Source organism: Homo sapiens, chromosome 18 (assembly GCF_000001405.40).
Source record: "Homo sapiens chromosome 18, GRCh38.p14 Primary Assembly".
Lineage (NCBI taxonomy): Eukaryota > Metazoa > Chordata > Mammalia > Primates > Hominidae > Homo > Homo sapiens.
Genome location: NC_000018.10, coordinates 32,003,158 through 32,241,409, shown reverse-complemented (window position 1 = coordinate 32,241,409; position 238,252 = coordinate 32,003,158). Strand labels below are relative to the sequence as shown.

General features: G+C 41.1%; 3 protein-coding genes, 1 long non-coding RNA gene, 1 other non-coding gene and 4 pseudogenes across 17 annotated transcripts, besides 18 other annotated features; 5 read left to right on the top strand and 4 right to left on the bottom strand.

Annotated features, from left to right (window-relative positions):
- Positions 1-21,005: 21,005 nt before the first annotated feature.
- MEP1B (meprin A subunit beta) lies at positions 21,006-51,371 on the bottom strand. 4 transcript variants are annotated; one of them, NM_005925.3, is made up of 15 exons: positions 51,277-51,371; positions 49,570-49,588; positions 48,720-48,764; positions 48,593-48,636; positions 45,925-46,003; positions 38,400-38,517; positions 37,050-37,228; positions 33,940-34,158; positions 33,139-33,291; positions 30,694-30,909; positions 27,851-28,294; positions 26,149-26,328; positions 24,293-24,419; positions 23,445-23,649; positions 21,006-21,179 (listed from the first exon to the last, which is right to left on the bottom strand). In NM_005925.3, the coding sequence occupies exons 1-15, from the start codon at positions 51,337-51,339 to the stop codon at positions 21,165-21,167; spliced, it is 2,106 nt and encodes a 701-aa protein (NP_005916.2). In that variant the 5' UTR covers positions 51,340-51,371; the 3' UTR covers positions 21,006-21,164. The 4 variants fall into 4 exon arrangements, with proteins under 4 accessions (NP_005916.2, NP_001295100.1, XP_011524315.1 ...); NM_001308171.2 differs by having other exon boundaries at positions 21,006-21,176; XM_011526013.3 differs by lacking the exon at positions 33,940-34,158.
- On the top strand, positions 44,443-45,583 carry CLUHP6 (clustered mitochondria homolog pseudogene 6; annotated as a pseudogene).
- Positions 65,242-65,360, top strand: RNA5SP453 (RNA, 5S ribosomal pseudogene 453; annotated as a pseudogene).
- Positions 83,179-83,228: a silencer, noted in NCBI's record as "silent region_9389". NCBI's record gives its function as "represses an Ori minimal core promoter by ATAC-STARR-seq in GM12878 lymphoblastoid cells {active_cell/tissue: GM12878}" and the evidence as "EXISTENCE:reporter gene assay evidence [ECO:0000049][PMID:35858748]".
- Positions 103,988-104,188: a silencer, noted in NCBI's record as "peak3111 fragment used in MPRA reporter construct". NCBI's record gives its function as "represses an SCP1 promoter by STARR-seq MPRAs in K562 erythroleukemia cells {active_cell/tissue: K562}" and the evidence as "EXISTENCE:reporter gene assay evidence [ECO:0000049][PMID:32103011]".
- Positions 106,398-106,598: a silencer, noted in NCBI's record as "peak3110 fragment used in MPRA reporter construct". NCBI's record gives its function as "represses an SCP1 promoter by STARR-seq MPRAs in K562 erythroleukemia cells {active_cell/tissue: K562}" and the evidence as "EXISTENCE:reporter gene assay evidence [ECO:0000049][PMID:32103011]".
- Positions 108,188-108,388: a silencer, noted in NCBI's record as "peak3107 fragment used in MPRA reporter construct". NCBI's record gives its function as "represses an SCP1 promoter by STARR-seq MPRAs in K562 erythroleukemia cells {active_cell/tissue: K562}" and the evidence as "EXISTENCE:reporter gene assay evidence [ECO:0000049][PMID:32103011]".
- Positions 109,158-109,358: a silencer, noted in NCBI's record as "peak3106 fragment used in MPRA reporter construct". NCBI's record gives its function as "represses an SCP1 promoter by STARR-seq MPRAs in K562 erythroleukemia cells {active_cell/tissue: K562}" and the evidence as "EXISTENCE:reporter gene assay evidence [ECO:0000049][PMID:32103011]".
- RNF138 (ring finger protein 138) lies at positions 109,849-149,536 on the bottom strand. 6 transcript variants are annotated; one of them, XR_935225.3, is made up of 9 exons: positions 149,175-149,536; positions 148,524-148,710; positions 129,491-129,656; positions 127,550-127,665; positions 117,836-117,892; positions 116,565-116,676; positions 114,610-114,717; positions 110,425-112,291; positions 109,849-110,376 (listed from the first exon to the last, which is right to left on the bottom strand). XR_935225.3 is itself a non-coding variant. In NM_016271.5 (8 exons), exons 2-8 carry the CDS (start codon positions 148,631-148,633, stop codon positions 112,223-112,225), a joined length of 738 nt encoding a protein of 245 aa, NP_057355.2. In that variant the 5' UTR covers positions 148,634-148,710; positions 149,175-149,536; the 3' UTR covers positions 109,849-112,222. The 6 variants fall into 6 exon arrangements, 5 of the variants coding, with proteins under 5 accessions (NP_057355.2, XP_005258342.1, NP_001178253.2 ...); NM_016271.5 differs by having other exon boundaries at positions 109,849-112,291; XM_005258285.2 differs by lacking the exon at positions 148,524-148,710 and having other exon boundaries at positions 109,849-112,291.
- Positions 134,599-134,698: an enhancer, noted in NCBI's record as "active region_13212". NCBI's record gives its function as "activates an Ori minimal core promoter by ATAC-STARR-seq in GM12878 lymphoblastoid cells {active_cell/tissue: GM12878}" and the evidence as "EXISTENCE:reporter gene assay evidence [ECO:0000049][PMID:35858748]".
- LOC124904366 (small nucleolar RNA U13) lies at positions 146,804-146,906 on the bottom strand. The gene has a single exon (XR_007066484.1). It is a non-coding gene; the product is annotated as a small nucleolar RNA U13 (small nucleolar RNA).
- Positions 148,698-149,117: a silencer, noted in NCBI's record as "silent region_9388". NCBI's record gives its function as "represses an Ori minimal core promoter by ATAC-STARR-seq in GM12878 lymphoblastoid cells {active_cell/tissue: GM12878}" and the evidence as "EXISTENCE:reporter gene assay evidence [ECO:0000049][PMID:35858748]".
- LOC124904278 (uncharacterized) lies at positions 149,465-150,135 on the top strand. The gene is made up of 2 exons (XR_007066327.1): positions 149,465-149,555; positions 149,908-150,135. It is a non-coding gene; the product is annotated as an uncharacterized LOC124904278 (long non-coding RNA).
- Positions 149,788-149,837: an enhancer, noted in NCBI's record as "active region_13211". NCBI's record gives its function as "activates an Ori minimal core promoter by ATAC-STARR-seq in GM12878 lymphoblastoid cells {active_cell/tissue: GM12878}" and the evidence as "EXISTENCE:reporter gene assay evidence [ECO:0000049][PMID:35858748]".
- RNF125 (ring finger protein 125) lies at positions 150,604-222,585 on the bottom strand. Of its 5 annotated transcripts, none has more exons than NM_001436860.1 (6): positions 222,383-222,585; positions 204,141-204,294; positions 199,137-199,231; positions 195,678-195,768; positions 175,401-175,508; positions 150,604-153,512 (listed from the first exon to the last, which is right to left on the bottom strand). In NM_001436860.1, exons 1-6 carry the CDS (start codon positions 222,544-222,546, stop codon positions 153,441-153,443), a joined length of 684 nt encoding a protein of 227 aa, NP_001423789.1. In that variant the 5' UTR covers positions 222,547-222,585; the 3' UTR covers positions 150,604-153,440. The 5 variants fall into 5 exon arrangements, with proteins under 5 accessions (NP_001423789.1, NP_001423790.1, NP_060301.2 ...); NM_017831.4 differs by lacking the exon at positions 150,604-153,512 and adding an exon at positions 168,191-173,112; NM_001436861.1 differs by lacking the exon at positions 175,401-175,508.
- Positions 156,029-156,158: an enhancer, noted in NCBI's record as "active region_13210". NCBI's record gives its function as "activates an Ori minimal core promoter by ATAC-STARR-seq in GM12878 lymphoblastoid cells {active_cell/tissue: GM12878}" and the evidence as "EXISTENCE:reporter gene assay evidence [ECO:0000049][PMID:35858748]".
- RPS15AP35 (ribosomal protein S15a pseudogene 35) lies at positions 165,108-165,564 on the top strand (annotated as a pseudogene).
- Positions 183,206-183,741: an enhancer, noted in NCBI's record as "OCT4-NANOG hESC enhancer chr18:29637632-29638167 (GRCh37/hg19 assembly coordinates)". NCBI's record gives its function as "activates a minimal SCP1, AML or CMV promoter by ChIP-STARR-seq in naive and primed H9 embryonic stem cells {active_cell/tissue: H9 hESC(naive and primed)}" and the evidence as "EXISTENCE:reporter gene assay evidence [ECO:0000049][PMID:30033119]".
- Positions 192,290-192,584: a silencer, noted in NCBI's record as "tiled region #2735; HepG2 Repressive DNase matched - State 5:Enh". NCBI's record gives its function as "represses a minimal TATA promoter and a strong SV40 promoter by Sharpr-MPRA in HepG2 cells {active_cell/tissue: HepG2}" and the evidence as "EXISTENCE:reporter gene assay evidence [ECO:0000049][PMID:27701403]".
- Positions 192,290-193,032: a biological region, named in NCBI's record as "Sharpr-MPRA regulatory region 2735".
- Positions 192,532-193,032: an enhancer, noted in NCBI's record as "H3K4me1 hESC enhancer chr18:29628341-29628841 (GRCh37/hg19 assembly coordinates)". NCBI's record gives its function as "activates a minimal SCP1, AML or CMV promoter by ChIP-STARR-seq in primed H9 embryonic stem cells {active_cell/tissue: H9 hESC(primed)}" and the evidence as "EXISTENCE:reporter gene assay evidence [ECO:0000049][PMID:30033119]".
- On the top strand, positions 206,965-208,865 carry HMGN2P44 (high mobility group nucleosomal binding domain 2 pseudogene 44; annotated as a pseudogene).
- Positions 221,518-222,390: an enhancer, noted in NCBI's record as "H3K27ac hESC enhancer chr18:29598983-29599855 (GRCh37/hg19 assembly coordinates)". NCBI's record gives its function as "activates a minimal SCP1, AML or CMV promoter by ChIP-STARR-seq in primed H9 embryonic stem cells {active_cell/tissue: H9 hESC(primed)}" and the evidence as "EXISTENCE:reporter gene assay evidence [ECO:0000049][PMID:30033119]".
- Positions 221,824-221,873: an enhancer, noted in NCBI's record as "active region_13209". NCBI's record gives its function as "activates an Ori minimal core promoter by ATAC-STARR-seq in GM12878 lymphoblastoid cells {active_cell/tissue: GM12878}" and the evidence as "EXISTENCE:reporter gene assay evidence [ECO:0000049][PMID:35858748]".
- Positions 222,391-223,263: an enhancer, noted in NCBI's record as "NANOG-H3K27ac hESC enhancer chr18:29598110-29598982 (GRCh37/hg19 assembly coordinates)". NCBI's record gives its function as "activates a minimal SCP1, AML or CMV promoter by ChIP-STARR-seq in naive H9 embryonic stem cells {active_cell/tissue: H9 hESC(naive)}" and the evidence as "EXISTENCE:reporter gene assay evidence [ECO:0000049][PMID:30033119]".
- Positions 222,690-222,984: a silencer, noted in NCBI's record as "tiled region #13938; HepG2 Repressive non-DNase unmatched - State 1:Tss". NCBI's record gives its function as "represses a minimal TATA promoter and a strong SV40 promoter by Sharpr-MPRA in HepG2 cells {active_cell/tissue: HepG2}" and the evidence as "EXISTENCE:reporter gene assay evidence [ECO:0000049][PMID:27701403]".
- Positions 222,690-222,984: an enhancer, noted in NCBI's record as "tiled region #13938; K562 Activating DNase unmatched - State 4:PromP". NCBI's record gives its function as "activates a minimal TATA promoter and a strong SV40 promoter by Sharpr-MPRA in K562 cells {active_cell/tissue: K562}" and the evidence as "EXISTENCE:reporter gene assay evidence [ECO:0000049][PMID:27701403]".

Below are 238,252 nucleotides of genomic sequence, written 5' to 3'. Positions count from 1 at the left end.
GAAAAAGGATGCTTTTCTAGTGTTATTTTGGAGGAGCTAATGATACAGCAACATTGAACCATTCTAATAAAAGTTGAGAATTAGATCACCAAAAAAAAAAAAAAAGCAAGCAAGCAACTTGTCAGCCATATCCATTCAATCCTTCCCTTCTGCTTGAGACTCCCAAAAAATTTGCTACAAGAAATAGCAAATAAGAAAGTACTGGTTTGAGAAGACTGAATTGGTGCCCAATACCTTGAGTGCAACCCTGTGATGAAGCTGAGCTGGAGCATGCAACTGGGCCTGCAAACTGAAGCCTGCTCCAAAATCCTGAGATAATACCATTCTCCAGCCAGGTGCAAGATCCAACAACACACCGATCTGCACCTTTTGACGTGTGTGTAGAGAAGAGAGAAACCTGGCAGGCCCTAAGTCACTTAGCACCCAAGCTCATGAAAGCAGCTCAGACCTGGAGGCAGGGAGGCAGAGGCAAGCTGAGCGCCATAGCCTCTCTCTCCAGTTGTCATATTGCTTCTATTTTGCCTTACATTCATTTTCTAATATATGTACAATAGAATAGACTCCTCTGGTCAGTTTATCCTCTTTTAACCCAATGCTATACTGTTTTGGTTTTTATTACTTTCTAAAATGTTTCAAATTTGACAGAGCAATTTTACATAAATGTATACATATTTACTATTTCATATCGAGTCCTTTAGTCCTCCAGGTGACTACCCAATTGTCAATTTCTATTTTCTATTCTGCTATAACTTCAACTGGTAATGCATCAATCATGCAAAAACCTATGTGTTATATTTAGTTAAGAATTACTGTCTTCTTTACTTACAGTTCTCAACTGGCAATAGCATATATCTGTCCATTTATTCTTGTCCTCTTTTATCTTTCATGTTAGGATTTTATGATTTCCTTAAATGTTTTGTGTCCTGAGTTAATTCTCAGTAATTCAATATTTGTACAAACAAAAAAAAGGAATTTTTTCTTAGCATTGTATATTTTAGCATTATGGCATTCACATGTACAAATAATAAATCTTGCAGATTTATTTCATATGTGCATTTAGGAGAACTTATTACCTCTGATAATTTTTGATAGATCCCTTTGAATTTTCCAATGACAGATTCATAAAATCTACAAAAAGTAAAATATTTATTTCTTTTTTTCCTTTATTTGTAATTATTGTTTTCTTCTCAACTATCATTAGAATTTTTGAATAATTAGGGTTTTTTTTTTTCCATTTGGGTATATTCTTTCTGTCTACTAAGTCTCCCTTTAATGCTAAATTAAGTAATTTTTTTATTTCTACAAGTCTTAACGTCTGCTGTTTTTAAGACCAAATGGGCCAGGCATGGTGGCATACACCGGTAGTCTCAACTTCTCCAGAGTTTTAGGCAAGAGGATCACCTGAGCCCAGTTCAAGGCCACAGTGCACTATGATTGTGCCTGTGAGTAGCCACTGCACTCCAGCCTGGGCAACATAGCAAGACCCTTTATCTCTTTAAAGAATCACTTGGAAGGAGCTATTTGTGATTAAGCATAAGAAATTCAAAAGCTAAGTAGAGTAGCAGTCTTTCATTTCCTTTAATGAATTAGGAAAACATCTCTAAAGAGTAGCTATTTGGGGCATATCTCAGAAATCACTAACTTTGGGGGGCCATTAATTGCTTTCTCTTTCCCTGAAGTTTTCAAGAATAGTGCAGTCTTGAGTGAGGGTTTGTGGGGGAAGCAAAAGGATGGGATTCTGATAGTCAGGGCCGATCATGTCTAGCAGAAGAGTACCTTGGAGAAAGTCACTCTCCCAGCTCTGATCCTAATGCCTGTGTGTTTTTTGAATAGAAAAGAGGATAACCAATGAGTCTAGTTCCATGGGCAGCTGGTTAAGGGATGGAATCTCCCTTCTAGCATAACTGCTTTAAAAACACTATTTTATCCTTTTAAAAATTATTATTATTATTTTAAGATGGAGTTTTGCTCTTGTTGCCCAGGCTGGAGTGCAATGGTGCAATCTTGGCTCACTGCAACCTCCAACTCCTGGGTTCAAGCGATTGTCCTGCCTCAGCCTCCTGAGTAGCTGGGATTACAGATGCCCACCAGCACACCTAGCTAATTTTTTGTATTTTTAGCAGAGATGGGGTTTCGCCATGTTGGCCAGGCTGGTCTCGAACTCCTAACCTCAGGTGATCCACCCACCTCAGCCTCCCAAAGTGCTGGGATTACAGGCAAAAATTATTATTTTTTAAATCATTCAAGATTAGTTATTTGTAGCTGACACAAAATGCAGTGGCCTCTCAATCTTGAGTTCCCAAGGCCGTGTTTCCATCCCCCTCCTGGCCACAGGGGTGAGTACTTGAGCCAAACTGAGCCAATCATGACACCTCACCCCTGGCCGCAAGAAATTGGCAAATAGCTAAGTCAGGGCAAGCAAAATATTTCACCGCAATGCTCCAAAATGGAGCTGGAGGCAGAAAGAACCATGTCCTGTCTGTGGCAGAGCTGTTAGGACCTCAGTCTGGCACTGCCTACAGCCACATCCCCTGCCACAGAGAAAGAACTGGTTGGATAGAACAAAGCCAACACACAGAGAGAGGTGCAGGCGGGAGAACAGAGGACAAGAGGAAGTCCTGGTGGCATGCAAGTTTCTGATTCCTGTCATTCCTGGGGCCAGCTTGAGCCCCAGCCTTCCCAAGTTTCAAACTTGCAAGCCAGTAAGTCCCAATCTGCTTCAGCCAACTTGTAAATTTTTCTCTTATAACCCAAGGAGTCCTGAAGCTGTTCCTAGATTTTTTTCTCCCTTCTCTGGATTCCGTTGGGATATCTATCACTAACCAACAGTGACTGCACTGTCTTTAAAGGCAGCTACAATTTCTCTCTCATTTCTTGTACAATCTGCGGCTGAATACAGGGACTCTTCAGTTATGAGTCTCCCTTAGTCCCCCAGCTCCTCTCTCCCTAGTCAAATCCCAGCTCCAGCACTTACTAGCTGGAAGACATAAAAACCCAGCGTGACACCTGGAGAAAGTGGTCTGTTTCGGTGGACCCTATTTAACAGGAATTCCTTCTTTTTTGTGGGCTGCTTTGTAGGTTGGCAATCACATAGCTTATGAATGTCACTAATCTGGGGGCTCCCGGAGCATTATCTCAAGTACACATTCCCATTTGGTCATTCAGGGCCATCATTCTTCAGCTTCCCCTTCCTTCACTATTCCTTTGTATCCTACACTGTCACTATAAATGATCCAAAAAGCTAAAACCAGAAGAAAGAATAACACAGAGGCAGCACCTGCCAAAAGAAGACACAAACGGGAGGGAGATTCAGAGTAGAAAATGGATGTTTCTTGGGACTGTTGGAGCTTCCAAGGAGAGAAGTGTATTCTGTTTTTGTTTTGGTTTTTTTGATATTAACTATCTTCTTTTCTTCTTCTTCTTTTTTTTTAGAGATGGAGGTTTCACCATGTTGGCCAGGCTGGTCATGAAGTCCTGGCCTTAAGTGATCCACCAGTCTCAGCCTCCCAAAATGCTAGGATTACAGGCATGAGCCACCATGGCCAGCCAATACTAACTATCTTTTTTATTTATTTTATTTTACTTTCTTTCTGTTTTTAGAGACAGTGTCTTGCTTGCTCAGGCTGGAGTGCAGTGGTGTGATCATAGCTCACCACGGCCTCTAACTCCTGGGCTCAAGGGAACCTCCCACCTCAGCCTCCTGAGTGGCTGCAGTCACAGGCACACGCCACCATGCCCAGCTATTTTTTTTTTAAAGATAGCGTCTCTGTATGTTGCCCAGGCTGGTCTCAAACTCTTGACCTCAAACAATCCTCCTGCCTTGGCCTCCCAAAATGTTGGAATTACAAGCATAAGCCTTGGTGCCCAGCCAATTGCCTTTTTTATATTTACCGTAATATTGGCTTAGAAACTTTCAGAGGACTATGAGAATTAATTCATGAAATACTGCCAAACTGGAAACTGAGAATTTCCTCATGAGGAGGGTGCTGTCGTGGCTAAGGTTTACAGATAAGACAGTGTTTGTTACTGATGGTACAGGGGCTGCCTAATCAGCTGGTGCCTGGTGCATTATCACCACCATCCTGACAATTCCACGTACTTATTACATGTGATCCTTTTCCAAGGCTCCATCTAAAATGAAATGTTTCACAATCCTAGCTGCTTTAAGGTGTACCAATCACTGTCATTAAGGTTTATAACAACTGAGTCATCTGCCAGGAAGGGGAAACCTTTGCCCTAGAACTATTCATCCAGAGAAGATAAGTTCTTGAGGACCTGGGATGTTTTTTGTTTTGCTTTGTTATACAATGATCAGAAAAATAACGAAATATTGAGTCTTTTTATTATGACCATTAGAGTAAGAACACAAGAAAAACCCAAAATAGGAATATTTGAAAATACTTGGAAAAGGAAAATTTAAAAGCCTAGATAGCTAACCCAGCACCGTATCTAAGTTATAGACACTTGAGGCAGTTATATAAAAGGATATAGAAATCAGATCCTTTAAAACAAATCCCCTCACAGAGTAGATGTTCTAATTGTAGTTACTGGAAAAATATGTTAAAAATGTAATCACTTAAAAAATTAAAAAGGGAAATGTTGTACTTCTCTCTTTCTCCTTCTCCTGTCTGTGTATACTTTCCTAGGCTCCTAGGAGATCTGTTCAGATACATACACACATGTGGGTGGAACTGTAGCAGAAAGAGGACCTCAAGCTGTCTTTCTGGAAACTGCTATGGCCATCAGCTCCTGGGCAGAAGGGCTTACTGAATTTTGAAACCTGGAAATTAGCTTTAACTCTTAGGGAGATCAAAAGCAGTTAAAAGCAGAGATGAGAAAAGGCCTTAGGTGAGAGGACCAATCCTTTTATTGGCAGGTCAAGTAAGTTCCCTAGGACAGTAGGCTGCTGAGTCTGAGGAATGGCTTTGTAGTCTCAGTCAAATTGCAAATCTGATTTTTACCTCCATTCTCACACTTACTGGTCTAATTTCCTTTCCATTCGTTTTGGTGGTAGAGCATTGATTTGATTGGGCTCTGCTTGGTCATTTACCACCTTAAAGATCTCCATGTAGGTTCTGTGTAAGTTGCACTTAAAGGGGAGACAGGTTGCACCCTCTCCCCCTCCTGAGGCATGATGGGACCCTCCTGGGGTGGCATGTGCTGCTTGGGGACTGCGCGGTGGCCTCACAGAAGAGGCATGACTTGATGGCCAGACTGACCAAATTCTGACCCCAGTACTTCTCCTCCGCCAAATGAGGATTAACAATGTCCCCTATCACAAAAGACTGTTTGGAGGATTAAGTAAAATCATATACAAAACACCTGACACAGAGGCTAGACCTGAGTACAGTGTCCCTTCCTCCAAAACTGCATTATTCCCTCAGAGCAGGGAGTGATGATCTCTAAGATCTTAAAACTCATGCATATCCACCTTGAAGGGTCTGTTTCCACCTCCCAAGCTAGTCTGAAATAAAATCTCATGGCTATTTAAATGGCCAGTGATTAATTATATCTTTCCAAAACAGGTTTTCACAGGCATCTGAGAACACTGAAGAAATTTCTCATAATCGGCAGCTCTAAAGATGGCAAGCCCTTCATTTCTAATGTAAAATACATCTCACACTGGGGTTAATGTTATAGAAGCTTCCAATCTAATGACTCTAGCAGTCAGACTTGACTTCAGTGGTGAAATTTGGTTTTATGTTAAGACTGTAGATACCAAAGGATAATTGTCTTTCCTGCAGTCCACACACTTACTTAAGTACGATTACTGATACGGAAGATGATCTGAATCTGAATGGAGTCCTGTTTTTTCCAGGGCCTAACTAGTGATATCAGTAGAAATGCAGGAACTTTAAGGCCATTTTGAGCCCACAGATTAAATAATGTTCAATCTCTCCCTGGTATTTAAGAAAATAGATTAACTCATTAATTTCCCTGGGTGCCAATAGGCCCAAAAGAGAGAATGAGGGTATATGCTTCCCTGAGTATTCAACTACTAGAGGATAATTTTGCCTATGAAATGTGATGTGGCAAAATTCCATGCAAAATGTGGAACTTTAAATTTGAAATAACACACTATTAAATGCAGTCATAAAGTCTCTGTACAAAATTTAAAATAATGTGAAACATCCCAAATTAAAAACTCTTCAAGAATCTCATCATTTTAAAGCTAGTAGTCCACATGAATTGAAAATTAATTATGTTACAGCCACAAAGGAGTCCATTTTCCACAAATATCCATTGTCCCTTGTCAGTCAAAACTGGTAGAACCCAATGGCATCACAAACGTGCAATGATAGGCCTCACAAGTCTATCTTGACAGCTTGCTGTCGTAAGGGGTAGGGAACTATCAAAGGCTAGCAGGGAACCAAATCTGGAGATTAGCAAAGCCAATCCCCTCTTTCTACGGCACTGAGACCTTCCATAGAGGGACCTATTCTCTGCTTTGAAACAATACTGAAAATTCTTGAACTCCCACTTGGGAAGCAGTTAATTATTACCTTAGGACATTTATCTTAAATAATCACGGGGAACCATAGAAAAAGTAATCAAACGAAAGTCTCCTGCTACTTACTACCTGGTACTCCTGGTACCCATTGTAAGTACTGGGCCATGACCGACTGACATGGTTCCATTTCCCCTCTTACTTTAAAAATAACTGGATATGGGATGGGAGTTCTCCTATAATTGAAAAAGAGGAAACGTTTGCTACCAATTATGCACAACTAAGTAAACTGTTATATGCCCCAGTCATAATCTTTAAAAACAACTATAAAGCAAAAATCCATATACTATCAAAAAACTTAAAGTCTGAAACTAACAGGTCACTAAAATTTGGACCAAATATAGCTACATGATATTAATAAATGTCATTTGACTAAAATGTATAGATACCTGATCATTGATTTGTCCTTATGATATATTCTTATATTACATATGAGTAATATGATTATGTTCCCATATAAGAAACTGAAGGTTTTTTTCTTCTGTTGACCCTAGAGTAAAATATAAAATTCTCAAAAATTTATCTTGATCTCAATTTGAGAATTTTTTTATTATGGAGCAGTAACAGTTTACCCATAACTTGGTAGTAGGTAACCACCCAAGAGAACCAGAGAACTTGTGGCTCAAATGGCATGGCTCTACATAGAAAACAATGATGAGATTAACCTTCAAAGGGCTGACTTTTCTTAATCGGGATTTTGATTGTAAACCATCCTAAACACATACTGCAAGGAAAGGCACATATGCTATTGCTTTTGCTAATCAGACTTATATTAGTTTATTTTCACTCTGCTATAAAGAAATACCAGAGACTGGATAATTTATAAAGGAAGAAGTTTAATTGACTAGCAGTTCTGCATGGGTGGGGAGGCCTCAGGAAACTTACAATCATGATGGAAGGGGAAGCAGGCACGTCTTACATGGTAGCAGGAGAGAGAGGAGAAAGCAAAGCAGGAGGGGGAGGAGCCAAGATGGCTGAATAGGAACAGCTCCGGTCTACAGCTCCCAGCATGAGCGACGCAGAAGACGGGTGATTTCTGCATTTCCATCTGAGGTACCGGGTTCATCTCACTAGGGAGTGCCAGACAGTGGGCACAGGACAGTGGGTGTGCACACCGTGCGCGAGCCAAAGCAGGGCGAGGCATTGCCTCACTCGGGAAGCGCAAGGGGTCAGGGAGTTCCCTTTCCTAGTCAAAGAAAGGGGTGACAGACGGCACCTGGAAAATCAGATCACTCCCACCCGAATATTGCGCTTTTCCAACGGGCTTAAAAAACGGAGCACCAGGAGATTATATCCCGCACCTGGCTCAGAGGGTCCTACACCCACGGAGTCTCGCTGATTGCTACCACAGCAGTCTGAGATCAAGCTGCAAGGCGGCAGCGAGGCTGGGGGAGGGGCGGCCGCCATTGCCCAGGCTTGCTTAGGTAAACAAAGCAGGCGGGAAGCTCGAACTGGGTGGAGCCCACCACAGCTCAAGGAGGCCTGCCTGCCTCTGTAGGCTCCACTTCTGGGGGCAGGGCACAGACAAACAAAAAGACAGCAGTAACCTCTGCAGACTTAAATGTCCCTGTCTGACAGCTTTGAAGAGAGCAGTGGTTCTCCCAGCACGCAGCTGGAGATCTGAGAACGGGCAGACTGCCTCCTCAAGTGGGTCCCTGACCCCTGACCCCCGAGCAGCCTAACTGGGAGGCACCCCCCAGCAGGGGCAGACTGACACCTCACAGGTGTCAGTACTCCAACAGACCTGCAGCTGAGGGTCCTGTCTGTTAGAAGGAAAACTAACAAACAGAAAGGACATCCACACCAAAAACCCATCTGTACATCACCATCATCAAAGACCAAAAGTAGATAAAACCACAAAGATGGGGAAAAAACAGAGCAGAACAACTGGAAACTCTAAAAAGCAGAGCGCCTCTCCTCCTCCAAAGGAACGCAGTTCCTCACCAGCAACGGAACAAAGCTGGATGGAGAATGACTTTGACAAACTGAGAGAAGGCTTCAGACGATCAAATTACTCCGAGCTATGGGAGGACATTCAAACCAAAGGCAAAGAAGTTGAAAACTTTGAAAAAAAATTTAGAAGAATGTATAACTAGAATAACCAATACAGAGAAGTGCTTAAAGGAGCTGATGGAGCTGAAAACCAAGGCTTGAGAACTACATGAAGAATGCAGAAGCCTCAGGAGCCGATGCGATCAACCGGAAGAAAGGGTATCAGCGATGGAAGATGAAATGAATGAAATGAAGCGAGAAGGGAAGTTTAGAGAAAAAAGAATAAAAATAAACGAGCAAAGCCTCCAAGAAATATGGGACTATGTGAAAAGACCAAATATTCGTCTGATTGGTGTACCTGAAAGTGACGGGGAGAATGGAACCAAATTGGAAAACACTCTGCAGGATATTATCCAGGAGAACTTCCCCAATCTAGCAAGACAGGCCAACATTCAGATTCAGGAAATACAGAGAACGCCACAAAGATACTCCTCGAGAAGAGCAACTCCAAGACACATAATTGTCAGATTCACCAAAGTTGAAATGAAGGAAAAAATGTTAAGGGCAGCCAGAGAGAAAGGTCGGGTTACCCTCAAAGGGAAGCCCACCAGACTAACAGCGGATCTCTCAGCAGAAACTCTACAAGCCAGAAGAGAGTGGGGGCCAATGTTCAACATTCTTAAAGAAAAGAATTTTCAACCCAGAATTTCATATCCAGCCAAACTAAGCTTCATAAGTGAAGGAGAAATAAAATACTTTACAGACAAGCAAATGCTGAGAGATTTTGTCACCACCAGGCCTGCCCTAAAAGAGCTCCTGAAGGAAGCACTAAACATGAAAAGGAACAACCAGTACCAGCCGCTGCAAAATCATGCCAAATCGTAAAGACCATCGAGATTAGGAAGAAACTGCATCAACTAACGAGCAAAATCACCAGCTAACATCATAATGACAGGATCAAATTCACACATAACAATATTAACTTTAAATGTAAATAGACTAAATGCTCCAATTAAAAGACACAGACTGGCAAATTGGATAAAGAGTCAAGACCCATCAGTGTGCTGTATTCAGGAAACCCATCTCACGTGCAGAGACACACATAGGCTCAAAATAAAAGGATGGAGGAAGATCTACCAAGCAAATGGAAACCAAAAAAAGGCAGGGGTTGCAATCCTAGTCTCTGATAAAACAGACTTTAAACCAACAAAGATCAAAAGAGACAAAGAAAGCCATTACGTAATGGTAAAGGGATCAATTCAGCAAGAAGAGCTAACTATCAAAAATATATATGCACCCCATACAGGAGCACCCAGATTCATAAAGCAAGTCCTGAGTGACCTACAAAGAGACTTAGACTCCCACACAATAATAATGGGAGACTTTAACACCCCACTGTCAACATTAGACAGATCAACGAGACAGAAAGTCAACAAGGATACCCAGGAATTGAACTCAGCTCTGCACCAAGCGGACCTAATAGATATCTACCAAACTCTCCACCCCAAATCAACAGAATATACATTTTTTTCAGCACCACACCACACCTATTCCAAAATTGACCACATACTTGGAAGTAAAGCTCTCCTCAGCAAATGTAAAAGAACACAAATTATAACAAACTATCTCTCAGACCACAGTGCAATCAAACTAGAACTCAGGATTAAGAATCTCACTCAAAACCACTCAACTACATGGAAACTGAACAACCTGCTCCTGAATGACTACTGGGTATATAACGAAATGAAGGCAGAAATAAAGATGTTCTTTGAAACCAACGAGAACGAAGACACAACATACCAGAATCTCTGGGATGCATTCAAAGCAGTGTGTGAGGGAAATTTATAGCACTAAATGCCCACAAGAGAAAGCAGGAAAGATCCAAAATTGACACCCTAACATCACAATTAAAAGAACTAGAAAAGCAAGAGCAAACACATTCAAAAGCTAGCAGAAGGCAAGAAGTAACTAAAATCAGAGCAGAACTGAAGGAAATAGAGACACAAAAAGCCCTTCAAAAAATTAATGAATCCAGGAGCTGGTTTTTTGAAAGGATCAACAAAATTGATAAACCGCTAGCAAGACTAATAAAGAAAAAAAGAGAGAAGAATCAAATAGACGCAATAAAAAATGATAAAGGGGATATCACCACCGATCCCACAGAAATACAAACTACCATCAGAGAATACTACAAACACCTCTATGCAAATAAACTAGAAAATCTAGAAGAAATGGATAAATTCCTCGACACATACACTCTCCCAAGACTAAACCAGGAAGAAGTTGAATCTCTGAATAGACCAATAACAGGACCTGAAATTGTGGCAATAATCAATAGCTTACCAACCAAAAAGAGTCCAGGACCAGATGGATTCACAGCCGAATTCTATCAGAGGTACAAGGAGGAACTGGTACCATTCCTTCTGAAACTATTCCAATCAATAGAAGAAGAGGGAATCCTCCCTAACTCATTTTATGAGGCCAGCATCATCCTGATACCAAAGCCAGGCAGAGACGCAACCAAAAAAGAGAATTTTAGACCAATATCCTTGATGAACATTGATGCAAAAATCCTCAATAAAATACTGGCAAACTGAATCCAGCAGCACATCAAAAAGCTTATCCACCATGATCAAGTGGGCTTCATCCCTGGGATGCAAGGCTGGTTCAATATACGCAAATCAATACATGTAATCCAGCATATAAACAGAACCAAAGACAAAAACCACATGATTATCTCAATAGATAAAACTGGCACAAGACAGGGATGCCATCTCTCACCACTCCTATTCAACATAGTGTTGGAAGTTCTGGCCAGGGCAATTAGGCAGGAGAAGGAAATAAAGGGTATTCAATTAGGAAAAGAGGAAGTCAAATTGTCCCTGTTTGCAGACGACATGATTGTATATCTAGAAAACCCCATTGTCTCAGCCCAAAATCTCCTTAAGGTGATAAACAACTTCAGCAAAGTCTCAGGATACAAAATCAATGTACAAAAATCACAAGCATTCTTATACACCAACAACAGACAAACAGAGAGCCAAATCATGAGTGAATTCCCATTCACAATTGCTTCAAAGAGAATAAAATACCTAGGAATCCAACTTACAAGGGATGTGAAGGACCTCTTCAAGGAGAACTACAAACCACTGCTCAAGGAAATAAAAGAGGATACAAACAAACGGAAGAACATTCCATGCTCATGGGTAGGAAGAATCAATATCGTGAAAATGGCCATACTGCCCAAGGTAATTTACAGATTCAATGCCATCCCCATCAAGCTACCAATGACTTTCTTCACAGAATTGGAAAAAACTACTTTAAAGTTCATATGGAACCAAAAAAGAGCCCGCATCGCCAAGTCAATCCTAAGCCAAAAGAACAAAGCTGGAGGCATCACACTACCTGACTTCAAACTATACTACAAGGCTACAGTAACCAAAACAGCATGGTACTGGTACCAAAACAGAGATATAGATCAATGGAACAGAACAGAGCCCTCAGAAATAACGCCGCATATCTACAACTATCTGATCTTTGACAAACCTGAGAAAAACAAGCAATGGGGATAGGATTCCCTATTTAATAAATGGTGCTGGGAGAACTGGCTAACCATATGTAGAAAGCTGAAACTGGATCCCTTCCTTACACCTTATACAAAAATCAATTCAAGATGGATTAAAGACTTAAACGTTAGACCTAAAACCATAAAAACCCTAGAAGAAAACTTAGGCATTACCATTCAGGACATAGGCATGGGCAAGGACTTCATGTCTAAAACACCAAAAGCAATGGCAACCAAAGCCAAAATTGACAAATGGGATCTAATTAAACTAAAGAGCTTCTGCACAGCAAAAGAAACTGCCATCAAAGTGAACAGGCAACCTACAAAATGGGAGAAAATTTTTGCAACCTACTCATCTGACAAAGGGCTAATATCCAGAATCTACAATGAACTCAAACAAATTTACAAGAAAAAAACAAACAACCCCATCAAAAAGTGGGCAAAGGACATGAACAGACACTTCTCAAAAGAAGACATTTATGCAGCCAAAAAACACCTGAAAAAATGCTCACCATCACTGGCCATCAGAGAAATGCAAATCAAAACCACAATGAGATGCCATCTCACACCAGTTAGAATGGCGATCATTAAAAAGTCAGGAAACAACAGGTGCTGGAGAGGATGTGGAGAAATAGGAACACTTTTACACTGTTGGTGGGACTGTAAACTAGTTCAACCATTGTGGAAGTCAGTGTGGCGATTCCTCAGGGATCTAGAACTAGAAATACCATTTGACCCAGCCATCCCATTACTGGATATATACCCAAAGGACTATAAATCATGCTGCTATAAAGACACATGCACATGTATGTTTATTGCGGCATTATTCACAATAGCAAAGACTTGGAACCAACCCAAATGTCCAACAATGATAGACTGGATTAAGAAAATGTGGCACATATACACCATGGAATACTATGCAGCCATAAAAAATGATGAGTTCATGTCCTTTGTAGGGACATGGATGAAATTGGAAATCATCATTCTCAGTAAACTATTGCAAGAACAAAAAACCAAACACCGCATATTCTCACTCATAGGTGGGAATTGAACAGTGAGAACACATGGACACAGGAAGGGGAACATCACACTCTGGGGACTGTCGTGGGATGGGAGGAGGGGGGAGGGATAGCATTGGGAGATATCCCTAATGCTAGATGACGAGTTAGTGGGTGCAGCGCACCAGCATGGCACATGTATACATATGTAACTAACCTGCACATTGTGCACATGTACCCTAAAACTTAAAGTATAATAAAAAAAAAAAAAAAAAGGAAACCAAAGCAGGAGAGCCCCTTATAAAGCCATCAGATCTCGTGAGAACTCACTCACTATGAGGAGTACAGCATGGGGAAAACCGCCGCCGTAATCCATCACCTCCCACCCTTGACACATGGGGATTACAGGTCCCTTCCTCCACAAGTGAGGATTACAATTCAAGAAGAGATTTGGGTGGGGACCCAGAGCCAAACCATATCATCTATTGAAAAACTACTTTTATTCAGTTCCCCCTCTTCATCCTCCTCCTTCCTTTCCCCAGTTCACTGAGAATAATCTGTTTTTCTCTAATGTTCTTCCTCCTGCTTTTCTACCGCCCCCTGCTTTCTATCATCCCCTCATATTTCCTCTTCTAGCACTAGCCATTCTTACTTACACAGAGCTTATGGTGTGCCAAACACTGTTCTAAACACTTTACATGTGTTATGTAATTTAATTCTTGCAACAACATTACAAGATGTGTATTTTTATTACTCATTATAGAGATGAGGGAATTAAGGCATAGAGACATTAAGTAACTTGTCTAAATGCACACAACTAGTTAGTGTGTGGCTGGGATTCAAACCCAAGCCATCTGGCTCCAGAGTCTCCACCTTCACCACCAGCATGTGGGCCACAATTATTCTTCTGTCACTAAAGTGACTTGCTACACCTTCCTTTTTTGGGGGTGACCACACTTCCAGGTTTGCCAGGGACAGCCAAAGTCTGCTGTCCACAGTCTTTTTTTTTTTTTTTTTTTTTGGTGTGAAGTCTTGCTCTGAAGCCCAGGCTGTAGTGCAGTGGTGTGATCTTGGCTCACTGGAGCCTCCATTTCCCAGGTTCAAGCAATTCTCCTGCCTCAGCCTCCTGAGTAGCTGGCACTACAGGCATGCACCACCATGCCTGGCTAATTTTTGTATTTTTAGTAGAGACAGGGTTTCGCCATGGTGGCCAGGCTGGTCTCAAACTCCTGACCTCAGGTGATCTGCCTGCTTTGGCCTCCCAAAGTGCTGGGATTACAGGCTTGAGCCACTGCACCCAGCCCACAGTCATTTTTTACATCACCTTTTTCACCCTCAAAATTGTTCCTGTTTAGGTAATAAAGTACATCACACTTTTAAAACTACCTACTTTTTATATCTACCATTTGTTGAATGTCTGCTACATACCAAAAAATCTGTACTTATTATTTTATTTGACCTCATAGGAATTCCATGGTGCAGTGATTATTGTTCCCATTTTATAGCTGAGGAAATTGAGGCTCAGAGAATTAGGAAGCCTCCCAAAATTGCATAACAGTAATTACTGGTCCAGGATTGAAATTCAGGTCTATCTGATGCAAAAGCTCATGGTCTTAACCACTAACCCCATATTTACCCCTTATGAAAGGTAAGAAGCCATGAAAAATCATCTGAAATGTCACTAGCCAGGTAAAGAAAGGTCTACTATTACTGCCTGCATAGAGTTCAACTAGGGCAGTTATTCTGAAAGGGTGGTTCACAGACCCTGCAACCTCTGAGATCCTTCCATGGGTCATTGAGATTCAAAATATTTTCCTATTACTGCTAAGATGTTATTGGCCTCTTTCACTGTGTTTACATTTGAACTCCTAGTGCAAAAGTAATGGTGAGCCCATGGCAAGATACCACTTCACACCCACTAGGATGGTTACAACTTTTAAAAATAGAAAATAATATTGGAAAGAATATGGTGAATTTGGAACTCTCACACATTGATGGTGTGAACGTAAAATGGTTCGGCTGCTATAGAAAATAATTTGATAATTCTTCAAAAAGTTAACACAAAATTACCATGTGGCCCAGCAATTCCACCAAACAACAATACACACATAACTTGGACAGCTTTGAAGAAGTTGATCAAATTTTTTGAAATACAGCCACTATAACCTTCATGAAATATGAAATAGATCATTTGACTAGCCCTGTAACTATTTTAAAAAGTTGAATTCATAATTTTAAAACTCCCCCAAAAGAAATTCCAGGCCCAAATGGTTTTACTGAAAATTCTACTAAACATTTAAAGAATTAACACCAATTCTACACAATCCCTTCCCTCTCCCCCAACAAAATAGAAGAGGAGCCAACATTTTCCAGTTCATTTTAAGAAGCTAGTAGTATCCAGATATCAAAACCAGATAAAGACAGTACTGAAAAAGAAAACCTGACCGGGTGCCGTGGCTCACACCTGTAATCCCAGCACTTTGGGTGACAGAGGCAAGTGGATCCCTTGAGGCCAGGAGTGCGAGACCAGGCTGGCCAATATGGTGAAACCCTGTCTCTACTAAAAATACAAAAATTAGCTGGGTGTGGTGGTGGGCGCCTGTTATCCCAGCTACTTGGGAGGCTGAGGCACAAGAATTGCTTGAACCTGGGAGGCAGAGGTTGCAGTAAGCCAAGATAATGCCACTGCACTCCAGCCTGGGTGACAAGAGTGAGACTCGGTCTCAAAAAGAAAAACAAAAAAGAAAACCCAACAGACCAATATCCCTTATGAATTGAGGCAAAAATATTTAACAAAATATAAGCAAATACAATTCAGCAATACATAAAAAGAATCATACACCATGACCAAGTGTGGCTTCTTCCAGGAAGTAAGATTGGTTCAATATTCAGAATCAATCAATGTAATCCACAGTATTAACCAGTTAAAGAATAAAAATCTCATGATTACATAGATTGGTACAGAAAAAGCATTGAAAACAATTCTACACTCATTTATGATAAAAACTTCCAGAAAAATAGAAATAGAGAAAAACTTCCTCAACTTGAAAAAGAGAATCTATACAAATCCTACAGATAACATTATACCTAATAATGAAAGACTGAATGCTTTTCCAAGACTGAAAACTAGGCCAGAACATCCACTTTCATCACTCTATTCAGTGTAGTTCTGGACGTTCTAGTCAGTGCAACAGGCAAGAAAGGAAATAAAAGGCATACAGATTAGAAAAAATAAAATAAAACTGTCCCTATTTGTGAATAGCATGATCGTCTAAGTAAAAAAAAATCTCAAAGAATCTACAAAAAAAAAAAAAAAACTCTCCTAGAATTAAGCTAGCTCAGGACACAAGTTCAATATATAAAAATCAGTTACATTACTATATAGTAGCAATAAACACATGGGCACCAAAATTTAAAATATGATAGCATTTATAATAATAGTTTCAATGCTGGGCGTGGTGGCTTGTACCTGTAATCCCAGCACTTTGGAAGGCAGAAGCAGTGGATCACCTGAGGTCAGAAGTTTGAGACCAGCCTGGCCAACATGGTGAAACCCCCGTCTCTACAAAAATACAAAAATATTAGCCAGGTGTGGCGGCAGGCGCCTGTAATCCTAGCTACTCGGAAGGCTGAGGCAGCTACTCGGGAGGCTGAGGCCAATCCTAGCTACCTGGGAGGCAGAGGTCGCAGTGAGCCGAGATCGCACCACTGCACTCCAGCCTGGGTGACAGAGCGAGACTCTATCTCTAAATAAATTAATTAATTAAAATAGTTACTCCTAAAATGAGATACACACAGATGTAAATCTAACAGAGCATGCACGGGACTTGTATGCTGAAACCTAGACAATGCTGAAGAAAGAAATCAAAAAGGAACATAAGAAAGGGAGAGAGAAACTATGCTCATGGATTGGAAGACTCAACTTAGTAAAAAGGTGTCAATTCTCCCAAAATTGATATTCAGATTTAATTCAATTCTTGTCAAAATCTCAGCAAGAGCTTTTTTCAGATATAGACAAGATTATTCTAAAATTTATGTAGAAAGAAAAAGAAACTAGTATAACTAAAACAGTTTTGAAGAAAAAATAATAAAGTGGGAGGAATCAGTCTACCCAATTTTAAAACTTACAACACAGCTATAGTATATGTGTAGTAATCAAGACTGTATGGCATTGGCAGAGAAAGATTATATAATCAAGACTATATAGTAATCAAAAGTCTATGGTGTTGGTAGAAGAGTAGATGCATAGATTAATGAAATAGAATAGACAATCTAGAAATAGACCCACACAAATATGTTAAACAAAAATGCAAAAACAAACCAATAGAGGAAAGATAGCTTTTCAACAAATAGTGCTGTAGCAATTGGACATCCATAAGCATCCCCCCCCCCAAAAAAATGAGTCTTAACCTAAACCTCACACCTTATACAAAAATTAACTCAAACTATATTACTGGCTTAAATGTAAAACATAAAATTATAAAACTTTTTTTAAGATATAGGAGAAAATCCTCAGGATGTAGGGCTAGGCAGAGGGTTCTTAGGCTTTACACCAAAAATTCAATCCATTAAAAGGAAAAATTGATAAATTGGATTTCATCAAAATTTAAAACTTTCGCTCTGCTAAACACCTTGTTAAGAGAATAAAAAGATAAGCTACAGAGTGGGAAAATGTATTTCTAAATGACATATCTGACAAAGGAATAGTATATAGCATATGTAAAGAACTCTCAAAATACAATAATGTAAGAACAAAAAAGCTTGGAGCCAGGAATGATGGCTCACACCTCTAATTCCAGCTACGCAAGAGGCTGAGGCTGAGAATCACTTGAACCCAGGAGGCGGAAGTTGCAGTGAGCCAAGATTGCACCACTGCACTCTAACCTGGGCGACAGAGTGAGACTGCCTAAAAAAAAAAAAAAAAAAAAAAAAAAAAAAAAAAAAAAAATCTGATTAGATGATTAGAGCATGAGCAAAAGACATGAAGAGATATTTCACTCAAGAGAATATGCAGATGGGAAATAAACACATGAAAATAAGTTCAATATTATTAGCTATTAGGAACTGCAAATGAAAACCATGATGCAATATCACCACATATTTATCAGAATGGCTAAAATAAAAAAATACTGACGATAAGTGAAAAAGATGCATCTAAAAAGGCTACATACCATATCATCCCAACTCTATGATATTTTAGAAAAGGCAAAACTATGATGACAGTAAGACTCAGTGGTTACCAGTGGTTGGTGGGGAGGAAGGATGAATGGGCAGAGTATAGAGGATTTTTAGGGAAGTGAAGCTATTTTGTATGATACTACCATGGTGGATACACGTTATTATACACTTATAGAACCTATAGATTGTACAACTCCAAGAATAAGCCTAATGTAAATGGTGGACTTTCAGTGATACTGATGTGTCAATGAAGGTTCATCAATTGTAACAAATGTACCATTCGGGTGCAGGATGTTGATAGCGGGGGAGGCTGTGTATCTGTGGAAACAGAGGTATGTGTACTTTTGTTCAGTTTCATTGTGAATCTAAAACTGCTCTAAAAAATAAACTGTATTTTTAAAAAATCATGACAATACCAAGAACTGGAGAAAATGCAGAGAAACTGGATCATGCATCCATTGCTGGTGGGAAGGCAAAATGGTATAGTGCTCTGCAAATCATTTTGGTAGTTTCTTTAAAAACTAAACATGCAATATCCCAGAGAAATGAAGACTCAAAAGCTTGTACACAAACATTTATAACAGCTTTATTTGTAATAGTCAAAAAACTGGTAACAACCCAGATGTCCTTCAACAATGAATATTCAACAAACTTTAGTCCATCCATATCATGGACAACACCAATAAAAAGCAACAAACTTCTCATGGGCATGATAACCTGGATGAATCTGCAAAGAATTAAGTTGAGAGGGCAGGGGGAAGCAAATTCCAAAATGTGCCACACTGAATGGTTCTATTAATAGAACGTTTTAAAAAAAAACAAAATGATATAGAGAACATATTAATGGTTGCCAGAGAATAAACGGGAGGTGGGAGAAAAGGGAAATGGATGTGGCTCTATAAAGGCAACTTTAGGGATTCCTGTGGTAGTGGAAATGTTCTGTGTCTTGACTGTATCAATGTCAATATCCTGATTATGCTATTGTAGTATATATAGTTCTGCAAGATGTTACCATTAGGGGAAACCGAGTGAAGGGTAGACAGATCTCTCTGAATTATTTCATATTACTGTATGTGACTGCAATTATCTCAAAATAAAATTTGAATTTAAAAAATTGAGTAAAGTGATCCTGATGCTACAAGAAAGACGGGATTTGTTGCCAACGATAAAATTTAATCTTTCAAACAAAAGTTAAAATTTTGGAAAATTTGTTTCTGCCACCATGAGCATAACAATTTCCCAAGACTTAAAGACTTTAAAAATATATATATATTTTTTAATTTGGGGGGGGGTTAGTCATTTATTTACTTATTTATTTCAACACAAAGTCTTGCTCTGTCCGCCAGGCTGGAGTGCAGTGGTGCAATCACAGCTCACTGCAGCCTTGACCTCCTGGGCCCAAGCAATCCTCACACCTCAGCCTCCCAAGTAGCTGGGACCACAAGCATGTGCCAACATACCCAGATAATTTTTTTTATATGTAGAGACAGAGTCTCCCTATGTTGTCCAGGCTGGTCTCGAACTCCTGGACTCAAGTGATCCACCTGCCTCGGCCTCCCAAAAATGCTGGGGTTACAGGCATGAAAGACTTTAAAATGAGATCAGTAGTGCAATTAACTAATGTTGTTTTCATACTGCATAATGAAATGTGTCAAATGTTGTAAAAGCTGCAGAACTCAGTGAACCAATATTTTCTAAATGATCAATGCACAGTATTGCAATATGAGACATAGCTGAAAGACTCAAAATACAGGATAGACTAATGGATTTTACAGGACGGAATACAAAAGTTCATTGATATGGTTTCGGATTTTGATTGCAACTAACCTTTAAGAAGTTACCATTGTCAACTTTTAACAAAATTATTTCAAAAGAATATTCATATTTACCTGAGAAAGCTATTCAAATATGCCTCCTTTTTCCAAGTACATATTTGTGTGAGGTTAGATTTTCTTCACATCCTTCAAACAAATTAATATATCACAACAGAATAAATGCAGAAGCATCTGTGAAAACTCAGCTGTCTTCTATTGAGCTAGGCATTAGAGATTTTCCCAAAAAATGTAAACCAATGCCCCTCTCTTTGCTAAATATTCTCCTGTTTTGAAAAATATAGCGACTTTTCATATTTATGTTAGCATATAAGGGGCTTATTTTTTGTGATTAATAAATACATTAAGTTTTTCCTGGTTTGAATTTCTAATAAACACTTATTTAAATCAATGAACTGCTCATAAGCAAAATAGATCCTCCGTAATCTATTTGAGATCCTCAGTAACCTATTTGAGATCCTCAGTAATTTTTAAAGTGTAAAGATTCCTGAGATCCAAAACTTGGAGACTTGCCACTCAAAGAGTGAAAGGTTTTCTTGCTGATTACAGTCGTATGCTCAAACAAATTCTAAACCAAGCTCATGTACCAAAGGGATTATATAAGAAAACAAGAGTAGCCAGTTTTGGAGAAGAATGTATATTGACAGAGAGTGGGGAGCTGTCTCATTACCCTTCCCAATGCTGGGAAAGGATGGCACTGAAACTGCTGTGATTCTGCATGGATGATCATTCCCATTGGGTGTTTCTAGTGGGTTTCTAAGGAATCACTTGTGAGGACACCACACTTGGCCCCCATATGGAAGGATCAGTAATTTGAAAAGCCATCTCTAACTGTTGCTCTCCCTTTTTTCTAGACAATATTATACTTCCAGAAGAGCCTGAATTGCTTTTCTCTCATTTAAAAGAAGGAAACACAAACAGCATTTCACCAATTTGACTTTGACCAAAATAGTGATTTATAATATTTCCAGCTATTTACAGAAAAATATCCACTTTTAGAAGAATGAGGTGGCTGTAATATCACTTAGGCGAAATCCATGATGAAGAATCCTTTTTAATTTCATTAGCTGGCCATATTGTCGAGTTAATCTTCAAAAAGCATGCTGCTAAAAGGGGAAAGAACAATTGATGATTTAATTTCTAAATTTAAAAACTGCTATTTAAATGAATCATAATAAAATGATCTGGTCTTTAAATGAAGTCCCCATCAGCAGTCTCCTGGCCTCCCTCCTAGCTGGCAATGGCTCCTGCTCCTGGTCTCCATTTCGAGCCCTGGCTTTTCGGGCCCACATTATTCAGATGCTAAAACATTAGGGTGAACACATACATTCGCCTCAGAAAAAAAGGTCATTCTGATTTAAGATCTAAACGACATCTGGGAGATCTGTTACCAGTGAATTAGCTGTAGAAATGCCTAGCCTAAGATAATGTAAGTCAACTGCCTTGTCCTTAGGAATGTGTTTAAATGACCCAGAAACAAAACAGCTCTGTTGTAATATTATGGAGTGTGTGTGTGTGTGTGTGTGCATGTGTGTTTCCACTTACTATCCTTACCATGTCTCTAATACTGTCATGGTTTCCCTGCTTTATTGACTTAGCTTCCTAGCTTCCTTCTTTCTCTTCTCTTTGGTTTTGTCATTTTTCTTTAACTCCTTCCAGTTTTTACTTGCTAAGCAAGTTTATACTTGCTTATAACAGCTGTTACACTACCCATTCATTGTCAGGGAAATATCCTGGCAATCCCATCCACCCAGTTAACTTGTCCCCTCCTGCCCTTCTACTCTTCCACCTTCCATGCACCAACTCCTGGCTCATCCCAATGGCCCAGGAGACCGAACTTGCAGGCACAGCTGCCATCAGGTTGACCTACCAGGCCAAGTATTCACTGATCTTCCCCTTTTATTTTGAGTCATAAAATAAGCTGAAAGTTGTCTTAAAACAAAACAACCTGTTTATATTTTAAATACTTTTCTAATAATTTTGTGAAGTAATTGATCTATTGCCTTATTATTAGCATTAAACATCTTCCTGATGTTGAGGAAATAGGACAACAGCCTACGATAATACAACGATTTGCTTTCAGTTCATTATCATTGTTCATGTTTTGACTGACTTGATACCAGGCTGTCCCCTTTAAAAACTCGTAGCTTTAAATATAGTATGTCTTGAATAATCGTTTTTCTTAAGAAAATGTACTCTTGCTTTAGCCAATTGCAGTATTTTTATTTTTGGAGATATTCTAATTGGGCATTTTTTCTGACTGGCTTCAGTAGCAATTTTCAGAGACTCCAATTGGAATGAAATAGAAATGGAAGAATTTTAGGGCTTCACTTTTAAGTAATGCTCAGATTTTATGCCACTTTCTCTGTGCTTCTTTGAGAGGAATATGAATCTGCATGTAAAACTCTGTACTCTACTGCTGGAGTATGTAGTGGATGCTAGGGAACTGCTGCTTTGTCCTGCCCTTTGAATGAAGGCTGTTATGCAAGAAATGCCCTCCCCCAAAGGCCGTTGCCTTGCCCAATTTTATGCCCCCTCTTTGAGGGCAGCCCCCTTCCAGTGATGGGAGTACAAAGGCCTGGCCCCCTCCCTCGATTCAGGACGTGCCTAAGAGGGAGTCATCCCCACTCCAGAGCTCCCTGAAGGATGGGCTGAGGCCTCAGCTGCAACCACATCACATTCCAACCTCACCCTCTGCCCAGGCCAGCTCCCTCAGCCTATTATACGTGTTCCAGGAGCCCTCCCCAATAAACCTCCTGCGTACAAATATCCATCTCAGAGTCAGCTTCCCAAGGGACCCACTGGAAACAGGATCGTTTCAGGAGTCTATTAGCATTCTAGAGATTTTTTGAGGCAAGACTTTAAATCCTTTACTTGAAAACTTGCCTTAGAATTAGTTATTCCACATGAAGCCAGAATGAACTGGAACCTTCTTTAATGAAAAAGCTTCCCCAAACATGCCTGCATCCCCTTCCTATGGCCTCAGCTCACCACCACTACAAGACCTTTAGAACAAAAACACTTGCAGGCCACCTCTTCCCTTTACCAGGAAGGTTTGAACTTTCAGGCAAAATCAGTTGTGCCTTTCAGGTCACAGACCACCCCACACTCCAGGAAAAAAACCCACACACACAACTGTACACAATGTTGTATACAATTCCAGGAGGATAATGAACCTCCATAAATCCCAGTTTAAGAATCGTTGATTTACAGTGAAAGTAATAGGAACTTTTATAATCTGAAATCAGTTGTCCCAGCATAGGAAACAGAGAGAAGAAGGCAAGAACCAAAGTATATAAAAAATGTCCTAGTTCCTCTCCATAAGATTTCACCAATAGGTTATGAATAATCAAACATCAGCCTCAACTTACATTTTGCGGAGTCAAATTTGGTCGATTTGAGCTCATCCTTTCACGATATTTCTTCCTGGTGCAATAGACACTGACAAGGGTGATGATCAGCATCAAGGCAAACACAGCAACAGTAGATGAAACAGCAATGACTATGGTGTCTCGGGTGGAGCCTCTCTTTTCACACCTTTCTCCCATGTACCACCAGTCTTCCCCTGACTGGCACCTGCATGTTGAGAGCATGACTCAGAGTTATTAGTTGATATCTAACTCCAGAAATCTTCACAGTTAAAGATGTGGATCACCTTTAGTCTATTTGATCACCAATAGGTCATTGCTATATGAAACTATTTTACCCACTCTGGACTGGAGAGAGACTAGCACCTAGAGCACAGGTATAAACAATGGAAAGAAAAAATGGAATTCCTCCTAATCTGATACTAAAACAGTATCTCCAAGTTAGGAAAGGCCGATAGCACAGATAACAGAGAAAGTTTAGTTCTCAGTGTCCCATGCCCGCCACCCTCCAGATTCACATCTTGGCCAAGGGCTCCTCAGAACGTCAGTATCTTCATCTAGAAAATGGAGGCAGCTACACTTAAAATGACTGGACTGTTATGAGGACTTTTTCAGACAATTAGAATATAGAGTTCTATTTTTTTCATAAAAAAATTGTGTTGGCTATCACAAAGATAGTTCTTGAGGTTATCCAAAGCCCCAAAAGGAGAATAAAAAAAAAATTCTATGAATGGCTGTGAGATGAGAATCAACTGATTTCATTCATAAGAACTATTAAGTAATTAATCCTACATTATGGAAATAAAATTTCTAACCAAAGAATGGAGAGATCTCTTTCAAATCATCCTTACCTGCACTCAGCTTTGCCATCTCGAACAGTGCAGACACCGTCATTTTTACAGGTGGTTTTTGAGCAGAGGTCTTGAACACTAGGGGCTGGTGTTAGCTGGATTTGTGTAGAGTTGAGGTGAGATATGTCTAGGAAGATGGGGAAGAGTGTGGATGGAAATCAGCTTTTGTTTAACAATCATTTGATCTTTAATTTTCATTTTCTTTTAATGTTTCTTTTTTCCTTTTTTCTTTCTTTCTTTTTTTTTTTTAGAGGTGAGATCTTGCAATGTTGCCCAGGCTGGTCTTTGCTCCCAGGCTCAGACAGCCTTTCCACTCCGGCCTCAGAGTCCTGGGATTATAGGCGTGAGCCATGATGCCAAGCCCAATCTTAAGTTTCAGAATAGACAATGATCAGATTTTAGGCTTGTGAGAAATTCAGGTATCCTTGAAGCACAGTCTAGCAACATTCATAGGCAGCGAGATAAGAACTAGGCAAAGGGAAACTAGGCCAGCCTACTGGGGCTCCAACTCAACCACATGCTGGCCTGGATTCTGGGAGCCCAGAAGGGTACAAGCCACTGATACCAACTTTCAAGAGACAGATAAGGAAACCAAAACTCAGAAATGTAAAGTAATTGAGGGCATTGCCCAAGGTCACAGGTCTCTGGCTTGGTAGAGCAAATTGGTGGAGATTTGGAGCAAGACACCAAGTGCCCTGACAACCAGTGTTACATTCTTTGCAGTATTTGTTATTGCTTCTGGTTGAAATCGCTATGGTCAAAGAGAACTGATGCATACTGATTTTTGTTCTCTGCTACATAAAATATTTTCTCTCTTAACAGAAGTTATTTCTGAATAATCTCTCCAAGAGGTATCATCTAGATTTACTCTAATGGACACTGGAGTCAAAATTTTGTGGGTTTTAATTGCACCACCTTTCATCACAAACAAGAATCTGATTTACTGAGATCCAAGTGGGTCTTTAATAGAAAATGAGTTAAAATCCTACCACATAAAAAATAGAAACCACCAGAATTGCTGCAAAATGTATTTATTGGCTGCCAGGTGTAAGAAATTTAACATTAGTCTAACAAGAGATTAATGTCATTTCTGTCAAGATATATATATATATATATATATATATATATATATATATATATATATATATGCATATATGTATGCATGTATGTACATTTGAAACAGGTAAGATGCAGACGTTTCCAGTCATTTAATTTCATGTGCTTGTGTGATATTTTTATTTCAGGAATCCTAGGGTATAATAGTTCTATTTTAACTTATTTCTTTTCTTTTTTTGAGACGGAGTCTCGCTCTTTGGCCCAGGCTGGAGTGCAGTGGCACGAACTTGGCTCACTGCAAGCTCCGCCTCCCGGGTTCACACCATTCTCCTGCCTCAGCCTCCCGAGTAGCTGGGACTACAGGCGCCCGCCACCACGCCCAGCTAATTTTTTATGTTTTTAGTAGAGACAGGGTTTCACCGTGTTAGCCAGGATGGTCTCGATCTCCTGACCTCGTGATCCACTCGCCTCGGTCTCCCAAAGCGCTGGGATTACAGGCATGAGCCACTGCGCCCGGCCTATTTTAACTTATTTCTAAAGAAATTTCCCAACCTAAAGGTTTCCGCTATAGCTTCATGTGGTGGTCATTAAATTCTTTATTCTGGAATCCTCACTGTTTCAAATTAAATTATTTTCATATTGTTAATAATTCATATTCCTCCCAAACCCCATTCATGCCCATTCCCCCCACATCTCTATATAATACATCTAAAAGTGGAATGCAGAAAGAAAAACAGAAAATAATCAGTGGCCACAACAAAAAAAAACTAGTTTATATAAAACTATTTTTATTGACATACCTTCCACTGTCAGTAGGATATAAACATCATCTCCTTTTATAAAATCTCTGCTTTTCAGCCTTTCGTGGGTTATAAAGGCACTGGTTCCATAGCCCCCACCTCTTCTAAACTGAGTTCCATTAGAGAACAAAGCCACTGTTCCCACTTTAGAAGGCCTGTCCCAGAAATAGTTTCCATTATCTGAAAAAGCAATTTATATTAATGGAGTGTGTTTATCATCATCGTAGCTTTTGGTGGTAGGAAAGAACAGGCAATGTGAAACACAATTAGGCTGGAACTCAAAATAATTAAATGATGCTATTGACCTGTGATGTATTCCCTGGCAAATCACTGGGGCTTGTTCATTTATACTGTCCTAGAGGAAATGAAATTGCCTGGCAGGGAGGACCACACTCTAGAATAAGAGTGGAGAGGTACCAGAAGTTTCCTAGGTACCAGATATTCCTGGGAATATCATATCTTTACTTATTGGCCAGTATAGAAACCCTCCTATCTATTAGAATAATTTAGAATAGGCTTCAAGGCTACTAAGAGAGTCCTTTTACAAAGTTACAGATTGTCCAGTTAAAGCAATATGTTGCTGAGAGAGTTTTTAATATCAGCATAGGATGATTTATCTTATTAACTGAATTATTCACCTAACAGAGCAAAGTGCTTCAGAAGTAGAAGACAACAAGAAGCACTGCTTCTGGGAAAAGATAATGACCTACCCAGCCCTGAGCTGTTTTTAATGTCATTTAGTAAGAAACACTTTAGGAAAAAGTGAAGAAATTCTGAATGTCAAGTCCCTACAATTCCATTGGTGAATATTATTGTTTTCCTATGAGATTAAGTTGGATTTTTTTCTATGTCGATTTGGTCCATGTTTTTCATATATAGAATTCACATTTGGCAAAATTATTCAGCTTGCCATAATTCCATTTTTTCCTTTACTAGGGTCTCAGAAGCAAAGAATTATTAAAATTAGTAGTGTGATCTTTGCTTTCAGTGGGTTGCTTCTTTTTGAGATGGGAAAGATGGGGAATGATGTCATGATTAGCAAGTCCTCTGTAACTTTTTACTAAGAAATTATAATGCATTTTCATACCCTTCCCACCAACACTTGAATGCACCTGCTCAATACCTTCCTTCTGGTCAAAAACTACCCCCATTTCAAACGCTGAATTATTTTTGACAATCCCAGTGACGTGAACAAGGTAGCATGAGTTAGAAGAACCCAACATCTGAGGGCCTCTCCACCGCAGGCCTTTCCACAGCTTCCACACTTGACCTGTACTAATTCTCATAGCAAATCTGTGGAATGATTACTACAGCCCTGGCTTTACAGCTGAGGACACTGGGGCCCTAAGAGATTATTTGCTCAAGATTACATAACTAATGAGAAGCAAACTTTGGACTTGAACTCAGGCATGTCAGACTCTAAAACCAACACTTCTTGCACAGAAGTGGAAATTTGAGAAGGGCCATCAGTTCTTAGGAATACAGTCAGCATTTGTTGGAGTCCTTGCTGACATTTGTGATGAGCTCCTGTCTGACAGACTCAGTCCACAATTCTTGAAACCTTTCCCCTAAATATCTGTTCTTAAGATTTGGGGCTCAAAATTCCCTAGGTAACTAACTGTGCAATCCCTCATTCCCAAAATTATCAGTCCCTCCTAGAGCAATGATTGTTTATTAGCAATAAAGAAAATGAGTTACGAACCGGTGGTCATAAATGGGTCTGTAGTTATACTCCGCTGATTGGACATACGCTGTCGAATGTCAGGATTTTGATCCAAAAGTGTCATTGTGGCTTGTTGCCAAGGACATGGCCACTGTAATTGATCATCATTGGCTCCAGAGATCAAGTGGAAATATATCCCTGCATTAGTCACATGGGCTAGATTTAAGTAAATCTGAAAGGCATAACCTTTAGAAGAGTAAAATGGAGGGCTATACAGAGTTCCATTTGGGCTGCCAATGAACTGTGTGAAATTCCTTATATGCCAGATATGATGAGGGCACCGTGTTTCCGAAAGATTGATGTCATCAATAGACAGACCACCCAGTGATGCACCAGAGCCTTTGCGTCCTTCAAACACCACTCTAAACTTCTTGGTCACTTTCAATGTTACATGATAAAGTTGCCAGCTCCCAGTGGGTATTTCTGCAAAAGAGTCATTATTATTTCAAAGACAAAGAAGTTCAAATCATGTACATGTCAACATTAGATTTCTAGCCTTCTTAGACAAAGGGTCATCCAAAACCGATTTATTTCTACAGGTCAGAAGTATGGTTTTGCCAAAGCTCCAGCCTAGAATTATTTACTTCAAGGTGCTTCTGTGGGGTCACACTGTTCTCTGGAATAGCTGAACGTTTGTCTAGCTGTTTCTCAAATAGATCACCCTTTCCTAGAGATCGGTGAGTAAATAACAACATCTAGCTCATGAGTACTTCATGCCCTACCTATGAGTTACCTGCCATTCTCCATTAAAGGGCCAGCAAACCCAACACTTGTAACACTTCTACTCAAGATTCCTGTGATACTCAGGCAAAGCCTTCTTTAATATATTTATAGTTTGATTGGAATACTTCCCTCACATACAAAGTCTTCAATCAACTTTTTGGTAATATTAAACAAAATCCACCAAACCCTAGAAAGCCTACATCCTGCAATCTACTCTTTAGATCACTTCCCAGTAACTCAGCATTGTAAGTATTTATCTGATATTTGGTACCACCTCCTTTCTTTCCAACCTGTACTTCCTCCCCAACTATTAGCCCATACCCCTCGCTAGCAGCACATAATATGCCATTCTGTCTGATTTTCTTATATCACATACTCAAATAAGAAGCAGTATACTAAATAATCTGCAGAGGCCCCCAGATGAACAACAGCTGAGGAATTCATGTCAAACTAGTGGTTAACACAAAGTCTTAAAACAAAAATATGTTGGCACTTAATGTGAAACACAGTTACTTGAAAATAAGCTAGACATACCCAAATGACAGAAAATAAGCAAGCTTCTTAAGTGCCTTTTTGTGTTATTGTGTATCAATGACGAACCCACAGATTGCTAATAGGAAGGACCCCCCTTCCAGTCCTGGACAATTATATATATTACAGATACATTATATCAATATTTGTATTAATTTAGATATTAATACATAAAATATAATATTTATAGTAACATATATGGCTTATATATAAGGCTTTTATATATGTAATATATAATATATTATATATAATTATTCTTTATATATTTTACATTGTTACATAAATAATATATATGTATAATGTGTGTATATGCTTAGTGAGATTAAGAACCTTACTGCTTACAGGTGTTCACAAAGAAAAATATCGCCTGTATTTCAGATTGTTTCTCATTGTTGAAAACAGGAGGAAAATGGCATACTATATTGCATAATATGGATCCAATTGTGGAACAAATTGAATTACTCAATTCATTCAAGTCATGAGATGATTAGGTGGAATAGACAGTAATATATTTGCCAGCCCACAGCCCCTCCCTTTCTCAGTCACCCCCTTAACCATCTACTTGCATAGGTGGTCAACATGGCTCTCCTCTCTGACACATTATTGGTATGAAGGGTGGGTACCCATTTCCCACTCAGGAATTGCTCCAGAAGCTGTGTTTAACTTAAGACATAAGTATCCCAGTTCTTCACTGGGATTTATTTTTTAAGCTTTATATTAGAGGAAGAGTCCTTTTTCCAGACTGATAGCAAATTTGGTCAAATGTAAGCTGGGAAGTGAAACAACCGAAGTACCAGTCTTATAAAGACAGCCATTCTGAGATAAAACAAGAGGTCCCCAGCAATGTTCAGAGACAGATCTATTAATAATTCCCCCTCAAGCCAGTGTCTCCCTCATCTGTCCCACAGGCTGTAACTAACATTTAGCCAGGAGCCCATCCTATTTTGCCTAAGCTAGTTCACATTGTATTTTTATGTATTTTATTTTTATTTTATTTTATTTTATTTATTTTTTCAGAGATGGAGTCTTGCTCTGTCGCGCAGGCTGGAGTGCAGTGGCATGATCTCGGCTCAACTGCCACCCCCGCCTCCCGGGTTCAAGCAATTCTCCTGCCTCAGCTTCCCAAGTAGCTGGGACTATAGGCGTGTGCCACCACTCCCAGCTAATTTATGTATTTTTTCAGTAGAGACAAGGTTTCACTATATGTTGACCAGTCTGGTCTCAAACTCGTGACCTCAGGTGATCCGACCGCCTCGGCCTCCCAAAGTGCTGGGATTACAGGTGTGAGCCACTGCGCCCAGCCTTGTATTTTTATTATTTGCCAAGAACTGACCTCCATAGTGCCAGAGACTGATCTACAGTTTCTTAAGTGAGTGTTACATAACAGAGCACTCAGAAAGAATCTTCATTCTAGCTTCCTTTCCACAGCTTAAAACAAGAATCTAGTTCTTAGTTGAAGTATAGTGACTCAGTAGCCCCTGCCCTATTGTAAATTGTTGCATTAACTAAAGAAAAGACCTAAGATTGCCTCATTTTAAATCCAGACAATAAGGATGTTGACATTGTACCTTTTATTTCTTCCACAAGGGTTAAATTGCCATCCACATTGTCTGCAGAATACTCCCTGATATAGATGTTCAGTTGATCACTTTCACTGCCACTGTTATATAAGTAAAATTGCAGGCACTGAAATCCTCTTTTAGGGTACAGCGTTCTACTTTCCAGCACTGCTGTGGCCCCCACATTTACAGAGCTGCTATCGAAATGCATGAAGAAACCAGAACCTGTTAAAGAAAAGCAGAATTGAGAGAAAAACAGATACTGGGTATAGGAATGTGTGTTTGTTAATGGTGGTGCTAGATTCTTTACGCGAGGCATAAGTAACATCCATATATAAATCGCCAGGGAGAAATGACAGAAGCCTAAGCTACATATCTGGCACTTGCAAAAGCTAGCAGATTGACATAACAGTATAAAACTCAAACCTCTCTATTATTTATAAAACGTTTACTTACAATAGTAGTTTTCCGTGGGCACTAATCCTTGCTTATCTTCATTTGTTATGAGCTATAAAGATAAAGCAAGTTTAAGTATCAAATGCTAACTTTTTAAAAATCCACTGTAAGGCTGCAGGTCAAGCCCAAACAGCAGGGCTAAAAGGTAGATTCTACATGGGACACCTTTCAAGTGTCCAAAACCCTGGTCCAGCTCCAAGTGGAAAGAGCTACCATTGGACAAAGATGCTACAGAGGGTTGTTCCCCCGCTGAGAATATGAAAAAGGAAAATGGAAATTAAGTCAAAACGAGGGTTTGAAACTTGGGTGGGTAGAGAGTTGTAGCATCTGTGTCTCCCAAGGGTAATTCAACGTGAACTTCTAGGTCTTTCTGGAAAGGTGAACACACACTGCGGACAGAGGTGAGAGTCCAGCCAGGAAACCAGGGCCTTGGCTGACCTGCCCGCCCCCCTTTTTTTTTTAAACACTTTCTAACTTCTTTGGCTTCAAACTGTCACAAAAAAAGAAGGAAGAAAAAAAGAAAAGGAAGAAAGAAATTCAACTTTCAGAAGATATTGTTAACTACAGCAACCATCTGGGGAGATTCACATTTTAATATTTTTAAAATGATACTTGTAATGAAAAAATTGAGAATAACTGAACCTGATAATTTCAGAGGCACCTCCCACTTATCTGCTTTCATTATCTGCAATACTTAACCTTCTAAGCCATCTCTAAAGAAGGCACAGCTAGTAATTCTGGTTTGAGTGTATATATATTTTCTTTCATTTTTTTTTTTTTTTTGAGACAACGTCTTACTCTGTTGTCCAGGCTGATACGCAATGGTATGATCTCAGCTCACTACAACCTCTGCCCCCCGGGTTCAAGTGATTCTCCTGCCTCAGTCACCCAACTAGCTGGGACTACAGACATGCACCACCACACCCAGCTAATTTTTGCATTTTTAGTAGAGACAGGGTTTCACCATGTTGGCCCAGCTGGTCTCAAACTCCCAACCTCAGGTAATCCGCCCACCTTGGCCTCCCAAAGGCCGGGGATTACAGGCATGAGCCACTGCACCCGGCCCAATTTTCTTTACCTTATTTCAAGTATTCGCTTAGTTTCCACTATATGCAGGGAATTGTGTTGGGCATTTAAATATGGTTCTAGGAGCAGGCGATTTATGAAAGAGACAACATTAGGGAACCTTTCCCTTACCACAGAAATTAGTTTTCAAAAACAGAAAAAAGTGAGAGCTACCTGGTCTGGATTCTTCTTCTTTTCCCCCTCCCTCCCTATCTACTTTCCTCTGGTCTGAGTAGGACCACTATCCACTATCCAAATATGCATTTAAAAAGAAAAATAAAAGGAAAAGCACCTTTTTGCCATTAGAGGCCTCCAATTCCTGCCTAGATCATCTGAGCTATTAAGCACTGGCCCTAAGTTCTGAAGTCTAGTTTTACATATTTGATGCCAGAATAAGCAAATACGTAAAAATTTGGTCCTTGTAGCCAAATAACTACTTAAGGCAAAACAAAATGAAAATGGAAAAGGATACGCATCTGAAGAAAATTAAATAAACTCTGCTTTTTAGATATTTTTGTAACAGGAGCATATAATCACATCCAGCTACAGTTCTGAAACAATAATTCGCAGCCTAGTGCTGTCCATTGGAAAGAGTCTCTTGTATTCTGCAAACTTCTAGGAAACAATAGTACTGCCCCTGAGATAAGAGGCCTTGCAGGAGGCCCAGTCTGGTACACTCTCCTATGGGAACGCACTGGTAGAGGCATCACAGAGCCCAGCTCTGACTTGTAGAAAGAAAAATAAACTCAGGAAGGAAAAGCAAAGAAATTAACAATGTCTTTATCAGGTGCAAGGCCTACTTCTCAGTAGTAACCTAATGAATAATCATTAATAATTCTGATAGAAATTAGAGATAAAATCCCATTCTTTCATAGAGAAGTATGTGGCTGTAGCCACTGAGTATACAGTCTAGGAATATCTCACTCCTGTTACCTTGGCACTGGCCCATGTTGGAGTGATCACTCTCTGGCCCCCTGGGAACCTGTGAAACCCGTTGCCAGTCAGCATTATCTCCTGAACTTTGGATCATGCCACACACATTTTCCAGTTCAAAACTGCACGAGTCCATAAAACTCAAGGAAGAGGCTACAAAAAGCAAAAAACAATTATTGACACTCATACAACATGATAATCTAAGTAACAAAAACTGAACTTATCACAGTATTAGAAATGCCAGGTTGGTATTACAGGGAACACCTAGCTGATTCTGGATGATGGTGGCTTAAAGATCCCTCTTTATTTGCAGAACCCCTACAAAGAAGGTAATGAATTCTGTAGATCTGAATAAGCTCCCTGCCTGAAGTCTTTTTTAAAAAAAATTTTCTAATTTGTAGAAACCTGAGTCTATACTCCCCTAGTTATTCGAATCATTAAGCCACAATCCAGATTATTTGATCCCATTCATATTACAACTAGACATATCATTTTGGCTAAAAGGAAGTGTGAGTATCAATCTGACCGAGGTTTGAATTAGTAACAGCTTTAAAAACTTGCCTGAGGCATATTCCTACAGGACCCAATTTGTTTTTAGATCTCAACACCAGACGTGGTGAAAAGAAAAATGCTGCTTCCAAGTTGTAGATTGAGATCTGAGTGCTATTCTGTTTATTTCCTGAATATCAAATCTCTATAATCGCAGAAACCCCACCAATGCTTGACAAAATGGCACAGACCATCATTTTTTCCTACATAACAGCGGAAAATATAAGTCATTTCAAAGAACCTGTCACATACAGCAGTTATACAGTTGATTCAACTTTAGGAGATCAGAGTCACTGAAATCCATTCGTTGGCCGATCACATCCTCAAAGTCTGAGATTCTTGTGACAATTGTCGGCTCTGTTCCATTTTGGAATGCAGTTTTACTGTAGTGCATTACTGAAGTGTAATCATAGGGAACATTCAGGGAATCTGATATATCGTCACTATAGGTGTTAAAATTGTGCTCTCTGCCTAAAGGATAAATAAAAAATCTTTACTTGATGTTCACAAAATTCAGCTTATCTTACTCCAAATACTGCTCACTTAGAAATGGAGAATATAATAAACTCAAGCAATTTTTGCTACAACTAACAACAGTTTCATTATTCCCATCTTACAATATAATATTCAAGCTTAGAACTGTGATACCAGCAGTCACACTGAACATATCTAAGGTTCTATTGCAGCCCATAGTTAGGACATTGGCATTTAGTCTAAGGCTGTAAAAATTGCTCGTGGAAAGGAGGATTCTAGAAAGTGCTGCTAACCAGCCTGGGCAACAAAGTGAGACCTCATCTCTAATAAATATTTTAAGGCCGGGCGTGGTGGCTCACGCCTGTAATCCCAGCACTTTGGGAGGTCGAGGCAGGCGGATCATGAGGTCAGGAGTTCGAGACCAGCCTGACCAACATGGTGAAACCCTGTCTCTACTAAAAATACAAAAATCAGTCCATTGTGGTGGTGCGCACCTATAATCCCAGCTACTCAGGAGGCAGAGGCAGGAGAATTGGTTGAACCCAGGAGGCGGAGGTTGCAGTGAGCCAAGATTGCACTACTGCACTCCAGCCTAGGTGACAGAATGAGACTCCATCTCAAATAAAATAAAATAAAATAAATATTTTAAAAATTAGCCAGGCATGGTGGTGCATGCCTGTAGTCCCAGCTACTCCGGAGGCTGAGGTGGGAGGATTGCCTGAGCCTGGGAAGTCGAGCCTGCAGTGAGCTGTGATCACGCCACTGCACTCCAGCCTGGGTGACAAAGTAAGACTCTGTCTCAAAAAAAAAAAAAAAAAGTGTTGTTGAACCAGTCAGGGCATTGGCCAGCAACGATGGCAGGCTGAGGACGTCCACAGTAGATGGAGATGGAAGTAAGAAGGCTTTGAAGGGATGGTGAGATGAAACCTGGGAATGATAACTTTCTAGTTATCCTACAGAGGAGTCATTAAAAAGCATTGACATGCAGTTATTGACTAACCATAATTCATGGTTACTGGAATAGGTGTAGATGTATTTAAAGCACAATGAACCAGCCTGGCCAACATGTTTAAACCCTGTCTCTACTAAAAATACAAAAATTAGCCGGGTGTGGTGGCGGGCGCCTATAATCCCAGTTACTCGGGAGGCTGAGGCAGGAGAATCACTTGAACCCAGGAGGTGGAGGTTGCAGTGAGCCAAGATCGCACCACTGCACTCCAGCCTGGGCAACAGAGCGAGATTCTGTCTCAAAATAAATAAATAAATAAAGCATAATGACTATAGTTAATAATAATGTATATTTCAAAATTGCTAAGAGAATAAACCTCAAATGTCTCACCATAAAAATGATAAGTGAGGTGATGGCTATGTTAAGTAGCTTGTTTTAGTCATTCCACGTTGTGTACACATGTCAAAATATCACTGTACCACATAAGTATATACAATTATGATTTGTCAGTTTAAAATAATAATAAAAAACAAAAATGAATATATTTAGAGAAGACATTCAGGCCATTTAGCATTATACTAATGGGCAACTGATTTCAACTTGAAATGGAATGATTCTGTGGACACTTTAAGGTGGTTCTGATCTCCAAAACATAAAGATGTGTTATCAAATGTGAGCAGAAGTTTAGATCAAAAATAAGACTTTGGGAATCCTAAGGAGTGTGGCTGTGGATTAAAGCTAAACACTGCTGTTTCTCTAGAAATCTTTTAGTTTGCTGCTATGCCTGACCGCATTTGAGATAAGCAGAGTCGGGGGATAAAGAGCAAGAGCTGTGATTTCAAGAAGTGTGGTGTCAGGGGACCTTGTATAGGGCACTCCTCACAGTGCCTCAGACATAATAGCAATGCCCTTTCCTCTGTCTCGCCCCACACAGGCAGGACAGATGAGGAAGCTGAGTGTCACTGTGGAATGTGGAAAACATGAGCTCTAGTCAGACATAGTTATTAAGACTTTGTGACTTTGAACACAAAATCACAAACAGTTCATGCTACTCAACTATTACTGAAAATTGTTCCATGAAACAATAAATCCAAATACTCTACAAGCTACTCTGCAAAAAGAAAAAAGAAGACCATGATCAAATCATTTTGGGAAATGCTCCTTTTCTTAGAGATTTACAATTCCTGTCAACCCAATAAACACTCAGAGCAGTATAGCAGGATAAGTAAGTCTAATTTCTTTTAACCTAGGTGTTATGCCTTGAATATGTCCCCCCAAAAGCATGTATTGGAAACCTAATCCCCAGTGCAACAGTGTTGGGAGGTGGGGCCTAATGAGAGGTAATTAGGGCATGGGCTCCGTCTCATAAATGGATTAATCCCATTGCTGCAGAAGTAGGTTTGCTACTGCAGGAGTGGATTCCTTGTAAAAGGACAGATTTGGTCCTGTTTTTTCTCTCTGACTCTCCCTTGACCTCTGCCCTCTGTCATGGTATGTGACACAGCAAGAAGGCCCTCATCAAATGCCCACCCCTTGATTTTGGACTTTCCAGCCACCAGAACAATGAGGAATAAATTTCAGTTCTTTATAAATTACCCAGTCTGTGGTGTTTTGTTATAGCAGTGCAAGATGGACTAAGACTTGGGGATTTGCAAAACTAATTTGGCCACAGACTCCGTTCCACATAATACTCATGAACATATTGTGGGACTGAATATGCTTTAAGAACCACAAAACCAGTTTCTAGAGCATATCTAGCTCATATGGGTTCTGGAATACTAGTGCTCCAATAACTCAGAATGAGTTCAAGCTGAATGAATTAAGACATCAAAACATCAAAGTTTTAAAATTATTAACAGTTGCCACAGATGACAAGAGAGGACACATGCTTAGAAATTCAGTCCTTAACTAAAAACATAGGAAAAAAAGAGAAATGTACCTGACAGAATTCTGTCCCACATTATCCTGACATAGTCATCCCGGTCAGAACGCGACTGCTCATGCCAGAATCCCAGAGCGTGGAGGAACTCGTGTTGAACTGTTGCTATTCGGTCACAGTTTGCCCCGATGGAAAGTTCTTGCTTCCCAACCCGCCTATTTCCTACTGAAGACCAGCAGCTTACAGGAGAGTTTACAAGAAAGGGGGAAGAGAATGTTACAATCTGAGGTCTCAGGGCAGAATCGCCACTGCCTAGTCCACTTCATTACCCACTTCATTACCCACCTTTGCTCTTACATCTGAACACTGTGCGTTTCTCTCATAACCCAGGTGACATAGTTTGGACAATTGTCCCCACTCACATCTCATGTTGAACTGTAATTCCCAGTGCTGGAGGTGGGACCTCATGGGAGGTATTTGAGTCATGGGACGAACCACACATGGCTTGGTGCTGTCTTCGCGATAGTGAGTTTTCATGAGATCTGGTCATTTAAAAGTGTGTAGCACCTCCCCCTCCCCACTCTTTCTCTGGCTCCTGCTTTTGCCATGCGACATGCCTGCTCCACCCTCACCTTCCACTATGATTATAAGCTTCCGGAGGCCTCCCCAAAAGCTGAGCAGATGTCAACACCATGCTTCCTATAAAGCCTGCAGAACTGAAAGCCAGTTAAACCTCTTTTCTGTATAAATTACCGAGTCCCTGGTATTTCTGTACAGCAATGCAAGAATGGCCTAATATACCAGGTATTGTATAATATTAAAAAACCTTACAGACCAGGTGATCTTTAAAGAACTTGCCCTAACACCAAATATTACATAGGAGCAAATCGTCCTCAAGGTGGTCTAGACCTGGTTTTTCTTGTGAATTTCAAAGTCTTTGAGCTCCTCGTTATGCCTGTGCCCATTAACAAGGGTTTTACAGGGACAGCAACCACTCAGAATTGCTGAGCTCAAGACAAATAATACTGTCGCCTTCTTAACCCAAGAAATAAGAGTGGTTAGGTTAAAATAAGCTTAAGCACAGACATGGACACACATAAATACACATGTTTTTTACTTGAAAGGGATAAAGAGTATGTAAATTACAAACGGGCTGAAATTCACAAGGTTGTGGGTCTGATGGCATGCAATCCCATCCACTTTCCACTTTGTCTAAAGGCGGTTACATGTATGGGAATATAATTTCTATGTCTACAAAAACTAGATCCAGTTGTTTTTTACTCTCCAGCAACTAGCAAGAAAGTCCCCACCCCTTCCTAAAGGTCAGAGCCTAGGATGATTGCTGCAATGTAATGTCCCAGGCACTAGAGTTCTCCTTAGATGCCTTAGAAGACTAAGTCTGCAACTTACCCACTGCCCTTGAACACTGATATATAGTTTGTTTCTCCAGCCCAAGGCTTAAAGTCAATACATGTTTTAAGGCGATAACGTTCAAATGCATTGAGGATAACTCCCTTAGCATTCATTTCTGAAGGAAGAAAACAAACAAAAATAAGCTTATTAAAACAATCACCACTGAAAAATCTTCCATGGAAGCAGGCCACTGCAATATATTGCTTATCATGAGTTAGTCCCTTCATGAATGTTGAGTCTTTTATTTTTACAAAAATTAGAATTCAGTACCCATTGAATATCATATACAGTATCTGCTTATTCTTCAGATCCCTTATTTGGCCTTATATTTCTCTAGCACTCACTCACTAATGGTGCATTACTAAACAATAAAAATGCATCTTTACCTCAGAGAACATATCCATTGGATCACAGGCAATCAAAATAAATAATCACCATCACGTACTTCATCTGAGAAGCCATAATATGTATTTAAAGCCACACAGCTGGGCTTTTAATCTGAGGATCTTCAGATGGGAGAGTCTATGAATACCCTGAAATAGTATGCAAAGTGTGTATGTGTGTGTGTGCATATCTACAAATGCAAAGTGCATTTTCTAGAGAGAGCTTTCATGAGGTCTGCAAGTGAGTTCAGGGCCCAAAATAAGGGTAAGAGCCAATGCTCTGGATATAAGAGTGATATGGATATGGAGCTCAAAGAAGGCAGAGGTGTGGAAGAAACAACATGCAGGAAAAGAAACTTGTGAGTGACCAGGAGGAACGGGCTGTATCAGATGCACATGGAGAGGCATCACATGGGCCAGGTCCTAGTGACGTGAAAGATGGGAGCCTGCCAGGAGGTGGGAGACAGTATGGCAGAGGGGAAAGTGCTTGGACTTTGGAGCCAGACACACCTAAGTTCTTCCCTATCCTCACCACTCACTTTTGACATAAAACTTTTGCCAATTCAATCAACCTTTGGAGCTTTGGTGTTATTATCAGTTAAGTGAGGAAATAAAATCAACTTTGCAGGATATTGTGAGGATAGTAAGAGAAAGTAAAGGTGAAGTTCCAAGTAAAATTAGCATTTGTCAAATGTTCATTTCCTTTCTCCCTTCTAGAGTAACCATTGCATAGACATTCAAGGAAGATTACTTGGTATGCCTCTGTTGAGGCAGGTCTAAGAAGATCAAGAACAGGATTCACATAGGGAAGACCCTAAAATCCATAAGTTGTAAAAGGCACTAAGTTCAGACTTTTACAATACCACATAAGTAATACACTATCGTTATAAATAAGTTAAAAATTGATATGAATAAAAAGAAATTTAAAATCCTATCATCCAGGAATAATCAATCACCCTTACCATACATTTTGCCTTTGAATACATATATAACATACATATGTTAATATTTCTATAAAAAATAAAGTCATCTACATAGCATTTTACCAACTATTTTTTCACTAAATATTATGTCATCAAAATATTTTTTCATCATTATTCTTTTTATCATTTTAATGAATAGAGGATTACAAATTGGATCCATTGGACATTGGATCACAGGCAATCAAAATAAATTGCCACCACATACTTAATCTGAGAAGCTATAATATGTATTTAAAGCCTCACAGCTGGGCTTTTAATCCGAGGACGCTGAGATGGGAAGGTCTATGAACACCCTGAAATAGTATGCCGTGTGTGTGTGTGTGTGTGTGTGTGTGTGTGTGTATCTACATATGGCTGTTAACGTTCAAAATGTTCTGTCCTATAAGTATCATATTTGGGTCATTATTTCAAATGTAATATTTCCTTCAAATAAGGTATGATAATACTGACCACCATATCACTGTTTTAAACAGAATGTAAAAGAGCATACTAGTTTAGGCCATTTATCAAAACTTAATGAGGATAGTTTCTTGAATTAATAAATAAAGTAACACGTGAAAGCTTTATAAACACTGAGGCCCTTTACCAAGATAAGATCTTTGTTTTCCATATGCCTTTATTTACTGAGGGCCTTAGTTAACCTTGCGTTATAGATGCAGAAAGCTCCACTTGGAACCATGCCAGGCTTTGGAAAATGAGGCAAGTTGCTGGCAATCCTAGGAGTTCAGTAAGCAGCTGTTCAGGATTGTTTCCCCTTAGTAGCCCCTTCAGGTTTCTAGCACCTTCCCCTTCATTTCCATCCCCAACTCTTTACCCTCAGCCTCCCCCACTGCCTTTTCTGCCTTGGTGCTAAGGCAAGGAATTATAACTTAGGCCCTGGAAACTATAAATGGCTGCTATGAGTATTACTCCTTTCAGGGAAGTTGCATCTACCAGCCAGGTAACATCTGAAGTTCAAGCTCAAAGACTACAACCCTACTGGTAGAATTTCACAGTTTGACCTACTAGAATCTGAGTAATAGGGCCTTCCAGAAATCAACCCTTCATAGGTATTTATTTTTGCTACCTGTAAGAGTGGCCTTGCTTAGTAATTTTCTTAGTCTGAGTCATTTGAAGATGGTATACATTTCTGAAACGTAAGGATACTTTTCTTAATTTGAACATAGAAAACAAGTTGAATTCTACAATATTAAACAAAAGTATTTTCTAAATAAGAAATAATCAAAATCACATAATTGAAAAAAATTGTTCTATAAAAATTTGAAGTTTGATTCTATTATAAAGACTATACAATATGAAAAAATGCAATAACATTAAGTGAAAAAATTAGAACAAAAGATTTAAGACATCATAGTTATAACTATGTAAAAATGTGCACAGTTTGGATGGTAGGATCTAGGCTGAATTTTTACCTAACATTTTTCATTTATATATATACATATGCTTATCAATTTATTTCAAAAATGTTATTACATATAATACGCCAGAGACTATGGTAATCCTCCAATTTGCAAGATGAAAAATAGCTCTTATCCTCAAGGCATTCATTATGTTGTTTATAATGTTGTTTAAAAAATAAATAAAGCTCATGGTTAAATACATGGCAAAAAAAAAATAGCCTAAGATATATATAAAATTAAAGCTCCCTAATCTTTCATGGAACATACTTAGGAGAATAAGTTTTTTAAAAAAAGAAATATAACTGGATGTGGTGGCTCACGCCTGTAATCCCAACACTTCGGGAGGCCGAGGTGGGTGGATTGCCTGGTGAAACCCCATCTCTACCAAAAATACAAAAAATTAGCTGGACATGGTGGCATGCATCTGTGGTCCCAGATACTTGGAAGGCTGAGGTGGGAGGATCATTTGAGCCTGGGAGGCAGAGGTTGAAGCCTGGGTGATAGAGTGAGAACTCGTCTCAAAAAAGAAAGAAGGAAGGAAGGAAGGAAGGAAGGAAGGAAGGAAGGAAGGAACGAACGAAAGGAAAAAAAGGAAGAATTAAAACAAAAGAACTTAAAAATTTTTTAATCAAAAGACTAAACCAAAAAAACATGTATATTCAAAATCTTTCAGGTTCCTAATTCCAAAAGTCAATGAACATCTTTCTCTCCTCATGCCCCCTGTGCTCTTTATGGCTTCCAACCCCGCTAACTACTCCTGCCCTGGCTTTCCCTACCCTACTGTTAGTTTTTTATCTATGTTTCTGGCCAATTCCCCCTTCTCAATAACTTCCACTAGATCTTCCTTCTATACCAGTTCCAAAAAATGGCACTGAGTTTCATTCTCGACCATCTTCTTACTTATTCAACACAACCTTCCAGGATAAATCAATAAAATCCAGTTATCTATGGAGCACCTGCTCTATGCAAGGCACTGTGTGAAATGCTCATCCATACTCACGGCTTCAACCATCTCTTACATCCTAATAACTCCCAAACATTTCTCGACCTTGAATGACCAGGTCATATACCAAGAATTTATTTGGTATCTCCACCACAGTGACTCTGATGCATTTCAAATTCTGCATGCCAAAAACTAATTTCCACCATGCTTCTCTGTCTCATGCTCCTCAAGGTTAAATTCTCCATTCTTGTTGAAGACGTTACCATGCCCTCAGCTACCCAGGACTGAATCCTGAGCACTAGAATCTCTTTCTCTACACCCACCTTCTTCTTGACCTCTTACAGTCAATCACTAAATCTAACAAATGCATCCCAAATAGCTTTTAGATTTATCTTGGTTAGGAATCTCTTAATTCTTTCTCTGAATTTCCTCAGTAGTTTTCTAACTGGTCTCCCTATCTTCTTTTTACCCCACTAATGACACATCTTCTATACTTCAACCCAAGTGATTATTTTAAACTGCAATTTTAACAATCTCACTTCCACAATAATACTTTTGGTGGCCCCATGTTATTAGTATACACGACAAGTTCTTTAACACCGGGAAGACCCAAGTCCTTCCCCATTTGCGTTCCGCCTACCTGCTCAACTTCCTAGCTCCCCACTCTCAATCTAAATTCCAGCTCAGGATTTTCTCCCTTCTTCAGGACTTAGCAGATCGTGATGCATCTGGCTAAAGCACCCTTCCCTTGCTATCAGAGGCCACACTAGCCCACATGGTGCCTGTGTGCCAATTAGGAAGAGGCACTACCTCTGAGCAGGTGCTGCAGTTGCTGGCTGGCCAGATGGGTGAACAGCACTTTCACACAAAGAAACAAATGCCTCCTGGTGAACAGAAAGAACGTAAACCTGGTATCAGCTCCACTTGTTTCCTGGCCCAGCCACCTGAGAGCAGCCTCTTGAAGCAGCTCTACATCATTAATGGCATTCTTCATTCATTTCTCTCAGTCAAAAAGTCTTGGAGAATCTGAAAGCTGAGGTGGCATGGCAGCACCAGCTCCAGGAGGTCATGTCAGTTGTACGGTGTACAACTTACACAGTCTTCATGGCAGTCCTGCTATATAGCGTCCTCTGCTTATAATGCATATGCTTTTCTATCCAGGTTGAGTTTACTGCCCCTCCAATGTGCTCCCATAGCTCTTTGAACACATCACTAATCATAATGTTTATTCCATTCTATCATAATTCACTTTTGATTTATGTGAGTCTCCACTGAAATGCATGATCTTTAAGAAAAATAGCAGGGTTTCCAAATACCATATGTTTTCCCATAAGTGGGAGCTAAATATTGCATAGACATGGATGTAAAGATGAGAACAAAAGACACTGGGGACTACAAGAGGGGAAAGGGAGGGAGAAAAGGGTTGAAGAAGCCACCTATTGGGTGCTATGCTCAACTCCTGGGTGATGGGTTCATTTGTACCCCTAACTTCAGCATCATGCAACACACCCATGTAACAAACCTGCACACGTACCCACTGAATCTAAAATAAAAGTTGAAATTTTAAAAAACTATAACAGGCTGGGTGCAGTGGCTCATACCTGTAATCCCAGCACTTTGGGAAGCCAAGGCAGGCAGATCACTTGAGGCCAGGAATTCGAGACCAGCCTGTACGACATGGTGAAAGCCCATCTCTACTAAAAATACAAAAATTAGCCAGGTGTGCTAGCACATGCCTATAATCTCAGCTACTCGGGAAGCTGAGGCAGGAGAATCGCCAAAACCTGGGAGGTAGAAGCTGCAGTGAGCCGAGATTATGCCACTGCACTCCAGCCTGAGATTGTGCCACTGCATTCCAGAGCAAGACTCTGTCTCAAAACAAAAAAAAAAAAACAAAAATGAAAAATAAAATTAAAAATTAAAAAACTATAGCAGGGTTTTTACTCAAACTTTTCCCAAACAGCAATTTCTAAGCTAATGCTGGTCAGTGGCATCATTGCCACTAGTCCATAGATTAAAATGAAGACCATGTTTAGAGTTTTCCAACATATTTAAATTTCTTCTATAGAAAAGCTGTTCTTAGTTTTGGATTTGATTCTTCTGACTTTTTAACATTTTAATACTACACTAATAACATTATTTACTGTATGAAAAGAGGATGATGAAAGCTCTTTTATCATGTTAGGTTGTTGTTTAAGTTCCTGACCTGGCAAAATAAAATGTTGATAAAACAATGCCAGTTCCTCAAATTTAGTTGGTTATTTTATGTATTTTCTCATATGTATAATTGATCATAGGGTAAACCACTGCTTTAAAATAAAGACTGGCTCCCTGTGAGCCCATCAATCAGGCCCTGCACCTGTTTAACCAAGTGTAGGGAGCAGTGCACGTGGAGATCTGAGCCTGCCTGCGCCTCCTTGCCCGCCTCCACTACATCATGGGCAAGTACGCAGAGGCCCTGAGAAGCCAGCAGAAGGCAGTGCTGATGAGCGTGCGGGTGATGGGCATCGAGCACCCCAACACCATCCAGGAAAACATGCACCTGGCCCTGCACTGCTTCACCAGCAGGCAGCTGTCCCTGGCCCTCAGCCTGCTGCAGGGCGCCCACTACCTCATGCGCTGGTGCTTGGGGAAGACACCCCGAGGTGGCGTGCTGGACAACATCAGGCGGGTGCTGCACAGGGTGATGGAGTACGACCTGTCGCTGTGCTTCCTGGACAACGCGCTGGCCGTCAGCACCAAGTACCAAGGGCCCAAAGCTCTCAAGGTGGCCCTTGGCCACCACCTCATCACCTCGGTCTATGAGAGCAAAGCTGAGTTTCCGGTCGGCCCTGCAGCACCAGAAGGAAGGGCTGGCTGCACACCCTCTGTAAGACCCAGCTGGGCGAGGACCAGGAGAAGACCAAGGAGAGCTCTGAGTACCTCAAGTGCCTGACCCAGCTGGCCGTGGCCCTGCGGCGCGCCATGCATGAGATCTACCGCAACGGCTCCAGCAACAACATCCCGCCCCTCAACTTCACAGCCCCCAGCATGGCCAGCGTCTTGGAGCAGTTCAAAGGCATCAATGGCATCCTCTTCATTCCTCTCAGCCAAAAAGACTTGGAGAGTCTGAAAGCCGAGGTGGCGCAGTGACACCAGCTCCAGAAGGCCAGCAGAAACAGGGATGAGGCCAAGGAGCCCAAGGCCACCGAGCCCGAGCCAGCGGGGGCACCAGAGGACCTGGGTTCCCAGCCCCGGGCTGCCAATGACCCTTCTTCCCCGAACTTGCAGGGATAGAGAGGGACAGGCAGATGGACAGTCAGTCAGTGGCCTCACTCACCAGGGATCCAGACTCTAGGAGAAAGGAGCATACCTGCCATGGGAAGAGGAAGCAAGGCCCTCTTCTTCCATGTTTCACCCTCACTGCACCCCCAGCAGAGCATCCTCCTGGGACCCTGGCCTGGCCTGTCTGCTCTCCAAAAGATGTTTTTGCACTGGTTCAATGAATATATGATGCAGAGCCCCTCCCCCACAAAAAAAGACTGGCTCCCTAATCGTTATGTCCCTAGCATAACAGAGTAGGCTCTCCATAAACGTTGGTTGAACTCATTGCTTTGTTGGTCAAGACACTGTAAATATTTCAGACAGAGTCATTTAGGTTACTTTCATTGTTCGTTTTGCTTATTTTTTTTTTCAAAGTAAATGTACATAGCCACACAAAGGAGCAAACCAAACAAAACCTTAAAGACTATATAAGCCCACCCTTTGAAACACTATAATCATATTTTGTCAGAAATAGACATTAGTTATGGATACTTCAAGGTGCATACTAACCCAAGCTATCTTCTAGAACATATGGAATGGTATGAGGCCATCTATACTTTTCTCCAATGATGGAATTTCTAATTTGTGCCTGTCAAAAATAAATGCAAAAGGGCTAGTTAAACAAATAAGGCAAACACTTAGGAAACCTGTAGTTAATCTAGAAATAAATGAAGTTTAAAGCTCTCCCAGTTCGCACAAACAAATTGTGTGTGTGTGTGTGTGTGTGTGTGTAGCCCTACTTTTATCATAATATAACAAAGTTTCTAGGAAGAAATTACTAATTTCTATCATTTTGTTAATACAGTTGAAGAAGGAATAATGCAAAAAATAACTGTTGGAAAACTGAACTACAAATATTGGTAGATTTATAGGTTAGTTTCCTACACTTAAAGATTAAAAATTTGCAAGAAAACAGTGATAGCAAGACCTTGATAATCTGGATCTCACAATATCAGAAAAAGTCACACATGAGCTGGGCCAAAGTTTTCAAAAATTTTTAAAGGATTTTAAACTGTATAATAGAAAATGAGTAATATTTTACTAATGTATTTACTCAGTCCACAAATTGAATATTGTCCTAGAGAATAGAGATTCCTTGGTAATAAAGGTCTCTGGCTTCATGGAGCTTATATCTAGTGGAGGACAGAAAGAGTATGTAAAAAAAAAAATGTTTAAGCAGGATGAATGCAATAGGGAGGAAATTAGAAAGAGAGATGTGAACAAGGGCACAGGGATGACGGAGTACATGAGATGGAGTGATCAGGACAGTCGTCTATGAAGGGATGATATTTAAGGGGAAATAGGGATCGCAAGACAGAGCCAGCATTGAAAGGGGTCCTGGGAAGGTGGTTTCAGGCAGAGGGAACATTAGTTGTTCTTGTTCTGAGGTGGGAATATGCCTGGGATGTTTTGAATATGTGTTGAGACCAGTAGCCTGATGAGTCTAAGAGAGAACGTGGATGAGATAAGAGGAGAGGAAAAGAGAGGAGAGGGGAGGGAAGAGGGGAGGACAGAAGCAGGAGCTAAGGCATGCTAGGCTTAGACAGCTGGGACTAAATCGGGAGATGATTCTAAACCCATAGGCAACTATGGAAGAGTTTCAAGCCAGGAGGTGAAATGAAGTCACTGCCTGTTTGAAAAATGACTTTGCTGTGAGAGATAAGGACAAGTAACAGGGTGGAAAAGATTATAGGGGAACAATATCTGAAATAGAAAGACAAATTAGGAGGCTAATGGAAAAAGCCAGGCAAGAGATGATGGGGCCTGAATTAGAGTGATGGAGAAAAGTGGACGATTTGCAGTGTATGTTAGAGCTAGAAATGATAGAACTTGCTGACGGGCTGGATGGGGAGTGAAGGAGAGAGGAGAAGCAAAGGTGGCGCTCAAGGTTTTTATGTGTTCAGTTGAGTAGAGTCAGGTTGTGAGGATGACTTTATGAAGACAGGAGAGTGGGGAGGAACAGTTTGGGGGGAAGGTCAGAGTTCACCTGATCAGAGGACACCTTAGGTTTGAGACGTCTTGTAGACATTCAAGTGGAGCTGGCAAATTAGTGCTTGGATAGACCAGTCTGGAGCTCAGGGAAAGGAGAGGACCAGAGATATGCCTTTGGATTCATTGGCATGGAGATGACATTTGAATCCCTGGACGAAGGTGAGATCAAGAGAGAGCACAGATAGAAGAGTAGGCTCAGGACTAAGCCTGGGAGACTGCAGCTCTGTTTCCTGGGGGTGGGAGGACTGTGAGGGATGTTGGTGCTTACGATATAGGAAGTAAGGGAGTGACTTAGGACTGTGTTGGAAGGAAGAGCAGAATTTTACAGGAAAAGATCTACTGGGTAATTTCTAGGCCACATGGTGTATATATTTTAAACTATGCTAGCTCTTCTCAAATTGCCTTCTTTCTTTTTTTCAAATTTATACACTCTCCAGTATAATAACATGTTCTAAACACATTCCTAAACAAGCATCCTAGTTTCTCTCTATCATCACCAAAAGGGATAGTAAGTAGTAAGTTTCTTAATATTTTTCAATCTAGTGGGCAATAAACTATATCTTGTCTTTTGAAAAATAGTGCTTATTTCCATGCTGTGAGAGAACACTGAAAAAAACAGTGCTTTCATGATAGTGAACTTTTTAGTCCCCCTAATCTACCTGCAAGGTTCTTGTGTTTATCTGTGTGGCATGATGACTTAGATGAGAATCAGCACTCTTTATGAATAGGTTTGGGAGGGTCTTAACTTGGCAACATTATTTTTAGCTAAGGCCAGGGTAGAAGTCACAAAATCTATTTATTGGGGTAAAAAGCCTGATTCATTGAAGATGTTTACAAATTCAGTTTAATTTTGCCTCCACTAGATTGAATCTGTGAGGTCCTATTTTAAAATCAAATGTCATATTGCTCCAATAATGAAAATCAATCAAATCAATAAGACTAAGACATATGTAATGAGTTATGGTGGCTTGAACCACACAGAAATATGAGTAATGAAAGATGAAGACACAATTATATGCATTTCTTTGAGTATAATATATTCATTGAATAAATGTGTCACCATGATTCTGCACCCTTAGAGATAGTTAGGCTTAACAAAGTTCATGCTGTCTAATCTTTCTCAGTTACTCTGAATTTGGCTTGCAGTGGTTAATGGAAGATTCTTCCTTATACTGTTTCAACTCACCCTATCAAGTCTGATGTCACCCTCAAAAAGATCCAGTCCCAAACCTAAGAGTAAAGATAAAAATTCATGTTAGCAAATTGGATTCAAACTCTCTACTTAAGAGATTATGTAAAAAAAATCCACAAACCTTCATTGATATCAAATATGTCCTGGTCCATTCCGCCATCTACATCTTTGATTAAAACAACAACAACAAAAAATTGAACATTATGTTTATAAAAGGAGAAAACCTTTATCATTTATATAATCAGAACTAAGCAAGTTTCTTTTGGCCTCAGGTGACTACTAGATTCAGACTCAACATACATTGATTGATTGATTGATTGATTAAGAATCTCCTATGAGCCAGGTTGGGCTCTAAAGAGCTTTTATGTATGTATTCTGTCCTATCGACATTCCTTGAATGTCAAATGACTTCGGGAATAAGAAATTGGTTGCTCCATATATTATTAAGCATAATTTGAAAGACTAGAAGACTAGATTAAATAGCAAACAAATGATTAAATTTGGTCAAACTAGCCCAATCTACTCATACATGTATATCACTTGCTAGTAGTATACCTTGGAACTTTCAAGCAAAATTCTTAAGTTAAACTTGAATTACTATTTTAAGTTGTAAAGGTGTATATAATATGGCCAAATCTCCGAGTATGCAAGTGAATACTGAGTAGACTGTTATTATTAGGTCCATCTGATTTGACACAAAATAACAAAAACAATAATAGCAAGCATTTATGGGATGTCTATGTGTCAGTCACTGTGCTTGGCCTTTCCTATACCATCTATTTCTTTGCTGGGCATATGAAGCCTGGAACATGGACAATAAAATGTCCCTCCATAAATCAAAAGAATCCAGTATTAGATCAAAGTTCAATGCAATTATGCATCAATTATGCATATGTAATTATGTATGATGTTTAGCATTAAATATGTCCTAGGTTCTCTATAACCTAGAACAAAACTCAAAATAGACTCACCAAAGTTTTCTGGAGTTGCCTGGGAAATAAACACATAAACAAAACATATTATTATAATGCCCAGGAATGGTCTTCTTGGATTCAGTTTATATCTAACCATTTGTTGTTTGTTTGTTTTGTCATTAATATTATGGATTACTTCCTGACATGTATTTAGGATGGCTAAATTGAAGTTTAAGATGACTTTTTGACCAAAGGGTCTTCTCATTTCATATGGAAAATGAAACTGCCTGTTAAATCAATTTGAAGGTGAAGGAAACAAGAAACCAACTTCAAAAATTGGGGGGGAAAAGGCAGAACATAAGACTCTAGCTCTCAAATAAGTGCTCACTTTACACACGATTTTCTAAAGCATTCATGGAGCAATGTTTGAAAAACCAAATAATTTATTCTCAATGTTGAAATAATACTGTAATTTATAACAATTCTTTAAAAAGAAATGTTATTCAAGACTCATTAATCAAGTTATTTTGCATTCATGTTTCTCCCAGAATAATTCTGCCTTCAAAGACAATACAAATATTTAAGAAAAACAATGGGTACATTTTGTGATTAATTTTTTTTCTGAAAATAGATTCTCCACAAATGGTCAATGAAACTCAGACTACATGTCCAAAGGAAAAAAAAAAAAAACAACTAAGTAAACCTGAGAAATGTCTTAGTGTGATTGAATTAAAAAGCTCATAGGACTGTCTGGGTTATGTTACCAGTTCTACTAACTAAGGGTAATTCAGTTCACCTTCCAGGTACTCAGACTATCCATAAGATATGGTCAGTACCTGCTTTGCATGGGTATTGTGAGGGTTACAGTATATAATGTGAAAGAAGGCTCATTGTAAGCTATAATAAATTGTCACAAAAGTGTAAAGTACAATTTTATTCAAATACAGCTTACATATCTAAATACTAGAATCATTTGGAGCGTTTAACAAAATGTGGGAATGAACTGGATGGATGGTTACCATCATTTTTGACATTAACAAGTGCTTTGCATGTTTCACACTATAACCACACACAGGCATACACTCATAGAGGAATGCCAGTGCACCTACAGAATAAAATTATCAAGGATTTATTCCTAATTACACTTTAACATGTATTCATCTGTATCTCTTGTTTGCAATGTTCTAGTTCCTATTCATAGAATATCACCCCAATATAATAATTGTTATTTTAAAATAACAACTGAAGGTTTTCCACTAGCCATTTGAAACTTCATTTAAAACCTTGGGTTGGTTTGTGATACAAACTACCTGATAGAAAAGATTAGTCCAAACTGTAGAAGGATGAGTCTAAACTGATGAAGAAGCATAAGAGAAATACCACGTTATAAAACTTTGTAAGTACTGACGGTGCCTGTGACACTCATTCATGTCTCAAGTTACTGTGCAGCAATCTGCATTTCATTCAGCAGTAAAAATGGAATGATTTTCAAAATACACATTTATAATCTCATCAAAAGAAAACTTGTTACACAATGATGAAACTGAAAGGAAAACATAACTTTATATCAATGTCTCTACTCTGGTGTGGCTATTTGTCACTCCCTACACACTGCCCACCCCTAATCTCCAAGAAGAAACACTCATTTGAGATCAACATTTCAAGATGTATAAAAAACAAACAAAAAAAAAACACTTGTTCTTTAACAATCAATATCAACTGCCCCAAAATTTTTAAATTATCTTCTATATACTGTTTCCTTACCAAGCCAGAAATCACGAGAAGAGCATCCAAGAACAGAAACCAAGACAGATTCCATAAATCCATGTTGTAGCTTCCAGTTGAAAGTAGCTAACTATGACATTCAGGGTTGAATTGACTTCTTTAAAGGCAAACATTATAATTTATAGCCTTTGATCTCAATGATCCATATTGCAGGTCAGCTTGATGCTGTAATAATACCTCCAATCAAGGGATGAAAGTCCAGTATTTTTAACACAGCTCTGCGGAGTTGGTTTGTTGGCTTTTTTTTTTTTTTCCTGTGTCAACAATTAAGTGCCTGGCTGAGACTTCTTAATGAATACATTCTCTAATGTATGTGTACTGGTCCTTAGACTAGTAAACACCACTTAAGCAAAAAATATATATATCAAATTAATTTTTAATCTTGATCTTATGAAACTCCTCCTCTCATATAGCCCCATGCTGCTTTAATATATCCAGTTATGTCCACTGCTTTTTATCATTCACTCATTTAATAAAAATTATTGAGTGCCTATAATTTATTGAGTTATAAAATCCATTAATGTGCTAGAAATCAGGCACACCGGTTATTCACATATAGAGTAGTAACATAGCAATGTATCTCATCCCTAAAAATTCCCATCAAGCAAACACTGGTGGGACATGGGTCATAAAAGTAGGAATGGTCACTGATTTTCTAATAAAATAATGTTCCCAATCCATCTCTTAATTCTTTCTCACTTTTTCCTTCTTTTCTTGGGATAATTTCTCTTTAGAAACAACCTGTTCTCTCAGTTCCCATGGCTTCATATTCAACTTACTTAAGATGCAGGATAATATTTTTTGAATACTAATTTTTGGCCATGGTGGCTCACATGTGTAATCCCAGCAGTTTGGGAGGTCAAGGTGGGTGGACCACCTGAGGTCGGGAGTTCAAGCCCAACCTGGCCAACACAGTGAAACCCCATCTCTACTAGAAATACAAAAATTAGCCAGGTGTGGTGGTGCATGTCTGTAATCCCAGCTACTTGAGAGGCTGAGGCAGGAGAATTACTTGAACCTGGGAGGCAGAGGTTGCGGTGAGCCGAGATCACACCACTGCACTCCAACCTGGGCAACAGAATGACACTCCATCTCAAAAAAAAAAAAAAAACCTAATTTTTTTCTAGTTTCCCCTTCCCCTCTCCAGCTTAGCCTTCACCCCATTTTGTGCTAATAGGAAGACTATCAAGAGACATGTAGCATAGACAAGGAGTTTGAGAGGTTGCTTCCTGAGTACAAGCCAGCACTTCCCACCCTATGAGGGTAGGATGAGAATTAAATGGGAAAACTGAAAACTGTAGTTATAGTCAGTTCTTCACTTGATCCCTGAGATCCCCTAGATATATTATAGGATCCAAAATCAAATGGTCCTGTTTCTTGGCTAGAGCTACAAGGAAGCAAAGGGACTCTACAGAAGAAGGCACATCTTGGGAAGAGGAGAATAACTCCTGGGGCCAAGGGAAGCATAGAAGTATCAGAAAAAGCTGTCATGCCTGAAGAGCCATGTGGATAGGAATAAGGATGTCTCCATTGCAGGCTGCACAGAATCACAAATAAGGACCAGACAGAGGGACTGATATTTTAGAGGATGCCTGTGAGGATAGATGACATCAGGGATCATAAGGGACCTTCCCAATGCATTGGGACTGTTAATTAAGGTTAGGCACAAGCCTAAAGGTAAAATGTGAATCCTGAATTAGCCGCAATTAAATTTTTGACATCTATGTGAATGGGAACCTAAAATATCAATTATTATAACAGACCAATGGAACAGAGTAGAGAACCCAGAGAAACCAGATGCCAAGAACTTACACTGGGGAAAGGACAGTCTCTTAATAAATGGCGCTGAGAAACTGGATATCCATATACGGAAGAATAAAAATAGATCTCTGTCTTTCATCATATACAAAAATCAACCCAAAATGGATTAAAGATTTAAATGTGGCTGGGCACGGTGGCTCACACCTGGAATCCCAGCACTTTGGGAGGCCGAGGCAAGCGGATCACAAGGTCAGGAGTTCGCAACCAGCCTGGCCAACATGGTGAAACCCTGTCTGTACTACAAATACAAAAATAAGCTGGGCATGGTGGTGCACTGCACTGGTGCATAGCTGTAATCCCAGCTACTCTGGAGGCCGAGGCTGGAGAATTGCTGGAATCCAGGAGGCGGAGGTTGCAGTGAGCCGAGATCGCACCACTGCACTCCAGCCTGGGTGGCAGAGAAAGACTCTGTCTCCAAAAAAAAAAAAAAAACCCAACAAAGAAACAAACAAACAAAAAAAGATTTAAATGTAAGACCTGAAACTATAAAACTACTCAAGGAAAACATGGTAGAAATGCTCTAGGATATTGGTCTGGGCAAAGATTTTTGGGGGGTAAGACCTCAAAGATACAAGCAACCAAAGCAAAAACAGACAAATGGGATTACATTAAGCTAAAAAGCTTCTACACAACAAAGGAAACACTCAACAAAGTGAGGAAACAACTCACAGAGTGGGAGAAAATGTTTGCAAACTATCCATCTGACAAGGAATTAATAACCAAGATATATAAAGAACTAAAACAACTCAATACCAAAAAAAACAAATAATCTGATTTTAAAATGAGCAAAAGACCTGAACAGATATTTCTCAAAAAAGACAAACAAATTGCCAATAGCTATATGAAGAAATGCTCAGCACCACTAATCATCGGGGAAATGCAGATCAAAACCACAATAAGATATCATCTTACCTGAGTTAGAATGGCTATTATAAAAGAAAAAAAACGAAAGATAACAAATTCTGGAAAGGTTGTGTTGAAACAGGAAGACTTGTACACTGTGAAAATGTAAAGTAGTAGAGATATTATGGAAAACAGTATAGAGGTTCCTCAAAAAACTAAAAATAGGACTCCCATATGATCCAGCAATTCCATTGCTGAGGATATATCCAAAAGAAGGGAAATCAGTAAATTGAAGAGATATCTGCACTCACACGTTTATTGCAGCACTATTTGTAATACCCAAGATATAGAATCAACCTAAGTATTTGTCAACATATAAATGGATAAAGAACATGTGGTCTATATACACAATAGAATATTACTCAGCCATAAAAAAGAAATCTGACACTTTCAGCAACATGAATGGAACTGGAGGTCATTATAAGTGAAATAATCCAGGCACAGAAAAACAAATATCGAATGTTCTTACTCATATCTGGAAGCTAAAAAAAAATTTATCTCATGGAGGTAGAAAGTAGATTGGTAGTTACCAGAGGCTAGGAAGGGAAGGGAAGGGAGGAGGAGATGAAAAGAAGTTGGTTAAGGGGTACAAAAGTATAGTTAGATAAAATAAATGATTTAGTATTTGATAGTACAGTAGGTAAATTATAGCTAACAATTTATTATATATTTTTAAATAGCAAGAAAAGATTACTTGAAATGTTCCCAACACAAAGAAAAGATAAATGTTTGAGTTGATGGATACCCTAATCACCCTAATTTGATTATTATACATTGTATATAGGTATCAGATCATCATATGTACTCCCAAAATATAAACAATTATATATAAATAAAAATTTTAAAAGAAAAAGAAAAAAGTATGATTATAGAAAAATAAAGACAGTCTGGGTACAATGGCTCAAGTCTGCAATCTCAGCACTTTGGGAGGCCAAGGTGGGGCAGATCACCTGAGGTCGGGAGTTCAAGACCAACCTGGCCAACATGGCGAAACCCCGTCTCTATTAAAAATACAAAAATTAGCTGGGAGTGATGGTGGGCACCTGTAATCCCGCTACTTGGGAGGCTGAGGCAGGAGAATTGCTCGAACCCGGGAGGCAGGGATTGCAGTGAGCTGAGATCGCACCATTGTACTCGAGACTGGCTGAAAAGAGTGAAACTCTGTCTCAAAAAAAAAAAAGAAAAGGAAAGACATTTATTAAGCACAGCTGTTTCTATGAGCCAAGATTTGTAACTGAAACACCTGAGTGAATTCTCTGTGTTGCTACAAGCAGTTCATATTTGAAGTTAGGAAAAGTGGAAGCAGGAAGAACAGGAAGCAATCATTCCCAGGATGTTGGAGTCTGTTTTGAATCCTAATTACAGGACATGGGCAGAGCCTCACTAGGAATCTCATGGAAGTCATTGAGGCATGGCTGAAATCCAATTTCCAAAAAATGTATTTTGCCTACAATAAATAGATATCTTTTACAGTTTGTTCTTTTCTAAGGTTGTCAATGAAGCTCTACTGCAGAAGCTACACTTGGCTGGTCTAACATACCTCCAGCTTTCATCACTTGTATCCTGCCCCTAGAAAGCCTTTACAAGCTTCATCATGGCATTAGGAATCTGATCTCAGGAACCTTTCTGCCTTTGGTCATTGGTCCACCTCTGGTGTTCATTTTTCCCCAGGCAATAACATCAACAGGAAACCCAATGCTGAGATGATAGGATTTATATCCTGTTCTGAGATCCCCTGGCACCATCAGGAAAGCATATTTCTCTTAGGAATGTGATTCTTAAAAAGTTTTTGTAAGTTATGTCATAAGTTTCCCAATACTAGCTCTTTATGAAATCTTACAAACATTTGCCTAACAGATTAGAAAGTTATGTATTTATTTGAATTTCAATTAAATTAAATGGATTTAGGAAAAAGAAGAAAATGAAGATAGAGTAATTATAGAAGTCCCTGCGAAGCTGAGAACACAAATTCAATTGGAACTCAGCCAACTAAGGGGTGGAAGGGCTCATAAGACATCTTCCTAAGACATCTGCATTGCCTGGTATTGGACAGACTAAATCACATATTTCACACAGATCTTCCAAGTCACTCCCCCAAATTACCATCTTTTACCCCATTTTTCAAAATTGTAGTATGTTACTATATTAGTCAAAGTTTACCAAAGAAACAGAACCAATAGGATGTGTATATAGATAGATTGGATTGGCTCACATGATTGTGGAGGCTGGCAAGTCCAAAATCTGCAGGGTAGGCCAGCAGGCTAAAGACCCAGGCAGGAGTTGATGTTGCAGCTACAGTACCATGGCAGTTCGCTTCTTCTTCCTCTAAAGACCTAGAGGAAGAAAATGAAACTCTTCTCTCTCTTAAGGCTTTCAACTGATTGGGTGAGCCCCACCCACATCTGGATGGAGTAATCTAAACGTTAATTTCATCATTAGAAAAAAAATACCTTCGCAATTATGTTTAGACTGGTGTTTGACCAAACATCTGGGTAGCATAACCTAACTTAGTTGACACATAAAATTAACCATCACGGTTACTTTTTTTGCTTCTTTTCTTGTGTTTCCCAAGGATGGGATTGTGTGTACCCAACACTAACATGGTTTAAAAAGCCATTCATGGGATTTCCAGTTTCCAGTCTGGCATGTAAGAAGTCACCACTCTGCCCTAACAATAAGTGAAAATATGAACAAACTGAAAAATAACCAATTCTTCCTAGATTTGTAAAAGTTAGGTTAGAGGACAAAATGCTGTTGCTAAAGTGGGAGAGACCAACAGGTGAATAACCAGAACCACAACAGAGCAGAATCTGCCATAAGGAACCATCACTGGGTTAAGGAAACCTGAACTGTAACTGACAAGTTCCTGGAGGGTCAATGTGGACAAATCTGAGTGATAAAAACTCCAGGGGGACCTGTCATGGGGAAGGGGTGGAGGGTATGCTTTTCCAAGTTTTACCTCCAGGAGCCTCATCAAGTCTTCCCAGTGAACATCAGAGAAAAATTCCCTCATGATTACATCAAAGGCAGGGGAAAGAAACTATTCTGAAAACCATAAAAGCACTATGTTCTTCTGCTTTAGGTTCTGATAAAACCTGCTGGAACTCACCTGACGGAAGGAAAACATCCAATTCTATCTGACTCTGCCCTTCCGTGTGGAGGAACTACCCAACTCCAGTCCACTCTAGCCATCCTGCCCCACCTATGGGGGTGAGGTGGGGAGGTCTGAGAAGCACATGTGGAGTTCACAGTCCAGAGGCACAGGCTTACTAAAACACTGAGATCTAATCATAAGAGTATAGAATGCTTCCCTTCCTCCCACGCCTTACCAACACATTAATAAAGACCTAGTTACAGCAATTCCTTTTACCTGCTACATTTTTTTCAGCTATCAAGAAAAAAATGCAAGGCATACTAAAAAGCACAAACAGTTTGAAGAGACCGAGCAAGCAATGGAACAAGACTCAGATATGGCAGATATGTTGGAATTATCAGACCAGAAATTTAAAACAACTATGATTAATATGCTAAGGGCTCTAACAAATAAAGTAGACAGCATGCAAGAGGACATGGGGATTATAAGCAGAGAGATGGAAATTCTAAGAAAGACCCAAAAAGAAATGCTAGAAATAAAAAATACTGTAACAGAAATGAAGAATCCCTTTGACAGATTTATTAGTAGACTGGACACAGCTGAAAGGAATCCACAACTGGAGGATATCTCAATAGAAACCTCCAAAACTGAAAAGCAGAGAGAAAAAAAAAAAGACTGAGGGAAAAAATCCAAAACAGAATATCCAAGAACTGTGGGCCAACTGCAAAAGATGCAACATACACATAATGAGAATACCAGAGGAGAAGAAAAAGAGAAATGAACAGAAGAAATATGTGAATCAATGACTCAGAATTTCCCCCAAGTTAGTGTCAAACACCGTAACACAGATCCAGGAAGCTCAGAGAATACCAAGCAGAATAAATGCCAAAAATCTATACCCAAACATATCATTTTCAAACAACAGAAAATCAAAGATAATGAAAAAAAATCCTGAAAGAAGACAGAGGAAAAAGAATATCTTACCTATATAGGAACAAAGATAAGAATTACATTAGAATTCTCAGAAATTATGCAAGCAGGAAGAGAGAGAAGAAATATTTAAAGTGTTCAGAAAGAGAGAGAGAAAAAAAACTAGCCAAGAATTCTTTACCTTAGGAAATTATCCTTCAAAAGTGAAGGAGAAATAAAGCCTTTTTTGAACAAACAAAACTTGGTGAAATTTTTTGCCACTACACCTGCTTTGCAAGAAATGTTAAAGAAGTTCTTTAGAGAGGAAGAAAATTATATAGATCAGAAACTTAGATCTACATAAAGAAAGGAACAGCATGGGAGAAGGGATAAATGAAAGTAAGATAAAACCTTTTATTATACATATTTTTAATTGATCTAACAGATAACAGTTTGCTCAAAAAATGGTATAGCAATGTATTTGATTATGTATGCACATATATATGCTTATGTATGTTTATATATAAGTGGAACGAATAACAGCAATGATATAAGGATCAGAAGGAGGAACTGGGATTATTTTGTTATTATAAGGTGCTGACACTGCCCATGAAGTCATATAGTCTCATTTATTTATTTATTTACTTATTTATTTATTTATTTTTTGAGACAGAGTCTCGCTCTGTCGCCCAGGCTGGAGCGCAGTGGCGCGATCTCAGCTCACTGCAAGCTCCACCTCCCGGGTTCACGCCATTCTCCTGCCTCAGCCTCCGGAGTAGCTGGGACTACAGGCGCCCGCCACCACGACTGGCTAATTTTTTGTATTTTTAGTAGAGACGGGGTTTCACCGTGTAAGCCAGGATGGTCTTGATCTCCTGACCTCATGATCCACCCGCCTCGGCCTCCCAAAGTGCTGGGATTACAGGCGTGAGCCACTGCTCCCGGCCATATAGTCTCATTTAAAAGCAGACTTAGATTAGTTGTAAATGTATATTGCACACTGTAGGATGCCAATAAAAAAAGTTTAAAAGGCAGTATAACTGATATGCTAAGAAACGAGAGAAGATCCAATCATATAAAATGCTCAACAAAAACCACAAAAGGCAGAAAAGAGTGAAAGACAAAAATAGGAACACAGAAAAGGGCAACAAACAGAAAACAGTAACAAATATGGTAGATATTAATCCATATATAAAATAATCACTTAAAACATCAATGGCCTAAATGCACCAATTAAAAAACACAGATTGTCACAGTAGATCAAAAAACAAGACCCACCTATACATTGTCTATTAGAAATCACCTTTTTTTTTCTTGAGACAGGTTCTTGTTCTGTGGCCCAGTCTGAAGTGCAGTGGCACTATCACGGCTCACTGCAGCCTCAAACTTTTGGGCTCAAGCGGTCCTCCTGCCTCAGCCACCCAAGTAGCTGGGATTACAGGCATGCGCCGCCACACCCAGCTAATTTTTTTTTTAAATTTTTTGTAGAGACAGGGTCTCACTATGTTGCCTAGGCTGGTCTCCAACTCCTGGGTTCACGCAATCCCCACCCTCAGCCTTGCGAAGTGCTGGGATTACAGGTATGAGATACTGCATCTGGCCAAGAAACCCACTTTAAATATAAAGACACAAAAAGATTAAAAGCAAAGGGATGAAGCATGTCAAACCCAACTATGTATAAAAAGAACTATATACCACAAACAAGTGGGATTCATCCCAGATATGCAAGGCTGGTTCAACATTAAAAAAAAAAACTCTTGAAACTTAACAATAAGAAAACAACAGCCAATTAAAATATGAGCCAAAGACCTTAACAGATACCTCACCAAAGAAGATATACAGGTGGTGAAGGAGCATATAAAAAGATGCCCTGCATCTTATGTCATCTAGGAAATTAAAATCAAAACAGTGATGAGATACCATTACAAATGATGAGATACATTTGGCCATTAGAATGGCCAAAATCCAAAACACTGACAACACCAAATGCTGGTGAGGATGTGGAGCAACAAGCACTCTCACTTACTGCTGGTAGGAAAGCAAAATGGTACAGCCACTTTGGAAGACAGTTTGGCAGTTTTTTACAAAACTAAACATAGCCTTATTATGCTCTGGTTTCTTGTCAGAGCATACAAATCTTTCACCTCTTAAATATATCCTTACCATATCATCCAACATTTGTGTTCCTTGGTATTTACCCAAAGGAGTTGGAAACTTATGGCCACACAAAAACCTGCACATGAATGTTTATAGCAGCTTTATTCCTAATTGCCAAAACTTGGAAGTGACCAATATGTACTTCAGTAGGTGAGTGGATAAACTGTGTTACCTCCAGACAATGGAATGTTATTCTGCCCTAAAAAGTAATGAGCTAGCAGGCTATGAAAAGCCATGGAGGAAACTGAAGTGTATGTTACTGAGTGAAAGAAGCCAATCTGAAAAGACTATGCACTGTGTGATTCCAACTATATGGCATTCTGGAAAGGGCTAAATTAAGAAAACAGTGACAAGTTCAGTGATTGCCAAGGGACAGAGAACAGGAAGGGATGAGTAGGCAGAGCATAAAGCATTTTTAAAAGAGTAAAGCTATTCTGTGCATTACAGTTGTGGATTCATGTCAGTATACATTTGTCAAAATAAAACATACAGCACCAACACTGAACCCTAATGTAAATTATGAACTCTGGGTGAGAACAATGTGTCAATGTAGGTTCATTAGTTGTAACAAACGTACCACGCTTGTTGGGGATGTTGATGTGGGGAAGCCATGCATGTGTGGGGGGAAGGATATATGAGATATTTCTGTACCCTCCAGCCAACTTTGCCATGAACCTAAAATAAGTAGTCTCTAAAAAATAAAGTCCAAGAAAAAAAATTAATCCAAGAAATAAAAACCAATCAATATTTTAACAAAAACACGTAAGCTGAGAGTATCAGGTGTACATGTTATAGGCCCTGATACAGGATCACCAAGATTCAATTAATCAAGTTTAACCACTAGCAGGTGGCATCTTCTGTGCACCCAACACTGTGCATCATCTTGCTTCTCCTCTACTGCATTGACTTTTTGTTTTGTTTTACAGTGTGTGCCTTCTGAGAAAACTACTAGAATAACAAACATTTTCCAAAGGATGTAAATGACACTACCTGCAATGCAACAACAAAAAGTAAACAGGGTCACACACTTACTACAAGACTACACTGTTGCCTTGGAGACTCCGCTACAATGTGTTCCTGAAGTGGGAGGGGGTCCATGGCATTGTTTAAGCATTCGCTGTGCCTCGCAGTAGAAAACATCCTGCACAAAAGCAAAAAAAAAAAACTTGTCACACACCCATGGGTAGATGAGTGGATGGAGAGCACATCTCCTGTGCTCAAGTTGACTTCAAAGAGAAATGTAGTTGAAAAAGCTGAAATAGCCTTTTAGGTAATTGTGGCTGTTCTGCTTAAGTACTACACCCAAACTCAATAAGCTGTAGTTTCTTAAACCACATCAGTGAACTTTTCATATTCTGTTATTTTTAAGTCCATTTCATATGCTGTTATATTCAAATCTATTGGTCTATCTTACATTTGAATGGATCCTTTACCTATGCATGATTTTCTAACATCATTCATCTTTTAGAAAATCTAGGCTCACTGAGTTATGCAGATCTTACAAATGTTGACACATTTAGTTATACTTTATCAGATAAATCACTTTGTTAATGTCACCACCAATTTCATCAGAAAACTTTAGATGTATCTGGGAAACTGTCAAGTTCATAGTAGCAGATACAAGTTTCCAAAATTCCAACTTTCTCTTGAAAGCTTAATTTTTTTCATTGCCAATAAATACCATCAATTGATTTTCTTGTTGTTTTAGGCTCACTCCATTCACTTTCTTTTCTTTTCTTTTCTTTTCTTTTTTTTTTGAGACAGAGTCTCCCTCTGTTGCCCAGGCTGGAGTGCAGTGGTGTGATCTCGGTTCACTGCAACCTCTGCCTCCCAGGTTCAAGCGATTCTCCTGCCTCAGCCTCCTGAGTAGCTGGGATTACAGGTGTGTGCCACCATGCCCGGCTAATCTTTGCACTTTTAGTAGGGACAGGGTTTCACCATGTTGGTCAGGCTGGTCTCAAACTCCCGACCTTGTGATCCGCCCGCCTCAGCCTCCCAAAGTGCTGGGATTACAGGCGTGAGCCACTGCACCCAGCCTCCATTCACTTTCGAGTACATTTCTGAGAAATGCCTGATAACCAAAGTTTGTCTGTCAGTTGTTCTTCAAGTAAATATAGTGTGCCATGAAAAAGGCATCTTCTCCACAACTCAATCACACAAATGCTTTTCTTCCAAATGTGTACTTCACATTTTGTCATGCAGAATATTAAAAAGATGTGTACTCAAGGGTCTAGATTTAATAAAATTAATTTTTATAGCATCATCTGGGCATTTTAAAGTGAGACTTTTGTTATTATTGTTTTTACTATAAGTGCACAGTGATGAAAAATACAATGACTACCATTATCACTGCTTTTGCACCAAGGTACAGTTGTCAACGTAGTTTTTTTTTTTTTAAGACAAAAAGAGTCAGTATTATTGTAAAAATAGTTTTGACCTGTGGACTCTGAGAGAGTCTCAAGGACACTCAAGAGTCTATGGACCACACCTTGAAACTGTTGCCTCATGGTGATGGGAAGATAGAGCTGCACTAAAAAAGACTGGGGTTTGAACCCTTAGCTGAGAAGTTCAGCTTTGCATTAGCTAACTTTTTTTCTTCTGTATAGATGGGGTCTCCCTATATTGCCCAAGCTGGTCTTGAACTCCTGTGCTCAAGCAATCCTCCCACCTCGGCCTCCCAAAGTTCTGGGATTATAGGCCTAAGCCTATAATCCCTAAGCTGGGATTATAGGCCTAAGCCACTGTGCCTAGCCTCAACTTTCTTATGTATAAAATAGAAGTAATAAAAGGACAGGATTAGCATATTAAAAATTATATATGTAAAGTAAGTGCCTGAAAATTAGAACAAACACTACAATATGGACCAGAGACATGTATGTAAGGAAGTTCATGCAAAAGGGAATTTTTAGAGAAAACTAAAGTGTTCTTTAATTAACATATTCATGCATTCATTCAAAATATTTATGGAGAACCACATCCTGGCGTTGTGCTAGATACTGGGGACATAGAAACAATTGACATGATCCCTGCTTTTAAATAGTTTACAGGGGGCACAAGCATTTAAGTAGACTGTAAGGGCTTCGTCTGATCAGTTATAAGAAAGGTATCCACCAAGTGCTAAGGTCAAGCAGTGAAATACTTGCTCATAGTCTATGTCTGGACCTTGGAAGCCAATTTAAAAGGGAGGATGGACTCTTGGGTCAGTCCAAGTAGAGAAGAGAACAGAGAGCCTAGTTTTGGCAAGGTTTACTGAGTCACCAAAGGGCCTGATGGGCTGAGAGGGAGAGAGGGAGCTGCACCATTCTGAACTGCAAACTCTGCCCTTGGATGGGGAAGTGGGTCAAGGCGAGATTTTCACGTGTACTGGGTTTTCAGATCCCCACCATGGTGGTGAGAAGAAGCTGCTTCCCCTACATATGCACTGTGGGAACCCTAGGATCTATGATAATACTCAGCTGTTCAATGACTGAGGACTTCTGCTTTGACAGCTGCTGCATGTGGTGGGCCTTGATTGTTGACTTTGCTCCATGTGGCCAGAAGGGCCAGGTGAGCATGGAGTGGGTGAGACGTGACTCATTGCAGGTTTTGGTTAGAGTAAAAGGGAAAGAAAAACATTTGCTTCCCAGTTCAAATGTCTTAATTTAAGCCACAGGTAAGTGTTTCCATGGAGTCAGCTACCAGATGAGAGTTCTGAAGGGGTATGCCAGGGCCCAGAACACGAAAGAACACCACCATACAGACACAGAATATTAGGTTATCATTTTTTTATGACAAAACAGACAGGAAGTACAAGCTGCTGTTCTATCTTCATCTGAGAGAGGAAAGAAGAAAAACAAAGAGAAATAATGAACAAGCTTAGAAATCATAACTACACTTACATGTGGGATAGGCAATTTTACCATCAGTATTAGACATTTCAGATCTGAGGACCAGAAGCCAAGAATAACCACCAGTTTTCACAAATTGGCCCAAAAACTGCATAGTGCAATGACTTGATTTGCTCCAATTATGCTAGAAACATCTGAGGATGGCTTTATCATACACAATCCTTTGCACTAATGTAGATATTTCTCACTATGAGGTTATGAACAAGGGGAGAATTTGAAAAGGGGGGTAAGTTACACATTCATACCTTCATTGCGTGGGCTCATTACTAAATGGATGGATGGATGGATGGATGGATGGATGGATGGATGGATGGATGAGTGGATGAGTGAATGTGTGGATGGGTGGATGGATGGATGGATGAGTGGATGGGTAGATGGGTGGATGGATGGATGGATGAGTGGATGGGTAGATGGGTGGATGGATGGATGGATGAGTGGATGGGTAGATGGGTGGATGGATGGGTGGGTGGATGGATGGATGGATGGATGGATGGATGGATGGATAGATGGATGGATATATGAGTGAATGGGTAGATGGATGGATGGATGGATGGATGGATGGATGGATGGATGGATGAGTGGATGGGTAGATGGGTAGATGGATGGGTGGATGGGTAGATAGGTGGGTGGATGGATGGATGGATGGATGGGAAGGTGGGTTAGTGGGTGGTTTGCTGTGAAGTATGAACTTTAGAGTACATAAATTTTAGAATGAAATTAAAAGCTTCCAAGGTAGGGTGGCTCAGGAGAGCTTTCTGGGGGCCATTTGGTGAGAGAATAGAAAGCAGACTTGAGAGTCATAATCTCGGCCTAGAACAGGAGATTAGAAATCCTATGAAAATTTCTAACACTCTATATCAGTGAAGCCACTTACTTTTTGTTCCATTTATACTACATCAGGAGAATTCAAGACAGTGTCTTTGAGGGCTGAGAGATCCATAGACTCTGCTTCAGGATCTCTGAGGCTAGAGAGTCATATGGTATCTATAATCCTCTTGCCATAATAATTCATTAACATGGGGGCATTCTTCACCTCTGTTGATCTTAATTTGGGGCCCACAGCCATGGATAGAAATCACAGGTTCTGAGACTGAGAAATAAAAAAAAAATTACACCTTAATTTCATTAGCTTGTAATTAAAATGTGGCATTTCTCTCCATTGTGAAAATAGACATCTACATCCTTACCACCCTGAATCCACCCAATCTCGTCTGATTTCAAAAGCTAAAAAGGGTCAGTCCCAGTTAGTATTTGGATGAGAGCCAGCCCGGGAATATTGGGTGCTGTAGGCTTTAAAAAAAGATAGATAGATACATAGATACATAGATACATAGATACATAGATACATAAATAGAAATTTTAAAAAGAAAATAGGCAACAAGTCATAGTCACGGTATAAGTACCTATGACTTTGTCATCAATAGAAACATCAAATATTTTCATATCAGGTCACATTAAGGTCCTGTATCTCAAAATATCATTTGTACTCATTGCTACTTTGAAATTACTATAGTTCTTAGGCCCACAGCTAGATCTTGTCATTTAATAGCTTAAAAAAAGAAACGTGTGTATTACTATATCACAAATTTATTCTTTTTCCTAACAGTATCTCAATAAGAATTGATTTCCTTTGTAATCCTATGTATATTTTATTTTGCACATTTAAAACATTATTCTGAGGAGGAATCCATGAGCTTCATTAGACTAACAAGTCCATGGCTCAAAAATGTTAGAATGGGAGCTGCCTCTTTCAATTGTCCCCGCTGTCCCTGCATAGACATTGCCCTGAATTCTCATGAAGGGATAGGCAGATTTTTCATGACATTTCCAGGAAGCAGCCCAAACCATCAAGTCAGGGGACTGTCAGCAAGCTGTTTTATCCATTAGGAACCATAGAAACAGGGCCCAGGGCCAATGAGCTTGAACAATGCTGTCTACAAACATGCTTGAGACAGACCTAGGGGGAAAAATTATTTGCTCCTACCTAAAAATAAAGCTACAGATGTGAAATCAATAAATGTCTAATTAAACATTCTACCAAATATGTCAAACTCATCTGTCATTAAATTTAATATTCATAAATATTTTTGCATAAAAAAATGACATGTCAGATTTTCTCACTTTGCAAGAAGCCTCAAGTAAACATGATTATGAAGAAAGACTATAAAGATTAAAAGTTACTCATAGCCAAATATTTTCAGAGGCAGAATTATAAAAATATGCCCAATATTTTATGGGAAGAAGAATCTATTTATGTGATGTGGAATGCCTGCATTTTAATATGTTTGATGGGGTGTAAGGTGGGCTTCAAAACAAGATGGGAAGGGGGTTAAGTCTTCCTAGGTTGCAAAACCATGACGACTATAAGTTGTGACTTGTCCTCTCGGCTCCCGTGAGGAGCACAGCCTCAGAGTTTAGGACTTGGGAAGACTTCCAGCATTGACATCCCTTTCCCCTTCCTCCCATGGGCTTCCCAATCCTCCCGCTGCCCTCTCTAAGCCCTCACTTTCAGCCTCACTGCCCTCTCCTGGGCATCTCACTCTCTGAAAAAAGTAAAGAAGACCCAGTTTAGTGAAAAAAGCCGGGCATGGTGGCTCGCTCCTGTAATCCCAGCACTTCGGGAGGCCGAGGTGGGAAGATCGCTTGAGCCCAGGAGTTCAAGACCTGTCTGGGGAACATAGCGAGATCCCATCTCTACATATCAAAAATTAAAAATTAAAAGAAATGAAGAAAAAAATTGAAAAATATTTGAAATTTGATACATTTATTTAAAGGCACCAAAGACAGGGAAAAATCAAAACGTTGATGTTCTTCCTCACGCTTACACTAAAATGTAAGATCTGTGCAAACAAAATTGTCCCAAAGCCTAGATTTGGAAAGAACTTCTTCCTGGGAAGAAATTGACATCCTGATAAAACTCATAAGCCATTTTCTAAGGAGGTTTGTTTGTTTTTTTGTTTGAGACCAAGTCTCACTCTTTTGCCTAGGCTGGAGTACAGTGGTGCGATCTCGGCTCACTGCAACCTCCGCCTCCCGGATTCAAGTGATTCTCCTGCCTCAGCATCCCAAGTAGCTGGGATTACAGGCACCCGCCACCACACTTAGCTATTTTTTCGTGTGTGTGTGTGTGTGTGTGTGTGTGTGTGTGTGTGTGTGGTTTTAGCAGAGACAGGGTTTCACCATGTTGGCCAGGCTGGTCTGGAACTCCTGACAGGTGATCCACCTGCCTCGGCCTCCCAAAGTGCTGGGATTACGGGTGTGAGCCACTGCACCCAGCCCTGAGGAGGTTTAATAGGACTAAGATTTGTTCTGGAAATCTAGTTCCCTGCCCCCTGTGTTACTGTCAGCTGCTTTTGACCAACTTGTAAAATTTCTGTATTTACTCTAACAAGGATTATATAAATATTCTCTTTTTCTATAAAATACTCCTACTGAGCATAAATCTTTCAATTTGCCTCCCAAAGGCCTTTCCCTATTTATGCAACGTTGTCATAAATTTTATCTGTTTATGATTGAATTGTCTGAGAAGTTTAGCATGTCTATTGTTCTTGTTTTCAAATAAGGGGTTAGGCAATATGTTCTTTCGGAAATGTAAGTCTAAGCATGGTGGCTTCTGTACCGGTGAATTGCTTTATAAGCATATATTACATTTCTAGAAGAATTTCTTTAAAGAGTGTAGGCAAAGGAATTTGGTTTAATCACATTTCTCACATAGTTTTGTTAAGGTACAATACTATTACAATATAATATTTTAGAAGCTCATATTATGACCCTCATGCAAATATAAAATGTATGTATGTCAAAGATTGTATTCAATTAATCAAGAAAGAAACCAGTAAGATGTAAGAACCAGTTTAAGAGAAAATTTGAACAACAGTCATATATAGAGAGGCAATTAGGAATGCTGAAATGCATATGCTAATGGTTGTAAAACTTATTAATATTACGTAAGAAAATGAAATGTAGCATTTGGGGTTATCTTTCTACACGGCAGAAATCAATTATATCTCTACCCAACAAAAGCATTTGCGTTTCTGTTGACAAGAATTGTTTGCCATGACTACCAGTTTCCTGCAAGTTCAATTCTGCCCTAGTCATTAGGAGACAATCAAAGGTACACATCCCTATAAAATCAGATAACATTCTCTGGACAGTGCACAGAACTCCACTGAAAGGTTACCGTGCATTCTGTTTAGCCAATTTTTAAGTCTTGGACAAATTTTCTTGATAATACATCATTTTATCAACAATTTTACCTTATCAAAAACCAACGCACAGAACAAATTAATGGTAAGGGCTACACAAATTATTGAACAATTGCTAGCTCCTCCATTTTCCTCTTTCTGACTTTATAACAATAAAATGATACTTTATAAAATTATTTATAATTATAGTAGTTTCAATCTAAATCCCTTTTTTGTTTTGAAGAAGGAGAAATGTGAAAAAGGAGATTCTAGCACTCACTCGGAAAAGTAAGCATCTGAAAATAGTCAAGAAAATTTGAAAAAAAAAATTGACTGATATAGCTAGGCACGGTGGCTCACATCTGTAATCCCAGTACTCTAGGAGGCCAAGGCAGGTGGATCACTTGAGGTCAGGATTTCGAGAGCAGCTTGGCCAACATGGTGAAACCCTGTCTCTACTAAAAATATAAAAATTAGCCAGGCATGGTGGTGTGTGCCTGTAATCCCAGCTACTCGAGAGGCTGAGGCACAAGAATCACTTGAACCTGGGAAGTGGAGGTTGCAGTGAACTGAGATCATGCCACTGCACTCCAGCCTGGGCAACAGAGTGAGACTCAGAAAAAAAAAAAAAAAGAAAAAAATTGAAAAAAAAGTCTCAAAAAAGAAAAAAAAATTGACAGATGGGGTGGTGGATATTAGTAGCTATGCAGGAAAAAGGTGGAGAGGCTTGCCTTCCCTCACATTAGATATTAAAAGTCATTTGAAATTTATAATAATAAAAATAGTAACAACACAAGAATGGATATATTAATAGAATATTAAATAATATAAGGCCCCAAACGAGACCCAAATGTAAGAATCTACCACATGCTGGAGGTGACACTGAAAATCAGTAGAGAAATGATGGGTTGTCAACAGATGACATTGGGACATCTAGATCCTTCATTATTTCAAAAAAATTAAAAGACCAGGGTATTAAACCATCAACTGGAGTAAGCTGGATGGAGATGAGAGAAGAAATTCAGACATTTTAGACAGAGGGCACCCAGAGCAAAGGAATCACAGTAAAGAAAGAGTTGCTGCATGCATGAATGAAACAATGGATTCAGACAAAGAACCCAATCAATGCCCAGCAGAGAAATGTTGAGAGATGAGGGGGACAGAGCGGTCAGGAGCCAGCCATGTCAGCTGAGGATGCCATTCGAAAGAGGCTTGAACTTGATCCTAAAAAAGATGGGAAGCCTCTGTAGTTTTTAAGTAGGAAACTCTCATGATCAGGTGTTCCTTTTAGGTTGATTACTCTGCTGCCTGTTTAGCAAATGGGTTCCAAAAGGTTAAGATAGTGATATGGTTTGGCTGTGCCCCCACCCAAATCTCATCTTGAATTGTAGTTCCCATAATTCCCCACGTGCTGTGGGAGGGACCAGGTGGAGATAATTGAATCATGGGGGCAGTTTCCCCAATCCTGTTCTCATACTAGTCAGTGAGTTCTCGCAAGAGCTGATGGTTATATAAGGGGCTTCCCCCTTCACTAGGTACTCATTTCTCTCTCCTGCTGCCGCGTGGAAAAGGACGTATTTGCTTCCCTTTCTGCTATGATTGTAAGTTTCCTGAGGCCTCCCAAGCCCTCTGGAACTGTGAGTCAATTCAACTTCTTTCCTTTATAAATTGCCCATTCTCGGGCAGTTCTTTATAGCAGCATAAGAACAGACTAATATAGATGGGATGCAGAGACCATTTAGGATAGTTACATAAGAAGGAGGTTCCAGAAATATCTAGGAATAGGAGCCAGATTGTAAAAGTTTCAGGGAGGAATTGATGGAAAGAAAAGAGTGTTGTCAGCACTATCCTCACGATTTAGGATTTGGGGAGTGAGAGAAAGGAGAAAGGTAGGGTGGTAACTAAGGGAGCAGCAGGTTCTAACAAAGCTTAGACCTAGCCTTGGCATGCTGGCAGCAAAGCAGGAGCCAGTGGAGACAGGGGAGAGGAGAAGATGAGAGGGAGGCCTGGGGAGAGTGGGGAGGAGTGGGGCAGGGAAGGGTTGGGGCACAGCCAAGACCCATCTATTTAACTTTACGAAAAGGAGAAAGGGGCTAACTTGGGGAATGGGCTAGTGTCATGCACTAAGCAGGCCTCATACTCAGCACTCATGTTCTTGTCTTTACCAGTTTTTGGAAACTGATTCTAAAAGGATAATATGCCTAATAAAAAGAACAAATCAACTTATTGCTCTAGAAAGCTCATAATCATCCATTTAACTTATTTCCTTTACCTGTTTTATGCCAGTGTTGTTCTCAATCCTGGGGATGAGGCAGTAAACTAAACAGATAAAGCCCCTGCCCTCGTGGAGCTTACATTCCCGTGGGAGAGAAGACAATTACCAATTACCACGGAACACAATTTCAGGGAGTCATAAGTGCGGTGAAGAAATAGAACTCAAGCAAAGGAGGTAGCAAGGCTGAGGAGGGGAGCTATTTTATACGATGTGGTCAGAGGAGGAATCTCCAGTCAGATGACATTTTTCTTAGACCAGAAGAGCATAATTTAGTGAATGGTGGGCATAGTAATCAAAGTTCAGGATTAGCCTCAGGTCTACCTGAGACATGACTTCTATTCGTAAGTCCCTATTAAATGTTTCTTTCTGAGAGGGGGAAAAAAAAAAGGACCTTTCAGGATTAATGATCCTGTAAAACACAACCTTCTAAGAACATAAATAAATAAAAGAAATCCAGGCTAGTTATCAATTATGCAGTGGCATTTCCCAACTAAAGATTTATTTGGGCCTCAAATCAACCTTCCCTTAATCCAAAATCTGACTTGTCTCATTATAAACTGTGACTTAACATTTATTTCTGGTTCTAAAATCAGAATTTTGGAGAACTGAAGGATACAGTTGGTATTATAATATTTCAATTTCTGATAAGTTTCCATGAAAAACAATGGGACAAACTAAGAAAAGCCTGAAACAAATGGCTGGGATGTCTAAAATGTTTTAAATCTCTTTGTAATTTAATTGTTGATCAAACATGGTGCTGTGTGTCTTCAAGTGCCGAGCACTGACCTGGGCACCAAGGGTACAAGTTTTTTTGTTTTTTTTGTTTTGTTTTGTTTTGTTTTATTATTATACTTTAAGTTCTAGGGTACATGTGCACAACGTGCAGGTTTGTTACATATGTATACATGTGCCATGTTGGTGTGCTGCACCCATTAACTCGTCATTTAGCATTAGGTATATCTCCTAATGCTATCCCTCCCCCCTCCCCCCACCCCATAACAGGCCCCGGTGTGTGATGTCCCCCTTCCTGTGTCCAAGTGTTCTCATTGTTCAATTCCCACCTATGAGTGAGAACATGTGATATTTGGTTTTTTGTCCTTGCGATAGTTTGCTGAGAATGATGGTTTCCAGCTTCATCCGTGTCCCTACAAAGGACATGAACTCATCCTTTTTTATGGCTGCATAGTATTCCATGGTGTATATGTGCCACATTTTCTGAATCCAGTCTATCATTGATGGACATTTGGGTTGGTTCCAGGTCTTTGCTATTGTGAATAGTGCCGCAATAAACATACGTGTGCATGTGTCTTTATAGCAGCATGATTTATAATCTTTTGGGTATATACCCTGTAATGGGATGGCTGGGTCAAATGGTATTTCTAGTTCTAGATCCCTGAGGAATCGCCACACTGTCTTCCACAATGGTTGAACTAGTTTACAGTCCCACCAACAGTGTAAAAGTAAAAGTGTTCCTTTTTCTCCACATCCTCTCCAGCACCTGTTGTTTCCTGACTTTTTAATGATTGCCATTCCAACAGGTGTGAGATTGTATCTCACTGTGGTTTTGATTTGCATTTCTCTGATGGCCAGTGATGATGAGCATTTTTTCATGTGTCTGTTGGATGCATAAATGTCGTCTTTTGAGAAGTGTTTCTTCATACCCTTCACCCATTTGTTGATGGGGTTGTTTGTTTTTTTCTTGTAAATTTGTTTGAGTTCTTTGTAGATTCTGGATATTAGCCTTTTGTCAGATGAGTAGATTGCAAAAATTTTCTCCCATTCTGTGGGTTGCCTGTTCACTCTGATGGTAGTTTCTTTTGCTGTGCAGAAGCTCTTTAGTTTAATTAGATCCCATTTGTCAATTTTGTCTTTTGTTGCCATTGCTTTTGGTGTTTTAGACATGAAGTCCTTGCCCAGGCCAAGGGTACAAGTTTTTAACAGCCCTGTCCTTTAAGATCCCACTGCCAGGCTGGGTGCGGGACACACATCTGTAATCCCAGCAATTTGGGAGGCCAAGGCATGGTGCATCACTTGAGGTCAGGAGTTCAAGATTAGCCTGGCCAACATGGTGAAACCCCATCTCCACTAAAAATATAAAAATTAGCTGGGTGTGGTGGCGCACATCTGTAATCCCAGCTACTCTGGGGGCTGAGGCAGGAGAATTGCTTGAACCCTGGAGGCAGAGGTTGCAGTGAGCCGAGATCATAGCACTGCACTCTAGCCTGGGTGACAGAGTGAGATTCTGTCTCAAAAACAAAAACCACTGCAAAAAATCAAGATCCCACTGCCAAAAGGCCAAAAGGGATGGCTGTTGGAAAATTAATTACATCAAGATGGCTACAACAGAACATGGCCAAAGTATTTGAGAATAAAACATCAGAGGAAGTAGCATCTCGGAGAAAATCTGCTGTAACTTTTCCAATTGCTCTGTAAAGAAGATACTTCTCAATCTCTTTCTTAATCATCCATTATGCTGAATTTGGCTCTATTGAATATTTCTTCATTTTAGAAACTCTTTATGTCCTATTTACCCTGAAACCTCTCTCCCTTTTTCTCGAACCTTGCTGAATTCAGCCAGATTGGCAAACATGCCATATTCTTTTTATGATCTCAGTAGCTAGCAAGATACCTGACATATGGTAGGTACTCAACAAATATTTGCTGAACTAAACCAAACCAGGTCATGCCTTGACAAAGCTCCAAGAATTCTTACTCAGGTTCTTCCTCTGCCAGACCCTTGCCACATCTTCCCACACTACATTCATTCACTCAGTAAATATATGTGGAATGGCTATTAAGTGCCAAGATCTGTTCTGATAAGATAGAAATGTACAGAAAAGGCTTCTTTCCATACAAGAAACTAGGGAAGCAGAGTTAAAATAGCTACCTTGGTATTAAAAAAAAATTCTGGCTGAGCACAGTGGCTCATGCCTGTAATCCCAACACTTTGGGAGGCTGACATGGGTGGATCACTTGAGGCCAGGAGTTCAAAACCAGCCTGGCCAACATGGTGAAATCCCATCTCTACTAAAAATACAAAATTAGCCAGTGGCACACACCTGTAATCCCAGCTACTTGGGAGGCCGAGGCATGAGAATTGCTTGAACTGAGGAGGTGGGAGTTGCAGTGACCTGAGATGGCACTATTTGCACTCCAGCCTGGGTGAGAGAATGAGAGTCTGTCTCAAAAAATAAATAAATATAATAAACAATTTTAATATATATAGAGGCTACCATAAAGGAGCTACTCTACATACTCATTTTTTGAGATCAAATTTACTTGATAAACTTAATTTTATGATTACATAAAAGGGCAAAAAAAAATCTTTTCTGAGAGCCAAGGATACAGCAAAACAGGCAAAAATCCCTGCCTTGATAGAATTTACATTTCAAAGTAGGACACAGATAACTAAAATATAGAGCATGGGAGAAGGTGCTAAGAGATGTGGGGGAAAAAATAGGTTTATTAGGATTTGACCAGAGAAACAAGACCATTAAGAGGTATTCACAGTGGTGGGCTGGAGCTGGCTAGTACTGGCCTGAGAGAGCTATCAGCATCTTCTCTCTTCTCCCCATTCAGTGATGTCACATTGGTGGCTTGAAATTGGCCATGGTAAGAATATTTATACCAGGAAAATTGGCAAATGCTACAAATTAGGGTTTTTTTTTTCTTTTTCCAGAAAGCTGGTTGTTAAACATTTATCCGCATACCACAAACATAAACATGTGTAATGGCTTATTATAAGGACTTATTGTAGGGATTTGCCTACATGCAAATGTGGGGGCTGGTTAAACAGTCTATATGGAGGCTATTGCTTCTGTGTCAGGCACTAGTGCCTGAAATCAATAGGGCAGGTAGTCAAGAAAGGAAGATGGGCTGGGCGCGGTGGCTCACGCCTGTAATCCCAACACTTTGGGAGGCCAAGACGGGTGGATCACGAGGTCAGGAGATCGAGACCATCCCAGCTAACATGGTGAAACCCCGTCACTACTAAAAATACAAAAAACTAGCCAGGCATAGTGGCGGGTGCCTGTAATCCCAGCTACTCGGGAGGCTGAGGCAGGAGAATGGCGTGAACCCGGGAGGTGGAGCCTGCAGTGAGCCGAGATCGCGCCACTGCACTCCAGCCTGGGCGACAGAGCTAGACTCCATCTCCAAAAAAAAAAAGGAAGATGGTAATGAAGTAAGGGAAGCAAGATGGAACCTACACAGCTGAGCTGTAAACCAAGAGGATTGACTGGACTTCTTATGGCTCTCTCACCGTCTCTAAGCCTCCAATTTTGGTGATATGGAGGGTGGGAGGAGGCGTATTGAGGGAGAAGCTGGCCTCCTTCACCATGGAGCTAAACACATCTCTCACCTAACAGTCTGAAAAACTAAAGGAAGATCCAGCTAGAGCTAGAGGAGTGGTCAAGGGTCCAGCCACTGCCCTGTGCCAATCAGGCGAGCCAACAGGTAGCAACAATGCACTGAGCTGCACTAGTCTTCTAAGTGTAAAACAAGATGGTGGTTCCTTCAATTCTGCCTTCTAAGCATGTGAGACACATATCTGTGGCCCATGTGACTTCAGAGCTCTCCAGGGAAGAGAATCTGGGAATGATAACTCCAGCTCAGCTAAGTTAGCACAATATTCATCCACCATGGTTAAGAGAGGGAATAAAGAGTGTCGGGGGAAGGGTAGAAATATTCAATAGGATTGTCAGGGAAGGATTTAACAAGGAGGTGACATCTGAGTAATGATATGAAGGAAGTGAGGGGGCAAGCTCTGGGGATTTTTATGGGAAGAGAGTTCCAGCCATAGGAGATGGCAAATACAAGGCCTTGAGTTGTGAACACAACCAACATGTTCAAACAGCAGCAGGGATAACAGTGTGGCTGGAGGGAGCAAATGAAGAGAGTAGCAAGAGGGGAGGTCAATTTGTTTGAGTGCAGTAGAGAGAGGGAAGGGCTTGTAGGACATTCCAAGACTTTGGCTCCTACTCACTGTGGCATAAGGATCCACTGGATGATTTTCGAGCAGGGGAATAACAAGATCAAATGAGTCTTAGCAGGATTATTCTGGCGGCTCTATTGGGAATACACTGAAAGATTGACAAATGCAGATTATGAGGTTATTGCAGAAATCCACAGGGGAACTGAGGACAGCTTAGACCACGGGAGCCACAGTGGGGATGGTACAGAGAGGTCAGATCCCAGGAATATTTTGAAGGTGAAGTCCATGGAAATTTGAACTGGATGTGTAGTATCAAAGAAAAAGAGGAATCCAGGCCGGGCACGGTGGCTCACGCCTGTAATCTCAGCACTTTGGGAGGCCGAGGCGGGTGGATCACGAGGTCAGGAGATCGAGACCATCCTGGCTAACACAGTGAAACCCCATCTCTACTAAAAATACAAAAAATTAGCCTGGCGTGGTGGTGGGCACCTGTAGTCCCAGCTACTCAAGAGGCTGAGGCAGGAGAATGGTGTGAACCCGGGAGGCGGAGCTTGCTGTGAGCCAAGATTTTGCCACTGCACTCTAGCCTGGGTGACAGAGCGAGACTCTGTCTCAAAAAAAAAAAAAAGAGGAATCTAAGCTGAATCCAAGTTTTAGAGCTAAGCAACTATACCAATAAAGTTGCTATTAAATAAACCTGGAAAAGCATAAGGACAACTAAGCTTGGATGGGATAGGAGGAGGTCAGGAGTTCAGTTTCGACAAACTAAGTTTGAATTTTCTCTTAGACACCAAATTGGAAATGACAGTTGGATCTATGAAGAGGTAAGTACAGGCTAAAGATACCAATTTGGGAGTAACCGCATGCAATGAGAAATATTTAATGCCACAAGATTGGATGAGATCACCAAGGCATGAACAGAGAAGAGAAGGTACAAGGACTGGTCTCCACTAAAAGTTCAGGGACATGAGGAGAAACAAGCAAAAGAAACTAAGGGACTGAGCAGAGAGGTAGGAGAAGAACCAAGAGCTTAGTAGCCTCTGACTCCAGTGACAGAAGAAGGAGGAGGTGATCAGCTGAGTCAGGATGCTGCAGACAGGTCAAATTAGACAAGAACTGAGAGCTGTTTGTTGGATTTACCAAAATGGAGGTCTTTGGCTACCTTGTTAAGGACAATTTAGGCAGACTAGAAGCCATAAAAGCCATACCAGCATGAGTTCACATGAGAATGAAACAGAGAAGTTAGAGACGATGAGTACAGACAATTCTTTTGAGGTGTAAAAGGAAGGACAAAAATGGAACATGAGCTGGAAGGCAGAATGGGGTCAAGGGTTTTGGTTGTGGTTGTGGTCTTGGTTTTGTTCAAACTAGGAGAAATAATAGTATGTTTGTATACTGATAGGAATGATCCACAAAGAGGCTGGATTTTATGAAGGACAGAGGGAGAGGACAATTGCTGAAGCAATGTTATTTTAGGAGGTGAGAGAGGATGAGATCTGTTCCACTGTGGAGGGGTTGCACTCTGAGAAAAGTTACTTTCATCCATAGAAGACCAAGCACTTGAGGTCAGCAGACCGAGGTGGATAGGTAGGTAGGTGTGTGGGTAGGGAGATTGTGGAAGTTCTCTTATTATTTCTAACCTCTCATTTCTATATAAATGGGGTAAAAGTATCACCTGAATAGGGTTTTGGGAGAATTAAGTAAGTTAATACATATAAACACATAGGAGGGTTATAGTGAATGTTAGCAACTATTAGATATTATTCCATGTTAGTCTGGGTGACCTAATTTGTTCTCATGGTTTCGGTGACCTCCTATCCTTAACCTTCACATTCAAAATCCAATTCCTGCTGGACGTATCTCAAAATCAACTCATTTAGAACCCAATTCACTTTGTTCCTCCTAGGGAAAATCTATCTCCTGCAAGCTTCTCTCTGTTAATGGCTCCTCCCACTACCTGGGCACATCAATAGGAACACCTGAGTTTTCTGGATCTCATCCTGTCCTTCATATTCACACCTAAGCCATATCAAGCGTGGCTCATTCTTCCTCCTCAACATTTTGGAAACCCCCTTCTCTCCTCCCCCACCCATCATCCCTACCACATTATCCTTTCAGATTCTCAGCATCTCTCTCTTCTGGACTTTGGCCTCCTAACTGGCTCCTTCTGTCAACATGACCCCCTCTTCTGTATGTACAGAATGGTCTGTCCAAAATGCAAGACACCGTGTCACTTTCTGTGTTCAGCCCTTCAGTGGCAGCCTAGAAGCTGCAAGAGTAAATGCAATCTAGACAGCATGGCGCTGGAGGTCTTCCATCTATATTTATAACTTTGCCTAGTTGTAGATCTCCTGTCCCCTCCAACCTTGTACTCAATATGCCAATTATACCAAGTGTTTACAGCTTCCTTGCACAGTCCTCCCCAAAGCTACATCCCCAAACTGTTTTGTTTTGAGACAGAGTCTAACTCTGTCACCCAGGCTGGAGTGAAGTAGCGTGATCACAGCTCGCTGCAGCCTTGACCTCCTGGGCACAAGAGATCATCCTACCTTAGCCTCTCAAGTAGCTGGAACCACAGTTGTGCACCACCACGCCCAGCTAATTTTTAAATTTTTTTAAGAGATGCAGTTTCTCTGTGTTGCCCAGGCTGGTCTCAAACTCCTGAGCTCAAGGAATCCTCCCACTTCAGCCTCCCAAAGTGCTGGGATTACAGGCAGGAGCCACTGTGCCCACCCTCTCAAATTGCTTAGTGCCTCCAAGCTAATGCTTAGTTGTCCTTTAACTCTTGGCTTAAGCACCATCTCCTCCGGGAACTCTTCCTGACCTCCAGCTTGAGCCAAGTGCCCTTCCTCAGGGCTCTCACAACATCACATCCAAAACCCAGCACATGAGGGCTCCATGACTTAGTTGATATGTATTAGATGAACTACATTTAATTGATTAAACCATGTTAGATGACATCTTGAAGTCCTTTCCAGTACTATGATATTACAACAGATATTTCTGTTTTGGTAACAATTTTATTGAGATATAATACGCATACCATGTAATTCACCCTTTTGAAGTATACAATGAAGACTGGCTTTTAGTATACTCACGGCGTTAGCTGTCACCACAACAATTTTAGAGCATTTCATTGCCCCCCTCCCCAAATGCTTCTACCATTTAGCAGTTTCTCCCTCGTTCTTCACAGTCTCTCCAGCCCTGTGCAGCCCTAATCTACTGTCTGTCTCTATGGAGTTGCTTCTCATGGACATTTCATATAAATAGAATCATATAATATATGGTCTTTTGTGTCTAGTTTATTTCACTTAGCATAATGTTTTCAAGATCCAGCTATCTCATAGCATATATCAGTACCTCATTTTTTTTTGCCAGAGAATATTCCATTGTATGGATACGCCACATTTTATTTATCTCTTCATCAGTTGATGGACTTTCAGGTGGTTTTCAATGTTTGGGTATTGCAAATAATGCTATTATGAATATTCTCATACAAGTTTTTATGTGAATATATGTTTCATTTCTCTTGTCTATATACCTAAGAGTAGAATTACTGGGTCATATTGAAATTCCGTGTTTAGGCCATGCGCGATGGCTCACACCTGTAATCCCAGCACTTCGGGAGGCCCAGGCGGGCGGATCGAGACCATCCTGGCTAACATGGTGAAACCCCGTCTCTCCTAAAAATACAACAAATTAGCTGGGCGTGGTAGTGGGCGCCGGTAGTCCCAGCTACTTGGGAGGCTGAGGCAGGAGAATGTCGTGAACCTGGGAGGTGAAGCTTGCAGTGAGCCGAGATAGCACTGCCGCACTCCAGCCTAGGTGACAGAGTGAGACTCCATCTTAAAAAAAAAAAAAAAAAAAAAGAAAGAAAGAAATTCCATGTTTAAACTTTTGAGGAACTGCCAGACTACAGCAGGTATATTTTTCTGTTACCCAAATGAAACTGTGGATACCTGAGTGAAACTTAAGTTGCTTTTTAAGACCAGGCCTCACTATGTTGCCCAGGCTGGTCTCACCACAACTCCTGGCCTTGATCCTCCCACCTCAGCCTCCCCGGTGGCTGAGACCACAGGCATGCGCCACCGCACCCAGCCCATTTTTCTTTACAGAAGGTTTGTGCTGCAGTTGGCTGGTGATCCTGGTAGGGATAACTTTTCAGGTTAGCTGGTCCTCTGAAGGGCCACCGTGCATAGCAAACCACTGCCCAGCTGATTGCAAAGAGCCCCTTTCAAAAGCAAGCCCATGCCCTTGGCACTTTAGGTGGGATTTGCTTCTAAATAAAGTCGTAGTCATTGTCCTCTTCATTCATCATCCATTCCCCAGCTACATCTTTAAAAATTAGTCTATTTATAAGAAATGTGGGCCATTATTTGTACTTTGTTCATAAAAAATATTTAAAGTGAAAATGAAAGATATTTCATGAGATTTGTTTTTGTCATTTTCTCAAATACTGTATATCTTTAAAATCTTTTCAACTAATAAAAATTAATATATTTAAAATAGAATGTGGTTCTCAAATTTATTTTGTCATCCAATTATATGATAAACCTACTGGCTATCATATGTTTGAATATTTATATATGTACAATAGCTACAGGTTGTACTTTATGACTTTTTTTGTTTTTTGTTTGTTTTGTTTTGTTTTGAGACACGGTCTTGCTGTGTTACGCAAGCTGGAGTGCAGTGGCATAATCATGGCTCATTGCAGCTGTGATCTCCAGGGCTCAAGTGATCCTCCCACCTCAGCCTCCCCAGTAGCCAGAACTACAAACGCACCACTGTGCCTGGTAAATTTTTTTTATTTTGATTTTTTTTTTTTTGTAGAGACAGTGTCTCACTATGTTGCCCAAACTGGTCTCAAACTCCTAATCTCAAGTGATCCTTCTGCCTTGGCCTCTCAAAGCTCTGGGATTGCAGGTATGAGCCACTGTGCCCAGCTTGTCTGGATGACTTTTATAAAACAAAATAACATCTAAGTCTCTAATTATACCCATATCAATATATCCTGCATAATCTTTCAAAAGTTTAGCCTCCACCAGGTCATTACCCTGTTCAAAGGCCTGCAGTGCCTCTGGGGTAAAGGACAGACTCTCTGAGGACAGACTCCCAGGCGTCCTCATGATCTGGCCCCTCTGCATCTCAGTCTTTTCTCCCTGTGCCACACCCTCCTGAACTGTTCTGGGCACCCTGTTCTACTCACCCTCACCTGAACACACCTTCCTGAGCCTCTGCCCCAAGAATGCTTCCCCCTCCTGTTATACAGTTATGATTCACCTTCCAAAGTCCAGGCCAATGCTAATCCCTTCTATGAAGCCTTCCTCCCTCCTCTGAGCATCTATAGCACTTATTTTTGCCATATGTTGTTGAAAGTGCATTTATAGATATGTTATCGTTTTCCAGTAAGTTATAAGTTCCTGGAGACAGGATGATACCACACCCTTTGCCCCATATCCATAGTTTTTACCCTACTGCTGGTCTGAAAAATTATGATTTTACTAAAATATAATTTCGATTTGTTGGAAGTTTAACAAAAGCTACGTTTTAGGTAGTATCTATCTATATGGTTTATTGTAAATAACATTTCCTTTTAATTCAGTAATTTCCCACGTTCATGTGGTTCAGTGCTTAGCTTTTGGACTTCTTATTGGATAGGTTAAATTTATAACCAATCTTTATTAAATGCCTCCTCTGGGCAAGGTATGGAAATATGATCATTCAGACAAGGCATTGACTCTTACGTCATTTGCCTTCTAGAAATCCAAAGTTTCACGATTATGTTATAAAGGCTGCTGTTCAAATCACTAGGACATGTAGACGTGGTGATAGTATAGATCAAACTAAGGAAGGGGGCTGGGCATGGTGGCTCACACCTGTAATCCCAGCACTTTGAAAGGCCGAAGCAGGTGGATCACCTGAGGTCAGGGGTTCAAGACGAGCCTGGCCAACACAGTGAAACCCCGTCTCTACTAAAAATATTTTAAAAATTAGCCTGGCATGGTGGACGGCGCCTGTAATCCCAGCTACTCCGGAGGCTGAGGCAGGAGAATTGCTTGAACCTGGGAGGTGGAGGTTGCAGTGAGCTGAGATCATGCCACTGCACTCCAGCCTGGGCACAGAGTGAGACTCTGTCTCAAAATAAAAATAAAAATACAAAAATTAGAGCCGAGCATGGTGGCTTGCACCTGCAATCCCAGCACTTTGGAAAGCCAAGGCGGGTGGATCACCTGAGGTCAGGAGTTCGAGATCAGACTGGCCAATATGGTGAAACCCCATCTCTACTAAAAATACAAAAATTAGCCAGGCGTGGTGGCACGCGCCTGTAGTCCCAGCTGCTCGGGAGGCTGAGGCATGAGAATCACTTGAACCCGGGAAGTGGAGGTTGCAGTGAACCAAGATCGAGACACTGCACTCCAGCCTGGGCGATAGAGCGAGACTCAGTCTCAAAAAAAAAAAAAAAAAAAAAAAATTAGCTGGGTTTGGTGGCTCGCGCTTGTAATCCCAGCTACTTGGTAGGCTGAGGCAGGAGAATGGCTTGAACATGGGAGGCGGAGGTTGCAGTGAGCGGAGATCACGCCATTGCACTCCAGCCTGGGCGACAGTGAGACTCTGTCTCAAAACAAACAAACAAAAAAACAAAACAAAAACTAGGGAATGGGACCTTGAGTTTCATGGACCCTTGGGTACAGCAGGTTAGCTCTGAGAAGTGGCAGAGAGGTAGACATTCTCTTCTCCCTTTTGCCCCTTTATGATCCTCTACACTGTGTTGCAATATTCCTCTGCTACTGTGTCCACACCTTCCATTTTCCAAAATATGTATTCTGTTTCCCTTCAGTTCAGCAGACATATATTAAGCACCCACTATTTCAAAGGCATAGTAGAAAGCACTGGTTTCCTGATTCATCAATTAATGCTACATATTATTATAACGTATAATATAGATGTATATAGTCTATAATAATATATGGATTTCTATATGTATATTTTTATAAGCAGAGTAGAGTAGCAACTTAGTGAGGTTCTAAAGTAAATATGTTACATGAACCCCAGAGAAAGTAAAAGTACTCTTAAGAAGTCCTGGCCGGGCGCAGTGGCTCACACCTGTAATCCCAGCACTTTGGAAGGCCGAGGCAGGCAGGCGGATCACCTGAGGTCAGGAGTTGAGACCAGCCTGGCAAACATGGTGAAACCCTGTCTCTACCAAAAAAAAATTACAAAAATTAGCCGGGCATGGTAGCGTGCGCCTGTAATCCCAGCTACTCAGGAGGCTGAGGCAGGAGAATCACCTGAACCCGGGAAGCAGAGGTTGCAGTGAGCCGAGATCGTGCCACTGCACTCCAGCCTGAGCAACACAGCGAGACTCCGTCTCAAAAAAAAAAAAAGTTCTTAAACAGCCTATAAAAGCACGCCATAAAAGGTACGAAGGACGTGAGGCCACCTCAGGAAACAGCCAGCTCGCGACTGCACAGGAGACTCATTCTGGGGTTAACGCTTCTCAAGAGTGAAATTGATGAGTCTTTGCTGTGTATATGCATTTAAGTGTGTGTGCCTGTGCTTTTTTCTAGGGCAAACAAAATTATAAGGATGTGCGCACCAAATACAATAAATCACGGTCTCTTTCTCCTTTCCCGGTTCTAATTGCCCCAATAAACCCGCTCTCCACTCTCCAGCCTGCCACATTCCCCGCTGTTCGGTCTTTGAATGGTCGATGCGTAATGTCACGGTTCTAAGCTGCCACCTTGTGGCCATCCCACGTGTGTGTTTTAAGCAGCCTCTTCAATGTGCCGCTTGCCTAGCTCTACTTGTAATTTGATGCGGTTCCTTTTGCTTTCTGCGTTTTGTGCTTCCTTCCCCCAGAGCTGCTAGTTGTCCTGTCGTAGATTCACGAAACTGGATTACAATACTTGACATCATTCAGGATAACAAGTATACCAAGAGCTTAAAATTATGGCAGAGTTGCACATTGCTTTGAACTCTAGTAGACACCATTATATTTTTCTCCCAAAATACTTTGTAATATTTATTTTAAATCCCCAGTATCCGAAAAGCAACAACGAATTCCTTTCCCAAGCATTTATTGAGCACCTATTAGCCACTGCCTTTGGGAGTTCCCAGCCTCATGAGGCGACATGTGGGGCCATGTGGCAATTGCAAATAATGCAGGTGGACCGCTGTACAGGGGGGCCTGGGAAATCACTCTAGAATCTCTCTGAAGGGGTCAGCAATGCCTTCACAGAAGAGTCCAGGCTGAAGCTTAAGCCTGCAGGTCAGAGGGCCAAGCTTGGAGACAGGTTAGACATCCCAGACAGAAGGAAAAGCAGCACTATTTTGGTGAGGAAGTGCACGCATCATTCTGGGACTTGATCCCCAGAGCTTTGCCAGCCCAAACAGCACTCCAGGTGCTTTGAAGAATGTATTTATGCCAGGCACAATGGCTCACACCTGCAATCCCAGTGCTTTGGGAGGCCAAGGCAGGAAGATCACTTGAGCCCAGGAGTTTGAGACCAGCCTAGGCAGCATAGTAAGACCCTGTCTCTACTACAAATTTTAAAAATTGGCCAGTCATAGTAGCACATTCCTGTAGTCTCAGCTACTTGGGAGGCTGAGGTGGGAGGATGGCTGGAGCCCAGGAGTTTGAGGCTGCCATGAGCTATGAATGAGCCACTGCACTCCAGCCTGAGCAATAGAGTGGGACTCTGTTTCAATTTTTTTAAAATAATGTATTTAAACATTCTTAAGAGAACTCCTCCCTTTTTACCCAAATAAAATATACTGAACCATAAGGGCTTTCTGAATCAGTTTGACCAACCACTGCTATTACCCAATATTTGTGCTCTCTTCCCTTAATAGTTTTTCCATTTCACAATTACTTATTCTAAAGCAATACTAGGTCTTTTCACAGCCTGTTCACTCTTGAAACTGGACTGCAAACTGGCTGACACTGATGTCCCCAAGAAGCCACTGAAAAAATGGACTTTTGGTACCTAGTAGCAGAGGAAAGAGAGAGGAGAAGAAAGCTCTTGTTTTCTCTTGTCTCAACAGTACATGCCCACAGATTAGCTCAGAGATGGATAACTCATGGGCAGCAAACCCGAGCCTTAGACACTATAAGGGGGCCACACCTTGTGGCAAATGTTATCTGTATAGTAATAACATCCCACAAAAATAAGAAATATGGCTCAAATGTATCTAAAGGTTGGGTGATTAATAAATTAGAAATCTATTTAGAGTTGTTAGCGGATTCATAGGACTGTGTATTTCCCCAATCGTTAAAAATCGGCTACTCTGAGCCTTCCACAGAAGACAATTAAAAAATCGGCTACTCATCATGTAGAGAGGTCTGAGAAATATTGTGAGGTTCAAAATTTTACCATGCTGGACAAGACAAGAAGCACTAGTTTAGTTTTGTACAACACTTTTGTCTAGTTAATGCCTACTCTTCCCTCAGATCTGGCTTTAACTGGAATCTTTTCTGTGACCTCCCTGACGTAACCAAATTCTGCTATTATATGCTCTCATAGCATCATAGCACTTAACACACTTGGAGTTTTAGAGTTGTGAGCCATATTTCTTATTTTTATGGGATGTTGTTACTATACAGATAACATTTGCCACAAGGTGTGGCCCTCTTATAGTGTCTAAGGCTCCTAAGGGTTTGTGAGTGTGGATATAGAATATCTCTCTCCCACTACTGTAAAACATCATACGGGCAGGCCTTATGTCTTCCTGATCAATATTGTCTGTCCAGGGTTCAGCACAGTTTCTAGCACACACTAATAACTCACTCAATGAATAAGTACAATAAGCTAAAAGTTCCTGTGTCCCAGTCCTAGGAGATAAATCCAGGGATGACATGTCAAAGTAAACCATCTAAAGGTCTTGGTGGCTGGTAGCTATCTCTAGAGACCTAGACCCAGAAGTAGGTCTCCTAGGAGAGGAGACCCAGATATGTAGAGGAAGGGGAATGTGGAGCTCATAAATGTATCCTGCCTAACAGCCAAAGTCAGGGGCAATTCCACCTTTTATGGACAGTTCTCAGTGTTAAGAAAGAGCATTAGATTGGCCGGGCGCGGTGGCTCACACCTGTAATCTCAGCACTTTGGGAGGCCAAGGCGGGCGGATCACGAGGTCAGGAGATCGAGACCATCCTGGCTAACACAGTGAAACCCCGTCTCTACTAAAAATACAAAAAATTAGCCGGGCGTGGTGGCGGGTGCCTGTAGTCCCAGCTACTCAAGAGGCTGAGGTAGGAGAATGGTGTTAACCCAGGAGGTGGAGCTTGCAGTTAGCCGAGATTGCACCACTGCACCCCAGCCTGGGCGACAGAGTGAGACTCCGTCTCAAAAAAAAAAAAAAAAAAAAAGGCCTTAGATTAGGGTTCAAGTTCTGGATCTACCTACCATCAACCTGGCATACAACCTTGGATTAGACATCTAACCTCATCAACCATGAATCAGATTCTTAATCTGTAAAATGGGGATGATGTCTGCCCTATCTACATCATCATTGTGAAAAACAAGCAAAATCATGGACCCTAAAGTACAGTGAAATTATAGAGTATTCGAGAAATATAAGGGTGGCATTTTTTTCTAAATACAATAAGTCCTCAATGTCATCAATAGGTGCTTGGAAACTGCAACTTTAAGCAAAACAAAACCAATTTTACCATAGGCTAATTGGTATAAACAAGAGTTTAGTTTCTTGTGGCATTTTTCTGGTCACAGAAACATCACCAAACTTCTAAATAAAGACACAAAACACTTCTAATATTAAACATTGAAATAAATGTGAGCTATATATACCTTTAAGAAATATTAATAAAAACAAGTAGCATAATTACCCAATTTTTGGTGAATCAGTGAGTGATGGGGGTTGCAATAGTGGTGGATTAAATCAAGGAATAAATGTTCGCAAAGCAAAAAATATCAGAGTACTTCCTACCACTATGCAGCTCAAAAACAATCACAGACATGGCAGGCTCAATAAGCACTTTTGTCCTGCATCATTTATTTTCATGCATGTATTAGTGTGTTCTCACACTGCCATAAAGAACTGTCCAAGACTGGGCAATATATAAAGGAAAGAGGTTTACTTGACACACAGTTCTGCAGGGCTGTGGAGGCCTCAGGAAATTTACAATCATAGCAGAAGGGGAAGCAAACATGTCCTTCTGCACAGGGCGGCAGGAAGAAGTGCCAAACAAAGGGGGAGGCCCCTTACAAAACCATCAGATCTCATGAGAACTCACTCACTATCACGAGAACAGGATGGGAGAACTGCTCCCATGATTTAATTATCTCCACCTGGTCCTGTCCTTGACGCATAGGGATTGTTACAATTCAAGGTCAGATTTAGGTGGGGACACAGCCACATAATATCAATGTATTTATATGATTTTCATATATTTTGTGAAGTTTTATTTTACCATCATATGTATTCATACCTTTATTCATTTTCTAACCCACTTATTTCAGTTCAGGCTCACAGATGGCTGGATTCTCTTCCAGAAGCTCAGGGTGCAAGGTGGGAAATGACCCTGGAGAGAATGTAATTCCATTACAGGACACGCTCACAGACACCCACATACTCACTCCAACTGGGACCATGTAGACACACCAATTAACCTAATGTGTACAGCTTTGAGATTTCGGAGGAAACTGGAATATCCAAAGAAAACCCACTCAGACATGAGGAGGATGTACAAACCCCACACAGACAGTAGTCCCCATTGGGAATCAGTTTTTTCTTTCTTTCTTTCTTTCTTTTTTTTTTTTTTTTTTTTTTTTGAGACGGAGTCTCACTCTGTCACCCAGGCTGGAGTGCAATGGAGCGATCTCGGCTCACCACAACCTCCACCTCCCGGGTTCAAGCAATTCTCCTCCCTCAGCCTCCCAAGTAGCTGGGATTACAGGCATCTGCCACCACACATGCCTAATTTTAGTATTTTTAGTAGACACGGGGTTTCCATGTTGGTCAGGCTGGTCTCAAACTCCTCAGGTGATCCACCCTCTTCGGCCTCCCAAAGTGCTGGAATTACAGGCAGTTTTTCCACATTACAACGAAACCATGTTGAACAAAGTCATGTTATTTGAGGCCCTGCTGTGCTGCTTTTTTATGATTCTCCTCTTCAGCTTCTCCTAATTTATAAAATATGATTTATCTTTTCTTTTTAAACCTTCAGTTTTTTCCCATTTCTTTTTTTTTTTTTTTTTTTTTTTTTTTTTGGCTGCACAATCACGGCTCACTGCAGCCTCAACCTCCTGGGCTCGAGCAATCCTCCCACTTTTGCCTCCCAAGTAGCTAGGACTACAGGTGCACACCACCACACCTGGCTAATTTTTAAAAATTTTGTAGAGACAGGGCCTTGCCATGTTTCCCAGGCTGCTTAAGTTTCTATAGTTTTTCTGGATATTTGTCTATCTGTTAACTTTCATTGATTATGCATCCTAATAATTACCTAAAATAAACCCAATTTCTCAAAGGCCCCATAAAGACTATTTATCTTAATGTCCTAGTAGCTCAGTGGAACGAGAGCCAATATCATTTCTTCCTACTGTCACAAAGCAGATCAACAAACACTTATTGATTACCCCACTACATGTTAAATGTTAGTTAATATCAAATGAGTAATACAACAATCACATTTTCAAAAATTTCACAGCCGGGAGACTTCTGGTTTCAAAATGACAGTGTAGAGGTAAGCTGGTTTCACTCTCCCCCCGTAGAATACCAAAAAGTATATATACAGCACTGAGATTTTCACCAGCAACAATCCAGAGCTCAGATCTGAGGATGAGACAGTTTTCAGGGCCTTAGAGAAATGGAAAACCTCTGAGCAGACAATAGGAGAAATGGATTTCTACATCTGTAATGACCCTCACCCCGATTCTGCCCTGTACCAAGTATGTGAAAAATCTCTCCCAAACTCAGTTTCTACAATAGAAAAAGTGAAACTGAGGTGGTCAACCAGCTTCCCCACTTTCTTGGGTTCCCTGGCAGGAACCCTGTCCTTGCTTTAACCTGTGGGAAGCATTGTGACTGCCTGATGGCAGAAATATCCCTGAGAACAGGAAGAGACAAAGTGGGGAGACAGGACTACCATCTCCAGCCCTAGGACCTCTGCTCTGTAACTCAGCCAAAGAAGATGCTAAATCAGAGTGGCCGTTCAGCAGCACCACACTGTAGGAAGTAAGTCCCACAGGTCTCCTGGGCATGAACCTCTAGCCAGCCTTCTGACACAGTCAGGATAATCCCTCTGGGACCTCCTCCATTTAGGACCAGGAGCACTCTGAGCATTAACTAAGGCTGAGGCAAACCTGGGCTTAAGGTGTCACCTAAAGCTGAAAAGGAAGCAATGACGTGCAGGCAAAGATGTGCTAAGCAAATATATTCAATTAAAAAAACAAAACAAGACTGAGAAAACTAGGATAAATAATCATCCAATGCAAAGACCTAGACATCCACAAGAAACAGCATGGAACCATGACCTCTCCAAAAGGATAAAGCAAAAATCCAGTAACTGACCCTAACAAGACAGCAATTTGTGAGCTCTCTGACCAATAATTCAAAACAGTAGTTTAAGGAAACTCAGTGATCTCCAAGATCACACAGAAAAGCATTTCAGAAATTTATCAGAGAAATTTAACAAAGAGATTGTAATTAAAAAATAGAAATATTGGAATGGAGAAGTACATTTAAAGGGAGAAGAACCCTTTAAAGGCTCTCAAGAGCACAATGAATCAGAGGAAAGAATCAGCCCAAAGACTGGCTATTTGAAAATATGCAGTCAAAGAAGAAAAATGAAAAAGAATGAAAAGGAAAGAAGATCACCCACAAGATATAGAAAATTAGCTCAAAAGATCAAATCTAAGAATTATTGGCATTCAAGAGGGAGCCGAACATGAGCAAGGGGTAGAAAGATAAATAATAACAGAAGAGTCTCCAAAACTTGAGAAGGATAAATGTCCAGGTACAGGAAGGTCTTAGAACACCAAACAGATTTAACCCAAATAAGACTAACCCAAGGCATATAATAATGCAACTCTCAAAGGTCAAAGGCAAAGGATCTAAAAGCAGCAAGAGAAAAGAAGCAAATAACATATAAAGGAGCTCCAATTCATCTAGCAACAGACTTCTAACAGAAACCACAGAGGCCAGGAGGGAATGGAATGAAATTTTCAAAGTGCGCCAAGAAAAAAAAAACTATCATTCAAGTATAATATATACAACAAAATTTCTCATTTAAATATGAAAGAGAAATAAAGTCTTTTCTAGACAAACAAAAGCTGCCAGAATTTATCAACACCAGATCCATCTTGCAAGAAATGCTAAAGGAAGTTCTTCAATATGAAAGAAAAACAAAAACACACCAACATCCCAAAGAAAACATTTCAAGGCATAAAACCCATGTTAAAATTAAGTACACAAACAAACCCAGAATACTCTATTACTGTATTTGTGGGGTACAATCCACTCAACTCTATTATGAAGCCCAAAAAATAAATCTGTTAAAAACAATAATAGCTACACCAACCTGTTAAGAGATAGGTAATATAAAAATATATAGTTTGAGACAACTAAATCAAAATGGAGGAGGGGATAGAGTTCAAGAAGTAGAATTTTTTTGCGTGTGCTTTTCTTGGCCTTTGTTTGCTTCTATTCTTTTATTTGGAATCAAAGATAAGTTATCAACTCTTTAAAATAACTTGTTATATGTATAAGATGTTTTCTGTAAGCCTCATGGTAACCACAGTACAAAAACCTATAGTACAATTCCTAAAAATAAAATACAAAAAAATTAAAATATACTACCAGAGAGAATCCTTAGCCGCAAAGGAAGAAAATAAAGAAGGAAAAGTGAAAGGGAGGAGTCTCAAAACAACAAGAAAACAAGCAACAAAATGGCAGTAATAAGCCCCTGTTTATCAATAATAACACTGAATGTAAATGGTCTAAATTCTCCAACTAAAAGGCATAGAGTGTCTGCATGGATAAAGAAACAAGACCCAACTATATGATGCCTTCAAGAAACCCACTTTACCTAGAAAGACACACACAGATTAAAAGTGAAAGGGTGGAAAAATGTTTCAAGCAATTAGAAACCCAAAAAGAGCAGGAATAGCTATTCTTATATCAGATAAAATCAGATGAAATACTTATTTCAGACAAATCAATGACTATAAAAAAAGACAAAGAAGGTCATTATATAATGATAAAGGGATCAATTCAGCAAGAGGATATAACAAGTATAAATATCTATGCAACCAACACCAGAGCTCCAACTATATAAAGCAAACATTAATAGATCTAAAGGAAGGGCCAGGCATGGTGGCTTATGCCTGTAATCCCAGCACTTCGGGAAGCAGAGGTGGGAGGATTGCTTGAGGCCAGGAGTTCAAGGCCAGCCTGGGCTGGGCATGGTGGCTTGTCCCTGTAGTCCTAGCAAATTGGGAGGCTGAGGTGGGAGTATCACTTGAGCCTAGGAGTTTGAAGCTGCACTTAGCTATGATCACACTACTGCACTTGGCCTGGGTGACAGAGTGAGACCCTGTCTCCAAAAAATAAAAAATAAGAAATAGATCTAAAGGGAGAGGTAGACTGCAATGAAACAATAGTAGGGGATTTTAATACCCCAGTCTCAGTAATGGACAGATCATCCAGATTATCTGCAAAGAAACAATGGAGTTAAACTGAACACTAGATCTAATAGGCCTAACTAATGTTTACAGAACATTTCACCCAACTGCTGCAGAATACACATTTTTTTCATGAGCACATGGAACATTCTCCAGAATAAACCCTATCTTAGGCCACCAAACAAATTTTTTAAAAATACAGATTTTATCACTGGGCATGGTGGCTCCCGCCTGTAATCCCAGCACTTTGGGAGGCTGAGGCAGGCAGATCACCTGAGGTTGGGAGTTCAAGACCAGCCTGACCAACACAGAGAAACCCCATTTCTACTAAAAATACAAAATTTTTATATTGTATATAAAAATTTATATTTCTATAAAATTTTATATTTTATAGAAAATTTTATAAATTTTCTATAAAAATTTTCTATAAAAATTTATATTTCTATGAAAATACAAGCTGGGCATGGTGGCACATGCCTGTAATCCCAGCTACTTAGGAGGCTGAGGCAAGAGAATCACTTGAACCTGGGAGGCGGAGGTTGCAGTGAGCTGAGATCGCACCATTGCACTCCAGCTTGGGCAACAAGAGTGAAACTCTGTCAAAAAAAAAAAAAAAAAAATTTACCAAGTATCTCTTCTGACCACAATGGAATAAAACTAGAAATCAGTCAAAAAAGGAACCTCAGAAAATACACAAACACATGGAAATTAAACAACATGCTACTAAACAACCAATGGGTCAATGAAAAAATTAAGAAGGAAATCAAAAATTTTCTTGAAACAAATGAAAATGGAAATACAACATACCAAAATCTATGAGATATGGAAAAAGTAATACTAAGTACTAAGAGGTAAGATTACAGCAATAAATGCCTATATCAAAAAAGTATAAAGACAGCAAATAAATAACAATGCACCTCAAGGAACTAGAAAAGCAAGAGCAAACCAAACCCAAAATTACTAGAAGAAATAGTAAAGATCAGAGCAGAATTAAATGAAATTGAGACTAAAAGACAATACAAAAGATCAACAAAAGGGTTTTTTTTGAAAAGATAAGCAAAATCAACAAACCTTTAGCTAGACTAAGAAAAAAGGAGAGAAGACCCAAATAAATAAAATCAGAAACAAAGAGACCTCAGAAATAGAATCATTAGAGACTATTATGAACTATATGCCAACAATTGAAAAGCCTAGAAGAAATGAATAAATTCCTGGACACATACAACTTACCAAGGATGAACAAAGAAGAAATAGAAAACTTCAACAAACTAATAATGAGTAACAAGATCAAAGCTGTAATACAAAGTCTCCCATCAAAGAAAAGCCCAGGAACTGATGACTTTACTGCTGAATTCTACCAAATATTTAAAGAACTAATACCAATCCTACTCAAGCCCTTCAAAATAACTGAAGAGCAGAGACTACTTCCAAATACTCCACAATACAAGCATTACCCTGATATAAAAACCAGACAAGGACACAGCAAAAAAAAAGGAAACTATAGGCCAATATAATTGATGAACACAGATGCAAAAATCCTCAACAAAATATTAGTAAGCCAAATTCAATATTTAAGAGATGATTCACCATGATCAAGTGAGGTTCATCCCAGAGATGCAAGGATGGTTCAATGTATAGAAATCAATAAATCAAGGAAATGAATATGTCAAAGAGACATCTGCCCTCCCATGTTTATTGCGGCACTATTCACAATAGCCAAAAATATGGAATCAAAGTGCCCACCAATGGATGAATGAATAAAATGTGGTACATATACACAATGGAATAATATTCAGCCATAAAAAGAAATTAAATTATGTCATTTAGCAACATAGATAGAACTGAGGGGCCATTATGTTAAGTTAAATAAACCAAACACAGAAAGACAAATATTGCATGTTCTCTCTCGTATGTGGGAGCTTAAAAAGTGGATCTCATGAAGATAGAGAGTAGATTAATGATTACCAGAGGCCAGGAGAGGGAGATGGGAGGATGAAGGGGAAAAAATATAAGTGTATTTTATTACCACTAACATGTATACTTAAAAATGGTAAAGATGGTAAATTATATATGTATATTTGGTCTAAATAAAAAATACATAAGTGAATAAAAGATATTAAACCAAAAAATAAAAATTGAAGGAAGTGCAAGTAAAAAGCAAACAAAAAATTTTCACAGTGGTTCTTAACTCTGGCTGTACATTAGAATCATCTGGGCCCTGCCCCAAACTAAATCAAAATCTCTGGAGGTGGGACCTGGGATATAGTTGTTTTTCCAAAGATTCTTATGTGATTCTATCGAGCAGACAATGTTGCAGATCTAGTTGGGAAAGAGACTTACACAAGTTGATGGTAATGCTGTGATAGAGGCATGAAAAAAGTGCTATTGAAATCATACATTCTGCTTGGGGCTGCAATAGAATATGAGCTCAATGAGGGTAGAAGCCTTTGTCTGTTTTGTTTACTGATATGTCTCAAGCACTAGAGCCTTTATTTCTAGCACAGCCACTCAATTCATATTGTTGAGCTGTAGCTTTAAGAGTGAACAAATAGAATATCAGCAAGGCAAGGTATGGGAAAGGCATTCAAAGAAGAGGTACTTGGAAAATAAAAAAATAAAAAAAAAAGTAAGTGCAGCACATATGGGAAAAATTTCAAATAGTTGACTAAAGCTAGATTATAATGTATAATCCCTAATGTATAGTGTATAATGGAGACTGGTGTAAAACTCCTTTTATTTCTATAAAAAGAAATTTGTTCTGTAGTGTGCAAAAATTGGTAAGGTACCAAAGAACAAAACGGTACACAACTTATAGTTTTCAAAAGTAACACTCAAGTTCTAAGGTTATCAAACCTTTCTCTTTATGGACCTGGATTCCTATTAACAAGATGACTGCCTCCATTTCTGTAGTGGAAGAAAGTTGATGAGGTCAGTTTTCCTGTGTTTAAAACTCCACTAATAGTTTGATCAAAGATGCTAAACTGGTAGATAGGCCTGGCTTTTGTTACAGAAGCACAAGACACAGAGATTACATTAGAGAAGCAATATTGAAATATTGGGATTTACATACTGAAAATATGTAACATTGTTGGAAATAAGTATCTCCTAAGATAAAGGAAATTATAAAACTAGGTACACCTGAAAAGGATTCTGAATTTAATGTCTTAACAGATTGGAAAGGCAATTATTTAAAGAAAATTTCTTTTTGAAGGAAGACTCATGAATTAGTGAAAAAAAAGGTCATATTTCAACAAGTTCAGACTAAGGTAATATGATCCTTAGGCAAGAGATATTAAAAAGAAAAAGTTAGTAGAGAGGATATTCTAACAACGTTATTATAAATTGATCCCAATAAGGAAGGAAAGGGGGAAATATTTGAAGAAATTAAAGTAACTGCCATTCTAACAAGATAAAAAATCAGTCTATAAAAGAGACATGTATACAAGGATAAATAGCAGTGAATCATTTCAAGAAGGTTAGTACCCCAGATATCTAAGACTCTTGAAAAATTCTGAAGATTTTATATTTTAACCTTTTAGAGAAATTTTTGGAACAAGAGAAAAAAAGACTGATAGGTTTCTGTTAGGAGCAGAAGATACAATGTCATTCATTTACTCCAGTGGTTCTCAAACCTTGCCTGCATGAGAATCCCATGGAGGCCTTATGAAAACAAAGATTGCTGACCTCAGCTCCAGAACTTCTGTATTCAGAGGACTGAGATAGGACTTGGGAATCTGATTTTCTAACAAGTTCCCAAGTAATGCTGATGCTGCTGGGACAGGCACCATGCTCCAAGACTGACTTAGTGTGTGTCTTGGTTTGGGTTCCACAACAAGTAGACACTAAGACAAGGATACAAGTGTAAGTAATTTATTTTGGAGGTACAGAAAACACCTGTAGGAGGCTGAGCACAGTGGCTCACGCCTATAATTCCAGCATTTTGGAAGGCCGAGGAGGGAGGATCACTTGAGGCCAGGAGTTCCAAACCAGCCTGGACAACATAGTGAGGCCCCATCTCTCCAAAAAATAAAAAATTAAAAATTACTGAGTGTGGTGTTGTGCACCTGTGGTCCCACAGACTCAGGATTGCTGGAGCCCAAGAAGTCGAGGCTGTGAGCCATGATCATGCCACTGCACTCCAGCCTGGGTGACAGAGCAAGACTTTGAGAGAGAGTGAGAGAAAGACTGAGAGAGGGAAAAAAAAGGAAAGAAAGAAGGAAGAGAGAGAGAGAGGAAGGAAGGGAGGGAGGGAAGGAAAGAGAAAAAAACCTGTTATCCCAGCACTTTGGGAGGCCAAGGTGGGAGGATCACTTGAGCCCAGAAGTTGGAGACCAGCCCGGGCAATAAAGTGAGGCCCTGCCTCTACAGAAAAATACAAAAATTATCCAGACGTGCTGACAAGCACCTGTAGTCCCAGCTACTCAGGAAGCTGAGGTGAGAGGATCACTTGAGGCTGGGAAATTGAGGCTAGAGTGAGCTATGATCATGCCACTGTACTCCAGCCTGGCAACAGAGCAAGATCCTGTAAAAAAACAAAAGAGAGAGAGAGAGAAAGAAAGAAAGGAAAGAAAGAAAGAAAGAAAGGAAGGAAGGAAGGAAGGAAGGAAGGAAGGAAGGAAAGAAAGAAAGAAAGAAAGAAAGAAAGAAAGAAAGAAAGAAAGAAAGAAAGAAAGAAAGAAAGAAAGAAAGAAAGAAAGAAAGAAAGAAAGAGGACCAACACCTGTAGAGGAGGGGAAAATGAGACAGGGAAACAGTAAAATACAGACCTCAGAGTTGTTCCACAAAAGGGGCCAGAGAGGTAGGATGTTTATACATCAACTTCCATTGGGCATTGATTGAGGGTTGATGGAGGGGAGTGTTGATAAAAGAGATTGGTTAATTCTCCAACACTTCCAAACTATGGACCTCCAGGGCGTTACAGGAAGGCCTCATCAGAGGTGGGGATATAGATTCTGACAATTGACGATGCAGAATCACAGTTGATTCCTACTGTGTATTGGGCATTGCTATGCCTCCCCCACTGAATAGTCCATTGCTGCTGTGTCCTCATGGAGCTTACATTCTGGGGGAGACTGGCAAGAAGTTATTTAATTTAATTGTAACTGGGTTAAATGCTAGGAAGCAGAACAGGTGCTATGGGAGGGTACAGCAGGACCAGAAGAGAGCTGGGTCATCAAGACTGCCTTGAGCAAGTAAGGTGAGAACTGAGCTTTCAGACGAACAGATTACAGCTAGATGGAGAAGGGAGGGTGAGGGTGGTGTTCTATGTTGAGAAAGCAGCATGTATGGAGACCCTCTGGTGGGAATGGGCATAGCAACTTTGAGGAACAGAATCTATGGCTAATAGCGCCCGTGTCTCTAGTATGAAGAGTGATGATAAATGAGGCTGGGAATGTTATGTAAGATGCAGACCCTGTAGGTTTGTTGGCCAAATTAAGAGCATTTGTTTCTTTTTCTCTTGAGAACAATGGAAATCATTGGATGATTTTAACCAAAACAATCGTAAGAAATTTGATGATATATACTAAAGAGAACACAAGCCTATTCAGGCATACTGATCGCAGTCCAGAAGTAGGGATGATATCTTTGGGTAGTGGAATGACAGTGAATAGGAAGAAAGACAAAAGAGACTTAAGAAATAAAATCAACAGGACTCATTAATGAATTAGATGTGTAATATATGGAAAACAGAAGTGACAAGGATGACTCCTAGGCTTTTGGCTTCAGCAAGTGCTGAAACATACTACTGTTACTGAGTTTCAGAATATGAAGACCAGATGTGAAGAGAAGATAAGTTTGGTCTTAGCTGTTATGAGTTTGAGACACCTGTGTGATCGTTGGTGCTGCTGAACAAATAGGTGGATATGCAGAGGACAGATGCGGATGAAAATTTGAGACTGGTTACCATAAAGATGGTAACTTGACGCTTGGATGAATGTGATCACTGATGCACAATGACGGATGAAAATGCTTGACCTTGAGATAAAGTAAAAGAGGAGAGACAGTACTGAGCCCTAAAGAACTCTGACATTTACATGCCCAATCTTAGGAGGTGAACCAGCAAAGAAGAAGTAGAGAGGAATGTGAGGAGAACCAGGAGAGAAGGATGCCACATTAGGCCAAGAGAAAGCAGTATTTCAACCCAATACTGAGTAGTACAGTAAAACAAGTACTAACTAGCTATGAGAACCCCGCCTAGGAAATAAGGGGCTTTTCAGCATTAAGGTTCTCAGGCTACAAACCTTAGTTTGCATCTTTTCTAAGGAAGAGTGGCATAACATAGTTAATAGTGAATTGAAGCTCAAGATACAGGAATAAAAGTAACTTGCTGCTTCAGATGAATTCATATCTCTAGGTCCAGATAAATTTCATCCTAGTATAAGGATGAGAGTGAAAACCTCATGACAATGACAAAAACTGCTGAAAACCTTCCTCATTAAATCTTCACATCCAACCTGTGGGTAGCCTGAAAAGAACAGAAGGGATACCTGTCTTCCAAGATCTATTCATGCTAAGAGTTGCCTGAACCAAACCCAAACCACAGCATACTCATACTTCGTCTCCTCTTTTCCTGCTCTGTGTCTGTTTCTGTTGACTTGCGTCTCCATCCCCCATCCAGTTCACTGTAGTTTCATCTTCCCTCTTGGCTCAGTGCATTTGAACTGGTCACACCATCACTGGCCTCTGGATTTATCTCAGGATTTTGTTTTCTGAACCTGGGCTCACAGACAACCCAAGATATACAGACCAGCCCTGCCACATACTCAAGGTGGATTGAATATCAAACTATGATGATGATGAAAATAGTCACTTTAAAATTCGTGACATTGGCCGGGCACGGTGGCTCACGCCTATAATCCCAGCACTTTGGGAGGCTGAGGCAGGTGGATCACCTGAGGTCAGGAGTTCAAGACCATCTTGACCAACATGGTGAAACCCTGTCTCTACTAAAAAAAAAAAAAAAAAAAAAAAAAAAAAAAAAAAAACACACACACACACACAAAAATTAGCCGGGTGTGGTGGCAGGCGCCTGTAATCCCAACTACTTGGGAGGCTGAGGTGAGAAGCACTTGAACCTGGGAGGTGGAGGTTGCAGTGAGCCGGGATCATGCCACTGCACTCCAGCCTGGGCAACAAGAGCAAAACTCCATCTCAAAATAAATAAATAAGCAAACAAACCAACATTCAGACAGGTGCGGTGGCTCACGCCTGTAATCCCAGCACTTTGGGAGGCCAAGGTGGGCAGACCATCTGAGGTCAGGAGTTCAAGACCAGCCTGACCAACATGGTGAAACCCCGTCTCTACTAAAATTACAAAAATTAGCCAGCCATGGTGGCACACACCTGTAATCCCAGCTACTTAGGAGGCTGAGGCAGGAGAATTGCCTGAGCCTGGAAGGTAGAGGTTGCAGTGAGCCAAGATCGCACCACTGCACTCCAGCCTGGGTGACAGAGCGAGACTCTGTCTCAAAAAATAATAATAATAAATAAATACATTCTTTCCTATGTTATAAATTTCACAAGCCTCACATCAACTTGCTGCTGCTGCTTTTTTTTTTTTTTTTTTTTTTTGAGATAGGGTCTTGCTCTGTCACCCAGACTGGAGTACAATGGTGTGATCTTGGCTCACTGCAGCCTCAACCTCCTGGGCTTAAACAATCTTCTTCCCTAAGCCTCCTTGTGTAGCTGGGTTCATAGGCACTCGCCACCACACCCGGGTAATTTTTGGGCTTCTTGTAGAGATGGAGTCTCACTTTGTTACCCAGGCTGGTCTCGAACCCCCAGGCTGAAGTGATCTGCTCACCTCGGCCTCCCAAAACGCTAGGATTACAAGCATGAGCCACTGCAGCTGGCCTCAACTTGCTTCCTTATCGTGATATTAGCTCATATTACAAAATAAGCAGCAGGGTATTTATGAGAAATATGAAAGAAATAAGGCTGCAAACAGAATCTTCACTTCAATTTAGACATATTTGTACTGAGGAGTCTCATACTCATGATATCATAGGCCCTTGATAAGCCCCAGCCAGTCAGTACTTAAGAAACCCTATCTGGATCAAACTGCTCCTGATTTTTTGTTGAAAGAGATACTTTTATTAGAAATGTCCCCCAACATTCATGGCCCAAATAACAAGAGGGGGAAACAAAAACTTCCAGCTTTTTTGCAATAATACACCTATCACCAGTGAAACATATACAACATTTTACATGTGGTCACCTTTTAGTGATATATATATTTAAACATTTTGTAGAGACAGGGTTTCACCGTGTTGCCCAGGCTGGTGTTGCCCAGGCTGGTCTCGAATTTCTGGATGCAAGCAATCCACTTGCCTCAGCCTCTCAAAGTACTGGGATTACAAGTGTGAGCCACTGCGCCCAGCCAACCTATCTTTCTAAAGAAAAAGAATGCATGCTCTGGCAATTACCAGTGAGAATCATGTTGTTCGACAAAATTCTAGAGTATCTGACTTGTAAGCAATTAGAAAATGAAATAGTAATTAAAGGACTCAAGGTGTATTCACTAAGTCAAATCAAACTAAATACATTTCACATTTTAACACATTTAATGGGCCAGAAGATTAAGAATTGTTATCATTGCAAACAATATGCTATGCAAGGGCTGGAGACTAGAACATTTAAGCATAAATATTAAAGTAATAGTTTAATAACTACACTCAAAGATTATTGATTAATAGATGAATGTCAGTCTAAAATAGCCTTTAATGATTTGTTCCTGGGCTCACCTTGGTCCTGTGCAATAAAGTGAAGGCCTTGCTTATTAGTCTGCACATGAATCTGGGAGTGGTAGCTAATATGTTGAGTGCCAAAATAAAAACTCAAAACATCTTATAGGTGAGACCCATAGCCAAAACTAAAAACAATGAAATTTAATAGTCTTTAAAGTAATGTCCTAAATTATGAAAAACATTTTAGGGATTATGATAGACATAAACTGCCATCAGTGGTCATGTAGTCTTGAGCAATTTTGATTAAAATGTGGTTTCTAATACAATGCACATAATGGTACCAAATTATTTTGCTTTGATGGGAAAACAATTTAAAGCACTGGACTGCAATTAAGAAGCCAACAATTTAGGGCGTTGACAAAACTGAACTGAGGCCAGACAATGGAAACCAGGAAGAGAAGTGATCCTAAAACCAGGCCATGAGGAATGATCAAAGCAAATGAGGATGTTACCTTGAAATGAAGTAAAATTTTGCTGATATTGTAAGAGACTCATGCATTCAAAGTTACGTTATAAAACGACAGAATTTTATGTCATTTGTTTTTGGTAAGACTAGACTATAGAATTATGAAGTCGTTTTATGGCAATCACTTGGATGGAATGTTATCATGCTGTGTCAGGAATTGGTGGGTTCTTGGTCTCACTGACTTCAAGAATGAAGCTGCGGACCCTCGCAGTGAGTGTTACAGCTCTTAAGGTGGCGCGTCTGGAGTTTGTTCTTTCTGATGTTCGGATGTGTTCGGAGTTTCTTCCTTCTGGTGGGTTCGTGGTCTTGCTGGCTTCTGGAGTGAAGCTGCAGACCTTCGCGGTGTTACAGCTCATAAAAGCAGTGTGGACCAAAAGAGTGAGCAGTAGCAAGATTTATTGCAAAGAACGAAAGAACAAAGCTTGCACATTGTGGAAAGGGACCCCAGCGGGTTGCCACTGCTGGCTGGGGCAGCCTGCTTTTATTCTCTTATCTGGCCCCACCCACATCCTGCTGATTGGTAGAGCCAAGTGGTCTGTTTTGACAGGGTGCTGATTGGTGCGTTTACAATCCCTGAGCTAGCCACAAAGGTTCTCCACGTCCCCACTAGATTAGCTAGATACAGAGTGTCGATTGGTGCATTCACAAACCCTGAGCTAGACGCAGGATGCTGATTGGTGTTTGCAAACCTTGAGCTAGATACAGAGTGCCGATTGGTGTATTTACAATCCCTGAGCTAGACACAGGGTGCTGATTGGTGTGTTTACAATCCCTGAGATAGACATAAAGGTTCTCCAGGTCCCCACCAGACTCAGGAGCCCAGCTGGCTTCACCCAGTGGATCCCGCAGGGGCCTGCAGGTGGAGCTGCCTGCCAGTCCCGTGCTATGCGCCCGCACTCCTCAGCCCTTGAGTGGTCGATGGGACTGGGTGCCGTGGAGCAGGGGGCAGGGTTCATTGGGGAGGCTTGGGCCGCACAGGAGCCCACGGAGAGGGTGGGAGGCTCAGGCATGGCAGGCTGCAGGTCCCCAGCCCTGCCCTGTGGGAAGGCAGCCAAGGCCTGGCGAGAAATTGAGCACAGCAGCTGCTGGCCCAGGTGCTAAGCACCTCACTGCCCGGGGCCAGTGGGGCCGGTTGGCCGCTCCGAGCGCGGGGTCTGCCAAGCCCACGCCCACCCGGAACTCACGCTGGCCCGCAAGCACCGCTCACAGCCCCGGTTCCCGCCCACGCCTCTCCTTTCACACCTCCCCGCAAGCTGAGGGAGCCGGCTCCGGCCTTGGCCAGCTCAGAAAGGGGCTCCCACAGTGCAGCGGTGGGCTGAAGGACTCCTCAAGTGCCGCCAAAGTGGGAGCCCAGGCAGAGGAGGCGCCCAGAGCGAGCAAGGGCTGTAAGGACTGCCAGCACGCTGTCACCTCTCAATGCCACAGCCTGAAAACACTCTGTAAAAGCCTACTAGCTCAGAAAGTCCTCCTCTCAGCTCCATGGCACTAGTTCCACAGAATTAACTATTATTTTTTTTTTTTGGTGTTTTTTTGCTAAACTATCATCTCTGCTCCACTTAATCTTCTTCATAATCTGCTGCAGTTTGCTGCTTGTCAGTTGAGGACATGGTTTACATTTCAAAAGACATAATTTAAGCTTCTTTCCTTAATAAAAGTACTTTTTAAAAAATGTTCACGCATTTATTTCTTTTGAAATAAATCTGAACTTTAAGAAAATTTGTGGCTGGGTAGCCAGGCGTGGTGGCTCACGCCTGTAATCCCAGCACTTTGGGAGGCTGAGGCAGGCGGATCATGGGTCAGGAGATTGAGACCATCCTGGCTAACACGGTGAAACCCCGTCTCTACTAAAAATACAAAAAGTTAGCTGGGCATGGTGGCGGGCACCTGTAGTCCCAGCTACTCGGGAGGCTGAGGCAGGAGAATGGCGCGAACCGGGAGGCAGAGCTTGCTGTGAGCGGAGGTCGTGCCACTGCACTCCAGCCTGGGCGACAGAGCGAGACTCTGTCTCAAAAAAAAAAAAAAAAAGAAAGAAAGAAAATTTGCGGCTGGGCACAGTGGCTCACACTATAATCCCAACACTTTGGTATTACAGAAAAAAATAAAAATAAAAAAAACCCAGGATGCAATAAAGAAGCCAGTCAAAAGCTGTCAAAACCAAGATGGTGACCAAAGCAACCTCTGGCTATCCTCACTGCTCCTAATATGTTAATTATAATACATTAGCATACTAAAGTAAACTCCCATTAGTGCCATGACTGTTTATAAATGCCATGGCTACATCCAGAAGTTACCCTACATGCTCTAAAAGGGGGACAAACCCTCAGTTCCAGGAACTCCTCACCCCTTTCCTGGAAAATTCATGAATAATCCATCCCTTGCTTAGCATATAATCCAGAAATAACCATAAGTATAGCCAGTCAAGCAGCCCACACTGCTACTCTGCCTATGGGGTAGTCACCCTTTTATTCCTTTACTTTTTAATAAACTTGCTTTCACTTTACTCTGTCAGCTCACTCTTGAATTCTTTCCTGTGCAAAGCAAAGAACCTGCCTGGCCTTCTGGGCTAAGCCCCAGCTTTGTGGTTCACCCTGTGACAGAGTGATAAGACACATAGATCAATGGAACAGAACAGAGAACCCCAAAAGAAACTCACATATGTATGCTCAAATGATTTTTTACAAAGTTGCAACAGCAAACTCAATGCAGGATGGATAGTGTTTTCAACAAATGGTGCTGGATTAATTGGAGAACGATAAGCAATAACAAGATAATGTCAGCCTAAACCATACCATTTATATAAACATCAACTCTAAATGGAGTAGATTTAAATGTAAAGCATAAAATTATAAAGAATTTTAGAAGAAAACAGAAAAAAATCTGCAGGACATAGGACTAGGTAAAGAATTTTTAGGTATGATACCAAAAGTATAATCCATAAAAGTTAAAATCAATTAATTGGATTTCATGAATATTAAAAACTTTGTTCTCTTAAAGTTTTTAATTTATCAAAAACTTATATATTTTCTCCCCATGTGTATCTGTTATTTCCTTCTTCCCTGTAAGATGAGAGATCCAGTATATGAGAGACCCAGTTTCTCCGCATCCTTGCCAGCATTTAGTATTATGAACATTTTTTCTATTTTAAACATTCAAATAGGTATATAATGACATTTCATTTGTGGTTTAAATTTTTATTCTGTAATAGATCATGGCATTTGACATCTTTTATATCCCTTATGTCCCTATAAGAATAAGGAAACAACAGATACAGATGGGGAGAAAATATGCAGTAGAAAAACAAATAATCCAGTTAGAAAATGGGCAAATGATAAGAAGATATAAAAGGACATTTCACTAAAGAGAGATGGCCAGTAACACACTAAAAGATGTCAAATACCATTAGCTATTACTGAATAAAAAATTAAACCACAATGAAATGTCATTATATATCTATTTGAATGGCTAAAATAGAAAAAAAATACTTATAACCATGTGATTTGTGCCTGTAATCCCAGCTATTCCAGAGGCTGAGGCACGAGAATCACTTGAACCCAGGAGGTGGAGGTTGCAGTGAGCTGAGATCATGCCACCGCACTCCACCCTGGGTGACAGAGTAAGATGCTGTCTTAAAAAAAAAAAAAAAAAAAAAAAAAAACTAAAAAAATTTTGACTCTTAAGTAGAAGCCTTTTTTAATATTCTGGATAACAAAAGGGGGAAGACACATAAAGTACATTTCCTGCATAAGGAGGTACAATGGTTGTCTCAAGGAAATATATTTGTGCAAATTATATTGAGTTATGACCTCAACCAACTTTTTTTTTTTCATGGCATGGCCACTTTTACTTAAAAGAGTGACTGGCAAAATATTTATATGTGGGTATTTGGAGGGAGAAAATCAGCATGTCACTTCAAGGTAACAACCATTTTTTGTCAAAGATAAAATTTGAGGTTTTAAGCAAAAATCGGAGTTTTGTAAGCTTCCTGGCTTCCCAATTTTTAAAGACTTGATGAGATCCATGGTGATATTAATATAATTGCTACAGTACAAAAAGTGAGTAAATATTTGATAGATCTCCATAACTCAGTGCACCATCTTTTGGACTGACCATCACATAATGCTATGCAATCATGTGCAGGTAAAAGGTCCATTCAAATACAGGATAGATCTATGGATTTTCCTGTTAAGTGTACAAAAAGTTTGATGTGGTTCGGATTACAACTAACTTTTAAGAATTTACTATTTGTTCGGGAGGCTGAGGCAGGAGAATTGCTTGAACCTGGGAGGTGGAGGTTGAGGCGGAGGTTGCAATGAGCTGAGATTGTGCCATTGCACTCCAGCCTGGGCAACAAGAGCGAAACTACATCTCAAAAAAAAAAAAAAAAAAGTTACTATTTGTTGTTTTTGTTTTGATGCAGTATGTAAGAATACCCAGCCAACTTTTTTTTTTTTTTTTTTTTGAAACTGAGTTTTGCTCTGTCACCCAGGCTGGAGTGTAGTGGCACAATCATGGCTCACTGCAATCTCAACCTCAACCTCCCTGGGCTCAAGAGAACCTGCCACTTCAGCTGCTGTGGGTAGCGGGGACTACAGGCACATGCCACCACACTCATTTAATTTTTGTATTTTTTTTTTGTAGAGACAGGGTTTTATCACATTGCCCAGACTGGTCTCAAAGTCCTGAGCTCAAGCCATCCGCTCGCCTCGGCCTCCCAAAGTGCTGAGATTACAGGTATGAGCCACCTTACTGGAACTCAGTTATCTTTTTTAAAAGGCTATTAAAATATTCCTCCCTTTTCCAACAACATTATCTGTATGAGACTAGATTATCTTCATATCCTTTAAGCAAAATAACCCACAATAGGTTGAATGCTGATGCATATATGAACAATATGAACAATCTAGCTGTCTTCCATTAACCTAGATATTTGAGAGATCTGCTGAATATTTTTGCAAGTTATTTTCCATTACAAATGTTAATGATAATGTAATGAGCTTATTATTTTAAATGTTAATGTTTTCACTTTGTCAATTCCCCCTTTTTTTTTTTTTTTTTCAAGAGACAGGGTCTCATTGTGTTGCCCAGGCTGCTCTTGAACCCCTGGCCTCAAGGGATACTCTTACCTTGCCTCCTAAAGTGCCGAGATTACAGCCATTAGCCACTGGGCCTGGTCCACTTTATCAGTTTCCTATGTGACAAACATGTGATAAATACAGTCATGCATTGCTTGATGACAGGAATATGTTCTGAGAAACGTACCATTAGGTGATTTCCTCATTGTGTGAACATCACAGAGTATATTTACACAAACCTAGATGATATAAGCCTACTACATACCTGGGTTATATGGTGTGGCCTATTGCTCCTAGGCTACAGAACTGTATGGCATGTTACTATACTGAATACTGTAAGGAACTATAACACAGTTTATCTAAACATATCTAAACATAGAAAACATATCTAAACATAGAGAAGGTACAGTGAAAATACAGTATTATAATCTTAAGGGACCACCATTGCATATGTGGCCCATCAACGACCAAAATGTCGTTATGTGGCGCATGACTATATTCACAAAAACAAAACTGCTTTTGGGTTCTCAATAATTTCTAAGGGTAAAGGGCTCCTGAGGCAAGAAGTTTGAAAAGTGTGAGTCTAAGTAAACCTAAAATTACTTCATAAACACAGAAAATGCTGTTGTGATATATCAATTCTATCTGGAAACAGAAACAGTTGGTATAGAGTAGTATTCTCAACCATTACTCATAAAATTTTCAAAAAGCTCAGAAAAACTATTTTACACCCTTTGATACTACCAAATAACCTAGATAATCATATGTAAGCTAGTCAAGTGATTTGCTAATGTTGCAAAATAATTTTTTTCCTAGAGACAATAGTTTCATTCTAATTATTAAAGAACCAAACATGTTTAAAAATGGGTGGGTTAAGTAAATTTCTCATCATACATCCTAGGTATACATTCGACTGAGAAGTATGATCATCAGCTGATTGTTCTTTATTATTTTTTCTTTTTTTTTTTTTTTTTTTTTTTTTTTTTTTTTTGAGGAGTCTTGCTCTTGTTGCCCAGGCTGGAGTACAACGGCGCAATTATTTTAAGATATGTTTTATTCAGAATTCCTCATGTGTGGGGTATTTGTACTTCTTGGAAACAAAAACAGTGTCTCAGATCTTCCCACAAAAGTTGAGGCTAGCAAGCCAGGTATGACGCACACCTGCAGTCTCAGCTACTCATGAGGCTGAAGATCCCTTGAGACAAGGAGTTTAGGTTCAAGGGATCGAGGCCTTGAGGCCAAAGCAGGAGGATCACTTGAACTCAGGAGTTTGAGACCCACCTGGGCAACATGGCGAAATCCTCTCTCTACAAAAAATACAAACAGTTGAGGCCAGCAAATAAAGACTAGTAACCCTTTAGACTCTATATCCTTAAGGGGGAAAAAAAATCCAGACTGTCTTGACAGGATTTTAGACTAAAGTAGGACCTGACAGATATAAATACAATAGGTTGACTTGTATTGGATACACAGTAACAATAAACGTTAACATGCTCTGTTCCAAGCTCTTTGTAATATTAACTAATTCAATCCTCACAAACCATAGAGGTAAAAAGGGCTACGAAATGTGTCCAAACTACACAAGTAGCAACCAGCAGAATCATCAAAAACAGGTTGTCTGGTCCAAGAAAGTAGGCTCAGTTGTTTTAAATGCTTGGTCTTCTGGCAAAGATCTACCCAACACCCTTCTGTATCTGCTGCAACCGCTTTTGTTTCTATTGGTGGCTTCAGATCCTATCCCAGAAAATATTGTCCTTAAATACTCATTAAAATCTCCTATTTCCCATGATTTGAGGGAGCCTAACAAAAAAATAAAATAGAAAAATAAAATTCTGTACCTACAAAAATGCCTTGAAAAGAAAACATCCAGGCCGAGGTAGGGCACGGTGGCTCACGCCTGTAATCTCAGTACTTTGGGAGTCTGAGGTGGGCGGATCACCTGAGGTCAGGAGTTTGAGACCAGCCTGGCCAAGATGGCGAAACCCTGTCTCTACTAAAATATAAAAATTAGCTGGGTGTGGTGGCGCATGCCTGTAATCCCAGCTACTCGGGAGGCTGAGGCAGGAGAATCGCTTGAACCTGGGAGGGGTTGAAGTGAGCCGAAGTCAGGCCGCCGCACTCCAGCCTGGGTGACAGGGCGAGACTCCATCCCCCCAAAAGATAAAAGAGCATCCAGGCCCTGCGCGGTGGCGCACACCTGTAATCCCAGCACTGTGGAAGGCTGAGGTGGGCGGATCACTTAGGGCCAGGAGTTTGAGACCAGCCTGGACAACGTGGTGAAACCCATCTCTACTAAAAGTATAAAAATTAGCTGAGCATGGAGGCGCACGCCTGTAATCCTAGCTACTCAGGAGGCCGAGGCAGGAGAATCGTTTGAACCTGGGAGATGGAGGTTGCAGTAAGCAGAGATTGCACCACTGCACTCTAGCCTGGGTAAGAGTGAGACACTGTCCCAAAAAAAAAGATAGAACATCCCATACACAGCTCATGGAAAGTCAGGTAAGAGCAGCGGAAGGCCATTTGGCTAGACTCTTCACTTCCTTCCTCAGTTATGAGGGGAAGACCAGCCTGTTTTGTTTTTACCTACATTTGGCATCCCCAGGTACCAGCATACATAAAAGAATCACTTGTAATACATTTAACACAACTTTTACAAATACTAAAATATAACTTTAGAAGACTAAGCTTTTCTGTTCTGGACAAAGGACAAGTCACTGCTGCTGTAAATGCAAGAAAAAAACAGAAAAATCTCAATGTTATAAAAGCCAAATATAAAATAATATTTACTGTGTGCTTCCACTTAACACAAACCCATTTATGGTATTAGAAGTTATGTCGTGATAATACTTAGTTGTGACTGGAAGTAGAAACAAAAAGACTTAGGAGATTCTAGCAATTTTTTTTTCTTGACTTGAGCATGGATTACTTCAGGTTATTGTTCACTTTGTGCACTTTCAGTATCATGTGCCATTATTGCCCACTTAGACTAATACGAAATCTCCCTCACATCCTATTTTCTTCCTCTCCATATCCTCCACCAAACGGCTGTGACTCATCTGCTTACCAGTCTTCCATATTTATTCCCCTGCCTTGCTTGTCCTTAAATTCTGCAGGATGTCTTTCACTATTACAATCTTAAGAATTCCTGTTTTTTGGCCGGGCATGGTGGCTCACACCTGTAATCCCAGCACTTTGGGAGGCTGAGGTCAGGAGTTCAAGACCAGCCTGACCAACATAGTGAAACCCTGTCTCTACTAAATACAAAAAATTAGCTGGGCACGGTGGCGTGTGCCTGTAATCCCAGCTAAGATAGGAGAATCGCTTGAACCTGGGAGGCGGAGGTTGCAGTGAGCCTAGATCATGCCATTGCACTCCAGCCTGGGCAACGAGAGAACTCCGTCTCAAAAAAAAAAAAAAAATTCCTGTTTTTTGTTGAGACAGGGTCTTGCTCTGTCATCCAGGCTGGAGTGCAGTGGCACAGTAACGGCTCACTGAAGCCACAACCTCCCCAGCTCAAGCCATCCTCCCACCTCAGCCTTCTGAGTAGTTGGGACTACAGGTGCACACCACCACACCCGGCCAATTTTTTGATTACTTGCAGAGATGGGGATATATGTTGCCCAGGCTGGGAGAATTCGTTATATAGGACATCATACAATACAGTTTAAATTGTTTGTCAGTAAAGTACATAATGGAATACACCCATTTTACTCATATTGGGAGAAGAATGCAGTGTATGTCATCTTTCTCAATCCCAGGACTGGACCACTGCTATTGAAGCAGGGAGACAGGCTGTGACACCCGTTTTCCTGAGATTCTTGTATCCCCCTTTAACTCACCTCCCTTCCCCATCTTTTTTCAAAACTGTACCGCACAGATAATTATGTTACACACTAAGTGATATCATGGAATGAGTGCTTTACTTATATGTCTGAGTTTTATAGTATCTGTATTTACATGTTTTCTGGGTCACACCTTTTCTACATAGTATGCTAAAAAGTCACGCTTCTACAAGGGGTTTGAGTAGCAGCTGTTAAGGGGTTTCTGTAGAAGTTATGATGTATTGAAGATCATAATTAATACTTACCAAGCAACCCATACAAGGTATATGACATTGTATTTGGCAACATAGTCTTATAACCCTGGTATCTTACTTAAAAGTACTATCTATCTCCATATAAAAGTGTTTATTAAGCAAATAAGCTTTCTGCCTAGCTGCTAACAGGGCTTGAAAATCTTGCTCCGCAGACACTTCATAAAATTGCTTTATAAGGTGATTAACATTTGAAATGGATAAAAATAAATAGGTTTATAAAGTTAAATCTGACATATAGCACCAGCATGTGGTAGCTTTTTCTTATCCACTTTTTTAAGTGCAAAATAATGGGTTATCTCCTACGTCTTTCAGTGTGAATTATGAGAGTTAAATGTTTGCCTCCAGACAAATTTTAATTAGACACACAAGTAGGAGAAAACCACTTTTAATTGAAAAATAAAGCAATACATCTCAAATAAGACTCTGTTTTAACAATAAAACTGTAATTTGTTGAAATAGCTTTCCTAAGTGGTATTGTGAAATTTAGGTATTGGAGTATCAATACAATTCCCTCCTTTAATTCTGACTCAGCTATAAGTAATATTAAAAATAAACTTTTCCCCATAAATTTAATTTCCATAAATCTGTAAAGTCTATCCCTATTCCCAATGCACTGACAAAAAGAGGGGAAATTTTAAACAATCATTTTCATACTGAGAAATTCTCAGATAAAAGCAAATAAAGTATTTTCCTTATGAAAAAGCTGATATGTGAGACACACAAGACTATCAATGATATTTAACTCATTCACAAAACTTTAAAACACAATTCCATCAAGATGACCTCTACTACAATTTTCCTTTAAAGAAGTTCCCAAATCCCAGAATGGTTTAACTTGACATATTGGATGTATTAAACTTTGCAAATCCCAGAATGGTTTAACTTGACATATTGGATGTATTAAACTTTGCAAATCCCAGAATGGTTTAACTTGACATATTGGATGTATTAAACTTTGAAAGAAACTATGAAAGTTATTGCTTTAAACTGGAAAACACTATGGTCAAAAGTCTTAAAAAGGAGCTGTTTTTTAAATTACACCCATGTAACTGAAAGAAAATGCTCAAGCACACACATAGTAAACACCACTCTTTAAAATGACAGAACAAAGGCGTATGTTCATTAAGATGTATGGCTTTTCTTGTGGTTGTTATTACAATCCATAAATAAAGTCTTTACTGTTTGACTGAAAAAGGTTTTTACAAAACTGCACTTCCAAAATTAACATTTTTATTAAATCAAGTTAAAAAAAATGTTCAGTGTAGAAAAGTCAACAAGGGTTTTAACAAAACCAAAATATACCTTTTTATACAATATATGTATATATTAGCAGCAAACTACTTCTGAGATTCTCTTTCTTTTATGTTCTTCTAGTTATTTTAAAGAAAGCATAAACAATGTATATTAGTATGGAATGTCAGCAAATCCACTCTTAGTCCTTTATTCTGTGATTTGGGCCTTCTACAAAATACTTTGTGATTCTCACTAATGAATATTAAGAACATACCCAATTTTAACTAAAAAGTAGTGAAACAGTGGTTGGTAGAATCTTTCTCACTATATCACGGTCACACATTATATTTGAGAATAACAAATGAGCACCATATAAACAGGTAATTGTGTGTGTGTAAACTCAATTTTTAAGGTGTAATAGTAGCCAACTAGATAACTTAGCACTGTGACTATCACTTTTTAAAAATTTGGTGATATACAAAATTTTAAACAAATCAGATAAACACTTCAACCCCCTATTGCTTGTCCATTTAAAAAATCCTTAATAGAAATTCTATATATAACCTGACAAACTGCATACACACATATGTGTATATATACACACAAAAGTATATGTATATATACATCTTTAGCTTTGAATAAATTTCTAAACTGAGATGAAGCCAAACCTCTCATTTATATCTTCTAGAATACAATATCACCAACTGAAAGTTTCTAATAAGAGTTTCAACTTAGTTAATCAGAAATACTGGCTACTGAAAATTCTGAGGCCAAAGAGCTGTTATTCAGCTTAGTATATTCTAGGCTTACAAATCAGTCAAAGACTGAAATTATCAAATGCCCATGAAAGAAAGAAATTTTTCTCTTTGTATTTCCTTCTAATAACAAAAAGAAAATATCTTTACAACAAGCTTTCACTTTTTAAAGAATTAAAATTATTACAGAAATCTCACTAGTCTTCAAAAATAGTAAATGTTATATAAATACAATTTTCTTATAGTTGAATTTTTCAGCTAGAACCTGCATTTAAAAAATTTCCTTTGGATTATTCCATTTAGCACTTCAAGTTTCTATTCTGCAACTCTAATAATAACTGGCTCAGATTTGTTAGGTTATATCAATCACATCGTTCAAAATTTGCTACTGTGTGTTAAATGTGTACAATAATAAAGTAAATGGGAGGAATGCATCAAATTTCAAAAGCAACATAATAATGAAAAATTCAAAAATAATATTACAAAAAGATAAAGTACAACAGGGATTCTCTTTCACCGTTACATTAGTGAAACATCTTTTTTACACCTTTAAAGCTAATGTCATAACTTTCATTTTTTAACTTATCAAGATGATGAAGTTTTTAGAAGCCCTACCTTTATTTTCAATCAAAAACTAAAATGACTGAATTACTTTTATTAATATACACATCAAGTTACTGTAACGGTGACTTCATGTAGTTTCCCCCTTAAAGATGGCACTTGCAGGTACAAAGATGCAGAGATGTCTACAGCCTTCAGATGTTTACTTGAAAAGATTCTTCAACAGCAGTTTGGTATTGGGTTTCTTCATCTAGCTGAAGATTCTAAAAACAATAACATTCATGTCAACAGGAAAAACATATTCAACTACTCTAATACTTTGCCCAAAACATTAGACATCTTGATACACATTACACATCTTGACACACATTACACACACTCAGGACAGTTATGTAAAACATATATAACAGTATCTTTTAAGATACAAGATTTGAATACCTGAACTTTAATAAGACATTAAGTTCAGTTGTAACTGTTCAAGAATAACAAACAAACAGAGAGGATCATCACAGAACAAAATTTGAGTGTTATAATGCCTTTATAAGTCATTCATAAAAAATATGGTTAACTGGAAAGCTGGGTAAGCATGCGCCTGTAGTTGCAACTATTCAGGAGGCTGAGGCAGAAGACAGTTTGAGCCTATGAGTTTGAGGTCAGCCTGGGCAACACAGGGAGACTGTCACTTTAAAAAATAAAAATAAAAAATGAAAAATAAAACTGAAGTTAATCATAACACACAATCATAAATGTGTCATCTCTAGAAAATAATGCCAAATATCTGACAGTAAACTGATTTTAAGAAAACAAGCATTTATTGAATTATGAGTTGAGTAAGAAATTTTTTGGGGGGCAGTTTGGCTCTGTCACTCAGGCTGGAGTGCAGTGGCACAATCTTGGCTCACTGCAACCTCCACCTCCTGGGCTCAAGCAATTCTTGTGCCTCAGCCTGCCAAGTAGCTAGGATTACAGATACGTACCACCACACCCAGCTAATTTTTGTATCTTTAGTAGAGACAGGGTTTTGCCATGTTGGCCAGGCTGGTCTTGAACTGCTGACCTCAGGTGATCCACCCGCCTCGGCCTCCCACAGTACTGGGATGACAGGCATGAGCCATCATGCCCAGATGAGTAATAAATTCTTAACCATAACATGAAGCCTACAGCTTATTCAATCGTTATAAAACTACTCCTTAATTTAAAAAATTATATTTGCTATCAATTTTATGCCCTATGCATTTCGCTTTAAAATCAAGGCCTCTATTTGACAATCTGAAATAATTAGATCACCTACTTTTCTTTTTTGAGACGGAGTCTCGCACTGTCACCCAGGCTGGAGTGCAGTGGCGTGATCTTCACGCACTGCAAGCTCTGCCTCCCGGGTTCATCCCATTCTCCTGCCTCAGCCTCCCGAGTAGCTGGGACTATAGGCACCTGCCAACACACCCGGCTAACTTTTTGTATTTTTAGTAAAGACGGGGTTTCACCGTGTTAGCCAGGATGGTCTCAATCTCCTGACCTTGTGATCCACCCACCTCGGCCTCCCAAAGTGCTGGGATTACAGGTGTGAGCCACCAAGCCCTGCCTAGATTACCTACTTTTCTATGGCAAGATAAAACAACTTGACAATTAGATCAAAAGTGGTTCACAAATTTTTGTATTTCCAAATACATTACATAGCAATCTTTCTTACAATGAGAATTTAATAATAATCTAGAATTACTTTATAAAATTGCTAAAGCAATAAAGCGCACCTAAATTTTACATATATTTGAATTTTTATTTTGAAATTGGCTAAATAATGCAAATTCTACAAAATTTAAAAACCATTTAACAAGAATGATGTAATTTCAACACTGGAAGGCAGACAAAAATGTATATTTTGTTCATGTCACTCTGCTTACCTAAACTGGAAAACAAATAGCCATTCTTTGTCAGGACTAATCTTAAATAAAGTTTTGATTAAACTGAAGTTGAATAAAATGCAATTTAATAATTAATAAAACAGGTTTTCACCTAATTAAAAAAGTATATCACACATTTAGAAGTACAAATTAATCCATTTTGCTTTATGAATTCATTTTTACATTATATAACTTCTCTTACACTCTTAGTCTCTTTGTAACCTGGCTTTGCCTGATAACTAAGCTCCCTCATTTTTAAAAACGTTGTGTCTTACATGCTAGATTTGAGAAATCTAAGATTTCTAGCATAATACAAGCAACTTATACTACATGAGAAATACATCCTCCATATGTTGTACCAATTTTACTTCTCTTGTAGGTACAATTTTCCCTTAAATCTTGACAGAGTTTTCATGTAAATCATCATTTTGTTAATCTGGGTGCTTGCTGTTACTCTTATTAATTCTCTCTCTAGTACAGGAGGTGGAGAGTAAACTCAATTTTTACCTTACCATTTCTACAAGCTAAAGTTCACCAGTATTATTAAAAACCTAAGAACTTGCTCTAAATCCATCCAGTAAGATACAACAGCTTGCCACAAAATTTAAGTCGATTACAAAAAAGTTATTTTAACTTTAATATTTAAACAGTACTTTCTTAATCTTGAAGAATTCACTTACCACAAATTCTCCATAATCAAATTGATGTCTCTGATTTAGATGACTAACGAAATTTCTGGTAATCTGGCTAGGATCTCCCCAAGGAAGAGACACACAAATAGGACATGTCTATAAGAAACAGATTGTTTTAAACAAAAAATAATAAAAACAATGAAATATTATACAATTGACAGTATTAAAATAACACAGGGATATGTTACCAAAAATATCTACGTGAGAAGCATTTTTAAAGGCCAAGTTCCATGACTAGATCATTTCCCAATCAATTACCTTAGATAAATGACATTAATCTAACACAGTGAGAAATCTTAGACATTCTATTCCTTAAATCTCTTATTACACAAATGTTTCAACAGAAAAACCACATCTAGCTTTTAATAATACCAACTGTAATGACAGTTATCACTAACTGGCTGCCTGCAACATATCCAATATATTATCTCATTTGATCCATACAATAACCATATAATTATTATTAGTTTTATTTCATTTGTAAGTAAAATAAAAATGAAGTAAACTGGAAAATTTACTTTAAATTGTATCCTTAGTTTTTCTTTTCTTTTCTTAAAACTAGAGACACAGTCTCACTGTTGTCCAGGCTGGGTCTCAAATTCCTGAGCTCAAGCAATCCTCCCGCCTTGGCCTCCCAAAGTGCTGGGATTAAAGGCATGTGCCACCACACCCAGCCATATCCTTACGTTTAAATGAAGTACATCTTAAAAACTGAATGGATAAATAACTGAAATAACACACAAAAAACCTTCAGTAATTAAACTCTAGCCAAAGTTTATGATATATCGAATATTATGCAGAAATGAATAAAAATTTGGTAATCCAATATAAAACTAAGTAAAATCTTAAATATGAGCGAGATTTCCTGGAACATCTTTGGCACTGTATTTGTCTATTTAAGCATAACTGAACCCATTCTAATAAGCAAAGTAGGTAGTACACCTTCTTAGGTGGTATGTGAGAGCTTAAGGTCATCCTCAATGGTTATTGAAGCATATTCTTTTTATTTTCTTTATTTTTAAATAGACAGGGTCTCACTATGTTGCCCAGGCTAGTCTCGAACTCCTGGGCTCAAGCAATCCTCCCCTCTCGGCCTCCCAAAGTGCTAAATTACAGGCATGAGCCACCGTGCCCGGTCCTGAAGCACATTCTTTCACAACTTTTCCTAGCATACTCACTAAAACAGCTTAGAAATATCTACAGTTCTTATTGATAACATTTTCCTTCCTATTCTCCTTTCTGAAGACAATTATTTATATATCAAAATGTTCAGCTGAAAGGGAAATCTCTCTCCCAGCTCAGTTTCTCCTGTTCCATTCACAGCTGAAATAACTTACCTATGAAACACTTCTAGGATCATTATATGTTGGAATCCTGAATTCTGCTCTATCTCCCTCATTATCAAAAAGCTCTCACCATTTTCTTACATACCCTCAAAATGTCAAAAAATATGTAGGCATCAAATACAAAGTCTAAGTCTTTTCCTTCCTTGCTTTATGCATTCACATACTATATGCTGCAAGAAAACAATAAAAATACCTACTGACTTTATTCTTACTTACAGGTATTTTCACCTACAGCAATCTACCTGACTAGATCTACTTGTCTGCCATCTACAGAGCAAGTAACTGAGGCCTCAATAGACAGGTTGTGCTACTGCGCAGGAATGAGTTCCCGGTTCATCTTTCATTACTTCACTCTTCTCCAGACTGTGCTATATTACCTCACACTATGCATCTCCCTTTTTATAATGAGAGTTACTGCAATTTTAAATATCTCATTTTGCTTCACAGTCATCAATCCTTTGTTGACAAAAATCTACCTTACTGATAATGCCCCAACCAAATATAAATCAACTACTTTCTCTTGCATACATGAAGTGAAATAAATAGAACAGCATGTTTTATTCTAAGCAGAAGACTGTCTCAAACGTATGTACTTACCACAGGAACTATCTGAAATAGGTGATTACTGTTACAGTGATCCAGTAAACGCTGTCTGGTAAAATTTGATTCTTGACACAGGGGACACTTAAAAGTAGGATGACCAGAAGAACTATAAAACAATTTTAAGTGAAACATACTTAATTCAGAATAACACAAAAATAACGCTCTCCTATTTTTTGAGGAATCACTATACATTTTTTAAAAAAGTTATAATTATTAGACTATTCAAAGATTCTCTCATTTTGAACATATGTATTCAGGAAATGATGCATTACAGAGGTTCCCAATCTCAGTTTACAGTACTCTTAGTGTCCTCAATAAATTTTTTCATGGCACCTCTAGGCCAAAACAAAAACAAAAACAAAAACCTAGCTGACTCCATATATTATGTAGTTAGGTCCAAACTTAATTGTAGTTGTTTTCTGATGCCAATAGCTGTCACTGTATGTCCCTTGAAAATTTTTAATATTCTGTAGTATTCCACATTTTGCAAACCTTTTATCTAGGAACTTAAAACTTCTAAAAGACTTCCATCAATATCGTATCTCTAATAAATACCAGGCCCTAGGAATCCAACATCCAAAATTCAAAGGAAAAGAAAAAACAAAAGCACTGATCATGAGAATGAAATACTCGAAAACATTCTGAGGATCAAGCATCACTGAGTTTTAATACTTCTGAATTTCAGGAAGGGACAGTTCAACACAGACAACTTTACCTGAATCGTGTGTGGAAGAAACCTGACCACAGTGAAAGAGAATAACTAAACTCTTCTAACCTAATGTGATTCTTAAAAGCAGTAACTGCATTTTCTATTTCTAAACTGCTAACTTCAAACACTATGCCTAATGATGTAACTGATTTTTTTTTTTTTTTTAAGTTTAATTTATGGCCAGGCGCAGTGGCTCATGCCTGTAATCCCAGCACTTTGGGAGGCCAAGGCAGGTGGATTATCTGAGGTCAGGAGTTCGAGACCAGCCTGGCCAACATGGTGAAACCCTGTTTCTACTAAAAATACAAAAATTAGCCGGGCGTGGTGGCAGGCACCTGTAATACCAGATACTTGGGAGGCTGAGGCAGGAGAATCACTTGAACCTGAGAGGCGCAGGTTGCAGTGAGCCAAGATCGCACCACTGCACTCCAGCCTGGGAAAACAAAGTGAGACTCCGTCTCAAAAAAAAAAAAAAAAAGTTTAATTTAAAAAGCTATTTGATAAGTGATAAATATAATATTACTTGCTAAAGTGGCAGGATTTTTCAAAAGCTTACCTTGTATTCTCTTGGTAAGTTTCTGTGTTATCAGATGTGGATGTTTCACTCCTATTGCTTAAGAAGCACAGGGGAAAAAGTTAATACCTCAAAGTAATGAAAACACACTAAAGGTTCATTATCTTGAACCATTAATGAAGAAGACTAGTCTGAATTTGTTTTAAAAGTCTGAACTTCAATACACCTTTTTCCTATTGGGTCCTTGAAAAAACAAAATTTGAACTTCAAATGGTTCTGAACTATGAAATAATTACAATATTAATTACTTTTAAATAAATTGACTGCTTACTAGATTCTTATTTATGTTCTTTAAAATTAACTTATGCACAGTTACAGAAGTATAGAGAATTTTGCAGAATTACCTTAAATCCCATTCCTCTACCTTTACCTAGACTAGTAAGGTTTTAAATGCTACGGTAGACTCAAGAATTTGTGAACTTTTTTACTTCAAACTAGGACATGGTATAAGGTTATGCCCTCCAAAGTGCAGTAATTTAAGAAAATATGTAAATGTTCATTATGTTTGTATTTTATTTCCAGAAAGGAAAGAAACCAGGCTTCACTAACATTTAATATACAGAACAACTTAACATCTCCACTTTTACCATATGCCAGAGAGTCATGTGTCACATGGAATATCAGAGGAATCCTGAGGGAAGAGTAAGTATTCCATACAGGGACCGTCACCTGTGTGCTACAGAATTTGATCAATGTGGTCAATTTTATTTATTTAGTTAGTTAGTTAGTTTTTGAGCTGGAGTCTCAATCTGTCGCCCAGGCTGGAGTGCAGTGGTGCAATCTTGGCTCACTGCAACCTCTGCCTCCTGGGTTCGAGCAATTTTTCTGCCTCAGCCTCCCAAGTAGCTGGGATTACAGGCGTGAGCCACCATGACCGGCTAATTTTTGTATTTTTAGTAGAGACGGGGTTTCGCCATGTTAGCCAGGCTGGTCTTGAACTCCTGAGCTCAAGTGATCCGCCCACCTCAGCCTCCCAAACTGCTGCGATTACAGGTGTGAGCCACCGCGCCTGGCCCAATGTGCTCAATTTTATAAAAGCAACGTCTTTCAATAGTAGAAATCTTAACACAGTAATAAGATAAGTAGTGGCTAAGAAAAATTGTACAATACAGGTTGGTTCTATATCTCAATGCCAGAGTTTAAAAAGTTGAACTTAAACTGGTTATTCATTTTTCCTTTATAAAAAGACAAGGAGTACTATATCATCTACTTAGCAGCTGATCTTTCTTTTCTGTTTACTTTCATAATAAATGTGTATACAACAATGTGTACACAGTGAAAAGGCACCATTCCAATGACACTCAGTTCACTTCTGTGAAGATAACAATGTTATCTCTCCACACATAGCCCAAGCGAGCAAGCAGACTTCACTGTTAAAATACATAACCCAGGCCGGGCACAGTGGCTCACACCTGTAATCCCAGCACTTTGCAAGGCTGAGGCGGGTGGATCACAAGGTCAGGAGTTCGAGATCAGCCTAGCCAACATGGTGAAACCCCGTCTCTACTAAAAATACAAAAATTAGCCGGGTGTGGTGACGGGCGCCTGTAATCCCAACTACTCGGGAGGCTGAGGCATGAGAATCGCTTGAAACCGGAAGGCGGAGGTTGCAGTGAGCTAAGATCATGCCACTGCACTCCAGCCTGGGCAACAAGAGCGAAACTCAGTCTGAAAAAAAAGTACATAACCTAAATAGAAGACTATTAAACTACTATTTGTACCTTTCTGGAACTAAAAACCTGCTCTTTAAAATAAAGTCAAATTATGGAGAGTGCACTTATTAAGGGAGTGGTTACATGATTTTGTTACCAAAAACAGCATGTGTCACCAATTAAAGAAAAACAACTCATATCTATACATTTAAAATTGGTAGATGTTTCTAACCAGCTTAAAAAATCTTCCAAATTAATATAATCACTGGGTTTTGAATGTGCCCTTTAAAAATACTGTTAACAACTTCTAATAGGTTTATAGAACTATAATATCATTGGGGAGGATGAAAATTTCAGCAACAGTCCTTTTTATATTTAGAAAATAGGATTAAAACTTTTTTCTTTTTTTGAGATGGAGTTTCGCTCTTATTGCCCCGGCTGGAATGCAGTGGCGCGACCGCGGCTCACCACAACCTCCGCCTCCCAGGTTCAAGTGATTCTCCTGCCTCAGCCTCCTGAGAAGCTAGGATTACCGGCATGTACCACCACACCCGGCTCATTTTGTATTTTTAGTAAAGACGGAGTTTCTCCATGTTGGTCAGGCTGGTCTCAAACTCCCAACCTCAGGTGATCTGCCCGCCTTGGCCTCCCAAAGTGCTGGGATTACAAGCATGAGCCACCACACCTGGCCAGGATTGAAAAAATTTTTATTTTATCCTATGGCATACATCTTCCATTTGGATCTGCTTTTTTTTTGTTTTGTTTTTTTTTGAGACAGTCTCACTCTTGTCTCCCAGGCTGGAGTGCAGCGGCGCGATCGCGGCTAATTGCAAACTCCTCCTCCTGGGTTCAAGTGATTCTCGTGCCTCAGCCTCCCGAGTAGCTGGGTCTATCGGCCATGCCACCATGCCTGGCTAATTTTTGTATTTTTAGTAGAGACAGGGTTTCACCATGTTGGCCCAGCTGGTCCTGACCTCAAGTGACCCACCCACCATGGCCTCCCAAAGTACAGGGATTACAGACATGAGCCACCGCCCCCAGCCAGTACTATGCAGTTTTAAATAAACACAAACACTGGGGGTACATACTCAATTCTTTCACTGATAGGGTAATGCAATCACAAAACTTCTGATTTAAAGCATTTAATATCAAAGTTAATGCCCTTTTTAAACACGTTCTCCCTTCTATCTACCATTATAACTCTCAATTTTCCACTATTACTGTCATCATCATCATTCTAGTTCTTCCTAGTCATCCTTGTATCATGCCTAGGCTGTTGTATCATGCCTGCTCATTTAGCCCAGAATAGGTTCAACAATAGAAAATCAATTACTGACAGCAAATTATTATTTTTTTAAAAACTTATGATTTTATCAGATACAGAAACACCAATAAAATTCAATCTCCATAATAAAACAAAAACAAAAAATTATTTTCCCATAGTTATGTCTTGCTTTTTAATTTAATGTTCTATATCACACTTGGTTTACTGCATTCAATAGGATCTCTATCCAATGTTAAATAGTAAGCACAATGCTTTTTAAAAATACAAATGCCTAGACTCCAGATATCAGAATATCTGGAACTCTAGCCAGATGTATATATGTTTTTAATTTCATACATGATTCTGATTTGAGTAAAACTATTAATGGGGAAACCTTAAATTCAGGGTAATACTGACATGGGGCAGATAAACTGTAAAACTAAAAGATCTACGCTAAAAAACTATAGTAAATATTATACTTATTTGTAATATTATAGGTGTATTCCCACTAAAATCAGGAACAAGAAAAGGTGCCTGCTATTTAACACTGAATAGAAAACCTATTCAATGCAATAAATCAAGTATTATATAGAACATTAGGTTTAAAAGAAGCAGACAAAACTATGGGAGAACATAATGATTTTCTATATAATAAATCTAAAAGAATCAACAGGTAGATTATAAGAACTGCCAGATTAGAACTATTACAACTAACAAATCATCAAAGCTGCTGAAAACAAGATTAACATAAAAATCAACTTACTCTCTAGTAATAACTAATTAGATTATCAAACAGGAAAAAAAGGGGGCTCATTTTTATAGCAACAAAAACTATAAGGTTTTACTAGAAAAAGATATAAAACATTTACTCATGTTCTAAATGAACTTTTAATCCATTTCTTTTTAAATGAGAAAGAGGCTGGGGGCAGTGGCTCACTCCTGTAATCCCAGCACTTTGGGAGGCCAAGGCAGGCGGATCACCTGAGGCCAGGAGGCCGAGACCAGCTTGGCCAACATGGCAAAACTCTGTCTCTACCAAAAATACAAAAATTAGCCAGGCGTGGTGGCACATGCCTGTAGTCCCAGCTACTCGGGAGTCTGAGGCAGAAGAATCACTTGAACCCAGAGGCAGAGGTTGTAGTGAGCTGAGATCACGCCATTGCACTCCAGCCTGAGAGACAGAGTTAGACTCTGTCTCAAAAAAATAAAATAAATAAAATAAAATAAAATGAGAAAGAGGCCAGGCACCACAGAGGCTCATGCCTGTGATCCCAACACTTTAGGAGGCCAAGGCGGGAGGACTGTTTGATCCCCAGAGTTTGAGACGGGCCTGGGAAACATAGCGAGACCCTGCCTCAATAAAATAAATAGTAAAATGAGAGAGGTCATATTTCTAGAGGAATGAACAATGGATCACCTCCTACTGCCCCTCCCCCAGAAAAAATCAGGATGCAGAGATGTGTAGAACAGAAGTGGCATTATAAATCAGTAGACAAAGAACTGACTCCTCAATGAATGTTACCAAATGGTTTATCACATGGGGAAAATTTTTCCTACCTCACATTATACATCCCAAATAAATGTGAAAAGCTCAGCTTTTAAAGTTTAAGAAGAAAATATCTTTTATAACCTTCATGTAGAAAAAAATTTCTCAGGCATGATATAAAAAGAAAATTAAAGAATATGCATATACATGTAAATACTTTTCTATGTCAAAAGACACCATACAAAACCAGCCAAAGACTAAACAAAAATATCTGCAATGCATGTAATGAAGGATTATTATTATTATTATTATTTTCTTTTTTTTTGAGACGGAGTCTCGCTCTGTCGCCCAGGCTGGAGTGTTAGTGGCACGATCCCGACTCACTGCAACCTTGGCCTCCCGGGTTCAAGGAATTCTCCTGCCTCAGCCTCCTGAGTAGCTGGGATTACAGGCGCGCACCACCACGCCCAGCTAATTTTTCTATTTTTGGGAGAGACAAGGTTTCACCATGTTGGCCAGGCTGGTCTCGAACTTCTGACCTAGTGATCCACCCACCTCAGCCTCCCAAAGTGCTGGGATTACAGGCGTGAGCCACTGCGCCCGGCATTATTATTATTTTTTGAGAAAGAGTCTTGCTCTGTCTCCCAGGCTGGAATGCAGTGGCCAGATCTCAGATCACTGCAACCTCTGCCTCCTGGGTTCAAGAAATTCTCCTGCCTCAGCCTCCTGAGTAGCTGGGACTACAGGTGTGTGCCACCACGCCTGGCTAATTTTTGTATTTTTAGTAGAGATGGGGTTTCACCATGTTGGCCAGGCTGGTCTTGAACTCCTGACTTCAGGTGATCTGCCCACCTTGGCCTCCCAAAGCTGGGACTACAGGCGTGAGCCACTGCGCCCAGCCATAACAAAGGATTACTATCCAGAATATATGAAGAATGCCTATAAACAAGAAAAAGAACATTTTAATACTATGCCAGATTTCTTCATAGCTATTTAGCCACTTAAAATATTGAACAATCTGGAGAGAAATTTATTAGGAAAAATAAAAGACTGCTGGTAATTTTTTTTTAGTTTTTGTGAAGAGCTGTATTTGAAATAAACTGTATGAGCCTACTGACATCCAGTTACTAACGTTTACAGAGTCAAGATTAGTAAGAACAGCCTGAAAACAGACCAAATGATTTCCAAGGAGGATAAAATTGAAATGTCTTCTGTATCTTAATGATTACATTCATCTTCCCTCCTCCTCCCCACTTCCTGTGGCTAAAGAAAACAAAAATATATAATCTTATGTTAGCAGCAGAATGTTGTTATAAAATAGGAATGGCCTTAGTAAAATTAGCACTGCTATCTAATTATTATGAGAAACTACCCCACACCAATGCAATAATTTTGCTAAAACATCCTCCAATATTTACTAATTTACAGTAAACAGTACTACTCTGAATGATATGAATGAAAGTGACACAGATTATTTTAGATGGCTCAACTGGAAGTTATAGCTTACAGTTAGATACATGGAAAAAATAATGTCTGTTTTACCAATTCCCGTATATTCATAACGTGGAGTGTGTCCAGCACTTCAGAACGTATAATAAACAGTATGAATTAGTGAAATGATCTATGGATTTATTTTGCAATTTTTTTTTCTACTCAGTTGCATGCAAATGCCACTTTAAGAATTTCCATAGCCATGCTCTATTCAGCTCTCTTCTTCAGGTTCTGTTATCTATTTCCTCCTCTCTCCTGCTTTCAGTAGACCCAGAGCACACCATTATTCCTTGTGGCTTCCTATACCCTACTTATATAGTGTACCTAACATACTACTCTTTGAAAATAGTCTCTTTACTAAATTCTCCTCAAATCGCATAATTAGAGCCCACTGTTTCCTGCTCAGACCGTGAATATAACACAGATCATATTTTTCCTACCATTAAAAAAAAAAAATTTCTGGCTGGGCGCGGGTGGTTCATGCCTGTAATCCCATCACTTTGGGAGGCCGAGGCAGGTGGATCACCTGAGGTCAGGAGTTCGAGACCATCCTGTCCAATATGGTGAAACCCCATCTCTACAAAAAATACAAAAATTAGTTGGGCGTGGTGGTGGGCACCTGTAATCCCAGCTACTCAGGAGGCTTAGGCAGGAGAATCACTTGAACCTGGGAGGTCGATGTTGTAGTGAGCTGAGATCGCACCACTGCACTCCAGCCTGGGAGACGAGCAAAACTCTGTCTACAAATAAATAAATTAAAAATAAAAATAAACATTTCTGGCCAGGCGTGGTGGCTCACACCTGTGATCCCAGCACTTTGGAAGGCCAAGGCAGGTGGATCACCGGAGGTCAGGAGTTCGAGACCAGCATGGGCAACAAATTGAGGACCCCATCTCAATGTGTTTAACACCAAAAACCACCCCCCCACCCCAAAAAATCAAAAAATTAGATGGATGTGGTGGCATGCGCCCATGGTCCTAGCTACATGGGAGGCTGAGGCAGAAGGACTGCTTGAGCCCAGGAGGTCAAGGCTACAGTGAGCCATGTTCACGCCATTGCACTCCAGGCTGGATGACAGAGCAAGACCCTGTCTAAAAACAAAACAGAACAAACAAAATAAATTTAAAAATTTAAAAAAAAAAAAAAAAGCTTTTCCTTCCTTTGCCAATTTTCTTACTGACTAAAAATCCACATACAAACTCAATTCTTCCATTGCAATCAGAACTCCGCAAAGGATATAGAAATAAATAAGACTAAAAAGCTCATTCTAGGTGAAGAGACAGGCTGAAATAAATAAATACAATAAAGTTTAGAGATCTAATAGCATAAAGAACAGTTCTACCAAGAAGAAGAAATTCTAGAGCTCAGGAAGGATTTTACTGAGTAGCTAACACTTGGTCTAAGTCTTCAAGGAGAAGAAAAAAGTCAATCAGCTGGCAAAATGCAGGTTGGGATATTACTGGTAAAAGTGTGGAGGTGAGGGAGTGATAATGAGGATGATGAGGAAGAACTAACATTTTCCAAGCAAAGTACTAGTCAAGTTTCTTTACCTGTATTAACTTATTTATTAACTTCAACTCAATGAGGACCTATCATCATCATCGCCTCTCATACCTTTCCTTAAACACATGAGACAACTGAGGCAGTTTCTTGACAATGTAATACAATTAGTAAGTGACATCTGAAATTTGAACCCAGCATTCCGGCTCCAAGCCCACATTTTTAACCACAGTCATACTGTTTTTCAAGAATGGCAAAGAGAGGGAACAAATAAATCAACATGGCTAAGGCATGTGATGCAACGATGGATAACCAAGAAAGAGGCTATAAAAAGAGAGGAAAGGGCCAGATCAGAAAGGGCTTTGGAATAAGGAAGTGTGTGTGTGCGTGCGTGCGTGTGTGTGCGTGTGTGTGTGTTTTAGACGGAGTCTGACTCTGTCGCCCAGGCTAGAGTGCAGTGATGTGCTCTCGGCTCACTGCAACCTCCGTTTCCTAGGGTCAAGTGATTCTCCTGCCTAAGCCTCCCAAGTAGCTGGGACTATAGGCACGCGCCACCACGTCCAGCTAATTTTTGTATTTTTAGTAGAGACAAGGTTTCACCATGATGGCCAGGCTGGTCTTGAACTCCTGACCTCAAGTGATCTGCCCACCTTGGCCTCCCAAAATGCTGGGATTACAGGTGTGAGCCACCGCGCCCAGCCAGAATTTTGTCTTTTATACTTCATTAATATTACTTTGGCGATAGAATGTAAAACAGATTAGAGGATAACTACCAGCTAAAAAGGCTATTATCATAGTTCGAGTGAGAGATGATGAGGGCCTGAGCTAGGGAAGTGACAAGATAAAATAAAAGTACAGATGAGGAATATTGCTATTAGGAATCAAGTGTCTATGACCAAGTGGATCTAAGAAATAAGGGGGAGGAAGGCCTGTCTCCTGATAAGAAAATTTGGTCATTAAAAGCGTGATTACAATCATGTATACTAAGAACTTTACTAAAAGCTGGAGATATGCTCAACAAGACAAACACCATCCCCTCACTTAAGAACAATCTATTGGGTAAAAAAGCAGATAGGAAATTACAATAAAGTAGAAGTACAACAATAAGAAAAACATAGAAATGAAGAAACCCAGAAGGACTAAAAAAAAACTATAAGAGCAACAACTTTCAAACAAATTTCCTTGACACTAACAAGTCAAGTAAAATGAGAACCTGAAGTTTTTTCAGACTAGGCAATCAGAAAATTACTGCAGATCTTTACCAGACAATCACTAAAGGTTTTTACCAGAAATTTCAACTGAGTAGGGAAGACGCCTAATGTAGTATGATCAACATGAAGTGCTTAAGGGCGGTTAAGTTACTAAAAATTAGCAATATGTAAAATGAAAGGCTACTAAAATAAAATATTAGAGACTGCTTAACATACTGTCTCCTGGGAACCTTTCTATAATAGTGGCAATATTGTCTTTCCTTACAGTTACGTATGTGCTTACTACTGAAGTTTTCAAAATTAACAATGCATTGTTTAGGGATACATGCATGGGTGATGATACATAAAGAAAATCAAAGGAATGAATAATCCAAATAAGAGAATAGTGGTTGCATCTAGGAGTGTACGGTTCAAATGGGCAGGAGCTCACATAGAGATCCTGAAGTTTTGAAAAATGTTCTTTCTTGACCTGGGTTAATAGGTAACTGGATGTTAATCATTATTTTTTTAAACCACAAGTGCATTTTGGCCATTTTTCTGTGTAAAATACATTTCATAAAAATGTTTAATGTACATGAATCTGAGATAAGATACAAATCAATCCAAATCTAGTTGTTTAAAAGAAATGAGACTCAAACAGAACTGCACTGCACCTGGTTTCATTTTTACATGACATTTTAGAATAAAAATTTCAAACTCTAAGTCTATCCCTTAGATAGCAAAGAAAAAACAGGTTGTAGTTTGCAAATACATTACTGAAAAGGATTTTCTATAGTTTTTCAAATCATTTCAGTTGCAAAATCAGTAAGAGAAAAATCTCCAACTTATTTTTTACTCAAAAAAATGAAAATTCTTAGAATGATTTTAAATAACATAAGCTGAAGTTCATGAAGTCATCTCCCAGATGAGAGCTTACGTGTGCCAAACAGATTTTAAGGCAAATGCTGTAGTTCTGATACTTGGCAATTCACTTTAAAAACACATGTGCACATACACACACACACATCCCCCCAAATACCTTATCATATAGTTCCCAAAACAATTTCCATTTCAATTATGAAAATTCTGTATTTAGGAATAAGTATTGCTTACCTGTTCCCTACTGAATCTTGAGAGATCTGAAAGTTTGGAATGATAGAAGAAACACCATATTCATCCTGATACTTCTTACAAGATTTGTAATGATGTCTCATGCGATAGAATTTAATCTGTAAATTATTAAAATGTGACTTTTAATTTAAAATAGAACTCGTAAGATTTGAAATAGTGTAAAGAGAGGAAAAAATAAAAGTAACTAAATACTCCATTTAAACAGGAGTTGTATTTTTTTAAAGTAAATGATTTCATCCTTAAGTAGGAGTTAAGAATAGATAATACATTTCTGTTCATTAAATGTAGAGATGGAGAAGAGTCCATCTGTCTATAAATTCACTGCAAAAAACAGCAAATAACTTCACACTTGAAAAGACACTACCAGCAGTAGACAAAAAAATTAAAAGCACTAAGAGGATGCCAGATGCTATTGGGCATGTCTTATTATTTAACTTCTGCAGCCTGGCAGAGTTAGAAAGCACTTAAAAAAAAATTAAGTTCCTGGCTGGGTGCAGTGGCTCGCGCTTGTAATCCCAGCCTTTTGGGAGGCTGGGATGGGTGGACTGCTTGAGTTCAGGGGTTCAAGACCAGCCTGAGCAATATGGCAAAATCCTGTTTATACAAAAAATACAAAAATTAGCCAGGTGTAATCTCAGCTACCTGTGGGGCTGAGGCAGGAGGATTGCTTAGAGCCTGGGAAGTCAAAGCTGCAGTGAGCCGAGATTGTGCCACTGTACTCCAGCCTGGGTGACAAAGTGAGACCCTGTCTCAAAAAAAATTAAGTTGCCAGGAATACTTGGAACATTTTTCAGTTTCTCACTGAGAGGAATAGCCAGAATCTCTCGAGTGTGTTTTCCAGCTTCACGTCATTGCCCTGTCAGTTAAACACTTCCTTCAAAAAGATGTAAAAGCAGATCTGACTTGTGTGAATGCATGAAATAGCAACCAGCTTTGCTCACTGAATTCATTAGCTATTAGAAAAAATGTCGGTGATAAATCTATAGACACATGGATATACTCAAAGCCTAACCACCCCTCTCTATTTTATTCCTTCTCCAAATGATAGAATAAAATCCAGATTAGAGAATTAATGCTGGTTATTTGTTAACACCTGATTTTCCTACATGTTCCTTAAAATTAACCAAATATTTTGTGATTTCTTTCTTCTTCTTTTTTTTTAGACAGCGTTTCGCTCTTGTTGCCCAGTTTGGAGTGCAATGGCGCAATCTCAGCTCACCGCAACCTCTGCCGCCCAGGTTCAAACAATTCTGCCTCAGCCTCCCAAGTAGCTGGGATTATAGGCATGCGCCACCACACCTGGCTGATTTTTTATTTTTAGTAGAGACGGGGTTTCACCATGTTGGTCAGGCTGGTCTCGAACTCCTGACCTCAGGTCATCCACCCACCTTGGCCTCCCATAAGTGCTGGGATTACAGGCATGAGCCACCATGCCCGGCCCTTGTGATTTCTTAAATACATACATAAATACATAAGTAAAGTGAGGAGCTAGAGAGTTCCTTAAACTACATAAATCCATGTGCCCAAACTAGTAACATTTCTATGTGTAAAGCTGCAATAATGATGCTACCATGAGAAAAACTTAAGGGGTGAATTTGTACCAGAATGGGGTTTAAATGAGCTAAATGCCAGCTTGCTAATTTAGTTACTTTAGCAAGTAATCAATGAGAAATTACTTTTAGAAAAATGCCACGCTAAGTATTATGAAATTCAGTGATTTTTTTTTCAGTCTCATTTCTCAGTAAGTTTATAATCTAGTAAGATCTATGACCACAGCTTTTTTTGGCCTTTTCTATCCAATTCCCAGTCTAAATACCTTTCATCTTTTCAAAAAAAAAAAAAACACCAACCAAGAAAATTCAAATAAGAATTTCAGAGTAGAAACTTGGCTTCCAAAGAAGAGAGATGTCACATTTACTCTACCTGTTTTGCACAGCATCTGCAGCTACCAGAAAACTTCCTCATTATATTTTCAAGGTCTAAGGCCCGTTCAGGACATGCTCTCTCTCTTCTAGTCACATTTCCACGACATAGGGGACAATGTGCTCCGCTTTCCCTCATTGCAGTCAGGAAACATTTTCTACAGAAACTAAACCAAACATTGTGACACATTAATTACAAAAAAAATTACTCTCTTCATCTCTATAATTAAATACAAACAAGTGATTATAAATATGTATTCATATTAAATAAGTTAGGCTACTCATATGTACATAAATCTCAGAAGTTTAGTAACTGTATATGTATTTATCAGAGAGTAAGACTGATAACTGGACTAGATGGGAATATTTGAACAATTACACTCAAGTCTGCTTTACAACTTCTTAACATAATATATGATGAATAAATATTAATGCTACATATTAATAATATTACTAGAGGAAGCATGGTACAAAGGAAAAACCGGATCCTGGCTCTGCCATTTAGTAGCTGTGTAATCTTAGGCCAACAAATTAACGCACACTGGATCTCCATTTCCTCCCCTTACAAAATAAAAGGATGAGTAACATAAGCTTTTGTCTCAAACTGATGTATATCGACATGTTGTTCCACAAGACATAAACAGGTCTACTACAAAAGAGCACACAAATTGGTTTGGGAAGTTCTAGGATAAAGTTAATAGGTTTTACCCAAAGTTAGGTGTTACCCAAAGTTATCTGCGTGTTAACAGATATTTGGTTATTTGGTCCGGAAGTAGGGAAATTTCCCAAACAGTATGCAATGGAACATAATTTGAGAAATACTTAAGAATACTTCCGGCTTTGCCGGGCACGGTGGCTCACGCCTGTAATCCCAGCACTTTGGGACGCTGAAGCAGGCGGATCACGTGGTCAGGAGATCAAGACCATTCTGGCTACCACGGTGAAATCTCGTCTCTACTAAAAATATAAAAAATTAGCCGGGCGTGGTGACAGGCGCCTGTAGTTTCAGCTACCCGGGAGGCTGAGGCAGGAGAATGGCATGAACCCAGGAGACAGAGGTTGCAGTGAGCCGAGATTGCACCACTGCACTCCAGCCTGGGCGACAGAGCAAGACTCCGTCTCAAAAAAAAAAAAAGATTAAACATTTATAACCAACTTTCTAATTAGAATCAAACTAAAATCTTTTTATCTTCTCTAGCCCCACCAAATACCTTATTTGATCATTTTGCTTTCAAGAGAACCAGTTAAATTACAGACATATATATCTGGGATCTAGAATACATATACATTTAATCCAATCTCCTATAAATATATATGAATATTCCTCCTCTATACTAACAGAAGTTGAGAGGAAATGGTGCAGTAACAGATCACATAACCTGAGTTTCCTAACTATGCAGCACTTTTAAACAAGTCAGTTTTTCCCTCTAATATCAGTTTCCTCACTCACGAAATAATAAAAGTATCTACAACTGATTCGGCTGTTCAGAGGATTAAAATAGATAACAAGTATAAAATGCTTAACACATTATTTGTCATGGTCAGGAAAGTGCTCAATAAATAGTAGTTAATATCATTAAAGCAGCACTAGAAGTCATTACCAATTAACACCATAAACTAAAACATTAGGCAGGGCGTAGTGGCTCATGCCTATAATCCCAGTGCTTTGGGAGGACAAGGCAGGAGGACAGCTTGAGGCAAGGAGTTGAAGACCAGCCTGGGCAACATAGCAAGACCCTGTCTCTACAAAAATTAAAAATAAAAAAAATTAGCTGGGTATAGTAGCATGCACGTCCAGTCCCAGCTACTCAGGAGGCTGAGGCGAAGGATCACTTGAGCCCAGGAGGTTGAAGCTGTAGTGAGCTATGAAGGTGCCACTGCATTCCAGCCTGGGTGACAGAGCAATACTGTCTCTCAAAAAACAATAACAATTAAAAATATTTACCATAGCCAGAAACCAAAATAACGCAAAGTAAACAAGATGCCAGTTTTCACTTGCCAAACTAAAAACTAGTTTTATTTATTTTATTTTTTTGAGACAGAGCCTCGCTCTGTCGCCCAGGCTGGAGTACACTGGTGCGATCTTGGCTCACTGCAACCTCTGCCTCCAGGGCTCAAGTAATTTTCCTGCCTCAGCCTACCCAGTAGGTGGGACTACAGGCATGCACCACTGCGACGGCTAATTTTTGTACTTTTTGTAGAGATGGGATTTTGCCAGTTGCTCAGGCTAGTCTTGAACTCCTGAGTTCAAGTGATCCAGCCATCTCAGCCTCCCAAAGTGTTGGGATTACAGGCGTGAGCCATGGTGCCCAGCAAAACTAGTTTTAAAAATAGTAAAAGTAACCAAATCTGGGCACAGCAGCATGTACCTGTAGTCTTAGCCACTTGGGAGGCTGAGGTGGGAGGGTCTCTTGAGCCAATGAGTTCAAGGCCCGCCTGGGTAACACAGCATGACCCTGTCTCTAAAAAAATAGTAATAATAAAACAATGGCCAGGCACAGTGGCTCACACCTGTAATCCTGCACTTTGAGAGGCTGAGCGGGGCAAATGGCTTAAGCTCACAAGACCAGCCTGGGCAACATGGTGAAACCCCATCTCTACTAGCCTGGCATGGTGGCACATGCCTGTAGTCCCAGCTACTCAGGAGGCTGAGGTGAGAGGATCACTTGAGCCTGTGAGGCAGAGGTTGCAGTGAGCTGAGATCGTGCCACTGCACTTCAGCCTGAGCAACAGAGTGAGACCTTGTTTAAAAAAAAAAAAAAAGAAAGAAAAAGACAAAAATGAAAACGGTGGGAAATACCAAGTGTTAGGGAGGATATGAACCAACCTAAACTCACATTGGAGGCTATGGGAGTATAAACTTTTACAACCATTTGGAAAACTGGGTGGCAATATCCATTAGAGCGCATAAATTCCACTCTGAAGTATATACCCATCAAACCTATATACATAAAACCATGGGCAGTGGCTTATGCCTATAATCCCAGCACTTTGGGAGGCCAAGGCGGGAGGATTACTTGAGGCCAGCCTGGACAACATAGTGAGACTTTGCTCCTGTAAAAAAATTAAAAATAAAAATAAAAAATTAGCTGGGCACGGTGGTGCATGCCTGTAGTCCTAGCTACTTGAGAGACTAAGGCAGGAGGATTGCTTGAGTCCAGGGGGTCAAGGCTGCAGTGAGCTATGATCACTCCATTACCCTTCTACCTGAGCAAGAGTGAGACCCTGCATCTATTTAAAAACCAAACAAAACAAAAATTACATATATAATCAGAAAAAATTTGCTAGAAAGTTCATAGCCACACTATTTATAATAGCCCCAAACTGAAAACTATACATAGGTCCGCCAACAGAAGAATGCATAACTAATTATGGTATATTCACAAAATGAAAATTACAATATGATGTATTGAGAATGAAAATGTTACAGCTATAAGCAACAATATGAACATAATGATATAATGTTGAGCTAAACAAGCCAGATATAAAAGAGTACAAACTGCACGATTCTATTTTTTAGAATGTACAAAAAGCACTTAAACTATGTTAAAGGTCAGGATAATGGTATCCTGAAGGAGGTGGGATATGTTCCCTTAGAGAAGGGAACATTAGGGGAGTTTCTGGGATGCTAATAATCTGTTGCTTGACATAGGTGTTGAATGGTTGCTTGATATGGGTGTACTCAATTTGGGAAAATTCACTGAGCTGGATATCTGTGATAGGGACACGTTTCTGTATGCATTTTATACTTAAATAAAAAATATTTGGCCAGGCATGGTGGCTTACGCCTGTAATCCCAGCACCTTGAGGAGCCGAGGCGGGTGGATCACCTGAAGTCAGGAGGTCAAGACCAGCCTGGCCAACATGGCAAAACTCCATCTATACTAAAAATACAAAAATCAGCCAGGTGTGGTGGCAGGTGCCTGTAATCCCAGCTACTCAGGAGGCTAAGGCAGGAGAATCACTCGTACCTGGGAGGTGGAGCTTGCAGTGAGCCGAGATCGCGCCCCAATCTGGGCGACAGAGCGAGAATCCGTCTCCAAAAAAAAAGTACCCTTTAAACAAGGGTAGTTATATTAAAACTGTTATAAAAATAATTAAATAAGGCCGGCACAGTGGCTCACACCTGTAATCCCAGCACTTTGGGAGGCTGAGGCGGGTGGATAACAAGGTCAGGAGTTCGAGACTAGCCTGGCCAACATGGTGAAACCCCGTCTTGACTAATACAAAAAATTAGCCAGGCATGGTGGCACACGCCTGTAATCCTAGCTACTTGGGAGGCTGAGGTAGGAGAATCACTTGAACCTGGGAGGCAGAGGTTGCAGTGAGCCAAGATCGTGCCATTGCACTCCAGCCTGGGTGACAGGGTGAGACTCCATCTCAAAACAAACAAACAAACAAACAAACAAAAAACTAAATTAAGATTATCTTCTAACTGGCCTTTAAAAAAAAACTGCTAAAATTTAAAAAAGGACAAATTACTAGAAAAAAAGGAAAGTGGGCCAGGTACAGTGGCTCACACCTGTAATCCCAGCATTTTGGGAGGCCGAGGAGGGCGGACTGCCTGAGCTGAGTTCGAGACCAGCCTGGGCAACACAGTGGAATGCCGTCTCTACTAAAATACAAAAAAAAATTAGCTGGGCGTGGCAGCGTGCACCTGTAGTCCCAGCTACTCAGGAGGCTGAGGCAGGAGAACTGCTTAAACCCGGGAGGCAGAGGTTGCAGGGAGCCGAGATCGCGCCACTGCACTCCAGCCTGGGTGACAGAGCGAGATTCCGTCTCCAAAAAAAAAAAAAAAAAAAAAGGAAAAAAGGAAAGTGAATTTAACCAGAGACAGTTAACACACAAGAGCCCTAATCCAGTGGCCCAGTAGCCATAGGAGACAGAAAGAGAAAATTATTTTCAAAGAAACAAAAGGAGAAAGTGAGAGTGTGAGGGGAATTTCCAGAGCTAAAAAATATGTCAGCAGAATAGAGACAAGTGAAGGACCTGTACAATAAATTTAAGAGTCACAACCAGAGAGATTACTGGAAAAACTTCAAATAATAATTTTTCAGCCGGGCGCGGTGGCTCACGCCTGTAATACCAGCACTTTGGGAGGCCGAGGCAGGCGGATCACGAGGTCAGGAAATCAAGATCATCCTGGCTCTAACACGGTGAAACCCTGTCTCTACTAAAAATACAAAAAATTAGCTAGGCATGGTGACGGGCGCCTGTAGTCCCAGCTACTCAAGAGGCTGAGGCAGGAGGATGGCGTGAACCTGGGAGGCGGAGCTTGCCATGAACCGAGATCGCACAACTGCACTCAAGCCTGTGTGACAGAGCGAGACTCCATCTCAATAAACAAATAAATAAATAAATAAATAAATAAAATAAAATAAAAAATAATTTTTCAACTTCTAGTATCTTCCAGAGAGGAAGTAAAAATAGATCACCTACTAAGGAAAGAGAATCAGATTAGCATCAAACTCATGAGCAATAACAAATGACAAATAGAATGATGTGTTCAAAGTTCTGAGGAGAAATGATTTATAACCTAGAACTGCATCTTCTGGATATTAAATCATTTTGTATCACTTAAGGCATTTCTGATATAATGTAACATATGAAACACTGAAAACCTTGGCATTCTGCATACCCGCACACTAAAACTTATAGGGCTTATGGAAAAAAATGGTTGGAATAGACCACTCGTGCAACCTTGTCGCCAGACTACTAACAAAACCCAAACAATCCAAATAAAAATACGAACAATTCTGAAAAGGTATGTAAAGTTCCTAATAAACACTTCACCCTAAAATTTTTTTAAAAGAAGAGAGGGATAAGTGGTTGAAGCTGTTAAATTATGGAAATAAATTTAAAATGCACAAGGGAAAGGAGAAACATGCAATAGGTATTCCAAGAGAGAACTCATAGCCAAACTGAACTAAGAAGAATGAATGTTGGGCACCTTGTGTCATAGTGCTTAATTCTATGGTTTGTTATATTCAGCTATGTTTTGATGTGCTTTGCTTCAGCTACCATTTGTTGATGGACCAAAACAATTTTCAGGGGGAAAAAAGTCACATAGAAAGCTATCTGTTCTGATATAATCTGTTGCAGCAAGTAGAACAGACGACATTCAGTCCATCATTTGTCTTTAACCTTGCTGCTTGTGGTCTTCCGATATGGAAATTTTTTAACTTTTAGACATGGCCTTTTCCTAAAATTATGGTTTATGCTTTTGCAGTCTTAAGAATTCCCCACTTCAGGATCAGAGATATTCCCCCACATTTCCTTCTAAAGTTTAAGCTTTGCTCATTAAAGTTTTCAATCCATCTGGAAATATTATCATGTATAGCACACAGCAGAGATTCTACATATAAAGCTATTGCCCAAATACTATCTTACTGATCAAAGCCACCTTTTCCTCATTCATTTGCAATGTCACGTCTATCAAAGATAAAAAGTTCCAAAACGTGTGGAACTATTTCTGGACTCTGTAGTATATTCTAGTCATTTATCTACTGCTGAATGAACACCATACGATTTGGCCAGTGCGGTGGCTCATGCCTGTAATCCCAGCACTTTGGGAGGCCGAGGTGGGTGGATCAATTGAGGTCAGGAGTTCAAGACCAGCCTGGCCAACATGGTGAAACCTGTCTCTACTAAAAATACAAAAATTAGCCATGTATGGTGGCAGGTGCATGTAATCCCAGCTACTCAGGAGGCTGAGGCAGGAGAATCACTTAAACTCAGGAGGCAGAAGTTGCAGTGAGCCAAGATGGTGCCACTGCACTCCAGCCTGGGGGACAGAGGGAGACTCCATCTCAAAAAGAGAAAAAAGCATATGATTTTTTAATTTTCATTTTGTATTTTTATATTTTTAATTTAATAATACTTTCACAGGAAAATCAAAGAAGCCAACCATACTAATTACTATTGTTTCATAATATCTCATTATATCTGATAGGGTTGTGCTATCTGCATGTTCTTCTTTTTCAAATATTTTCTTAGTTATTCATAATCATTAGCTCTTTATTAGAATTTTTTAATCCATTTTTCAAGTTCTACCAAAAAATCATGTTGGGACTTCACCAGAACTGTATGTTTAGAACTGTGTGGAGAAAATTGATACCTTAAATTTATTAAATCTTTCTAACCATAAATGTCATGTTCTCTTACACTTTTCAATAAAGTTTTGTAATTTTCTTTAAGAAGCTGTGTATATTTTTATTGTTTAGTCCAAATAACATTATAATTTTGTTGCTATTGTAAGTGACGTTTTTCTTCTATTAATTTTTTATCTGATTACTGCTGGTATAAAGATATGTTGTTGATTTTTGTCTGTTCTTGCATCAAACCTCCCTGTACTCTTATTGTTTCTCTTGTTTTTAATCGACAAATTATGACAATTTTATCTCTTCCTTTTCCATCTCTGTGTATCTGATTTCTTCTTCTCTCACTGAATTGTCTAAAACCTGAAATACAATGTTAAATGTCAGGGGTGATGCAGACTTCTTTGACTAGTTCCTAACTAGAAAAGCACCTAAAGCTTACAACTAGGTATATTTGCTATAGATTTTAGGGAAGCCACCCTTAATGAGGATTTTTTTTTTTAAACTTTTAGGCCAGGTCTGGTGGCTTATGCATGTAATCTCAGCCCTTTGGGACGCCGAAGTGGGGGGATCATTTGACCTCAGGAGTTCGAGACCAACCTGGCCAACATGGTGAAACCCTGTCTCTACTAAAATACAAAAATTCGCCAGGCATGGTGGCATATACCTGTAATCCCAACTATTTGGGAGGCTAAGTCACTAGAATTGCTTGAACCCAGAAGGCAGAGGTTGCAGTGAGCCAAGATCAGGCCACTGCACTCTGGCATGGGCGACAGAACTAGACTCTGCCTCCAAAAAAAAAAAAAAAAAGTTTTTTAGCCTATTCCTAATTTGCTATGAAGTTTTCTTTTTTTTTTCTGAGACGGAGTCTTGCTCTGTCGCCCAGGCTGGAGTGCAGTGGCGCAATCTCAGCTCACTGCAAGCTCTGCCTCCAGGGTTCACACCATCTCCTGCCTCAGCCTCCCGAGTAGCTGGGACTACAGGTGCCCGCCACCGCGCCCGGCTAATTTTTTTTTGTATTTTTAGTAGAGATGGGGTTTCACCATGTTAGCCAGGATGATCTCGATCTCCTGACCTCGTGATCCACCCGCCTCGGCCTCCCAAAGTGCTGGGATTACAGGCGTGAGCCACCACACCCGGCCCATGAAGTTTTCAAAAGCTCAACATGTACTCTTGTCTAAAAAAATTTTTTTAATGATAAAAAGGGATAATAAAAATATTTTGTGGAAAATTGCTGTTTATTGATTGTGTTCTTTGAAGGACAAACCTTTTTTTTTTCTTGGTGCCTTGAATATCAGGTACACAAAAATGTTTAATCAAATGCTGAATGAGACCAGACACAGTGGCTCGCACCTATAATCTCAACACTTTGGGAGGCTGAGGCAGGAGGATTATTTGAGCCTAGGAGTTCAAGACCAGCCTGGGCAACATAGTGAGATTTCCCCACCTCTACAAAAATTTTTAAAAATTAGTGAGGTATGGTGGTGTGCACCTGTAGTCTCAGCTACTTGCAAGGATGAGGCAGTAGAATTCCTTAACTCCAGGAGTTCAAAGCTACAGTGAACAATGATCACCCCACCCCACTGTACTCCAGCCTGGGCAACAGAGTTAAATTAAAACTAGTCTCTAACCAAAAAATGAAAAATAAACAAATGCTGAATGAATTTTTACTAAAAAAGGAGAAACAAAGCCAACAATTTCTATTCAGCATTTACTTTCAAAAATATTGGCACACAACTAATAAATGCAATGGTCTGGATTCAAAAATATACATATACACACATGTATATATATAGGCTATAAAGACAAAGCAAATATTTAAAGGCATAAAAATATAGAAAAGCAAAAAATCAATTTAGATCACAAAACTATTTTGTTAGAAAATCCCAAATTGGCCAGGCATGGTGGCTCACACCTGTAATCCCTACACTTTGTGAGGCCAAGGCAGGTGGATCACCTAAGGTCAGGAGTTCAAGACCAGCCTGGCCAACATGGTGAAACCCCGTCTCTACTGAAAATAAAAATTAGCTGGGCGTGGTGTTGCGCACCTGTAATCCCAGCTACTCAGGAGGCTGAGGCAGGAGAATCACTTGAACCTGGGAGATGGAGGTTTCAGTGAGCCGAGATAGTGCCACTGTACTCCAGCCTGGGCAACGGAAGGAGACTATTTCTCAAAAAAAAAAGAAAATCCCAAATTAACCTCCAAAATTACATGTGATAAATCAGGTGACAAACTGTACAATACAAACTCTTCAAATATTAATTGCATTACTACAGACTAGTGATATTATTAAAAACATTCATATAAGAAACTAAAAAAAAGGGCCAGGCACAGTGGCTCACGCCTGTAATCCCAGTACTTTGGGAGGCTGAGGCAGGCGGATCACGAGGTCAGGAGATTGAGACCATCCCAGCTAACATGGTGAAACCCCATCTCTACTAAAAATACAAAAAATTAGCCGGGCGTGGCGGCGGGCGCCTGTAGTCCCAGCTACTCGGGAGGCTGAGGCAGGAGAATGGTGTGAACCTGGGAGGTGGAGCTTGCAGTGAGCCGACATCGCGCCACTGCACTCCAGCCTGGGTGACAGAACAAGACTCCGTCTCAAAAAAAAAAAAAAAAAAAAAAAAGAAACTAAAAGAAGGTCAGGTGTGGTGGCTCACACCTGTAATACCAGCACTTTGGGAAGCCCTGGCCAGAGCATCACTTGAGTCCAGGAGTTTGAGGCCATTCTGGGTAACACAGCGAGACCTCCTCTCTACTGAAGAAAAAAAAAAAAAAATCAGCCAGGCATGGTGGTGCACGCCTGTAGTCCCAGCTACTTGGGAGGCTGAGGTGGGAGGATCGCTTAAGCCTAGGAGGTTGAGGCTGCAGTAAGCCGTGATTATGCCCCTGCACTCCAGCCTGGGCAACAGAGTTAGACCCTGTCTCAAACAAGCAAAAATGTAATATGGAAAAATGCATGCAGCCTTGCTAGCAACTAAAGAAATACATTTTAATGTGACTTCTAGACACCACTATGAACTGTATTAAAATAGCATAAAAATGCTTAAAAAAACAAAATTGGCAAAGATGATGGATTACAAATATACTTTTATAGTACTAATGGCATTTTGTAAATTAGCTCAATTTTTGGGAAAGCAACATGACATTTATGAAAATAGCAGTTAACACTTATTGCGTACATAATATGTGCTAGGTGCTAGGCTGGATCCCAGAAACTATCCATTCATGATCTTGAATTCTTAAAAAAAAATAAATTTTTCTTAATAAGTTCCTTCATTTTACAGATGAGGAAACTAAGGCTTAAAAAAATAAAATGTTAATAAACCTGTAAGAGTGAGGCAGGCAAATCACTTGAGGTCAGGAGTTCAAGACCAATCTGGCCAACATGGTGAAACCCTGACTCTAATTTAAAAATATATATATATACACAAAAATTAGCCAGGAGTGGTGGTGCACGCCTGTAATCCCAGCTACTCAGAAGACTGAGGTAGAAGAATGGCTTGAACCTAGGAGGCGGAGGTTACAGTGAGCCAAGACTGCGTGTGCCACTGCACTCCAGCCTGGACAACAGAGCCAGACTCTGTCTTTGAAAAAAAAAAAAAAAAGAAACCTATAAGAGGTTGAAGCCCAGAAGATGTTTCTGTCATTCAAATACAAAGCCCTGCATGTTCCCTCCTACCTCGGGACCTTTGTCCAGAATGTTTCTTCTCCCCAGAATGTTCTATGCACGAGCACAGCCCTCCACAAATTAATACCTATATCTCTCTTAGATATCAGCAACAATATCACTTCCTAAAGAAAGGGTCATCGATACTCACCCACTAGATCTGATCCCTCTCTTATACTCTCTCGAAACCTATACATTTGTAATTACACCATTTTTCTGAGCATTTATTTTAATTTAAATATATCTCAGGCCAGGCGCAGTGGCTCAGGCCTGTGATCCCAGCACTCTGGGAGGCCAAGGCGAGCAGATCGCTTGAGCTCAGGCATTCGAGACCAGCCCGGCCAACATGGTGAAACCCAGTCTATACAAAAAATACAGGCCGGGCGCGGGGGCTCACGCCTGTAATCCCAACACTTTGGTAGGCCGAGGTGGGTGGATCACCTGAGGTTGGGAGTTCGAGACCAGCCTGACCAACATGGTGAAACCCCCGTCTCTATTAAAAATACAAAATTAGCCAGGCCTGGTGGCGCATGCCTTTAATCCCAGCTACTTGGGAGGCTGAGGCAGGAAAATCGCTTAAACCCGGGAGACGGAGGTTGCAGTGAGCCGAGATCGCGCCATTGCACTCCAGCCTGGCCAACAAGAGCAAAACTCCGTCTCAAAAAAAAAAAAAAAAAAAAAAAAGTTAGTTGGGTGTGGTGGTGGCACATGCCTGTAGTCCCAGCTACTGGGAAGGCTAAAGGGGGATTACTTGAGCCCAGAGAGGTCAAGGCTGCAGTGAGCCATGATCATGCCACTGCACTCTAGCCTGGGCAACAGAGCAACAGAGAAAGACCCTGTCTCAAATATATATATAAAATAATAAAATAGAGGTATTCAGGTCTCTTATGTCCAATTTTACTGTTCCTTCCCCTGTACAACCAAAGATTTTATATATATATATATATATATCTCAATCACTAACACCCAGCTCCAAGAGGGCAGGGATCCTATCTATTTGCTCTTTACAATATCCCTGGCACCTAACAGTGCTAGGCACCTATTAGGCAGTCCTAATATTTGCTAAAGCAATGAATGCCAATTTACCTTAATTTAAAAAGTATTAAATCCCTTAACCAAAAGATATAATTGACAGTTCTCAAATCAAAACCTTGAGCACTTTCCATGAACAAGACACTTCACTAGAGCTGCAATTATTCTTGTGTGATGTATCAGAAATATTTGTTTGTATCTACCCTTTGACCCAGCAATTCCATTTGTCAGAATTTAGCTGGCAGGAAAAACTCTCATATGTGAAACGATATATTAGTAGGCTTAAGTAAGTAACAGGAGATCTTGGATGCTTTCTTTATAAAGCTTGCAGCCTAACCAGTGAAACTGACATTGGTCAAATTATCTGATTCCAAAAATGTTATGATTACAAACTGTGATAACAGGTACAAAGAATGGCCGGGTGCAGTGGCTCACACCTGTAATCCTAGCACTTTGGGAGGCCGAGGCGGGGCAGATCATTTGGGGTCAGGAGTTGGAGACCAGCCTGACCAACATGGTGCAACACCATCTCTACTAAAAATACAAAAAAATTAGCCGGGTATAGTGGTGCATGCCTGTAGTTCCAGCTACACGGGAGATTGGGGCAGGAGAATCTCTTGAACCCAATGGGTGGAGGTTGCGGTGAGCCAAGACTGCACCACTGCACTCCAGTCTGGGCAACAGAGCGAGATTTTGTCTAAAAATAAAATAAAATAGAGATATTCAGGTCTCTTATCTCCAATTTTACTGTTCCTTCCTCTGTACAACCAAGCATGTTTCTTCAGACATAAAACGAATTATTCTCATCTCACTTTGGGCTGGAATGGATCAAAGTGCTAGACAGAACTTATTTCAAAACAAAGCAGAAGTAGGAAGGAAAAAGGTACAAATCAAGAATTACTAAAACTAATTTTCATGTTCCTGAAAAGGCCCGTATCTTCAGAACAGGGCATTACCCTATAACCAAAAAAGGTCTCTTTACATTTCTCTCAACTTTAAACTAGCAGATGCTAGACGAATTTCCATTACGCATTCTCCCAACAAAAGGCTAATCAACAACACTGGGAGAGGAAAAACAATATTCCCACTCATCATGCTCCCAATTTCAGTATAAATTAAATAATTTAAAATCTGGCACTTAGTCTATCTATTTTCCGAGTCGATAATCGAGATCATTCCCCAAAAAAACTTCAAAAAAAAAAAAAATCAAAGGTTGTAAACTAGTCCTCAAGATTTAAAATTAAGTAAATCTTTTTTTTTTTTTTTTTGAAACGGAGTCTCACTCTGTCGCCCGGGCTGGAGTGCAGTGGCACCATCTCAGCTCACTGCAAGCTCCACCTCCCGGGTTCATGCCATTCTCCTGCCTCAGCCTCCCGAACAGCTGGGATTACAGGCGCCTGCCGCCACACCCGGCTAATTTTTTTGTATTTTTAGTAGAGACAGGGTTTCACTGTGTTAGCCAGGATGGTCTCGATCTCCTGACCTTGTGATCCGCCTGCCTCGGCCTCCCAAAGTGCTGGGATGACAGGCGTGAGCCACTGCGCCCGGCCTCAACCTTTATTATATAATTAAATAGCACAGATTTTAGGAAAGAAGAAAATTATTTTAAAGTATATACTTAGAGCATAACTACTCAAGTAACAAGATACCAATAAAGCTGTTAAAATTACAAAGCCAGGTGCTGTGGCACTCACCTGTAGTCCCCACTACTCAGGAGGCTCAGGTGGGAGGACTGCTTGAGACCAGGAGTTTGAGACCAGCCTGAGCAACAAAGCAAGACCCCATCTCTAAAAAATTTAAACTATAAGAAATATATTGTGGGCGCAGTGGCTCACACCTGTAATCCTAGCACTTTGGGAGGCCAAGGCAAGAGGATCACTTGAGGTCAGGAGTTCAAAACCAGCCTGGAGTTCAAAACCAGCCTGGCCAACATGGTAAAACCCTGTCTCTACTAAAAATACAAAAAATTAGCAGGGCGTGATGGTGCACGCCTGTAATCCCAACTACTTGGGAGGCTGAGGGAGTAGAATCGCTTGAACCAGGGAGGTGGGAGGTTGCAGTGAGCCAAGACCGCACCACTGCAATCCAGCCTGGGCAACACAGTGAGACTGTCTCAAAACAAACAAACAAACAAACAAAAATAACACACACACACACACACACACACACACACACATATATACATACACATATACACACACACACACAAATACACATACATACACATATACATACACATATATACATATATATAGCCCGAGCAACAGAGTGAGACCCTGTTTCTAAATTAATTAATTAGGCCGAGGATAGTGGCTCATGCCTATAATCCCAGCACTTTCGGAGGCCAAGGCGGGCAGATCACTTGAGCGCAGGGGTTCGAGACCAGCCTGGCCAATATAGTGAAACCTCATCTCTACTAAAAATACAAAAAAACAAAAAACAAAAATTAGCCGAGCATGGTGGTGCATGCCTGTAGTCCAGCTACTTGTTGTGCCTGTAGTCCCAGCTACTCAGGAGGACGAGGCAGGAGAATCGCTTAAATCCAGGAGGTGGAGGTTACAGTAAACCAAGATCCCACCACTGCACTCCAGCCTGGGCAACAGAGACTCGGTCTCAAAAATAAATAATTAATTTAAAATTGTTTTAAAATTAAGGATTAAAAAAAGTAAATATGAACTAAAAACTCAGGAACTGGATGTTCAAGCTGGTCAAATAGGAAATTACACAAATTTGTGCTTAACAAGAAGTAGAAGTTCATTTTAAAAGATGCCTCCTTACAGAGAGGCCTAAAAGCAAAAACAGATTAGATTTCCATTTTTAAGAGTTCAGCAAAGAATCAAACTTGTTATATGTAATTTTTATTGCAATAGTAGCTTACTTCTGCCATGTACAAGAATTATTTCCTTGACTGTTCAAAACAAGGAAGAACAGAGGTTTCCAAGAGCCTTTGAAGATTACAGAATAAAACACCAAAAGAGATAAACACCTTACTCCTACGCCAGTCTGTACTTTCTTCTGAAGCCTTGCTTTGACTACCTGCTCAACTTTCATATTAATTTGTCTTAACATGTTTTTCAAAATATTACATCTGCCAGGTGTGGAGGCTCTTGCCTGTAATCCCAGCACTTTGGGAGGCTGAGGCAGGAGGACGGTTTGCACCCAGGAGTTAGAGACTAGGTTGGGCAACAAAGCAAGACCCATCTCTACAAAAAAATTTTTTTTAATAGCCAGGCATGGTGGTGAGTGCCTGTAGTCCCAGCTAGCTACTTGGGAGGTTGAGGTGGGAAGATTTCTTGAGCCTGGGAGGTCGAGGCTGCAGTAAGCTATGATCATGCCACTGCACTCCTCGCAACAGAGCGAGACCCTATTTCAAAAAAAACAAAAACAAAAACAAAATTACATCTGACCACTCTAAGGCCTCTGAAAATGCTGACTGCTTCCTTAACAATCATTTGCAGATGATCTGAATCCTCAGTTTCCACTCTCACTTTATTCCTGGTTTTCTTCCTATCCTTCTGTTCGTTCCTTGTCTGGCTGCAATTTTCTCCACTCGATATTTAAGTAAGTATTCTCCAACACTTGGCTCTATCTAGGTGCTCTTCAATCTTTCCATTTATATACCTCACTCGGTGACCACTTCGACACCCACAGCTTTAGCTCCATGTATTCCAGATCTACATATGGTATACACACTTAACTACTGAACCCAGTCATCAAATCTTACACTGTCCTTAAAATGTCAGGAGTCTCTCTGCTCCATTCCTACTATCATTTCCTTAGTTCAGGTTCTAATCATTTCTCTCCCTGACACATCAATGAATGACCGACCTCTTCACTAGTCTCACCACTACCAAGCTGAAAACCCTGCTATGAAGGTAAACTTTCTAAAAATGAAATGTGACCACGCTGCTCCCCTGCCAAAAATTATTTACTAGGTCTAGTATTATTCATTAGGTTATCTAATTATTTAATAGGTTTTCAGGAAAACACTCAAATTAGCTTACACAGTAAGTTCCTGCCAATAACGCTAAGCTCCATCTCCACTACGCTGTCTTTGGCTCCAGCCAAACTTCAAAGTCCAGCTCACATTCATCCTCTGTACCCTCCTTGACTCTGGCATTCCCCACAAACACTGAATACAAACGCTGACCTAAGGCATTACTTCATCTAGGAAATTATCCCTATCCTTTAGGCTAATTTAGATACCTGCTCTAGATGCTCACATAAAATCTCTTCTATATCAATCACACTCATTTATAGGTCTCTCCAGCGGACTATTAAGTCTCCAGAGAAACAGTACTTAGTAGTCCCTGCACCAGACAAAGAGCATTCAACAACTGCAGTTTCAGGGAATGAATGGGGATTAAACGGGAGTTTATATTTTAGTAATGTTATTCTAATGATAATGAACTTGCTCCTTTTACTAGGATAGTCAGTAGTCAAATCCTTTCCTGTCATTGAAATGGCAATTAAAATTTTTCATTTTCTAACTGATCCACAGTAACCCAAAGCCCTTATCACTTCAACTCTCTATTCGTGAATCAAAAATTGATTTTGCAGCCAAATATAAATTTCTTTAAAGGCATAGGTCTGTCCTTTGTGAAGAAGGTAGAGCAAATGACATAGATAACTATGTTAATTAAAAAACAGGTCAGGTGCCATGCCTCACGCCTGTCATCCCAGCACTTTTGGAGGCCAAGACAGGAGGATGACTTCAGCCCAGGAGTTCAAGATCTGACTGGGCAACGTAGTGAGGCCCTGTCTCTATAAAAAAGAAAACAAAATTAGTCAGGCATGGAGGCATGCTCCTGTAGTCCCAGCAACTTGAGAGGCTGAGGCGGGAGGGTTGCTCCAACGGGGGAGGTCAAGGCTGCAATGAAACATGATCACACCACTGCACTCCACCCTGGACAACAGAATAAGACCATGTCTCAAAAAAAAACGATAATTTTTAAAATTTCTCTCCAATTCCCCCACTAAACTCCTTCCAACTGATTAAAATCCTGTTCCTCCATTACCACCTCTTCCAAATTAAACTTTTTTTCTCCCTCTGCCTATTCTTTTAATTCATTGTTCAGGCAGAACTGTCTACGTACAATAAGTTGATTTGAGAAAGGTCCTGAATTAAAAACAATCATCTCCAACATTTTCCACAGTCTTGAGGTCAAATCAAATTATAAACCTTGATTTAAAATGTCCCACAAGGGAAGCGGACTAGAGCAATCTACACGGAATTTTGGGGAGTGCTAAAAACTACAATGAGGCCCATTAGGTCAATGACCCAAAGGATAATTAGAATGATTCTATCCAAAAAAGACCTGCTTTATATATATATATATAGTTAGCAGCTATTACAACTTCCTCTCACCTTGCTCTCCTCCCTCCCTTTTATCTACCCAATGCCAACACAGCACTTAAATTTTTTTTAAATATTGGAAAGGGACCAAGTTATGCTAGATTAAAGGTGGAAGATCTATATTGTGCCCTAGACACCTCCAAACGTTTTTTTTTTCATGTCAGATGGGTAATGTGCTGACCCTGTAACAAGGTTTGAGGATGGCATATCTCACACATGCCTGTGAACACTCAATCATCACACTATGAACCGCAAAAGGATCCCTCAAAACATTTCCCTAAGAATCTGCATTTGTTGCACAAAATAACAAGATGTCATTCATCTCCCTTAAAGAGCAAAAGCGTAACTGGCATAATTTCTATCATGAAAATCCACACACTCTTGGCTCACACAACCAGCACAAAATAGAAATAAAGTAGACAGTGCAGTTAAGATTGGGGAAAAAATGAGAAGAGTTGGTATCAAGAAAACAGCCACAGTAAGGGCATTTGCAATTAAGAACCAAAAATTCAATCCATCCTTTACAAAATTATAGAACCTCACCTCAAAAAAAAAAGAAAAAAAAGTCGAAGGAGAATGAAATACATTTAGAAGGTTGGTCAATTCTTTTCAGTTGTTTGCAAACACACGTAACTTTCAAGCCTGAGTGTGTTTTTTAAAAATAAAGATTTCCGGGCGGGGCGCGGTGGCTCACGCCTTTAATCCCAGCACTTTGGGAGGCCGAGGCGGGAGGATCACGAGGTCAGGAGATCGAGACCATCCTTGCTAACACGGTGAAACCCCGTCTCTACTAAAAAAAAATACAATAAATAAATAAATAAAGATTTCCAGGCCCCACCTGCCCGAACATTCTTTTGTTAAGTTTGAAATGGAGCCTGGGAATTGGTATGTTTACTTAAAAAGTTCCCCGGGGACTCTGATCATCAGTCAGGTCTGTCAGAAGGGCTATACACCTTCTCAACAAGGGCTCTTTCCAACCCTTACTCACACCCTAGCTGTCCATAAAATTTTATCAAAGTTCTTGTAAATATGCCTGCCAATCAAACGCATGCGTTATCTCACCCAACCCCTTTGTGTTCTCCCCCACCCTGGGTAGCATCTCAATTTCGGCTCATTCCTCATAACAGAAGTCTTCCTTTCTCCTCTCCACCCTTGTATTAATCAAGTAATAAGTAAGCAGAAAGGTAAAACAAAGGGGAACGCTCATTTCAATGCCCGAAAATCCTGTCAGTTTTAAGAGACCAGAGAAGAAAACTCATTCTAGATCCCTCTAACACATAGTGGACTGGAAACGAAACAAAACGCTCTCGAGGGTGTTCTGTGAAGCAGGGTTGAGGGGAAGTTACAGAAGAGCTCTTGGACCGAGGGGACGGACCAAGGTTCTGAAAGAGGAAACTTGAAAGCAGGGCAGGTCGCGGGGCGAGCGGGCCCGCGCGAGCACCGCCGGCCGCTTTTGACACTCGACACCCCAGCCTTCACCCGGGTTGCTAAGAAACAAAAAGGCTCCAAGATCCCTGCAATTCCTCCCGGGCCTGGCGGAGACGACAGGGGCCTCCGGGGCCTGAAGACGCCGCAGGGAACGGCCTGGCCACTGCCCCGGGGGCGCGAAAGCCAGGGAGAGCGGGAGAGCGGGAGAGCGGGAGAGCGGGAGAGCGGGAGCTTGGGCTGAGGGGGCTGGACGCGGGGAGCGGGCCCCGAGGCTGAGGAAAAGGCCGCCCCGGGACTCTGAGGGGCGGGGAACGGGACCTCGCGGGGCAGCGACGCTCGGGCAGGCCGCGGCGGGCTCGGTTCCCGCCAGGCGGCAGCCCGGGGTCCCGGGCCGGAGGCCGGGCCTAAGCGACAACCCGGCTCCGCGAGGGGGAGGGGGCGTCTACTCACACGTGCTGACAGGCCGTGGTCCGCACGGGCGTTTTGAGCACCTCCTGACAGACGGGGCAGTAGAAATCATCTTCGGTGTAGGACGTGGCCGCAGAGAGGTCCTCGGCCATGGCGGGGGATGGGGAAACAAGGCGATGGCGACAGCGGCAGCGGCCGAGGTGACGGTGGCGGCCCGGGGCCCGACTCCCTACATGAACCCGGAGGGGGGAGGGGGATCGCATCAGGATACAGCGCGCGCCAGGAAGGGGGCGGGGCCCTGGGTAGGGCGGGGCCGAACGCAGAGACGCTACTGCCGCACGCGCCGGGCAAGAGGCGACCCCTCCCACGGCTCCTCCCACAGGGGGCTGGATGGGGGACGGTGCTTGGCGGGAGGCTGGGCTCGCAGCATGCCGTGGGCCCGCCCCGCTCGCCCCTCACCCCGCCCCAGGACGCGGCCTCACGCTCTAGGCCACGCCCTCACCGGGCTCCAGGCGCGGGCTCGCGCCCCGCCCTCAGCCCCCGTCTTCGCCCAAGGCCTCCCTTTTCACTGCTTTTCCGCCTCTACTCACCCCGACCCCGAGCCCCGAGTGCCCAGCCCGTGTCCGCGGCTTCCTCCCCGCCCCGCTTCCCGGCACCCCGGCCCCTCCACGCTTCCGCCGGGGAGACTCTCACCTAGGAGCCCCGAAGCGGCGTTGTGGACGGAGCTGCTTTTCCTTCACGTGTTCGTAGAGACCCGGCCCAGCGCTTTCCTCGAGCTTCCTGTCCGGCCGCCGCTATCTTCGCAGCCGAGGCCCCGGGGCAAATGGAGGGCGGCGTGCGCTGTGCTTATCGGCCCCTAACGGGGCCGGAGCCGAGGCTCATGGTGCAGGGAGATTCGCCCGCCGCCGCCAGCAGCTCTGTCTTGGCATTGCGCTGCCTACAGCCTACCCGGCCGTCACCGAACGCGGGAGCGCCGGGGATCTGGGCGGAGGAGCCAGGAGAGGCGGGGAGGCACGGGGTGTGAAGTGCGGCCTGTATAGCAACCGGCGCACGGCGCCTTCCGCGGGTTGTGACGTAAGCAGCTGGGCGCCCGCGGTGACACCTGCGCCTCCCCGCCCCGCCTCGCTAGGCCCGGGACCCCAGTTACCTCTCCTGTCAAATACATTGGGCCTTTCAGGAAGTTTTCGTCAATGTTCAAGATTTAGTCTTTACTATTTGCCCTACCAGAATGTTTTGATCTTGTCAAGATGTGTTATAAACAAATATTTGTTACGGGATTTTAATCCTTTGGGGGCAGGATTAAAGTTTCCTTGAGAGGATGTCCACTTTCTCCTTTAACAGCATGACCGATGCTTAAATACGGTCGCAGATGCAGTCTTCTACTACACCTTTGGGTTGATTTTTGATTTTTTCTTTTTTTTTTTAGCTTTGAAGAGAAATGCCGTAGAAGCATGGACGTGGCTTTTCACCAAGGTTATTCACTAATTTAAGTGTTTTTTTTAATTTTATTTTATTTTATTTTATTTTTTGAGACAGGTACTCACTCTGTCTCCCAGGCCGGAGTGCAATTATCTGTACAATTGATAATCTATAAGATGGTCCAACCTGCGTAACAGAGTGAGATTCCGTCTCAAAAAAAAAAAAAAAAAAGAAAGAAAAAAGGCCGGGCGCGGTGGCTCACACCTGTAATCCCAGCCCTTTGGTAAGCGAAGGCGGTTGGATCACTTGAGGTCAGGAGTTCAAGACCAGCCTGGCCAACGTGATGAAATCCCATCTCTACTAAAAATACAAAAATTAACCGGACATGGTGGTGGGAGCCTGTAATCCCAGGTACTCGGGAGGCTGAGGCACGAGAATCGCTTGTACCCGGGAGGCAGAGGTTGCAGTGAGCCGCGATCGCGCCGCTGCACTCCAGCCCTGGCGACAGAGTGAGACTCTCAAAAAAAAAGAAGAACAAAAAAAGGATAAATCGATAAGATGGGATCCACAATGACGTGAAAGAAGCTAAGGAAAATCTGGAACATTATACAGCATCTACAATTAGCTTCAGAGAAAAGAAAGGTTTTATTACCATCCTTTGTTAAAACCCTCCCCCATGGTCTAAATGAATAAACAGAAGCCATTTAAGGGACTATTTAAATCAATTCTGCCATTTATTGTCTATGTTGACATTGGCATTGTTAGGTGTTATGCAGATGTCATGAACTTTGCTCTCAACCTGTTTACATTATTACATATCTATCAGAATGAGAGAGAAAAAATGGTATTTGCCAAAGTATTAAATTTTGCATTAAACGATGGCTATAATGAGGATAGGAAATGGAATGATTAGAAATATATAGAGTTAACAGAAAACTTTATGGAGGAAATGGGTTTTAATGTACATCTCAAAAGCATTGATTCCTAGAATAATAATAATTTGTCCAATGAATAGCTAATTCCCTCTACCAAACTATATTTTGTATTTTTGTTGCTTTTCCTCCTTAGCAGCAAGCGCAGTGGAAGCAAGACAAGAAAGCTAATACTAGCTTCAGATTTCCTGGAAGGAGGAAGAGCACGTGACGAGAGGGGCAGCTAATAGCAGTAGTTCAGGTGCTTTTCACATTCACTTATAAAATGGTTCTTTGAGTTCAAATTTTTAACAGCCCAGAGAAGAAAACTCACTTTTTTTCTTTTTTCTTTTGAGACAGAATCTCACTCTGTCACCCAGGCTGGGGTGCAGTGGAATGATCTCAGCTCACTTCAACCTGCGCCTTCCAGGTTGAAGCAACTCTCCTGCCTCAGCCTCCCAAGTAGCTGAGATTACAGGCATGCACCACCATGCCAAACTAATTTTTGCATTTTTAGTAGAGACAGGGTTTTGCCATGTTGGCCAGGCTAGTCTCGAACTCCTGGCCTCCAGCGATCCGCCCACCTTGGCCTCCCAAAGTGCTGGAATTACAGGCCTGAGCCACTGTGCCTGGCCTACATTTTACTTTTTTGATAATTCCACTCATTTCATTCATTCTGACCATTTAGGAAGTAAGGTGTATTTTCTGTATAATAGTGTTTCCCATTATTCATTGGGAATATCTAACCATAACATTAATTTTGTGACCCTAATTTTATTTGCTTCATTCTTTCTCTGCAACGGCAGCTTTACTTATGTCTAATCCAAACATATTTGTATCACTCCCCCATATATTCTAATAAGTCATTCGGTATACACGTAAGCATATAGCTGGCAATATGTGGAAATCCAGCAAAAACTTGGACATAAGAAAAATATAGATACCCTTGGAAAGTTAAGCTTAAAAAAATAAGTTGCAATTACCAATGACACAATCTTCTTTCTTGGCAACATTTCTGGTGAAAAGCTACTTGATATTTTTATAAGAATGTCATAGATTTACTCAAAATACATTCAGCTGCGTAAATAAAATGTCCTCAGCCTTTGGTCATTAGAAGGGAAAACCCTAGATGTAGACCGATTTGGTAAACTGTGCTGCAATAATTTAAACAGTTCCTTTAAGTTTGGGTTAAACCAGTCAGTCCCTCTCAGTGGGCTTCCCTCAGAATGGCATTTGGGAGAAGGGAAGGGAGGATGATGGGTAGCTGACATGAACTCAAGGCACTATAGGGGAATCTGGCTCCTGAAATCTGCAAGTTCTCTTTTGCATTTTTGCCGGATTTTCTTTAGCCAGACTAATTTTCTCTGCTCCTTGAGATGTAATGTGTCCTGGGTGTTCTCTTGCTGAAACTTGCTGATGAAGATTGCTCGGACCTGTCTCTCAGCTGGGCCAAGGCCCTGAGATATGTCCTAGCTTCACCAACACTGTAAAACCTTCTGATTCCTGCCACGATCACCTTCCAATTCCTTAACCCTCAACATGGCAGGCTCCTTAGCAGGCTCTCTGGCTCTCAACACAACTACTGTCTATGACATCCTTTGTGGTTCTCCCTCTGGTTCTGAACAGCCTGTAAGGCCATGTGCTTCCAGGGCACACACTCCAACCCATCTAAACCACCTTTCCCCCCCAGAATGAAGCCCCTACTTTGTTTCTTCTCCTACAGTCTCTTGGATTAGAAGGAATGGACTTTTCCCCTTGCCACTTCTTGCTGATTGGGTGCTCTAAAACTCTCCAGTCAAGACCAGGCGTGGTGGATCATGCTCCTAATCCCAGCACTCTGGGAGGCCGAGGCAGGCAGATCACTTGAGGTCAGGAGTTCGTGACCAGCCTGGACAACATGGCGAAACCTGTCTCTACTAAAATACAAAAATTAACCGGGCATGGTATGCATGCCTATAGTCCCAGCTACTCCAGAGGCTGAGGCAGAAGAGTGGCTTGAACCCAGGAGGCAGAAGTTGCAGTGAGCTGAGATGGCACCACTGCTCTCCAGCCTGGGTGACAGAGCGGGACTCTGTCTCAAAAAATAAAAAATCAAAATAAGTAAATAAAACTCTCCAGTCAAGTTCGATGGATCTTGATATGCAAAAGAGAAAAATAAAATAATTTAGAATACTGATTTCTTGACAAGGCCTGGCTTTATCTTACTACAAACCTTCAAAATCCTGTTTTGCTGGTAAAAGTGATTGCCTTTGAAGAAGTGAACTGGGAAGCTGGAGGATGGAACAGGAGAGAGGCTCATGTTTCACTCTCTACCCTTTGGTATCTTTGTAAATTGCTACCATGTGCAGTGTTGACACTCAGCTGGTTTGTACCAGTACCATTTTCCTAGTCTTTTTCAGCCTTGTCCATCCTGACTGGTGAGTAGTCTGTCCTGAATGACCAGTGCCAATTTGGTTCCAGTTGCTAAATATTTTTATTTTAGCAAATATTAGCTAAATATTACTCTTGACTATGTACATACACAACTGTTCCATGAAAGGGCTATATATGCAAAGTGACTCTCAAATGCAGAAGAAGCCAAAAATCCAAAGAAGAGGCAAACAAATCCAGTTTGCTGGTAGCAGGTGATTTACTGGGGAACTTGTGGATGGAAGTGTGGTCTTGGGCAGCAGCAAGACAGGTGGATCTTCGTATTGTTATCCTGCAGACCATAAGGAAAGGGTATACATAATGTGCAGGAAAATTAAAGTTCACCCCTGAGGGAAAGACAAGAATACTATGTGCATTACAGCCTATAATTTGCTTAAGGGCAGGATTTATGATTAAGACCATGCTCTTTTTACACAAGGAATCATAAAGAAGAACTCTTAGGGGCATTCCTGGAACTGGGGTTAATCAGAAGTCAACCTAGCATGTTAACATCCATGATGGAGTTCTTTAACCTCCACAATAACCAATTGTGTAGGGAAAACTCTAACCATATTTTACCTTTACTCTCACGCACCACAACAATCAACACAGAAGAAGACTTCTGTGAACAAATATGTGGGGGGTTTTCCCCATGCACCAAGCAGCAGACAGCAAATGGGTGTCCTCTAATTCAGTTCCTACCTACCCAGAGACAGTGTCAGATCCCACAGGTTGGGGGCCCAGTTCCCAAGACTGGCTTCCATACCCCCAGACACCACTTACAAGTCCGGGCCTCCAGAACTTCCGACCAACCAGCTTCAAGTTGCGGTTCCCATAGCCCACTCTTTGGGTTTCATTAATTTGCTGGAGCAGTGCACAGAACTCAGAGAAACATGATTACTGGTGTATTATAAAGGATATTGCTCCAGCAAATTAATGAAACCGAAAGAGTGGGCTCTGGGAACCGCAACTTGAAGCTGAAGCAGCACACAGAACTCAGAGAAACACGATTACTGGTATATTATAAAGGATATTGCAAAAGATACAGATGACGAGACGCATAGGGTAAGGTATGGGGGAAGAGGTGCAGAGCTTCCAAGCCTTCCCTAGATTGGCCGTTTCCTCTTACCAGTGGTTTAAGCATGAGTGTGTATGTGACTCAGTTATGACCAAAAGGCTGTGAAGGGAATTATTATGAGGGGCATCAGCAAGCACTTTTCTTTGATGATCAAAGACAAGGCCAGGCATGGTGGCTCATTCCTGTAATTCCAGCACTTTGGGAGGCTGAGGTACAAGGATAGCTTGAGGTCAGGAATTTGAGACCAGCCTGGACAACATAGTGGGACCCTGTCTCTACAAAAACATTTTAGAGGCCAGGCATGGTGGCTCATACCTGAAATCCCAACACTTTGGGAGGCCGAGGCAGGCAGATCACCTGAGGTCGGGAGTTCGAGACCAGCCTGACCAACACGGAGAAACCTGCCTCTACTAAAAATACAAAATTAGCTGGGTGTGGTGGCAGGAGCCTGTAATCCCAGCTACTTAGGAGGCTGAGGCAGGAGAATCACTTGAACCTGGGAGGCAGAGGTTGCGATGCGCTGAGATCATGCCATTGCACTCCAGCCTGGGCAACAAGAGCAAAACTCCATCTTAAAAAAAAAAAATTAGAAATTAGCATGGTGTGGTGGCTCACACGTGTAATCCCAGCTACTCGGGAGACTGAGTTAGGAAGACTGGTTGAGCCTGGGAGGTCAAGGCTGCAGTGAGCCATGATCACTCCACTGCACTCCAGCCTGAACAACAGAGAACCTGTCTCAGAAAAAAAAAAAAAAAACACAAATATCTAGGTGCAGTGGTGTGCACCTATAGTCCCAGCTATTCGAGAGGCTGAGGCAGGAGGATTGCTTGAGCCCAGGAGTCCTACCTAAGCAACACAGCAAGAGCTTGTCTCTTAAAAAAAAAAAAAAAAGACAAATCTACTCCCCCATCTAGATGTTTCTTTGTCTATATGTGCTACGTGGAACTACAAGCAGGATGAAACCATGTAAAGAGCCAGCCGTGAAAAGAAAAGCCAATGTGCTGAAGGTGGTAAAGCTGAAAGATGGAAAGAATATATAGGTTCTTGATATATTAATATTTGAATTATTCAATTACTCTAGTCAACCCTGAAACTGCCCTCCCTCCTATCTGTTAATCAAGATTAATTAAACACCTTCTAGTTTGAGCCATTCTCAGTGGGTTCTTTGGTTATTTGTAGTTGGAAGTATCTGACCTAGGCATTTGCCTTTCTGCATCTCTTTCCCTGTTCTGCCCTTGTTGTTCTGCTCTTTTTGTTGGAGCTGACTCTTATAAACTGTTTCCCAGTTTCCCTTACCAGCTGACTTCTGGCTATATTCAGCCAATACGAGGCACCAATGAGAGATCAGGAAGGAAGGAAGAACGAAACCAAGTTACTTCTCTCTCTCTTTTTTTTTTTTTTTTTTTTTTTTGATAAGTCGTTTCACTCTTGTTGCCCAACCTGGAGTACAATGGTGCAGTCTTGGCTCACTGCAACCTCCACCCCCAGGTTCAAGCGATTCTCCTGCCTCAGCCTCCCAAGTAGCTGAGATTACAGGCACCCGCCGCCACACCCGGCTAATTTTTTGTATTTTTAGTAGAAATGGGCTTTCACCATGTTGGTCAGGCTGGTCTCAAACTCCAGACCTCAGGTGATCCTCCCACCTTGGCCTCTTAAAGTGCTGGGATTACAGGTGTGAGCCCCCTCACCCAGCTTTCTCTCTCTCTCTCTCTCTCTCTCTCTCTCTCTCTCTCTCTCTGCTTCTGGCAGTGGTTTCATTTCTTCTGCGGTTTTGGCTTCTGTGAGGCTGCACTTTCTTTGGTCCTGCTTCCTGCTGGGCAGGCCCTTCCTTTTCTCAATGCCTTGTGTATTTGCTTCACTGTCAACTTGGCCTTTCTGCTCTTTTAATGTCTTTGTAATTAGTTTCCCATATTAATCATCCTCTACTGAACCACCCTTGCAAGCTCCGCTTTCCTGATTGGCCCCTGTCCCAGTTTCCTAGCTGAATCAACAGTTCAGAAGGAGAGGAGAGGCAAGTGACAAAGAAATGCCGCAAAGTGGTTCTTCCTTCCCAAAGACAAGGAACTGGGTTACTTTTCATTGTAAGCTTAAATTCTCTCCTCACACCTCTGCAAAGTAGCTGAAATGGAAGTTCAAAAGTGAGATTAAATTAACTATAGAAAATGAAGGAATTTATCTTTTGAATTCACCCCAGTTTGAGACAGTTACATTTCAACTTCTTCATAAATGTCATTATGAACATGAATTTTCATGACATTTAATTTCATATCATCCATATTTTATGTATTATTATACAGCTTCCATTTTTAACAATGTTCATATGAGTAGCCCCGGTGACCCTGTTTATCCTGTGGAATCTGGCCTCTATGTTACAGTTGATTAGGATAGAGGTGAATATAATCCCAGCTTGTGATAGCCACACTGTGTCTCCCAAAACTGTGGAACTGAGATTCTGATATTCTAGTCAGTCTCTATCAAATCCCTTAATTTGGAAGGCATGTTAACACAGGAGCTGTGGGGCAGCCACCTTCTCCCTTGCCCAAACACACAAATCAGTCAGTAGAAAGAGAGCAAACCAACAATGAAACAGATATTCGGAATGCAGCTAAAGTCACTTCACTGAATAAACTATGCTGTCCTAGGAGGCAGAGCCCTAGAGTAGACCAGTAATGATGAATAGATTTCAACAAATCAACTCACATTTCAACTTTTCTTTGACACTGTTCTTGTTTTTTTGTTTGTTTGTTTGTTTGTTTGGAGACATAGTCTTGCTCTATCCCACAGGCGGGAATGCAGTGGCACTATCTCGGCTCACTGCAACCTCCGTCTCCTGGGTTCAAGCGATTCCCCTGCCTCAGCCTCCCAAGTAGCTGCGATTACAGGCATGCGCCACCAAGCCTGGCTAATTTTTGTATTTTTGTAGAGATGGGGTTTCAGCAAGTCGGCTAGGCTGGTCTCAAACTCCTGACCTCAGGTGATCCACCTGCGTCGGCCTCCCAAAGTGCTGGGATTACAGGTGTAAGCCACCGCACCTGGTCAGTTGTTTTTTAATCTTTGAGAGAAACATTTAAATTTGAAGCTAAAAGATCTTTCTCCATTTCTCTCTCGCTCTTCTCTCCCTTTCTCCCTTTCTTTTTCTTACCTTTTCTCCCTCCCTCTTTCCTTTTTTTCCCTTTTTGTTTTTCCTTTACTCCACATTTTTTTTTTCGAGACAGGGTCTCGCCTCTGTTGCCCGGGCTGTAGTACAGTGGCACAATCATAGCTCACTGCAGCTTCAAACTCCCAGGCTCAGTCAATCCTCCTGCCTCTGCCTCCTGAGTAGTGAGAACCATAGGCACACACCACCACACTCAGCTAATTTTTGTAGAGATGGGGTTTGGCCATGTTACCCAGGCTGGTTTCAAACTTCTGAGCTCAAGCAATCTGCCTACCTAGGCCTCCCAAAGTGCTGGGATTACAGGCATGAGCCACCGCACCTGACCTACTCCACATTTATTAACATCCTCTGGGCATTGTTCTGCCCCGGCTTCCTCGCCAGGACAGAGGAAACTATAACAAGATTAGTTCCAGTATCACACTGGAGGCAAAAGCCTGACACCAATTTTAAAAAGCAAACAAAGCCTACATTTTAGGGAAACAGAAGAACCCTCCAGCCCACATATAAGCCCTTCTTTCTATACATGAAGTTCAATAATTCCAGCCTTACCCCTTAATATATAGGCATTTATTATTTTCTCGAAAGGAGGTAATCCAAAGTCCCTTCTAGCAGCAATGTCACAATGTCATGAGACCACTATTTTTCCAGTTCAGTATTGCCAAATGATTTACCTTTCCCTTTACTTGGGTCTTAATCTGGTCCAATTTTGAGATCTCATGATACTGCAACCTTAGACCAAATAAGAAATGTAATTCCTATCAACCACCTGTTATGTACCACAATGGAGAGCAAATACAACTACAATGAAAACTTCCATTTAGAACATGGAAAAAGGGGAAGAAACACAGGACATGTACCATCTGTTGCTGGACAGAATTAATAAAGTAAAGCAGAGAACCACAGCATCTCATGGGCATCATTTGGTTGACTTTGCAACAGTGAGAGCTCTATTGCCAACAAATCTAGCTTCTCTGATATTGCCTTCTGGGATCATTTCTATTGTCAAGGGAGCATCTGAAAGGACATTAGAGGAGACTACCCTGTTTGGGGAGAGAGGATGGGTATATCTCACAATTCACTTTTTGTTAAAGGTATTGGAGTCCACAAATGCCCTGAGGACCTTAGGGTCTCCAAGGAACTGGGACATTGGTTTCAATGAATCACAGTCCTGTTATACGAATTGTGTTTTTCCAGTGCTATAATTCTAATAAAAACTTAGTCACCTGTCCATCATTTTCATTATAGGGGAAATTCCTAAAAGCAAACACCAAAAATGTCAGGTCAGCAGGGCTGCTAAATTGAAGAGCCAAGGCTGGCCTACACACATAGAGTTTCCGTTCCTTAGCAGCAACTCTGGGGGCGATGTATATCCCAGTACACTCTGTTTGACAAACTTTATATCAGGACAGCGTGAAGACGACTACCTGGGCTGGCAGAGAGGTCTTCTCTATTCCCTAAAATATTGCCTGGTGATCTGAATTCACAGCATCCTGAATCTACGCTCCCAGGTTGCAGATCTCAAACTTGGCCCAAATAAACTCTCTACTTATATTTAAACATACATATAATATAAATACAAATATAATATATATGATGTGTGTCCATGTATATATATGTGTGTGTGTGTGTTTGTGTGTGTATATACATATACCAGTCCAATGTATTTTGTGCAGGTAGTGACATCTTATTTGATTTGCCAGGAGAGAAGCCAGTGTGAGGTTTTGTTTTCCTATTTGATTTGCCAGGAGGGAAGCCAGTGTAATGTACTGAATACCAGTCCAATGTATTTTGTACTGATAGTGACATCCTATTTGATTTGCCAGGAGGGAAGCCAGTGTGAGGTTCTCTAATGTAGCTCAGGGAGCCAAGATTCCCCAAACCCTCCATTCCATTCATTCCTTCCCACTCCGGTTGCCAGGATCTCAAACTTTCCCACTCAGCATTTCAAACTTACATACAGAAAAGGAAGTGAATCAAAGAACTTGACTCCTGTACCTCAGTCCATCAAATGATTACTTTCTTCATTTGGACCTCCACATTCTCAATTCCCAACTTCCTTTTTTCTACTCACATCCAGAAAAATCTCCATGGAAGAATGTAAATTTCTGGTTGTACCTTATTGAAAGTGCTCAGGAAAAATCAACACAATCTGATTTATCAGTCTGGGTCTAATCATGAGAGAGAAACCACACAATAATTTGAACAGAGAAAGTTTAATATTAAAAATTTTAAATTATAATAGATTTTATAGGTTGAATTGTATCCTTTTCTCTCCCCAATTCCTATGTTTAAGTTCTAACCCCAGTACCTTAGAATGTGACTCTTTTTGGAGGTATGGCTTTTAAAAAGTAATTAAGTTAAAATGGGGGTGATACTAACTATAACTTGTAACTCAGTAAATATCTAAGAGATGGTACAATCACTGCAAATGGTGGGGGAAACAAGCAAACAATGTTCTGTGCTTTAAGCTTCATCCAAAGTCTGGAGAGAGACCAGTGGGTGAAAAAAATAGCAACAGAGAGTAAAGTTGTTGTCTCTATATTTAAATACTTCATTTTTGAAACCCCAAGAGCTTTGCCAGTAAGATGACATTTCTTCTTTCCTAAATTTCACTGACAATTATAATTTCCTAAACTGGGTGTCATAGAACTATATATACACCATGGTATTTGCTTAAAATTTTTTGTTTGTTGTTTTTTTCTTTGTGTTTAAAAACACACAACATGAAATTTACCATTCTGACCTTTTTTTTTTTTTTTTTCAGATGTAGTCTCACTCTGTTGCCTAGGATGGAGTCCAGTGGCGAGATCTTGGCTCACTGCAACCTCTGCCTCCCGGATGCAAGCGATTCTCCTGCCTCAGCTTCCTGAGTAGCTGGGATTATAGGCTTACAGACCTGCGCCATCACACTCGGTTAATGATTGTATTTTTAGTAGACACGGGGTTTCACCATGTTGGGTCAGGCTAGTTTCAAACTCCTGACCTCGTGATCCGCCTGCCTCAGCCTCCCAAAGTGCTCGGATTACAGGCGTAAACCACCGCGCCCAGCCCATTCTGACCCTATTTTTTTTGCCTTTTTGAGACGCAGTCTCGCACAGTCCCCCAGGCTAGAGTGCAGTGGCGCCATCTTGGCTCACTGCAAGCTCCGCCTCCCGGGTTCACGCCATTCTCCCGAGTAGCTGGGACTACAGGCGTCCGCCATCACGCCCAGCTAATTTTTTGTATTTTTAGTAGAGACGAGGTTTCATGACTTTTAAGTGTATAAGACAGTAGCGTTATCTATAGTCACCTTGTTACGCAACAGATCTCTAAAACGTTTTATCTTGCAGAACTGAAACTCCATACCCATGAACAACAACTCCCCTTTTCTACTTTCAACTACCATTCTAAGAGTTTGATCACTTTATTAAGTTTTTTAAATTAGAAAGTTACAGTTTCTCTCTTTAAGGTAGTTTTAAAACCAGCATGCCTCAAGGCGGAAATTTCTGGAGGACACATCCTTGAAATACTGTCAAAGGACAGTATGATTTTGTTATAAGACTTTGACCTTCTTGCATACATTAGTAAGAGTGTTTCAAAGGCACAAAGTGAAATACCCTTAGAGGTATATCAAAACATAGTGGATAGGCCGGACGTGGTGGCTCACACTTGTAATCCTAGCATTTTGAGAGGCCGAGGTGGGCAGATCACCTGAGGTCAGGAGTTTGAGACCAGCCTGGCCAACATGGTGAAACCCTGTCTCTACTAAAAATACAAAAATTAGCTGGGCGTGGTGGCGCGTGCCTGTAATCCCAGCTACCAGGGAGTCAGAGGCAGGAGAATCGCTTGATCCCAGGAGGCGGAGGTTGTAGTGAGCCGAGATTGCACCACTGCACTCCAGCCTGGGCGACAGAGCGGGACTCCATCTCAAAACAAAACAAAACAAAAACAAAAACATAGTGGATATAAGAGCTAAACATTTTCTTCATTTTACGTGATTACCTAGGTTAGTCCATTTTATTTGGTTACCTAGGTTGACTCTGTAGCAGATTACTACACTGTAACATCTAGAGCCAATGAAACTCAGCAACTATAATATATACAGTTGTCCTTCAGAATTAGCACTATAGCTTTAAAATGAACACAAAATAATACCGCTTCTCCTATAAGAGCTATATCACTGGACTAAATCTTTACTTTAGAACTCTGTCCAGGAGAGAAGTTGTCTGGTAGTTTGGTTCACTTGATGGGCATATCTCTAAAGAGAAGGAATGCATCTGGCTTGAAGACATTATTCATTAAGAACATCTTGTGTAAGCATATCAAACTACAATTTATTCACTAACTTATTTATCAGATGTTTATGGAGTGCCTACAGAGATGCATGACACTGTTGCTAAGTTCCAGAAACAATAATGCACAAATTTAGACACAGGGCTGCTTTCTTCATTATAATTTTGCTCCCCATGTAGGCTTTATTGCTAAGAAAATACACTGAAAAGCTAACATGAATAGTCTCATCCATTTTTTAGCCATTCATTCATCCAGTCAATGAACATGTTGTTAAGGACTGAATGTTTGTGTCTTCCAAAATTCATATGTTGAAGCTCTAACCCACCATTTGATAGTATTTGAAGATGGGGCATTTGGATGGTAATTAGGATTAGATGAGGTCAGGAGAGTGGAACCCTCAGAGGAGATTAATCCCCTTATAAGAGACTCCAGAGATCTTCTCTCTCTCTTTCTCTCCCTCCCCACCATGTAAGGACGCAGTGAGAAGTCGGCTGTCCAAAAATCTGTTACTGAAGTCACCCAGTCTATGGTATTTTTTTATTGTAGCCTGAGCAGATTGACACATGAATTGAATTTCTAGTAAAGCCCTGTGATTACAAAGATAAATCCCAACCTTTGCCCTCAAGGAACTCCCCATCTCATGGATCTCAGATATATAAACAAAGAAATATAATGTGATAACTGTAGCAATAGATGTATGGTCAAGGGATACTGGTGATATAAAAGATGGTGTGACTGACTCTACTTGGGTGGGTCAAGGAAGTCTTTTCAGAAAAATAATGAAATTTATTTCAGGCTGAGGAAAAAGTGTGCAAAATCACAGAGGCATAAAACAACATGATGTGTTGGGGATGGAAGGACTAGGGCAACAATAAAATATTTCCTAAAACCTTAGAAACAGTGAAAAGGATTGCTCTATGAGAATTAAATTAAAACTAACTAAAGCAAAGTTTAAATATAGTAATTTAAAGATACACATTTCTTCCCAAGCTGACTTGACAGTAAACTGAATGATGTATTTTTTTTCTTTTCTTTTTTTTTTAGAGATTTGGTCTCACTCTGTTGCCCAGGCTGGAGTGCAATGGCATGATCATAGCTCATTGCAGCGTTGAACTCCTGGGCTTATACAGTCCTCATGCCTCGGCCTCCCAAGTAGCTGGGACTACTATGGGCACATGCCACCGTGCCCAGCTATGAATGATGTATTCACCGATCTTTATTATTATTATTTTTAAGCTATATCCTACAGGAAGGATATTCACCTATCTAATGACAGTGACAATCAAAAAGTGCCACTATTTAACCGTTATTAGACTTTATTACGTCCCACTCCTTTTTTTGTCATTATGAATGGTGTTGCAATAAATTTTATCCTGCATATAGATTCCATTTTGGATTAGAGTGCCAGGAAATATTTCCAGATGTAGAATTACTGGGCCAAGAGGTAAGATATTACTATCAACTTGCTTTGAAATGTGTAAGTTATACCGCTATCACCAGCACAATATGCCAGTTTCACCATATCATCCTTTCATGGGGGATTATTAATTGAGAAATTTTGCTAATAGACTGAATCAAAAAATATTTATTGGAGGCTGGGCCTGGTAGCTCACGCCTGTAATCTCAGCACTTTGGGAGGCTGAGGTGGGAGGGTCACTTGAGCCCAGGAGTTTGCAGCCAGCTTAGGCAACATAGTGAGACCCTGTCTCTACAAAAAATTTTAAAAATTAGCTAGATGTGGTGGTGTGTGCCTATAGTCCCAGCTACTCAGGAGGCTGAGGTAGGAGGATCACTTGGACCTGGGAGGTCAAGGCTGCAGTGAGCCATGTCACACCACTGCACTCCAGCCTGGGTGAGAGGGTGAAACCATGTCTCTAAAAAAAAAAAAAATTATTAGAGGTTACACTATGCCAGACATTATGCTAAGAGAGAAAAATGGTACATGACTAGAGTGGTCAAGTTAATGTCTTTGATTACTGGTAATATTATGATTTTTTTCTTCTTTCAAAAATGGGGTTTTACGGCCCGGCGAGGTGGCTCACACCTGTAATCCCAGCAATTTGGGAGGCCGAGGTGGGCGGATCACTTGAGGTCAGGAGTTCGAGACCAGCCTGGCCAACAAGGTGAAACACTGCCTCTGCTAAAATACAAAAATTAGCTGAGCGTAGTGATACATGCCTGTAATCCCAGCTACTCAGGAGGCTGAGGTAGGAGAATCGCTTGAACCCGGGAGGCAGAGGTTGCATTGAGCTGAGATCACACCACTGCACTCTAGCCTGGGCAACAGAGCAAGACTCCGTCTTAAGTGTTGGGATTACATGTCTCAAAAAAAAAAAAAAAAAAAAAAATGGGGAGAGGGGTTGCTATGTCGCCCAGGCTGGAATGCAGTGGCTATTCACAGGCACTATCATAGTGCACTATAGCCTCAAATTCCTGAACTCCTGGGCCAAGCAATCCTTCTACTTCATGCTGGATGTTTTATATGTGTGTTATCATCACACACTGATGATGTATATGTGTATATATCATCAGTAGGTCTCATGATAGATTAGACAGCTGAAATATTTACTAAGTACTTGACATGTGCCATTGTTTTAGATTTTGGAGAATTTAGTGGTGAATACTTGCAATCCAAAATTTATATTCTAGAGAGAGGAAATAACCAATAAAAATGAAAATAAATGTATAAGATAACTTCTCATTCTAGTACAGTTATGGAGACATTACAGTAAAACAATAGACAGATTTGGTGGAGGAGTGACTTTGGCTGGAATTACAAGGTAATTCCTTTATGAGAAGATGACATTTGAGCTGACAGTTGAATGATTTAGAAGGCAGTCATGTCAAACTCCCAGCGAAGAGCTTTTCAAACAGAAGGAATAGAAAGTGCCAAGATGCAGGACCCACTGTAAGTTTGGTGTGTTTAATAAACCTAACAGTGTGGCCGAAGTATAAGGATCAAGGGAGAGAGTGGAGTGAGATGAAGTTGGAGAGTGGGCAGGGACCAGGTTGTGAAGGGCTTTCATTGAAGGGCATGGAAAGGCCTTTAGAATTTATTCTCATAATAATGGAGGCCGGGCGTGTTGGCTCACACCTGTAATCTCAACACTTTGAGAAGCCAAAGCAAGAGAATGGCTGGAGTCCAAGAGACCAACCTGGGCAACATAGTGAGACCTCCATTTCTACAAAAATTTTACAAATTAGCCCAGCATGGTAGTGCATGTCTATGATCCCAGCTACTAGGGAGGGTGAGGTGGGAGGATGGCTCAAGCCCAAAAGGTCGAGGTTGCAGTGAGCTGTAATCATACCACTGCACTCAGCCTGGAAGACAGAGTGAGACCCTGTTTCAAAAAAAAAACAAAAAAACAACCAAAAAAAACCTCTTTCCACAATCTTTCCATGTCACCACAATGGTGCGCATAAATGTCCTGGCTGATGCTCTCAAGAGCATCAACAATGCCAAAAAGAGAGGCAAACACCAGGTTCTTATTGGGCCATGCTCCAAAGTCATCATCCGGTTTCTAACTGTGATAATGAAGCATGGTTACATTGGCGAGTCTGAAATCATTGATGATCAGAGCTGGGAAGATTGTGAACCTCACAGGCAGGCTAAACAAGTGTAGAGTGATTAGCCCCAGATTTGACGTGCAACTCAAAGATCTAGAAAAATGGCAGAATAATCTGCTCCCATCCTGCCAGTTTGGTTTCATTGTACTGACAACCTCAGCTGGCATCATGGACCATGAAGAAGCAAAGACGAAAACACACAGGAGGGAAAATCCTAGGATTCTTTTCTAGAGATGTAATATATATTTACAAATAAAATGACTCGTGGACATACACACACAAACAACAACAACAAAGAAAACAATGGAGGCCCTGGGAGCATTTTAAGCAGTGAAAAGGTGGCATGGCACAATCAGATTGATGCTTTTAAAGATCTCTCCAACTGCTGTATGAGGAATGGACCTTTTTTTTTTTTTTTTTTTGAGATGGAGTTTAGCTCTTGTTGCCCAGGCTAGAGTGCAATGGCACAATTTCGGCTCACTGCAACCTCCACCTCCCAGGTTCAAGCAATTTTCCTGCCTCAGCCTCCTGAGTAGCTGGGATTACAGGCATGCACCACCAAGCCCAGCTAATTTTGTATTTTTAGTAGAGTTGGGATTTCTCCATGTTGGTCAGGCTGGTCTTGAACTCCCGACCTCAGGTGATCCACCCATCTTGGCCTCCCAAAGTGCTGGGATTACAGGCATGAGCCACTGTGCCTGGCCAATTTTTTGTATTTTTAGTAGAGACGGGGTTTCATCATGTTGGCCAGGCTGGTCTCGAACTCCTGACCTCAGATGATTCACCCACCTCAGCCTCCCAAAATGCAGGGATTACAGGCGTGAGCCACCACAACTGGCTAAGAAATGGACAATTTCTTAAATGTGGGCACAGAGTCCAGTTAGATAGCTCTAGGGATCCAGGCAAGAGACGCTGATGGATGGAGTAGAATTGTAAAAATGGAGGTGGTGAGAAATGGGCAGGTTGGCATACATATCAATGACTTCCTGATGAATCCATGATAATTTCAGAGATTCTGTACATCTGGAGAGGGCCCAGGAAAGTGTAATTATAACAAGTATCCCAAGTGGTTCTGATGGCGGCACACAAGGAGTACACTGAGAAAATACTGTTGTAAGGGACAGAGAACATATTTGGCATTTTTGTTAATAAATAAGAAAGAACAATTCAAAAAAAGAAATCACTATCTTATGTCTGAGAAACTGACAGTTCTTTCATTTTGTAAAATAATCCCAAACTTTAAGTAAAATTAATGAAAATATTACCATGGCAGGGCCAGGCGTGGTGGCTCACGCCTGTAATCCCAGCACTTTGGGAGGCCAAGGCAGGCGGATCATCTGAGGTCAGGAGTTCGAGACCAGCCTGACCAATATGGTGAAACTCCGTCTCTACTAAAAATACAAAAATTAGCTGGGCATGGTGGTGCATGCCTGTAGTCCCAGCTACTCAGGAGACTGAGACAGGAGAATTGCTTGAACCTGGGAGGTGGAGGTTGCAGTGAGCTGAGATCGTGCCACTGCACTCCAGCCTGGGTAACAGAGCAAGACTCCATCTCTAAAAAAAAAGAAAAGAAAAAGAAAATACTACCATGGCAAAAATGAACATGACTTCATGTTTTAGAAAGCTAGTCTCATTTTGACTTTTCACCCCTCCTTTCCACACATATTTTTAATGTCTTTACCCTGTGTACTTCCTGTCTTGTCAACTCTGCCTGGCTTGTACCTTCATGGTTGGTATTACTATTATGCCTCAGTATCCAGTTGTCTTCTACATGAGAAGACTGGATTTCCTCAGTGCCTTGACATTACATATGGCCATGTGACTTGCATTGGCAAATAATGAACAGAAATTACCTGTGTAGCCAACTCAGCAGCCTGTTGCGAGGGGTGATATAGGAACACACAGTGATATACAAATGCCATGAGATGAAAGTACCCTGGAATTCTGAAGCTGGAGAACAGCTTCCCTGGAGAAGAGCCAGGAACCACAGTAGACTTTGGGTGAGCACTGGGATTTGGGACTTGTAATTGTACCATAATCCAGTTCACCTAGATCAATACTACTCCCTGTGATTCTCCTTCGTTGGGCTTCTTACATGGCTATTTTGGTGGCAATGATTAGCCTTAAGATCCATGCATTGTCTTTGCTGAAATCTTTAGGATTAAAATACCACACGATTTTCTAGTAATAATACAAAAACATAACTATTAGCTTCAAGGATCTCAGACATGAGTGTCCCTCTGTAATATTTTGTCTTATTTCAATAAAGATAATCTAAATGATGAAGGTAAATCTTCTCAACTGATCTGGGTTCCCTCAATCATCTAGAACGTCACTCAGCAAACAGGCATCAGAGGTTTCGTCAGTAACACTTGTGTTCTGTCCTGTATGTGTTCTTGCAAAAAATCAAAAAATTAATATGCTCATGACATATGGGTACGCATGACAGCTACAGCCATTCAAAACTTAGTATGGATTTAGCAGGGGGAAGAATCTATCTACATCTTACCTTTTAAATTTCAGTGAAGCCTCTTGCTAGCAGAACAAATAATAAATCCATAGTGCTCAGTATTATGTTGACCAAATCAGAGTTTCTAAGCCTAGGCACTATTGCCATTTTGCGCAGGATAATTCTTTGTTGCAAGGGGCTGTCTTGTGCACTGTAGAATGCTGAACAGCATCCCTGACCTGTATCTAGATCTCAGGCCACTAGCACACCCAAGCCCTGTTAGGACAACCCAAAATGTATCTAGACATTGCCAATGTCTGCTGGGAGACAAAATTACCCCCAGTTGAGAAGTACTGGCCTAAATGAATGTACACCTTTGTGATAGATGTTGCTCAATGATGAAAATTTAAAAAGCATTATTAAATTTGAGTAAAATAGTAATCAAGATTAATGTTTAAGAATAGACACAGTAGATATTTTAATAAAAACAATGGTCCTGCCATTTTTTATTTATCATAGCAATACATACTTACAGAAGAAAAAGAATCACACATTTTAAATTCTGATCATTACACTATTTTTTTGTAGTTGAATAATAAAAGAATGAATCTCTTAGTGACTTTTTAAAATACCTTCAATGTTGGAAAAATGCAAATTATGATATGATAAACATTCAATAACTGGAGTAAGTTCACTTCCAAATGAAAGACACTTGGCACCCAGTAACAGTAATGAAATTAAACATCACTGAAGACAGTAAGGAGGTCTGCCTGGAGGTCTCTAAGGAGGTCTGCCTGGAACCATATCTTTAGTGTAGATTCACAATCAATCCAATCTTTCAACCTACATTTTAATAATTTAGCTTTAGAAGAATAACATGTGAATCAGTTTTTCTCTAATAAGGCCCTGAAAAAGTTGTATCCTGAAGCACTATAAAGAGAGTGAAACTTTTTTGTTGGTAATCAACAGCTTCAAATATTGGTTTTTATCAACGAATTATAAATACCTTTTTATAAAAGGCCAAAGGCACAGTAAAACAATGAGTATTTGTACTTTACCATTTTAGAGCTCAAAATAATTCAGAACACAAAATAATTCAGGCGACCAGCACCTAATCTGTCCTGTAGGTGGCAAAATTATCATAAAAGGAATCCAGGCACAGGAGTCAGAATTGCTGCACTGAGGTTAATAGTGACAGATGACTTAAAGCTTTATCCGACATACAATTTTTAACTTTTTCAAGTTTTATAGATTCAAAGTGCCTTTTGTATCGCTCTGAATTAACAAAAGTTTGTCTGCATGGTCAACACCAATGCTTAAAAATATGTTTTCATTTCTCAGGCTCTGGACTTTCAGTCTGATGATCATTTCTTTTTATGATTATTCCTGAAAAATTCCTCTCCTTTTTCTCGTTTCCCAACAGATTTTGCTTTATTTTTATTTATATTTAATTATTTATGTTTTTGGAGACAGGGTCTTGCTCTGTTGCCCAGGCTGGAGGGCAGTAGCATGATCATAGCTCACTGCAGTGTTGACCTCCTAGGCTCAAGTGATCCTCCAACCTCAGCCTCCTTAGTAGCTGAAACTAAAGGTGTGCATCATGCCCAGCTTTTTGTTTGTTTGTTTGTTTGTTTTTGTTTTTGTTTAAATAGAAAGAGTCTCACTATATTGCCCAGGTTGGTCTTGAACTCCTGGGCTCATGAGACCCTCCACCTCAGCCTCCCAAAGTGCTGGGATTATAGGTGTGAGCCACTGTAACCAGCCAGATTTTGCTTTATTGTATGATCCATCTAAATTGAAGAAAGAGAGGTTGTGGAACTAAAAATCAGTTGTTACTTTTTAGCAGCTGTGAAAAGCAAACTTAAAATCAATATCTAAAAGGGAGGATATGAGGCTCACTAGATTTCATTCAGCTTTACATTTTCCCAATTATTTGTACTGGATAAAAGAACTGTAGCAAGACCTTTAAGGAGTTACAATAACTTATAGAAAATTTTGGGTACCATGGTTATGACTATGCTTATATGTAAGGAACAAAGAAGTTTATAAATGATTACAATTAAAAAGCTAACTCTAGTCAAGTAACGTTTTATCCTCAGGAGTTGATATTACTTATTTTCATGGCTTCTTTGCATCCTTACAAGATGGAGATACTAATCTATGCCCTGGATTCATAATTAAAGAGTCAGATATGAGAAACAGTCAGAGCCATCAAATAAAAACTGGGGGCAATTGCCTGGCGCGGTGGCACACACCTGTAATCCCAGTACTTTAGGAGGCCAACACAGGTGGATCACTTGAGGTCAGGAGTTCAAAACCAGCCTGGCCAACATGGCAAAACCCATCTCTACTAAAAATACAACAATTAGCCGGGTGTGGTGGTGCCCACTTGTAATCCCAGCTACTCGAGAGGCTGAGGCAGGAGAATCACTTGAACCCGGGAGGCGGAGGTTGCAGTGAGCCAAGATCACACCACTGCACTCCAGCCTGGGCAACAGAGCAAGATTCCTCCTCAAAACAAAACAAAACAAAACTGGGGGCAAGTGTTAAATATATAGTTGAAGAACTAAGAATAAATGGGGGATAAAAGGAAGAAAGTACAGTATGCTATACCAGTATGTTCTGAAAATGTTGACATAGTATAACTATTTTAAAAATTGGGATGTCGGGCGCAGTGGCTCACACCTGTAATCCCAGCACTTTGGGAGGCCGAGGCAGGCGGATCACCTGAGGTCGAGAGTTTGAGGCCAGCCTGACCAATGTGGAGAAATCCTGACTCTACTAAAAATACAAAATTAGCAGGGCGTGGTGGCGCATGCCTATAATCCCAGCTACTCGGGAAGCTGAGGCAGGAGAATTGCTTGAATCCAGGAGGCAGAGGTTGCAGTGAGCCGAGATCGTGCCATTGCACTCCAGCCTGGGCAACAAGAGCGCGAGACTCCATCTCAAAAAAAAAAAAAAATTGGGAAAGAATGAGAAAAGCAAATGAAAACTTTTTAATTGTTTCAATTGCCATATTATTTGTGGTTGTATTTCTATTGTTATTCTGAGACAGCTGTAAGTGTAAGATAAATAAAAGAAATGAGTAATTGTGGGATGTTCTAATTCTATCGTGCCCTGTGTTCTTGAAAACCAGGACTTTCAGTACAGAAGGAGAGGTACAGTTGTAACAGAAAGGTTAGATAAAAACCCTGTAGGCCGGGCACAGTGGCTCACGCCTATAATCCCAGCACTTTGGAAGGCTGAGGTGGGCGGATCACAAGGTAAGGAGTTTGAGACCAGCCTGGCTATTATGGTGAAACCCTGTCTCTACTAAAAATACAAAAATTAGCTGGGCATGGTGGCTCATGCCTGTAATCCCAGCATTTTGGGAGGCCAAGGCTGGTGGATCACTTGAGTTCAGGAGTTCAAGACCAGCCTGACCATTATGGTGAAACCCCTCTACTAAAAATACAAAAATTAGCCGGGCATGGTGGCGTGCACCTGTAGTCCCAGCTACTTGGGAGGCTGAAACAGGAGAACTGCTTGAACCCGGGAGATGGAGGTTGCAGTGAGTCGAGATCGTGCCACTGTACTCCAGCCTGGGCAACAGAGTGCAACTCTGAAAAAAAGAGAAAGAAAAGGAAAGAGAGAGAGAGAGAGAGAGAGAAGAAGGAGGAAGGAAAGAAAGACACCGTGATTTACAGTCTTGCCAAAGGACTGAACCTAAGTCTTCTCAAATTCAATGTGCCTGAACCTGCACTGTGTGCTAATATCGAGAGGACAGGGCAATGTGCTGAACCGTGCCATGAGTGTGCAATCAGCAAAATACAAAGTATGGGAAACTCTATAGGTCCTAGGATCAGGTTCTTCACCAGGTAAATTTTAAGGAACTGGAAAGAAGGAGGAACTTCTAGATTAAAAAAGAGATGTAAAATAAAATATACATTTAATAACAACTTTAAATTGATAATATTAAAATATAGATATATGCATTTAGGTGTGGCAGCAGTAATCAAATGCAACAAAGTGATTACCATTTAAATCAGTCTAGCAGTTACTTTTGTGGGGTTGTAATTGTGACAGGACACAAAAAGGACACGTGGGGTGACTGGCTGAGTCCTAAAAGAGTATTTCCTTATAATAAGGCATTCAGCTATAAATTTTGTGTCTGGTTTTCAGTACTTTTATTTCATAATTTTTAAAATGTTACAATCAAAAAAGATATCAAAGCCCTTAGGGTTTTCTACTAAAAAGTCTGGATGTGAATACTTATACTGTAAGTATCATCTGATGGTTTTTAAGAAATTGCTTATATTATAGAAATATTTCTAAATAAGCTATAAATATTTGAAAAATATTGAATTCTTATGTATGCAGTTATAAAAAGTCAAAGAATTAAGTATACTTTTCTAACACAAAATTTGTTTTGTTACAGTATTATGTAAGACAATTTGGTTAAATGGATTTTTTTTTTTTTTTTTTTTGAGATGGAGTCTAGCTCTGTTACCCAGGCTGGAGTGTACTGGTGCGATCTCAGCTCACTGTAACCTCTGCCTCCCGGGTTCAAGTGATTCTTCTGCCTCAGCCTCCCAAGTAGCTGGTATTACAGATGCCCGCCAACACGTCCAGCTAATTTTTGTATTTTTAGTAGAGACGGAGTTTCACAGAGACCAGTGTTGGCCAGGCTGGTCTCGAACTCCTGACCTTGTGATCCGCCTGCTTCAGCCTCCCAAAGTGCTGGGATTACAAGCGTAAGCCACCGCGTCCGGCCTAAATGGACTTTCTTGACTTCCAAAATTTTCCTTTCCAACTCCCATACAAGATTATTAACGTTAACCTATTAGAGATTAGAACAAGAGCATTGGAGCAGATTTCTTATTTCTTTGAATGTCTGCACTTTGTTTCACTCTCCATATTTTTTTACACAGAACAAAGATTAGTTATCGTGCCTAACCATGATGGTAGTTATTGATATGTAGCATTATACACAGAGTATTATCTAATTTGCAAACCGAGATCCTCCACCTACTTGCCTACCACCTGTCTTTTCCATGTAACAATGACTGATGTAGATAATTTTTTTTGTTGTTAGATGTGTAAGAATCTCAAGGATGTAAAACAGATTTAAACCATTAAAATTAAAGCAGTTTTTAAATGCACTATAACAATAAACATGGACAAACACATAACTGTGTTGTACATTTTTGCCCATCAATCATTGACAACTTCCCTCCCATTTGTTCAAGCAGCATCTTAAATGGTGCAATTCAGTGGTCCCTTTTCCCTTCGTTTTAATAAAATTATGTGGTGTTCGAGTGATTCACATATTCAAGAAGTGACCGGTCTAAGACTCTTCGGATAAGAGCTTCCTCAATTATATTAAAATCCTACAATAAAGAAAAATAATTAGAAATATTCAGAGTCAATAGTATTTCAGAAACTAGAGGATGAGGGTCAATGCAACACCCTCATTTTGTAGGGAACTAAAGTTACGAGACTTGTCCAAGGTTCCACAAAGCCTGTCATAGAACCCAGGACTTTTGCTTTGGGGCTAATGAATTTTCTACTTCACTTTGTTGTCTATCGATTAACTAGTTACTGTCATAATAAACAGTCTTGATTTGAAATTTGAAGTTTTTATCTGATATAATGAGAAGTTTTTAGTCACCATTACAAATCCTGGTCAGAGTGCTATGTTCCACATAAACCTGTAAAATGGAGCAAAGTTCAGGCTCCCCCACAGGCTTCACCAATGCCAGCAGTACCACTGAATGGCTACTTCTGAAGAAAATGTTAAAAACAAAACTTTCTCCTTGCCTCCTATGTGTCAAAGTGGAATTCAAAATTCTATGTCAGCACATTCTATAAGTAAAACAAAAACCATTAAGAACCCTATCCTCTGCAATCCCTCTCCTCTTCCGCAATAACAAAAGGTGAAATCTCTATTCAAAGTCCATTCTGCAATATAAAAACAAAACAAAAAAACCCCCACAAAATCCAAAGGAAAGTCATAAAGTACAGCAGAACACAAGGTTTGGTCTTGATACTGGCTTGTTCTTAGATAATTCAGTTAACCTTTGAGCTTCAGATATTTCAGTTAAATGAAGATAAAAATACAGTATTCACTTCACGGAAGTTGCTACAAGGAATAAAATGTGATATATACATATAGTGCTTAGCTTAGTATATAGTAGCTCAGGAAGCAAAAAATCAAAACAAAGAACACTACTTCCAGTTCACTTCCCTACCCAAGAATATGGCTGTGAGTGGCTGGAAAGTATTCCTATCAAAGTGGCTTCATCCTGCCTAGCTCTGGATCATGCTTTGTCTGAAAGATCTTGAGAACAGACTGAGCATGATTAGACAGAACAGCCATAGAATCGACCTGGCTTTTAGAACACCTCATAGAGCTAAGGTAAAGAGAAACCTCTTGAGACGGAGTCTCGCTCTGTCACCCAGGCTGGAGTGCAGTGGCGCGATCACGGTTCACTGCAAGCTCCGCCTCCCGAGTTCACACCATTCTCCTGCCTCAGCCTCCAGAGTAGCTGGGACCACAGGCGCCCGCCACCATGCCCAACTAATTTTCTTGTATTTTTAGTAGAGACAGGGTTTCACCGTGTTAGCCAGGATGGTCACGATCTCCTGACCTCATGATCCGCCCATCTCGGCCTCCCAAAGTGCTGGGATTACAGGTGTGAGCCACCACGCCCGGCCAAGAGAAACCTCTTTGTATTACCAGAGAGAACACATAGACCAGAACCAAGTTCTGTTGAGGCCTGTGTGCCATATGGGCCACAAAAGACATGCTTAGAGATATGGAGCTGAGAATTTAAAGCCTCTGTCATGTTCCTTGTTCAGTTCCTCAAGTGGTCCTAACAATTCTACTCCCATCCCATCTCCAATTTGCCTAACATCTGCACCTGAACTGTGCAAAGCACTTTATATACATTATCTCATTTAATCCTAAGAAGAATTTTGGGAGTAGGTGCTTTTAATCTCTTCCCTTAACCAGTGCACAAACTGAGTTTCCGAGGTTAAATACCTTCTGCAAGGTCGCACATATATGACAGAGCTATTGCTTAAAACTAGTTTAGAACCTGAGCTCCTTGTATCCAACCTGGATAATAATAATTGGCAGATAGAAAGCATGGAGAAAATTCTCAAATGACAATCTTCAATCGTTATTAAATTTTATCTTGAAATTGCATTTCATTTTTTTTTTTTTTGAGACAAAGTCTCACTCTGTTGCCCAGGCTGGAGTGGAGTGGTGTGATCTCAGCTCACTGAAACCTCTGCCTCCTGGGTTCAAGCGATTCTCCTGCCTCAGCCTACCGAGTAGCTGGGACTACAGGCGTGTACCACCATGCCTGGCTAATTTTTTTATTTTTAGTATTTTTAATAGAGATAGGATTTCACCATGTTGGCCAGGCTGGTCTTGAACTCCTGACCTCAAGTGATTCGCCCACCTCGGCCTCCCAAAGTGTTGGGATTACAGGCGTGAGCCACTGCACCAGGCCAAAACATTCTATTTTCATGATTTCTTACTTAATGCTAATACTCAACACTATAGCTATATACACATTTTTTCCTCTATAATTTTATTCACTTGGATCGGAAAGGTAAGCTTAACAAGACAGCATGAAAACATAATGTAAAAATAAGAAAATATACTTACTATGAAATCATCATAAAACAAAGTGTGACTAACTTGCAGATGTCTTATTAAACTGCCACTGAAGCTGCTTGGATTCTCATCGGGTATTAAACGGCAAAGTGGACAGAACTGGAAACAAACAAGACCAGGGGTTCAAGAAAGAATTTAAAATCGTTATTAGTGTTAGAATTAAAAACAACGGCTGGGCGCGGTGGCTTACGCCTGTAATCCCAGTACTTTGGGAGGCAGAGGCGGCCGGATCACCAGGTCAAGAGATGGAGACCATCCTGGCCAACATGGTGAAACGCCGTCTCTACTAAAAATACAAAAATTAGCTGGGCGTGGTGGTACGTGCCTATAGTCCCAGCTACTCGGGAGACTGAGGCAGGAGAATTGCTTGAACCCGGAGGCAGAGGTTGCAGTGAGCCAAGATCACACCACTGCCCTCCAGCCTGGCGACAGAGCAAGACTCCGACACACAAAAAAACAAAACAAGACGGGGTGCAGTGGCTCACACCTATAATCCCAACATTTTGGGAGGTTGAGGCGGGTGGATCACGAGGTCAGGAGTTCAAGACCAGCCAGGCCAAGATGGTGAAACCCTGTCTCTACTAAAAATACAAAAATTAGCTGGGCGCAGTGGCAGATGCCTGTAATGCCAGCCACTCAGGAGGCTGAGGCAGGAGAATCACTTTAATCTGGGAGGCGGAGGTTTCAGTGAGCCGAGATCTTGCCATTGCACACCAGCCTGGGCAACAAGAGCAAAACTCTGTCTCAAAAAACAAGACAAAACAAAACAAACAATAACAACAAAAAACAACAACAGGTAACCATTCAAAAATAAACTGTCAACTTTATTCATCCATTAGCCATACCTCAGTATTATGTTATAAAATTGCATAAACATGAAAGCAACATTAAGCAAATAAAATTACATGTCTTCATATGCATTTCTTGCTCATATGCATACATAACAATATAACTATTTGTTTCATATTCATCAATTTATTATTTAAACAATATTACAATTAATACATGTACCATAATTTACTTAATTAGTTTGCCTACCTCTTGGAATACTTGTTTGTATATGGATATTTTACTATCACAAATGAGAATAACTATAGTGTTTACCTTTTAGGGGATTAGTTCCTTAGGAGAAATGACCAGAAATGGCAATTACCAGGTCAACAATTATGAACGTTGGCCAGGAGCGGTGGCTCACTCCTGTAATCCCAGCACTTTGAGAGGAGGCCAAGGCAGGTAGATTACTTGAGGCCCAGAGTTCAAGACCAGCATGGCCAACATGGTGAAACCCTGTCTCTACTAAAAATACAAAAATGAGTCAGACGTGGTGGTGCACACCTGCCTGCTATCCCACCTACTTGGCAGGCTGAGGCAGGAGAATTGCTTGAAAAAAGATTTCACTAGGTTTTGCCTGTACTCATATTTTTCAGTGTGTGTGTGTGTGATATAGTTTGGAAACTTGTCCCCACCCAAATCTCATGTTGAAATGTAATCCCTGGGTGTGGAGACAAAAAAATTAGCCAGGTATGGTGGCAGCACCTGTAATCCCAGCTACTCAGGCAGCCGAGGCACCAGCTCTGTCTCAAAAAAAAAAAAAAAAAAAAAAAGAAAAAGAAAAAGATTTCACCAGATTTTGCCTGTACTCATATTTTTCAGTGTGTGTGTGTGAGATATAGTTTGGAAATTTGTCCCCGCCCAAATCTCATGTTGAAGTGTAATCCCTGGGCGCCGTGGCTCATGCCTGTCATCCCAGCACTTTGGGAGGTGGATCACTTGAGGTAGGAGTTCATGACCAGCCTGGCTAACATGGCAAAACCCATGTCTACTAAAAAGACAAAAAAATTAGCCAGGCGTGGTGGTGCACACCTGTAGTCCTGGCTACTCCAGAGGCTGAGGCAGCAGAATGGCTTGAACCCAGGAGGCAGAGGTTGCAGTAAGCCGAGATCGCACCACTGCACTCCAGCCTGGATGACAGAGTGAGACCCTGTCTCAAAAAGAAAAAAAAAAGGACTTGATGGATTAAAAAAAAAAAAAAGATACAGACCATTCTGTCACTGCAAAGGAATGTCAGTGCGTTGCTATCCTTTATTTCCTTCTCTCTCCCTAACCTCTGCTCTGTTCCCCATATTATTATTATTACTATTTCGAGAAACTTATATAAATAGAACTATACAGTATTTAACCTTTTGAGATTGGCTTTTCCCATTGAGCATGACTTTGAGATCCATCTAAGTTGCTGGGTGTATCCATAGCTCCCTCCTTATTACTGAGTAGTATTTCATGTATGGATGTCCCACAGTCTGCTTATCCATTTATTTTGTAAAGGGCATTTGGGTTGTTTCCAGTTTTTGGTTGTTAAGATAAAGCTCCAAGAAATATTTGTGTACAAATGTTTGCATAAACATTAAGTTTTCATTTCTCTAGGATAAATTTTCAGGAGTGTGATTGCCTGGTTATATGATAAGTATATGTTTAACTTTGTAAAATATTGCCAAACTGTTTTCCAGAGTGGCTGTACTATTTTACATTCCCACCAGCAATGTATGAATTATTCAGTTTTTCTTTATTTTCCCCAACATTTGGTATTGTCCAAATTTTTTTATTTGAGCCATTTTGTTAAACGTGTACTGGTATCTCACCATGGTTTTAATTTGCACTTCTATGATGGCTAATATAAATAACTCTTTTAACATATATTACTTTATCACATTTTAACAAAGGTTCACTTTTTTAAAATTATATTTATTCATGTATTCTTCTTTTTTTTTTTTTTTTTGAAATGGAGTTTTGAGTTTTGCTCTTGTTGCCCAGGCTGGAGTGCAATGGCATGGTCTTGGCTCACTGCAACCTCCGCCTCCTGGGTTCAAGCAACTTTCCTGCCTCAGCCTCCCAAGTAGCTGGGATTACAGGCGCCCACCACCATGCCCAGCTAATTTTTGTATTTTTAGTAAAGACAGGGTTTCACCATTTTGGCCAGGCTGGTCACGAACTCCTGACCTCAGGTGATCTACCCACCTCTGCCTCCCAAAGTGCTGGGATTACAAGCATGAGCCACCCCACCCGGCCCATGTATTCATTTTTTAAAGTATGAGATGCAGACTTATTACTGAGTGCCAAGTATGTGTTGTTAGGTAGTAAATTAGGTAGTATTCTCATTTGATCCTCACAACAACTCAGTGAATTAATTGCTATCCTTATTTTGTTGATGAGCCCAATTTCAGAGAGAAAAAAAAATAGCTTGAATTTACTCAGCTGTAAGTATCAGATCTGGAATCAATGTCGCTGATCCTCCAATGTTCTTTTCACATTCTAACAGTGTCCAATTTATCAACTTGGGTGATAATGTTTTTCTTTATTTAAATGAGGTCTTTATATATTTCTTTTCTTTCTTATTGTTTTATGAGGATCTCAGTTTCAATATGCTCAATTTCTATAATTAAAGGTCTATTTCTGAATTTTGCTCAACTTCGCTAATTTTTACATCTTATTTTTAGTAAAATTACATCCTTTTAATTAATTATTGTTGAATTATAATCATTTACAATTTCCTAATGTTCTTGGTTAATTGGCACTACTGGTCATTCCAAGACAGCATTTAATTTTCCCTGATGCCACTATGTATAATGAGAACAGAGCTGAGACCAAGAAATATTTCAACAAAAGAGCACTATTAATATTTGTAGTGTGGGAGAAGGAACCTGCTTATAGAAATTTGTTCATCCAACACTCTTTATTATGCCCCTACTACGTGTTCCGCACTTAGAATATAGAGATCAGTAGGATACTTTGAAGTTAGATACTTTGGGTTCAAATCCTAGCACCAGCAGTGTGATCTTGAGCATATAAGTTTCCCCTTCTGTGAAATGGAGATAATAACACCTGCCTTGTAGAGTAGCTGTAATATTTACAGATAATGTCTTCAGTGTGCCAGGTAAACATCAAACATTCAATAAATGCCACATATTTACTACTATTTGATCCCTGTCCTTGAAGAGTTGGGGCTCCCTGAGGGAAGAAACTACCATGTGTCTAGTTGATCCCTACATTCTTAGTACCCAGAAAATAGTTTCCGATTTCATTTCAGCCTCTCGCTGATGTTCTGTGTCTCAGAGCTGTTAGATTTAAAATAATACACCATTTACTATTATAAAGCTCAGTCATTATATTAGCTCAGTCTTTAGCTGCCATTATTATCACTTAAGCAGATACTTTCAATAGTGTATCAAGTGCCATACTCAAGATGTGAACAGACAACTGTTCAAGATCTGTAAAGGGAATTACTAATTTTGCCCAAGGGTTCGGAAAGGCTCCAGCAGAGCTGCTGGTAACTGAAGTGGGTCTTGAAGAATGAGCCAGCCAGGCCAGCAGGGAGGAGCATCACAGCAGAGGAATCAACGTGGGAAAAGGCAGTAAATCCTAAAAGAAAGAGGCCTGCTTAGGGCAATGGAAAAACCTCAGTGTAACTGAAGGTAGGGAAAGTTGGGGAAGTGGTAGGGGATGAGTTTGGAATGATAAGTTGGAACTAGCTCTGCTCCATATTTATTCAAGCACCTGACATGGTTTTGGTAGACTTGATGCAAGGAGTCAGAGGTACAGAGATGTCTGTTACCTTGGTCCCTACCAATAAGGAGCTGATTAGAGTCTAGTGGAGAAGACAAATACAGAAAACCTGGAATTTTAGGCCAGGCACGGGGGCTCACGCCTGTAATCCCAGCACTTTGGGAGGGCAAGGTGGGCGGATCATGAGGTCAGGAGATCGACACCATCCTGGCTAACACGGTGAAACCCTGTCTCTACTAAAAATACAAAAAATTAGCCGGGTGTGGTGGCGGGTGCCTGTAGTCCCAGCTACTTGGGAGGCTGAGGCAGGAGAATGGCGTGAACCCAGGAGGCGGAGCTTGCAGTGAGCCGAGATCGCACCACTGCACTCCAGCCTGGGCGCCAGAGCAAGACTGTCTGAAAAAAAAACTAGAATTTTAAGCAAACAAGATTTTGTTTTGTTTTGTTTTTGAAACGGGATCTCACTTTGTTGACCAGGCTGGCCTTGAACTCTCAGATTCCAGAGATTCTCCTGCCTCAGCCTCCTGAGTAGCTAGGATTACAGGTGCAAGCCATTGTTAGTCTGACGTTAATAGGCAACTAGTGGAGTCTTCAGTCTCTGGTCAACATAAAATTTAATTGTGTGACTAAAGACACATCTGTCAAAACGACATTGCAAAACAATGGGCTGAAGTCGGTACTAGTGGAAAAACTTCTTTTGTTTCTTAAATTGGGAGATTAAACCTGAGGGAAGAGAGGGTAAGAATAGGAAGGAGAAAGAAATGGTAGGTGAGAGACAGACTGAAGATTACCTAAGTATTGACTTATACTCAATGTTGTCCATTTCCTAACATCAGCTCATCCTTTCTTACTTGTCTCTACTCAATGCTCCCAGGCTATACTACTTATATTAAGAGCCAACAACTATACAGTGTACATTCAAAATATGCTGGCTTCATCTCTGTATGGGCTTTTTCTGATGGTGAATGCAATGGGCAAATAATAGCTACCATATTAGAAGCTACTACCAACTTCAAAGAATTGAAAACTGTTTCTAAGATTAGCCTCCCACTTACTAGACATGGTGATATTATCATGTCCTTATGCTCCCACCAACCCACCCGCAACAATGACAGGTCTTTAGTGGATAAGCTTACAGCCCATTCACTGTGCAGGCCAGTGTGTCAGGGACCGGACATCTGCCTGTCCTGATTTGTGACCTGGCAGCTTAGAAGAGCTTCACCTCATCCTACTGATGCCTTCAGTTGATCCCCTTAGCCCTGTGGTTTCTATTTCCTGGCCTTGAGCATGTTGACTCCAAATAGGCCCTTTCTATGCAATGAATCTTCATTTATTGTTCTTTCTTTTCAAGAAACCATAAAGCCAAAAATAACCAAAATCATTGAGTAGATTTTCTCTACCTTTGTTTTACAAATGACCAAATTGAGGACCAAAGAAATCCTCTTGCTAGGAAAAGGGGAAAGATCTCCTGACCAAGGCTGCTTTAATAGGATTGAAACAAAACAACACTTGATGTGGGTGGAAACAGATGTTTCTTTCCATTTTTGATCAGATGAGGAAGATTCTTTTGAAAGGATAATTATTCCTCTAAATCCTTAGGATATAGATTATTCAATGCTGGTCAAGATAGTATCAAATTAAAAAAAAATAGTCAAAATCAAATCAAAATGGATTAAAAACTTGAATCTAAGACCTCAAACTATGAAACTACTAAAAGAAAACATTGGAGAAACTCTCCAGGACATTGATCTGGGCAAAGATTTCTGGAATAATACCCCACAAACACAGGCAACCAAAGCGAAAATGGACAAATGGAATCACATCCAAAAGCTTCAGCACAGCAAAGGAAACAATCAATAAAGTGAAGAGACAACCCACAGAATGGGAGAAAATATTTGCAAACTCCTCATCTGACAAGGGATTAATAACCAGAATATATAAGGAGTGCAAACAACTCTACAGGAAAAGAAATTAGTAATTCAATTTAAAACAGGCAAACGATTTAAACAGACATTTCTCAAAAGAAGACATATAAATGGCAAATAGGCATATGAAAAAGTGCTCAGCATCATTGATCATCAGAGAAATGCAAATCAAAACTACAATGAGATATCATCTCACCGCAGGTAAAATGGTTTTTATCCAAAAGTCACACAATAACAGATGCTGACGAGGATGTGGAGAAAAGGGAAACTTCATACACGGGTGGTGGGAATGTAAATTAGTACAACTACTACGGAGAAGAATTTAGAGGTTCCTCAAAAAACTGAAAATCAAACTATCATATGATCCAGCAATCCTACTCCCAGGTATATTCCCCAAAGAAAGGAAATCAGTATATTCAAGAAATATCCGCACTCCCATTTTTATTGCAGTACTATTCAGAATAGTCAAGATTTGGAAACAACCTAAGTGTCCAGCAACAGACAAGTGGGTAAAGAAAGCATGGTACATATGGAGTACCATTCAGTCATAAAAACGAATGAGATTTTGTCATTTGCAACAACATGGATGGAACTGGAGGACATTATGTTAAGTGAAATAAGCCTAGCACAGAAAGACAAACTTCACATGTCCTCATTTATTTGTGGGAGCTAAAAATTAAACCAATTGAACTCATGGAGATAGAGGGTAGAATGATGGTTACCAGAGGCTGGGAAGGGTAGTGGGGATTGGGGGAAGTGGGCATGGTTAATGGGTACACAAATATAGTTAGATAGAATGTATAAGATTTAGCATTTCATAGCACAACAGGGCAATTAAAGTCAACAATAATGTATTGTACATTTAAGAGTATAGGCCAGGCACAGGGGCTCACGCCTGAAATCCCAGCACTTTGGGAGGCCAAGGTGGGTGGATCACCTGAGGTCAGGAGTTTGAGACCAGCCTAACCAACGTGGTGAAACCCTGTCTCTACTAAAAATACAAAAATTAGCTGGGTGTGGTCACATGAGCCTGTAGTCCTAGCTACTTGGGAGGCTGAGGCAGGAGAATCCCTTGAACCTGAGAGGCGGAGGTCACAGTGAGCCAAGATCGCACCACTGCACTCTAGCCTGGGCGACAGAACGAGACTCCCTCTCAAAAAAAAAAGAGTATAATTGGATTGTTTGTAACACAAAGAAAGGATAAATGCTTAAGGTGATGGGTATGCCATTTACCCTGATGTGATTATTACACACTGCATGCCTGTATCAAAGTATTTCATGTGCCCCATAAATATATACACCTACTATGCATCCACAAAAATTGAAAGTACATATATGGTCATACTTCTCACTTGCCCTTTAATTTTTTTTTTTTTTTTTTTTTTTAGAGATGGGGTCTCACTCTGTCACCCAGGCTGGAGTGCAATGGTATGATCATGGCTCACTGTAACCACAAACTCCTGGCTTTAAGTAACCCTCCCACTTTGGCCTCATAAAATGCTGGGACTACTGGCATAAGCCACGGTGCCTGGCCACTTTAGCGCTTTAAAGGAAGCAATGGTTCTCAGCGTGGGGTCCTCAGACCAGCAGCATTGTCACCATCTGGTAACTTGTTAGAAATGCAAATTTTCAGGCCCTAGCTCAGACCTATTTTATCAGACACTCTAGGGGCAGAGGCCAGCAATCTATGTTTAAACAGGTCTTGTAGATGATTCTCATGCATGATAAAGTTTGAGAACAACCGCCTTAAAGACAATATAATTTCTTTCAGAGAAACAAGATAAAATAGTAGGCGAACAAATGAGAAATTCTAAATCTAATACCTAGGCTGTAATGGAGAACACCTTTCTTAACTCCAGTACCTATAAAAAAAACAGTCATTTGGACCAGGCGCGGTAGCTCATGCCTGTAATCCCAGCATTTTGGGAGGCTGAGGTGGGCAGATCACCTGAGGTAAGGAGTTTGAGACCAGCCTGACCAACATGGAGAAACTCCGTCTCTACTAAAAATATAAAAATTAGCCAGGTGTGGAGGCATGCCCCTATAATCCCAGCTACTCGGGAGACTGAGGCAGGAGAATCGCTTAAACCCGGGAGGCAGAGGTTGCAGTGAGCCAAGATCGCGCCACTACACTCCAGCCTAGGCAACAACAGCAAAACTCCGTCTCAGAAAAAAAAAAAAAAAAGTCATTTGGGGTTCTATTTTACTGAGAATCATAATTAGGCCAGAAATATGACTCAATCATAAAAAAGCTAGTACAGTGCTGTATGGATAACATTCAATTATCTAGAATAATGGTTGTTTCCTCTGTTCTGCATTCACTGACCATTCTTGGAGTGCTGTGTTCTATTTTAAGTGCTGGGTAAGGAAAACATCAATAAACTGCAATAGACACAGAAGGGAAATTAAGATGTTGAAAGGTGTAGAAACAAAATCCTTGTAATAACTGGGTTACCATTCTGGAAAACTTCAAGCACTCACACAGTAAGTTACTTATCACCTTGAGAGGGAGGCTACATTAGATCACCTCTGAGGACCCTTTTCTCTACGACTGTGTAAAAATCTTTATTAGCTCAATACTATAAACAGCCCAAGTATAATGTAGAAATAGAAATGCTGCTGTATGTCTATTATGTATAAGCTTGAGGAAGAGAGGTAAGGAAGAAGGTTTGTAATTTTTTGCTGTGTAAAAAAATCATTGTTGGCATAAAGCCAAGTGCATTGAGTTTCTTTTGCACCTGTTCTCATTCTCCTACTGTAATCCATGAGAATTAGAAAAACTTCCCACTCCTTTTGCTCTTTTTTTTAAATTTTTTTTGAGATGGAGTTTTGCTCTTTTTTATTGTTTAATGTTATTATCTTTTTTTCTATAATTGTCTTTTTTTTTTTTTTTTTTTGAGACGGAGTTTTGCTCTTTTTGCCCAGGCTAGAGTGCAACGGCGTGATCTTGGCTCACTGCAACGCAATCTCTGCCTCCTGGGTTCAAGTGATTCTCCTGCCTCAGCCTCCCGAGTAGCTGGGATTACAGGCATGGGCCACCATGCCCAGCTAATTTTGTATTTTTAGTAGACATGGGGGGTGGTTTCTCTATATTGGTCAGGCTGGTCTCGAACTCCTGACCTCAGGTGATCTGCCCACCTCAGCCTCCCAAAGTGCTGGGATTACAGTCGGGAGCCACCACGCCAGGCCAGTCCTTTTCCTCTTTATTCATGTGAGTCATTTTCTCAGAGCTTTGTAGGGCAATTTTATAACAGTCTAGATTTACGAGGAGTCAGTACCTGAAGTCTGTTCACTTTACAGAAAGTCTACGAAATCTCTCCTTCTTCCTATGTGAGCCACTTACTTTCATTTTCAGGAATACTGAAGAGAGTAAGAATCCTTGCAAATTCCAGGAAAAAAAAAGTCCTATATGACGTTAAAAACAAAGTGTCTTTTATAAAGGCAGCCAGAAATAATAATGGATTTCTTAAGTTTCTTAAAATTAGGGTTTAAATTTTTTTTAATTTTTAAATGTTCTTTTTTTTTTTTTTTTTTTTTTTGAGATGGAGTTTCACTCTTGTTACCCAGGCTGGAGTGCAATGGCATGATCTCGGCTCACTGCAACCTCCGCCTCCCAGGTTCAAGCGATTCTCCTGCCTCAGCCTCCCGAGAAGCTGGGATTACAGGCATGCGCCACCACACCCGGCTAATTTTGTATTTTTAGTAGAGACGGATTTCTCCATGTTGGTCAGGCTGGTCTCAAACTACCCACCTCAGGTGATCCGCCCACCTTGGCCTCCCAAAGTGCTGGGATTACAGGCATGAGCCACCACACCTGGCCTAAGTGTTCTCTTAATAATCCCCACAATCTCCAAGTGTCAAGGGAGAGACCAGGTGTAGGTAATTGAATCATGGGGGCAGTTTCCCCCATGCTGTTCTCATAAAAATGAGTTCTCACAAGATCTGATGGTCTTATACGTGTGTGGTAGTTCCTCCCGCGTTCATTCTCTCTCCTGCGTGTGAAAAAGTTGCCTTGCTTCCCATTTGCCTTCTGCCATAATTCCTGAGGCCACCCCAGCCATGTGCAACTGTGAGTCAATTAAACCTCCTTCCTTTCTAAATTACCCAGTCTTGGGCAGTTCTTTATAGCAGTGTGAGAATGAATACCGGGAGCAAGATGTTGGAACAGGAAAAACTAAATAAGAATAACTTGGTCTAATTTCTTTTTTTTTTTTTTTTTAGAGACATGGTCTCCTTTTGTTGCCCAGGCTGGAGTGCAGCGGTGCCATCATAGCTCACTGCAGCCTCAAACTCCTGGGCTTAAGGGATCCTCCCACCTGAGCCTCCCTAGTAGCTGGGATTACAGGCGTGCACCACCGGGTCCAGCTAATTTTGTTGTTGTTGTTGTAGAGACAGGGTCTTGCTCCGTTGCCCAGGCTGGCCTTGAACTCATGGGGTCAAACAATTCCCCCAGCTCGGCCTCCCAAAGTGCTGGGATTACAGGTGTAAGCCACTGCAGCTGGCCTAAATTCTTGCTATGTTAGCTTGCATAGGATTTGGCACATAATAGAAGCTCAAATTCAATTTTTCATATCTAAAGTAGGAATAAAATATATACTTTGCAGATTAGATAATATATATTTTATTCAAATTTTCTTCTTCCTTGGAATAAAGGATCCTAGGGCAAGAACAAATCATATTTATCTTATTTCCTTATGCCTAGACCTAGCATAACTTGACACACAGTAGACACCTCATGAATAAAGAATTCCTTTTTGGGAAAAAGATTTCTAGTACTTTTCTTTCTCTTCTGACAGATTTTTGCTAGCTTTTTGTTTTTTCCAAATGTCTTCTACTTCACATCAGTTCCTACAACAGAGCCCTTGGGCAGGTCAGAAATGGGAGAAGAATAGTTGATACACAGAATCAGATGAGAATTCTTTTTCAATGATATAACTTTCCTTCCCTAAATTCTGATAAAACCATATTTTCTCCCCAGAGGAGTTCTCACCACTCTCATGCATCACTATTACTTATGGAAAAATAAGAATGATTTTGTTCAGTATTATATTTTTTAGATGTGATGGGACAGAGAAAATATTAGGAATCACCAATGTAAGGGCTTCTGAGAATACATAAAATGTACAGGGCAGATGCGGTGGCTCATGCCGGTAATCGCGGCACTTTGGGAGGCCACAGCGGGAGGAACACCTGAGGTCAGGAGTTCAAGACCAACTTGGTCAACATGGTGAAACCACGTTTCTACTAAAAATACAAAAATTAGCCGGCATGGTGGCGCACGCCTGTAATCCCAGCTACTTGGGAGGCTGAGGCAGGAGAATCGTTTGAACCCAGGAGGTGGAGGTTGCTCCGAGCCGAGACCACGCCACTGCGCTCCAGCCTGGGTGACAAGAGTGAAACTCTGTCTCAAAAAAAAAAAAAAAAAAAAAAAAGTACAAATGTCTTCACAGGCATGATCATATGAGCTTTGATCATCAGGATCATAGGTGAGAGCATCTAACATAGGTCTATTAGGATGCATTTCCTAAAGTTTCTCACACCAAACACCAAAGCCACAGAAATGGAGTTGATACTGCTTCATGGATACATGGAGTCAAATACCCTGTCTCCCCCCCTAGTCTTTCTGAACTGGTCCTTACCAGGGTTTTCAATAAGACACCCCTCCCTTATCCCATTAAGAATAAAGGCAATATTACTGACAGATCATAACCAACAGGGTAGTTGGCTTTCCAGTTCTATTTTTTTTTTTTAAGACAGGGTTTTACTCCCATCACCCAGGCTGGAGTGCAATGATGCGATCTCTGCTCACTGCAGCCTCTACCTCCCGCGCTCAAGCAATCCTCCTGCCTCCTAGAGGCACACGCCAATGTGCCTGGCTAATTTTTAAAAATTTTTTCTAGAGATGGGATTTCACCATGTTGGCCAGGCTGGTCTCGAACTCCTGACCTCCTGACCACAAGTGATCTGCCTGCTTTAGCCTTCCAAAGTGCTGGGATTACAGGTGTGAGCCACTATGCCTGAAGAGTTGGCCTACAGTTGACAGTTTTCCCCCATTTTTGTATTGTTATAGGGAATCCCTAAAATAATCATACTCAGTGCAGGTCTGACAGTCCTCACTGTGAATGACATATATGTTCTTTCTTTTTTTTTTTGTTTGAGACAGAGTTTCACTCTTGTTGCCCAGGCTGGAGTGCAATGGCACAATCTCGGCTCACTACAACCTCCACCTCCCGGGTTCAAGCGATTCTCCTGCCTCAGTCTCCCGAGTAGCTGGGATTACAGGTATGTACCACCATGCCCGGCTAATTTTGTATTTTTAGTAGAAACGGGGTTTCTCCATGTTGGTCAGGCTGGTCTCGAACTCCCGACCTCAGGTGATCTCCCTGCCTCGGCCTCCCGAAGGGCTGGGATTACAGGCATGAGCCACCACACCCAGCCAATGACATCTATTTTCTACTATAAAACTTGAATTCCATTTCTAAAGTCTGTGCGTGACTGATTTAATATTTAATAGAAAATAAGTGTGTCAGAACTTAATTTTTTTCTGGTACCCTTTTCTTAAGTTCTAATAGCATATATGCAAGAACACCATATTTTACTGTTGAGGGATTTCAGTTGCCAAGTACTATGTATGCAATCTAATATCAATGATCCTTAGTGAACAGCATGTTCTATCAAGTTCTCCTGAAGTCAGAAGATGACTCTAGGAGTACAAGTGTAAAAGAGCTGGACAACAGTGCACTCATGTTACAGCCATTCCAAGATGCAAAGGATTCGATCCTTCAGAATATCTATGATAATGGACACTCCGCTCTATCTGTGGCTTAGATTAACCTCCACAGCAACTCAGCTGATTATAGAACACTTCCCATGTGATGACAAGTGCCATTTGAGGAGGTAATTAAAGGTCACTCAATCCAATACCCAAAGAAGAAAAAAGGAACATGCACTGAAAATATTCACAGGCACCTATGTAATTAAAATCAAGGTACAAGACTGCATACCTAATTTTTTTTTTTTTTTTTTGAGATGGAGTCTCGCTCTGTCACCCAGGCTAGAATGCAGTGGCACAATCTTGACTCACTGCAACCTCCACCTCCCAGGTTCAAACAATTCTCCTGCCTCAGCCTCCTGAGCAGCCGGGACTACAGACGCGCGCCACCGTGCCTGGCTAATTTTTGTATATTTAGTAGAGATGGGGTTTCACCATATTGGCCAGGCTGGTCTTGAACTCCTGACCTTGTGATCTGCCCACCTCAGCCTCCCAAAGTGCTGGGATTACAGGCACGAGCCACCACACCCGGCCACTGAAAGCAAATCTATTGGAGATTTTTTTTTCCTTCCAGAATTATTACCACATAGATCTCCACTGTCGCATCAAGTCACAGATATTCTAAGTACTCACGGAAATTAACTGCTATGGAGAGGGGTAGCCCAGGATGTAATCATCACAGTTTACACTTCAAACCAAAAGTCCTGTCCCTTCCTTAAGGAATGAGCCCCCAGGGTAACATTGAAAATATAGAACTCAGGCTGGACGTGGTGGCTCACGCCTGTAATCCCAGCACTCTGGGAGGCTGAGGCGGGCAGATCACAAGGTCAGGAGATCGAGACCATCCTGGCCAACATGGTGAAACCCCAACTCTACTAAAAATGCAAAAATTAGCTGGGTGCAGTGGTGCATGCCTGTAATCCCAGCTACTCGGGAGGCTGAGGGAGGAGAATTGCTTGAACCAGGGAGTCAGAGGTTGCAGTGAGATCACGCCACTACACTCCAGCCTGGCAACAGAGCAAGACTCTATCTCAAACAAAAAAAAAAAAAAAGAAAGAAAATATAGAACTCACTGGAACCCCTGAATCAGGGTGAATGGAATCATGCCTTTTTTTTTTTTTTTTTTTTTTTAAGACTGAGTCTTGCTCTTGTCGCCCAGGCTGGAGTGCAATGGCATGATTTTGGCTCACTGCAACCTCCGCTTCCTGGGTTCACGCGATTCCTGCCTCAGCCTCCTGAGTAGCTGAGATTACAGGCTCCTGCCAACATGCCCAGCTAATTTTTGCATTTTTAGTAGAGACGGGGTTTTGCCATGTTGGCCAGGCTAGTCTCGAACTCCTGACCTCAGGTGATCCACCTGCCTTGGCCTCCCAAAGTGCTGGGATTACACATGTGAGCCACCGCGCCCAGCCTGTCTTTCTTTACTATCTTTTTTCCACATCACTACATCCTGCTATGTTCTAGGCACTCTGCAAAGAACTGGGCATGCAGTGTTAAACGAAAGACTTAGGTCCCATGACTCCATAAGCCTAATAAATTAGAGGGAGAGACAGACATGAAATGAATATGCAATTATAAGTTGTGGTAAATACTGAAAAGTAGAGGGGAGAAAAGCAAAAGCTGAAATTAATGAGTATCAGGGAGGGCTTCCTTGAGGAAGTAAAATTTAAGCTAAGCTCCAAAGGATGAGTAAGAGCCAACCAGTGAAAGAAAGAGAACTTTGAGGCCAGGCGCGGTGGCTCATGCCTGTAATCCCAGCACTTTGCGGGGCCGAGGAGAGCAGATCGCTTGAGCTCACAAGTTCGAGACTCAGCCTGGGCAACATGATGATGAAACACCGTCTCTTCAAAAAAAAAAAAAAAAAAAAAAAAAAAAAAAAAAGCACTCTAGACCGAGAGACTAGCTGGAGGGCAAGGTTCTTGCTAAAACATCTTCCCTTTACAGAATAAAATACATTTCTCTCAAAAGTGGTCTCATTAATGTTATCTACATTTAAGGAAAAAGAAAAAAAGTGGTCTCATAATTCAGTCTAAAGCATGCTGTTTGTGTCACCTGCTTCCTTCGAGTCTAATATTCCAGAGATGGAATTATTATTTAAAAAAATAAATAACCGAGCTTAGTGGCTCATGCCTGTAAACTCAATGCTTTCAGAAGCCAAGGTGGGAGGATAGCTCGAAGCCAGGAATTTGAGACCAGCCTGGGCAACATAGCAAGATCTCATCTTTACCAAAAATAAAAAATAAAAAAATAATAATTAAAGAATTATCCAGTTGTGAAGGTGCACACCTGTAGTTCCAGCTACTCAGGAAGCTGAGGTAAGGATCACTTGAGCCCAGGAGTTCAAGGTTACAGTGAGCTATTACTGCACCACTGCGGTCCGGCCTGGGTGACAGAGCGAGACCCTGTCTCCAAATTTTAAAAAATGGCAGAATATAACAATATAATTACTGCTTGACAAAAAGGAGCTATTGGCTCTTAAGGATGCATATAAGAAAAGTCAAAATCCCCTGATGTTTTTAACAAACATTTTATCATTCTTGAGCAGCTCAGAAAGAAAAGATGGTTATCTTGTGGTTTGATCTCTGAGTTATCTAATTATTTTTGGAAGTCAGAAGAATCATTTACCCAGGAAATCTCTAAATGCCAGGAAACCTCTTATGTGAGGTAAGTCAGATGATGTCACTGATCTTATCTGCTTGCAAAACCTGTAATCCAGTCCTTTAAAGCAATAATTCCTGGTTAACTTCCACACCCATCCAGAATCAGCATTGGACCCAGCCCTCCTTGCCCAGGACTTCCCTCAGTGTGTTTTCACCCACATGTCCCCATTAGGGACCCCTAAGCACGTGAACCCCAGCTATACCACATATCTGTCCCCTGCCTTTTCCTAACCATGGGGTAAATCATGACTTCTAGTGGCTCTAGATCCTTCAGAGTGACATGCTCCTGAGCTTCTGCTCAAGAGTGAAACACTAACACAGGACACCTGAAGGTCTTGTGTTCCAATTACCACCTCTAGACAGCCCTAGGGTATTACAGAACCTTGGATTTCTGAACAATCTGCTCCTGCTTCAAGGCCATGATAGCATCCTGGTCTTTGTGGTGAGATTTTACCACTTCACTTCCCCATCCTCCTCCTCCCCGCCACCCCCCCGACTCACACCACCACCCCATGTGGGTTCTCTAACTGTGAGAGGACATCACTTCCTCTAAGAAATCTTCTCTAGGCCTGATTTTATAGAATTGAAAAAGTGTAGTGAACCTCCACTATCACCACCACCCTCTTCTATTAATGGAGTGATCACCAGGAGACAGAGTGCTTACTTTATTATATGCCTGATTCATTTACTACTTGTGAAAAAGGCATGAATGTCATCACCATCCCCATTTTACAAATGATGAAACAGTGACAGAATTTAATAGACTTCCTGGGATTAGAACCAAGCCTATCCCCTTTAAAGCCTAGGATTTAACTACAAAATCCCACAGGCAATCTGATTCCACCATTCCTAGTTTGTTTCCCTGCTTAGGTCAGCTGTCTTCAATGACCCTGAAGACCTGTAAAATCATGGAGGACCTAGCTTCATGGGCCACCTTCAATTTGGGCCAAACTGAGCAGCATGTGGACTGGATTTCTGCTGGAGCAGGTACACAGTACCACGGAACTGACCAGTACACGGCCTGCCCCAGATTGCTGCTTAGATGCAGCCTAGGACCACAGTCCAGAGGGCCTGGCATTCTTCCAGCCAAAGCAGCACCCTGGGTACTAATGGTCAGGGTTCAACCTTCTTCACAGAGTTGCTAGGAGACAAGAAAATACTTATAACTCAGTAAACTCAGTGATAGTAGTCACTATCATTCCATCCTTATGCTTTCTTCTAACTTCCTCTAGCTCCCCAGGGACCTATTGTGAAACAACTCCCTAGCCCAGTTCCTCCTACAGAGCAACTTGAGCAGGAAAAGCCCGTGACCATCGGCTCTGCTCCCTCAACACCTAACAAGCTCCTACTTAGCCATTCCAATTGCCAACTCCCTAGGCCATTAAGATCAATAACAAATATCTCTGCATGCTTTTCTCTTGAACTTGCTATAGACCACAGGGGTTTCCCACACAGCCCTGGAGCTAGATCACTGTATTCAAATTCTGTCTTTGTTACTTACCAGCTGTGTGACCTTGTATGATTGACTTAACCTCTCTGAGTCTCAGTTTATCATTTTTAAAATGGGGATAATCATCAAGCCTATCTCATAGGATTGCTGTGAGGATTTTCTCTCTTTTTTTTTGAGACAGGTTTTTTTGGGTTTTTTTGTTTGTTTTTTGAGATAGAGTTTCGCTTTTGTTGCCCATGCTGGAGTGCAATGGCGTGATCTCAGCTCACTGCAACCTCCGTCTCCCAGGTTCAAGTGATTCTCCTGCCTCAGCCTCCCGAGTAGCTGGGATTACAGGTGCCCCCCACCACACCCGGCTAATTTTTTTTTTTTTTTTTTTGTATTTTTAGTAGAGACAGGGTTTCACCATGTTGGTCAGGCTGGTCTTGAACTCCTGACCTTAGGTGATCCATCCGCCTCAGCCTCCCAAAGTGCTGGGATTATAGGCATGAGCCACTGCACCCGGCCTGAGACAGGTTCTTGTTTTATCACCCAGGCTGGAGTGCAGTGGCACGATCTCAGTTCACTTCAACCTCCGTCCTTCCAGGCTCAAGCAATCCTCCCACCTCAGCCTCCCGAGTAGCTGGGACTAAAGGCGCATGCCACCATGCCTTGCTAATTTTTGTATTTTTAGTAGTAGAGACGGGGTTTCACCGTGTTGGCCAGGCTGGTCTCGAACTCTTGGCCTCAAGTAATCTGCCCACTTGGCCTCCCAAAGTCCTGGATTACAGGTGTGAGCCACTGTACCCGGCTGTATCTTTCTCTTTATTCTCTATCATCTTTATTTCTATCCATTATCTATCTACCTACCTGTCTAATATATTTATGTTTTAATTTCATCCACTTTCTGAAAGGATTTTATGGAAAAAACCCTAAAATTAAAAACCCCTAAAAACTCATATGAGAAAACAACACACACACATTTGTGTATATATTACATAAAACTACATACTACATAAAATAATCTTCAAAGTATCATTTTATATTTGTTGAGCCAGGGTAAATTAAAAATAAATGTTCCCAATTATGGTCAGATTAAGGTAAAAGTGGTTTACTCATACATTGCTGACACAAATATAAATTGACTCAGACTTTTTGGAAAGCACTTTAAAAGTACATTTCAAGAGCTAATAAAAAGTCTGCATTATTAATTGCAGAAATAATAATGTAAGGAATTTCCTCTTAGAAAAATTCCAATATAAGGAAAAGTTTAAGCATACAAGAATATGAACTCAAATTCTAAAAACTGGTTAACAATCCAGGCCAGGCGCGGTGGCTCACACCTGTAATCCCAGCCTTTGGGAGGCCGACGTGGGCGAACCACAAGGTCAGAAGATCGAGACCATCCTGGCCAACATGGTGAAACCCTGTCTCTATCAAAAAAATACAAAAAATTAGCCGGGCATGGTGGCGCACGCCTGTAGTCCCAGCTACTCAGGAGGCTGAGGCAGGGGAATGGCTTGAACCTGGGAGGCGGAGGTTGCAGTGAGCCAAGATCAAGCCACTGCACTCCAGCCTGGCGACACAGCACGTCTAAAAACAACAACAACAACATCAAAAAATTAGGCAGGTGTAGTGGCACGTGCCCACAGTCCCATCTATTTGAGGGGCTGAGGCAGGAGGATCGCTTGAACCTGGGAGGTCAAGGTTGCAGTGAGCCGAGATGGCGCCACTGTACTATGGCCTGTCTCAAAAAAATAAAAATAAAATAGCTTAAGTAAACAATGATGTATCCACTCTGCCTTACCTCACAACTATACAAAAATGAAAATTATAAAAGCCACTCTACAAAGAAGAACTAAAACGCCAAGGCTGAAAAGGAAAAAGCATCATTCACAATGAATATAGGAAATAATGAGCAATATGTACATTTACCATACAAACATATGGATAAATATTAACCATGAATAAAACGACACATTAATGAAGATGAATGACTACTTTTTGTTTCTAGTGTAGTGTCATAATAACACTATTTGCATTTTTTTTTTTTTTTTTTTTGAGACAGAGTCTCGCTCTGTCGCTCAGGCTGGAGTGCAGTGGCACGATCTCAGCTCACTGCAAGCTCCGCCTCCCGGGTTCACACCATTCTCCTGCCTCAGCCTCCTGAGTAGCTGGGACTACAGGCGCCCACCACCACGCCTGGCTAATTTTTTTATTTTTTAAGTAGAGACAGGGTTTCACTGTGTTAGCCAGGATGGTCTCAATCTCCTGACCTCGTGATCTGCCTGCCTCGGCCTCCCAAAGTGCTGGGATTACAGGTGTGAGCCACCACGCCCAGCCTTATTTGCATTATTTTTAAATGTTCTAAACATGGCTATAACCATAGTTAGTGTACTAAACTTAGATCTCTCTTTCTCTTTTTTTTTTTTTTTTTTTTTTTGAGACAGTCTTGCTCTGTTGCCCAGGCTGGAGTACAGTGGCTCCATCTCGGCTCACTGCAACCTCTGCCTCCCAGGTTCAAGCGATTCTTCTGCCTCAGCCTCCCTAGTAGCTGGGATTACACATGCCCGCCAATGTACCCAGCTAGTTTTTGTATTTTTAGTAGAGATGGGGTTTCACCATATTGGCCCAGCTGGTAAACTTAGATCTTAACTGTGCATTTTGGATCATTTTAGTTGATTATGCCCATGATTACCTGTTAGAGATAATGTGTAATTTCATAAATGAGTGATTACACATTAGTCGTTCTTATCAGTTTCAACTGAACACTTTCACACATTGTAAACAGTCACAGAGTTACCATAACCTTAACTTAAATAATTATCCTTTATAAGGTATCTATAAATATAAATCTATTAAATGGATTTCCTAATGTGTCCTGAATTCAGACATTGCTGTAATACATGTAACAAAAATCCTTACCACAGGCCTCCGTTCCGATCTGTGATGAGTAATACAATGATCCAGCAAGCTGTCTTCATACAGTTCCCTCTGACAAAAGGGACATACACACCTGGAAATAGCACAGAATACAAATAATATTAAAATGGTTGGCAACTAGATAGTAGTCACTTTTTTTTTCTTTTTTTTTTTGAGACAAGAGTCTTGCTCTGTGGCCCAGGCTGGAGTGCAGTGGCATGATCTCAGCTCAATGCAACCTCCCCACCTCCCGGGTTCAAGGGATCCTCCTGCCTCAGCCTCCCAAGTGGCAGGGATTACAAGCCCCCACCACCACACCAGGTTAATCTTTGTATTTTTAGTAGAGATGGGGTTTCACCATGTTGGCCAGGATGGTCTCGAACTCCTGACTTAAGGTGATCCACCCACCTCGGCCTCCCAAAGTGCTGGGATTACAGGCGTGAGCCACCGCACCTGGTCACATATCTGAATTTGGACTAGCCACATTTCAAGTGCCCAGTGGACACATCTTGGACAGCACAGATAAGTGACAAATATTCCTAAGTGTACATAAGGATTTAATAAGGTAGCTGCAGGTCACTTTTCTTTTTCTGTCTTTCTTTCTATTTTTTTTTTTTGGAGAGGGAGTCTCGCTCTGTTACCCAGGCTGGAGTGCAGTGGTGCAATCTTGGCTCACCGCAACCTCCACTTCCTGGGCTCAAATGATCCTCCTGTCTCAGCCTCCCAAGTAGCTCAGACCACAGGCACATGCCACCATGCTAATTTTTTGTATTTTTAATAGAGGTAGGAGTTTCACCATGTTGCCCAAGCTGGTCTCAAACTCCTGAGCTCAAGCAATCCACCCGCCTTGACCTCCCAAAGTGCTGAGATTTCGGGTGTGAGCCACCTCGCCCGGACTGCAGGTCACTTTTCCTTCTTCACTGGAAATTAACAATATAGGCTGATGCACATAGTTATATGCTAGTGAAGTTGGAAAACAAATAACACCCCATCTAAATGTTATGTGAATTCGGAAAGGGAGGAAGGAAAAGGTAATCCAAGGACAGCTGGGTGCTGCAATACTCAGTTTCTCAGTTAATGCATGCTCAGATTGCACTTCTCTCCTAAAGAGAAGTGCAGTGAGCTGGTATCACACCATTGCACTCCAGCCTGGGCAACAGGCGTGAAACTCTATCTCAAAAAAAATAAAAAAATTCAGATTTGCTGGATGTATAAGATACACGCTGAATTTTGAGGGCTTAATGTAAAAAGAAAAAAGAATGTAAAATATCTTGATAATTTTTATACTGATTACACGTTCAGATGATAATATTTTGGCAATATTAGGTTAGATAAAATATATTGAAAGGTAATTTAAACTTTATCTTCTTATTTGTTTAAATGTCGCTACTAGAAAATTTTGAATTACATGTGATTAACATTATATTTCTAGGCCGGGAGCAGTGGCTCAGGCCTGTAATCCCAGCACTCTGGGAGGCCGAGACGGGTGGATCACGAGGTCAGGAGTTCAAGACCAGCCTGGCCAAGATGCTGAAACCCTGTCTCTACTAAAAACACAAAAATTAGCTAGGCATGGTGGCACACGCCTGTAATCCCAGCTACTCAGGAGGCTGAGGCAGGAGAATCGCTTGAACCCGGGCAGCAGAGGTTGCAGTGAGCCAAGATTGCGCTGCTGCACTCCAGCCTGGGTGACAGAGCAAGACTCCATCTCAAAAAGAAAAGAAAAGAAAAGAAAAAAAAAAACCCATTATATTTCTACTGGACAACACTGCCTTAAGTTCTTAGGGACAATACGGAGTCTTGGAGTTGTTTGCTCACTTTCTGTTACAGATGTAACTTCTTGTCCCCCAAAACTTGTACTCTGGACAAACTCTAGGTGTAAGAATTTTTAAAATTTGAATTATGTGGTAAATTCTTCTGTAAAGCAAAGATTTTTATCATAAATCAAAATATTAATATATCTTGTAAAATAATCAACAACCCTCTCCATTTTCTATTATTTTAATTCTTTACTATTTAATTCTAATGAGTAAAAGAAATTGGGATTCAAATTAGCTTTCATATATTTTTAAATTTTCATAAAAGCCATCAACCTTGCAATCAAACCCATACACTTTCTCAACCCATTGGTAATCCTTCCTTCCTATTGGTCATTGTGGTCAATCTAACAGGATCCATACTCTGTTTATAGCTAAAATACTCATTTGAAATTTATAAAGTCAGGGTATAAAGCTAATCCTATAATAATAGGTACTTTTGCAAGGCGATCTCTAGTAAAACAAAAAGAATGAGGTGATTGTTTAGACTTTTAGGTTTAGAAATGTAAGCTATATTTTGAGTATATTTTCTAAAAATGAGCAGAGCTAACATTTTTCTCTGGGAGAGAGAAATTATACAGAATACCAATATTGGATACATGAATCCATAGGCAGATTAATGGCTGGAAAGCCATCAATCTTTGCTAGAGAGCACAGATCACTTTATTTGGTTAGTAGGGGCAGATTACAAACTTTATAATTACTCTGATGCAGCTAAATTACCTTTCTCATCAGGAGAATAATGACTTAGATGTGTTTCTTTTTTTTTTGAGACAGAGTCTCGCTCTGTCACCCAGGCTGGAGTGCAGTGGCCAGATCTCAGCTCACTGCAACCTCTGCCTCCCAGATTCAAGTGATTCTCGTGCCTCAGCCTCCAGAATAGCTGGGATTACAGGTGTGCGCCACCACGCCCAGCTAATTTTTGTATTTTTAGTAGAGATGGGGTTTCGCCATGTTGCCCAGGCTGGTCTTGAACTCCTGACCTCAAGTGATCTGCCCGTCTCAGCCTCCCAAAGTGCTGGGATTGCAGGTGTGAGCCACCACACCCCACGAATGTTTCTTTCTCTTTTTTTAAAGAATAAAATACTATCAATATCCTCCATTACATCTGTCAGCTACCTCCATCTTTCCCCTACCCCCATACGAGATTACCCATCAAAAAGGCAAAGGATTCAGGATGCCTGCCCAGCCTGTTCTCTTGTATACTGAGATGCTGCTGTCTATATTCTAAAGAGAAACAAGCAAAATGATAAGGAATGAGCTGGTGAAATGAGCAGTGGTGACAGAAGATGGATAATCCCAAACACAATCTACTTCAGGAATCTATTAGAAAACAAAGCCTAGCAGAAATGTAACAGTTCTGCATTCTATTTTTGGATCTGTGTTAACACAAACTTGTTTGAGGAAGTTGCCCCAATCTCTCCAGTCTGTGGTTGGTTACCCCTGGAAATTTTTAAAGTAGACAGTGCAAAATTCCTTAACAATGATTGCTATCAACAAATGATTACCAGTACCAGGTATTATAGTTAAGAACATAAACATAAATATGTAAATATTTTCATAAGAATGTTAAAGTTTCCAGCCCATTAAATTCTTTATAAACATTATCAATTTTAGCATTAAACTATATTGTATTGAAACAAACCTTGCTGCTGTCTCCTCAAGTTCTTGTAGTGGTCCATACTTATCTATGTACTTCTGACAAGTCCGAATATGTGCCCTCATTTCACTGAGGCAAACCTACATAAAAACAAATTCAAAATAAACTCACTGTTAAAAAAGGGCTCAATGAAAGCTTATGCGATCCAGCCTTTTAACTTTCAAGTAAGGTCATACTGTGGGATCAACTGACTAAATAGATGCATTCGTAACACCAGTACCACCAAAAATTAAGGCATTATCAAGAATACTACTATTTTTCAAATTCTCCGATACTTAGAAGATCCAACTGTTAAGTTCTTGAATTTGGTTCTTCTAAAAAGCATATACGGCCGGGCGCGGTGGCTCACGCCTGTAATCCCAGCACTTTGGGAGGCCGAGGCGGGCGGATCACGAGGTCAGGAGATCGAGACCATCCCGGCTAACACGGTGAAACCCCGTCTCTACTAAAAATACAAAAAATTAGCCGGGCGTAGTGGCGGGCGCCTGTAGTCCCAGCTACTCGGGAGGCTGAGGCAGGAGAATGGCGTGAACCCGGGAGGCGGAGCTTGCAGTGAGCCGAGATCCCGCCACTGCACTCCAGCCTGGGCGACAGAGCGAGACTCCGTCTCAAAAAAAAAAAAAAAAAAAAAAAAAAAAGCATCTACATTTTTTAAAGTAGATAGATGTGTGGTGACTCAAATTTACTTCTTTTGCATGCCATTACATAAACAGGTTTTAGAAAGAAGGAAGCAAGGGAAAAAAATGGGTGAAGAAAAAGAGCACAAGAGAGAAGAAACAATCTAAGATGGAAAAAGAGACAGAAAAAAGAAATGGACAGATAAGAAGAATAAATGGATACATTTTAGAGGTGCCCATAGCAAGTTAAATGAAACACTGTGCCTTAGGGAAAGATATAAATACCATGGTTTTATAACACACCCAACAGTATTACATGAATTCACAATACACAGTATACTTAATGGTCCCATTAAGAGCAAACATAAAAGACAGCTCTTGCAGTCCATTTTGATCAATGCAGAATAAAGAGCCCTTGTTCTTTCACATATACATTCAGAGAGCCTAACCATGAGGGATCTGTTGCTAACATCACACATCCTATTAAATGTTTCATTAGAAACTCTGATAAGATCTTGTGCTAAAGGAAGCTCTGTACAGCTGTGGTAAGGTGGCCGACCCACTCTGCTTCATTTTGCCCAAGCTACGGAAGTTAAACCTCAAACATGAAATCTGCCGTGTCAAGGAAACAGTTATAATTGTTTAACAAAGGGCAAAAATAAAAGCAAGTGAAAAGTAAGAACAAAACCCTGGCTTTACAAATATCCACCTAAAAGATATAAAAACTAGGATTGATCTGCACAAGCTGTCTTAAACAGATGTATTTTACGACCTGTAACATCCAACTTTGCACATTAGGGTTCTCTCATGTCTTTATGACTTTTGCTGGTAAAAATTTCTATTTGTATTCTTTGTTCAACAAAGATAAGCATTAGTCATGAAAATTAACAAGCCGTGGACTATCTACTGACAAATGAATTGATCAATTCATAGTCTAGACACAAGATTATTTGAAACATTATAAAAAATGGCAGAAGAAATGCAGTTCATTGTGCCTGTTCTAATGGTGCTTACAATCTAACAGAAGAAAAAAGGATGTTAGACAAGTAGATAAGGAATTGTTTGATATAGGGGCTGGGCGTGGTAGCTCACGCCTGTAATTCCAGCACTTTGGGAGGCTGAAGTGGGTGGATTACCTGAGGTCAGGAGTTTGAGACCAGCCTGACCAATATGGAAACCCCCTCTCTACTAAAGATACAAAAATTAGCCGGGTGTGGTGGTGTGCACCTATAGTCCCAGCTACTTGGGAGGCTGAGACAGGAGAAGTGCTTGAACCCAGGAGGCAGAGGTTGCAGTGAGCTGAGATGGTGCCACTGCACTACAGCCTGGGTGACAGAGCAAGACTCTGTCTCAAAAAAAAAAAAAAAAAAAAGAAAGAAATTGTTTGATATAGGGAACTGGAAAACTAAGGCCAGGCCTCAAGGAATGGAGATCTGGCGGGACTCTGAAGAACACAGAGAGTGCAACATGGAGAGGGCAAAATGTGCGTAGAAGGAATGGGGAGCATTCCTAGAAAGAGGGATAACACAGAAAGGAAAAGACAGAATATAAGAAGTATCTCAAAGCTGGGCGCAGTGGCTCATACTTGTAATCCTAGCACTTTGGGAGGCCGAGGTGGACAGATCACCTGTGGTCAGAAGTTCAAGACCAGCCTGGCCAACATGGTGAAACCACGTCTCTACTAAAATACAAAAATTAGCCGGGCATAGTGGTGCATGCCTGTAGTCCCAGCTACTCGGGAGGCTGAGGCACGAGAATCTCTTGAACGTGCAAAGTGGAGGTTACAGTGAGCCAAGATCATACACCACTGCACTCCATCCTGGGCAACAGAGTGAGACTCCATCTCAAAAAAAAAAAAAAAAAAGTATCTCAAAGAAAAAAATCAAAATCTTTGTGATTAATCAGATAATGGGGGAGGGGGAGTGGTGGATTTCCACACAAGTTAATTGAGAGAATCCTCTTGTTTCTGACAGACACCAAGGTGGGATCAAGAATTGGATGATTAAACAATATAATGAGTTTGATTTTGTGTATGAATTTTATGTGAAGACAAAGTAAAAATAGGCAATAATCTATTATTAAGAATGTAAAAAGCTATTAATTTTGAGCATTTACTATATTCCAGACACTGTGTTAAAAGACAATCATCAGTTATATATATATCACATATATATTTATCATTTACCTTTAAAACCACCCTCTAACATGAACATGAACATGATCCTCTCCCCAGCTCCTCTTTTTTGTTGAGAGAGTCTTGCTATGTTGCCCAAGCTGGAGTGCAGTGGCACGATCATAGTTTACTGCAGCCTTGATCTCCTGGGCTCAAGCGCTCTTCCTACTCAGCCTCTGGAGTATCTAGGACTACAGGCGTATACCACTATGCCCCAGCTAATTTTTTTGATTTTTAGTAGAGACAAGGTCTCTTCCCAGGTTGGTCTTGAACTCCTGAGCTCAAGCAATCCTCCCGCCTCGGGCTCCCAAAGTGCTGGGATTACAGGCATGAGCCACTGCGCCTGGCCTCCAAACCATTTTCTATGTGTATGTTAGAGTGATATCTTAAAGATACAATCCTGGGCTGGGCATGGTGGCTCATGCCTGTAATCCCAGCACTTTGGGAGTCCGAGGCGGGCAGATCGCCTGAGGTCAGGAGTTCAAGACCAGACTGGCCAACATGGTGAAACTGTGTCTCTACTGAAAATACAAAAGTTAGACAGGCGTGGTGTTGGGCCCCTGTAATCCCAGCTACTCGGGAGGCTGAGGCATGAAAATCGCTTAAACCCAGAAGGTGGAGGCTGCAGTGAGCTGAGATCGCACCACTGCACACCAGCCTGGGCAACAGAGTGCGACTCTGTCTCAAATAAAAATAAAAATAAAGATATAAGCCCGATCTTGGCACTCCAAAACTTACTCTCTTTCTCTGGCTTACTATTGCATTTAAGATAAAATCTAGAATCTTCTACATAACCTTCAAGACCTCACATGATCTGGGGAAGCTGATATAGTACCCAAGTTGAAAACTGCAACAGGCAAGGTGTGCTTGATAGAGACAAATACTGCAAAGTCCAGATCAATACAGGTGGAAATATGTCACTGGGTTTGATAATAAAGCTATTCATTAGTGGTCTGCAACAGAGTAGCAGAACTGGAGGACATATCATAGAGGATCACTGGAGTAATGGGAAGAAGGGAAAATGGAGGTGGTCAATGAAAGCATTTGTTTGACAAATTACGGGTGATGGTAGAAGTTCAGGGTTTTCTGCAGATGATATATGTACATATATGAAATTGGAGGCTGGGTGAGATGGCTCACGCCTGTAATCCCAGCACTTTGGAGGCCAAGGTGGGCAGATCACTTGAAGCCAGGAGTTTGAGAACAGCCTGGCCAACATAGCAAAACCCTCTCTCTACTAAAAAGACAAAAAATTAGCCAGACATTGTGGCACATGCCTGTAGTCCCAGCTACTCGGGAAGCTGAGGCATTAGAATCACTTGAACCTGAGAGGCGGAGCTTGCAGTGGGCCGAGATGGCGCCACTACACTGCAGCCTGGGCGACAGAGCAAGACTCTGTCTCAAAAAAAAAAAAAAAAAAAAAAATGGCACGGACCCAAAGAGTGAGTGGTAGCAAGGTTTCTTGTGAAGAGCAAAAGGACAAAGCTCCCACAACATGGAAGGGGACCCAAGCCGGTTGTCACTGCTAGCTGGGGTGGCCAGCTTTTATTCCCTTATCGTCCCCGCCCATGTTCCGTTTCTGTCCTATCAGAGTGCAGTTTTTCCAATCCTCCCTGCGATTGGCTACTTTCAGAATCCTGCTGATTGGTGCGTTTTACAGAGTGCTGATTGGTGCACTTTACAGAGCACTGATTGATGCGTTTTACAGAGCACTGATTGGTGCATTTTACAGAGCGCTAATTGGTGTGTTTTACAATCCTCTTGTAAGACAGGAAGGTTTCCCAAGTCCCCACTCTACCCGGGAAGTCCAGCTGGCCTCACATCTCACCAGCACTTTGGGAGGCCGAGGCAGGCGGGTAATGAGGTCAGGAGATTGAGACCATCCTGGCTAACATAGTGAAACCGTGTCTCTACTAAAAATACAAAAAATTAGCCAGGCGTGATGGCAGGTGCCTGTAGACCCAGCTACTCGAGAAGCTGCGGGCAGGAGAATCACTTGAACCTGGGAGGCGGAGGTTGCAGTAAGCCGAGATCGCACCACTGCACTCCAACCTGGGTGAAAGAGCGAGAACCTGTCTCAAAAAAAAAAAAAAAAAAAAAAAAAGGTGCGTACCATGGGGTCAGAAGCAGAGGTGAAATGATAACTTTCGCAGGGACTTAAGCTGGTAACCATGAAAATAGGTGGGGTCACATACATACCAGGGTGTCACACTCAGCGCAGTTCTTATACTCTGATTTCATTCTTTTGGCTACATCAGTTGCTGGAACTCCTTCTGAAGGAAGATATGCCCGGCAATAAGGACAGGTCCACTTGTTGTTCTTTAGACTGGTAGCAATACAGGAACGGCAGAATCTACCCCAAACAGACCAAAAATACATCACTTTCCTTGAAAGCTATAAGGAGCCACCACCATGTATTCATTTGTGTAAACTGTAATTTAATGACACCTCGTACCCCATGAGCCATACTACCAAATTACAGGTCCACTTGCACCCTGCACTTCCCGAGAATTGCTTACCTTCCCAGCAAGACTTCTTTAGAATCACACATTCTTACCACATGCACTTTCACACATTTCAAGAAAAGTAAGAATTCAAAGTGGGTGAAATAGCTTTCCTATAGGCTAAGTTTAAACGATACTTTAAAGAATGTCTAAATTGGATTTTACCTCAAATTTCTTGAGAAAATATGTCTTTCTTCTGTGGGGTTTTGTGTGTCACATAAGAAAATAGCAGGAAGTCAAGGAAGTAAAAATACCAGACACATTATAATTCCCTATAAAACCATTTTCTCCTTCCCTCCCTTCCTCCCTCCCCTCCCCTCTCCCCTCCCTCCCTCCCCTCTCCCCTCCCTCCTTCCCTCCCTCCCTTCTTCCTTCCTTCCTTTCCTTCCTTCCTTCCTTCCTTCCTTTCTGGTCAAGAAATATGTTCTCTGGTTTATTTAAAGGTGCTCATTATGAAATCTTAACATAATCAACATTTCCAGAAAATTCTGACCTATTTATAGGAGTTGTTGAAGACTCCATAAACATAGAAATAAAAATGAGCATTTGGGTAATTTATACACATGAGCATGACCTGATGCCTCTTAAACTACTCAGCACATAATATCTATTTGGGAGTATTAATACATGTCCAAAGGTAGGCTTTTTAAATTTTAAGTATACTGTACATACTGGAAAGTTCTTATAAGCATATAGTTGAATGAAATTTCAAAACTGAACACATCCATATAACCAGTACCTATAACAAAAACAGCGTGGCCAGCCCCTAAAATTTCCCCTCTTGTTTCCTTCTCTTTTTTTTTTTTTTTTGAGATGGAGTCTTGCTCTTGTCACCCAGGCTGGAGTGCAATGACACGATCTCAGCTCACTGCAGCCTCCACCTCCTGGGTTCAAGCAATTCTCCTGACTCAGCCTCCCAAGTAGCTGGGATTACTGGCACCCACCACCACGCCTGGCCAATTTTTTGTGTTTTTAGTAGAGACAGGGTTTCACCATGTTGGTCAGGCTGGTCTCGAACTCCTGACCTCAGGTGATCCACCTGCCTCAGCCTCCCAAAGTGCTGGGATTACAGGCGTGAGCCACTGTGCCCGGCCTCCAGACACAATTCTATCCCCTCCAAAGTAATCACTGACTTTTTAAAATGTATTTTAACATATGAAAATTATACTTTTCAAACATTGTACCAGCCTATAGACTGCAGCTTTCTCATCCCTGCTTACCATCCTTGGTGGTGCTAATCATTGACTTCTAATAACAAAGATCAGTTTTGCCTGTTTCTGTACTTCCTATAAATGGAACCCTCTGGTATGTATTCTTGGTCTTCTTTAGCTCAATATTATGGTCAAAAGATTCATTATATTGTTGTATATAGTTGAGATTGTCCATTCTAATTTTGTGAAGTCTATTGTATGAATACACCCAAATTTATTTACCCTTCTGTTGTTAATGGACATCTGGGTAGTATTTAAATACTTGCTGATGATAAACTTTAGTGATGGGCAGGCACAGCTATTTTCCAAACAATTCTTCTTCTTCTTTTCCTCTTTAACTCCTAATTATATTAGTCACTACCGATTTTTTTCCTCTTTATTTTTTTCTTATTATGTTTGAATTTGGCTTGGATCATGACTGATTCGTAACAGTATTCTCTTCTGCATCTGTTATCAAATTACTATAAGCACACAGAGGATGCTCACTTGTGCAGTGATTGAGACATCTACTTGTTGTTTATACCTGTCCAGCATCCATTCCTCCTTTTTCTTGCAATAGCATCCTGCTCTTGTTCTTCAGGAACAATACCTCTTATATTACATATAGTCTCAGTGGGACCTAAATCAAGGTGCCTACCAACTCCTGCTGAAGGCATGAGCACCTGGCAAGCCAAGTCAAGTATAGACCATGTCTCTGGAAGTTGAACACTGCACACAGTGACATAATGACAGATTCAGTAGCAACCAGATGGAACTTTTCTCCCTTTACGTAGAACTCCATATCTGCCTTGGTTCCTACCCTTTCCTTTTAGCTATTTTTGTTATTGTATGGTAATTTTTTTTTTTTTTTTTTGAGATGGAGTTTCGCTCTGTTGCCCAGGTACAATCTCGGCTCACTGCAACCTCCGTCTCTCAGGTTCAAGCAATTCTCCTGCCTCAGCCTCCCAAGTAGCTGGGATTGCGGGTGTGCACCACCATGCCCGGCTAATTTTTTTTTACTTCTAGTAGCGACTGTGTTTCGCCATGTTGGCCAGGCTGGTCTTGAACTCCTGACCTCAAGTGATCTGCCCGCCTCAGCCTCCCAAAATGCTGGGATTACAGGCATGAGCCACTGTGCCCGGCCAGTAATTTTTTATGTCTAATTTCAAGCTTGATACACTGGTTCTCTACCAAAGTTTTTAAAAACTCTTCCATATACCTTAATTCATTTAATCTTAATACACTCCCAAGAAAGATCATTATTTCCATTTATAGATAAGGAAACCAAGGCACATACAGGGTAAGTTGCTTCTGCAAGATCACGTAAAGGAACAGTGTGAAGAAGCAGCAAGAACAACCCCCAGACCGACTATAACCTATGCGCTGTTGCATCCCTTACCCAGGGCTTATGTCCCGCTGCAGCTGCCGCCCTGCTCAAGAGAAAGACTGAGCGGGATGCTAAGGAGATAACGCCAAGGTGAAGGATGAACCACAGAGAAGATCCGCGAGGTTGTCTGTTAAACTTGCTTCTCCAAAGCCAAGTCTAAGGAGACCCTTGCAAAGAAGGGAGAGAAGGTACCCAAAGAGAAAAAGGGAAGAACTGATGGTGGCAAGGAGGGGAATAACCCTGCAGAGAATGCAGATGCCTAAACAGACCAGGCACAGGAAGCCAAGGTGCTGGAGGTGCCAGGTCAAGTGTGTGCATCTGTGATAACTATGTACTTGTGGTGACTGTACAGTTTGAAATACTATTTTTTATCAAGTTTTATAAAAATGCAGTATTTGGTTTTCTTTTTTTTTTTTTTAAAGGTATGTTGTTAGCACACAGAACACTTCATTGTTGTTTTCTGGGGATGGGATATCAGTCACTGTCACTAATAGAACGTCTAGAAGCTGGATTGATGTGGGGAAAACACCTTTCCCTTCTACTTTTTTGTTTGTTTGTTTGTTTGTTTGAGATGAAATTTCACTCTTGTTGCCCAGGCTGGAGTGCAATGGCAAGATCTTGACTCACCGCGACCTCCACCTCCCAGGTTCAAATGATTCTCCTGCTTCAGCCTCTTGAGTAGCTGGGATTACAGGCATGCGCCACCACGCCCAGCTAATTTTGTATTTTAGTAGAGACGGGTTTTCTCCATGTTGGTCAGGCTGGTCTCAAACTCTCGCCCTCAGGTGATCCGCACTCCTCGGCCTCCCAAAGTGCTGGGATTACAGGCATGAGCCACTGTGCCCAGACTTTTTTTTTTTTTTGAGGTGGAGTCTTGCTTTGTTGCCCAGGCTGGAGTGCAATGGCATGATCTCAGCTCACTGCAACCTCCACCTCCTGAGTTCAAACAATTCTGCCTCAGCCTCCCAAGCAGCTGGGATTACATGCATGTGCCACCATGTTCGGCAAATGTTTGTGTTTTTAGTACTAGAGGAGGGGTTTCACCATGTTGGCCAGGCTGGTGTTCCCTTCTAGTTTTGAGAGGCTTCCTCTTGGCTCCCAGGAGAAGGGATTCCCTGACTTTGACAAACACAGACACCTTGGCACAACAGCCTTGTGGTATGGAAAAACAAATTTGTTCCTATGTCCTCTTCTCCCTTTCCATCTTCAGCATAAACTTAACTCCGTTAAACCCACACACCTGTTGGGGACTGGCCCCCAATAATTGGTTACCAGCATGTCAGGCAATCTGGACTTTCCAGTGATGCCACTGAGATGGGGCTCCTCAAAAGAGCAGTGGTTCAATTTCTACATTGTGTATCGTCAGACAAATTCTGCCATTTTCATTTCACTCCCTGAAAGTCAGGGTCGGCTCATGTTAAACAACATGCTAAATGTGAAATGTCAACCCTCACCCTAAACTTTCTTGTTCAGAGTATCAAATGAATACTCCATTGGGTTTTTTCGTTTTGTTTTGGGTTTTTTTGGTTTTTTTTGCCAGATGTCTTGCTCTGTCGCCCAGGCTGCAATGGCGCAATCTCGGCTCACTGCAACTTCTGCCTCCCAGGTTCCAGTGATTCTCCTGCCTCAGCCTCCCAAGTAGTTGGGATTATACAGGCGTGAGCCACCAAGCCCGGCCCTCCACTGGGTTTTAAAGTGGCTTTATGTTTTTTGGTAGTCCATTGAAGAAGCGAGTTTGAAAGTTGTTGCATACTGTTAAGGATTGTCTGCCCACGTCCTGCTTGAAATACTGTGACTGTTTATGGAAAGTATCTTTAATAAAGCTGGATAAAGTTTGGCTTGGGGGGAAAAAAATCACATAAATAGAAAGTGCTTGAGCTTGGTCAGGCACAGTGGCTCATGCCTGTAATCCCAGCACTTTGGGAGGTAGGTGGCTCACCTGAGGTCAGGAGTTCGAGACCAGCCTGGCCAACACAGAGTGAAACCGTCTCTACTAAAAAAAAAAAATACAGCCAGGCATGGTGGCTTCTGCCTGTAAACCTAACACTTTGGGAGGCTGAGGCAGGTGGATCGCTTGAGGTCAGGGGTTCGAGACCAGCCTGGCCAACATGGTGAAACTCCATCTCTACTAAAAATACCAAAAATTGGCCAGGCATGGTGGTGGGTGCCTGTAATCCCAGCTACTCGGGAGGCTGAGGTGGGAGAATCACTTGAACCCGGGAGGCGGAGGATGCAGTGAGCCAAGATCGTGCCACTGCACTCCAGCCTGGGTGACAGAGGAAGACTCCGTCTCAAAACAAAACAAAACAAAAATACAAAAATTAGCTGGGTGTGGTGGTGCATGCCTGTAGTCTCAGCTACTTGGGAAGCTGAGGCAGGAGAATCACTTGAACCCAGGAGGCAGAGGTTGCAGTGAGCTGAGATCGCGCCACTGCACTCCAGCCTGGGCAACAGCAAGACTCCATCTCTCTCTCTCAAAAAAAAAAGAAAGTGCTTGAACTTGGTTGGTCTTAAGCTGGGGTTTTCTGACCCAAATTTCAGTAACCTTTTATTCCACTACCACAGCTACCCCAGTTGGGAAGATCAATATTTTAAGATCAAGAAATCTAAGTTCTCTGCTATACATATTTTACTTCTTTCTATCTCAGCTAATTATAAGTTCTAAGGTACAATCTGACCTTGGATGTCTCTGAGTCTCTAAGAATGGGTTCTCAAAATGTAGTCTTGAATGAAATTTATGACAAATGGTTCAAATGCTCAACTCACAATTAACATTTCTAATACAACACTTATGGTTCTGACATGAATTATTTGCTTACATTATTTAGAGGCAAGCAGATAACATTTTGTTTTTTTGTCAACTAGCAGTTTTCCCTTTTTTTTTTTTTTTTTTTTTTTTTTCCCACAATTTGAGTTGTATGCCAATGCAAGCAGAATACAAATACTGGTGCCGAGCCCTATGGCGGACACTTGTATACATTATCCCCTATTATTGTAGGCTCCTACAATAATTCATAAAACGCTACTGTGCTTTCTCCTCATTTTATTGATGGCAAACTAAGGTTCAGAGTAGTGTAGCAACGTGCCAAGTTTATGCAGCCACAGACAGTAGTGCTCTGATCCTTAAACAGTTTGGGTAGGGCCTCAAATTTTGTAGTCTTTTCAAGAAACCTCAGTTCTTCCCAGTAACAAGCAGAAGTCACAAATATAAGACCATGAATGTGCCTGTATAACCAGGAGGCCTGATATAATGAATGTGTCCCCCCAAAGTTCAAGCATGAAAACTTGGTTCCTCTTGTGGTGGTATTGAGAGGTGGAACCTTCAGGAGGCATTTAGGTCATAAGGGCTCCACTGTGATGAATGGATGAATGCCGTTATCACAGGAGTGGGCTAGTTCTTGCAGAAGTGGCTTTGCTATAAAAGCCAACTCTCTGAGGCAGGAGGATCACTTGAGCCCAGGAGTTTGAGTCCAGCTTGTGCAACATAGTGAGACCCCCATCTCTAAAAAATAAAATAATAAAATAATAAGCGAGCTCTCTCACGTGCATTTTCCCACTCTGCCAACTTCTTTCTACCTTTCCACCAGGGGATGACCCTAGCCAGGTCCCAGCACCACGCTCTTGGACTTCCTAGCCTCCAGAACTGTGAGCTGAAAAGATTCTTTTCTTTATCTATTACCCAGTCTGTAGTATTTGATAAATACCCATTCCCATCATGGCGTGAACTAGTGTTTCTGGTTTACTTTAGAATGCCCTTGGCAGAGAGGAAAGGTCCATTCAGTTGGTTGGGGGCCTTAGAATTTTATTTTTGGTTTACAGTGGGATTGCAAATGTCCTGTAAGAATGAAAGCCACTCATGCATATTTCTGGATCAATTTAAAACTCATCAGGAAGACTCTCAGACTCTACTTAGGAAACCACCAATTTGATGTACGCTTTACTGCTCATACTTGACCACAAATTGAACGTTTCAATCCATTTACCTGAAAGTATTTCAGAATTATCCTAAACAGAGTTTCATTTTCTAAAAATTAGGTACATTCACTGCCGGGTAGGGTGGCTCACGCCTGTAATCCCAGCACTTTGGGAGGGAGAGGCGGGCGGATCACCTGAGGTCTGGAGTTCGAGATCAGCCTGGCCAACATGGTGAAACCCTGTCTCTACTAAAAATACAAAATTAGTTGGGCGTGGCAGCATGCGCCAGTAGTCCCAGCTACTCAGGAGGCTGAGGCAGGAGAATCGCTTGAACCAGGAGGTGGAGGTTGCAGTGAGCCAAGATCGCATCACTGCACTCCAGCCTGGGTGACAGAGCGAGACTGGCTCAAAAAATTAAATTAAATAATAAAAAATAAAAATAAAAATTAGGTACATTCTATGACTTAGAGCAGTTGTATCTGAGGTCAATGGAGACTTGGCTCTTTCTTATGGTGTGCTCCAGTTCATTTAGCTCTCTTCAGCCCATTCTCAACCTCTAGATGCTTTTTAGATAACTCAGTCTCCAGCCCTGATCTCTTTCCCCCAGTCTATTCCTCCAGAGCCTTTGGATATTTCCATTTGGATATCTGCCTATCAGACTGCTGTACATTCAGCAGGCCCATTCATGAGTGCACTCACTTCCTCCTGTGCCAGTCTCTCTGACCCCGTTTATTCACCAGCCTTAAAGCCCAGTGGTTGGCTTTGATATCTTTCTCCCTTGCATCTACTGTTTTCAATCTGACAACAAATGTCTTTGAGTATTTCCTTTGAATGTAAATCATTTTTTTTTTTTGAGGCAGGGTCTCATTCTGTCACCCAAACTGAAGTGCAGTGGTGCAATCACTGCTCACAGCAGCCTCCCGAGCTCAAGTGATCCTCCCACCTCAGCCTCCTGAGTAGCTGGGACTACAGGCATGCCCCACCATGCCCAGCTTTTTTTTTTTTTTTTTCTGTACAGACGAGGTCTCACTTTGTTGCCCAGGCTGGTCTCAAACTCTGGGGTTCAAGCAGTTCCACCTCAGCCTCCCGAAGTGCTGAGATTACAGGCATGAACCACCACACCCAGCCTCCAGACTCCTTTTAAGTTCCATTTATACAGCTCCAAGTTATCTAGTGGCTCTCACCCCAGCTTTCTAATAGAAGATAAGGCAGAAGTGAGAAGGCTCTTCCTTCAAATCTATTTTTTACAACTGATACAGCAATATGAATAAAGTTCACTTAAAATTATAAAACATTAAAGTGAAACTTCTTAAATTAAAGTCCACCAAAGGAAAAAGAACTAAGCTAAAAGTGAGGCTATATGAGACATCTTAGAAATGTCATAGATCAACTTTTCATGGCACAGTGTTCTTCCAAAAGAAATACAGAGATAAGAAATAATATCTGTTCCTGGGGTTTTGCTTATGGAATGACTGAAGGAAAGAGAAACCATGTTTTGAGCCTTTACTATGGGATACTTTTACATTTTAAATATTCATAAAAATGGCACTACTCACCCCATTTTACAAATGAAGAAACAGAGATTCAAAGAGATTAAGCAACTTAGTGGTAAAGAAAATTGGCTGGGCAGGGTGGCTCAACCTGTAATCCCAGCATTTTGGGAGGCTGAGGTGGGCAGATCACTTGAGGCCAGGAGTTTGAAACCAGTCTGGCCAACATAGCAAAACCCCATCTCTACTAAAAAATACAAAAATTAGCCGGGCGTGTTGGCACACACCTGTAGTCCCAGCTACTCAGGAGGTAGAGGTTACAGTGAGCTGAGATCACGCCACAGCACCCCAGCCGGAATAACAGAGCGAGACCCCATCTCAAAAAAAAAAAAAAAAGGAAACAAAATATTTTACCCCCAAAAATAATTATTTGACATACTTCGAGATGGCTATTGAGATGGCCTGCAGAAAGGAAAAACCCTGAAAAGCTGCATGTTGTGGGGGAGAGAAAAGTCTACATTGGTAGAGAAAGTCTACATTGGTGAAATAAATAGGCAGGCTTTCTGAGGTCTCCCCTGCCCAATCTAGGAGATTAACCAAGAGTCTGAAACGTTTGAAGGTCTAACAAAAAAACTTATCATGAACCACTACCTATTATTTTTTTTTTTTTTTTTTTTTTTTTTTTAAGACGGAGTCTCGCTCTGTTGCCCAGGCTGGAGTGCCGTGGTGCAATCTCGGCTCACTGCAAGCTCTGCCTCCCTAGTTCACACCATTCTCCTGCCTCAGCCTCCTGAGTAGCTGGGACTACAGGCACCCGCCACCATGCCCGGCTAATTTTTTGTATTTTTAGTAGAGACGGGGTTTCACCATGTTAGCCAGGATGGTCTCGATCTCCTGACCTCATGATCCGCCCGCCTCAGCCTCCCAAAGTGCTGGGATTACAGGTGTGAGCCACCGCGCCCGGCCGACTACTGCCCATTCTTTCTGAGAGCTTCTACCTGTGAAGTTTCATCTGTATAACAAGAACAGCTTTGCCCCTTATGTTTTTTTTTCCCTCTTATAACTTGTCTTGCCATCTTGCAATCCCCCATTCTTCTGTAACCTCAAGTATAAAAGCATCAAGCATCTGGCCCTTTCTTTCAGTTTTCATATTTTGTATGACTCCCACGCCCATATGCATATTAATAAATGTGTATGCTTTTATCCCATTAATCTGTTATCTGCCTGTTTTATAGACTCAAAGTATCGAATCTTTAGGAGAAAAATTTTTGGTGTTGTGATCAGGATGTAAGTCATTTTGTTCATTCTAGAGCCAATGAATGGGATCTTGGAACAACGGATGAAAAGCCAGCAAAGAAAGGTAAACTCATTTTTTTTTAACCAAGTCAGTTCTCCTCTCCGATCTCTGCCTATAGTGCCTGGTCAAATGTGGATGGTATGAGTCTCTGTGTTTTACCCTTTCTAAATTTGGATCAACAGAGAAAAACATATAAATTAGTTCTTGTATTGGTTTCAATCGCTTTTAAAATAAATGAATGGCTATATTTAAAAGAAAACTTTTTAGAGCTCACATCTTAAATAGCTACCTTATTGGTACCTATGAAAAGATACAAAAGGAATACAGGTTTAGAAACTCCCTCGGCAAGATTTTTGAAAAGTAGAAATCAGATTTAAAACAAAGTTAAAATCCTTTGTACTCAAATTGCATGCTTTAGATTCCTTATGAAATTTGTTAAATTAAAAAAAAAAAAAAAAGACTCCATCCTGTAGTCCAGTGGTAAGGATTCTGCACTTTCACCACTGCAGCCTGGATTCAATTCCCTTTCAGGGAACAAGACCCCAGGAGATGTAAATCCTTTAACTCAGGAAGGAAAAATAAAAGAAATACTTGGAAAAAATTAGTTTGAATTGTTTTGAATTTATATTTGTATGACTTCTTAACCTTTGGGGTACCCATTCATTCTGTAAGCCTCTCATCCAGCTGTTGTTTTCCTCTGTCTTAAACCCTAGAGAATATGGCCAGACAAAAATGTGGGTTGTACCCCATTTGCGGCTGGCAAAACCTTGCTTTCTTTAAGCTGTTGTAGGGAATGATCTGGATTTTGAAAGGGTTGCAACTTTTGCTCCCTCTTAGGAAACCTTGGTTGAAGCCATCAAGAGCTTCTTGGTTTCAGTCTCAAATGTTCTTATTTGTTTTGATTTTGAGTTATTTCCTTTGGTTAAAACGTTGGTTTATATTTAGAGTGTGATAGTAACTTTTTCCCCATTAATCTGCTTCCTCTACGGGGCCAGAGAGACATACCTCCTGCTACAGCTGGGAACCAAACAGGTGAGGAGAGGTGGGTACCCCCTAAAGAGGGGGTGCTGGGAGGGTCTGGGGAAAAAGAAGCATGAAATGCCACAGCTACCATTCTCTCTGCTCCCACAAAAGACTGGGTGCTCAGGCTGGGGACAGTGGTTCACACCTGTAATCCCAGCACTCTGGGAGGCCGAGGCAGGCAGATCACCTGAGGTCAGGAGTTTGAGAGCAACATGGTGAAACCTCTTCTCTACTAAAAATACAAAAATTAGGTGGGTGTGGTGGCACACCCTCGTAGTCCCAGCTACTCGGGATGCTGAGACAGGAGAATTGCTTGAACCCGGGAGGCAGAGGTTGCAGTGAGCCCAGATCGGGCCACTGCACTCTAGCCTGGACGACAGAGCAAGACTACATCTCAAAAAAAAAAAAAAAAAAAAAAAAGACCGGGTGCTCAGAGGACAAAATGTTTGCTGCTTGCATATTTAAAAGGATTTTTTAGGCTGAGGCACGAGAATCGCTTGAACCCAGGAGGCGGAGGTTGCAGTGAGCCAAGATTGCGCTGTTGCACTCCAGCGTGGGCAACAGAGCAAGACTCCATCTCAAAAAAAAAAAAAAAAGTTTTTTTTAAGAAAGATGGCTCTGTGGTCAAAAGCCAGCTTAATTAATAGCTGATATTCTCTGTTCTCTTTCAAATCCTGTTTCTCCCTTGGGAACTTCTTAGTCAACTAGACCTTTTTTTGTTCCTCAGACTCCTACTAACTAAAACTGTATTGGCCTTTTGAAAGCTTAAAATCTCCCCAAATTGGCTCCTCTAAGACTTGTTCTTCCATTTCCTTCCCCTTCTGCCCCTCCTCCTTTTTGCCATTTTTGATACCACATGAAGAGGCCTAGAGGGGACTTCTGTGAACCCTGAGACCCCTTGAGGAACACACACACACACGCATACACAAACACAAAAGCCACCAATCGCCCCTCTTTGGGGGTCCTCTGTCTTCTTTTTTTTTTTTTTTTTTTTTTTTGAGACAGAGTTTCACTCTTGTCACCCAGGCTAGAGTGCAGTGGCGCCATCTCGGCTATTGCAACCTCCACCTCCTGGGTTCAAGTGATTCTCCTGCCTCAGCCTCCTGAGTTGCTGGAATTACAGGTGCCTGCCACCACCCCTGGCTAATTTTCTTGTATTTTTAGAGAAACGGGGTTTCGCCATGTTGGGCAGGCTGGTCTCGAACTCCTGACCTCAGGTGATCCCCCCACCTCAGCCTCCCAAAATGCTGGGATTACAGGCGTGAGCCACCACGCCTGGCCATTGGGGGTCCTCTGTCTTCTCACTGAGCCACAGAAGCCATGGGCAGGGTCCATCCTCTCATGTCTAAAGTTCTGCTCTCCTGCATTAAACTTCCTAATCTCTCTGGCTTTTGGATACTGGTGTGTGCATGTGATATATGTTGTGTCTACATGTATATATATGTTTACACATGAGTTTGTATAGTCTGTAGTACCAAACTGACTTCTAAATAAATGAGTACTCACAAATTAACTATCCCAAATGTTTTTCGAAGTTCATATGACTTTAGTAATCTTTGGTAAATCAAGCTAGGTTTTTTTGTTTGTTTTTGTTTTTTTGAGAACGACTCTCAATCTGTCACCCAGGCTGGAGTGCAGTGGTGCGATCTCAGCTCACTGCAACCTCTGCCTCCTAGGTTCAAGCGATTCTCCCACCTCAGCCTCCATGTGCGCCACCATGCCCGGCTAATTTTTTAGTATTTTCAGTAGGGACAAGGTTTCGCCATGTTGACCAGGCTGGTTTCCAACTCCTGGGCTCAAGTGATCCGCCTGCCTCGGCCTCCCAAAGTGCTGGGATTATAGGTGTGAGCCACTGTGCCCAGCAATAAAGCTAGTTTTAAATTGTTAGTTGGCTGGGTGTGGTGGCTCATGCCTGTAATCCCAGCAGTTTGGGAGTGCTCATGCCTGTAATCCCAGCTCTTTGAGAGGCTAAGGCAGGAGGATCACTTGAGCCTAGGAATTCAAGATTGGCCTGGGCAACATAGGCAGACCCTGTCTCTATAAAAAAATAAAATTTTAGCAGGGTGTGGTGGGGCATGCCTGTTGTTCCAGCTACTCAGGAGGTTGAGGTAGGAGGATTGCTTGAGCCCAGGAATTTGAGGTTGCAGTAGGCTATGATCACATCACTGAGTAGTTTGTTCTTAGATCATATCTCTAAAAACAAACAAATAAAACTACTAGAAATAAGACAAACAATTCTTCAGGCAGAATATACCAAAAAAGCAAGATATGTTCTTGGAGAGAAAGGTTGTAAGAATGGCATGAGGCCGGGTGTGGTGGTGCACGCCTGTAATCCCAGCTACTCAGGAGGCTGAGGCAGGAGAACCTGGGAGGCAGAGGTTGCAATGAGCCAAGATCATGCCACTGCACGCCAGCCTGGGTGACACAGTGAGACTCCATCTTAAAAAAAAAAAGAAAAAAAAAAAAAAAAGAATGGCATGAAGTGTGATTTTTTTGTTAATGGAAAACGAATTGTGTCTAGTTTAGAAGTTATTTGAAGCTTGTTTCAAATTGAAAGAATAAAAAAAGATATAGATAAAACTAAATGAATATAGAAAGTTGGAAATAGAAGAAAAATCGTAAGAGGTTATAAAAGATATGTAAATCTTGTGTGGTCAAAGCTGACTGAAATTGGATGGACTTGTTTATTAGGTTTTATTTAAATTTATTATTGATATACTGATTCAAAAGTAAAATATGGTTTTCTCTTTTGAACAAGACTTTTGTGTAGTAGAGATGGGGTCTCACTATGTTGCCCAGGCTAGTCACAAACTGCTGGTCTCAAGCCATCCTCCTGCATCGGCCTTCCAAAGTCCTGGGATTACAGGCATGAGCCACTGCACCTGGCCAAGTATACTTTTGTGAGCAAAATAATTTACCTTTTTCTCTTTGGATTCACAAACTGGGTTTTGAGTATTCCTATTTCATGGCAATATAGTTACATGCATAAGTTCAGTAACAGTCTGAACAGGACATAATTGGAGACAGTGGTTATTTTAGCAAGGCTTTAACTGGAATGTCATACTTAGATACATGATCAAACTGTTTTGAGGGACTGAAATTGACATTAAAAAGCCAACAGACTTAGAAAAAGATTGGCCTGGTACCCTGTGTATATGGTTCCCTTACAAAATCCTGACCTTGCGGTATGTAAAGAATTGTCACTTTCTTGGCTGGGTGCAGTGGCTCACTCCTGTAATTCCAGCACTTTGGGAGGCCGAGGCAGGCAAATCACCTGAGCTCAGGGGTTCAAGACCAGCCTGGGCAAAATGGCGAAACCCTGCCTCTACAAAAAATACAAAAACTAGCCAGGTGTGGTGGTGCATGTCTGTAATCCCAGCTACTAGAGTGGCTGAGGCGGGACAGTCACTTGAACCTGGGAGGCAGAGGTTGCAGCGAGCTGAGATCACGCCACTGCCCTCCAGCCTAGGTGACAGAGTGAGACTCCATCTCAAAATAAACAAATAAGTGAAAAATAGCCAGGCATGGTGGCAGGCACTTATAGTCCCAGCTACGTGAGAGGCTGAGGCAGGAGGATTGCTGAGCCCAGGAGGTGGAGGCTGCAGTGAGCCATGATTGCACCACTACACTGCAGCCTGGGTGGCAGAGTGAGATCTCACCGCTAAAAATAAATAAATAAATAATAAAAATAAAGGAAATGTTTAATGTTTTAAAAATTAAGCTTTAAATGGGGGACTAAAGGAAACTGAAAATATTTCACCCCAAAATGTACTTCTTTGATATATTCCCACAGGAATAACCCTGAAAAGCTGCCTTTTGTGGAGGAGACTTGCATCTGTAGAGAAAATCTACACTGGTGAAATAAACAACCAGGCTTTCTTGGAGGCACCCCCTTATCTGTACCTAGGAAATTATTAACTGAAAGTCTGACACCTACGAAGGTCTGACAGAGCAACTTAACACAGGCTCATGCCTATTCTTTCTAGGAGCTGCTATCTATGAAGTTTCATCTGCATAACTAGACCATCTTTGCCCCAGCCCCTTCTTTCTTTCTCCCTCCCATAACCATGTTCCAAGCCCCTACTCTGCTGTAACCTCAAGATGGTATAAAAGCATCAAGCATCTGGCCCTTTCTCTCAGTTTTCATATTTTGTATGACTCCCATGCCCATATGCTCATTAATACATTTGTAAGCTTTTCCCCCCTTGTTAATCTATTAGCAGTTTGTTTCATAGACTCAAATGATCAAAACTTTAGGGGAAAAAAATCAAATTCAAATTTCCCTAAAGTGGTCACACATCTGGCTAGTGGCAGAGGTGAATTTCAAATCCAGCTCTCTGTAAGGGCCAGTTACTACTGCATCACAATACAACTTATAAAGTGCTCTTACATATTCATTCAAGGTACTGTTGTTATTATTAAACTTGTTTGACTTGAAATAGGTTTACAAACAAAAATCAGCATAAACCACCTAGTTCAACATGTCTGAAAATGTAGCTTCAATATGGGATAATAAAATACAGAAGGTTCATTTGCATTTATTCGTTTTCCAACTTAATTTCAATGGAAAAGAGTAATTCATTTAGAATGTACAAATGGTATTAACGCTCACAATCTCTACTGCAGAAAGGACTCTGGTTAACATTTATAAAGTGGAAGGGGACCAAGTAAGTTTGCCAAAAGGAGGAATATGGAAATTCTGCCCACAGCCAGAACAATGGACATAGATTTGTCAAAACAAAGAACAGTAAAGAGAGGAAAGGCAATTTGTTCAGCCCTTGTAATGCTATTTTATGACTATTTTTCCAGTTGCTAGTTTCCTATTCACTTTAACAAAGAAAAAGATTAAACAAAAAATTTAACATTTTGCAAATTTATATTATCCTTTAGTAGAAGGAAAAATATTGTAAATGGTAAATTATAATATTCAAAGTCCAAACCGAGAAAACAATCTCCAGTCAGATCATTGAATAGCAAAGCGGTCTGTTCCAAAAAGAATCTTCAAAACGCCCACTGTTTATGTTTTGCACAACTTTAAAGTTTTAATGCTAATAATGACTCAATTTAAATGGAGATATCTTTAGGCTGTTATTGCCCTAAAATAATCAATATATTTTATGACTCACACAGCCCATCTTGGCTTCCAGACTGGCCTGTGGATATTATGTTAATAAGCTACATCTGGACAGCTGAGCAACAACATCAGTAATAGAAAGGAGGGTAAATTTAAGCCTCGAGTTTTAAGAACAAAGCTGAAACAACAGGCCTTGAAAATACAGCTACGGCCGGGCTCCATGGCTCACGCCTGTAATCCCAGCACTTTGGGAGGCCGAGGCGGGCAGATCACGAGGTCAGGAGATCAAGACCATCCTGGCTAACACGGTGAAACCCCGTCTCTACTAAATATACAAAAAAATTAGCCGGGCGTGGTGGCGGCACCTGTAGTCCCAGCTACTCGGGAGGCTGAGGCAGGAGAATGGCGTGAACCCGGGAGGCGGAGCTTGCAGTGAGCCAAGATCGTGCCACTGCACTCCAGCCTGGGCAACACAGCAAGACTCCATCTCAAAAGAAAAGAAAACACAGCTACGAAATAATGCCCAAAGCACTCTTTATTTATACATTGTGCAGGCTGCACACTTTTGTCCCTGGCTCACAGACGGGCAGTAGTGAAAACTGCTTTTCAGATACAAGGCTATAGGTATTAAGGATTACCTAAGTCCTTTCAAAACTTTCTTTTTTTTCTTTCTTTTTTTTGAGACTGAGTTTTGCTCTGTTGCCCGGGCTAGAGTGCAATGATGCCATCTCAGCTCACTGCAACCTCTGCCTCCCAGGTTCAAGCAGTTCTCCTGCCTCAGCCTCCCAGGTAGCTGGGATTACAGGCACGGGTCACCACACCTGGCTAATTTTTGTATTTTTAGTAGAGACGAGGTTTCACCATGTCGGCCAGGCTGGTCTCGAACTCCTGACCTCAGGTGATCCATCCACCTCGGCTTCCCAAAGTGCTAGGATTACAGGTGTGAGCCACCACGCCGGGCGTCAAAACTTTTGACTGCAAGTGCACAACATGTTTTTAAGGACTACCTAAATCCTTTCAAAAGTGGTCCTCAAAAACATGTTGTGCACTTGCATTCATAATAACGGTATTTCTTTCTTCCTGCTAAGCCAAATGCTGGTACAAGCCACTGTGGTATCACACATGGCTTCATCATACTATAGTCACCCTTCAAAGGACATTAAGTAGGCTTCCGCTCCTGATCTGTGCAGACACAACACACACACACGTATCCACGAAAAAAAATCAAAGCAAAGAGAGAAGGCTGGGTGCAGTGGCTCACACCTTTAATCCCAGCACTTTGGGAGGCCGAGGTGGGTGGATCAATTGAGGTCAGGAGTTCAAGACCAGCCTGGCCAACATGGTGAAACCCCATCTCTACTCAAAATTCAAAAACTAGCCGGGTGTGGGGGTGGGCGCCTGTAATCCCAGCAACTCGGGAGGCTGAGGCAGGAGACTCACTTGAGCCTGGGAGGCGGAGGTTGCAGTGGGCGGAGGTTGCAGTGAGCCGAGATAGCACCACCGCACTCCAGCCTGGGCGACAGAGCCAGACTACGTCTCTCTCTCTCTCTCTCAAACACACACACACACACACACACACACACACAGTAAACAGAGAGCACAAATTCACAGCTCCAACTCCACCAGTTATTCAAACACACATTAAGGATGTGCCAATTTTATATAGGGACTTTGTTTTTAAATTCTTCTTAGAAACGACCACGGCTTTGCACCAACTGTGAGTTTTAGCTAAGTACTATGCGGTTTTGAGAAAGTTATTTTACTCTGTAATTTCCGCCGGTTTGGAGAGACCGTGCGTAAAGCAGGTAGCCTGCCACCTCCTGTTACGTTGTGGCTGGGTTTTGAAGGAGTACATTCAGGGGCTTGGCGGCTAACGTCCAAGCCCCACCCTAGCAGGTTGTTAAACTCTAACAACTGTGGAAAGTCACTCGGAAGCTCCAGTTTGACTTGCCCTTTGAGGGGCTGGGTGTCTGTGTTGGGAAAGGGTAGCAGGGGTGGGGGTGGAAAGACACTTTGCACAGATCCTTGTTTGCTTAAGACGAGCCTCTGTGGGCATTCTGGGAACACGTGCACAGCTCCAGCAAAACAAAACGGACCCGGGTTTCTGGGGCAGAGGGAAGCGCAGCCCGTTCTACCGTGTTCAGCGGGGTAACTGCGCTTTGCGGGAGCCCCTGCCTTGTAGCTGGAGCTCGTTTCCTTTCCGTGCCTGGGCGAGCGCTGGTTCTCCAGCCAAGAGCACCCTCCCCAGTTGGCGAGCCCTGGCTCTGGGCGGGACCCGTGCCTGGATCCCCTTCTCTGGAGTTCCGCACCTGGGCTTCGGGAGCTGAAAGCGCAAGGGGGCTACAGGACCCGCTTGTTTATTTTTTCTCCTCCCGAAATCCTGTGTCACCTTCCGACCCGCGTTTTCCCCGTGGTCCTGCATCCGACGGGTCCAGGTTTCTCCCTGCAGCAATTTCCTAAGAGGCTGTCTTCCGTCCCCCTCCTTCCCCACACCATGCCCTCAGCTTCCCCACATCGCCCTCCTTAGGGGTGGGCGCAAACCGAGCTCCCCTGGAACTTACACGTGGCCACAGCGGGTCCGGACAGGCTGGTGTAACACCTCAAGGCACACGGCGCAGTCGAAGGACGTGACGGGCAACTCCGGGTCCCTCCTGCGCTCCAGGGCCCGCGCGGTGGCAGAGGCGGGCGCCGATTTGCCGCTGTCGGTGCTCAGCACGGAGCCCATCGCTGTGCCTCTCGCCCAGACAGCTGCGAAGCACTCAGTGCCTGCCGCAGGGTTGTTTTGTTGCCGTGCGGTGGAGGAAGGAAGTCCCGGCCCAGCTGCGATCGCCGCCTCCCAGCTCTCCCAGCTCGCGCAGCCCAGAAGCCACCTCCGCCGCTGCGCCCAACCCTGGTCTAGGGCAGGGCGAGCGCGCGGCCGCGGGGCTGAGATCTTCGGCAAGCCGCCTAGGTTAAGGCGCGGAGGCGGAGGCGGCAGCCGCCCCGTGCTCTGTCTTGTGGTATTGGGAGGATTGAAACCTGAAACCTCAACTGCAGAGAAGAGGACTTGAGGCAGCAGTAAACCTTCCAAGCTATCACACACAGCTGCTTTCCCCACTGTCAGAAGTTAAGTGCGGGCGTGGCCATGCTTAATGATAATCAGAGAACAGCCGCTTTTAAGGTGAAGTGGAAGACCATCCTCCACTGTTGTCATCACAATAAGCTGCAAAAATGACCTATGACCTATGATTGGGCGTCTCCTAAGACGGTGCTATCGCTACTCTGTCATCCAATCAATAGTCCATTAATGGAGAGATAGCCTGGGTAGTGGAAAGAGTCCTGGAGATTAGGATTCCAATCTTACCTCTCCTACAGAGATTCTAGTGCTAAACCCTGCCATCTCCAGTTTCCTCTGCGGCTCAGGATTTCCTCTGTTGTTTGTACGCTCCCCACCCCGCCCTTTAAACATGATCAGCCAGGCGCGGTGGCCCACGCCTGTAATTCCAACACTTTGGGAGGCCGAGGCGGGCTTGAAACTCCTGCTTGAGGGCAGGAGTTCGAGACCAGCCTGGCCAACATGGTGAAACCCCGTCGCTGCTAATAATACAAAAATTAGCCGGGCGTTAATTTACACTTTTTACGAAGACTTATTTAGTGCCCACTGCACGCCAGACTCGGTTCTAGTGATGAAGACACAATCGTCAACAAGCAAACAAAATCCCAGTTCTCACAGAACTTACTTTAAAAAACAAAAACAAAACTTTGAGATAATTATAGATTCACATACAGTTGTAAGAATAGTACATAGTATATAATACACATATACAATAATATATAATATAACACATGGGATATAATAACGCATATAATACATGTACGTATTTAGCAGGCCATAAACTTCACCCAGGCTTTACTTTTAATTAGGAGATATAGGCCGGGTACCGTGGCTCACGCCTGTAATTTCAGCACTTTGGGAGGCTGAGGTGGGAGGATCACTTGAGCACGGGAGCCAAGATCACACTACTGCACTCCGTCCTGTGCGACAGAGTGAGACCATGTCTCAAAAAACAAACCAAGCCGGGGCAGTGGCTCACGCCTGTAATCCCAGCACTTTGGGAGGCAAGAAGGACAGATCACCTGAGGTCAGGAGTTTGAGACCAGCCTGGCCAACATGGTGAAACCCTGTCTCTACTAAAAATACAAAACTTAGCTGGGTGTGAGCTACTTGGGAGGCTGAGGCACAAGAATCGCTTGAACCGGAAAGGTGGAGGCTGCAGTGAGCCGAGATCATGCCACTGCACTCCAGCCTGGGCAACAGAGGGAGACCCTGTCTCAAAAAACCAAAACAGGCTGGGTGCAGTGGCTCACGCCTGAAATCCCAGCAATTTGGGAGGCCGAGGCAGGTGGATCACAAGGTCAGGAGTTCAAGACCAGCCTGGCCAACATAGTGAAACCCCGTCTCTACTAGAAATACATTTCTTTAGTAAAAATTTTTGTACTAAAAATACAAAAATTAGCCAGGTGTGGTGGCACATGCGTGTAGTCCCAGCTACTTGGGAGGCTGAGGCAGGAGAACCACTTGCACCCAAGAGGTGGAGGTTGCAGTGAGCCGAGACCATGCCACTACACTCCATCGTGGGTAACAGAGCGAGACTCTGTCTCAAAAACAAACAACAAACAAAAGGAAGATACATGTAATCAATCCATAAACAAATGAACAAAATCATTTCAGATAATCAGAGCCATGAAGAAGATAAAACAGTAAATGGCAATGAGGAGAAGAATAAGCTCAGAGAAGAATTTTTGGATGAAGTGACATTTGAGCAGAGCCATGAATAATGAAAAGAAGTGAGCCATTCAAAGATTTAGGAAAAAGCGTGGACTGGGAACAGTGAATGAGGCAGAACCAAAGAAAGGAAAGACCTATGGAGCTGGAGCATGGGTGGTGGGGGGCAGGCGGTGGGGGGGGGGAAATAAGATGAAAAGGTAGTTATTCCCATCTTCAAAAGGAAAACAAAAACCTCCCTTTCATCCCACTTATGCCTCAACTCCTGCCCCATATCCGCTTCAAGGCCAAATCTCTTGATCTGATCCTCTACATTTTGTCATCATTTCTTAATTATTCACTTCTTATTCAGTCCAGTCTGGGTTCTGAACCAACCTCTCCACCTCCATCTGTCCAAAAACTGCTTTATTATCAGTGTCACTGGTGACGTTCATGTAACTAATTCCAATAGATTCTTTTCAGCTATTTTTTTTGCTTGACCCCTCAACTATGTTTGTTAGTGCTGACCATCCCCTCCTTCTGGAAACACTCTGACTTTCCCTCTTTCTTTCTGGCTATTGTTTCTTCTCCCTTGCCAGAGTCTCCTTCTCCACTGGCTCTGGGCTGGAGATCCTAGGATTCTGTCTTAGGACCTTTTCCCTTCTCCTCTCTCTCTCTTTCTCTCTTTCTCTTTCTCTCAAAAATCACACAGGTTCTGTCACTATTTCGGTTCCAAAAACTTTCACATCTTTATCTCTACCCCAGGCCATTCAAATGTCCAATAGCCTAATAGCTTACATGACTGACCATTTGACATAAACACCCTCAGCCCAATGTCTCCAATAATGAACTCATTATAGTAGCAGCCTCCTCCAGTGGTTGATCTCTCTTTTAGCAAATGGCACTATGATCCACTTTATAGCTCAGTCTAGACACCTGGAAGTCATCCTTGATTTCTTCCTCTTCCTCATTCACATTGAATCAAGCATAATCACAATCCTGCCTCCAATATGTATCTCAGTAGTTCTTTTTTTTCTGAGATGAAGTCTCTCTCTGTCGCCCAGGCTGGAAGTGTGCAGTGGCGCAATCTCAGCTCACTGCAACCTCTGCCTCCTGGGTTCAAGTGATTCTCCTGCCTCAGCCTCCTGAGTAGCTGGGATTGCAGGCGCATGCCACCACACCCGGCTAATTTTATTATATTTTTGGTAGAGACGGAGTTTCACCATGTTGGCCAGGCTAGTCGTGAACTCCTGACCTCATGATCCGCCTGCCTTGGCCTCCCAAAGTGCTGGGATTACAGGCGTGAGCCACCATGCTCATTTTCTTCTATTTCCATAGCCACCGCTTATTTTAAATCACTGCATTCTCTTGTGTGACTTAATGGCAGTAGTTCCTAACTGCTCTACCCGCATCCATCATTGCCTCTCTCCAGTTTATTATCCACATGGCAACTAAAGTGATCTTTTGAAAAGCAAACATCTTGTGTCACCCCATGCACAAAATCCTTTAATAGCTCTCCTAATCCTTAGGATTAAATTCCAAATCCTTAATATTATCTAAAAATTCCTGCAAGACTTACTTTTGATGGCAGGAATCAGAAATTCAACTAAAAGTGCCTCGTTCAGTAAGGATATTTATTATCGACCAGCTCAGTGGCTTACACCTGTAATCCCAGCACTTTGGGAGGCAGAGGCAGGCTGATCATGAGGTCAGGAGTTCGAGACCAGCCTGGCCAACGTGATGAAACTCCATCTCTAATAAAAATACAAAAATTAGCCGGGCATGGTGGCACACACTTGTAAGCCCAGCTACTCAGGAGGCTGAGGCAGGAGACTCGCTTGAACCCAGGAGGTAGAGGTTGCAGTGAGCCAAGATCATGTCACTGCACTCTAGCCTGGGGCAACAGAGCAAGACTCTGTCTCAAAAAAAAAAAAGATATTTATTATCGAATATGGCAAACTAGTCCAGGTGTAAACAGTTCCAGAGATGTCTCAGCAGCTCAATTATGTCCTCACAGCCTCAGCCCCTTGCCATCCTCAGCATGTCTCCCTTATGGCTGAAACAGTCAATTCTATACACAACCTCCAAAAACAAAAAGGAAAGGGTAAGATTTCCCCCTTGTAGCTCTCTCTTCTTTTACATGGGAGAAAAACGCTTCCTAGAGGCCTTCCTCTGCAGGCTTCCCTTCCTATCTAATTGGTCAAAATTGGGCACCATTGCCATCCTAAATCAGTCACTAGCAAAAGAGAATGGGAGCACTCTGATTGGCTTAAACTTATTATTTATTCCATAGGACTTGGCACCTCAGCTCTCTGAAACAACATAAATAGGGTTCTTATACCAAGAAAGGAGATGAGACAATTGGATGGACCAACAGTAAGGTTTCCCAAAGTAACTATTTGGGGGTCTTAGCTGCTTTCACTCTCCTCCCTATTTTTCAGGCTTCTAAATTTCTCTACTTATTTCAGTCCTTGAGTGTGTTAAGTTCTCTCTGACTCAAGGCCTTTATCCATGCTTTTATTTTTCTCTTGGACTTAACACTTCCTACCCAACATTCTGCCATTCATAACTAAACTTTCTCAAATTTTTGTGTTTTTGTTTTTGTCTTTGTTTTCCCTGAGATGGAGTCTCGCTCTGTCCTCCAGGCTGGAGTACAGTGCCACGATGTCAGCTCACTGCAACCTCTGCCTCCTGGGTTCCAGCAATCCTCCTTCCTCAGCCTCCTGAGTAGCTAGGATTACAGGTGTGAGCCACCACGCCCGACTAATTTTTGTAGTTTTAGTAGCAATGGGGCTTCACCATGTTGGCCAGGATGGTCTTTCTCTTTTGACCTCATGATCCACCCACCTCAGCCTCCCAAAGTGCTGGGATTATAGGCATGAGCCACCACCCTTGGCCAAATTTTGGGTCTTAGTTTAGAAATCTTTCTTTTCTTTCTTTCTTTTTTTTTTTTTTTTTTTGCTCTGCTGTCCAGGCTGGAGTGCAGTGGTGCCATCATGGCTCACTGCTGCAGCCTCAACCTCATGGGCTCAAACAGTCCTCCCACCTCAGTCCCCTGAGTAGCTGGGACCACAGTCATGTGTCACCACACTCAGCCAACTTTTGTATTTTTTGTGGAGACCGTGTCCCGATATGCTGCCCAAGCTGATCATGAACTCCTGAGCTCAAGCAATCCTCCTGCCTCGGTCTCTCGAGGTACTGGGATTATAGGCATGAGCCACAGTGCCTGGCCTTGGAAACCTTTCCAAATCACATTCATCTCATACTATCGTCTTAGTTTTTCATAGCCTGCTATATTTGCCTTCCTATGTGGCTACTCTGAGGGCTAGAGGACCTGGCATGTGAGAGGTGACAAATATATTCATATTTATACATGTCTTTCAATAATTATCTCACAAGGTGAATATTATTATTCCCATTTTATATGCTCAGATTATTTAACTTAGCAAAAGTCACATAGGAAATAAGTTGTAGAACCAGATTTTAATTCTAGATTGTCTTTTATTTTAAAAAATCTATGCATTTTTTCACTAAGGCTCTGCTGTAGAGATGAGAAGCATAAAAATTCTTAGAAAATAATAAAACAGTATTAAACAAAATGAGGCAGGCAAATGGGATATGGAAGGATAAAAGCATCGGATATAATAAGACTCTTTCATAGAAACGGGGTCTCGCCAGGCACCGTGGCTCATGCCTGTAATCCCAACACTTTGAAAGGCCAGGTGGGCAGTTCACCCGTCCCTACTAATAATACAAAAAAATTAGCCAGGCATAGTGGTGCATGCCTGTAATCCCAGCTACTTGGGAGGCTAAGGCAGGATAATCGCTTGAACCTGAGAGGCGGAGGTTGCAGTGAGCCGAGATCATGCCACTTCACTGCAGCCTAGGTGACAGAATGAGATTCCGTCTCAAAAAAAAGAAAAAAAGAAACAGGGTCTTGCCATGTTGCCTAGGCTGGTCTCGAACTCCTGGAGGCAAGCAATCTCTCTTTGGCCTTTCAAAGTGCTGGGATTGTAGGCGTGAGCCATCTCACCAGGCCAATAAGACTCCTAATAAATCTTTTCTTTCTTTCTTTTCTTTCTTTCTTTCTTTCTTTCTTTCTTTCTTTCTTTCTTTCTCTTTTTTTCTTTCTTTTTTTGGAGACGGGGTCTTTCTCTGTGATTCAGGCTGGAGTGCAGTGGCGCAATCTTGGCTCACTGCAATCTCCACTTCCCAGGCTCAAGTGATCCTCCCATCTCAGCCTCCCAGGTAGCTGGAACTACAGGCATACGCCAACATGCCCAGCTAATTTTTTGTATTTTTTGTAGAGATGGGGTTTCACCATGTTGCCCAGGCTGGTCAATCTTTAAACTTATAGATGACAAGGGTGATGATAACAGTGATGGTGATAGTGTCAGCCTGAGAATAAATTCACAATTCAGTTTCTAATCCCTGAAGTATATCAAAAGTATAGATTAGTACAAAGAAAATTTGAAAGGCCTATAATCAACATCCTGTCACCAAGAAGACTAATGTATCTCTCAACCAACCCAAAGGAAAGCAAAGCTACAGCTCTTTAAAACATCTAGAAAAATATGTACTTCAGTTATTTATTTCCACGGAGGGATGAAAAGAAATTAGTTTATAATTTGAAGCAGGGTTGAAGAAATGAGAAAAACATTCCTATATTCTTTGAAGTTTATTTATTAACAAAACCATTAGGAAACCCGAATGTTCATCATAGAGAAATGTTTTTGTAAAGTATGATAAATTCACTCAATGAATAGATAAAACAATGTTAAAAATGTTTGGCCCACCATTTTTAGGTCCATTAGAAAGTATTTCATAAAATAAAAAAAGTACGTAGACAAGATAACATATGGATATTTATTGTAGTGTTGTTTGTTATAGCAAAATATTAGAAACATTTTATTTTTGAGGCATTTTATTTATTTATTCATTTATGTATTTATTTTATTTTGAGACAGTGTCTCATTCTGTCATCCAGTCTGGAAAGCAGTGGCTCACACATCACTGCAGCCTTGGCCTCCTGGGCTGAAGCGATCCTCCTACTTCAGCCTCTTGAGTAGCTGGGACAACGGGCACATGCCACCATGCTCAGGTAATTTAAAAATTTGAAATTGTTTGTAGAGACACAGTCTCGCTATGTTGCACAGGCTGGTTTTGAACTCCTGGGTTCAAGTGATCCTCCTGCCTTCACCTCACAAAGCACTTGGATGACACTCATGAGCCACTGCAGCCAGCTAGAAACATTTTAAATATCCACCAATAGGTGACTGGTTAAATAAATTATGGCATCTCCAGATTGCTGTGAGCCGAGATTGCGCCACTGCACTCCAGCCTGGCAACAGAGCGAGACTCTGTCTCAAAAATAAATAAATAAATAAATAAATAAATAAAGGCATCTCCATACAATGGAATACTATGCAGCCATTAAAAAGCAAGGCAGCTTTATAGCTGCCCTAGAGAAACCCCTCTGAGATGTATTATTAAGTGAAAAAAGCAAAGTATACAACTCCATTTATTGCACACTATCATTGATTTTTTGAAAGACTATACATGTGCACACACATAGGTATAAGTGTTTATGTGTATGTATAACATATGTAGATGCACAGTATGTATATATACTGTTTATGCATGTTGATTTTTTGAAAAGATACATAAGAAATGAATAACTGTGGTTGTTGCTAGGGAGGGGAACTAGTTCCTGGGGAACAGAAATGAAAGAGAGACTTTTACTGTAGGATCTTTTGTGCATCTTGAAATTTATACTGTTTGTATGCAGTGCCAAGTTAAATATTAATAAATAAAAATTAATAATTTCAACCAGGCATAGTGGTATGTGCCTGTAATCCCAGCTACTCAGCTGGCTAAGGTGAGAGTGTTACTGAACTGAAACTGCCTTTGCAGAATTATGACTGAGACAGCAAAAGAGATTTAACTTAATTGACTCCATCTTGCTTCTAATCTCCAAGCTGTCCTTGTTCATTCCCTGGGCATAGGCTGAACTAACTTTGGGAAAAACTTAGTTTATAGTTTAAAACAAAGACAGTAACAGCCCATTCCCAAAGCAGACCTCCTTGCCTGGGGACTAGACTGCCTTTGTAGCACTAACATTAGCCACAAGTTTAGAAATTATGGTTTAGGAGTCATGCAGCTAGAGGCTACAAGATTCTGACCCTCCCTAAACTGCTCCTAAGATGAGTGCTTAAGACATTTTGCAGACTCTACACTTGATGGATCAGTTGGCACCACCCAGATCAATAAACTGGCTCATCTCATCTTGCAGCCCCACCCAGGAACTGACTCAGTGCAAGAAGACAGCTTCAACTTGCTATGATTTCATCTCTGACCAATCAGCATTCCTGGCTCACTGGCCTCCCCTCTCCGCCATCAAATTGTCCTTAAAAATTCTGCTCCCCAGGGAGACTGATTTGAGTAATAATAAAACTCTGGTCTCCCATACAGCTGGCTCTGCATGAATTACTCTTTCTCTGTTGCAAATCCCCTGTCCTGATGAATCGGCTCTGTCTAGGCAGAGGGCAGGGTGAACCCTTTGGGCAGTTACAAAACCAGGCCTGTTTTGCCCACACCACAGTAAGCCAACCATGAACATAATGAGTTTTGTAGCGGAGAAAGAATTTATTTATGTGGGCTGCCAAGCAAGGAGATGGGAGAACGGGTCTCACATCCGCCTCCCCAAAGATGGAGTTTAGGGACATTTATGGGCTAGAAGAGCAGGGTGGTCTAAGGTGTGGGGAAAGATAATTAGGCATAAGGAAAAGTGAGGTAATCAGTGTTCTGTAAAAGTGTAGTCTAGATTTTTGGTTCTTCATAGGATACATGATCAAAAAATGGCAGCATTGGCCGGGCAAGTGGCTCAGGCCTGTAATCCCAGCACTTTGGGAGGCTGAGGTGGGAGGATGACTTGAGCCCAGGAGTTTGAGGCTGCAGTGAGCTATGATCACAACACTGTACTCCAGCCTGGGTGATCCTGTCTCTATAAAAAAGAGAAAGAAAATAAAAGAAAAGAAAAGAAAAAGAAAGAAAGAAAGAGAGAGAAAGAAATAAATCGAGAGAAAGGGAGGGAGGGAGGGAGAGAAGGAAGGAGGGAGGAAGAGAGGAAAGAAGGAAGGAAGGAAGGAGGGAAAGAAGATAAAGAAGGAAAGAAGGAAAGAAGGAAAGAAAGAAAGAAAGAAAGAAAGGAAGGAAAGAAAGAAAGAAAGAGAGAAAGAGAGAAACATGGCAGCATTAGCATGATCTGAGGTGGAGCTCTCAGCCCTCTGATGTCAAAGGTCACCCATCAGACATGCGCGTAGGCCCAGTTGAAGGATCAGTGGTCCCACCTGGTTTGAGCTGAACCAAAGCTGATTCTATGTTCCTGAAAAACAACTTAGGCAACTATTACCTCTGTGACCCATACATCAGAGATGTTATTTATAGTAAGGCTGAAGGGGCCCTTTCTTTACAGAAGAAAAAAAAAAAAACAGCTAAAAGCAAGTGACATCAGTGTCAGGTTTGCCCTCAGCTTTAGGAGAATTGCTTGAGCCCAGGAGTTTGAGACCAGCCTGAGCAAAATAGCAGGACTCCAACTCAAAAATAAAAATAAAAATAAAAAATAGAGGGGTTGGGGAAAAGGGGAGAGAGAGAGCATTAGGACAAATACCTAATGCACGCGGGGCTTAAAATCTAGATGACGGGTTCATAGGTGCAGCAAACCACCATGGCACATGCATACCTATGTAAAAAACCTGCACATTTAGCACATGCATCCCAGAACTTAAAGTAAAATAAAATAAAATAAACATAATAATAACTTTTTTTTCTTTGAGATGGAGTCTCATTCTGTCACCAGGCTGGAGTGCAGTGGTGCAATCTCAGCTCACCGCAACCTGCACTTCCCAGGTTCAAGCGATTCTCCTGCCTCAGCCTCCTGAGTAGCTGGGACTACAGGGGCGTGCCACCATGCCCAGCTGATTTTTGTATTTTTAGTAGAGACAGGGTTTCACCATGTTGGCCAGGATGGTCTCGATTCCTTGACCTCGTGATCCACCCGCCTCAGCCTCCCAAAGAGCTGGGATTACAGGCCTGAGCCACCACGCCCGGCCTAATAATAACTTTTAACATACATGTACCCTTTAACTCAACATTTCTACTTCTTGAACTAATGTGTAGGCAAATGTGCACAAGGAGGTTTGAACAGAAATGTTGTTCTTTTTTTTTTCTTTTTTGAGACAGAATCTCACTATGTTGCCCAGGCTGGAGTGCAGTGGCATGATCTCGGCTCACTGCAACCTCCACCTCCCAGATTCAAGTGATTCTCCTGTCTCAGCCTCCCGAGTACCTGGGATCACAGGTGCCCGCCACCAAGCCTGGCTTATTTTTTTTGTATTTTTAGTAGAGACGGGGTTTCACCATGTTGGTCGGGGTGGTCTCGAACTCCCGACCTTAGGTGATCCAGCCCCTCCTCAGCCTCCCAAAGTGCTGGAATTACAGGCGTGAGCCACTGGTCCCAGCCTGTTGTTCTCTGAAACACTGTCTATAGTACCAAAAATATGCAAGCAACAAAATTTCTATTTATTAGAGGGATAATTAAATATATTACAGTGTAATATATTTAAAATATAAATATTAAATGCAGCAGTTAAAAAGAACTTTTCGGGGGGGCAATGGGGACAGGATCTTGCTCTGTCATCCAGTCTGGAGTGCAGTGGCTCACTGTTTCTGCAGCTTCAACCTCCTGGGCTCAAGCAATCCTCCTACCTCAGCCTTCAGAGTAGCTGGGACTAGAGGTGACTGCCACCACGCCTGGCTAAGTTTTTTATTTTTAGTAGAGACGAGGTCTCATTATGTTGCCTAGGCTGGTCTCAATCTCCTGGGCTCAAGCTATCCTCTTGTCCCAGCCTCCCAAAGTGCTGGGAATACAGGCATGAGCCACAGCGCTTAGCCTAACAAACAAAACTTTTGATAGCACTTAACTATGTATCAGGTATTATTCCAAGTGTTTTATATGTGTTAACTCATTTAATCATCATAATAACTCTATGAAATAGGTAACTAATATTATCTTCCTGCTTTTTACAGAGAAACAGAGGTACAGACAGTCTAAAAACTTGCCTCAGATTACATTTATGATAAAAAAAACAGCTGAGTTGAAGCCAGGAATTCTGACTCTAAATGTCAATGAACTTAACCCTTACGCAATATTGACCTTCTTCTATTTTTTCCAAGACATTGTTAACTAAAAAGAGATGTTACTGAAGAACACAAAAATCAGGCCAGGCATGGTGGTTCACACCTGTAATCCCAGCACTTTGGGAGGCCGAGGCTGGCAGTTCACCTGAGGTCAGGAATTCGAGACTAACCTGGCCAGCATGGTGAAACCCTGTCTCTACTAAAACTATAAAAAGTAGCCGGGCATGGTGGCGGGCACCTGTGATCCAAGCTACTAGGGAGGCTGAGGCAGGAGAATTGCTTGAACCTGGGAGGCAGAGGTTGCAGTGAGCTGAGATTGTGCCACGGCACTCCAGTCTGGGCGACAGAGCCAGACTCCATCTTAAAAAAACAAACAAACAAACAAACAAAAAAACTGTGGACAGCAGGCTTTGCTTGTTCCTGGCAAACCTGGAAGTGTGTCCCTTTTATAATTCTTTATATTCTTAAACTTAACATTAAATTACAGGTTAATTTGGAAAGAACTGCCATGTTTATAGTGCTGAGTCCATAAATAAGGTATATCTCTCTATTTAAGTGCTCTTTCAAATTCTTCAGTTTTTTGTTTGTTTTGTTTTGAGATAGGGTCTCACTCCTGCCCCCCAGGCTGGAGTGCAGTGGCGCAATCTTGACTCACTGCAACCTCCGCCTCCTGGGCTCAAGCTGTTCTCCTGCCTCAGCCTCCCGAGTAGCTGGGATTACAGGCACCCGCCACCACGCACAGCTAATTTTTGCATTCTTAGTAGAGACAGATTTCACCATGTTGGCCAGGTTGGTCTTGAACTCCTGACCTCAGGTGATCCGCCAGCCTTGGCCTCCCAAAGTGCTGGGATTACAGGAGTGAGCCATAGTGCATGGCCACATATACTTCTTATGGAGAAAAAAGATTCTATATTTCTCACTGAGGGAAGTCAATGCCCACACACTCAAGGCCACAGCTTTCTCTTGCTGAGTGTCCTTGGCAAGTTTTTTCTTTAGTCTTAGTTTCCCCATCTGAAAAAACACAGTGTTTACCTATAGAATTGTTGTGAGAGGTTAAATGCAATAGCAAGTAAATCCTTGAGTCATTGCCTGGTAGGTGGTGTTAAGTAAGTATCAGTTCTCTCTCTCTCTGACTTCAATCATTCTGAAAATATTCAATAAAAGCCTAATTTGTATTAAGCACCTCATTAGACATTGGGGGCACAGTCCAGAGCAAGGCCCAATGGAGTGAACCGCTATTGTTTTCAGCTGCCAAGCATCTCTTCACCTTCTTCTGTAACAACACCATACACCCTTCCTTTGGGGGAATTTTTCCTTCATCAAGCCAATATCCAACGGGTAGCATTTTGATTGATTACTATGAACTGTCTCAGGTGTCCCTGTGAAGAGAACACCACACAGGCTTTGTGTGAGCAACAAGGTTTTGGGATAGGTGGTGGAGTTAAGAGCAATGTTTTGGGCGCAGCGGTGGATCTCACAAAGTACATTCTCAAGGGTGGGGAGAATTACAAAGAACCTTCTTAAGGGTGGGGGAGATTACAAAGTACATTGATCAGCTAGGGTGGGGCAGAAACAAATCACAATGGTGGAATGTCATCAGTTAAGGCTATTTTCACTTCTTTTGTGGATCTTCAGTTGCCTTAGGCCATCTGGATGTATACATGTAGGTCACTGCGGATATGATAGCTTAGCTTGGGCTCAGAGGCCTGACATTCCTGTCTTCTTCTATTAATAAGAAAAATAAAATAAAATAGTGGTAAAGTGTGGGGGGGGCAAAAATTTTGGGGGGTAGTATGGAGAGATAATGGGCAATGTTTCTCAGGGCTGCTTCGAGCGGGATTAGGGGCGACATGGGAACCTAGAGTGGGAGAGATTAAGCTGAAGGAAGAATTTGTAGTAAGTGGTGATATTGTGGGGTTGTTAGAAGGAGCATTTGTTGTATGGAATTATTGGTGATGGCCTGGATGCAGTTTTGTGTGAATTGAGAAACTAAACGGAAGACACAAGATCCAAATAAAAGAAGGAGAAAAACAGGTATTAAAGGACTAAGAATTGGGAGGATCTAGGACATCTAATCAGAGAGTGTCCAAGGGGGTCCAAGGGGGTTTAGCGTAATTACTTGCTTGGTTGGCAAGTTTTCAGGCTCTATCTTTGAGGGTTTTTTTAATGTCGTCATATACCAGGACAGATTGATTTAGGGAAAAACAACACTCTTCATTTAAAAATATACAGAGTCCTCCTTTTTCAGCAATGAGTAAATTGAGGCCTTGGCAATTTTGGAGGAAAGAGAAATGCAAAGCCAGCAATTGTTTGTTAAAGAAGGATTAGAAATGGCTAGGAGACAGTGAGTGAGATTGATAGTGTGGTGGAGATAGCTGGGGAGAGGTAGAGGATGGCATAAGAATGGGAATGAGAATAAGAGTGAGTATAAAAGTAAAGAATAGGACTTCATCAGGGTGAAAGCTTTGGAGTATGTCCTGTCAGCAAAGATCATCTATCTACTCAAAGAGGGAGTCAAGAATGGAGGATTGGGGATAGATATTCATGATGGAAAGGAAATGAGAGGTTTTAAGAGGCAGGCTAACAGCTTGTAACCTACATGGAAGAGGTTATGAAATGATGACAGAATAGAATGGGCCTGTGAGGCTGAAAGGAGATATTTTCCTTGGTCCAAGAACCATTTGCCTTGTGTGGGAAGAAATTGATAGGTGGAAACTTCAGTAAGAGAGTAAATAGGAGTGACCAATGAGAAGGAGAAAAACTGGCCATGAGGGACAGAAGTTGGAAAGCTAGCTGCTTCTTTAGCTACCTTATCAGCATAAGTGTTGCCCTGAGTGATGGGATCTGATGCCTTCTGATGGCCCTTGCAGTGAATGACTCCAGCTTCCTTTGGAAGTAAAGCGGCTTTGAGAAGAGTTTTTATTAAAGAAGTGTTAATGATGGAGGAGGACCCTTGCATAGTGAGGAAATTTCTTTCTGCCCATGTAACAGCATGGTGGTGCAGGATATGGGAGGCATATTTAGAGTCAGTATAAATATTGATGCATATAGTCCCTTTGCAAGAGTGAGGGCCCAGGTTAAGGCAGTGAGTTCGGCTTGCTGAGAGGTAGTGGAGGGGGGCAGAGCGGTAGCCTCAATGATAGATGTGGAAGATACTATAGCATAGCCTGCCTTTGCTGGTGAGTGGCGATTAGGCCTGGTGGAACTGCCATCAATAAACCAAGTGTGATCAGGGTAAGGAATAGTAAAGAAGGAAATATGAGGAAATGGAGTGAATGTCAGATGGATCAGAGAGATACAGTCATAGGGGTCAGGTGTGGTATCCAGAATAACGTGGGAGGCCGGATTGAAGTCCAGGCCAGTAATAATGGTAATTGTGGGAGACTCAACAAAGACTGAGTATAGCTGAAGGAGCTGGGGGGCAGAAAGCATATGTGTCAAATGTGAGGAGGACAATAGATTTTGAAAGTTATGGGAACTGTAGAGAGTAAGTGGAGCATAGCTTCTGATTTTGAGAGTCTCTAAAAGTATTAAAGCAGCAGCAGCCACTGCATGCAGACATGAGGGCTAGGCTAAAACAGTAAGGTCAAGTTGTTTGGACAGAAAGGCTACAGGGCGCAGTCCCGGCTCTTGTGTAAGAATTCTGGCCACACAGCCCTGTACTTTGGCTGTGTGTAATGAAAAGGGTTGGGATGAGTTAGGGAGAGCTAGTGTGGGAGCAGCTTTTAGGGCTGTTTTTTAAGGAATGGAAAGGGGAGTGGGGAAAGGATTTAGGATGTATGGGGTCAGCTAGGTTTATCTAGAACAGAATGGGTTGTGGAGGGAGGTATTGAGGATAGGAGAGTATATTGGTTTGGCACCACAGGGTGGATAGGCAAGATAATTTGGTTGATAAGGCACAGATCCTGAACTAACCTGTAAGACTTGGCTGGTCTTTGGACAGGTAAAATGGGGGAATTGTAAGGAGAGTTTATAGGCTTTAAAAGGCCATGCTGTAACAGGCAAGTGATAGCAGGCTTTAATCCTTTTAAAGCATGCTGCAGGATGGGATATTGGCGTTGATTGGGGTAAGGGTGACCAGGTTTTAATGGGATGGTAAGGGGTGCATCATCTGTCGCCAAGGAGGGAGTAGAGGTGTCCTATACTTGTGGATTAAGGTGGGGAGATACAAGGAGAGGATGCGAAGGAGGCTTTGAACTGGGGGAAAAGGCGGCAATGAGGTGTGGCTGTAGCCCAGGAATAGTCAGGGAAGCAGATAATTTTGTTAAAATGTCTCGACCTAATAAGGGAGCTGGGTAAGTGGGGATAACTAAAAAGGAGTGCATTAAAGAATGCAGTCCAAGTTGGCACCAGAGTTGGGGAATTTTAAGAGGTTTAGAAGCCTGGCAGTCAATACCCACAACAGTTATGGAGGCAAAGGAAACAGGCCCTTGAAAAGAAGGTAATGTGGAGTGGGTAGCCTCCGTATTGATTAAGAAGGGGATGGACT

What these genes read in the sequence shown, in the direction of transcription:
- RNF138 (NM_016271.5), bottom strand. Translation starts at nt 148,633, where the DNA reads ATGGCCGAGGACCTCTCTGCGGCCACGTCCTACACCGAAGATGATTTC. An exon ending in TATTTCAGATAGTTCCTGTG is followed by an intron (nt 114,718 to 116,564) that starts GTAAGTACATAC and finishes TGTTTCTTATAG; the next exon opens with ACATGTCCTATTTGTGTGTC. An exon ending in TTGATTATGGAGAATTTGTG is followed by an intron (nt 112,292 to 114,609) that starts GTAAGTGAATTC and finishes TATTGTTTTTAG; the next exon opens with AATCTTCAGCTAGATGAAGA.
- MEP1B (NM_005925.3), bottom strand. Translation starts at nt 51,339, where the DNA reads ATGGATTTATGGAATCTGTCTTGGTTTCTGTTCTTGGATGCTCTTCTC. An exon ending in GAATCAACTGTATAACTGCT is followed by an intron (nt 33,292 to 33,939) that starts GTATGTGACAGG and finishes TGCTTTTTGTAG; the next exon opens with CCTCTTCCTTGAGTTTTATG. An exon ending in CCTTGTGGAAGAAATAAAAG is followed by an intron (nt 28,295 to 30,693) that starts GTACAATGTCAA and finishes ACTCTTTTGCAG; the next exon opens with AAATACCCACTGGGAGCTGG.
- RNF125 (NM_017831.4), bottom strand. Translation starts at nt 222,546, where the DNA reads ATGGGCTCCGTGCTGAGCACCGACAGCGGCAAATCGGCGCCCGCCTCT. An exon ending in CGGACCCGCTGTGGCCACGT is followed by an intron (nt 204,295 to 222,382) that starts GTAAGTTCCAGG and finishes TGTTTGGGGTAG; the next exon opens with ATTCTGCCGTTCCTGTATTG. An exon ending in GCGCTGAGTGTGACACCCTG is followed by an intron (nt 199,232 to 204,140) that starts GTATGTATGTGA and finishes GTTTTTATGTAG; the next exon opens with GTTTGCCTCAGTGAAATGAG.